At 26.7% G+C, this 265342-nt stretch overlaps 5 protein-coding genes across 8 annotated transcripts; 2 read left to right on the top strand and 3 right to left on the bottom strand.

Moving 5' to 3' along the window:
- Window positions 1-1784: 1784 nt before the first annotated feature.
- LOC113552153 lies at window positions 1785-30425 on the bottom strand. The gene is made up of 7 exons (XM_026954871.1): window positions 30254-30425; window positions 19455-19536; window positions 9439-9639; window positions 4446-4638; window positions 4100-4336; window positions 3832-4007; window positions 1785-3278 (listed from the first exon to the last, which is right to left on the bottom strand). Exons 1-7 carry the CDS (start codon window positions 30310-30312, stop codon window positions 2916-2918), a joined length of 1311 nt encoding a protein of 436 aa, XP_026810672.1. The 5' UTR covers window positions 30313-30425; the 3' UTR covers window positions 1785-2915.
- Window positions 30426-37198: 6773 nt separating this feature from the next.
- LOC113554511 (TBC1 domain family member 30) lies at window positions 37199-73412 on the bottom strand. 2 transcript variants are annotated; one of them, XM_026958392.1, is made up of 13 exons: window positions 72773-73412; window positions 61448-61709; window positions 56680-56844; window positions 48449-48598; window positions 42348-42475; window positions 41794-42105; window positions 41441-41603; window positions 41177-41348; window positions 39984-40089; window positions 39625-39841; window positions 39388-39531; window positions 39073-39234; window positions 37199-38492 (listed from the first exon to the last, which is right to left on the bottom strand). In XM_026958392.1, the coding sequence occupies exons 1-13, from the start codon at window positions 73016-73018 to the stop codon at window positions 37786-37788; spliced, it is 2934 nt and encodes a 977-aa protein (XP_026814193.1). In that variant the 5' UTR covers window positions 73019-73412; the 3' UTR covers window positions 37199-37785. The 2 variants fall into 2 exon arrangements, with proteins under 2 accessions (XP_026814193.1, XP_026814194.1); XM_026958393.1 differs by lacking the exon at window positions 48449-48598 and having other exon boundaries at window positions 37200-38492; window positions 72773-73410.
- Window positions 73413-83260: 9848 nt separating this feature from the next.
- Window positions 83261-87003, top strand: LOC113552525 (synaptonemal complex protein 1-like). The gene is given in 9 exon segments (XM_026955389.1): window positions 83261-83370; window positions 83449-83617; window positions 83702-83804; window positions 83934-84087; window positions 84171-84294; window positions 84361-84507; window positions 84706-84720; window positions 85791-86093; window positions 86893-87003. Coding segments are annotated over 9 exon segments (1236 nt in total).
- Window positions 87004-93529: 6526 nt separating this feature from the next.
- On the top strand, window positions 93530-197755 carry LOC113551329 (calcitonin gene-related peptide type 1 receptor-like). Its single transcript, XM_026953509.1, has 10 exons — window positions 93530-93616; window positions 158382-158473; window positions 158545-158667; window positions 180215-180321; window positions 180570-180661; window positions 181645-181771; window positions 190801-191018; window positions 195744-196032; window positions 197349-197545; window positions 197608-197755. Exons 2-9 carry the CDS (start codon window positions 158383-158385, stop codon window positions 197505-197507), a joined length of 1206 nt encoding a protein of 401 aa, XP_026809310.1. The 5' UTR covers window positions 93530-93616; window position 158382; the 3' UTR covers window positions 197508-197545; window positions 197608-197755.
- On the bottom strand, window positions 195895-257628 carry LOC113551328 (calcitonin gene-related peptide type 1 receptor-like). Of its 3 annotated transcripts, XR_003405113.1 has the most exons (11): window positions 257501-257628; window positions 242374-242488; window positions 229147-229269; window positions 216127-216233; window positions 211241-211332; window positions 209091-209217; window positions 208742-208962; window positions 198485-198676; window positions 197884-198354; window positions 197292-197672; window positions 195895-196063 (listed from the first exon to the last, which is right to left on the bottom strand). XR_003405113.1 is itself a non-coding variant. In XM_026953507.1 (10 exons), the coding sequence occupies exons 2-10, from the start codon at window positions 242480-242482 to the stop codon at window positions 197752-197754; spliced, it is 1488 nt and encodes a 495-aa protein (XP_026809308.1). In that variant the 5' UTR covers window positions 242483-242488; window positions 257501-257628; the 3' UTR covers window positions 197725-197751. The 3 variants fall into 3 exon arrangements, 2 of the variants coding, with proteins under 2 accessions (XP_026809308.1, XP_026809309.1); XM_026953507.1 differs by lacking the exons at window positions 195895-196063; window positions 197292-197672 and having other exon boundaries at window positions 197725-198024; window positions 198111-198354; XM_026953508.1 differs by lacking the exons at window positions 195895-196063; window positions 197292-197672 and having other exon boundaries at window positions 197881-198354.
- Between the last annotated feature and the right edge of the window lie 7714 nt (window positions 257629-265342).

Raw genomic sequence — 265342 nt, 5'->3', positions numbered from 1 at the left:
CTACATAGTCGGCAGTCTTTTAATGGTCATTCAGTTGACAGTTTGTCTGTCTCGTGACTGAAGAATTTTGCTAAAATCTTAAACTTCAAATGCTTATAAAGAAAATTTTTAATTATATTTTCTCTGAAGTACAAGTTAGATTTAATTTATTATCAGAATCCACTCAATGATAAAAATCGAAGAATTTAAAATTTTTAACTTCTTATCGTATGCTTATACAATATATAAGGGTGATTCTTTTATCAAACAACACTCATTATTTCAAAAAGTATTAATGTTTTTTAAAATATTTTTTTACATAGTTTCAAATTGTTAAAAAACAACGTTTTTATTAAAAAATTATATTTTTTATCCTTTTAATTTTTTAACTTTTTTGAATGACAACATAGTGTTTTAATTTCATATTCCAAAGCAGAATAATTTTCTGAGTATTTTGATACATAAAAATCGAATTTAGGGCGAGTAGTTTATGAGTTATACGTATTTAAAGTTTAGTTGCATGGAGTGGTACGGGGTTACCTCGCAAATTGTTTGTCCACTACTCCGCTTGTCTAAACTTTAAATAAGTATAACTCATAAACTACTCACCCTAAATTTGAATTTTATGTATCAAAATACTCAGAAAATTATTCTGCTTTGGGATATGAAACTAAAACACTAGGTTGTCATTCAAAAAAGTTAAAAAATTAAAAGGATAAAAAATATTTAAAAATATAAATTTTTAATAAAAACGTTGTTTTGTAACAACTTGAAACTATGTAAAAAAATATTTTCAAAAACATTAATACTTTTTGAAATAATGAGTATTGTTTGATAAAAGAATCATCCTGTATACATAAAAATACAAACAGTAAAAACATATATCATTGTAAAATCTATACATGCCTTGCTCCGTCCAGAAGCTAAAAAGTAGATAGCTTGATAGGTAATAGATCAGTTTACTTTGGCTTGTCCGAAAGATTAAGATTATCAGTATAAAATTTGAAACTGCTAAACGAAAATTTACTTTATATTATGTTCGATGTTTGTATAACGGTAATGATACACGGGGATGAGTCGTTCTCTTATAGTATCTGTCCACATTATCCTGTTTGCTATGCGTTTGTAATTGTGTAATGAAAACGGATGTGTCTTATCGGTTTGTTTTTTGCCGGAAAGACCATCATCCGTTTTCATTTTGTCTTGACTATTTATGTGGATGCCAGTGCATTATGTTGTATAAGAAAATAATAAGTACACCACCATTAAAAAACAATATTATGTTTCGATTTATGGTAAACATGGTATCCGTTAAATGCAGCATGTTGCATTGGAATCCCATTGACAAAATGTCGTATATCTGATAGTGTGGTTCGTGACGCACAACCTATGCCGACAGTAATCGGACTTGTCCCGGTGGGCCGTGAACTACTGGACTATTTTTTTTTTGTTATAACTAATAATAATTATAAATTATATTGTTTTAAGAGTATAGCGAATAATATATTGAATAATATTAGCAGTACTCGCTTCCGCCAAAAGAGGACCTTTTCTTTTATTACCAATACTTGTTTTCACCAAATGAGTTATGTTATTCACTATGCTACCACAAAAACAATTAACAATAAACAAAAAATGTATTCAAAAATACTATAAAATAATAAAAAACAGTTTATTATAAATGTTAATAAGATAATTTTTACAGTAATTAAAAAAAGTAATTATAAATAAAATACACATATTACATTTTAATGCATATAATTTATAATACATTGTTTTTCAATATTATAAATAAACTTACTCTATTAAATTTTTTAATGGTATAGACATTTTTTTGATTAAAAGATGGTCAATATCTCATTTGGTGGAAACTAGTATTGGAAAAGGGAAAGGTACACTTTTGATAGAAACGTGTTATGCCCATTATTATCTATGTTGAAGATACTATTGATATTATTAAAATAAAAGTGATTGATAAGATAAAAAATTATGTATATTTTCACTGGTTACAGACAGACCGATGAAAATGGATAGTGTGGACTGACACTTAAGTAGTCATATTATATTTTTATTTGTATACTTATCAAATTATTAAACAATCTATATTAAATTTATTGATTTCAATTTTCAATACATACACATAATAATATTTTATGAAAAAAAAAATGAAACTTAAGTTTTACAAAAAAAAATTACAATAACTGTATAGGAAAGTAGGAAATGCTTAAATAATTAATGGTAATAATATAATCATTATATTTATTATACACTTAAAAAGTAACATACAAAGTTACATACAGATTTATAATGGTACCACGACACCGACAATATATTGATTAATGTTAAGATGACGGTCCATGGTCATATTCTCAAGACACAGGCGATGGCGCGTCTGGGTACATATTGCCGCAACAGGAAGAAACAGGGATCTAGAGGTTCTTGACAATTTTTCATTTATTGAAAATTTGAAGTATTTTTTATTCTGAGCGTTAACATTGATAAAAATAATTAGGTACCTATGTATTCATATATATGTAACGTCTATTGAATTCAAATTATAATATTATTCACTCATTGATTCGTAGTTTTCGATTTGAAATATTAAACTATTCAGAATCGTAAAAAATAAGCCATTATGTATAATATAAAATTATAATTGTTATGATCGATTTTCTACCCAAGTGTGGCTATACGATATTTTTGGACGAGTTTCACAACCCAAGATGTATTATATGAATAAAACAAACCCGCACGTGTACCTATAATAAGCTGCACTGAGAACACAAAAATCGCGAAACATATATTATGGCTGAGGACATGTACAATGTTGTTCCAATACGTCGTTATTTGTTGTATTGGTATAGTATAGTCGACAACCCCGTCCCCGCATTGTATTGGTGTCGTGATCCGACCGCTAGTCTGGATTACGCCATTATTCAAAACTGATTAGTCGCTTGGAAGTTGACCGAAATCGATATCGGGTGAACGATGACCGACGAACGGTTTTCGGTCAGCGCTTGGTCCAAGACGGGTGGTATGATGTCCCTACTGACTGTTAGTGGTATATAATATGACCCGTTGGCGTGCAGCGCGAATATCGGCACCTCTTGTCTATCTTCAGTACAGTCGGACGATTCTTTCCGGCATCGTTTCTTTGCGGGCACATAGTAATCGGCCAGGTCCTCGCCACTGTTCTCGGCGCTGAAACGCTGTTTGATATCCGTCTTGAACTTGTACATAGACCCGCTGGATGAATACGAGTCTGTTGTGAACGACATACTGCACCTGTCCGTTAGTGTCTGCATGATGGACATAAAAACAAAACGATCTTGTAAGACGCGATTGTTGTTGCGTGTAATATACACAGTGCCGGATCTAAGTCTATGAAAATCGAAGTGTAACTACTAATATTGGAGTGCCATTCAAAGAAAGTTGCTACAATATCAGTGATATAATATAATGCATTAATTATATTCATTTTTTGTATTTGATTTAACATTTAAGTGATGATAAATTAAAAAATATATATTTCTATGGAGATCTCGTATATGCGAACCGCATGTGTGCTATTTCATTAAACTTAGCTTGTTAAAACTGAATCGTTAATTGTTTAGAATAATAAATTGGTGCGGGTAATTTCTTAAAATAATTTTTAGACCATTATTCGATATTCTAAATAATTTATCATTTTACAAAGTTAGAAAATGTTTAGGATATCAATCCGAGGTCTTTTAAACAACCTCAGCGTTGAACCTCAAGACCATTACATTGACCACGCGTCCTTGTTAAATCCGGCACTAAATATACATTAGGTGCATTATTGTATATTGTTGCGTGTAATGTATTACGCACCTGATCGTATGACGTATTAACTGACGTATGAGACTTTGAGTTCTTTGAAGAATTTTTTTGTTGACCGCTCTCATCGTAGGCCCCGTCCCCGTCCAGGTATGTTAGCACGTTTGCGTTGAATTTGTTCACTTCTAGTATAACCTCTTGTTTCATCACGTCATGGATCACTTGTTTTCCTGCAGAAATGAGATACAAATATCGTTTATTTTATTAATAATTAAAATATAGGTACTTGTACAACGATGAAAAAAATAAAAAATAAAAATACCTTTGACGATTTGAGCACAATGTTGTTGCAAGTGGTTGATGAGCGACAAGCACAATCCGTGGTTGGGCGGATACCCGTGTCCCTCGACAAGATACTGCATAGTCTCTGTTAGACATTCCAAAAACCCCATCTTGTACTGGTCTGCCATCAAAGGGGAGTTATCGGGTTCTTCCGAGGTGGAATTTTCTGACTTTTCAATTTCCACTGGTTCCGTAGATTCCTCTGTACTACATGGTGGTGGCTTGATTTTCTACTATATATGTATGACATGTATAAGTATCATAAACGTGTTTGTTTTGTTCAATATTCAATATACCTACGTCATAAATGTTCCAAAAACAAAAATCCTTACCCGTCGAGCAGACGTTAGATTGGAGATATTTCATGTGTTTGATTGCCATTTCAATTATTTCGGTTTTTTCAACTCGGCCTCTACCTTTTTTCATGTATTCGGCTGGTATGAGCCGTGACAAATCAGCTAGACAATTATTCATTCGATCGCGTCGCCGTTTTTCTATTATACGATGTGACATTGGGTCCTGCATAACAAGAAACATTATCATTGTAATGTTTGTTTATATTTTTCGTTATTGTATAATATTATGACGAAACACATCGCGTACGGAGAAATCGGATGATTTTTTTCATACGAAAATCGTCCTAAGCGATTTAAATATGACGGCAAATTGAATTGATTATGATCACGTTTTCAACATTACAAGAAACGTATTAATAACGTCATCGTATATAAGAACACCACGTGATGAGCAAACATCTTGATCGGGGGCGATCACGTTGTCACGCTGCTGTTTATTTGTAAGTAGAATAGGATCGTATTAAAATATGCCGACAATCGGGTTTTTCGGTACAACGTGATCGGGACAGGTTGTTAAATATAATAAAATATACGGGTCATAGAGGTTGATCATATGTATGATAAACGTATAATACCTGTGGTATGGCTAATGAATCGACGGCAAACGTCAATTAAAAATTTGGATATGCATATTGTACAAGACGTATACATGATTAAATATATATATGCTGCGTATTTTTATAAGGTCATTTAATGTTTAAAGGGTCGTAAAATATGGCACTTAGGTAGGTAATTTAAATTATTATTATACTTCTTTTAGCTCTTTAGTATAGGGTGACCATTTAAAAAAAATAAAAAACAGGACAGTTGTTATACCCTTTCCCCCACCACCACCACAATCAAAAAACTATTATTGTTACTTTACCTTATTAAGTTAATTAACCTAATCTAAGTAATAAAAGTGTTCGAATGTTTAGGAATATTTATTTTTTTTATTATCATTAATCAACATAATGTTGCATTTCAAAACTAATACAATTTTTTAAATAATTAGGAAAATTTTCTTTTTATTATTAAACACTATCGCTAATTTAATTGTTTATTAGCATCGGTCCTTGATTCTTGTATTACGAAAACTGTTATATTATTTATAAATTTAGTTATAAAACTATTTTAGATTTGTTTGATTGATTGATTTATTTTAAAAATACAATGTAATATATGTAAAAACGGGATAAAAAGCGACAACCCCGTTTTAAACGGAACGTATGGTCACCTTACTTTAGTATAATAAACTATGAATATTAACATTATATATATATATATATATTTATTATAATTTAAAATCCTTATATAAATGTTATTAAATAATTTTTAAATGAAGTGATTTTACTTAAAATTGAAAATTCAATAGAACAGTTGCAATAATTTGTAAATTAATTTTAAAATCGATCTTTATTTTATAATCAAACATTGTAATTCGTACATTGCTTATTATTGTATATATTAAGTATTAAGCTATTCTACCTATCATAAATGATGAATTATTCGTTGTTTTTGTGATGATATTAAACAACAACTTAACATTATGTCGATGCGGATCACATATTATGTTGTATTATGTCATTTTAAAATATAGTTTGTACTATACAAAAAGTTTAATCATTAGTAGGTAGTCAAAAAAATTAACATTAATTAATTAATATTAACGTTGTAATTTATATGCAATAATTTCTTTTTTTTTCAATTTTAGTACCTATTTAACAACACTAAGATCTTTATCAAAGTATATTAATCAACAATTAAAGTTATGTTTTAAAAAATAATTATTTTTATATTTTATTATTAACCTTTCGACAATTTTGTAAACGGCTTTTCCACATTGATTGTACTAATTAATTATAGTGAATAAAGATTAATAAACGATTTCTCAAATCTCAATTAATATGCACTAGACCAGCGGTCCCTTACCTTTGTGTAGTGGCGACCCAAGATATTTACCAAATTTTTCATACGATATTTTTATAAATAATGTTCAATGGCGGTATAAATTTTAGCTGTCCTATTTAAAATTATTGGTGACCTAAAATTGGTCGCAATCCTATGGTTAAGAACCGCTGCACTAGACGAAACAAATATTTAAGTTACAAAATATACTTTTTTTTTATCTAATTTAATTTTTACATAATCTGTATATTATTAGGTTAGGTTACAAACAAATACATGTTATACATTTATTTAGAAACTTCTGTTGGTTTTTAAATAAATTTTAAAGAAAATAATAGCTTTTGGATCTTAGTTTAAATAAAGTTATTTTGTATTATTAGTAATAGAGTAGTAATTGGTGAAGTATAATGATGTAAAAGCACTTGCCGATAAGTGATATTTGCATTGAAAGTAGTTTAATTGTATACATAATAATATGTATATAATATTAATATAACCCGATTATATTAAGTTCTCTAAACAATAATCATACTTGTAACAACTTGTCTATGATTTCCCCTATTAAATAAACCACAATAACGATTTTTTTTTTAAATTTAAATTTGAATATTTTATTCTATTGTAATATATATACTTGAGAAGGTATCGAAAAAAATAAGTTAAGTATAAATGTATGGAATAGGTTTATTAAACTCCTCATTATTCTAATTAAGTTATTATCATTGTTAACCCTTTATATTTTAAGTAAATTATTTCAAGCTATTGACTTTATAGGATTAATTATTATATATACCTACCCATAATCATGTACCTATTATCATTTTTTTTATAACATATACATTCTACATATGAATTATTATCCACTTATAGGTTATTTGTCATCATCATAATAATAAAATATCCTAGTTGTATCTTTATATTATATTATTATATATTTATAAACCACTGCTACCAAATTATGTCACAAACTCTGAAAAATCTTAAATTATATATTGCAATATGATTATAAATACAAAGTTTTGAAAATATAAATAAAATAATTGTGTGTTAATAATTAATATTTTCAATCGAGCTTTTTAACCGTATTTATATTTACAATTTATAATAATTTTACATAGTATAATATGTGACATTAAAAACCTATCTTTATTTTATAGTTATATCCTATATATTGGTAATATCATGTATACTGTATATAGTATAATAACTAACTAGTAGCTACCTACATAATTTGAAAAACGTCTACAGCTGATAACCACACATTCGAGTGTTGTAGACAAACGATGCTAAACGACTATATCTGTTATGCCAATAGGGCCTATAGTCTAGACTATAGGCTATAATATCATTTTGATATTGATTGTAACATCGTGTAGTGTGTACTTACTACCATTAATTGTACAAAATATAATCTATATAAAACCACTGATTTCATCAATATATATTTGCATTGTAATGGAGAATGATTGACCGACCACCGTCGTGTCGTTAAATTGCGAACCTATAATACATACCCTTCATTTTGACTATAATTTGTGAATATTTGTTACTTTAATCATATTTACATACACATGCAATATGAATATGTAATTTATTTTGACTTTAAAACAATTCATATATGGGGAAAACTACCCATGTACGACTAGATGATTTTATGGGTGTAAAGAATAATCAATAGATAAACAGCTAATAAATATATGGATGTTTCAAATGGTTTAAATATTATCACGTGAGCATAATAGAATAAATATTATACCTAGCCTATTTTATTTTACATTTATATTGCGCACAATGATAAAGAAAAGCAAAATAAAAATTCTTAATTCCTATTTATTATATTATTATTATCATACACTCGGCTTTTGTACATTATATGTATTATATTGGTATACAATTACACTCATCATAGCATGTCAGTGAAACAGAAATTTTTAACTGTGAAATTTCAGTTCTTTGGCTTAAAAAATCGTGTTGTATAAAAAAAAAATATATATATCACTTTAAAATTATATATTATTAGTATATTATTAGAAACCAATATACCTAATTAGACTTTACAGACTTCCCTTTTATGCAAAGTGGGCGATTGGTAGTAGTCTTGTAAAAGATATTTTTTAAGTGTATTCAAGTAGTCAGATACAGATAATTATTTTGAAAAGTTTTGAAATACGTGTTTGAATACTAAGTAAAAACAGTATTTGAGTATAATACATAGATTTTAAATAATCATTTATAGACACTTTTAAACTTTTATCAAACCTAATTTTTTTTAGCATTTTTATGTTTCACATTTAACATTAATTTTACACCATTTTATTTAGTGTAACTATAAATTACTTGTTTATTTTTTTTGCTATGATTTTTGGTCATGGATACCTATATTATATATTATTAGATTTTTTTTTATTTTACGTTATTGAATTGAAAATAGAAAAGGTATTTGAAAATTAGTTTTGATTTTAAATATAGATATTACAAGAAAGTAATTAAAATGCTTTGTTCGAGCACTTTTTTAAAAAAGTATTTAAAAATATATTATAATTGAGTATTTTAAAATTATTTAAATACATTTTTAAATTACATTATTTCACTCAAGTACTTACTCTAAAATATTGTTTATTTGAGGTGTCAACTTTGAACATATCTTTTAAAGGCATTGTAATAAAATAATCTAGAGATTTTCAAAGCGTCACACGCTCCAACTAAGTAGATTTTTTCTGTTTTTTTCTTTTAGAATATTTTATATTGGATAATTAATCGGTCGAATTTTGATTTATACATTAAAGTTTTAGATAAACAATCTGTTGAAAGATCAGATAAAAAAAAAGGCTGGTCACCATAGTTAAAAAAAAATAAGTTTGTATCGCCACAGGAGACCTTTTAAATGGAATATACATCGAAGTACCTGATTAAAAATATGGTCGTTAAGTATACTTAATTAAACATTTCAAAAATTATGATTCGAATGAAATCATATCACTAAAGAAAATATGGAGGTGAACATTAATGGAGGTTAGTTAATTACCCGTACACTACATCGTCTACACAACTACATATAATAGGCATGCGTACATACCTCTTTGGTAATATTCTTCGCCTGATTTCGGTGTGATCCAGTTCTCTCGGTGAGCTGTTGCATTTCCCCTTCGAGATTATTGCATTGCTCCGTATTCATGTGTGGTGCCATTTGCATTGAAACGGTATGTGATTTTCCGGACAGTCTGTCCTTCATGGCGTTTTCGTGGTGCGTTATTATCATGTCCGACACCATCGACACCTACGAAAATACCGGTTGTCGTCAAGCATTTGAAAAACTACAATAATAATATATCCAATATAATATGTGGATGCAGAAATGCTTAAAATATTGCAAGGTGTTTAAGGTTTTATCAGGGATTACTGTTTTACTTAGATGTCCGAATTTTATCGAGGTTTCGCGTGGGGGGGAAAGTTAAATTTTTCATCACTGTTTAACTGTTATGACTTCATTGAATTTAATTAATAAAGATTCCCACTAGAAAAAATCACAATAATAAGTAATAACTTGTTTAATGATACATCTTAGTACCCAACCAATTCATGGGCTTATATCTCGGTGATGTTTGATAAAAGCTTAAATTATTATTTTGCAAATCGATTTATTTATTTTGTAATAAAAAAAAAAAAACCATACAATTCTAGCTATATACAGTAGTTTAGTATAAAATAATTACATGCAAACGTGGGCAACAATAAACTTCTAACTCGAATTAATTGTTTTCATTAACTTGTACACCTTTGAAGTTATATGTGACTAATTTCTAAGAAACCGATACTTTTTTAACGTGCCGACCGGGATTTTAAATGTATCGGAATTGTGGTATCCTGGTGAAATCGGGATGAATGGCGATTGGCAACCCCAATGTACGGAGAGTTTAAAAATCTTTGAAAAAACGTATCAAATTTGAAAAAAATCCCATCACATCCAACAAAAGTATGAAATGTCGAAAAGTTTAAATAAAACGCGTCTGCACCACTCACCTAATTGTTTTAGTTTTTATTTATGTAATCCAAAACACTCGTAGTGAACACCAGATCCAGTTGTATGCAGAAGAGACAATAATAGATAATTTGACGATCGACGGGTAAAACAATAATAATACTGTATTCGTATGCGAGAAACGACACAAATAAATTCACACAAAAAACGAGAATACTTAAAAACAAATATTAATTATAAATTGACGGGAAAATCGAAGATCAGTGTAAAATTTCCGGTGCCGCGAACGACGCAGTGGCGTAACGACGACAGTAGGAAATAAAAAAAAAAAAAAACACGTAGTTCCACTGTGCTTAATAACAATAACAATAATTTAATTATTATTATAATAGTCGTGTTTTATGACAGCCGGACAATAGTGTACTATTGTTATTATTGGTTACCGTTGTAGACTCTACGACGCCACGACGAAACTAACTCGGCGGTAGAGGTACACCACCGAAAGACAACAGCAGCAGCAGCAGCAGCAGCAACAACAACAACAACAACAACAACAACAACAACAATAATATTATTATACCAGAGAATAAAAAAAAAAAAAACACAATATGTTGTGTACTATAAACGCGGCAAAACTGTTCGAACTCGACGACTGCACGGGACGCGGCGCTAGCGCACAATACGCACGACACGAAACGTTACCGCGTACACAGATTAACGGTCGCCGTTCATCAGGCGGCAGCGGCGGCGGCGGCGGCGGCGTCGGGACCGGTACGGTAGCGCGCTGCTTTGCGTGTCGCGACGCGCGTTCAAAGCTGCTTCGGAACCGGCGGCGCGCAGCGGGCCCAGTCCCAGTGTTGCCACCGAGCTGTCGCGTGCCTCGGTCGCCCGCCCGCTACGGCTACGTGACAGGCACACACGTGCTGTCTTGCCGCGGCCGTATCGTTTTTTATAAATAAAAAATTAATAATTGTTTTCCTCGTCGCTGGGTGTGAACGCTCCTCACTCGCAGCTCACGTGGTGCACTCAGACGGCACTGCAATAAAAAATATTCAAATATTTTAAAAGTTATCGCCGATGTTAAATAATATCATACACGCCACGCACCGCGCACTATTGCCGCGGCGGCGGTGATAGGTAGGCACCCACATGAGCACCGGGCGCCGCCGTCTCCCACGGTGGTCGATCGCGCTGCCGGCTATAGCACATTGCGCCGAACGTGACAGCGTCGCCGTGTGTGCGGCTAACGCGTGTCGCGTGATCGTGTTACGTTACACGACGGCAACGTGCTATTATTATTATTATTAATATTATTATTATTATTATTATTATTATTAAGTATTGTAATTACGTGTATTTATTGTATTATTATGATTATTATACGTGTTTAAAAGCCGCCGTGCTGTCGATGAAGGACCGGTGATGAATGTGTAAAACACGTGACGGATTCCGAACGAGGTTCGTTACGCGATTTTAAATACTTACGACCAACCTACTTCTAATCTCAGGGATTTCTGTCGTTATATGTTTATTATTATTATTATAGTAACCACGCGGTAACAGTGGCATACCTATAGAAGGCAGAGGGTTGGTTTAAAGCGGTTCCTTCCATATGAGTAGTGGGAGGACGGGGTGCAATGACTAAAATGCGTACGATTGTCTCACAACTTAATATAGTGCATATAGATAGGCAGATTTATCGATATAGATTAGAGAAGAAATTACAAAACCAGTATTAATTATCGAAATATTGTATAAAACACGACATAACATATTAAATTTATTTTATTTTTTTTATATTATTCTACCTCAATAGTTATAATACCTATTTATAATATCGATGTACGTAATCGATATACAAATACCTGTCTATTAAACGTAACTCGAGCAATAGCTATTAAACGCATTTTTGAAATGTTTTCATCTATAATGTTCATTGTTATTACCTATATAAATGAAATAAATCAAACGCGGGGAAGTAAGGTAAACACGGGCAAAGTACAAAAGTGGCATCTGCAGGTGCTCAATGGTTTGTGGTTATACTGAGTACTGCCCACTCTAATATACAATAACCAAAACTACAAATATAATAAGGAAATGTTATATTATCGTTAATTGTATCGAATTGTTACTATGTATTTTGTAATTTATATAGCATACGTTGGAATAGTAAGTTATGTTCAAAACAACAATTTACAATCTACTGTAATCTATTATCTACGATGTATTGATATGTATAATACAAGTAATACAATAATAATAATATGATATGATTAATACGCCATTGCTCATTAAGTTCACCATAAACTGTTAAGTAATATTAAGTTACGCGCGTGTTTTAAAAATATATTGTATAATGTCCTGATAAAATTAATACTATTGTAGTTGAAAGTCGGTACTGAATGAACGGAGGAGAATTTAAACAAAGAACATAAAATAATATCGTCTATCTAGGTACTATAATATAATATAATATTATTATAGGTTTATAGTAACATACGTATAGTAAACAACAAACATATTATATATTATATAATTGAAAAAAACAAGTTTAAATTAAATATTACTAATTATCAAATTCCCCAAAACATATTATAGGCTATAAGATTTTATAGCTATTGCCTATTAGAGTATTAGAATTTTAACTACGTTTATAGGTAGATTATAGCTAATGGGTATAAATATATTATGACATTACCTAATCCTGGATTTTTACCATACATGCGTATTTTTAATTTATTAATATTTTATCACAGTTTAGGTACTACTAAACTTATAGACAAAGAAACATATTGTTATAATTATTATAATAAATAATTATATAACTTTTACAACATAAATATTTTATCATTATGGGTATATTCGGTATACAGAAAACTATTAAACAATCAGCTGAAGCAACGATAAGATTTTGTACTTTTTCCAACCTCCTCCCCTATTAGGAATTTCATAATGTTTTTTGGCTAAATATTTAATTGATTTTCACATGTAATTATAGTGATTCGGTGTGACTAGTTTCAAATTCGTTTGACATCCGTGGTCAACTTGAAATTGAAAACAATGTAAGAGTGGTTGTAGAAATGTTTCTACTGCTCCTCTGACATCCAAATTTTAATGTAGTTTGATTACAAAATAATTAGCATGCAATTAGTATAAAATTGTCTAACCTATTTTGAATACTTCAGCTGACTATACATTCGATAAAATGCGAGTCAAAATTAAAATTTTAAAAACATTGTTCACAAGTTTTTATTTTAATACGGTAAGAGATAGAATATTAGGTTTGTTTGAAATTGATGTTCGTAATGACCGTATGTTTTGGATTTGTTAAAAACATGAAATCTAAAATTTTTGAAACTTTATTTTTAAAAATCAATGCATAACTAATTACCAATATACAAAAAATTATAATATGAAAAATGATAGGTATTTTAAATGTACTTAATATTTGGATCATAATTTATATGGTTTCTACGTTTAAATAATAGGGATGGATAAAGCTCACATTTAAACCATTTTTTTTCTATACGAATTAGTAAATTTAGGCCACAAGTTGGCGTGTAAAACTATTTCGTATTTTTCGCATTTATCAAAAATAATTTTCGAGCAGTTCCTTACTCGAAACCAGTTTCCCCTACTTAAGAAAATACAAAACTTAGTTGAGTTTAATCAAATTCGCAAGTTTGGCCATTGATATAGTGGCCAGATAAGTAAATACTCTTATGTTGTTATAACTACTTAAAGGTACCTTGGAATAGGGTTTATTGAAAATAATTTTCACAACTGTACAAGTATAATTTATTTTGTTGTAACTTGGCGGGTTTTGCATATTTTAAACTAAAAAAAAAAACTGTTTACAAAATTATATAAGTTTTTATACGTTATTTACGCACTATGAATTTTAAGGCACAGCACAGTGGAGTATTAGCACTTAGCACGTATTCAGTATTTCATTTTCGGAAAAACTAAATGAATAAAAAAAGCTTATTAGTTCAATTGAACGTCATATTGTGTTCTGTAATAAAATTATAATTTTTTAATACCTACTTTGCCTCGCATAAAAACATCTAGATTATAGATCTGATTATTTCTGTTATTATTATTTTTTACGTATTCATAAACAGTTACTATTATTTACGATTTTTTTTTTTTGTGAGAGTACTAGTGTAGGGTATATAATTATATCTAGTATATTTATATTTTAGTGTTTATAATAGTCCGTTAATGCACGGTTGTGTACATATTAACAAAATCGTATTTTGATCGTTCAGATAATATTTTGGTTCAATAACATCAAAGCATCTATTGCTCGTCTTCCAGGTCTTAATATAAAATGTTATACGTTTCTTTTATTGGACTAGAGTACAGAATATATTTCAGGAATAGGAATAGGAATTTAATTATAACTAACAACGAAAATGATTTGGCATTAATATTTGTATTAGGTGGTGGTAGACTTAAACTTAACAAATTATAAATGAATTAAAGAATACAAATATAAATTATAATAAAATATTTAAGTTATTTCTTTATGTTAGTTTAAGTGTAATATTTGTATTATGTGACAAAATAAAAATGTTTATATAATTTAGTATATTTTAAATATAAATATATAATAATTATATCATATATTATGCTCAACTATAGTGTATTAATATTTCACATACCTACTCACATATAGTCGTATTATTTCGTAATTACTGTGTTAGGATAGGTTCACTTGTCTATCGAAGGACTCACTAATCAAACAAAACGTCATAAATATTATAGTAAATAGGTCGTTGTACTGTTTTCTTGACTTCTCGTTATACTTAGATTGTATCTATTCAATATACGCGTGTATTATAATATTATGCCGAGTGCTGGTTCAATAAAATGTGACTATGATGGTGATGCTAAAAATTCATCATCAATTATTCCGTTTGTAGCATTTTTACTACTGAGACATTATTGAATTCTAAATTTTACACTTCTTATTTAATATAATGTCATGCAAGTACCTATTATGTTTTTACTGAACATTTTTTGTAGATCTCGTATTATCTAAATGTTTATTAAAATTACAGCGTAGGTATGACTTATGTTATGGTATCAGTATTAAAAAATTAAGCGTTAGTTAACATAAATTATTTTTATTTCTTTCTTTTATTTTTGATTATAAAAAATGTAGTGGGTTAGCATTTATAATGAATGTCATATAAAATATAAAAATTATTTACGGAAAAGTGTATTAACAACCTACTATATATTATTGATGATGTTTAATTTAAATTAAATTGTCACCTTCCAAAACGTGTCATCTTCCTAAATTTACTTAACTTGTATTCTGAAGTAAATTCACGATTATTGTTGAAATGTGTACATTGTATAGTGTACATGTAACTATTGTCTACAGTGCACCTACATGTGAATTTTATAACATCATACGAGTATAACAATATAAAAAAATAAAATATTTTATAATTTATACTATAAACATTAAAGTTAATAGTATTATTAGTTAAATATTTGTTTTAAAATTAATCATTCTTATCCATTCCGGTTAATCCTCTTGGATGCTTAGGGCGTGAATAATTGTGTTGCTATCATTTGAATAAATAATAATAATAAAAAACAACAACAATATTAATGATAGTAATATTAATTTAAGAGGACTCCATCACCCTGTCTGAGTATTAATTATTATTGTGTTATTTTCGTTAAATAATAACGTTGTTCTTTGATAATAATGTATAACATACAAAATTTGAGTTCACCAGAATCAATTAAAGTTAATAACAACGCATGTGTTATTATTAGGTAAGGAAATTATAATTTGTACATTTGTATTTATGATATTTTATATTTTACACAAATTTTGGTAGTTTTAAGATCGTAATATTTTACATGTAGTATAATATACTTAAAAAATATAATTAGTACATTACTGCCATACATTGTTGACATATCCAAAAAAATATTCATACATATTTTTTTAATATACCCACCTATGATATCCATACATATTGTAAATATCATTAAAAAATGTTTAGTATACAATCATTCATGACGCATCACGATCTTTTTCTATTACACATTTACACATTACCAATATATTATAATTACGGACTAGATAATATAATGTACAGAAAAAAAAATAAAAAATAAAAATAGGAATTCAAATTTTTTTTCGTAAACCCTTTATGCGGCAAATTTTAATTAATGGCCATATTGTAGCATTGTAATAGGTAATAGCTTAGGTGGATACCCATTATTTTGTTGCTCTGGTTCACGCGTTACATGTGCCACGTTCACGTGATGAGTTAACGTACGAATTCCACCGGAGGTAAAAAAAATATTATGGTATTGCATTCAATGATATTATCATATATCATATTAATAAACATAGTGTATAGAAGGAAATAAAACATAAAATTTGAATTTATATACAGTGTGTATTATAAAGGATTGACATATTTACATATAAAAGTGTCAAATTTTCACGATTTACTCTGTATGATGATATACTTTATATTATTATTCCTAACTACTATATAACTATATATATTAAATAACACAGTGATATAATAATAATAGTTATGATAATTCGTAAAACAATAACGCCTCGCCGTTTTGCTAATGCCCTCTCAGTCACGTGTGTAAATAACATATTATAGGTATCTACTTATACCGTACAAGTATAATATTATGATATAATAACATTAAATTATGCGCATGATATTATAATTGAACGCGTAAAAATGCATAATGTCCGTCCGGTTATTATAATAGAATTTATACGCGATCACGAGATTGCAGTCGTGTCTGTCTGCATACGCCATAGAGGCGATGTTTTAATATACATATGCGGCAGATCCCAATGACATTTTCGATTTACACAGTATTTTGATATGATACATTGAATACTATAGTGTGTAACTTGTACGTTTGATAAACAGAAACGATGTTTTTTTTTACCCTGCAGTAAAATTTTAATTTTTATATCGACCCATCACCTCGACCAATAATACGATTATATCAGTGTATTCGTTCATATTTTATTAGAAACACGGATACACGCGGATAATGTTATACAATATATTACCTAGTACTTATAGTAGCTAGTACTATCATTAATCATTTACCATAATCGATGTTCGATATCAGTTCAATAATGTATTGACAATGTATTGATAAACAATTTTAAAACCTTGTCGGCTTATTCAAAACCCATGCGGTTCATGTATGATGTGGTAAATACTACAGAGCTCGTGAAAAGGTCGTGTTCGGCCGTGTTTATAATATGACGAGCCTGACTGTAATATGTTATATACCTATAAAAATGAGTGCATAAAATAATATTATAACACCCACTACACAACTGTTCAGTTTATATTATAATTAGCAATTAGTTTATTACTCATTAGTAATCACGTGTATGTACGCGTGGGTAGTACATATATACAAGTATTATGTAGGTTCTCGTAGGTACGTATATGTATAATAACAATAAGATAGAGAGGTTTTCGTCTGGATGAGTTTGTATTAATTGCAATGCGTTTGGGAAATTTTGCATAATGCATCTGACTGAATGATTTTAAAAATAATGTAATAACGTGTTTGGGTGGCTCTATTTTAACATGCTGTAATTAGTTTGGTATTGTGTCATTGTTAAAAGGTTAGTCCTACCCAATTTGTTGCATCGAATTGTGGAAATAAATTTCAAGAAAAAAACTATTCAGTATAAAACTAAACTCAATAATGCTTAGAAAGTAACAGTATCAAAATAATAATATAACAACTAATATTATATAGTTATTACCAGAATCTATCCATATATATATTATGCTTTTTTTTTATCTCTTATTTTATTGTATTATTAATTATCATTAAGAAAGTATAAACATTGATTAATTTATCTACTGGGGATTCATATTTTTGGGATTTTTTTCCAGAACATCGCCATGGCCACTAGTCAGTCAACATTTTCAGTTTAATCATTACACTCATTTCTATACGAAATGAGATCAGTAAAAAAAAAACATCGATCATTAACCGAGTATTGAAATCAATAATATTATTACATGCTATATAATATTAAGACCGGTGGCCGGTTATCTTATTGTAGGGGGGGGGTCTGATAAAGTTAATTTTTGACAGTATTATTATTTTTTTGCAGTTCATGAAACTATCACGTCAATGTTGGACATAATAGCATTTTTTTTTTAATCCTCGGTGATAAAACGAAACGTTCAGATTTAATCACATTCCAATAAACTATTGCGTCCGCCGTTGTTTGTATACTTGCAACGCATATTTTCGTCATTAGTCGTCTCAAAATATATTGCATGCTGTAGTGCCGCGTGATCATACCAAATAATATCACATGACAATAATATACATAACCATAAGTCACAAACAATCGTATATTAAAAATCAACGATTTTATTAAAAAATTATATTTTTAAATATTTTTTATCCTTATACTTTTTTAAGTTTTTTACTTCTTTGAATGACAATATAGAATTTTAATTTCATATTCCAAAGCAGAATAATTTTTTAAGTAATTTGATACATAAATATCGAATTTAGGGCGAGTACTTTATGAGCTATACGTATTTAAAATTTATACAAGCAGAGTAGTAGACAAAAATTTTGTGGGGTAACCCCGTACCACTCCACTCCGCGCAACTAAACTTTAAATACGTATAACTCATAAACTCTCGCCCTAAATTCGATTTTTATGTATCAAAATACTCAGAAAAATATTCTGCTTTGGGATATGAAATTAAAATTCTATGTTGTCATTCAAAAAAGTAAAAAACTTAAAAAAAACGTTGATTTTTTAACAACTTGAAATAATGTAAAAAAATATTTTTAAAAACATGAATACTTTTTGAAATAATGAGTGGTTCATAATAAAAGAATCACTCTGTATATATATATATATATATATATAGTCGTTTTCTGATTTTTCATGCTTTTTTATGTTCATAATAAGTAATATGTTAAATTGAGCATTTACATTGCATGTACATTATTATATAGTAGGTACACAAAACATTTTTACTGACTAGTGAGTACCTCTACTTGACATATTATTATAATAAGTAATAATATTTGTGGGTACGTACTCGAGATGGTTTTTTTTTATTAAACGATTTACATTCCCCGTCATCGCTTTGGTTCATTCCACTTGCGTCGAGGTTGATGCTTCTACAATATAATAACAAAAATAATATTATGTTTTAACATTGCGACGATTAACACAATTAATATATAGGTAAGGTACTAAGGTATGCGTAAATAATTCACATAATGCACCGTAACTGCAAATACATAAATATATTATGAACAAATAAACACAAATAAATAAAAAAAATTGTAGTTTTTTGTATTACGATTTGCGAATTAACGTGTGAATTTTATCAACTGGAGTTTTCTAAATAAGCACGTATCTGGAACCTCATCTTGGGAAGGGCAATTAATTTTTTTAGGAATAGTTCAAATCCTCCATAATAAATTTGTGCCGGTGTACTCATATATAAAAAGGGTTGCTCATTATATATAATTAATAAAAAAAATATTAATAATTAGGGATGAGAAGTTATAAGACTTGCATATTTTTGTCTATGCCTTCTATTTATAGCTATAGGTGAGCTATAAATCCGTTTCATAACCTAGTGAGTTCATTTTTTTTGTTTTTTTTTCATATTTGGCTACATTTTTTAAGAATAGCATATTAAATATTTTTTCGTGAATAAAAATGCATATTTTAATCAAATATTATACTTAAATAAAAATATAAAAATTATCTTCTTGGACAATTGTCGTCGATTACACGTTGACAATCAGCTCTAGTTGTCCAATGCAATACATTTACAGGTATGAACAATAAATAAAAATTAAATGTGAGTGTCACAATATTTACAAAAATGTATAATTTTTTTTAGATATACAGATGTCGAAACATAAAGTCGTTGATTAGATGCTGACATTTTAACCTTGTTTATAAATTATATTATATTATATTACTTTTATTTTTTTTTCATTTTAATTTAAAATTAAAAATGTTATGTTTATTTTTTGTTTTTTTTTGTACATATTTTGAAAATTTTTCGTCTTATAACTTCTCATCCTTACTTATGAATTATAAGTTACATACTAAGATAGACTATAATACGGGCTTTTATGTGTACATAAAATATAGTATTTTTATTGGTCAAAACCACTAGCCTCGGCGATTACAAATACTTAGCATTTAATACACATGTTTGTATTATATAAATATGTATTTATATAATGTAATAAATTATATTTGAACGATAAATAAAGAATATCTACTTCTATATCTTTATATATAATATTGTTATGTTTGTAGTGTATATTGAACTCAAAAAATAAAAATAAAAAACACCTTTAAATGCGTTCTGCATGCAACTATGCGTAGACACGTTTTTATAGACACGTTATTACCGATATACGTGCAAGTACACGAATTCCTTAATATTTACGTTTTTTTATCGCAGCAAAATTATATTTAAGTCGTATAAAACCATTAAATCAAAATCAAAGTGATGATAAATAATTTATTTAATAAAAATGAATGCTATATTTATATTATATGTGAAACATTTGCTGAATTTAAAATGGTTTAAACATGTTGGACATCATTATTGTATTGGAGTTCTAGTATCCAAGTAAAACTTTATTATTCTTTGATCTGAATAGATATGGTTATGATTTATTGGTATATGTATTAATATATTATTATTTATTTTGTTATAATATATTTGTGCTCTTATCACTTGTGCTAAATTAAAATTGGTCATTATTAATGTTTAAATTTTTAAGCGCATTAAAATCAATACTTGATTTAATAAATTTAGTATTGGAAAAGTGGATCGAAAATAAAACATTGATTGACTGATCTACAAATTAAAAATCATGTATTTGATTACACTCAGCAGTTTGGTATAATTAATGCAAGCAAATATAATATAGGGATTATACTGTAATTCATTGAAAAATATACATTTTATCACATATTTTTTTAGTATTATTTCAAAAATATTGATTTATAACTATAATAATTGTGTTGACGTAAATAAATTATATTTTTATAATATATATTTATATTATCATATTTTGTAATAGAATTTAATTTCAGAAAAATTGATAACAGTAAATAATTGAACAATTTTTGTTTTTAGTTATAGGCTATGTATTCTGACTTTATAATATTATTATTTGATAACGATGTGTGACCGAATCAGAATTTATTAAAGTGCATTTTTTAATAGTATATATTATATACATGCGTCATCATGTGATATCGTATTTGACCCTTTACATACTCGTGTGTCATACTGACGAGTGATGACCAACTATTATACCTGTATAGAGAATAAATAATTAAATAATACCTAAATCGTTGTGTATTAATTTATATTTTCTATGAATGAATACGAGTTTGTTATAATTTTTCGTTTATGACTTTGTCATTTGGAAGTCTTTGGTAAATACAAATAATGGGTTATAAACTGCAATTGCAGCATCATACAATAACATGATTTCTCATTAAATTGTGTAGAGATACAATGCAATGATTTGATCATTAAATATCATTTCATTTTAATGAATAAAGACAGTTGCAAAGACTATAATTTCAGCGTTTGTTCGTTTGTCACAATTTTCGCTGAAATCACGTGTCGCCGACGATGGTCGTAGTTTATCTTCCAAAAGATAGAGGTGTTATCATATTTTAGGAATTTTTTAAGTTGTGTTCGTTTTAATTTTCATTATATCTATATTTATGTCTATTAGTTTCCATAATAATCATCAGCACCAGCCAATAGCCACTCACACATACTCACTTGTACAGTAAAACTCTGACTCTTGTATATTTTAGTTATTATGTTGTAATTAAAAAATAGGAAAATGAAATTTTCACCGTTATATGGACATCATTATTTTCTATATACAATGATATTTAAAAAAATGTTTAGACTAATTTTAAGTAATTATCAATGTTTATACTATATATACCATGAAAATATTTACACTTAAATTTTACTTGATTTTAGTTTTTAACAATATTATTTATTAAATATTTTATTTACAACATTAAAACCTACACAAGTTTATTTACAATAAGTAATTTTGGAGTTAAGAATATAAATTAATTGTAGAATGAATAATGAGTATGAATCTAGTAGTGCTAAGATTTTGGTAAGAATTAGAGTATGTCCCAAGGCTGTCTATTAAGCTCTCTGTTAGGATTTAGGGGATAGTGTGAGAAGAAAGAACTTTAATTAGATTTCGGTGTTTTTGAATGGTTTGATGAAGTGAGAGCTAGAGTGTCTTTTGTAAGATGGTTAAGTGCTAACATTAATATGATGATATATTGTAACAATATATGATATGACATACTAAAAAGTTGTATAAAATCTTTTTGTTTAAAATATTAGTTCAAAATACCATAGTATATTAATAGAAAAATGGTTCGAATATAAATTAATTAAAAAAATATCATTAGAAATAGAGGTTGATATACCGTCTTCGCTCATAATCGTTTTTTTAACGCCTAATGATTTATTTACTTTTATTGTAGTACCCACACAATGACAAGGTAGACTCAAAATCAGCTAAGATTTTCCTAGTTTTTTTTTATATAAATCATTACTACATATCTCAACATTTCTATTTTTCTAATTCAAAGTTCAAACAAAAATAATATATTATATTGGTATTAGTGAGGGTCTTAATCAAATCTAGTTTTAGTTTTGGGTTTTTTAAAAATATTCAATTTATATTCAAATATTCCAGTCAAATAAATAATTTTTCATTTACATATTCTTTAGATTAAAAATTATCATATTATATTTATTTTTGAGTGATACTATAGTTTATACTCATTTGTATTAAGTAAATTATTTATCAAGAGTTGTTTACTTAATTTTAAAATGATGAGACGCAAATGGATAAGACAGTTAACATTTAATCTGTAGATACAACTTTCCACAAAAATAATATTAATAGGATACAAATAGTAAATTTTCCCTTACTTACCATCACTTTAGAATATTTAGTTTTATAAATATTAGAGATTTTCTTTTGACACTGAATTTATTTTTCAATTAATTTTATTTAATTTTTAATTTTAATTGATAATAATTTAATCAATTACAATTTTTAACATACAGTAATATATCATTGTATATTTATTTTCCCAAGTGTTTTATTTTAATTTTTTATAAACGAACTATTATTCAATTCTTTAATCTTAACTCATAAAGTAATTAATTCATTAATGTATTAATACCTTTGTTTCATGAGGTGGATGTATTTCTAAGGTCAACATACCAATAATGATATTTATAAGAAATATAAATATTTAAAAAAAAAAAAATTTTATTATAGTTTCTTCAAACTTTTATACGTTTAATAACTATTAAGTAATAATTGGGATTACAGAAGTTTATCATAATCTCAAATTCTTCTAGAAAAAATAGTTAAAACTAGTATTTGTTTTAAATCGTTTTATATTTGTTACAGTTATAACTTATAAGTGAGTTAATATATTTGTAAAATTATCTTCGTTATTTTAGGTTTAATTCACTTACATACACCATCTTAGTCCTGAGTGTGAAAAAAGTCTTATTTCATATTTGACGAGGAAGAATAAGAAATTAAAAATACCTATAGAGCTATATACTTTAATCCTATATGTTAACTGTTTAATATACAGGAGGGTTCTTTAAACATACTCACTAAAATATTTTTCTTTAATAATGTATTTAATCAAATTTTTATTTTCGGAATTCTTAAGTATACTTAAACATATATTTCTGATGTACTTAGATTATTGAGTGTCCTATTTTGATACCAACTTTTTTAAAATTTTTATTTATTTAAATTGTTAATCAGATAACAATTTAGAAAATGTTAACGCATTTTAATCAAAATATTAAAACCAGCAGTTTTTGAATTATTTACATCATAGTTTTTGAAAAAATCATAATCTGTATAATAATATTATTTATAATGAAAAGGTTTGCTTTTATTTGAAAATAATATCTTTAAGTATACTTAAAAAATATAAATTTGAATACATTTATTTAAACTGAGGTAAATATATTTGGCGAATCACTCTGTAAACGTCCCACTCTCATAATTATTATATTTTTTTATAATACATGCAATACATCGTCTAATGTGGAAAACAACAGACCATTTTCATAAGCAATATATTATATCGTGATAGTCATCGCGACGACAACGTGACTATTATATTTATATATTTATTTATATAATAATTGTGTGTATACTGTGTATACTTACTAGTATTATCAAAACACGTTTAATATAAGACAATAACAAAAAATATTTATATCGAATACAGGTACGACTAGAGTTGTTAACGAATACGATTTGTATATAAACGATTTTTTGCATACTCAGCCACCCAGCGAAAAGAAAAAAACGAAAAATCGCTCTGCTATATAGTAGATTTCAAGCATGCCTAAACTTTGTCAATATGTAGGTCATAATTTTATGGTTTTTACAATTATATAAATAGAAAATGATTAAGATTTTGGTAAGTTTAAATTTTCATCAAGATTTAAAATTTAGTAATAAAAAAAAAATTTTTACTTTTATTAGTTTTTGAATTATATAATATATAAGATGTAACAAGATTATTTGAAAAACTTCCATTACAAATGTTACTATATTTGTTAAATAGTTCTGTTACACTCTGTATATATATTATATATATAAAAATGAATTTAATTTAGTCAATAACTGGTATTACGTTAATTTTCCCAGGTTTTTTTTTTATTGTTAATTTTATCAATATTTTTGACTTCCTAAGTATAAGTTAAATTGAATTATCTATCATATACTATTATCAATATTGAATCATTTTTATCTATTATAATAATAAGTGCTATTCAGGCAAAATAAATTTAAAAACAAATTTATAAATCGTATAATATGCAACATTATGTAGAATGAATATATGTTTTATTATCCTTTGAAACTTTGACAATAAATAATAGTAATTATTGAATACCCAGAATACTTCGCTGAATGCAATCGCTCCGCTCGGAATTTAAAAGCGATGTATTATAAATCGTAGTATCTAGGACGAAATAAAAAATTCAATGAATTCATTTTAAAGGAAAAATGTTTAAATAGGCAAACAATTTGGCCAGATGATTTCATTTAATTTACAATTTCATATGGTGGTGAAAAGTGGTACTATTTTTGTAATTTTATAATAGTACTTAATTATAAAAATAATAATTATTTATCTTGAACAAAATCAACATTTTTATACTACACAAAAATTTTTAATACTTGTCTAACCATATTTCTTTATTAAAAAACGAATTTAATTACTTGGTAGTTTCAAAATTATTTTCAGTAACTGTTTGGGTAGTAAATAACTAAAACCAGTGGTAGATTAATGTAATATAGTCAAGACTTGAAAAAGAATTAAGATACTATATACATCATGTATACATTATAGAATATTGATTGTGGAAAAATACAGTTTGCCCGATTTAGTTAGGTACATCAGTATTTTCGAAAATATCAAATAAATTATATTTTAGGAACTATTTCAGATACCTCATTATTATTATTATTATTTATTGTTTAAGCTTCAATGTATAATGTTATATTACATAAATTGTACACAGCTTATAATTTTGTCATAAATGAAATTAAAACTTTTAATTCATTTTTCTTGTAACATTTTTGATTTAAACGATTATATCGATTCAACTATATAATTTTAATTATATTAGAGTATAAATTACGATAGGCTATAAATAAATTCAATCGTTAAGTTTTTTAATAGGCCAATTAATTCTTTTAAGAAAACGCTGTGATTTCGTTTAAGCAGAATATAAATTTATTGTACTACGTAAGATAGACTACGACTAACTAGTGTAAGGTAGCATTTTACTCCAATCAATAGAAGATTTAGACTTCGTTTCCGAGCATCCCATAAACTAATATTATAAAAAACATAATATGAAAAATATGTAACATAATTATATGAAAATAATACTACCTATATACACTTATGTTTACAGTAATAATTTGTTTCCCGCGCTTTAATTTATATTTTTTAATTTTATTTCTTGTAATTCTATAGTTTTTATTAGTAAAGGTATACTTACTAAGTCTATCTAATATAATTATTAAGACACGTGAACATGATTATGTAATTGCAATAACTGATAAGTGTTAAAAAACAAATAAAATTGAAATTTTGTGAGATTTTTAATCACTAAGGCATACATTTCTTAAGATCTGGTGGGAATAATGACGTGGCGTATCAACAAACTGTACTTGTAAAAAGTACAACTATATTTAGAAAGATAAATAATAATAAGAAGATTAATCACATATTTATTTTCTGTAATCTATGTTGAGTAAGTGCTAAGTAAAGCTTATAAATTGTCGGTCTTTTAATTAAATATTTTTTGGGATTCATTATTAATTATGGTCGACAAATAAATAATCATATAGGTAATAATATGTATTATACATATTTTTATATATGTTTGTGTTTGGTTCTTCATCGGTGATCGTGTGTATGTATTACATTGAACACGTAAATCGAAACTGTATAATACTACTATAGAAAGTATGAATATCGTATCACGTAACAAGTGTGATTTTTAATAGGTACATATTAAACTATACAAATGTATTATACTATTATGTATATAATAAGCATGCAGTTAAAAGTTATCTGTGTAATAGAACCACGACCTTTAATCAATAACTAAATAATGATGAATGTATCGTATTCGATTAGATCAAAGTGCGTTTATGATATTAATATTATTGGTAGGGAAAAATTTCAAAAATTGCATATTTTCTCTTAGGAGGTCAGGTTGGCATTACATTTTTGGTTTTATAATAAATCAAATGTCGTGTAAATCCATGTTAATTACGCCTCAAATAATATTGTAAAAATAAATGTCATTTATGCGGCTTTGCTGTTTGTCAATAGTTATCGGTACATTGATCGTTCTCAAAAGCTCGAATTTCAAGCATAATGAAGTTTTATTGTTTAGAATAATAATAGTAATATATAGTAGTTATACAACAATTTTGCCTCCGTCAAATAAATTGAACCTCCTCCGGATTCTGAACGTACGTTTTTTGACTTATTTTACAAAAACGTGCTATTTATGTAATACCGGGAAATACAATTATGCACCATGAGAAGCAGGTAGCCTATTTGTAAAACGGTTAAATTTGTTTACTTCAATTGTGATTGAAAACTAGTTTTTCTGTGCTCCAGCTTAAGGGTAGATTATAATAATAGTAGTTAATAGGTATACATTTTTATTCATACGTACTACGAACTTCCCAACAATGTTTTTATGTAGTAATCTCGTCAAAATGATACTGATTTATACGTAGATATGGGTTTTTATAACATTAATTAATAATAAGTACTATCGAAGTATCATGGTTATAAGCTGATTTCTCAATAAATTAAATAAGTATATTAAAAGTTTAAGTATTGAAAAATGACTAAAAAAAAAAAAACAAATTCAGTTAATTACTGAAGAACCTCTGTTGATACTTTATTTCGTTCTAATACGGATTTTATGAATAACGTTTGAATTGATAGTTTATTATTATGTATCTAGGTATATAATTAGTTTAAATAAATCATTACCGGTGTATCAAAACGGGATTTAAATTTAATTCGTTTTTAATATTAACAAACAGTAAACTTATAATAGTTATAACAACCATTTATTATATAGCTTATAAAATATTAATTAGATAATTATATAATGCATTTTATTATATTTATCTGAGACAATATTATAAATCTGATATTTTTTTTAGCGTATTATTCATTTGTATAAAGTTTGGAATTGTCCAACATTTACGTTACGTGAGCTAAAGATACACAACAGGGTCATCGGGTCATTAATTTGTATATTGTTTTATAATAATCTGCCATGAGTCGTGTTTACATCTAAATCGACAGTCTTACTTTCATACGTAACATAACAACCGTTTTTAACGATAAATAATGATGCTATTTAATCATATAGAACTTTATTCCCTACTTTGTCATACATATAATAATTTTATTGAATACTTATAGTTTGATAAATTACGACTGTTTCACGGCAAATCCATTAACTACAAAGTATTAAGTTGGTAGTATAAGAAAAAACGTTTTTGAATAGGGTCCCATTATTATTCGGAGTATACCTACTTAGCTTATCTTTGTTTTTGATCCAATAATTTTGATTCTTTTCGACTAAAAGAGTTAAAATGTCGGAGAAGTAAATTTATATAATCGTTTTTCAAAATGACGGTGCCTTGACACAATAGTTAATATAATATAAAAGTTATTATTATTAATAATGTCTAACGTACAAAAGCCGGGTACGGAGATGAAAATAATATAAGCGTTTAACTTAGAGTTCTTGGGACACGGCTGGGGGGAACAGAACAACGCGAGTGAACCTATTTTTCACATTGACGGGGATCTCGGTAAAGGTATTATTATATGATATAATCACGTTCGGTACAACGTGACGGACATCACACACACGCGAGCGCGCGTCATAAGCGAAACGAAAATAAATAACCGTATATATATATATATAATATAATTATATCTCAAATTTCCATTCGTGTGGACGTTTACTAAAGTGAGAACGTGTCATTATATGTCTTTATATCACTACTGTTGGTATTATTATCATCGTCCAAATGCGACCAAAATTACATTTTTATTTTTTTTTTAAAGTTCCCATATCCCATTTATCGCTAGGATACGTACCTATTCAAGATTATATTACATATTACAAAAATTATAGGGTTAGTTGACGATTAATTTTAATAAAGTTGCTAAAACAAAAATACTTCGTTACATAAAATGGATGGTGTGCCGTGTGCGAGTTATACGGGATAAGTCAATTGTACCAATTTTTTTATTACTATGATATATTATCTTAAAAAAACTTTCTACATACAGTTTTTGCTGTTAGTGAATATTTGATTTTTTTTCGTTTGAAAAGCCATTTTAGTCAGTACTACAGTAATCTGTATAGCCTATATACTGCAGGAATAGCAGTACTGCAGAAGAAAAACTTCTGGATGACTTAATATTTCCATTTTTTTAAAAATAATCCAAGTTTTGATAAATAATAATAAAATATAAAACTATTCTTTTTAAAATTTAAAATTAAATATTATTAAACTACTACTAATTATATTTATATTATACAAGATTATTCTTTTATCAAACATTCATTATTTCAAAATCTATTAATGTTTTTGAGAATATTTTTCTTACATAATTTGCAATCGAAATAAAACAACATTTAGGTATCTTTGAAAATAAAATAATAATATTTTTTTTTTACTTTATTTGAATACGTTTTTAATTTTATATTCTGTAGCAGAATATTTTTTGAAGTATTTAAATGCATAACAATTGCAGTTTGGTCTATTACTCCGATCACCAACACTTCAAATGCTTATAACTCATGAACTGCTCGTTTGTATTTCGATTGTGATGAATTGAAATATTCGAAAAAGATTTTGGTTTAGAATATGGAACTAAAAATTCATGTTTTCATTCGATAAAGTAAATAACTTAAAAAAAATTATAATAAGTAATATATATATATATATATTAATGTTGCTATATTTTTATTGTAAATTATATAAGAAAAATATTTTTAAAAACATTAATAGACTTGGAAATAATGAGTGTTAAATGATAAAAGCCTATATAAAACAAAAAATACAACTACATATTTTTCATTCTGTACTATTATATGGCGCTCCTATTTCTTGGTTATTGTATAAAATGCCCAATTTTCTATTATATAATTCATTTATTATTTCACATGTCTCGTCATCATACCTTTCATAATTCGAATCTGGATTTAATCTGGACGAATGCCAAGGATCCATGCTACTCATCAATTTGTTCAAATTATATTTTTCGTGAGGGTAGTGTAATTATTGCTCATATCACACACACACGCACGCACGCACACACGCACACACACACGCACACATACCACAGAAACGTGCGCCGTACTCTCACACTGCCATCATGACTATTATTTAATATACCAATGTCGGCCGATCGACAACTGATAATTATCACTGTTTAGAATTTTTTTTGGAGTGGGAAGAAGCATCCACTGTGATCTATGAATTATAATAACAGTGATATTAGATTATATATAAATATATCGTTTTTAGTTATGAGCAAGGCTTAAAGTACCTCAAAGTGACTAAGGGTTCTGAGAATTTCGAGTAAAATTTAATAATAAGTATTACTTAAACGTATTGATTTGACTGCGTAAACGGAATCGATGGCGGAGTGAGGATTCTTTTGTTTATTAGTATTTCTAATCATGCTTAAGTACTTGCAAGTATATGCATATTTTTTCTTTTTATGAAAAATGTTTTAATTCATAATAGTAACACTTCTCTCGAATTCAATTTTTGTATAGATTACAATATTAAAAGTTTAATTACTAATCTTAATTCATAAGTAACAAACTATGTTTATAAAATAATACAATATTATCAATAAAATTAATTATATTTTATTTAGGACTTGATTCTTGCATTACAGATATAATAGCTTTCTTAACAACTACTAAATAAAGCTTAATACAATGATATAAAAAGGTACATTTTATTATCTAATGTATCAATGTATGGAATAATGAGATGATAAATACATTCTAAGGAACTACTCTTTATATTATCTAGTATTTTTATAAAATTGAAAAATATTTAATAAAATAACTTTATAAAATTAAAATGATAACATTTAGAAAAAAAATAGTTATTTTTGACAAAATAAAATATTTTAATCCTTCTTTGTGGCTTTAGCACACCTCCTTACTTCTAGCGTATCATTAAAAGAATATGTTAAAGCCGTTTAAGGGGACGTGGGAAAGTTAGATTTAAGCATTATCAGATATAGGGGATAGAGTTCTCTTGCATCTCCTGGCTATTACCCCTGGTTATAAGACAAATGGACCATAAACACAGATACACAACCTTATCTTATATAGTCAAGTATTTTTCTTTCGCTTGAGTTAATAATTATAATAATAAATAATAATATAGGTTTAGTTAAATAAACAATTTTTCTTTTACTTAATAGTCACGTAAAAAGTTTTTTCATATATTCTTAATTAATTATCTACTAGATATATAAAGAAATGAAAAATATGTAGTTGTTTTGAATGAAAAATAAGTCAATAATAACTATTATAAAAATATAACTTTATTGAAGTTGTGTTAGAAAAAAACAATCGTCCAATTTACGTTGCACCACGAGTAAAAGTATCTCGTCGAGTCCATAAAGTTGAAAGTTAAAGTTAAGCCTTGCATAATCAGTGGGTTGGACTTTTTATCAGCCCGTGTTCTCTTGTTGGTTGAGAGAACGCAGCCGACTGTTACACGCTGCAGTACACGTGCTCCGGGACGTGCATCGCCGATCGTTTGTTTCACGTGGTGATCAGATCACTGCTGGTGCTGCAGCTGCTGCCTTATAGGTCGTTCCCAAATACAATTACCCGAGGAATTAATAATCATTAATAACTCGATTTACATTCACCAGTCCTTCGTCGTCGTTAACGGAAGTGTATAACTTAAGTGGGACGTTTAGGGGGTAATTTGTCTGTTATAAACAATACCTAAATCCATTCTTCCTACCTATATTTTCAAAGAAACCATATTAAAATTATTCAATGTACCCTTAAAATCTTGAAATTGAGTAATGGTTTTTTTTTATACCTTTCTTCTAGTGATTTTTCGTTGTTTATTGTATGCTAAATATGTCTACCTAATTATATATTAAAATAATAATAATACAAAAATAAATAAACAATATTTTTTATTTAATATAACAAATGCGTTTAATTTCGCTGTGAATGAAAATTCAAATTTTTCTATTGAGAAAACGTTGTTTTCTGTATACATATTGGTATTGATTATATTTTACTAAATATTTTGTATGATATATTGATCATATTAAGTATCATAATAACCGAATAAGAAAATAATTTAACATTAAACAATAGGTAAAAATTAATTTAAATTAAGGGGTTCGATATCGTGATTTTCTGTTTTTGTCTAATGCACGCGTGACATAGGATTTTAGACGAATCCTTTGCCAATCATACCAATTGATCCAACTAAGTGATAAGAATTCTAAAAACAGATTTGAATTTGTCGTCAAGTCTATTTGAAATCGACTTTCTCACGGATTTGATATTTTCCTCCAAATTCCTAAAAAATTATGTTAAAAAAGAGTAATTAAAAATTGCCGTATTTCAATTTTTGGAGAAGTTAAAATCAAAAAGTCAAAAATCTGGGAAAGTCAATTTTAAGTAGACTTAACGACAGATTCAAATCCGTTTTTAGAATTCTTATCGCTTCATTGGATCAATTGGTATGATTGGCAAAGGATCCGTCTAAAATCCTATATCACGCGTGCGTTAGACAAAAACAGAAAATCGCGGTATCGAATCTCCTTAAGACAATCAATTTTGAAATGAGTTTTTTTAGGTCCTTAATGTATATTTAAATGGCTTAGAGTGCACTAATTTCCTCGCTTTAACCACTAATATTTATGATCATTGTAGTGTTGTCATAGACTGTACATAATAAATAACATGACGTTAGATAACATATATCTTATCAGATATTTCATTTCACATTCATGACATCATTATTATATTTCAGCATACTGTATGTTACAGTCTCTATTTCTGTAAATTTTGCTACTATACACTTAACCGTTTTTTTTTTTAAGTCTAGACAAATATCTTTCAAGGCTTGTAACTAGTAAGTATACACTTTTTTTCGTCCATTTGTCATTTTCTACTACACACTGTGTGTGCTACTACACACAAAAATAGGATCTGGTATGTTATATTTATATTTTATTGTGATTGAATAATATTATAATAGCATCCCACTTCGTTGTCTCGACACATTTTGATTAGAAGAGTCTAAAACGTTTACCTAAAAGCGAAGATCTAATAATTTAGGGATAACTTTACAACCTTAGATTTTTGATAATATAATAAGATATTTTTTTGGTAGAAACTCAAAAACAAATTGTATATTTAATTGCTCATATTAATATAATGATAACATTTTTTTTTTATATATTTTCAGAGTTTTTAAAGCATTTTTTCTGATCAAATTTATTCGAGCTGTTTTAATTAGTATTAATACCACACATTAGTTTAGAATTTTGAATGTGTCATCTGAAACATTAGGTCAACAGGTCATGGTTTGCAACAATATTACTATAAAACTGTGTATTTTATTCTAATAATATATTAATATGATATACATATTACATTATATATACTAAAATATTATTATATAATTATTTACTAGAAATATTTTTAATCAATTAATGTTAAATTGCGTGATATTACATAATATGTTTTAAATCCTCTTAGTTCCCTTATTACCAATGCTGCGAATTTAATATACTTAAAAACTATTAAATATATTAAATAAGTAATAGTTAAATAAGTTATTACTATATCCATGTCCATGTTTAAAGTCAATAACTAGGTACGTATAATTATTATACAATACATTATTTATTATCCAGGAAATTACAATGCATTAATTTAATTTTGGTTAAAAGGAATCTTCTCGTGTAAGATATAAATATTAAGATACTTTTTAACAATATTTTTTTAATTACTTTTTTTAAACTTAAAAACATGTTGTTTTATATTCGTGTCTTATTTTATTTCTAGAAGAATAGAGTATTTAAGTATTTATTTAGTAAAAATAAATATTTATTTTTACTTGCTTTTCGAAATAAGTTTAAATGAAAACATAAAAAATTATTGCTTTAGGACATTAATGATTTCATATTAATACAAATTCAAGAAGATAATATAGTATCTTACATTTTTACATTGATAACTTAGTAGTTTAAAAAATAAATTACTATGTTAAAAATGTTTACTACGATTTTGCAATATACTACATTATACAATTTATTAGTTTATTTTTTCATTAATGTTAGTTATTTTTCTTTATAGGTTACTTATTATTTATTTTAAATCCTCTTTCCGTAAAAAAAAATATTTTTTTTTTAATAACTATTTATTATATCAATTTATATGTTGAATAGTTTCTTCCTTCTTTCCATTTTTCCTTTAATCATAAATTTATTATGTACTTTGATTTTTGTAATCTTTAAATATATTTTCTTTTCCTTAGATTTTTTATGTCATTTAATGAGTGTCTTGTTACTACGAGGGAAGTTCAGAAAGTAAGGTTACAATGACTGTTTTTTTTCAAACAAGAACTAACTTTTTTATAGTAAATTTACATGTTAAATTTCATGAATTTTCAAAATGTTTGTGTGCTAACATATATCAATGAATTTTGTTTGAATATTAGAAGCTATAAATACTTTTTACATAGTATATAAATCTAAATACTTAAAAATATGGTCTTTAAGTTTATTTCAAAAATTAGAATTTGAATAAATGTATAATTTAATTGAAAAATGAGGATGAGCGTATTGGTGAATTACCTTATAGAATACAAAATTTTGTATTGCATAGAACCATGTGTATCACTAATCTTGCGGAGCTACTGAAATAGGTAGTTACTGAAATTTAATTGTCCATTCACCCAATTTACTTTTTATTTTTTAATAATAAAAAAAATAATATTTATTTATATATATTAAGTGGGTCATTAGTAATTCGTTACTGTGTTTTAATTTTAATTTTATTATTTTTTTATATTTCAATGAGATAATTCTCAAAGGTAATATAAACCATCCCAAATATTTAATTAACAATTGTGTAGTCAGAGAAAATTTTTTTCCGTCAAGTTTTCTAACTGTGAAATTTATATTATAGAATGTTATATCAACGATATATCTAATATTATTAGAACTATTAGTGATTAGTTCATCGCAATAGAAAATTGAACAGTTAACACTAAAATATTTAAAAATAATTAGATATAAATAAAATATTAAGATGACTTTGAATATAGTATATATTTTATTTCTTAAATATTTGTAATTTTATATAGGTACACATACAAAGCATTAATAGTTACTGGACATTTTTATATTTAATTTTATCAAGTACAATTTAAATATAACATGAGCATTTTGCAATAAATATTCTAAAAGAAATATCAATAAAAACTAAACATACGCTTTATTGAACGAAATATTGATTAAAATTGAAACATACGAGTACTTCAAAGTTTAAAAATGAAATCCATTATATTATTTTACCATATCTTCTATTACTGACAGCATAGTTTTAAAAATAATTATTATATGACGAACATAATGAATAAAAATATTGACTTATAAAAATCCTTCTTTAACATTAAATGATCTAGTTAAAGAGGTGTTATCAACCAAAACTTTCCAAATTCGTTTGAAATAAAAAAAAATTAATTATTTTTACTATTTATGGTTGGTAGGTATTTATGATTTAGATTAAAAATAGTTTTTATTGAATAATAATAAATGCTTCATAAAATTTCTTTCCCATCACATATAATGCACTTTTAATGCACTTTATTCAAGATTAATTTTTAAAAATTAAAATTTATCTTATTATTATTAACGACGTGAATAATTTACTTTATGAAATTAATTCATATCGCGAAAATTATAATTTTTATAATAATACTAATGTTATTACCTAGTAATAATTAGCTTAGTTTTCTTTTATGTAAACATACTGATAATACGATTAAGCCATATTATAATATATAGTTGATTAAGGTGATCAATAATTAGAATAGTTTTAGTATACTTCGTACATGTATAGTTGTGATAATAATTTTAATTATTTTTTTACACGACTATAATAACATTTGAACAGCACATCATAATGCTCGAAAAGTAAGTTGAATATTTGCTACCCATAATATAATATTTCATAACACATTTTCTGTATATTCAATTAACTATCATGGCATTATATACAATTTGATAATAACAGTTTAGTTTAATATATTTGGATTTATAATATATAATATACTGTAGAATAATTATAGCTATGTATTTTATAACATTAGTTAATTATAATTTTATGAATTCTAAGTTCGATCGCAGTTCACTTTAGCTAAAACGCCTATTGATATAGATTGAAGTCATGTACTCAAAGTCGAACGAATGTCTATAATCAATCATCATCTTATATTACTTTTCATTCTTATATAATGTAAACATCGAGTATTTACACATATTATTTTTTTCCGTTTTATCAATTCATGGAATTTTCACGTTTTAGATTTTTGTATGAATCAATGAGATTAAAATATAAATACTATACCTAAATTAAATGGTATTAACTGATACAATAAATAGTTTTTATATTATTGATTATGTTAAAATTACATCATTATATTACGAGTTTAATACATTTTGAAAAATAAGTTGCGTTTTGTTTAGAATAAAAATTGTCATTGTATGGTGTGTTCAGACTGTGTTGTGGTGTTTTTTGTTTGTAAAATATAATTATTTTGTAGTATTTATTTGAAGATAAATTTATAATTTATATTTATTGTATTTCTAACAATGTTGATAGGTATGATTTGATGTAAAATGGATTTAACAAAAAGATAATACTCATAATAAGTTTATTATACATACACGTACATTGTTAAACAATATTAATCATATTATTATAGTTAATCAATTATTTATTAAAATTTTTATTTGTATAACGAATAAGTATTTAATATTAACATTATATTAATATATAGTTATATATGCAATTTATGTAGAATGAGCAATACTTACGTATCATATTATTATATCATTCATTGTTTATTGATTCACAAAAAATAAATATAACTTGAATATAATATGTTTAATTTATAATATTATTTTAGGCTTATGATAAAAATACTCCAGAACACAAAAATAATGAAAGCCAATCACTGGAAAGTGTCAAAGATGACTGCGATTGGCGACATATTTTAAAGCTAATTATTTATACCTATTATAATATGTCATACTAGTACTCGTTTGTTTAAATATATTGATATTCTTATAATTAATCGTATAATGTTATATTAAAATATCAATAAATATATATGTATATTGTATATATAATATAATATATAATAAACATACGAAGAAAAACGTTCAGATTTGGGTTTTTTTTTACAAAATATCACATGTGTGGTAAAATTTCCAAAGAAGTTTAAAATGATTCGATCATCAATTGCCGCTTACAAAAATAATGCGACCTACTCGAAAGAGGTGATGATAATAATATATAATAGTAATATTTAAAATATTTTTAAATAACAATTATTTTGTATAAAAAAATACTTAACAATGATTGTTTTTATTTAAATTTAAAATTGTCTAATAAGTCGTAGAAAAAAAAGAAGAAATCAATTCGAGCCGTCCGGGTATAGACCCAATTCGATACCGAGCCGTTTGGGCTGCCTGACTTTCGAAGGGAACGGAGCAAATGGTTTCGATGCCGACGTTGTGGAATCCTCGAAGTTATCTTTGTTTTCTTCCGGTTGCTGTGGTGGAAGCACTCGATCAACGCACTCCGCTGCAGACAACGACTCGACCGCAAAAAAGTCTCGGAAATCATCAGTGGTGGAAGTTTCAGTTACAGATTGCGATTCGTCTGTTAGTAAATTTCGGAATTTATCGGCGGCGGAACTCTCGACAGTGGTTATAAATTCGTTCGCGGTTGAAGTCTCTACGGTGGTTAAAGATTCACCAATCATGCTGATGTTGTTTATCAAGTCCGGTAGCCGTTCTTCTAAGTCCGATTCTGGATCTTCTGTCGCCACTTTCCCTCTGCACATTCTTTTCAATACTTCCGAATTGGCTCTCAACATTTCGGCTAGACTTACATCACTGACATCATCGTCGCTGGTTTTAACATCAGGTATACGACATTCTAAAACAACGTCGACGACCAAGTCAGCGTTTCCATCTCCGTCTTCACCGTGGCCGTTGCAACCATCGTCATCGATCGACCGTTCGCTGCAGCAGTCTGACGCGGGATCGTCGCAGAGTTCGGTGGACGTTGACGAAGATGACGATGATGATACGGTCCGTTTCTCTCGGACTCGTGGTTCTGAAACGCCAAAAAACAAAAAAAAAACATCGTTATGTATATTGTAGGTAACAATATTTAGTATCTAGCTAGGTAAATTAAAAAAATTTTAATTCTTTTATAGTTGCTTAATAACAATCTATACTACAATTGTTTCAATCTATATATATATATATATATATATAGTTTGAGGTATTTTCGTTTGACGTGTGTTTTATTAATCGACATCAGTGATAAATATATTTGGAACTTTAGAGGTTAGCCAGTGTAACCTTTCATAACGTGTTTTAAATATTTTATTAGTAGTATGATTGATAAAAATTTGATCATTGTGACCGCATGACGACGATCTAAATATTTTTTAACGGTAATACATAATAACATGATGGTATATCAAAAAGGTAACAATGGGGTTTGGTCAATTAAAACACTATGGTCTTAACACTACATATTAAATAATTGATTACAGGAAAGAGTATAAAAGGTACTGTCTATAGGTCATTATCTCGTTGTGTGTGGAAACCGGATGTTGTACGTAATATTCTGTTTTCTATACAATATTTATGCAGCTTATTGTTTAATATGTAATATTATAATGTACCTGTTTTGGGTTCCGGTTTTTTGACATCTTGTATGTATTTTAATGGTATGGATCCGGGTATTGGCCCGATCGATGTGCATCTCAGAGCCGTTTTACCGAATAATAAATGATTCATCGCCGAAGAATTGGAGGTCCCAATAAAGTTTTGTCCATTACACGCAGCTATAAGATAGAGTTTTGTTATTTACAGATATTCGTATTCGAGTATGCATTGAGATTAATTGCGTTTTAGATTGTGTTTGTTGGATATTTTTAAGTAAAAATGTTATATCTAAACAGACATTAAGTGTACTTATATAATATTATGTATTTTACCTGTTAAAATGACTTGGACCTGTTTCTGTCTTTCTTTGAGTTTGCTGTATTGCTTCTTCAGTGACGATATATCTAACGCCACCTTTTCCCTTTCGGAATCCAAACTGGGAGTCGGCTGCCTATTGTTTTTGCCGGATTTGTTGTCTATATGAATACAAAACACGTATTTATTAAAACATTGTACGTACGACTTTATGTTTTTGTCAAGAAAGTGTAAGTATAGTATTGTTATCTCACGTTTCGTTCTGAAGTCGTCCTTTCGGTCGTTGTTCGCAGTGATCGCCGACGATTTACCATCGACGTCGTCATCGCTATCGGTCTCCTCGATGTCGGACTCTGTGTAGAACAATCGCAGTCCTCGTTTTGCAACATGACTGACCCATGGATTTATATTGTACATGTATCTTTCCCGAAGTTCTTTGACTTCGACTAGCTCGTTCATTGTACTAATTGTCTACGAATGACATGTTTAATGTTTATACATAACGTCATGATAATATGTACTACGTGTGTGAAAAGTATTTCAGTGGTAGATATTATTATTATAATAACTACGACGGGTTGTGACATGTAAATTCGTCGACGAAAATACTCACATTGATTAAATTGTTGGCGTCCATTAAACCGAACTCAAGCATTTCTCTGGTGAGGACAGCCATAATACTATAAAATTCGTCTGCACTTGTCACCGTCATTATCCGACTAAATGGAATAGTTTTATTTAACGTTAGTACAAAAAAAAAAAACTTTTTATAAAACTATATTCAAACATTTCAAACTCTCATTTTCACGACAACATTGTGATTATATTATTATGCAATAACCTAGAAGAAACCTGCGCAATTACATTATATGGATACCTACATTTAAAATGAAATTTTCAATACAGTTTAAATGGACCTGTATTAAGACGTAACGTACTGTAAGTATTATCGTTGAAATCGTGAATATAACCATAGTTAGAGGACACGCACGATTGGTTAACTTATGATATGAGTTGAAATTAGTTTAATTAGTTTTTGTTCAATTCTGTAAAGTGTTTCTAACTTTTAATCCTAGCAAAAAAAATAGCTCAAACTAAATTTTAACTAACTTGTCTGTTTTAAATGTTCTGCAGTTATATAGTTAAATGTACTATACGCTGGGGATATTTCAGATGTATATTATGGAGTGCGTTTATTATTATTTGTTATGTAAATGTAAATGAAAATAATAATTTTTAATTTTGTGCTTCATGAAAAATACCACAAAAATAAATTTATTGTAATAACTTATGCTAATGGGGTGACAACATTTCAAATTATATTTTTCGTAAAAATAAATATATTTTGTTTGTTTTGATAAGCATTTACTATAAAGCGTAATTAAAAATATTTCCCAGTGAAAAATACAATGAGTAGGGATTTAAATATTTTGTTTAATCCTACAATAAATAAAATATTTTAACACATACATGCTGTGTTTTTAATATAATTACATTATTTTTAAATGTATTGACTTGCATTTTATTTATTATTTAAGAGGTTTAATATGCAAAAATAAATATAGAAGTCGATAAATGACACATGCTATCATCATAGTATAAACTATAATAATCTTCATATGGTTGTCGTACACGAGCCAACGATGTTCGTTGTACAATAATAATAATAACAATATATATGTATGTATATTTATATCAAAAGTCTGTGTTAATGCGTTAAATTGTAATTATCTACCAAAAACTTTACAACAATGTATAGCCACGGTGTCGACATAGTGTTGCCTTAATATAATATTATATACTTACTCGGACAAAGCGTCCCAGATAGCTAGGGCGGTTTTCAAAAGCACTGTGCTTCCTTCAAGGAATATTAAATCCCAGACTCGAAGCACTGTACACTGGGGAAGACAATTGCAAAACAGCGTGAGAAACCACTGCATTGTGAATACGTTTGTCAGGGGTGGTTCGTAGCTAGTTCCTATTCAACAGTGCAGGTTATTGTATATATATAAATGATTCATTCGTATGAAGATGGTAATATAATATGGAAAAAATTATTTATTATCTTACCGGAGTCCTTCGATTCAGTCTGTAATCGGTCTAAATGCCTCGATAGGTTTTGCAGTCTGACTCTCAGTAAGTCTCTAAATACAGCCATATCCACGGATAGTCCTCTGAGATTGTTAGCAAAGTAACCTTCGGGAAGTACACCTTCGATCAAGTATATCATTACCTAAACGAGAAAATGATAAACCAACAGCATATTGATAACCTACACAGATACATTAATTCATCGACTTAATTGGTCGACGAAATCTTGGTACTCGAAACAGCCAGTCGGAACACACGTAAAGCAAAATTTTTTGTCGAACTGAAGGACTTCGAGTCGTTAAGATTTCGTCGACACAGTGCGACGAACCAACCTTTAGGGCGTCGGATTCGTTTTTTTCCATCACTTGTAATATGAGCGCCGCCAACATGTTGAATCCCTGACAGTAGCCTACTGCCTTGTTCCATCGAGCGAACCCCAAGAGCACCCGTTTCAGCAGCGCTTGGTTTTCCAGTCCGGATGAACCACAGAATAGGCTGCAACCAGTCCGGTGCAAGTCCTTGACGATCTGTACGCCTAGCTCTTCGTCGTCTGGGTTGGTCGTGTCGTTGAAGCAAAACCGTTCCACCTTGGGCCACTCTACGTTCCTGGACGACAAGTATTTTTCCGCCAGGGTCAACCATAACTGTACAACGCAAAACGGACCGCGTGTCCGCGTGCGATAATATTATAGATCGGCACGAACCAATATTATTTTATATTTATTTCGTATTATACCATACACGACACGCGATAATAAATCATTTTATTCAGATGAGTGGATGTGTGGGCGAGTCAAGTGGTTGCGGGTGGTGGTCGGCGGTGAACGCGATCGGACGGGCACGAAAACTGTAGATAATCATAATTTATAAATAAATAGATACGTACCGTGTTTCTGAATTCATGCGGAACGCCGTCTGGAAGTCTCGCAACCATTTTCATAGCGCTCTGCCACTGTTCAAAGTCGCTATCACCGGGCCCAGGTTTCATGTTAAATCTCATTTTTGTGTCTTCACCTATAGACGCAGTTTTCCAACCATATTAATAATTGTAATGAGTAAGTCGTTAAATTATAAATATAGACAGTATTCTAGAATAATATTATACTGTAGACTCAATGGCGTTGAAGTAATATTTTATTCTCTTAGTGCAATTGACATACATTTAAGCGGGTGGTGAGTGGGTATCGTGCTTAAGTTGTGTGAAAACAGAATTACCAAGTTTTTCAGAAAAACAAACGAGAATATACCTATTCATTAATAAGATTTGTATATTTTGTATTTTATTGTATTTGGGTATAGAAAAAATTATTCAATATCAAGAATTAAGTTACTTATCAGCTGTTTATCATAAAAATTAGATCATCGTATAAAAATTTAAAAATTCAATAAGTCCAGGCCCTATAGTACTATTATTATTAATGTAATTATAGATTCTTGTCTATGTTTATATTTTATTATTGTATATAAGACATGGATGATAGCCGATAGAGGCAATATGTATGAAAAACGATGTAATTCCGATTAAATATGGGTACCTATGTTAAAACCACTGATAAATACGATGTTTGAGTTTTTGCATAACAAATTATTACAATTTATTGACAGTTGAGAAAAAAAAAGTAAGTTCTAGCAATAATTGACATTTTCGACATTCAAATCAATATTTTTTAGCTTTATGTTGATTATAATATATTTTTAATTACTTTTAAGGTTTGGAAAATCTCAATATATTATAAAGAAAACGTTTTGAAATATTATCCAGTGATTTATAATTAACAGGGAAATGAACAAATAAAATAACTAATACCGATGTGTGTAATAATTTAAAAAAAAAATTCAGTTATATTATTGAAGTATAAAAAGTATTTTAGATAAACACTTTTAAAGGCGTTGAAAAACATATAGTGGTTATCGAGCGGAGCATGCAGGGGTTGCCTGTATTGCCACTATTATATTATAATAACATTTTTTTTAGATATTATTTTAAGTATACATTTTTATATTTGACTTAAAAAAAAATGTTTTAGATGGAATTTCATGTTATTTTGAAGAAGTATATTTATTTTTACCATTCAATTTCAGGCTTCTAGAATAATTCTTGGGGTTCAAATTTATATTGAAAAAAATATCGACGAAAACTCATTGTTTAATAAAATATTATACACGATGATTATTTTGATGCAATAATTCATTAAATATTACTGTATTTTACTCTTCATTTATAAAATATTTAAATACATTTTTTTATTTTTTTATTACTATGTATTATATTAAATAAACTCATAAAATATAGGGTGTGAAATTCGTTAGGTTTTTTTTTTTAAGTCTTACATACACAATATGTTTATGTATCATCATTGCAAAATGAAAGAAAATTATTTAAATACTAGTGTAGGTAGTAACTAATTCATATTATAATACTATACAAAATCATGAAATTACGTTGTTTTAAATTAAATAAAGGATGCCATACATAGAATATTAATAGTTAAAATTAAATTTGAAATCCGAATACATTTTTGAAAATAGGCTTTCTTCCATATGAGTATTACTTAAGTACAGTTTGTCAATGCATAATAAAGTAATCGCAGCTTCATTAAAATTGCATACAACTACGTCAAGAATAATTAAATTACAATAACGAAAAATAACATGAGTATAATATATGATGTATCCGGTAAAGTCATAGAATTACAGCGAATTTAAAATATTGCGATTATTATGGATGAATTGATGGATAAATTTACCAATTTAGATTTTATGTATAAAATGTTAATATATAAATGTGCGTTAGATTACAATAAGTTTTATAAATTTTAATATGAAGGAAAAAATCCTCTTGTATATTATAGAGTAACATAACATTGGAGGTTTTGGGTTTATATTTATTTTTAAATCTATTGACACGTCTCTCTTTGTCGTCTTTGGTGAATTGTTTGATCATCGAAGTGTCATTTTTGTTTACGGTTTTATTTCGAACAAACGAGTTTTTGTCGTTGGCTTTCAATGATCGTATTTGGAAATTATTCTTAAGAACATTTGACGTTAGTAAACAATTTAGTTTTCTCTCATTGAAATGAGTTGTATTTTGACGTTTACTCTTGATTTATGTAACTTTCTGTCAATACTTAAATTTTTGAAAACTTACTACCTACATTCATAAAAAAAGTAAAATAAAATATCGTCTCACGCTTTTTTTTATCTCTATTATATGTCGGTTTGCACTCGACCGAGTGATTTTCTGGAACAAAATAAAGTGACCATGTCCCCCCGTAGATGTTAAATGATTTAAAAAAAAGGTTTAAAAAACATACACACACATACACAAATGTATAATATATTATATTGTAAAATAGCTATATTGAATGAAAGATTTCATTCTAACATGCATACGGTACAAAAGAAAAGAGTTGTACGTTGTATCAATTCGTGGACCGCATGAAATGACGTCGTCATAATATACATATATTTATCATTAATACTTGTATATTATATATTATATTTTTCAAAATTTAATATTACGGTATATACATTTTTTATTCTGGGAAAAAACTAATAACGATACCAGATTGATTCTTTCGAACCCCTGGAGCATAGGTGCAAACCACAGGGGTGATAAAGTTGCTTGTGAATTTTAGAGCTACCGCAATGAACTCTATCGCCGTGATTAGTACGTTTATCATAGTGTACGTATTACAGTAATTGATTTTATATAATATGTTTAGTTTATTAAATTATTTCAAGTGGCATTGGCTTTATCAATTTCGTTTACTTCGTGTGAAAGTAGCTTTTTTCTGTGCGATGCGCACAATCTTGGACTCTTACAATAATGGAAAATATCGTAACTTTCTACACGAAAGTAACAGCTGAAGAATTACATAAGTTAATACTTACAAATGAAATAATGTGTAAGTTCCTATTACGTTAAAAAAAAATACGTATGATAATTGGTATGTTAAGAATGAAAAATGTAACAAGATATTTTTTAAATTTTTATAAAATTTGTATCAGTTAAGCAAATTTGAATACATAAAATATAATATTTAACTACATTTTCTTTCTTTCTATGATTGTCTAATAACCTTACATTATTATAAGTATAATAACTCTTACACTGTTAAGAATAAATATTAATTTTTAATTTTTCAAGAAGAGTTTGTATGAATTTGTAATGTTTGTATTATTGGTATCCTATAACAGTTATGTAGGAACTTACATATTATATTATTTTTTTTGCAGTGTAAGAACTATAAATGCATTTTTTAATGTGCTAGGTCTCATTCATCCAACATAACAGATTTTTCATGATAGATTATTAAATATTTTATCGTTTAACTATACTAATAGAAATATAATTGTTATGAAATTATACTAAATAAGGAAAATAAGCGTAGGTACATTAAATTTAAATTTATAGCGTAATAGTTTACAGTATGATTAGGTATATTAATTAAATAATAACCTAATTATTTATGATTGAAAATAAATTGTTTTGCAAAATATTATGAAAATATTGATCTGAATTCATATTAAGTTTCGTTTTATTTACGGAGATAACAGATTTAATTGAGATGGCAGTGATTATAGTAGGTATTATAGGTGGTAGAGTATGACCCTCATACACTGGCCGGCTCTGTTTTCTCAACAATATTTTTGATTCTTTAGCACTCTTAATACTCTTGTCAATTTGTGCCTATGATCCGGAGCCACGGAACAAAGACTATATGATTATTATAATAATTATTTTTTTAAACATCATCAAAGCGTTGTTTCCAATTAAAATGAATCTCTTTAATATACTATACACTAATGCGGCCAAAAAAAAAAAAAGAAAAATGCACGAATTATAATATCACAAGATAAACTGATGAATTTATAGCGTACGCATATCATTATAGACGTCCAACGACGCGTACACACTATACACAGCCATAAACACGATCATCGTTCGACGAAGTCGAAGACTTCGGGAAACACATATTTCAACTTGAACCGAATACCTAATTCATTACGATGATATACGGCATCCCGTGAATAATGATTGTCGGCTACTATTATATTATCACTGGCACATCATTATCCCGCGCGACTGTCTTTCGACTGCGAAGCATCGCGTGTTATATTATATTGTTATATGCGAGTAGTAAATTATGTGGGCGTGTATAAATATATATAAAACTCACACACATACAAATATATATATATATAATATACGTTGTTAGAGAAGCCGCAATTTTTAACAACAAAATATAGTCGTTATCCGTCACACTTTTATGAGCGCGAGTATATACCACGTATATACAACATCAAAGTGTATATAAGAAAAAATTTCTTTGGTAAACAAGTTAAAAATAATATTATAAATTATGCAGAGTGTCTGTGCGCCGCTTGTGTCCACGTCTACGATAATAATTTAGACCGAATCTTCGTTTACCCGATTCTTTGGAATCTACGATGGTCGATATTCATAGAGCCAATTAATGTAAATATTTTAAAAATATAATAATTATACCCGTTTCCATTAAAGTATCTGAATAAATAGTGATGTCAGTTTTAAAGTTCGGTCAGAAGGCGTATAGTGGCGGAGTGGTGAAATAGTATTTATGTAGTGGTCGGAGGGTTATATCCGAGAACAAATACAGTGCACCACTCTGTATATAATATATAAAATACATATATACGTATTATATAATATATTGTATGTGTATGTCTTAGAACAAAAAAAAAATTGTTTTTTGTTTGTTTTTATAAATTGCTTTTTTCGTAAGAAAAAAGTACGTAGAAAATTAAATTAAAATTGTGTATATTATCAACCATAATAACTATATACAATGTTATTGTTTATCGATCGTTGAACTAAACGTCCAGTTTGAATTGGGTATTTCATTTTTATTACCTCAAAAATAATATTATTCATCATTTTATCATAGTCATATCCCTTTGAAAGCGTCCCACGTAACAGGATGGTTAACGTTGGATTCAAGTCACGTCGGTTTAGCTTCTGAAAATGATTAAGGAGGAATTTTTTCTACTCTTTTGTGCTAATTCTCACCTCTTCATTTGAAAGAAAAAAAATATTAAAATGAAAATTCCGCAATTTTTTTTATACCAAACCAAAAAAAAACCAGCACACTAATGATAATAGGGTTTTCCACCGATCGAATCGAACCCTAAAAATATTATATAGGCACTCATTTCGCTTTCTAAACACTTAACATTTATTGCAAACAAGAAAATATCGACCAAACTTAATTCGATTATATAAAGAACGTGACGGAGTCGAAATATTATATTACATTATTACAATAACAAAATACTATTCCGCAGGTATCTGCAATGTCTATTGTCATAATATAAATAAATACCTATAAAATATTATATATTCGCAACGTTTTGTCATTTGTGTTATCATTGAAGTGTTTGTTTATCACGATAAAGGTGCGGGGAGAGGAGTGAAAAGTGTCAACAAGAACCGAAAACCGTACTTATCACCCGTAATGCATAAGGTATTATATATACCTATATTACATTGAGTATACATTTGAAATTATGTGCGCGCGGGGAAAAACAAAAAGATTCTTCATAAACAATTATTGTTATAATATAGTCGTGGCGCGTTATTATTACACGTTATTACATACAAATGCATATTATAATCGTTTAAAACAACAACGCGCGGCCACTAAATGTATTTAAAATGTTATTTTAACGGTGTATCTACATCGATATAATTACAATAACGCAGAACAATTCATACGGACTACTGTCTATGCTAACAACGCGATGTGCGTTACAGTATGATCGTTCGCGTATAGGCATATTATGTCTGAAGATCGTATAAAATAATATTTAAAATTATCACGACGCGGACGCGTAATATCATATTATTTCATACGTCATAGGTGCGTATATAGGTACATTATATAGCAATATAATCGTGTCTGGTGTGTATTTTATGCATATGTGTATAGGTATAGAGGTACTCACTGAGACTGGCAATGTTCTTCAACGTGTTGAGCAAACCATTCATCACATCGCCCGTCTTCCAAATGTGTTTTGATAAGGAATATTTCGTTCGTCTCGACTTGCTGTCGCCCGGACGAGATGACGGCGATGACGGTTCAAACACCGGACGGTCTGAATGAAGAATGCAATTTACTATACGTTACATTTATACGGCACTGATATGGTACGCGTTTCCTCCTGTTGTGCGTTAAAACATGCGCATTACGTTTTTATCGATCGGCGGCCACCCCTCTTCTCCTGACACCGTCGCTGCGGCGGCGGCGGTGGCAGTCTACCCCGCGTGCACACGTGCGGTGAGCTTCGTTCCGTCAACCCTTCCCGGGGGCGAGAGAGTATGATTTTCTACCCCTTCCCCGTCTCATTTACGTCCTATATATCGTATTATCTATACACGTTGTACATGCCGAGGTTAAGTGTACGGACGTTACATAATATATTATTAATATTATATATTATGACGAAAAACCGAATAGTTTGTCTATCCGTCGTCGAGTCGAACGGATTGTATTAGGTACACACAAATCACGTGTGAAGACGATTTGATCGGCGGAGTCCAGCTTGATGACGGTCGGTTCCGCGAACGCGCTACAATTTTAATAAGGCTCGTAAACCGAAAAGGGCTAACGAGACATACATTATAGTCGAAAGTGAGTAGCAGGTAGTAATTTATTGTCGGCCGTGGGTTGAGATTGTTCCGCATTGGCGGACGAGATATCAGCGGAGTTTAGTGAAAGCGTTATTGTTTTTTTTTTTTTTTTTGGGGGGGGGAGGCGATCATCCAATAACGAAGATTTATCGTCATTCCGGGTAAAAGGTTTTTAAATCACTTATTGCCAAACCGGCGAAATTTCGTCATATTGATATAAAGACAATAAGAAAATAAGGCATTTGGCTCGCGGAATGTAGTGAAATTTGTCACGTTGACATTAAAACTTTAAGCACGTTTTTCGGGTTTAGAATCTAAACCCGAAAAACATCTAAACTTTAGATGAAAAACGAGTGATTAGGTTTACTGATCTGATGATCGGTTCAACTACTCTTTATCTACTAAGTGCACTACGAATTTTTGTGATGGATATTAGGAATTATGATTTGAATGCGATTACGTTTGGCATATAACCATCATGTATCCGTAATACCGGTTTTAGATACAATGTAAACCGAATAATTATTGAAATGATTAACTTCGTAAAATATCTGATACACATTTTATTATTTATACAATCATCTAGAATTTTACGACGCAACGGTAATGATTTCGGGCGATTCTTCATTCTATAAAAATATAGTCACGCTTCGTTAACTTTTATAATTTAATATTAAAGGAACATTAAAATATATTAAGAATTGATCGTTTTAATAAATTTTCAAAAGCTGAGCGACATTGCGCAAGACAATGTAAGTCGTAATTTTAATCTCTGCTGTTGTGCTACAGATAATTATTTATTGACTAAACTATTTATTATATTAGCCATAACCAATAGATCATAGATAAATTTAGTATAGGCGCCTGGGATTTGAAATAATTTTTGATTATAGAATTAAAATATTGGTATAGTTTTCTAGTGGGATAGTGGGCAGTATCCATTTGGTGTTTCAATTGAAAGTATACAAATGCTTCGTAATTAGTGTTTAATTTCAGATTTAGTCGCGCATACAGATCATACATCTAGTCCATATTGTACAGAAATTTCCGGTTAATAGATTCGTAATATTCTAAATCTGACTTCAGTTGTTGGTGTATCGTGTATGGTATACCCAACTGTGAGTTATCTGGGATCAAAATTCGTCGCATAATTTGAAGAAATACATTTTAACAATAATGGATTCAAAATTAAACAGTATAGTTAGTCAAACTAAGAAAGTTTAGATGTAGTTATATTTTATTCTAAAACATAGGTATATATATTATATTGATATTATTTACCTATATATTTTTTTTCAATAGACAGTTGTCAGTTATTCACAGATTTTTAAAAGAAATCAATCTTCGTTGTATAAAATAAAATTATTATGCCCTATACTTGGTTAATGCAGCAAGGTTATTCTTTCAAATAATTTAATTTAATAAAATTACTAGATAGATCCATACAAAAATATAAACTAATTTTTGAAAAGAAGCTCAATTTACAAAACAAAATATTAAATTTACTGTATTTGATTAGGACGGCTAAAGTCTCATTAATTTTGAATAAATATTTCACAGATTTGAATATGGTTTATTAAAATTAATCTTGAATTAAAAATTAACAAATAAATGTACAAATAAGTATAAATACAAAATATAAACAGATAGATTTTTAATAATAACTTTGCTATATAACTGTATATTTTATATAACAACTTTAGTACTTATAATATTATGCTTTGAAAGCTACTATATTATGTAGACGGACGGTCTGTATAGTATCGCATTTCCTCTAGATCCGTGATATTAAAACGTTAATTTCTTGCTAACAAAGAAATATCTTAACAGTACAATATACCATAGAAATAAAAACAATACCAGTAGTATCGAAAAGTTGTTATATTTTTTCTGTGAAAATAACGCGCGGGAAGATAAAAGCCCTATATTAAATTGTATAAACGAACATGATATTACAGTAGCTATATTATATGCTACACGTATTAAAATTTAATTTTCAAATGTAAATTTATCATATCACATACAACTCGGGACGTATGAAATGATCACAGATCAGTTCTACTGGAGTATTGAGTTTTCTACGAAACAAATACGTATAACATCAATTTAATATAATCAATGGTATTATAATATTCTCATTATAATATATCGAAAATCCCGTCTATAGTAGTCTCAAAATAACCGATACGTGTTAATTGGCCACGTGTGCGTAAATAATATGATGTTTAAACGTCACTTACATATTTCAAGTCACTTAGGTATAATATTGATGCAGAGTAATATACGAAACCATAGTGTTTATTTTGTAATAATTACCCATCCAAACTGTGCAAGTACATACCTAGTCGTAAATATTAGTCTTTTATAATATCAGATTAATCCAAAAGTTAAATTGTGATACACTATTATAGTCAATTAATTCAAAGTAAATGCCTATTTAAGTCGTGGAAATAATAAGAAATATTAATTATTTTAGATATAATAAAATTATCATTATTATAATAACCTTATATTTAGGTATAAGAATTTATGTAATTTTGATCTTTTTTACGCTACTGTATACGACTAGTGATTTTTTTCAACGCGTATCTACAGCCGAATATTTATTGTTACACGGTTTAATTGGAATTAATGATATTAATTTTTTACTCGTTTGTTACTGTAGTGGGATAAAATTAAATAAAGCAATATAAATAATGAAACTCCGCAACCTTTTATTGCAGACCTTACATACATATTGTCCTTAAAAAGCACGCCGTTCAAAATAATTTATATTTGTTCCATACGTATTTCAAAATACATCAAAACATAATCATTCTGTTTAAATAAAAATTATTATTTATTTATTCGTGTTATATTCGTTTCAAATAATACTCTCGTTACGAAAAACTATTTAATTAATTCAGACGAAATAAAAAACAAAAAAAGCTAAACATTATTTTAAAATAAACGTTTAACTTCTGTATTTTGTGTTTAAAAAGTAAAAATAAATAATAGATTCGTTTCGTTATAATAAATTATTTATTCTATAGTGTTTTTCTTAATTTTTGTTGATTTATAATTTAGATCCTGGGGGTAATGATAAAGAGTTATATTTGCATATAATAAATAAGAAAAATATAATTATATTTTGTGAATGTAGAACAAACAAATTAAATATTACAACACTGATTATTATATTATTATATCTAGTTCAAGTACCTAAATAAGTACCTATTTATAAATATACATATTAGGCAAATAACAATGAAACTAAGTTTATCAATGAAAACGAAATCACTCGTAGGTACTAGATTAAGTAATTTTTCAAAAATTAAATTTATTCAAATTTCAGCCGAATTGAATTTTTAAACAAAAATTTAATTTAAAAAAAAAAGGAATCTATATCAGTATTAAACATACACAAAATACAATTTTACTACTGATATTTGTTATGTTTTATTCAATTTTAATTCTATAATGGTAGTAGATACAAAAATGTGTTTAATTAGATAATAGTTATGTTTTTTTTTTGCTAATTAATATCCATTTTATAGCAAAAGGCAAAAGGCAAATCCTAACATAAAAAAATCAATCGAACTATTATCTGATACATGTTTCGAATAAACTACTAATGAACGGGACTGCTGACATTGGTCTATATTTACAACAGAATCGTCCGGATAATCTTCAAGCTTAAAAATAGTGCTAATTCGATTTATTCTCCATTACAAAATAGATCAATGGCATAATGTTGTACAAGATAGTTATCTTTGAATTAAGTTCAAAACTTAACGGATATCATTAGTAAATTAATTATATAGCATCTTAAAACTTGATAAAATTACAATTGACAATTATTATTATGATTTTTTTTTTTTTATAGAATTGATCTTTTTTATCTACTTATCTCACTTTTTGGGATTTAAAAAGGATCTAAGAACTGAAGAGTTTTATGCATAAAACCTTTTATAAAATTGATAATATAATACAAGGGCTACTCCAATTAGTTAGTAAACACGTTTAGAATTTAAACATTTTTGAAAAAAATACTGAAAAAGGTCGAAAAATAACTTGTTATTAAAATAATTATCTTAAAGAATAAATTATAATCTAGTTTAGTGTTAGATATAAATATATAATTAGGTAAATTGATTTATATGTAAAAATATTGAACATTTTAATTTAAATTCATAAAATAGTTATCTTGTTAGAACATATTTTGATTTTATTAAATCAATTTAAAGTGAGATATTATACATAATAAATATCAATTAAGCTGTTATTGTACAATGTGTTTTGGAAATATTTTAAAATAGTTCCTTTTTTATAATAAACTTGGTTTAACATAATATTAAAAATATTATTTAATATGAAAATAAACTGATGCATCTGACGTGTATAAAATTATTTATTTATTTTAATTTATGGACCTACGCGTCTCAATTTAATCGAGTAATTTACACGTTTATTGATATAATAAAATAAATATTCCTAAAATAAATTAAAAACAATAGCAGCCATGTATAATGATATCATATGAAGATAAATATACTTATTGTCATTTCGTATTTGTTGATGTTTGACCTTATTAGTAATCCTAAATAATAGATAATACTTACCTATAGGTATAATATACATTAAAAAAAATAAATTGTTCTTTAAAGAATTGTCATACGATTAAATGTAGTTTCTAACGTAAATATATCATAATCATGCAAAAAGTTTACAGTTAATTTCGGTGATAATAATTTTTAAAGAAATGTGATTTGGATTGAATGTTGGACGAGAACAGAGAGAAACATCGTATCTTCATACATTAAACCGCAGAACTACGCTGCCGCATTTTAGTTCAATACCGATCAATAAGACGTTTGGACGTGCCATCCATTTCGGTAAGTTGTGTCCGATTTTGACCAATCGTCAAGCGGTCCTTCGCCTATTAAAGTGTTTTCATTGCAGGGTGTGTCCACGAGCATCATAGAAGATTGATTCGCTGGCTTTTAGATGGCGATTCATTCTAAATATCTTTTGTATCTATTTTTAGATATCGGAACATATTATAAGTAAGGTATATAGTATGACGATTTTAGAAAAGTGTTTCGTAAAGACACTTGGTGACTTACAATAGACCAAGTCCAGGACTTATGATACGTAAGTTTGGACTTGTTTTACATATAGCTATCTAATTATAACTAATTCAGCGGGGGAGGGGAGGATGCTTATTTTTGCAGGGGCCAGTGGTCTGTATGCATCAAACTTCTGTTGCATATCATATATATATTAATATAATATATCAATGGTAAAAAAATATTAGTTAACTTTTTACCTTCATTCTACGATCTATATTTTTGTTTTAATTAAAAGTGTAAATGTAGTAGTATTGTAATAATTCAATGTCATAGATTATAAAATAGAGTTTTTTTAGAAAAAATTAGTTATAAAATAAAGTTATAGCAATAGTTTTAGTTGATTAAAGTTAAATTTTAAAATCTTTCTCAAATCGTTTTCAAATATAAATATACATACATAATTAATTTTGTTAAAAATAACCAGCTTATGTACAACAAACAATATTAAAATTGAGTTTAGAATATGAATTTAAATAACATTCATAAAAACCAAAGCGTTAGTTCGAATTTATTGAATTATTTAAAAGAATAAATTATGCAATCATACAATTGAATATATTATATTTGATCGTTATGTTTACGAACCAAACGTTGAATAAAATGTATTAAGAATTTATGTTTGAATAATGATATGCTCGTGAAATAGTCATATCTAAAAAACAATTTTTTTTCCAAATTAACTCAGTTATTTTGAATTTGTATAATAAATATTGAATATGTAAAACGTCAAAGAGTTAATAAAAAAATCATTATAAGAGTATTTTTGGCGGAAATGTTTTTGTTTGAGCGGAAATGATGCGATTTTATGAAATAGAAACAACAAAGCGGTGCGAAATGGAATTGAGATAAAATAGGTAGAAATTGTGCACAATACGTACCTACACACCCTAAGGGTACTCTATGTATAACGATTTTATGGTATATATTATGTGACTCAAGTGAAAATTAAATGCCATGCCGAAATAATGAAATTTAGGAGGAAAGACTTATTTTTGTAACAAACTGAATATTACATTTTTATAAAACCTTTCGTTTTAAAATAATTGAGATAAACTATTATAATAATTATTTTTCATTTATAATTTAGCCAAAAAAAAAAAAAAAAAAAATAAAAAAAAACAACCTATATACCAATATCGGTTTCCAGTATAAAATAAATGTATTATTTGTTGCATATTATTGCGGTAGATTATTGAACACTTCGTATTTAGGATGGGCGGTGGGTTTAAAAATATTAACGAATTATTTTGTCATCAGAGTTGAGTAATGAACATGCATTCTGAATCCCAGTAGGATTAAAACAAACGAAAAAAAAACAACCAAGAACGTAGTTAGGGGAATGGTTAAAAAATAATTTTGAATGTAATTTTTTTCGTTTCTACGTTTTTGTACTCTTTCTTTCCGTTGCGGTCGTTTTTAATTTGAAAAAAAAACATCGATCCAATACAGGGACATTTAGGAATAAACATAAAACCGAAATCTTTTCCCACGATTCGACATGTATTGTTTTCAGCAATAGTATTGTACCAAATCGGTAGACACACACCTATAAACACACAAAAACACATCGCGTGGTTTCGCCTTACATCATACAATCGTCTCGAACATTCCAGTTTGCAGTCGCCAATTGCAGTACGCCAAAAACCCAAACCGATATGAAAACATTAATGTCTCCACGCTGTCGTTTGCCGGTGAATCGATCGCAAACCGAGTCTGATAGTTGCTAGAAAAAAACCTTCTAAATATCTAGACCGCTATAATGTTTTTATATTGTGTACATACACAGTGTCGCTGTCTCCGTTGCGGTACAACGAAAACGCGTAGGAAGGGGTCAAGGGGCGCCGATGTTCGACTGAGTATATACTTAAATACGCGGTATGTATATTGTATTTTATTATATTTGTGCGTGCGTGCGTATGAGTGTGTGTATGACAGTGACAAACGTTTGGCTTTTGTCCGACGAGCCTTTCATATCATATTCCGAAATCGCTGTTGGAAAGATTTCAGTGACTCGCATCGATTTCACGGGATCGTAAGCGACGCGAACTCTTGGTGTACCATAAAATATATTTGCATAATATGATGATGTCGCTTGAATCGTCTCTGTGCAAATAATCTCTACCGATTACGTCACTATAATCTATTAAAATATTTATGTACCCGGGCGGTGAAAGGTCAATTGATAAAGTATAGTTACATTTTACTCAAATCATATTCTGCGCCCAAAGCACAGAGCATTTTTAAAAGTCGTGACAAAATATAAGAGGACATTTTTCGTCCGTTTCACCTAACAGCCGAGATTAAATATCATTGCCTATTTGCATATGAGTTAAGCATAAACATTAATCCTACCCTGACGGTATTAGTAGACGTGTTATTGTGTATAGTGACATAGGTAAATTATGTTATTAATCCACTGTCGGGTCACTACTTACTTCGTTTCATGGAGTACGCGTGCAAAAGCGCAGTGATCATGTTGCACTTGGCGTCCCGGCGCGCTATCAGAATGTCCCTCCTTTTCAGCGCCTTCACCAGTGCTTCGCAGCACACATTCAATTGGTCCCTGAGCAGGTCGACCGTAGTAGACAGCTCTTCTACGCCTAATAACAATAACAATGATTAACGTACAAAATAGCTGTAAGATATATATTACTTCGCGTATACTATACAGTATATACTACACTAAGGCATGCATTGCTAGAATTGACGTAAGTACAGGGGCGGATTTAGTTTCTGTAGAGAAAGGGGTAACTGGATTTTCACCTCTATCACTTGCCCGCCCGAAGACAGTCAGAATTAAAGATATTTTCGGAATATTAGAGTGAGGAGACCCGGAAATGTTTGCACTTCATAAAATATTTGATTTATTTAAATTTGAATGGTAAACAGATAAATAATACTTTTCGCGTGTGATTTATAATAACACAAATACAGATCTAGGCAAGAGAGATCGCTTTGTCACCACCATTTAATAAGTGCTTCGCGTACCTACACCCGATACTTATTATTATTGCCATTAACATCGAACAGCACGAACTCGAAATAAGTTCAACTGCAGTTGCTGGGCACAACTTGATTTCCAGACGGAAATGTTTATTCATAAAATAAAATCTGCCCGAACGCTACTGAAAATAGTAAACGTGCACAATCTATATAAATCTAATATTACTATTATTATTACATAATATTTGATATAAAAAGTGATTTGAGTCATCCTATATATTATTTATGTTGAATGAAATCAATTTGCGTATACATAAATACTATGTTTGAGAAATCAAACAATCGACGATTTATTAAATTTAATAATCTGTAGATCAAATATTTTTTCTAAAAATATTATTAGATTTGTCTACGCCTTCTGTATGGGTGAGTAATGGCTGCAAGTCGTATTAATTGATCATCGAAAAAAAATACAATGATATTTACGGTATTATAGATTGCTTTCCAAGCGTGTTTTATATATAATATATACATGAAATACCTAGCTGTACTCGAAACTAAAATTATTAAAATTCTTTTCAATATATATAAAAAACGTTCTAAGTTCACTAAGTAAAAAAAATCAAACATAAATTGTATTTTTTAATGTAGCAAACTTAATTAACCCTTTTTTTATTTATTTATTTTTTCTATTATCTGAATCGTATCATTTATATTCGCGCTTTTGTTTAATGTGATTTCGTACGGATTTTATTCCTCCGAAATCGGAATGAAAGTGATAAGTATTACTGTACTCGTAAACCACAGATTTGGTCGGATGGAAACACAAACAAGTTAATCTCTGTCAATCACAAAAGCTTTGCCTCCGACGAATGGTCAGTAATTTGGTTAATTTATACATGATTAAACATGTTTGGACTGTTTTCTGAATAAATCAATCGCATTTATGTATGAATATATTACATTATAATATAGGGAGATATTTATTGTACGAATTTGTCACAATCTTCTTCTCTCTCCTTTCTTTCTTTGTTATGCTATTTTGCTATTTATAGACTTAAACACGTGAGAGGAATCTGTTTTTGCGACTTATGTTTCGTGTGAGATTATTAAATTGTGTAAAGGACGCCTATATATAATAATCTTGTTTTCGTCAATTGTGCTGTACCTATTGTTTTACAATACATAGGTACACAATATTCCTACACACGTAGCATATAATATTATAATAATATACAATATATTATCATTTTTTTTTTTAAATTTACAGACTTAGTATACATTGAAGAATGAAATAATGAACATTTTCATTCTAATAGTCAGGCGGTGACAATAATATGTTATGATATTACAAAATATACTATTTTCTGTATACATTAGCAGTAAGTATAAATAATGTACTTATATTAAAAAGCCGACAGTTCAAATCGTGCAACAAAATCTGCGGCAGTACAATTTTTATTTTTAAATTTTAATACAATATGGGTATCAAATAATGCAATTGATAATTTTTTCGAGCTTAAATTATTTATTAATTTATTTTGAAATAGGTTAAGCCACACAAATTAAATTTTTGACAAAAAAAAAAAAAATAGAAAATTACAATTTATGTACGTGAAGTTAGCATGCCAATTAGAATGGATATAATAAATTCACGTAGCCTAGTAACATAGTAGCCTACCTGTGTCGCCCTAAAATTTCAAAATATGTGTCTAGATTTTCGAGAATTATCAAAATGTATACTCTAGGTATGTAATTATAACCATGCAAATTATCGATTTATAACCTAGTTATAACCATACGTGTGCTGGATTAAGACTCTTAAAATTCTAAAAGTGGACTCGCAAATTCTTGCAAACAAGACACTATTTGATACCAATTTCAAAGTTATAGGAACCGTGGATGGACGAACTTCACGTATCTGTAAAATTGGCTTCTTTGAAATATAAATTATCAACTATTATCATAAAACATATTATTTTCATCACGATGTGATAAAACCAGCAATTTTGATAAACTTTTTTTGTGGATACATTCTTAGTATTTCTTATTATACCCGACTGACCATGGTTAAAATTTTAATCAATCAACGATTAGCTTGTTAATTAAATCTACAGTTGATTTTTACACGATCCGTTTTTAGAAAAAAAATAATGATCTCATTTCGTCAGCGTTCTCGCATAATATCTTGTATTTTCGCTCCTATGACAAACGCAATTTAATATACACATCTTATTCTTATTTTCAGAATGAATTTTAAACGTGACGCGTATAGTTAAATGATTGTCGTGGACGACTACGCAAAATCACATGATGTTTTAATCTATAACATTATTTTTGAGCAGATGTTTACTTGCGTACGAGCGGAAAATAATGAGCGAAATATAATGACACGACGCGACGAAGAGTATATTTTACCTCTATCTAGCTTGCGAGTTCCATTCTAAAATACAATATAATATCATAAAACGAAGTTTTCACTCGTGGGAGATGGAGTGGAACTTAGGTTATACATAGTATTATACTTTATTCAGTACGCTTATTATTACTAGTATCAACGGGCTTAGTATATTTAAGTATATAACACAGTGGAGTAATGTTTTTTTAGAAGAGAAGAGGAGAGTTTATAAACTATAGCTATTAAAATTAATACCAATCTAAATTTGATTAGTATTTTACACGGTTAAAATAATATGTTATATTGGTAATTCATATAAAGGTGATTGCATAAAGTATAGATGTATATAATTAAAACTAAAACGTATACAATTATTGTACTCGTCATTTTCGATTAATTGTACCTAGTCAGATATCCAACTACCTAAGATATTGATAATATAATATTTTCATATTTTTTTTCTGACCAATTCTAGGTAAAAACTTTGAAAGGGTGGTTCTGGAAAGAAATTATAAATTATTATGATTTTTTGGTTCCAGTATACCTATCATAAATTCACCACTGATTATAGAAGTACATGACACAGTATTTATAGCGTATAGACGATACGATTATAGACGTTGACTGCATCAAATTAAGAAAAAAGTGTGAACGAAACTCGCGTGCGTTTATATTAAATTATTTAAAATAGATCATGCATTCAAAGCCCAGTAACTACGAATGTGTATCTATAGTTGAGTAATAAATTATTATAATGATCTGTTCAGCCCTGTCAAAGTTATACTTCTAGGTGGGCGTGCACGTACATACAATATATATATATATATATATATATAACTATGTATAAATGAATATAAAATATAGAGTGAACAGCTGTAGGTATAATAGTCTTCAATATGAATGTCGATATTATTTTCGCTCAATTGCAATATATTCATCGTCCGTACGCCGACGGAATAATATTGTAACGATATGCATACATTATCCTATTATCTATGACAATTTGTAGTCATGGTAGATAATATATACACTGAATGTATCCGTCAATAAAAATGTGCTGGATGAATTGACTATAATAGTATGGTTTTCAGCGGTTCACGAAGACGCCAATACATATAACGTTTTACGAATTAGTATTATTATCTATATCAATACGCACTTTGTACAGTTGTTATCAACTTAATAATCACGAGTTTTTGTCAACGCGTATTCACTCATTTTTTTTATCCATTATTTTACACTAGACACTCGATCATTTTATGTTGACCGACGTTGCAGATGCATCACATATTATCAATTTTGGCTTCAAAGTATAATATTTGTTCTAAGTCTAATCGTTTATTTGACTTAGTATCTATTCTGTAGTTTATCATATGCGGTGGTGCATCGTTTTCTATTGTATAAAAGAAACATCGTATTTCTATTGTATTCATTAAAAGAAGAAATAGCCATAATTCATTATAAACTATTAACGATAATTACTATAGTTTGTAACACCTGTTAGTAGTGTAATTAACTTGTTAAAGTATTTTAAATAAACATTTTTAGAATTTAATAATTCATATTTTTTTCATTTTTCACTTCAAAATTTCGTAGATATAGATAAATTATTATACATTCAAGTTTATATAGTATGTATAGTATACATAAATATATAGTTTATATATTTTTCTGTTAATGATTAATTATTTTTTATATAAAAATTAGACACCCGTTAAAAAAAAAAAATATTAAAATTCGATTCTTATTTAGTGTGACTAACAAAGACATTAAATAAGAAGGGGCTAAAAATTTACAAATACTCCGTTTATTAATTATAAATTAATTATAAAACGTGATAAACAGGATTAGTGTAGTTTTACTTTTTCTCGTCAGTCTTTTAGACCATCCGTTGCTTGAGGAGATCGTTGGCCTACCGCCGCTATCACTCCAATTCATCTGATCTGTTGAAGATTCAGAGGCCACACTGCCACCACCACCCACTCTGTATATGTCTTCCAGTAGTTTGTCCATTAGGTCGGTGACCGAATATCGTTTCTGATTTAACAGTTGTTGTCGAGCGTCACCGGACGGTGAGTTTGTTGTTATCATCGCAGCCGTCGTTGTCGTCGTTGTAGTCAACACCTGTACAAACCGACACAACCTCTATTATTATTATTATTATTATTATTATTATCATTATTTAATGCTATTGAGTGAATATTATAAGAGCACGGGAAAGTTATCTTTTACATTATGAATATGTTTGTTTAGAATTCATAAATACTAATATTAAATATTATAACATTTATTTCTATTAAATGTTCGAGCAGTGATCTGGTAACTATTATGGTAATTTTCAATTTTATAATATAAGATGTTATATTATGCTAACGTATACTGTTTAATAGTCTATAATTTAAGACTATACAACTTATTTTATAGAAATGTATCAATACTATCTGGTACGAAATACAACAAATTTTTTTGTTAAAAAAAAAAGAAATCTTAAATAATATTTCAATAGTGGAGGGATGATTTTAACGTAAACTAGTGCATTAAAATTGAAAATTTGGAAGGTACGTAATTACTTATGCTATTGCACACGTCAAATAATCATGTTCTACAATAATAATAAATAGTTAATAGTTATACATACAATATAAACGTGTACTAGCTTTATACGATATAGTCGTATCCTACACTAATTATGCACGGAATATATTCGTAACCTACACTAGTTATACATAGTGTTTGAAGTCTGAAATATTTTACAAAAACGCATAACATCGAATTTTTTTTAAGACAAATATTGATGATAATTATTTATTAATTGACTAATAAATAATAGATCATACGCTGTAACATTAATCACTGATAATACTATTTAATAATTGCGTGAATCTATTTCTTGCTCATTAAGATTCTTTTTAAAAATGTATAGAAGAATTTACCGAAGAAAGTGATAATAAGCTACAACATTTACCAGAAATTGAGTATAAATTCAATACTTATGCGAATGACTGTAGTGTTAACTTGGAAATCAAAAAATAACAGAGTTCAAATATTGAAATAAATAGAAAATGCCGAAATAGATGAACTTATGATTTTAATAAATTCATAAAATAATATTATATATATATATATATATATATTGATTTATAAATCATTCTAGCTATGTAAATATTAGAATATATAATTAATAATCTAATTAATTCCTTAAAGGCTTTTGGTAAATTATACATTTATAAATAGAATGACAAATGTTCGTAAAAATAAAACTTATTTAAAAAAGAAAAACATATTTTATTAAAATACTGAAATGTTTCAGACACTATAGTTATACGAAAAATTGAAAATGTATAGTTGTATTACAAAGGATTTAAACAAAAAATACTTTTATAACATACTTACACTAAAACAAAGTTGAATAAATGTAGTGTATTGTGTTTAAAACATAAAGAATATTCGTGAAAAGATTACTTTTGATCAAATTATATTCTTAAAATAGTCTATTTTTCAACTAAAAGTCTATGAATATTAAACGTTTATTAGCGTATTAATTTGCGTATATTACGCATTCATTCAACGTCTAATTATTTACTGGGCTATGTGGAGCTTGGTATTGTATAATATGATTTGGAAACTAGAACGTCGAGTAAAGTAGAAAGGACTAATGATGAAGTTGTACAACTTTCAAACATGGTACTACCGTAACCGTAAGATATTTCAAATTTCACGAGTTAAGACTTGAGTGAGAAAACGAAGGGGATACAAACTCAATGAGATAAACGACTTATATCAAAGTTTTTAGTTTGTGAATTATACAAATTAGAAAAAATATTATGATAAGAAATTATTGTTTTCACATAAAAGTTTACTCAATTTTATAATATAATCTTTCAGTTTATAATAGTAAAGTCGATAATCGAATATGGTGAAAATAACGTCAGACGAGAAGAACGAGAAGAAGAAATTCAAAATGCTTTACAACAAATTAAAAAAAAAGACTCAAGGAACTGAAAAAATTATGTTCCAATAAATTAGATTAGATAACTGTGGAAAACCAATCGTGTAAGTGGTGTTTTATTTTTATTTAAATCAGATTTTATGTGAGCACTTTTAAATTGGTCGTATTCATAAAAAATATTACAAAAAATTATAATATTGTGAAATGTCATTAACTAGGAAAACATCGACCTTTAAAAAAAAAATGGAAACGTTGTCGAATATTTGGTCGTAAATTCTAAATTGAAACTAGTTTTGTTCATAGGTAACTACTATAGCACATTATTAAAGTATTATTTTTATCGTTATTATAACGTTAACACATTTTTAAAAAAGGATCGCCGAGTTTAAATATATAACATCAATCAACTACGTTACGTTAATATATTTTGTTTGAGTATACCTACCACTTTTTCTTTAATGTATTTAATATTATTATATCAAACTTTTTGCTACTGGCATTCGAAACTTGATGAAATATTAATATTATACATAAATAATAATATTATCGTTTTCGGTTCTTCACAAATTGTATCATTCAAGTTTTTTTTATATTATTACCTGAAGCGTTAGTCGTTGAATATCCTAACGATAGTATTAATACATAACATATTTCCTTCATTTTCTAGCACGTTACGCAAATGAATAGGTAGCACTTATGGGTTGTGGGCGTTGTGGCCCGTAAACGATATTATTGTTAACTGCTTTATTATAAAATTTTCAATTAAATAACCGAAAATAACTGAATTTAATATTTAGTAGTATAATGTTATTATTAAAAAAATATATTTAATACAAAATTGATTTGTTATTAACATAATAATCAACGTGTTCTAAAAAAAAAAATATGAAAGTTTTGAAACGTCGATTATAAGTAATATGGTATAAAAGATTTTCAGTATTATTACCTAATATTAAAGCAAGCTTTAAAATACTTGAGTATTTGTTTCACACTTTTCAACGTTATAATTTCATAACAGTTAACAAAAAATTGTTGTTGTAAAGTCTAAATGGTTAAGGTTCTAAATTTTCTGAAAATATTAAAATAAATTGTGTATGGTAAAGAACATAGATATACATATATGATAGTAATATTTTAATTATAAAACATATTGTTTAATATATTATGTCTATACGTGTTATGTTAATTTTTAAGCAAACTATGAACAAATATCTCTGATAACAAAATTAACAATAACCAAATAAAACGGCACGTATTTAACGAATACTGCATTAATATGCTGTTTAATTTCATATTTAAAATGTAATGATCTTTTTAAAATTATTAATTTATCATATACCTTTATGGCTTTACATAATAATTAATTTACTATAAATAGTTTTATTATTATTATTGTTATTACTTATATTGGTTTAATAGTACGTACAAAACTATTCAATATATTATATTATCTAATATTTATTAATATGAGTCATATTTCACCAACCGTGTTTTTTTGTAAATAAAAAACAATCCGTCCTTGTACAGTAACTATATATTAATATTGGTGTGTAGTTACTGTATTCTACATTTCACTCAAAAGCTTTGCAAATGTTTTATTACATTACTGGAAATTTAATTTAAAATAAAAATAACTAAATTAAAATTATTTCAATTACAGTTATTAGATTTTTTTTTTTTAATAAACTATTTATTAAATACTATAATTTATTATAAGACACCTGTAACAATGGATTTTTGAAACATAATTTTTTAACTTTAGATTAATTTTAGTTTTTAGATAAAACTGGTACCTATAATTATATTATACGTGCGTAGTAATTAACGTTAGAATTATTCGATGTGCATATACTGAATAGTAATTTATAATTTAAAGTTTACTAAGGAATAAAAAATTCTCATATTTATAAAGCTTTGTATGAGTTTTATTCATATGCATTTTCTAGGTAAGGTTTTCATCAAAGAAAAGACCTAGGTACTTAACTAAACTATCCTTCTTAGTAGGATTGTAATTAAACTAGGGACTATAAATATAATTTATTTCAAAGAATGCTTGGTTTTTGGATGAAGCAGCTATGAGATGAAGGTATCCTTAATTTATTTAAAAGTCAAAAGTATAGGGAGGAAAGTTTTTATTTAATTTACTATTTAGCTAAAGGAGCGATTTGAACCATATTGATCTTAATTTTAATTTTTTTTTTTATTTCTTAAAAATAATATAAAATATAAACAGCTAGTACTATATTGTGTCTATTGACAAAATTATTTAATCTCCTTAAATCTCCTTAATCTCCTTGGGTATTTACCCGTCATGCTTTAAAATAGCGATTTCCAAACTTTGCTCCGCGAAGCCCTTAAGGCTCCGCAATTATTTTTCAACGGCTTTGTTTGTTTTACCATAAAAAATTAATAAAAAAAAATTATTGATCTTTGTTTAAAACAACGAGCATATAATATATTTCAATTAGACTCCGTCAACTCGAATATTCGTACTTCTACAATATTAAAATCCGGACAAGAAAATATAATAGTCGAATTTTAGATAATACGCATTCCCATTACAGGTAATAAACGATAAATAATATTTTATCCAGTTCTATTTATACTATTGTTTTTTTATTAATAAATATTTTATTATTCTTACTCCTATATACATATACATATCATGTGTAATATGCTCCACGGAACATAGGTAAATAAAACTTAATATTAAATATTTCTTGTGACACCGCGAGAAAATACTACTTAAAAAAAAAACTTTGTGGCTGAAAAATCGTTGCTTTAAAAGATGTTGTTCCAATAGATAAATTTAACGACTCCGAAAATTGAAGTAAATATCAACCGGTAGCCCTATCTTTATCTCTATCTAAAATATTCGTAAAATGCCTTGTATATAGAATAATGCAGTTTTTAAATGGTATTCATTTTTTCTCTAAAAACCAATTTGACTTTATAACAGGCAGATCTATTGAAGATACTTTATTTTCTATTAATAAATGTATTTATACAAACCTAGATAACAGTAATAAAGTTCTAAGTATATTCTTAGATGTAAAAAAAGCCTTTGTTTGTATAAATCATGGAATACTTCTACAAAATTTAAATTATTTCGCTTTGAGAGGATAAATACATAAATCATTAAATTTATATCTAACACAAGTAGTTAGAGTTAGTAATTCTTTAAGTACACCATTAAAGGTACAATGCAATGTACTTCAAGGTATGGTTTGGGATCTATTATTTGTATTATAAGAGTATATATATATATAAAAATGGTTTGCTGAATCTAAACATAAATGCGAACATTATTTGCTATAATACTTATGATACCTACTCCTGTTTTGATTTGAGACGAATAAATTGATTTACCGTTTTTGAACTCAAATATAATTATAAATAAAATTAAGGCTTGTTTATAAATATATTCTAGAATTTAAATAAATAAAAATGTTTTTATTTTAACATAAATCTTGCAAATATTGATCCAAAATATATAATGCTCGTTAGTTCATTAGGTAATCATAATATTATATTCAATATAGCCAATAATAATATTATACTATTTGTACTACTATGTTTTCTATGAATAAAATTAAATGCCTTGGTATAACACTAGATAATAAACTTAAATGAGATCATTATATAAATGATTTAACCAATACAATACATAAGTTCCTTTATATCTTTAATGATGTTAAAAATATATTTAATATACAAATAAAAAGACTAATTTACATATTGCTTGTTTAATCAATATTGAACTAAAGAATAATTGTATAGGGTCAGGCTATGACTCACATACAGTTTTTTTTTAAATTTAAATGAAATTGAGATTGTATAAACTTGATGACTATTCATTATTATTTTTTTGTATAGTTATTGTTTTTGTGAATACTTTAAAAACTACCTTTCAGCACAAGCTTTTAGCTTATCGGGAGGTTACAATTATTTACCAACTCATATTATTATATATCGTTTGTATTTTTTTATTCATTTATATCTATTATATTCTGTAAGATATGTTCTTTTCTTTGTACAAAGAAAAGAATATGAACATTAATAATAATGCTTATAATACATTGTAGATTTTTCTTAGTTTTATTTCGTTATAACTACTATTTGAAATACCTAACAAAAATCAAAATGCTTATTTATAAATAATCAACTATCCTTATTTCATTATCATCGTTTAACAATAATTGTTGTACTTGTTTAAATAAATTATTAGTAAAGTTTAACCAAAGGTAATGTAAAACGTAGGATAAAACAGTAATTGAGTTACTATAAAACTGTTGTAGTTTTTCTTAAACATTTTTCGTTTGAAATTTTTTCTTTGACAATAATTACAGATAAACATATATATTTTATATACGTTAAACTATATTATAAACATAAAATATATTGATTTATAATTTTCTGTATTTAAGTTGTAATATATAGATTATAGATAACGATTGAAGGTAGAAATGATTTGATATTATTTCTATTGCTAGTGGAATCGAGTCAATCTTCATTTATCTCCGATATAATAATATACAGAAGTAATTATTTTTTGTTCGACCAAATTGGTACTTCAAAGAAGTTATTATATGAAATTTGTAGAAAAATCTTGGTAATTATGGTTTTAATTGATATTTCCTGATTCTATTTCCCTTTGATTCTTAGTTGTGACTACTAACTTCTAATGTTATATGAATCATTATTTCTTTTAATGTTGGAATTTATAATAATAATATAAATCTATTTTGAATTGAAGTTATCAAATAAACAGTTACCAATATCTCAGTATCTACTATATCTATTTAAATATTTATTGATTTGTTATATCAATGAATATGAATGGGTACAGAGGGTCGAACGTTTAAAACACAATTAAATTGATATTTATTTTAACGTTTTAAATACTGAAAACTCGTACGTATAATAATAGTTCGTTTGGAAATGATGTACGACCCTTCAGATTTGTATACATAAAAACAAAAGGTAGGTAAGCCTGAATAGTAGATAGTCGTGTATGGCATTAAACATGATATATGGGCTACTTACTATTATTTGAAATTGACGTGTTTACTGTGAACGAGTAAGGTTTATAAAGGTTCAAAATATTTTGATAAACAAAAACAATACCTGTTTAGCCGTGTTATTATAATGTCAGAAGAAGATATTTTGTGAACCTTTTGTATGCAGGATTGTAGAAATATAATATATTATAATAATATCATAAATATATTCAATTGTTTGCAAGGTATGTTTTATTAAGGGTATTTTATTCCTCGTTTTTATATGATTGTTACTAATTTTTACCAAGTAATAAAACGTGGACCGAAATTTACATGATCCCTGGGACAGTTAAGACATTATATTATTATCACTGATTTCGATCGTGCTTTCTGTATTTTATAACATGATAAACGGTCAGAAATCTGGTGAATTTATAGGTAATAACATTATTGTTAACATCATGAAATAAAAATAAATTACTGTTGTGGTCATTACATTAAGTGTCCGGTTTATAGTTTATTAAATTATTATATTGTCATGACTCAAAGTCAGTCATACTATTGCAACCCTTGTGCATGGACATTAAATATTGTTTACAATCATAAAAAACAGTATCAATTCGTAATGTCATCGAGTTTTTGGTCCGTAATATTATGTTTTGTTAATATCGAAACAAAATTCATAGGTAAGTACGATGTTTATAATATTAATTAAAAGATACATTATATTTAATTATTTTGACATAATAATATTTCATTTTATTTGTATAGTATATTTTTTCATTTATTTAAAGATTTGAAGCAAAAATTAAATTGATTGCAATATACGTATATATATATATATATATATATATATATATGATATCTATCTATGGACTGTGGTAGCTGAAAAACTCAGTCAGAGACTAAAATAGCACTGAACTTACAGCTTAATAGTCGAAATTGATTAATTCCACATCGGAACACTAAGATGGCTGGTCTTTGTTCATATTTCGTCAACGATTATTTGATACATCAAAATAAGAAAATACAGTTTGTGAGATGAGAACTCTTCTTTTTGACATCGTAAAAACAAAATGTATACATTGACGGAAGAAAAAAAAGCGCTAGAAGTGAAATAATAATACTGTTTGAAATAAAAGTTTTTCGTTTCAATTATTAATAATGAATATAATACAAAGAGAAAATATTTTCGACTTTGTTTATCAAAAAAAAAGTAAAATTATTAACAAGAAAAATGTTGTTTCTTTTAGGGTTATTTACTTACCTGTTAAATGCTTATTATTTTTTCCGGTAACAATGATAGTTATTTGTTATGAATTCACTGTATAATTAATAAAATATATAACTTATATTATTATTTACTATGAACATTGTATTGGAAATTTTATAAATTTAACAATATTGTTATTAAAAAAATCTGATCATTTTTATCACACGTATTTACTATAATAACTGTTCTATTTCGTTATTTTTGGGACAAACATCAAAATGTCAGCTTATACGGAAGTCACGGAAGTTATATTACAGTCTTACGTCGTGTTTTATTTTTTAAGTTTAATTGTTTTGATTACAATTAATTACCTCGTACATTGTTTGTACAGATGTTTAAATTTATAGAAGATTTACAATTGTTGATAATATAATTATAATGACATTTTAGTGCTTTACTTCGTTTTTAGTTATATTGCTACACAAAGTCGTAAACAAGTACATTTAACCATTCACATGGGGTACACTTGCATAAATTATTAAACCACAAAAAAAAAATGTATAATAATTTACATTATACATATTTTATATCATGTTAAACCATTGTTTTTATGATGTAAAAATTACATACATTCCAGTTAACAGTCACATTTTTTTTAACAGGTATGATAGCATGTAAGTATATACAATTATTTTAAAAGTTCAACTATTTATAAATACTAAAATATACCAAAATACATACGAAGAAGATTAGGTATACAACATATGGCTTGCACCTATGGAATTTATTACTCTTTTATTAGTTATTAGTGTTATTACATCATTATATTTTATTTAGTCTCTGTAACATTATTATGATTTTAGATAGCTTATGTAAATACATAATATTTAAAAAAACTAAATAATCAAATATTTATTGGTTGCTTACGGGTAACGGTTTTTTTTTAAATTTTATATATTAAAGCCTTACACTGTATATATTTTTAATTTTTAATATTCACTGTAGATACTTAATTTATTAAATTTTGCCAAAACATTCTATAAGCGTCTATAAATGATTAAGTAGCAAGCGTGTGCTGAAGAATAATATTTTGTAAACATGTTTGGATCGAAAACTATGATTATATTTCATAATATGGCCGTTTGTAAGGCATATCACATTTTAATATTCACAATTATATGTTTTTTATGTGGTATCGAATAAAATGTCGTAGTTTTGATATACAATATATGTTATAAGAATTTGCATAAAGTAAAATTATTACACTGTAACAACATTTATTTGATAACTTGCATATATTGTCATTACACTTAGAAGATGTTAAAAAAAAAAAAACAATAAATCAGCGAGAAATGGTCAAGTAAATTAAATTTGTCAGTGGTAATGGCTGCAATTAAATAATTAAATGGTACCGAGGATGAATAGGAGAAACAGAAAAAAATGCAAATGTAAGTTTAAATGTTATTAGATTAGAGAAGTTTGCGATCCATCTTTTGAGGAGGAAGGAACGTGGCGTATTTTCGAAAAGTTGAGCGAATATAGTTTCTCTGGTTATATTATTTAAATATTCGCCAAATAATATTTAATATTAAATAAACGACGAATGAATAATACATTTCGTGGAAAATTTATATTTAAAAAAAATTATTGAACAATAAAATCTAAAACTCGTTTCCCTTTCATTGCATTGTCCTGTTGCACATTTCACCATATTCAAGTACTAAAACTAAACATAATATTACGTATTGTATGTATACTCAGACACAATATTGTGGAATTTATAGTGATTATAATACTGTACGTATTATTATTATTGACGTTTTTCTCATATCGATACACAGAGAAATATGCATAAATATAATATTATATTCGAGTATCCGAATAACACGTGTTCTCGTCCTGAGACAAATTTCAGTACACGCGTTGCCCTATGGATTTTTGAGTAATAAAAAAATTGATCGATAAAAAAAATAATAAATATATTATGTACGAGTAAGTAAACCTTGTATTGAAACTGTAAACCTGAAAAAGTAATAACAACAATTTTGTTGAAAGATACGATATGGTCGCATTAATTTGGTAAACCTATAACCTAAAATTGATCAAATTTCAAACATTTATAAAACAAGGGTTATTTTTGTATTATGATTTCGGATAACAAAAATATTAGCGATATTATATATTTATAATATATTAAATATAGTAACTATAAGTCTATAACTATTTATTACAGTAATGTTACTTAATACTACTCGTATAATAATTAAAAATGTTAAAATATTTATTTGTATTCATATCGTGTATTGCTTATAAGCTGTATCATATGATAGATCATTTCGTCCATCTCCTATTTTTTTGTACATTTTATTTGACATGTTTATTATATATAGTAATATTCAGTTTTTCTGTTACTCGAAAACATAATTTTATTCTAATTTTCATTGGCACTGATCGAGTCATTATTCATGATATGTTCTACTTACGTTTATGAAAAATTATTTTGGTAAAAATGGTAAAAAGAGACACGCGTCTTGTTATAATACGTTCATTGACCGCCAGTGGCGTCCTTGACATAATTAAAATATTAGACAATATATAAAAAATATATACTATGATATACTTATTGGCTATATTAGCTTAGTAGTATTTTATTTATTGAATCAGCTGGTGCCTTTTGGTAAGCCCGTGATTAAAAGATGGTAAAAATATGCTCGGACACCGCACCAAAGGTATAATATTAGTGTCATCATTTTATTATAAGCATTATTACAATGTACATAATACAACAGTATAAACCAATAAATTGTGAAATCAAATTTCACCGTTGTCCCTTCGCTTGCATTTATAATGATAACATATCACACAGCGATGTTTAGGTAACATAGTGTTTTCGGTTAACATGTCGGATAACACAGGTCTAGTGATTAATGTGTAAAATTGTGTGGCGCGTTTTTTTTACCGACTTAAGGTTAGACCGGCCGACAGATAGGGTACATAATATAATATTCAACTTGGATCTACTTACAGGTAGGCGAGGAACGGACGCCGGTCGGAGGTCTGCGGTGGGCTGGAGCGGAGATGATGTAGTGGTGGTTTGATCACGATCGCGATTATAATCAGCCACGACCTCCACGATACCATCGCGTCCGAGGCTCGGAATCACGGTGTCGGGGTTCGCGGTCGTTGTAGGGGTTACGGTGGTCGCGGTGGAGGCTGCCGGCTGTACCTGTTGGACCACCGAGTCCACGGTAAAGTATCTGGTCGCGGTCATCGTCGCGTCGAATCCGATATGTCGGCTAACGGCTGGGTCACGTGACGGGTGTTCAGGGTCGTCATCGCTCGAACGACTACGGCGATGACGGAGTCGGTGACCCGCGGGTAAACGTAGGGAATTCACCGGGTACCAGCATGGTATTATTCAATCGCGCGAGGTAATTATTTTAATATAATAACAGTTTTGGCCGTTTTATGGTGTTATAATAATAAGATGATAATGCTAATAATACTATTATGATATTAATATGATGTACGCGTCGAACCACCGTTACGATAAGTACTGTGTGTTTAACGCGCGTTGACTTCGACGTCTGTGAGTGCGCGCGCATACGCAAGCGCGCTATAATGTTTGTTCAAATGCACCGATGGAGATGGGTTTTGTTACATATCATCATATTATATTCCTTGTTATTAATTTATTTTTACGCACACACGAGCCCGCTACCGACCCGGTGCAGCGCGCTGTACAAACAATAACTGGCACGCGAAACATATACGACGCGTGCAAACCATTGCACAGCGGGGTCAGTATAATGATGGTGGTAGACAGGTACCCATGTGGGCAATTTTCATGTGTCAACGTGCATGGGTGGGAGTCAAAGCTCTTTGGAACAATGTAATGTTATACAGAGTGATTCGCCAATAATTACGTTCACCCTCATTTTTCCTAAAATAATAAATGTATTCAAATTCTCAATCGTGTAAATCTTTAACATACTTCAAAACTATATTTAAAATTCTTGAAATTGTCTATACTTACTAAGAGATTTCTTGCGGCGAAATAATATTCTGTTTTAAAGTGACACCCCCCCCCCCCCCGCCTATTTTACTGTAAAATCGATGCACTGGATTCAAAATTCAAACGAATAGTTTTTGAGTTATTGAAATGTTTATGTTAAAGATAATAGTTCTTAAAAATGATTTTACAAATATTTATAATATATGTTCTTATTGTACCTATCGCAAAATCTACTTGTTCAGATTTTGTTTTTGATTTTCAAAAAAGTTATGTGCTATAAAAAAAAAAAACATTACTAATTTAAATTATAAAAGCAGCTCTTATTTGAAAAACAAAAATTTAAATCTCCACAAAACATTTATTAAATACTACGAAAAAATGTCAAAAATTTTAAACTATAGTCTTAAAGTATATCAAAAATTCATATTTTTATGTTTATGTTTTTACTATAGAAATTATAGGCAAGTTCACATGATAGATGAATTATCCTGGATGTTACTACTTATGTGCATATACTCGTATTTAAACGAAAATCGCCTACGCATATAATACATTGTACTTTGTTGGACGGGGCAAACGTTACTAATCCGCATTTTACCGGTAAACTTAATTAAACTGTCAATACCTATAATTGCCTACAATTAGTAAAATAATATTATACAATTATCAATAAACATAGTAGAAATTAAATAGTTTAATTTATAAAAACAATTTTAACGTAACAATATCTTCTAGATGTGTTGACAATGTCAACTTGACATATTGTCACATATTTATGAGTATCTGTGCAGTGTCAGTGGTTAAATTCATTCCGGTTATTGAATAAACATGCAATTTTATCATGTTATCTGTATATAGTTTATAATTGGTTGTCTATTAATATCTTGTTAATTAAATTATAATCATAATTTTATGATGCTAAATAAAAATTAAATTCATTCAAATTGTTTTTTCTTAGTAAATTTACTCTACTCTACCTGTAAAATTATACATCATAAAATCCACGAGTGTTGTGAATAACAGTAAATATACTATTGTGCTACAAGCTCTTTTTATATTTTTACTAGAGCTATTTATTTATAGATACTATTCTTCTGTCTTCGTGCAGAAATATTTATATATTTTCAATGAAAAGTGAAAATGTTCAATTCATGTTTTATATTTAATGCACGTATGTTTCCTATATTGTATGAAAATATACTATAATGATTCAATCGTGATTTTAATATTGGAAAAATTTTTTTCCCAGAATACTGTTTTACGAATGCATTTTTATGTCATCAAAAATAATAATTTCATAAAACGACATAAACGTTATTGGTACAGTCGGCCATTGTAGTCTTCACGCGGCGGCTGTGTCCACAGAATCGTTTCTATTGTTTTCAGCTGTAGCTCCAAATGTTTTATTTCCATATTTACATTATATATGATATTATGATCGCGCAACAACCACGGTGTTACCTATATTATACTATGTAATAGATAATATTATGGTACACCTACACTATACGGACAAGCTATAGCAGTAAATCACATCGAAAACGTATTTCAAATACCTAATATACTTGAACCGCCCTTTGCGGGTTGTAATTTTTTTCTCTCGAAATTTCGTCAATACCGTCCGCGTCTTGCGTACTTTTTATGCGAGTAAATGGTATAGTAATATTTAAATCGCGTTCGTGTTATCGGTTCGCAGCACTCAGAGCCGCGGGACCGGACGCGTACGTCGTGTACGCGATTCAATTGAAACGACCCAATTTGCATATTTTCTTTGATAACGTATATTGTTATCGCGACACTCGTATGTATAAATAGGTATGAGCGGTTTTTATCGAGAAATAAAACATAAATTAAACATAACATATTTTATAAGCTTGATAGAGGCGGTTTTGGTTGCGTCGTATATCGTATTATAATATTATTACTATAAAAACGTTCCGATTTCGGATCGCATTTGTGACCACCAAATACTTAACTAATATGCTAATACACATATATCGTGAAATCCGAATACAGTGTACGATATATGAAAAAGCGATATATTATTGTCATTATTTGGGTTAATGCGTGTTACAGTAGGTGCGAAATCAGGTCGTATAACATCATCACACTGTATTATTGTAATACACGAGTACCGCACCTACCTAAACATGTAATATAATATGTGTAAGCATGAATATGTGTGTGTGTGTGTGTGTGCTTGTGTGTTCGTTTGTGTGTGTGTATACTGTATATACACAAACGCATTAATTGATCGGTTTTAAAACAAACCAAAATTGGTATATATTATAATATACTGTTGTTACATAATAACTATGCGACAACGCAGTAATAGTTATTGTCACACAATTATTTTGAACGCGGTTGTATACACATTTTAATGGGAAAACGCGGAGGTGTCAAAAGTAGCTGTTTTACTTATATTGCATAATATATAACCCTTGTCGTAGTAGGTAATTTAATGGGTGGTTATATTATACGAAGGTAATAAACTTATAAATAAAGGATAAATCTATAATCGGTTTGTGTGTGTATAGTGTGTTATAGTCGGTAAACGGCGGTCGGTTGGATTAGCGTTGTATACTCGTGCGGTTTAGGTAAATGTCGTCTTCAGTGTTCTTCAGCCATAATAATGTATTACGTGTTTACGTGTGCAGTTTAAGATCCCAACGGCGCCTCTGGGAAAACACATGAATTGGCACATTTCTTAAAAGGGATTCGAGTCACATATACCAAAATAGTTTTATGACAAATTATTTATCTATATGTCGTATGGTTGTCTGGTACGAATAATCGTCTGATTAGACAATATAAGGAATAATACTTATTAATTTTACAAGATGTGCATTATTCTATAACATTAGAATTTGTTAAAAATTAAAAATACCTAGACATGATATTGGAATTTATTTGCGTAAATATTATTATTATATCATTATAGGTGTAATATATTTTTTAGCTAATTATTAGAAGCATTAATAAAAAACATATTTTTCTTTTTACTATTTAATTTTTATAGTACTGACCTATAATTATTATAGCTACTTAATCGAAACTATGTTGCTCTATAAACACAAATTCACTATGAACAAACAATTTTTTGTTTCTCGTGACAGGTTTTTTAAATAATATGTAATTCCATATTAATATTTTTTAACAAATAACTAATCATGTAATATCAGTAAGAACTAGCAGCTGTTATAAACACGTACCTAATATATAGGTACGCTTGCTAATTCTCTTGCTGTACGACTACGACATGCTCAATTTGTAAAAAGATAATGCTCCTCGAGCGAAACGATTCGAAAACTTTTCGACAGTCCGGTAATTGTCATACTACTGCTATAATAAATCCTAGAGTATAGGGTTATATGTAGCCCTATACATAACTTAGTATAATCGTATTTAATGAAACAATTTACATGTACTCTACATACGGTGTCGATACGTTCATTACTGTACTTTATTATGTAATGCACTTTTAGAACTTATCAACTTTGAATTTAATTGTATTTATTAGAATTTATTATTGTCACTTGCACGTTTACAACATTAGTAATAGTAATTAGTATGTTAAGTGAACTTAATTATATATTCACATTGTATACTATATACTAAGCCATATTATACATTGATTGTCAGTAGATTTGGAAACATTAGGTACTAAGCCTAATTAATTTATTGATAATTTAAATTAAATTTGACGCACATAATAAATATTATACTAACATCATTTTAACTTGACATAAATATGTACTTCTAATTCTATAAGTAATTTTGAATTAAATATATTGAATAACTTACAGTCGAAAATAATTGTAATATTGATCATAAAATAATAATATATATTAGTTGTTAATTTAATAACTATCGAAATTATTACAGAGAATTTCCAAAAAATTAAGTTTTGAAATAATCAGAAGAAATCATATTTACTACAATGGAAAAAATATTAGATTCACTTAAGTACATGATTATATGGTAAACTATGTAGTAATTTTTCGTAATATAATTTCTATTGTTCTTGAAATATCGGATAATCTGGCACAAGTTTCTTCAAACTATTTTGGTAAATGTGCATGTCATTTCTGCAAAACAAGTCTGCAAAGTTAGTGGTGTATTCTACTTTATTTCTGAATAACTTCACTCCCAGAAAATTGTATTCTACCAGAAAAACAAGACGCTGGTCTTTAAAAAAACTTGTTAATTAATAATACTTTAATGATTAAATTTGTACTTAAAAATATATAAATTATGTAAATTTGTTTAATTTACTATGTGTTTGAGAAAAAAAAACAACAAATTATTTGTAATTATTAAAATTGCTAATATTTAAAAATGGATACAAATTAATATAATCATGATAATAAAAATAATAATAATTACAAGCATATTTAATAACAATTGTATAGTTTACAACACTTTTTTTCAAATAAAAATCATGGCATTTCATAATAAAAAGTTATTATTATCAACAAATCATTCTTTTAAAAGCGAGTAATGAATCATTTTATATCATTAACGTTGATTTTATTTAAGATAATTATTCGTTTATAATTGATTTTTAAAAACTTTTTATAAACTTATGGATTAATTAAATATTCGGAAAATTTAAAACAATCCAGTCCTAATGGGTAATTGTTGTATTAATTTTTTACAGTGTAACTAAAATATTTAAAATGCATTTTCGTGACTATTTTTATGATATAGGTACTTTTAAAAATGTCTATTACTTAACATACGGCCACGCAACGCGAATATCAATAAAAATATGTTGATTATAAATAAAATATAGATTAGATAATAGTAAGTTATTATCTATTAACTATGTACAAATTTAAAGTTAATAAGTTTTTAAGATCATGTTAATTCCAAAAACTTATGTAGTTGTATAAAAGATGATTTTTTAAGCATGCTTACCTTATTTTTATGCTTGAATTATGCATATATTCAAATTTTGATTTTTAAATAGTTTCAAGTTTATAAAAACAACGTTTTTATTAAAACAATTATATTTTTAAATATTTTTTATCTTTATATTTTTTTAAGTTTTTAATTTTTATTAAATGACAACATATAATTTTAATTTAATATTCCAAAACAGAATATTTTTCTGAGTATTTTGATACATAAAAATCGATTTAGTGCGAGTAGTTTATGAGTTATACGTATTTTAAGTTTTGAGTAGTAGTCACAACGTATACTCCTCCACACCGCTTGTCAAAACTTTAAATACGTATAACTCATAAACTACTCACCCTAATATCGATTTTTATATATCAAAATACTCAGAAAAACATTCTGCTTTGGAATATAAAATTCAAACTTTGTGTTGTCATTCAAAAAAATAAAAAACTTAAAAAAATATAAAGATAAAAATATTTAAAAATATAATTTTTTAACAAATTTAAACTATGTAAAAATCATAATTTGAATATATGCATAATTTAAGCATACTAATGGGGTAATCATGCTTAAAAAATCACCTTGTGTACTCATCAAAGGATGCTTATTAAATTTTAATAAGGTAGGTAGTTGAAAAGTACAAAAAAAAAAAAAAAAAAAGTAGTAATAATAATATAAAATTGTTTTTATTCGTTATACACGTTACGCGTCATATATATATATATCAGAGTGGTCAACTAGCGGCCCACAAACCTTTTTTGTCTGGCCCGTGCTAAATTTTCAAATTACATCATAAAATTTCAAAGTCAATCGTCTATACTCTATACGTCTATGATAAATTAAAATGTATATTTTGCTCTATACTTTGGCCCGCTAAATTTTAATTTTCTAAAAATTGGCTGTTTAATAACTTTCAGTTGCCCATCTCTGATATATATAATTAGCGATAATTTTATGTATACCTATTTATTGGCTTATATGAAAAAAATATCAAGGTTTATGAAAAAATAGGTATGTAGTGTATGGCAGTGTTTTGTGATTCTAACTGCTGTAGACGACTTTGATAATTTTTTTTCGCGATGAAGGAAAAGTATTAATTTGGCCGAATTATTAAAACTCAATTAAACCATTTAAGTCACTCAGCCAGCGAACTATTATATTATTTATAATGTAAGTATATGTATTGTGTATTATAAAATGATATACCATTGAAACTAATTTTTTTTTTCTGTCACTAATGGCAATTTTCGAGTAAAATTGAAAGTTTAAAATAAAACATAATATATCCTCCTATAATGATAAAATATATAATTTAAGGTTAGGCTATTATACTCTATGCAAAAACTCATATTTGTGTGAAAATTATTTAACTGTTTCCCTTCTTCGGCAAAGAAAAATATTGACATAAGAATATTGAAAAAATGAAAAGTATTCAAATCATTTTATTCTCAATAAATATTCCAGTGTCACTTTAGAAATTAAATTTACAACCATTTCATCTACACAGTCTGGTGGACATCAGTTAATCCGTTCAATCGTGAGCGATGATTCTCGTGTGCAAAAGATGGAGCCACATATACGCGTTGCTTTTAGGTGTCTATTCCATTCAATTAAAATAATATAGGAAGATATACTAGGTTTTAGAATAAGCTATAATTTTTTACTAAAATTAATTTATTTAGTTGAATTAAATATTTGAAAATCTTAAAATTGAACATTCGTTGGGTATATCTACGGTTTAGCATGTACCTGTGTATGTAATACATACATCATCTCAATATCTGTGGTGGGTACTGGTGGCAATATTACTTTGATAACTAGGAACATATTACTAGGGTCTAGGAAACTGGTCTTAATGATAATACACAGATAACTACGAAAGCCGAAGTACAACAAGACTTGTAGACCAATTTTGAAAGAAGTCTCAGTACTGGGTAAAGGTAATAATAATGTATGGAAAATACTGAATTTTGGAGCTCGATGAATACTACTTATGCAGCTTTGGAAGAAGACATTGGAACATACTCATAATTTATTGATTTCCTATATTATGATATTATTATAATTAATTTAAGTTTAGTATGAGTTTATAATTGAATTAGTGATACAAAAATAGATAGAGGTAATTCAAATATATTATTACGGGGTAATTCGTTTAATAATAAAGACATCGCATCATCTAGGCTAAGACTCCGTCTCGTTAATTAAAATTTAGCGATTGAAGTTCCAGCGCAGGTATGAGTGTTAGGGAATTTAAGAAGGCGTCGTTACACTTTAGAAATCAAATATATTTGAGTGCTGTAGCCTGCAATACATTTTATATAGATGGACACCTTCAGATCTTTAACTTAGATTCGTATCTAGTTACTTGTGTTTAATAAAATATAAGACATATTATGTATTATACTAATCATAATATTATTATTAGGTTTAGATACGCCATTTATTACAATCTTTCACTAATTGCGTTGTTTCATTATTTTCGTATACAATTATGTCAGATTTACAAGCTTACTCATAAGGGGTATTGTTGCATCAGATTGAGTATACGAACGTTATTTGAAATTATTTTTTAGCAGTAAATCATTTCGGACCTCAGAAATATTAATAGAGTATTATAACTGGACAAATGTAGCTAAAAGAAATTATTATTTTTTTTCAACGTATTATATTATTTGATATTAAAATTTTGCGAGCAATAATTTATCGGGATTAAAACGATTTCAAACAAATTAATAACATGGAGTAGCAAATATTTGACCATTGCTGGTTTAATATTGATGAAATCAACGTAGTACTGGCGAATTGAAATGTTCAGAATAATATTGTATGGTCCGCAAAGTATAAATTATGTATGTTAGTTTCGGTATATGTATATCGATGATTCACTTATGTTTACTATATATCAACCCAAAAATCTTACGATAGTGTCATTATTTAACAAAATATTAATGCCGTGTTTAAGTATCTAATATAATATAGGTAATAATTATAAAAAATATGCGAACATCTGAATATCATCTTGGCCTGGTGTAATAACACATAATATAATACTGAGAAGTTCTCGATCATTGATCATTTGATATTTATTTACGCAACATGAAACCCAGCATGCTGTGTTGTTTTAATTAAGCAAGATTTCGTCTGAATTTTAACGGTTCCGTTATAATATTGTAATCGTAGAGCGACACACGTGGAAAATCATCGTCGTGAAAAACTTGCGTGTGTAATTTTCGTTAATATGCCTATATACTTTATAATAATATTATACAACTAATATTATGTGAGCACACGATGAACTGTATATATTTATGCAGCGTATAACAAAACAATATGAATGTACGTCGTAAAATCATTTCTGAATATTTTAAATTATGGCTCATTTGGAATTGTTTTGCTGCGACACAAAAATTTTTCATTTGTTGTTCACATCTAGTTGTTTCAGTCCTAAAATCCTAAGAAGTTGTTGATGGTTTGTAAGGATAATTTTTTTCTAGAAATAGTTTTGAGTTTTGTGAGTAAAAAATGTGTGTGTGCTGAATCTCTTGTTTTGTTCAATATATCTATAAAACTATTTAAATAATATATAGATAAACATGATTAGAAATTCTTAGTCTGTAGTTTAGACTCGAGGCATTGTTATACGTATAATATGAATAATATGATACTATATAAGGTGGCAAAAACAATGGTAAATCCTTAACGAGCCTCGAGCCTTACTTTATAAGTATACGCTAAGCTCATTCAATCTATACACGGTATTATAAATCAAAACATTAGAAGTTATCTATTGATACTTACTTTTAAACAGGGAAGTAAAGAAAATTAAAAAAATACATACATTATACTAATTTGTAGACGAAATAATTGTGAATCTCTGAACTATATTTAGTATAGTGGTATATATTTATACAAAAAATATTCTATTTTATAATTTTATATTTTTTTTCTTGCGAGATGTTGAGCCACACAGAATAGCTTAGAAGAAAATACTATAAATATATTTGCATCATTATAACGATTTTATATTAATTATATTTATAATACTTAAAAGTATTTATTTAATAAGAAAAATCAAACTTGCTAAGGTTAACTTTAAAAATACTTTTATTTAATTTAAATAATAATCTATAAATATTATTCAGTATTTCAGTTTTGAGATGAATATTATTGATTAATGATTATAATAAAATATAAATACAGCGGTATATTATAGTAATCAAGTTATAGTCAATAAGTTATAGGTACTATAAATTCTTATGTACTAGTAGGTGTTACAAATTGAATAAACATAAAATTATGTTTGAGTATAATTATAAAAACTAATAATTAGCTAATATTATTCATATAACATTTAATTTTATTAAAAATAAAAATAAAAAAAATTAATTTATAAAATATTCAAAATTGTATACCTGGCTCATGCTTTTAAATACCTATGTTCAATATGTTTATAGTTTTAATTTAAATTATTGATTTTATTTTATTTGGTTGTCAATCAAGTGATTTAGTTTCAACTGATTTAGTTGATAAACGTAGATACTAACTACGTTAAATATTTGCTTCAAGATTTCAATCCAATTAATAATTATTATGCTTCAGACAAGTAAATCCAAAATGAATCAGAATAAAATTAAAATCAATGAAGTGGGTAAGACATTTTTTGAAATCCAATTTGGTGCTAAAGAAAAAATCATTTCCAGGTTTAAAATTATATAGTTAGTTGTAAGTATAATATTAAAATTGGTATTTTGTGAACATTTTATTGGTAAATACTACAGGTTGAATGATGAAATAACTCATTTTAAAAATAGAACTGAGAAGTTCAAAAGTAAAACTAATCGTTTGATCATCAAATTGAAAGATAATTATGAATATTTAAAGAAGATTTTGAATGAGAAAAATAATTTAGAAAAACTATTAAAAGCGGAAACGTCTCAGCTAAAACAGGTTTGACCCCTTATTTCGAATTTTCGAAATTTCAATATTTTATTTTTTGCGTTAACTACAATTTAAAATTACAATTATACATAGGAAGTCGATTCTATGGTAGAAACAAGCATAAGTAAATTAAAAAAAAAAGATGACGAGTTCATTAAAAAAGCTGGAAAACAGAAATCGATTACTGCTATATATGGTGGGTGTACCTACATATTGTGAATTGTAAAACATTATTATTGTATTTTGTAATACGAATGAAATATGTCAACGTAACAACTCTAACACACCATGTAAAATTAAATAAATATATTTTTTGACAAATCAGTGGGAAGATTAAATAAGTTGGATGAATTTATCAAACAAGAAAAAATACTTGAACAGAAATACATAAATATGAAAGAACAAAATGTAATCATGGATAAAAAATATGAGATTGCATTGAAAAAAATGGAAGAAAATAAATTTAAAAGTGAACAAATGTAAGTAATACATTTTAGATATCTCTATGTAATTTTAATATTTGATAACCGTACTAAACGATTGTTATCCATTTACATTTCAGTGCAATAAAAAACATGTTAAAACAATGCGTAGATTTTTCAGTACACATGAAAAAACAATCACTGATGGTTAAATGTCCTGTCGAGGGAGCAAGTACCAATGAAATCATTGATTTTGAAGAAATGGTACTTAATATATTTATTAATATATATATAGATGTTGATAATAAAATATGTTTTTACTCGTTACAGTTAGACATAGGTAATAAACTGAGCGAAATGCACGACAAGAAATGTTTCGATTTGAAGGAGGAAACTAAAGTACTTAAAGAATTATTGAAATCGACCCGAGAAATCATTAATGAAAAAAATGTGGGTGATTATTCGAAGAAGAAAAATGTAAGCTCGGCTGGATATTTGTCAGTACACTTTCATATTATTATTATTATTTATTGTTATAAATCCAAATCGTATCAATAATAATTTTTGAAAACACGTTATTTCACCAAGTATGCTCATCTTTTTATACCTTATTTTTATTTAAATCCTAGGTTTTGGAATATTTAGTTAACACTTAAATATCGTATTATTTTTAAGTACTTAGATTTGTATGTCATTTAAGAAGTGAGTCACTGTTGTAAATTAAATTTACTATTATATTTTTTAATGAAAACTGCCCTTTATTTAGTAATTAAACATTATTTTTTTTTAAATGTTTATAGATGCAGACGAAAATTTAGATGGATAGTTCTAAAATTTTAAGTAATAATCAAATAGTCCACATTAATAGGTCTAAAAAATCTCGTGATGTAGTTTTTTATTATCATTTAATTATTTTAATACATTTTTCGAGTGTAATAACTAAGAAATAAGTATTATTTATACTATAATAAATTGAATAATATTAGTATCCTTGAAGGTATATTAAGTTATTAATTCAGAAATCAAACATTTTGAGTTCAGTTAACAACAACTAAATTCACAATAAAAAAGGATGGTATTTGAAAAAAAAATATATTTGTGTTATAAGTAATACAGTCATCAAATTTACTTAAGATTTCTAAAAATCAAAAATTGAATAAATGCAAAAGATAATAAAAATTACTAATTAGCATTGTTGGTATATCACTCTATACATAAAATTAAATTATTTTTGAGAATTTCAAATAGTTAAGCAAATCATAATTATTATTTATAATATTATATTTTATTGATTTATTTGATGGATTTTGAAATAAAATAAATGTTGTGACATAAATAACATCTGAATGAATATTTTACAGGCCACACCAAGTAAAATATAATATGTTTTTCGTTAAACTATAAATATTTATTAAATAATATTTTATACTTTACTATTAAAAAATACATTTATTATAATATTATTATCTATACATTTATTGTGTATAGGTATATGTTTATTGCCTATTGGTTATAATATTAACTAATTGTGTACTTCATATTTTTTTAGTTACTTCAATTTTCTTTAGCTTATATAATCATAGGCATGCAGATAATATAGTTCTAGAAATGTACTTTTTGTAGACATTTAATTATAGCTAAAGTTTTGTGAGATATTTGTATTTGTTCTGTTCGTATACGTTTTATATTACTTTATATTGTACATAAATAAATAAATAAGATAATAAATATTTGTATTATTATATCGTTATCATTGATGGCCTTAAAATACTCGACAGGAAGTTAGGAGTTTGGGAAGCGAACTAATGAATGCTAAAGATTTGCATGGAATACAGCAACCTGATAAGGATAAGGATACACTATGCCATGTGGATCGAACGATTCACGCGATCGAAGTCAACGGTACTAAGGCCGAATTGAAATCCATGGACCGGGAATTGCATGCGGCACAGGTGAAGTTGTACGACATTCGGTCTGCCAACCAGTTGTTGGATCGTCGGATTTGGAAAACTGAGGACGCATTGCTAAATATTTACGAGAAAGCGTCGGTTCATTTGGAAGAGGTATTATCGTTAAATTAAATCTAATATAAAACCAGTAGTTATATAATATTATAAATAGCTATAAAGCATCCCGTAGAGTGAAGTGGCACTTGTAATTGGTATACTCCAACAAAATACTTGTAAATATTTAAAATATTTAAAACTGTATAGGTATAAGTTATAAGTTGATTACTACTGGTGCTCATTCAAAATCTAATATATTTAAATTGAAATTTTTAAAAAACTTATTGCTTATGAACCTAAACCTAAAAATGTATGTATAGAAATGCTGATTTAATAATTAATACAAGACAAGTTAATATTTTCAAATACACATTTTTTTATGCAGACAATTACTTTAATTTACTGATAAAATAATATACTTGTATATATTATATTTATTTTAATAAAAACGTGTCAACTATAATTATCTAAACCGGTAAAAAGGATAAATAAAAGGTTTTTCCTATTTTTATTTAATAGTATTTACTATTTTATAATAAAGCTTTGCCCGTTTCTGCTCTATAAATTTTTTATTTTTTATTAAACAATCGTTATCGTGAAATTCTATGTTTTAAGCTAACGAAACAATCTCAAATTTTGATTTCCAAATAATAATAAAAAATAACGGACGTTATGTATAAAGTAAGTGTATGTCAAAGTCATAATAAGTGTATGTGTATACAAACTACAGTACTTATCTTTAATTCTGAAACAATGCACCATAATTTTTATATTAAAAATAAATTAAATTACTAATATATTTAAATAAATTAAATTTTAGATCATTAATATAATAACATCTAAAATTTATTTTTAGATAAAATCTAATACAAACAATTCCAAGGAAAACATTTTTGGTTTTATCCAAAATCTGTATAAAGAATTAGAAGGATTTATCAGCGAAGAAGATAAATTATTAATACAATAATTTTCTTAATGATTGAGAAAAATTGACACTTATTAGTGAGTATAATATCTAAGAAAACACTAGATTTTCTGAATAAAATATTAATATTCTAAAATAATTAATATCAAAAACACAAAAATTAATAACAAAACAATTTTATTTGTATTACCTATGTATATATTACACAATGTATAAACAATTATTTTACAATAAACACATGTGATAAACTATATAATATATTTTAAAGACTTAAGTGAAGTAATCATATATTGATTGAACTCATGGCATTGAATGGTTAATTTTAATCAATTAAAAAGTTATGACAGAATTTGTGTCTTAAACGTACCTGCAAGACACTACGAACGGATAAATTAGATATAATTTTCTGCAAAGATTAAATAGATTATAGTGAAAGCAGTTTTAGGTTTTGACTACAAATGGTCACTATACAATGAATTGTATTTAAATTAATGAAAATGCTTTGATTATTTGACAAAGGTATTTTATACTGGTATGTTTAAGTCTATTCAAGTTTAATGCCAAAGTAGATGCAATAAAACTAGTAGAGCCATGTTGGCTTCAAAATCAGTTCATAAAATTGTATTTTATTACTAAGGCTATTCGTTTAATGTCGAAAAAAGTTGTCATTATTGACAGAATCGATTGTTTAAAGCTTTAAAACGCTATCTATCTAGTCTTAAGCTGTTTTAATAAGTTTTATAAATAGTAATATAGCTGTATTATATATATATATATGTGTGTGTGTGTGTGTGTATGTATACTTATTACACAGAAGATGATTCATCAAACATGCTGACGTCTACTTTTACTTTAATTATTAATTTATTCAAATTATAGGATTTAGAGTTATTGAGTATACCATTAAGGTCCATATTTTAGATTTCTGAAACAAAATTATAAATCATTTTCCTCAAAAAGTAACATCATTATTTTTTTTTTTGTGAATAGTAAAGATAATGCCATACACAAAAAAATGAAGGTATAAGACCAATCTTAGAATTCTGTACGAGTAAATTTCAATTTCTTACTTATAAATATTTTTTTATAATTGCATATATAGTAAAATTATAAATTTAATTAAAAAAAATGTATTCCAAAAGTATATTTTATATGTATTTAACTAAAAGTATAGCTTATGTAATTATCTCTGAAAACCCAATTTATTAAATTTAACATACAAGTCTCATATGAAACCCAATACATTACTCTGATATAAGATATTAAATATATTTAAGCAGTTAAAATGAAAATAATTTTTATTTTATGGAGTACACGAGTTATTGATTTGTATAAGATAAGTAGATACATATATACATAATATTATATTGAAAGCAATATTTATAATATACAATTCAAGTTAATATTGTTATATAATTTGATTGCGTGTTTTTCTATAATTCTGGAGATTAATAATTATAATGTTAGAGAATGATTAATTATACCTTATATTGTACTCGAATGGTTTTTCATGGATGAATACATCTCATGCAAATATTGATGATAAATATTGAAAATTATTTTTTTAACTCATGAATATAATCTCAAAAATTTTAAACACATTAAAATAATTGTTGTTTTTAGTGTTCAAATAATGTAAAATATGTATATTCACATGACTTATTGTATTCGAAAAATGCATTTTTGTAAATTTATCACAATATTTTTTTTTCAATAGGTTTATTAAATTCATATACTATTGTATTACATTTAATTACGATTAATAATAACTACAGCTATTCAGTAATCGTATATATATATATATATATAAATGTATAAAAAAAAAATAGAAAAATAGTAAAAAAAATCTAATACTTACCTCATTTGGTCTCTCGCTGTACTAAGAGTTATAAGTCTTAAGGTACCTTTGGTATTTATAGGGTGTCAAAAGTGAAATTATTATAAAAGTATATAAAATAAAAATAAATGTAAAAGGTTGACTTAGGACAAATAACGGTTGATATGGTATCTTTAAAATGAATAGCTTTTTAATCTAAAAACTATGATAAAGTTGATATATTTTTTTATACTTTATAAATTATTTGAATCATAAATAATTATTATCCGAGTAACAGTGTATTGTTTCTAATATAACACTACGATACATTAAGTGCCTTTTAAAAATGTATGTTGCAGAATATTTAGTTACAAACAAATATTATAAAAATTTTTCTTAGTAGATATTTAATAATTAACTAAATTGTATATTTTCTATTTTGATAGATCTGTGAGTATGAGGTTCTAAATAATTTAATTAATATTTTTTAATAAACAAAATTACACGTTATTCATCATTATATTATTAATATTATACACTATGTGTAAAATAAGTATAAAATAATATCATGATTAATGATTTGAGATAATATTTATATATTTGAGCAACAGTTCTATAACTTATGTAATGTAGTATTAGTTGGGATTTTAAATTTTCATTAAATATTTCATTTCAATGAAAAAAATTCTATTATAGTATCTAAAAGGTTATAATCTCGTCAATTTGCAAGTGAACATTTTTAAAAGTTGGTTTATATAATATGAAACAGAGAAAGTATGTATGATAATGATTATAATAGCCAATAAGGATCCAATTGATAAGTGATAAGGAAAGGCTTGAAAGTTGTTGCATATACATGTTTTTATGGACTATTATATTTTTATTGCTTACTGAACTAGAAATTCATTCCAAGACACTCGAACAGATTACCAAAAATTTATTGTGCTTATTTAACAATTTTAAAATTTTAAAGCATATTTTTTAATTTAAAAATTGTTTAGGGAATATTTTATAATTAAATATAACGAAAAAAATTGAAAATTCATAAATAAAAAAATAGGTACATTCATATTGAGGCAAAAGCTACAATTGCAATAAGCTACAATTTGTAACTATATCTATAATGTGTATATTTATTATATAATAGAAGTCGCTAGTTTTTTTTTATAAATATTTTTTTATTTATTTAATGAGTGTTGATGGCATTAATAGATATACCCGTAGGTCGTAAATATTATTATCAATCTTGACTAATACGTCAACAGATACATTCTACAAATAAATATATTTTATTCAAAGAATATTTTAAAGTTATTTATTAATATAATTTAAATTTTTTAAATCTTGATTAGAAATTAAAAATCAGAATTTACTATTACTATGATTTTTACTATGTTATTTATAGTTAAATAAAAAAAAAATAGTGTAGAAAAAAATAAAAATGTAAATATTTTTAAAGCATATCATTTGTACTTTTTAAGTTCTTAAGTGCATGCATATTTATTTTATTTCATTTTAAGAACATTAAGTTCCGAGCCCTAACTAATAACCGATAATATAATACAATTAATATAAATATGACAATATAGCATATTTTAGGCAGTTATTATGTTATATAGTTAATAAACTTAATTTATAACCATTATCATATTATTAATATATTATTGTGATTCGTAAACATTGGTTAATAACTGATAAGTTAATCATCATAAATATTTTCTACATGTAATCAATAGAATATTTCTAATCATCTATAACCGAACACGTTTGAAAGAAGAAAAAATATTTTTCAATATTTCATTGACATATTTCAAGAAGAGTGAAATTTTTAATTTTAAAAAGTTTCAAATACAAAATTCTAAGTATACTAGTACATTATAATTTAAACATTGGTAAAAATTGCTTGCTTAGAACAACATAATTAAAATATAATTTTTCGATATATTAATATTTACTAGCTTTAAATCAACTATTATCCTATGTATAAAATATAAATTCATATATAGTTTTAAGGTGCATTTAAATATATCATAGATTTTTGAAAAAAGTTACGTTAGACTATTTATGTTTTTTTTTTATTCTTATGAAATTATAGACACATTTATATTGTTTTTCTGTAAAATACTACTTTCAAATACACTAACGTTTAAAGTAATATTATTAGTTTTAAACATCCAACTCATATTTGTATTGCATAATGTATAATATGTGTAATGACAACGGTCCATATGTATTATTTTAAGTTATATCCGTTCTATCGTTCTAGATAAAAATAAAATAAGAAATATATATACCTATACAATTAAGTTTATTTATTTCTCAAGAATGTGTATGCTTATTTTCTTTGCGGAGTTCATTTTAATATAATAGCTTTTGGTGGTGTCTAATAAATAAATAACAAACTGTGGACTATAATAGATAGTTTAAGTGAAACATTTTCGCGTACAATTTATGGTAATGGTACGTTTCAAGCATTAAGTATATTTAAGAAAGTATTTTTGAAGTAAAGAACAAAAAAGGCGGACAGAATGCACAGGCAGTAGTAGGTTTTTTTGGTGTGGGAGAAAGGAAAAGGGAAACTGTCGTGGTTCGTTTACAAGTGTGCTGAGTACTGACCAGATTTTCTATTTAGAAAAATTAGTATTTTGAGCATATTTTCAATCCAGAAAATCCATTAAAAATTATTGAAAATATAGTTGAAATTTAAACCAAATTCAATTTTATAATATTAACATTTTACATATTTCTTGAAATATGTAATATGAACTATAAACTATAATATTATACTACACTTGAATAATGAAAAAGTTTATAAGCTACCGCAGTATACCATTTAATACATTTATTGAACTCTGTAGTATGAATAAAGTTAAACAGTCTATAGTCTATACAAAAAAACCATCAATAACTTCGGACTTTGCAGTTTGTATTATACGGAGATAATAGATGAATAATGCATAACAATAAAGGTTAGCAAGTATATTTCTTTGAAGACCTGTAATATAACATAATATATGTTCTTACCAAACCTAACGTAACTTCATATTATATTCAGTTTTTGGATTTGTCAACCCAATACAAATAATATAACATAATATATAATTATTGAATATATAATATAATATAGATATTAAGTATATAACCGCGTATTTTTGCATTCAAAGAACTCTTTCTATTCAAAAACGTATTTTACTTACGTTCATGATAAAGTAGGAGGACTATTTTTTTATGTATCGAATATAAATTATATTTTTTTTCTATTCAGAATTAAAAATATTTTGCAGATATTTTCTTGAACAAAGATGCTATTTTGAGTAGATACATAATAATGTAAGTATCAAATCTAATAAAATTAAGTTATGTAATCTATTTGTTCTACAAAAAAAATATTGTAATTTTTATTTGGATACATAAAATGGCTTTAAAACTAAAAAAATAATAACAATAATAATTTTTTTTTTTTTTTGATGAAAATATTAGTATGAGTATTATAATATAAATGATAATCTTAGACAACAAATTAAATGGGGTTGGTGAGTGGAGCAAAGCTCACTTGTTAAAAATGTATAATAATATAATATATTATAAAATTATTAGTAACAATTTTTTTTTTCATTTGCGTAAATGTATTGATAATTTCATTAAAGAATATCATAATAATTTTATGACAATGGAACAAAGCCAAACCTTTCGGTCTATTTTGCCCCATTCTTGACCTTAACGATGTTTTTAATCTTTACAAAGGGATACAAATAATGCAACACTTTAAATTGTGAATAGAGTTTGTAAAAAAAAACAAAATAGTGACACTTTTTTATTTACCGCGTACATCACTACTTTTTAGTAAATGTAATTTGGTCGTTTCTATTTTACTTTGACTCAGAATTAAAAAATAATTGAGTATCAATACGATTAATTCGAGTAAGGCATAACCTCCGTTAAGTAAAAAATATAATTAGCAGATGATAGATAGACTAAAAACCCACACATAATTCTAAAACAAATAAGTTCATCGATGTGTTTAGAAACAAAATTTAACTATAGAATGAATATCATATTCCTAGCATCATAAAAAAATTCCCAAAGATATTGTGTTGGATATCAAACCTGTACGATATAAAGTTGTCAGTCGTATCTACACAAGCATGGGCTGAATTGACATAAATATATCAAAATGGACAAAATGTAAATTTTCTATTCGATCTTTGTGTAAGTTTTGATAATTTATTTTATATAACTAAAAACTTATCTCCGACAGTACCTACCTACAAATTTATGGTGAAAAAATGTACATAATACTAAAAAATGAATATAATTTATGGTAATCTTTTTTTATTTTCGATGTAATTTTTATAAACAAATTACATAATAATAGTGCATCGAATAGTTAAAATTCTATTCTATAAAAATATAAATTATTTTATCAATATTTTGTAATAACTTGTTGTGTCGCGGACTCATTACCTATAACAAGGTAATTTTGGTTTTGAATTTTATATAAGTAATTTAATGATCAAACATCTTAACAGCTCATTAAAAATGCATTTCATATGTGATAAATTTGATTTTGTGTTTTGTTAAAAATTTTTTATTTTTGTATAGGTATATTATAATATTATATTATTTTATTTTCAACGACGGGACAGGCGTAGAGCGTTTCCATGGTACGAGTGGGAGTGGAACGGTTTTTTGGGGTATGCTACGGTTTGCCGGCGCCTAAGCTTTTTAAGTGCTCTTCAGTATCAGGACGGACACATGTTGACTCTAACGCGTCTACTGGACTTCAACGTGCTGTTGGAGAATTATTTCAAATAAACTGTACCGTAATATTATACCAAGGTATGTATCAATAATTAATTGATAGTAAAGTATTGAAAAATACTTAAAAGTTTAAAATTTATGAATGCAATATTTTATATTATATAAAATATAAATAATGAATGCCTATTTTTCAAAAAATAATAAAAATAAAATTCTACGATTAAATACCTACATCATATTTAATAATTTTCTAAAAATTCAAGTGATCAATATAAAAATATTTATATAGCGTAGTATTCTACTGAGAACGTATGTTTTCGTTTTTTATACGATTAATTCATAAATTACTTAAGCTAATTTATGATTAAATGATAGATAATTGATGAAAATATAATATTTGAATATTTTTTATAAATATTTGGGATCGATTGATAAGTAAATTACGAATCAGAGTAATATTTTCTATCGTGTTTCATATTAATTTTGAACGGCACTAATATGTCATCTGTACGTATTGATATACTTTAATGCGACTTAATTTACTAAAAGATAAATTATTGTAAACGTAATTAAAACTAAAAACAAATGATAGATTTCTATAATTATACGTTCTTTATAAGAAATAATAATATATTATATTATTTAATAATTTATTAATTTGACAAACATTTTCAAAGAAATATTAAAATTTATTGTTTTGGAATAATTTACGTTGACAGTTACGTAATATTTGAAAAGCCAATTGGCAATTATCTTATTAGGAATACATATTTATCATAAAAGTTCAATATGAACCAGAATCACAAATGGATATGATATAACGGTATTAGTTAGTTGAATTATGATTCAGATTTCTATACAGTTTTAATTCGTCTGCATTTTAGTGATTACGTTTCAAACAAATTTATAATAGTTTAAAAATAAACTAGTAAGTATAATTGGCTTTTTCGAGCATTATATTACAAAGAACTATACATTTTGATGATGTGACCTTAAACTAGAATTATCATATAAATCTATAAAAAAACTATGTTTTGTTTAGTAAGTTAATTCAATAATTATTGTAAATTATACACATAAAAATACAGTTTTACTTAATTGAATGTATAATTTAAAGAATTTTTAGTTAATATATTATATCTTATATAATATATATATATTACATTTGATATAGTTAATGATTTAATACTTAATTTGTAAATGTTAAAACTCGTAAGACGAAGTTGATTTGTACATTTAAAAACCTAAAGGCTATCAATATAAAGAAGTTTGGAATTTTTCTAATTGCCCCAATGACTATTACCATATCTCTATTAAATTGCATTAAAACCAAATATATTAAAAGAGCCTTGTAGTAAAGACATAGGTACTACTGAAAAAATATGTTTGAGAATTTATTCTGGTACAGCGTCGATTACGAGTGTGAATTTTTATTTGTCATGATGTAGTTTTTATATTGCAACTATCCAACATATTATCCTATTCTTAGATTTATGTTAATTTTTCAATGTTATTGAATATGAAAAATATTATGTATATTTGAATAACTTGAAATTAAAAAGAAATCTTTCGTGCAGCCTAACTTAGGTCTTAGATAAGAAATTTAATTTTTATAAAAGTAAACTTGAATCCTTAAAAAAATAAAGAGTGTGCTTAGTGCTTTAACAAAAATAATGTTTATATTATTAAACTATAGTTGATAAGTTTTGAAATGTATATGTATTCTTTTAAAACATAATTTATGTCTCTTTTCTAATATAATTGTTTAATTTTGTGAATATAATATGAACTAGTTTATAAATTGTATTTTCAAAAATATTCAACTTTTGTATGAAAAATGCAAATTTAATTAGTAAGTATCATAGGTGTTAGATATTATAGGTAAGTTAATTATAAACAATATCAAACGCAAATAAGAGATAAAAAACATTAAACATTACTTTTCGTAATTATATTTTATTTTAAAAACATATTATATAAACTAAATGTCTAAATAATTATTAATCAATGTAATATTTTGTAATAATTCTGATATGAGTCGATCCAACTTGTAAAAATAACGATTATTCGCTAATTATTTGATGGCTACTCTTTTTTTGTCATAATCTGTGAGTTTAAATGCTACTTAAATATTAAAAAATAAATAACGCGTATATATATATACATTTTAAACTGAAAACTCATTAACATTAATAGTAAAATAATATAAAAAAAAGACTTGAAAAAATATTTCAGCGCAACACAGTAATATTTTCAATACAATATTATGGTTGTCGAAAACGTTATTAATAATCTAACTAAATAATTTTGTTTCAAGATAAAAAGAGAGAAAATCATTATTTTTTGAATTTAAGATAACTCATTATATTTATTTGCAGGTATTATTTTATCTGCTTGGCGTCACCGTTCGTTGGAAATTAGTGTTTTCTTGTCGTATAATATTACAATATGTGTTGTCGTTCATATTAAATAATCGCTTTATAGTGTACGGGAGTCACGCTAAAAACAGTACGTCGTCGAAACATATACGTTCGCTACCTACTTAATTATAGGTATTATTTCAAATTAAATAATAAAACATTAGTATTTTTGCGAAAAATATATAATGCAGTTGTTGTGATTTTACGACGAAATTGGATTGTTTTTACAGCACGTATAGGTAGACGACAAACTAGACTGACATGTATTGACGGGACCCGCCTTATCGAATGGACAAAAAAAAAATCTAGAACTGCTCTGCTATAATTAAAAAAATATTTCACACACGTATTTAATATAGCGTCGAATACGTGGATAGGTATACAATAGATGATTCACCAATCATACTTATATACTTTTTTTTTCAATAATGCAGTTATTCAAAATCTGATTTTTGGAGATTTTAAATATTATGCTTAAAAATCATATATTTAAATTCTTGAGATTTTTTTTTTATTGCTTAACATGTGTCCTGTACTCCTATGCATATATAAACTTCTGCTTTTCAAATAAAAAGGCCCCATTTTTATTTTAAATTAATCAGCAGTTATATTTTTTTAAAATTTCAACATACCAAAATCAAAATTGGAAGGAGTAGTTGTTGTGCACTAAGTATAATATAACCATGATAGATGATAATATAGGCAATATTAGTTTTAACATTTTAAAAATCTTCATATTATTCTATAAATTTATAATTTGTAAAAATAGCTCAATTATAATAAGTATTATATATAATAATATTATATCTATGCTATGTAGGTATTATTATTTAAAAATTCCAAAAATCAGAATTTAAATAATAAATTCATTATTAAATTAAAAATTAAGATTAGCACGCGTAGTGAATTACACCATTTATTTATTACTGAAAATCCTCTGCTGATTTATAAATAACCCTAAGCTATTGCATAATAATATATTACATTTTAATATGCGGTTGTCATGTCACATTGGGGTACGATCAGTAACGGCCTTGTGGTAGCGCATTATCTCTGTGACGTTGAAATTATTTGATCGAAGCCGATTGACTTGGCATCGGTATAAGAATATATTTAATAATACTATATTTTCACATTAATGATGTCTCGTGTTGTTTTTTTATGAATAAAATATATTTGGTTTAGAAAAATAGATACATATACTTCACATTAGGCGGTTATCATAAAAAAAAAAACTTATTCACTTATAGTATTATTAATTATACAAAAATTACCTAATACAGATTTAACAGATAATATAATAATTATTTTCAGCGATACACAAACGCTTTAATAAATTTCATTATCATATAGCATGATTGTTTCGATACGCACTACACTAAGCTAACGAAACTTACTCATGACAAGAAAACACTAAAAATAGAATTATGATAATAGGGGATGAGCGCATCGCAGACGATTTCAGACGGACGGGGTTTGCGTGCACTACATTCGACGTCGACGATTAACAACACGAATCGCTGTTTGTGCAGTGTAATGACTTATAGATGTGGTTAATATTTTGACTGGTTTAAACGTAGCGTTAGGATTCGATAGGCAAATATAATAACATGTCTGACTACTCTAGCTTAAAGAATAAGTTGACATGTACTATCTCGTGATATTGTCAAGTGCGATGTTTATTTTGTTTTATTCAATTTCATGGACGAGTAAGGCGATGTTCGCGTTATCGTTATATTTTTTGAAATTTTCACTGTTTTCTTATTTGTTCGAATAACTTTTTTCGATTTTTAAATAACGTAAATCAAGCCGAAATCGCAACCAATTATTATAAAATAAATACCTATAAAGCACTAATACCACAATAGTCCGAGAAAGAGAACGGAGATACAACGAACTTATGCTATTTCGTAGAAAATAATAATAATATTATATAGTTAAAAATGTCATTCCACTTTTGTTACTTTTAAACTATCGTTAAAAGTTAGTAGAATAGTAACTGCGGAACTATATATTGAGATTAATTCAAAAAAAAGTTTTTTTTATTCATAACTTCAAATAATTTTTAGAAACTTTGTTTTCTGATTTTTTTCTTCCTCAACTTTCCTTTATCTTTTAATTACTCGTAAAATACAATTTAATATGCCGTCTGTTTTCTAATAAAATTAATAAAGTACTACGATCATTTAATTACACAATGACAAATTGACAACTTATTTTTTATTTTTTTGAATAATACATATGCAAGTTATACTTTATAGTATAATATGTATATGGTAAATACATTTATCTAGGTGAATATTTGTAATTTTTGTCTTATAAAACCGATCTTAAACAAAATATTTTCTTTTTTTTATCCAACCGGTAAAAATAATATGCACGTCGATAAATTTTTCGTTATGTACTTATAATAATAATAGCAGCTATATATTTGATTTTGACATAGCTGCAGGCATCCAACAGTCATAATAATATCTTATCACTGGATAAAACATGAATAATATTTTATCCCTTATTTTGAGTAACGACAATATTTCGGTAATATATGTTTACAATATTATGGCTTATCGTTTTTACATAAGTAATGATTATACATTATTTTTAGTTACCATATTTTATTTCGAGCCAACTGAATACAATATACTGTGTTTTAGATATAGTCTAAAGTAAAATAAAGGTAAACCATCAACAATTTGGTAAACATGATAAATAAAACACGATTGATGTAAATATGGTTTAAATTCAATGATAATTGTTAAAACTATATTTTTATAATCATTCTCAAAAGTATACATTTTTTTTTATACACTGTCACGTCGATTTAATATTTATTTAAAAAAAAATATTATATTGTAATAGGTACTAATTTAATTTTTATTTAACTTTTAATACATGCGATAAGAATGAAATCTGTACTTCCATTAGGTTAAATGGTGTACTTAACTGTAAGTTAAGACGATCGGTTAACATTTTATTAGTCAATAAAATACCTCTAAAAGTTGTACTCGTGTGTAGCATTTCTATTGATTTAAATCCCATCGTTTACAAAAGTGGTTAAAAGTAGTTTAGTTTTCAATAATATTGTGATACAATTTTAAAATTATAAAATAAAAAATATCAATGAAATGTAAAAAAAGCTCCTACTTAGTTTTAGATTCTGAATGAAGCGACCTATTGATTATCTAAACAATAATATGCGTGTTTTGTGTTTTGTGTCTGTATTATACATGACAAATAGTAGGAAAATGTTTTAGTCATTTTTGTGGTAAAAAATTGGATCTTATTGGCATTTTTAAGAGTTAAAAATATCAATTATTCTTTATAATTAACAAGAAAAACAAAACAAAAGAGAGAAACATATTAAAATACTAAAATTATCTTTTATTTTTAATATTTATTACAATATATACAATCTGTATTAGTAGTTATAATAAGCATATGAGCTGGAAATACAAGTTGACTGTGAAAGCTTTTTGGGAGTAGCTACTCAGCAGTAACACTCCAAGTAAAATTATCTTGAGTTTATTATCGAAATTTCTTTGCTTATTTATACACATTTGAAAATTTACACTTTTTTTCAATACATTTTGATAATAATTTCAATTTTTACTTGGTAAATAATTTTGAATATTCAATTCTAGATTCCTCATAAGTTATTCATAGTATTATATTAATTGAAAAATATTGAAAATATAAAGTCATTTGAAGTTACAATTTTGACAACATCGTGAAAATTCATAACATTTTTAATTTTACTATAGATGTGAACATTGAATATAACGTTTTTTAATACTATTTAATACTGGAACCAATAAATATTAAAAATACATGAACATTTTTATTTTTATAGAACAATTTTAAGCTCAAATTTTAATGGATTTTGGTATTTAACCAAAGTATAACAATTTCAGTTATTTGGTTATAACTCAAAAATATTTTTAATGAGGATTTGAAACTTTTATGTGTATTATTATATTAAACAGTTACCTTCTTTCTTTCTTTTCAATATCAATACCTCGACCATTTTAATGTTAACCAAGTTTTTAAAACGTTATATTATTTTCATGTAATTTAAAACTACAATAGAAAATTGTATGAATTGTAGACCGAATAGTTGTTTATTTTATTTTTATTATTACATTTATTTTGATTATGTATTGTATTCAGTCTGTTCAATTAATAAATAACATTTTTTTTATCAATTTATGACAATAATTGAAAACCTATTTACTTATGTTTTTATATAATTAATGAGACAATTGAGTTTTTGTATTTGTCATATGATATGATATTAATTTAAAGCTATTTAACAATAATCGAATTTGTTTAATCCGTTATAATAATAATTACTGTTGAAATTTATTTTCATCTTTTGTTGTTCCAAAAAACCTGCATGCAGAATGTTGATTTTATTTATATATACAAAAGACAATACACAAAGTGAAGTATAATTTATCAGAAATAAACTTATTTTCCACTCATTTATTTTTCTTTTGTATTAAGAAAAATATTGTACTTGAATTGTAATGTATGTTAAAAAATTAGAATCTATTATTTTTTTGTTTGTAAAAATCGTAAAAACCCGTTTAGACGATTTACATTGAGCACCATATATTGTGACTCCAAGTTATTCATCTACTTTCTATAACATTGCTAATATTGTTGTTGTTGATAGTATATGATAGATGTGCAGGGGCTTAGGACTTAGATAAACGTGCGCACGACACGTTTATTTCATAAGTGCGATTAAATGTTCAAAATGATTCTGTCATTTTTACATCGAATTTTGTCAACTGTACGGATTATTTTTATTGGGTTTACTGTCCTAACTGTCGACATCTTATTTATATTTTAAAGTGAACATATTTTCAGAAGAATTCACCAAGCACTCTCACTCCTTTTAGTCTTCAATAACACAGTTATTCAAAATTTACGTTTTTTGAAATGTTACATATTATACACGCAAATAATATTTTAAAATTCTTGAGATTTTTTTGTACTATTTAAGGAAAGTCTGATTTATTGAAATTTAAACTTTATTGTTTCTATTGAAATCTCTTTTCTACTGTAAATTCTTTAGTGAATGTTTTTTCTGAATATGTTATTGTATCAAATTCAAAATTCAAACAAGCAGTTTTTAAATTATTTATGTTTGCATACTAAGGGATAATAGTTTCATGAGAATATTATTAAAATAGGTTTGAAAGATGTAAAGAATATGAGATTGACCATATTGTATACCTTTTTGGGGGGTTACGAGACTAAGAAGAAACGATATTTTAGCGGTTGATATTAATATATTAATATTAATAATTTTATAAATAGTTAAAGTATAATAATAATAAATGCTAAATCTAAACTTTTATACTTTAATAAAACCATTTTTAAGGACTAATAATCCTTAGTATAAACATTTTTATAACCAAGAAATTTATCGTTTGAATTTTGAATTAGATTAAGATTAAAAAAAAAAAATATTCAAAAAGTATTGCACAGTATAATAGGAGAGAGACGTGATTTGTTTGTTCACAATCCAGAGCGATTTTTATGCATAATTTTAAATAGTAGTTAATAAATTAATTAGTAAGTATTTAAAGTTTCAATGGTCAAAGTAATGTCACGGGAGTAGTTTAAAAAAATTGATCCAAAATTTTTCTCATTAAGTACTTCATAAGATATTAAGGTTCGGGATATGTATGTAAAAATGTATGTTTTCAATCAATAATAATTAAAAAGAATAAATGCTATCATTAGTGTCATGTTCCAATGATATCAAAATCCAATTATTGTGTAAAAATAATATTATCAAATTGGTTAGACTTTCGAATTATAAGTGCAATATTATAATATGCGATAGAGAAACATCAGAAGGCGTCTGAAATATCTCAATATCGAAGATAAGTAGTAATATTATTTTAACAGAAATTAATACACAATTATCCAGAACGGAAGAATTGTACACGGACTAGTGCAAGTTACGAAAAACAAAAAATAATATTTTTCAAGTGAAATGCATTTTTGTACTCGGAATAAGAGTCTGAACTATAGCGATATATTCTCTATTATTATAGCATAATTAATACGTCATAATATTATTATTGTGTTTTGGCGGGCCCAATACATTTTACAAGATCTATCTGAAACGTGTTTTTCGTTGTTCAATACGCGAAAAAAATCGGACAATATATATACTTGTGGGGCGTTTGTATCGTTAAATAATGACGACGTGTACGCGAACCACTATGTATAATAATATACTGGTCTGTTCTAACATATTCAAAGTGCTGCGTTATATTATTACACCGCGATACACCACACACATATTTTCCGTACAATTTTATAGTATATTGTTATACATTATATCATGTAAACTTGTCAAAATGTATGTCACAAATGAGACGTTACGACGTGATTTTAATGTAAAATATAACGTTTTCGATATTTTTATCGTGTTATTATTACACATAATGATGTAATGGAATATAATATTTCGACGAGTTTATCAAGTGAAAATTGTAATTTAAAGTGTCTGAAAAGTTTTTCTTTGTTTTATTTTTTGGTAATGACTTGTATTTTGTATAACACCGTTATTATAAAAATAAAAATAATATACAAGACGGTAAAAAAACCAAGTGTATTACATACTGATTGGCAATATACCGGAAGACGCAAAAGACTTTAATTCCAATTTATATAAGAAAATATTCTAAATATCTTTACAAAAAAAAAAAAAAAATCAGTTAGTTAGTAAAATACAACGTTACATTTAAATACTAATTTACTGTGGCACATTAAATTATACAGAATAATTTACAAAGCATATTCATCTTATTTTTTTCATTTAAAATGAATTTATTTAAATTCTGATTTTTGAATTTTTTTAAATAGCTACAAAGATCATTTTTTTTTAAACTCTTGATTTTGTGTATTATTTAATGATTATCCTGTAGTGATACAATCTTCTGTTTTTTTAATTTAGAACCCCCTTTTAAATGTAAATTATTTATTCGATATTTTTATACATTTTTATGCACCTAATTCAAAATTTTAGCCAAGGATAAAAGTCCTTAAAAATGGTTTTATAAAAATTAAAAATAGATATGATATGGGATCTAGTATTTATTACACATAGACAATATTTATGAATTATAAATATTAATTACTAAAAAATTTAAGTCCAATTTAATATTATTAAGAATTGTATTATCCTATTAACCTTAGATACAAAGTTAAATAACTCATAAACATATTTTAAAAATTTCAATTTTTATATAGTAAATGCTTTTTTTAATTTAACCTAAATAGTTTATAGTATTAAAAAGGGGGGTTGTTGTTTGAAAAACTTAGTTTTTTCCATGTTACGATTAGAATACGAGTCAATGAATCTATTTAAATGTATTGATTTTTTTAGTTTGTTGATTTGTAGTGAATATATAATATTATGATTCAAATGTTACAGCTATATGATATATTTACCTAAATTATAACACATCATTCATTATAATGAAATATACAAAAATAGTATTGTTTTTTGAATATATCTATTATTATCAATATTTTAAATTGCTTAACTTCGCGAGAAAACATACACACTTTGGTTAATAATTTTAGGACATTGTATGTATAAATTATAATTTAATAATCATTTAAAATACAAGTTTTTGAAATATGAAACAAAATAAATCTATAAGACTACGAGTATAAAATGATTTTAATTGTATACAACTTGAGGTATCATTTTACTAATTCTACATTACACTTGGTGAAACATTAAAAAAATATCAAGGCGGAAATTTGTTACGAGGTAAAAAAAAGTAATAATTTTATAAAAGATTCATAAAAAAGTGTTTGGAAAAAGGAAATTCTGTAATGGTAATTTTGGTATGTTTTAAATATTATTGGTATTCATTACATTTTTTCTTGTTACTCACACATTTATTTTACCATAAAATCTAATTATATTTTCAAATATTCTACACACCAAATATAATTATTAATATTTTAATAAAATAACTGTTTATATAATATGTACCAAATACACTGTTTTATTTAAATCCATTTTAATACCAATAACTATAAAAACCATTAAAGCAATTATAAACATTTGTTTTTTTCGAAAAATAATTAAAATGTTTACATTAATAGGTCTAGTGGTTCTTTTTTTCTCAGTTTAATATCGATCTTATGTTTTGACTGTAATTATATTGTGTCAACAGTAATAGTTTTCTAATATCTGCTCTCTATTATAAATTACAAGCTTTCATGAAAAACATATCTAAAAATTCCCTCGATAAATATATCAATTTTAGACGTTAATGTATTTAATTATTTGTATCTAGTAAAATAGGCCTAAATTCATTAGACTTCTTAAGTTATATTTATTCAAAAATAAGCAGTTATACGTTCGTTTGATTGTGTTAAGTATTTAATCCAACTTTTTTTTTAGAGCATTATCAGATCTCAAAATAAAAAGGTTATTAAGATTAGAATTTATCAGATACTCATGATTATAGTTTCATCTTTCACGCTGCTTGTAGAATGATTTACATTTTATTCAGTTGTTCAATATTGACAAAAATAGCATTTTATTTGCTAGCTTTAATTAAAATTTTATAAAGTACAAGATTGCATAAATATGCGCTAAAATTTGAATATTTTTTATAAAAGACAAAATCGTTTCATTCTTATTAAGCTGTAACGAATCAAATATATTACGATCGAGTTTATTTTGTTAAATATTCAAACAGGTACATTTGCCTCCTACGTTTATATAAATATTGTATAGCTTTAACTTAAATAAAAAATGACGATTTCGTATTGAAAATATATACAAATAAATAAACATTATTTTAGAAAGATGTTTATATACTTGGTTGATTTTTTTTGTTCACATTTTTTTTTCTGTTGAGTAAATCTTGTATTTTTGATTTAGCTTAATGTTTTGTTAAAGTTTTAACTGAGCATATTCTCATGTCTTTTATATACGTATGTTGTTAACTTTATTAACCATGTACTATGTAAAATAAATCAATTAAAAAAATGATCGATGTTAGTTAAATTTTTAATAACTATAGTATGTACATAATTTAGTATTCTTTAATACTATATTTAATAGTCTATTAGTTTACTAACACAGTCTCTTTCCGATTTACACTGTACAGTAACAGAATACATTACTGTTAGTTATTTATACGCTATGTAGAGGGATGTGAATTGTAATGGAACCGTTGTATGTAATTTTCCCTAATGGACACATTAAACAATTTTCATAATTTTTTAATTTTTTTTTCACTTTAATATGAGTATATGGCCTATGATAATGTGTTTTAAATTTTTGATATAATTAAATAATTTACTGGGTATGTTGAAATTTATGGTTACAAATAGGGTTAGAAAATTTATTTGAACATCGGAAAAAAAGAAAATAACCAAACACTACCATTAAAATAAAACGTATCAATAGTTAAAGGCCACGCATTATTTATATTTATATATATATAAGTAAAATTATATGATAGACATTGGACACGATTGTACATTGGTTAAAAAACTGATCCTTACTGGTCCGATATAATATGACTTCATCGGTATTCTACATTAGTATTATTAACTTTAAATGCTGCAGGAGTTTAATATCTTCAATTTACAAGACATAATACATATAATCATATTTGCGTTGTGACTATTTTTCAATGCTAAAACCAAATGAATAATTTCAAATGAGACGTACAGATTCTAAGACAATTAATGCAACTGAGATGCTACGTAATTGTTTTGATTAATAATTATAATATGTTTCACTGTACATTAAAAATGTACCTAAATAATATAACAAATGTAACAACTGATTTACTTATAGTAAATTGTGTTATATATGATTTTAGATACTCTATAATGTAATTCATTGTTAAAAATATTATATTCATGTATGTACATAACAATGTATATGTGTAGAAGTAAACATAATATTTGACGTTAAATTACAAATTAACTTAATACATCTGTCTCTTACAATCATAACATATACATTACTTTAGAATTTAAATTAAAGGTTACATTTAATAAGTTACGTATAATTTAGTAAGACATAGTATTACATGATCGTATTATATTATTCTAGTTATGATATTTCAGACTTGTATAAACAATACATTTATCCGCTATTTTCTATATCTTACAAGTTAACAAAATCGAAAAAAAAACCAAACAAACAAACTATAACAGTAGTGTCGCAACTCGTAGGTATTGAACAGTCATATTATATTACACGCGTACACCATACATGATATTCCACTGATTAGGGTGGGCCACATGTCGACATTTTACTGCTAAAAGTTTTACTATAGTTGTGTTATAAATTAGTTTGCAAAACCAATTCTCAGTAGAGATTTTTCCATTGTGTTCCTGAAACAATTATTATAATACGTCAAACCAAATATGTTAATGCTTTTGTTTCAACACAATAACATAAATGGTAAACCCATCACGTCTGACGAATTATTTTAAGGATTGCTATTTCTATAACAATTGTAAATTTGCTTTTAGTGTATAATATTGTGTTTACGTGAAACGATGAGATGAAAAAAATAGAAATAAATCTTCTGATCGTCATATTATTATGTACGTCAAAATTAGATGATGATGAGTTTTTGATTAAATGTACAATCAAGAAATCGGTATGCGAAAAATTGTATTAATCGTGTGTAGGTATCTGTTTCTATGTAGAAAATTTATTATAAATAAACACAACAATTTTTATTTTTATTAAAATTTACAACAAACATTTTATAATTTATATATATATATATATTTATTAGGTATTTCGTTTTTGTGTCAAGTTATTTGAGCAACTATAATATTTTTATAATACTAAATCCAAAGTTACTAATAACTATTGGATATTATCAGAGACTAAAATTAAATTACATTCGTGTAATTATTACACACGGAAGGATTAGCATTCGTAGTGTTTTTAATATCTATTTTATCTATTTTTTCACTTTAATCACAAAACAGGTACGCGTGAGGTTACCGGGACCGTATGATTATAGTTATTTGGCAAACGCAAAATAACTATAGAAAGGGTAACCTTTTTTTTTTTTTTGCTGATTTTCTACAAACGGCTTGCATGTGGTCATGACTCTTAAAAATGTGCAGATAAATTAAAATTAAAAAAAAGGTGTACGCCACTATAGTACCAATAATGTACAGCACTATTATACATCGTGTCCAGGTCGTAAACGAACACTCACAACATCAGCTACGACCACAAACACTGCGCTTCGCTGCGACATGAAATTAATAAAAGTTATTGTACATTTTAATGCGTCAGCCGAGTCTTACTAATTTAATTGCACCGTGCGAATATTTTTATTTGTCGTGGCCGTCACGCGATTGCTTTTGGTCCAACCGAATGAGCAGGTTTTTTTCCTACTCGCCTCATCGCCCACGCGTCGTTCCGCGTTCTGCCGGAGACACTCGATTACGGTGTTTCATGACGAAGCCACACCCGCTACAAACGTACAATATAAACAGTTTGTGTTAAGAAGTCCGATTTTGTGTATAACTAGGGCTAGGGACTTCATGCCCTAAAAACCTTAAAATACGTATGTATTTATAACATAAAGAATCACTAAATAAGATATTAAATTATGCATTTAAAAAAAGTATATTTGTAATAAATAATAATAATAATTGTAGATAATATGATACATATATAGATAAATTTGATTATATAGATTAATTTGATTAATTATCTGAGATAATTATTTTCTTTTTTTGTAGATTTGTTTTCATCTTATATTGAGTTTTAGTATAAGACAAAATTTTTTAATTTTTTAAAAAACAATTTAAATTGAATACATTTGTATATTTTTAATATAGTACTAATTACTTTGAGCATTACAGTAAACTATTAGATATTTTTTTAAGTTGGTAATTACAAACTTACCCATCCTTATAAATAAATGTCAAATATACACTTATAAAATGAAATATAGTCAAATATGCACTTATAAATGAAAAATGATCAAATATACAAAATATGCAACTATAAATTTTAAATATAAACTCGTATTGTTATGAAACAAATTTCTATATTAAGTAAGACATAAATAGGTTAGCAGCTAAGTAGCTATGTTTTTAATGATTATTTAAAAACATGCAAACTCCTAGAAGTCCTGAGCCCTAGTTATAACCTATAATATTAGAGAGGATTGACGTATTATAACACTTAAAAGTAAGATATTATTATCTGTGGTTTTTCGTGCATTTTTTATAGTATTTTATTTTACCTCTACATTGTCTCCCCCTATAATTTAATGCTAAAAATATGTAAAAAAAATAAATAAATTGTAAATAATTATTAATATATAAAATGGTATTAATTACTTTAAAGAGTTTTTAGTCTTAAGTTATATTATTTTAAGTTTGACTGTTGTATTCAAATAAAATATGCTTTTTTTTGCTCATTTAGAAATAATAAAGTTAATACTAACGTCACACTTTCTAAAATCTCATACATTTAAAAAAAAATTATGTATTGTTACATACAAATAAAATTAAACGGAGGAAATTTGAAGTTTTACTGTAGTACATTTTTTATAATAATAAACTAGGTATATTTATTGATTATTTATTTAGAAAACCCAAAATATTTTTAGTAATACTTTCCTGAAAATATGGTATAAACAAATTAATGGGTGATCGAGTAGCCTTACATAAATGCCTCACCAGAAAACATTTTCACCCGGTATCGCCCTTCTCCCCATGTAAAAAAATATCTGGCGCTACCACTGCCGATTGTATCACTGAACGCAGGACGTAAAGAATAAATAATGTTCATGCTTATCTATAATACCAAACAATAGAGATGCCGCGATCGTTGTCGTCGTCGTTGTTGTTGTTTGCGGGGTTAATTTAGTTGTGATTGGTAAAAAATTGAAAGAAAAAAAGTATAGGAAATTCGATTTCACTTAGGGTCAGTTTTAGATACGATTGACGCATGTGACGACACGAATCGCCAAATTAGGAAGGACGCGTGAGAGGTGTTAAAATTATAATTTGATCAAACGGTGGTGACACTAATTTCTAGGTAGAGAAAAATAAAAAATAAACATTTTTGCAGTGCGATTCAATATAAATCTGCCTGTTAAAACGTTTAAGACCGAGGATTGCCAAAATAATTCTTGCGCTTGTCGCTGAAAAAAACTAAATCCGGCCCTGAATTTGAGTAGCGTTTTGACATTTTGGTTCTTATATTTAAATATACAAAAACTATTATTGAATTTATCATCAGAACGGACTAATTAGTTTAATCATTAATTACACGCAAACAGCAGTGATTGTATTAAAACGAGCTTAAAACTTATAAAATGCGGGTTATACTATAACAAAGAGCGTATGTCGATGCCGGTGATCATGATTGGTTTATATTATACTTTAATCACGTTTAACGAAAATAATTATTGAATTCGATCAGTTAGCGTGAGTTATGATATTATTAAATCGGCTTTAAGCGTTAGTGATCGTAAATTTTGGATCATATACTATATTATTCAAAAAAACTACAGTATTACAATATTTTAAGAACCTGATAATTTCAACTAAACAGTTTATGGCTAAATTAAATATTTACTTATAGACAGCATCATAATTTATTTCAAATTAAATACAAACTACATAATTTATTTAAGTTCAAAAATAAATTTACTGACAAAATATGGGAACACCGGGTAAATAGACTGCAAATTTCAAAATAAAAATACCACTCCCACTCTAATAAACTGTACAGTTTTACCTAGTTTATATATATTTTTAAATTTATAGATTATTCTTTTGTTAAACAAAAGCTTGAAATTTCCCTTAAAAATTAAAATATAATAATAAATGTTGATAATAACGCCAGTTGCTAAAAAATTAACAGATAGTATTTGTATTTTATAATAAATGGTTATAAATGTTATTATACTCGTAGTATTTTGATATAATAATTATTCTTCTTATAGTAAAAAATACAATCTGTAAATTTATTGTTATCGTGACCATCACTCTCGAAGAAACAAATAAATATGGGATGAATGATATCGAATGTTGTGGATATATTGAACATTCAACGATGAATGCGAGAGCGGGATGTCTTGTTTTATCTAATAATAAATTACCAAATTACACGGTAACAGGCAGTTTTTCACCATATTACGCCTGAATAAGAATAAGAGACACAGCCATTTTTCATATTTATTTTAAAACTGTTTCCAAACGATTGGGAACAAATCATTTATTTAAAAGTAATTTAAAAAAAATAGAATAACTTTAATAATAGAACTTCATTGACATATTAATATAATGTACGTAAATACGCCTTAATGAAATTTAATTTAAATTTCGATAAACTCTAATATAAATAGTATATTTTATATTTTTTTTTTTTTAGCAACTGTAAAAATAATTTATGATAATTATATTTATTTGTATTGAATTACATTTTTTTTTTTACAGAAGTCAGATAAAATATTTTATAATTTCCAATTGTTACAATAATTGTTTAATAATTTATTTAATTATAAATAAAATTATAAAAATGCAATCAATCTACTTTTCGCCAATAAAATAAGTGATATATAATTTTCTGATGGAAATTGTAAATTCTCCACTGGTCGAGAAATGTATTGTTTTAATAAAACTGAATTTTTTTTCTTATGTATTTGTCTGCTTCCGGGAAGAATACTCTAAAAGTTTAATGTCGTAACTTTTAAGATAGAAAATTCATTTTGTGGGTACTTTTAAGAGGTCATTCCTTGGTTTTTCACTACCGTTTCTCTTTGGGTAAGAAAAAAAAAACTACTGACAAATTGAAAAACTATAGGGAATATTACTGCGAATTTAGATCAAAGAAAATGTATTTTGGTTTATCTTTTGTAATTCAAATACCATTGGTAACAGATTACAACTTGGAATCATCTTTGAACAATGATACACATATTATAACAATAGAATAATTACATATAAAATAAATAATTATATTATACAATATATGTATTGAAAATACGCAATATATGTCCGATAATGACTATAGTTAAATAGTGCACTTAAATGCTTAATACTCCAGTTACTCGTCAGTTCTTAATTTTTTTTCAGATAAAATGTTTTATTAACAAATAATTATTTATAAATTACAAATAGGTACATACAAATATTTTTTCATTAATAATTTTAAACATTTATTAATTGGCACATTGTTTCTTTTTTTTATAATTAAATCACAATAACCTGATAAATATCTTAATCCGACAACCTTTGGTCCTATACTATTCAAACTAGCGAGGTTTTATTGTATACGTCATAATTTGTTGCACGGCGTATTGTATAGGCAATAATGCTATGAATTGGCGTTTAAGAACATGTTTAACTGTTCTATATCTGACTTATATTATTATAATTTTTGTAATTTTGGTGGTTTGTTGTAAGTTTTTTTATGGGACATGTTTTAGCACTCATAAACATCCTCTTGATGTAAGATGTTATGTTTTATTCGTTTAGTTATATCATTCGCTATGTATTTTCGTTAGTTAAAATATTATTAATGGATGAATGGCATAGTTTGTTAGTTGATTATTAAACAATTAAAATATCAATTAACCCTAAAACAAACGTTTCACGGTCAAAAATACCGGGATTTTAGAATTTTGTTCATTGCTTCAAAAATACGAAATATTAACCCAACCTAGGTACTTTTTAATTAGGCGATAAACTAAAATTAGATATAACTCTTAATTGTATACAATTATAATATGTCTGTACTATAAAAGAGTTCAAAAGTTCATTATCTATTAAAAAAACGGCCTAAAAGACTATGTGTGTGGTATATTGAGATATAACCTTATATATAATAACATTTATATGGAAGTTTAATTTGTTTATATTAAATATCAACAAAAGAATTTGACAATTTTTATTTATTTAAGGACAATGAAATAATGATTATTTCAATTTATTGAGTTTTAGTTAATATATTTTAATACACGGTAAAAAAAACCATGTGCATGGAATCTCTTGAATATTTTTAATGCATGCAATCTAAGGATAATACATTTTAATTGTAAAATATCTTTAGTTCTTTTTTTAATAATACAAATAACTGTATTAAAACGAATTCCTAAAAATTCTAAATTTGTACATTCTATCAATAAAATAGTGGAAATGTAATCGAGAGAATAATAACGGTGTATTAATAATATATTATGCTTGGAATCGATGATTAATCATCGGACTTAAAAAACAATTTTAAGTAGAGCTTTTACAAAACACTTGTTGGGATTTAAGAGCTTAATATTTTTCATAGTACTGTCGATAGCGTTTTTTTTTCTGTTTTGAATACTTTCTGAAAAAGTCGAAATAAAAGCAATCAACTAGGTTAGTTATCCTGCTATCTAAACAATGACTATATAGAATTATTGGAGTGCGGTTTCTACTTAAAGACGTACGATTAAGTATTACATAATTATTTTTCAAAAAAATACTCAGCGCTTTGCAGAATCTATGACATGAATTAAGTCGTCCATTCTTTGAATGTGTTCAAAACATAGATAGCTGCAGTTTTCAATTATTCTTCGAGTTGATGTATTATTATCAGCGGGATTATTCAATTTGTTCCAATTTGTACATTCTACGAACAATCATCTTTTAACAGCTGGATGTCGACAGATCCAAATCGTTTAATTTCTGAGAAGTTAATACAACATAAACAACATTGATCGAATCGTTTCAGGAACAAATAGTAAAAGTGTCACACAACTTATATTTTTGGACGACTAATAGAAAAAAAAAAATTAAATAATGAATAGTCGCAAACAAAATATATTGAAAGTAATAACAGATACCATGGACAAAATGATTGGTACACGGAAATGTATTTGTTTTTTGTTTCATTTCGATCTACCAATAATTCAATGCGGACATTTTTATATAACAATTTTTTCAAATTTTAACAGTTCGTGTAGAGTTTATCTTCAGTATTAACCGTATGCACCCAATATTTTAATATATCACAGGTATGACGTTACTCGCGTATTTTATCCCATTTTGTACGTTCGTATTATAATAATACTTTCTTCGAAGTGGCTGAACCATTTCACGTTAATATATTATTTATTGATTTTTTTTTTCAAAGCTATTAATTGTTGTTTACTTTTTCAAGCACATATTGTTGTTCGGCGAATCGCTGCTATCTTGGTTTCATTAATACCAGACGAACCATAAATGGTACGGTACTCACTTACAGTCTTCGGGAAATCATCAGCTACGCCTGATCTGATGTTTGTTCAGTAACACGCGGTTGTTTACACACTCGCTCTTATGTAGATCAAATTCCGTGCCAGCGAGACGACGGATAAAATTATGATATTTTCCCAATCGGATGTGTATTATACTGATATTATATCGTACAATGGTTTCCTATCGTTACCGAAATAATCTTGCCTTATCGCTATATGTACCATAAACAGTAGAGTATCGAGCTAATAAACACAATATTAATATCGATCGTATTCCGCCACTTTGGGCAATTGAATCGCAACATCGCGTTTGTTATAGTCGTAGACAAGAAAACAATTGCGAGTAATAAATGAAAACATGCTCAGACAGTTGAAAAGTCCATCTTCGTAATATTAAACAGTTTCAAGTGGATATTAAAATACAAAATAAAATTTAAACTAAAAGGCTGGTTACAAAATAGTAAGAGGAGTCTCTGTGATTAATATAAAATAATTTAAATTGTTATTCGGTTTGTTAGTTTTATTTGTTATTTTTTTTTCTGCACAAGAAAATACATAATATTATATAATAATGATCATTGCACGACGCGGAAAAATGTTTTATTGCACGGCACTAAAAAATGCCTGTTGTTTATCATCGGACCGAAATGCATTTTCGGCAGTAATAGTATTTTTTCACACCGCGTTATGTGAAGTTCGAATGGCTGACGGGTTTCAGCATAAATATAGATAAACTGGATTGTTAAAGATAAGTATTTTTCTACAGTCGGATCGGTTTTCCTTTACGACCGCGTCGCACGCGCTAGGAAAAACGTTTTTCTAGTTTTATTTTTGTTTTTTGTTTTTTTTTCACAGTCCGTTAAAATACCTATACAAACATAAAAGACGCGTATAACAACGGCCCAGCGACGACGGTACTCGTACACTTGTACAGCTACATAATATACCTAAAGCGGTATAATACGGTCGTCAATAAAACCATACGAGCCGCATAATCGTACGAGACAATGTTTATCGAACGTATCCAATGTCACAAGCGCATGCTGCAAGAACAATATATAGCACTACCGAAATACGTATCGTTCAGAAGTACGAAATAATGAGCACCAAACCGGATGATCGTACACAATTTCATAGGAGAATATCGTGGTTATTTAGACGATCTCCGTTTTTTTCGTGACGTAAACCCTGAACGAATCTACCGCGGTACCTTCGACATATTATTATATTGCGTAAACCCGTAAAATATGGCTGACACGCCGCGCGCAGCCAAACACACACTTTCATACTATTTAACGATAGTGCAAACGTTGGTGATGGTGTTTTGTCTCCATATCTCGGCCATATGATATAATTCATACTATATAATCATACCCAGTGATTCTTTGAACGGTTCAAACACTCGTTATTTAGATTCTCGATGTATAAATGTTTTTGAATCTACTTGTTTTATATGATTTCTGCTAATTCAAACAAATAAATTAAATAAAACGATATTTTTTAATAATTATTTTGTAGTTCTTCTGTTTCAATATTTCGAACGATGTTAAATATATGAGTATATATTTTTTTAACAAATTAAAATTATGTAATAAATATTCCCAAAAAGTTAATACGTTTGGAGCTAAATAGTGTTCACTGTCAAAATAATCACTCTGTATATACACACTTACTATATTTATTAGATATATTATATATGACGCGTGTGTTGGGTACAATAATAAAGAACTTTTTTTAGTCGTTACCGCACTGTTAAAATATAATTTTTTTTCTTTTACTGCCGTCGCGTCGTAATAACTAAAAAGCAATACGCTTTGAACGCTTTATTTACATTTAATTTGTCGTTGGAAATTGTATTTTCATACAACGCAGTATTACGCAGTAGACTGAAGGTTTTTTCTTCAAAACGACTAGATGTAATAGTAACTGTGGCGAGAGCGATTATGAAATATTAAAAAAAAAAAAAACGTACAAAATCAACAAACTAAATAGAAAATATGGTAATCGATAGCAATGGTGACGATGACAAAGAATGATTGTACAACCTGTACACAAATTAATTGTATATTTGATTTATCTTAAGGCTTATTTTTAAAGGCCGCATTAGTTTGTATGTACCTACTTACCTTTGTAAATATCTATATATACATTATACAGTCAACTCGTTGTTACAAATTGCAAACCCATTCCCGTGGTGTTCGACCGTTTTTCATTATTTACGTCTATATACGTTGTTAAAATGTAGCTTGAACGAATTAAAAAACAAAACCTTTAGACGAATTTCGAAGAAATAATAAATGTTTAATTGTTCGCACCGGAACGTTAATTGCTTTCGAATCAAATGATATACTATATAATTAATGGGTTTTGTTCAGACCAGAAAGCGTATATATTTATAGTATAGCGTAGTGACATAATGCATACACGAAGTTCCTCAGTAGCAGCTCTGAAAGTTTGAATGATGAAAAATCGCGACAAATAGACGATGGTATAGTACATACACACGTCTGCAAAGTTTTGTCAAACTATTCCGAACAATGTCGATGACGGTGCAGGTGGTAATAACAACAATACACGCCGAGACTATGGTAAGTATTAAGATGACATGCCGAGATATTTTTATCGAACAATGTGAACCAGATTTTGAAATCTTTACGATCATAATATACATTCCACATGAGGTTTGCCGCGATAAATTTCTTCACTGATACATGAATGATTGTGATCAATATGCGTCAAAGTATTATTTTGTGCAAATTATTAAATTGAATTTCGCATACTGGAAAAAACGTCTACATTTACAATTATACCAATGTTTTAAATTAGTTAAGTAGGTAAACTGTAAACACTTGATTAAACGTTCGCAAAATTTCCAAATGAATATTTATGTGTTACCTACTACACTGCAGAATTGTATTAGTATTTTAAATGAGCACTAAACGATTAAATAATAACTCACATCGTTAAAATAAATAATGGCCTGCGGTATTTTGCTTATTTTTTGATTTAAAAAACCAAAATGGTAAGCTACTTATTATACATCTGACGATATATGGCGCACTAACGAAACGTAAATAATATTCACCTAAAAGCGTAATCGATATTGATGCTATAATATTAATATAATAAGTATATAGTTTAATATGTGTTGTATACGTGGCACAAGGTGTGTTTTATTTAATATAGAGTGAAACATAAAATTTAAATATTCTGTAAAAAGTGACGGATTCGTTACGATAAAATACGAGAACTATTACGAGCACCGAATATTTCCATGTACAGGGGCATCATATAGCATACTTGCGTATAATATTACATCGGAGTAGTGTAAATCGAGTTTGCTAAAAGCGAAATCATACAAATCTAAAACGATACAGCATTATTGTCATGGTGATATGGTGTGATATATCTAAATGTATCCACAATGCATACAATATAATAACGCTTTTGTTGACGGATAACATTACCGCCTGTAAGAATCTGTACACTCGTCGTCGGCGAATAATCGTTGACTCGATCCGTGACCGGACGCTGATGCAAAAACAGTCAAGTCTGTTTCAATCCGTCCGAAACAAACTCTAGTGCCGAAAGAAAAAAAAATGCAAGAATCGTCTGCGCTACGACTCGCACTCCCGTAAATTCTCGGCCATGCTGCACGCCATCAGCAGCAGTGGAACAGTCGGGGAATATGCATTAAATAATTAATATCCGGTCGGAAATTGTAAAAACCGTTTCGTTGTGGTGAGCAAAAAAAAAGAAAAAATAGATAATATTTTCATAATTACGAGTATTTACGACGATATAAAATTATTCTGTGAACGCTGCAGGACAGTTCACTTTGAGATGATTTTATCAAAACAGTAACTCCACCCAACAAGACAAAACATATAATGATAATGCGAAATTTATCAAAACGTCAAAAACAAGTACGATAATAATTTTGTTTGAATGACGAAAAAAATGTAACGATATTGTGCTTCAAATAGTGTCCACTATAGGAAATTATATTAACTATAAGTTATTATCTAATTGTACGAACAATTGAATAGTAAAATTAGGTAGATACGACCTAGGTTTTTTTAACTAGTTTGTTAGAACATATTATTATTATAATGATAAATTATTTTTGGAGAAGAAATTTTTTAACTTCCATTCCAATTTTAAGTCGAAACTTTGTAACTTTATTCGAATTTATTTTTGAAATTGTTGTCTGACTCAATTTAGAGATAACTCACTGAAGTATCTTTCAGGATATTTGATAAGGAATGAGACTATATTTTTCTAGTTTTTGTTAGTAATTTATATTAAATTTCTGGTCTATTTTATGCGCTTTTATGAGAATTTCATTTTGTAAGCTGATAGCGTGCTTTCTTCTCTCTTCGTCGTTCAGCTATTAATTAGCATAGGTAGGAATCTACTTGTTCTGAGACAAAGCACGGTTTATGAAGTGGGTTCTTGGCGCTACTTTGGTGTTGGATATAGAAGCCATAGCTTGTATGAACGTAGTTAGATTATTATTTGCTTCTTCAATACCATAAATAGATTTCAAACTAATTTTTAAATCAAATTGTTGGTCTTCTATAAATTATAAAATCATTAACAAGCTTATAATAGAAATGTCGGTGAAAAACAAATGCGAGATAAGTTATTACTTGATTATGGAATTATAATCATATTTATAATATAATAGACGAATGGTGAAAGTTCGAATTGAAAAAAATGTTTTTTGAACAATATCAAATAAATATACAATGATAGGGATTTTTGGGACAAAAATATAATATGAAAGTATATTTTGCAATTCCCTGTTAGTACACAACTATATAGTGTATACAAAATAATATAAATAATACATTTAAATGTTTTAATAATATACTTATGCTATTTTATAATTTAAACTATAAATTATTATCCATCAACTCGTTACCTAATGAAACGTTTGATGTTTGCAGTTTACATGACTGTATCAACATTATATATTAAATGGAGAGAAGCATAGGTATCTGATAAATTAAAATTGCCCTCAACGCCGAGTATTTTATAAGCCATTTTTTTTATAATAATAAAAAATTAAAAAATTAATTTGTATTATTGAAAATCATTTGATTTTATCAAAATTATAGAGAGATTATTTAATATGAAATATGAAACCAGCTTACCTGACGGAAATGTTTGGGACGGGTTTAAAAAATATTTACTCACGGTGAAGAACAATATTTCAATTAGTTATTGTATAAACTCAAACGAATATCGTGTGTTTAATAATTTAGTAAATTAGAAATTATGACATCAATATTATAGCACAAAATCGATTGTATGTATACTAAAAAGTCAAGTAAACAATTTTTAACGGTCTTTTGGCACTGCCAATTAAGAATATGTACATTTAAACTATATACCTTTCGTATAATACAATTAAAAATAATTATATTTTCCGACTATGTAAATCTCCATCTAATAGTATATAATTTAAAAACGCTATTTAGGTGAGACGCTTGATATAATATAATGTCGTATGCCTCTAATGCAGATTTTAACGGTCGTTTTTGTAAAAATAATTAAGCGCATAAAATAATAATAATAATGATGATGATAGTATGTTAAAATGTGTGCTTTAAGCTTTTGATGTGGTTTAAAATTAGAATGTTTTTGTTTAACGCGTGTGTTATAATATCATATACATTACACGTCATATACATACCATGCATAACTTCAGCCATACCTATTATACGAGTAACACAAAGACTTTCGTTTTATCTGGTGTAATAATTACATAATTATTATCTACCAGTTTATGTCTTATAAAACAGATCGTTTATAGGAATCAAAGCTGACTATAATAATAAAATAAAATACGATTGCCTATTATATAATTTTAGGTTAATATAAAAATAAATACAGTTACGTTGTATAGAATCAAGTATTGTTAATATTTTCTATTCTTTATCGTACATTGATCGTCAATGATATGTATGTTATTTTATTTTTTTATTAGATTTGTTAGAATGTTAAGTAATAATAAAACAACTTAGTTAAATTAAATCAAAATGTTCTGCGATGTGATCACATTAATTAGTGAAACTCACAGTTGTTCATCACTATGCGTGGGTTATTACGTGAACACATAATTTAAAGTAAAACGAACGATCGAATTTTGGTGAGACATCCATTATGGACGGGGACACGGGGGACACAATATGCAGATACCATATCATTATATTATACCGTTTTGGTATTTATTTCTAGCCTCATCCGCGATCTACCCACATCACATGTTATATTTTATCATTTCCGGAAAAACGGCTTATTGTAATCTCATACGGCAGTGGACCAAGGGTCCGTTCGCGATACGTGATCACTGATTGAAACGTTTTCGAATACGCACACCGACATGTCGTACAAGTCAATTTCATTTTCGAATGTATACACTATAACCTTTGTGTCTCTGAACATAATAATATATTCCTAAACTTGTTTGGTTTTTTTCCCTCGACTTTTACGACCAGCACAAACGACTATTTTATACGACTTTTAAATTGTAACGTCATGTGCATATTATATATAATTATACTTATTTAAATACGCCACATTTTAGTCATTTATATTGATTCAGATTATGTGAAATTTTACAATATCGTTTGCAGGTTTGCTTTTTATATTTTTAACTGAATTTAATATTTATTCTTTTGAGAACCTACATATATAATTTATAGTAATGTGGATCGTGTATATCGTTGAAATCCTACTGTTTGTTCGTGACGTTGACATAATATTATTATTTTTTAATCATATTCATTATGACGCATAACTACATGTGTTTCTGCATATTGACCGTCCGTAAGAACCAAAAAATACAATGCCTTTTTGACAAACCAGAACGGATAAATGAACCAAATAAATAGAAAAAAAAATAGTAGTAATGGCCATTGTTCGTTTTATAAGTACATTAATAATACAAAAACATTATAAACATACGTATCGATTTGAATCAACAACAAATCCATCAAAATTCGACGTCATACCTGTTTCACATATGTACACTTGATTACAAAGCATACGATACAATGGTTTCAAAACATTTATGTTATATAAGTCAATATTAATCTTGAGTTAATTATTTAATGAAATAACATATCGTTATACAAACCGCATAACGCATTAAGGTTATCATCAAAGGTTTAAGCAATTGAGCTCATATATATTAATATACACGCAGAGCGAGCAGACGTGCTATTCCAAATTACTTGTGTCAGGCTCATCGCAACATATAATTTTTTTTTTTTTATTTATGTATGAAATATTAATGTTTTTCGCTATTGCAGTTTTTTTTACTTATTTATAATAATATATATGTATAATTTAGACGAGTGTTTTTTTGTTTGTTTTTTTTTTTTATTTTGTTATACGACTATACGAGTCTTTTAGTGTTCAAGTATTTCATGAAATTGCATTGACACGCATAATATAATATTATAATAATAATATATCTAATTGTGCATTTTCCCGACCAATTTCGGCGTTATACGGAATGCCGGTGGAAAACTACACTTAAGTCTCGAGGGTAGAAAATATAGATTTATTTTTATAAAATATAATATTTTTACAGCAATGAAGTATAAGATAGCGGATGGAGGTATAATCTTGATATAGGATTTCTTAATACTATAACGGATACGCGCATGCAGCTTTTAACGTATTGCACTATAATTATTGTGACATGCCATTATATGACATGTGCCCACACGTTCGTGATTTCTATGACTAAATGTTTCGGTGTAAATTGTTAAGTGCACATCAAATGATCGTTTAGTCGCAAGCGTATATATATATAGAAAGAGAGAGAGAAAGGAAAAGAAATAGTATAATATTTGCTGTAGGCTGGGGTTACGTTTTGAGTCGGTAAGTAGTTAGAAGAGATGGTGATACCAAATATAATATACTAAAATTCAATTAAATAAAATATCGTTTTCATTACTTTTTCTCTCTCTCTCTCTCTCTGTCATACACACACACACAAACACATAGCCGTCCGACGAGTCAAGTTATATAAATTACACTTAGCGACTGTAATTTGTAAATTACGACTCTCTGTTGTAACGCGTGACTCCGTCGTGATGGATTCAAATCGGCAAAAACTACGTATGGTAATAAAGGACGCAGAAATTTATTCCAAAAACCCCGTAATTAGTAAAATTCGTCGGGTAAATTTTGGTATGTTAAAGCACAATCGCTATAATATAATATAATTAAAATATATAAAGGTTCTGTCCGTTTTGGTGAAGCACTGACCACGGCTAATTATTATTACTTACAAAAATTGGTCTGGCGCATATTCGAGCGATAAAATAGTATGTGTGCAATATTATATAATATTACAGTACTTGTTGTAGAAGATAAAAAATTATCGAGTAGTTTCCGTCATTATCGGAAATTTTCTAAATGAACATATTTTTCTTTTTTAATTAAGAGAACATCATGCGTTTCTACGATTATTGGTAATTAAATTTCTGCAGTAGATTTTGTTAACAACCCAGCGTGAGGTATAATTTTTATTTTCTTAAACGTATTACGGTTTGTCCAGAAAATTATCTCTCCGAACACTGTAGATCACTGACTATATACACTTAAAAAAATACATAGGTCAAAAGTCAGCATACTTTCATATACTATAAAATTACGTTTGTATGAGATACAATTGCAACTTATGTTAGTACATATAATAATATGTATATATGACATATATAATATTGTTTCAGCAGTTGCAGGCTCACATGCAACTTATAAATTATTTACTTTATATTATATTTCTATATGACAATACGAGGCGATCCATAAAACGTACAGTACTCATAAATAATAATAAAAAAAAAGAACACTAAATATTTTGGAAAATATTTATTTTATATCGATTTTGGACAAATAGTTTATTAATTACAAGTATTTAAAGTTTAGATTAGCCAATACCATAGTACAACTTTGGAGCGGAGTGCTTATTTACACTTAAAATAATTATATAAACTACTCATATAATACTCGTCAGGAAATTCGATTTTTATACGTCAAAGTAAATGCTCTAAACACTTCTGCTTTAGAATAAAAAATAAACATATTTCGATTAAAAATAGTAAAATATTAATATTTAAAAAAAAACCGTTATTTCTAATGTCTTAAAATATGTATTACCTACGTAAAAACAAAAATGGTAATAGATTTTGAATTGATACGAATCATATTATACATTAAATAGCCTATCACTTGGTTTAATAAAAATATATTTAAATTATGTGTTAGCTAGTAATCTATGACTATATTATACATTGATGAAATTTAAAATTGAAAAATGTCAATACATTTTATATTTATTAAATTCATTAACACTAAATAATGAGATGATATTATCTATTATCGATGTAAGGGTAAATTAAAATTTGACCAACACTAATAATATTACGTGTATATTTGTAATCATTATTATACAGGTAGTATGGAGAAATTGAAATGTAAGTATTTTAAATTATTGATATAACCCAAAAACCGTCATATACTTTAATCATCGGTTAACCACAGTTTTTTTTTTAGCACATGTGTATTCAATTTATAGGTATTATATTATATTATATACCCGTGGTGGGCTGTATTTAGGTACGGTCGTGAAAATTTTGATGACACATTATAACAATATAATATTTGTCAATAAGGGCGTGTCGGAAATATTAAATTATTCACCGTTGTACACGGGACATCGTATATTGTTCAATTGACGCCAAGACGTATGTTTCTCGTACAGAACTGTTTATTATAGAATATAGACTATAGTATAATGTAATTATTATATACTATGGTATACAATGCAATAGTTTCGTCTGCACCCGAATTCGTCACGCTCGACGCATTTGCTTGTAGTGTGTTCGATATTGTTTTCCACACTAATCATACAGTATTTGTGCAATGGATTTCGTATTCGTCCGTCGTATTTTTAAGTATAATATTTATTTTTATCAATTAATTTGTGCATTCATTCAATAAATAACTATATTTTTTGGTTGTTATGTGGTACACTATAATTTTCTTATCGTAATATTGTACATAATATAATACCGATACGCTATTTCCATCATATTCAACCAACCTTAAAATTACATATATACGATATAGTTTTTTTTAAGCTCGCCCCAATAGTATATATTTGAGTCAATAATGGTTATTGATACAAACATTCCATTTGAACGAAAACAAAAATTAAGAGAACAGTTTATTATTGTTACGATATACGAATTTAATGGCATACCATTATTTATTAAAATGAAAATCGTAATAATAATAACAATAATATTAATGATCACTTACCTCTTATCTGCATACTACAGGCTATGTCTTAAATTGCCTAGAATATATCTTACCAGAAATCTAGATTCAATTCCCAGTTCTGAGTGTTGTCTCATTTCATAGATCGCGGGAAACTAAATTGAGTTAGAAACACATTAATATATTATGACGTCAAAAATATAGTTTATACATTTTATTTTATTATTTCTGACCGTTGTATAATACGAACTTTGTATTTTTTATCGATACACAACTAAATATACCTCCAAACTGACTTCAAATAAACTTTTTGCGATCAGAACGGACTTGTATTATAGTTTTTCTCGGTCTACCAATATAATGTTGGTGTACCTAGTTGTCAGACTGGATATAAATATCTTAAATCGTTGACCAAATTCACGTCACCAGTATTATACTTATATCATATGAGATAGTGAGTGTGTACAATTGTATTTTAGTGACCTGGAGAGCAATTTAATTATTTTTTTTAGTGAGGCCCACATAGTCGGTATTCGAAGTCAGAAGGAATTTCGATGTAATTTCTATGTTGTTGGGTATTACGCAACTGTATATTATAGCTACATAGGTATATATATTTGGAATGGATAAATTCATTTCAAAGGTTGTAACTGCAGCTTTAGCGTTTTCCTTAAATAATAAGCGTTTGAAAAATAGTTGTTCTTCAGATATTTCAACATTTTCCATTATGTATAGTTTTGTTTAGTGATTGTTCAGTACGGCAGAACACAAATTTAACCTGTTGATAACGAAATAATGTTTTCAATATAAAACAACAATTCCGATGTCACTTTGTGTACTCGTTTGGCGTAAGAATACGAAAAGTTTACACATGTACGACGTACTTTTCCCCCACCCCTCATCATCAACGTTTTGAAAATTGTTTTGTGTATATTAAGTTTGTAAATATTTTGAATTGTATTTATCTTACTCAAAATACGAGTATGTTTGATTAGTTTGCAAATAGTTGTTGGAAAATTTCCATCATTTACACTAAAATAGTAAGTGAAAAATAACTAGATTGCATCATATTTGTCTGATATTTCAGTTGTAGTTCTCAATTAATATGGTATACATATGCATAAAAAGTATTGGTACGCAGATAATGTTACTAGTGAAGGTATGTAAAAAAATAATTTAAAAAATATTTACTTTTTTACTAAATTTTAGACCAATAAAAACATGAAAAATAATTTATAAAATAAATAATTTAATATTAGATTTATGGATTTAAGTTTTTAGGCGATTATTAAAATAAAAATAACGCATATTATTAAAATAATTAAGTTTGTTATAAAACATTTTGATTGTTTGATAAGGAATAAAAATTAAATAAACTCGTAGATGATTCTGCTGATATATAAAAACGTAAAAGAGCCGTAAGAATAAAATATATTCATATTTTAATACCTAAAATACAATAGTTATTACAGTACTTATTTTAGGTATTTGGAATGTTTACGTTATTTTAAAAGTAATATTTTTCTTATGGTATTATTGGTGCCGAAGCGGATTGTTGAAACTTTGGGTTGAGTACCTAAGTATATTATTGCTAAAATTTTAAACATAAGTACCTAGTCAAATGAAAACTAACAACAATAGAAATAAATGCGCTCTTGAAATTTTTATTGTTATTAAAGTCTTATTATTTTTTAGCTCAATTAAAGAATGAAATACGTTTTTTAATTGCCTATTATTATTAATAATATAACATTCTATAGCTTAAAATACATTTTATTGTTAGGACGGAAAATTGGACTTATTATGTATCTTACTTAAAAGATAATGCTTTAGTAAATTCTCCAAGGATAAATAACCATCAAATTTACGAATAATGAAATGAATTACGTGTTTGTTTGATTTTAAATTTATTTTACGTACCTACTGAGTACTATTTTAACTTTTGTTTGATAAGCAGCTTATGAATGAAATCATCATTCAATAACTGTATTCTAAAATATGTGCATGCACAATAAATGAAATTGCAATAACTATTTTTAACTAATTCATGTTTTCAAATAACATATTAAACAAAAATGTAGTTGTAGCCTATAAATCAATATCAAATAAAATATTTTTATTAATATTTATATCGTTTAAATTAGGAGAAAAAACATCAACACATAGAAATATAGAATGTATCAAAGAAATATATATGTAATACTGCAATAAGTATCGTAATAGTTTAACCTTATCAAATTAATGTTCAATTGTATTAATCATACAGTCTGAATATTAATACAGTTATCTATAATATGACTTATAAATAAATTTAGAACAGAAAAAATTTGTTAGTATTTTATTTGGAAGTGTAATAGTAATTTATGTCGATAGCATATTTAATAATGAATAGTAAAGTATTATATTGGTATTTTTCACGGGGTGCCCAATTTAAACGGAAATAAGATAAAAACAATATTATTCAGTTATAACCAAAACGAATTAGACAAATTAATTATTTTTACTTAATCAAGCTGTATACTTTAGTAAAAATTTAAGAAGATTATTAATTAATCATTTGCTTTAATTCTAAATCAAATATTTTTATAAGTACTCAGGTCAAGTATATGTATATTTACAATTCGTATGATGGGTTAATTATTTCTTATAAAAATTATGGCACATGAAATGAGTTACTCACTGCTGATATTAAATGTACACAATATTTGATTACATTCTGAAGTAAATAATTATAAGTTTGTATACAAGTAATGATTAATATATTGTTAACGGATATAAATATTGTATAATTTACATTTGTGGTGGTAATTGTGATAGTATTTTTGACATCAAAAAATAAAGAGTAAAAAAAAATAATTTGCTAATCAAATTTCTTAAAAGTGTTCATTCTTCTAATAAAAATTTCTATTTTCAAATCAAAGCCCCCCTTTTTATGTAAATTATTTAACGGATATATTTTTAAAAAATGTTGATGTACCTAATCTAAAATTAGAACGAATAGTTTTTCAGTTATTTAAAAGTTTATACTAAAATAATATTCTTTGAAAATAGTATTACAAAATATGAAATCTTACTAGATCATACTAGATCCAGTATGTTTATTTTACTTGGTCATGAAATAATATTATTTAATAATATGATTCAAATCATGAAATCTTCAAATTAACAATAACTTCATTGATCTAATTGTATCTGTACACAAAGTTAAATTACTCAAAAACCACTCGTTCAAATTTTGATTTTAATACAAATGAATGTTTTGAAAATTATCTACTAAATAATCAAAAGTTGAAAAAGGGGGTTCACATTTAAAAATTGAAATTAGTATCTCCACAAAATACTCCTTATAAATATTAAACATAATCTCAAAAATTTGAAAATAAAAATTTAAGTATATTTCAAAAATTCAAAAATTAGATAATTAGATATTTAATAGCTATGTTGAATAAAAAAGGGTGTGACTAAGGTTGATAAATCATCCTGATATTATGTCAACGGATGTAATATGATTTAAAACTTTAATTAAAATATTATAATCTAGATAATGCATAAGAAAAAAATTATTGTTATTAAAAAATATTCATTTTCTGTTTTTAAATGTTAATTTTAACATCTGTAAAAAAAAATGGTACATGAATGCAAAATAGTCACAGACCACACTTATTAATTTAATTTTAATTTTTAAATAGAATTCAATATAATTTAAATGATTTATGTCGATTTTACGATTACATTAAGAGCATGAATATTATAATATTTGTATCTGTTCTATTAAAATATATACAGTTTAATATACTAAACGTGGACTCAACCGATAGTAATCACAGTTATAGTTGTACAAATATAGAGAATATTATGTTTTCATCGACCTACTCAGGAATAATATGACTCGCTATTAAAATATAATCTGTGGTTATAAAACTAACATTTTCTTGGGTGATTGTTTAGAGAATCTCGAGGAAAAAAAGAAATATTAATATTAGGGTTTGCGTTCGGCGTCTCACTAAAAAGTATTACTCGCTCGAGGCGGTAAAGCGAAACGATTCGATTGTTTAACTTTCATTTTACTCAAAGACTTTATTGTGCGACGTCAAGCGTTTTGGCTTCGGATGTTAATATTATACTCGTACATATCGTATATATTTTCGACAATATCCCTAGAGATCATCACCGATTGCACCGGTGTATACAAAAATCAAAATTCATCACTGACGTGGGGATTAAGGCACGAACAGATATTTCTGTTTTTAAAATAGGTAATGTGTTTTTGATTATCCCGAGTGTACCAAATCGACGGAAAACTATAACTCAATAAACATTATCGTAATAATGATTATTATTATTATTATTTCAGTTATTGTGTATCAAATAAATATATTGCTTTTAGTGATTCGATTCCATTATAACGACTCCTAATGTACGTAAATATAGCACACGCGCATCTTTAATTTATATGTACCTTAAAAGATAAATTTTTAGAAGACAATTACACAACCACTTAATATAATTTTTTTTTTTTATATTATCTTTTGATTCGTATCACTTGAATATTAATTAAATACTTATGTTATTATAACTAACAAGCGTTCACTTTAAACCAGTATTCGGTTAAAAGTTAATTTAAAAAATGTTAAAAGCAAATAGATATAGTTAGAACAACTTTACCTAATGAGTATTCGCCAAAACGTTCTCGTGACGGTAAAAGATATTATTGACAAACTGACAAACAGATGTCGTCTCTTAAATTTCATTAGGTAGCTTAATTATTATTCATTTATCATGTTTTTTTTTTTTTTTTTAATTAATGTCTATTTTGAGATAATAAAAACGAAAAAGTTTTAGGCTTTATTGTTGTAATTAATGAATACGATAATTGCAGAGCGGCAGTATTTCGAGCCCTTTCCCTAATATAGTACGTATACAAAATTTTAAATTCCGCCCTTAAATGAATCCAACATATTACCATTTAGTTATGTATAGATAATTTTTTTTTAAAACTCGCTTAAAGAAAAAGTACACGTGATTGTATACAAACGCGTTTTAAAAAAAAAAATTGCAACAATTATCGTATCACGATCGTAGATACGCCGCAAAATGGCAAGAATATATTCTTATTACGTGAAACATAAAAAAAATCTCACGCGGGTACCCATAAAGCTGTAAATAATAATAGACATATTATATCTGATAAAAAAAAACACCGAAAACTGGGACATATATATGCGTACCTACATATACCTACTTGTGTTATAATGTATAATATAAACGACACATGCGACGTGTTCGCTTTATATAAAAATAACATTGGTCTTGGCCACTATAAAACTACAGTCGGTGTAACGCACGTTAGGGTGGGGAACCTGATAGGCTGCAGGGGTTGATTAATGAATATAGAAAGGGTTTTCGGGATTGTACAGAGCGAAACCGAAGTATGGTGATGTTATTAATACGTGTATATATATATTACAAAAAAAAAAAAGAAAAAACCTGCCTACCCCTCGATTTCATTCCTCCATTTACACCTCTTCTCTTTATTAATATACATTAAAATCGTGCAGTGCGCATGTGCAATGTTGTAAATATATTATATAGTTAAATTATTAATTACTAATTAGTCTTGCAGACGTGACGCTCGGCCACCAATTGATCAAAACGATATTGATGTACCTATTATTATGTAAAGATAAATGGCGGACCGGCATTGATCTATAACGAATTTATCGTTTACCCGGCCAAAGTTCGCTGTGTACTCTAAATTACATACGCGTTCATACGTACATACGAGATCCATTTAACGTAAGATGCACATTATTTCAATATTTTGAGTTGTTACACAACGCAATATTTTTTGACAAATAAAATTGTGATATTGTTTTATTTTATTTTTAAGTTTTTACTATTTCGAATGGTAACATAATATATTTAAATCGTGAGTGGAGCGATGAATGTATTTATTTTTTCATGTGTTTTTTTTTTTGTACGAGTGCTCCTTAAGTTGTCGATAAAATGCTTCGATTTTTAAAAATGAATATGGTTTTAGATATCAAATCGGATTAAAATGGATTTAAGCGAAATAACAATAATATGTTAATTTTTTTTGTTATAAATTAAAAAATAATCATTTGTGGAAACCTAAACTTATATGTATTTTACATTATTACTAATTTAAATATGCTAAATAACATTTTTATTTATTTTAAAATATTATCTATTTATAGATACTGAGAATCTATTTTAACTGTTTTACGGTACTAACAGAAAAGTGTTATACAATTTTGAGTTAATAAATTGATATAATATGGTATAAATATATAAATAGTTATGATATTTAAATAAGTATTAATAGTATAACAAATGCAATATTTTTGAAAAAAATTATTCCAACCTATTATAATACTAAAAAAAAATGAAAATACATTATCACTTATTATTTTTTTGGTAATATAGACTGATACATCGATTTCGCTCAGAATCGTTATTCATATGCAATGATAATAATTGAGTTCAAATTTAATCGATTTATAATAATTACCCACTCGACACCTAATATACAGCAGAATAGTATTTACTTACCTACCTTTTTACTTTCATATTCTAAAACACAAAATTATTCGGAGTATTTGGATGTATAAAAATCAAATTTTGGATAATTAATTAATGTTCTAAACATTTTATATATGTACATACATTAAATTAGGCATAATAAGAAATATTATTAAAACTAAAATCTAAAATAAGGAAACATTAATCATGTTATAAGTAACATACAGGTAAACAAATCATATGCAATAAGTTAATCAGTGATACAAATTAATACATTATTAAAAACTAGATTAAGTAAACAGTTAATGCAATATTACCCTTAGCCAATAAACATTACTTAGCCAATACATAATTAGAATGAGCATTGTTGTGTAACTATAAATATATATTATGAAAAATAAAATGCGTATGAAAAAAGGTTCTTATAATATGATCGAATAACACAGTCACTATATAGAACACTGAGTGTAATCAAGTTAAAATTAAAAAAGAAATAAAATGTTATGTTGTACCTATATATTAGTATTATTAGTGTTATTGAAAGCAATCAACGTATACGACAAGATTAATTAGTCATGAGTGTTGTGACTTATGAATATTTAAAGTTTTGACGAGTGAATAGTGACCGACATTTTGAGAATGAGTACCCATGTACTGTAGTCGGCTTTACTCGTCTAAACGTTGAATATTTACTTATAACTCACAAACTACTGGTCTAGAATTGTATTTTTATGTGTCAGAGTTTTGGAGTGTTCTAATAACTATTTTGCTTTGGAATAAAAAATAAAAACGGTATGTTATCATTAAAAAAGCAAAACAATTAAGGAAAAATTTGCGATAAAAAATATATATTTTGTTTTAAATAAATGTTATTTTAACGGCTTGAATTTGCGCAAAACAATATTTTCAAAGACGATAATGGTATTTGAAATAATTAATGTCTTCCATGGATCACTCGGTATATAATAGTTGGTATATTAAAGGCATATCGGAATAACCCTCGTCCGATCCTTAATATTATTATACAGGTTATATGTCGTATTACATATATCGTATGTCGTCCGTGTTTCGAATATATATTACACAACAATATTTAGTGTACGTGCGAATTCGACGCGAGCGCGCGTGTGAGCTGTTGGTCGACATCGCGGGAAGAAGAATATACATAAAAAAAATAATAATCATAGGCGACTTATAAGTGCTGTATATCATAATAATATATTACTGACCAAAGCTGCAGTGCCGTGTTCGGAATAGATGGCAGATAATCGAAATATAACGTGTTTTTTTTTTACACGGAACTCTGGATACGAAGTTCCTTAACCCACATATCTAGCATTAATTGGTTTATCGGTTTTTTTTCTGTGATTAATAAAGTTTTCGTGTTTTAAAAAAAATATAATTAATGATTTTAATGTTGATTCCATGATTTTATTTTTATATAATATAAACATTAAACATACATTTTTATAAGAATACCAACACTCATCGTGGTCGAACGACGGTCGAAATGGCGTATAAAGATAATAATAATATATTGTTATTGTTTCACTCAAACGAACCACTGTGTTGCTGAAAAAATTAACCGAGAAACGACTACGAGGCGCGTTTAATTTATACGCTGAAAGTTTGTTTTATTTACAGCTAGCGTAGACGCTGTGAACAAACGGCCCTAGATAAACACGTTGTTATTGGATGTGCGAACTCCACAACTCCACAGTGGGATATATATTTTTATTCCAGTGTTTTTGTGCGGAATGCAAGATTTTCTCAAAAAAATATAACAATAAAAAATACACAAATGTTTTCTTTTTACGAAAATTTCGCTACGCTAATATAGTGTTATATACGAATGGCAACAATTATACTATAATATATTTGAAAAATAATTTAATTTAGAATTTCCCTTTTTGTAATTTTAACCGTTCGGAGTGGTGGTTAGTGTGCATTGCAGAAACGCTAATTGTCGGCCTTAATTCGAATTCGTCGGGCCAGCCAAATACAGCCAACCGATGCTTTCATTTAATTAAATAAAACAAAATTTTTCATTTAAAGATTTTTACACGTACGCGATGTATGAAATCTACGTTAATTAAGCAGTCGTATGGAAATATCAATAGCGACTAATCTTTGTTATTGTAATACTTTTTATTTTAGAAATTAATTTTTTTTTTAATTCGGTATTACTATATATAATGTTATAATTAAATGTAAACTCAATTTGCGTGCGCGCTTATCAGTTAATTATCAAAAAATCTTGCCCATAGAGATATTTTACGGAACGAACATTCATAAAAATATAGCTGTATTATACCTACGAATCTACAGTATGTAATATGATTATTTACACAACATTAAAAAAATAAAAATAAAAATATATTTATATTTAAATTTATCGTTATAGTTTTCGAAAATTGACATTTTTTAAATGATGAAACATTTATTTAGAATAAATATTGTAATTACGAAAATCGAATTTTTGCAGCAGAAGTATTTATGTGCTCACTCTACTCCATTTATTTTAAATTAAAATTAATAATTAATAATTGCTGGTTTAAGTATAAAACACACATAAATTTTAATTAAAAAAAAATTGAAAAGTACATTTTCTTCAGCGATTTCGTGTTTTAATAATAACTCTAAAATTATAAAAAAAAAAAAAAAAACAATATACGACATCGTAATTTGAATTTATCAATAACATGACTGTGTAGTGATAAAATAATAATCGTGCAAATTAATATCTCACCAAATATAATATAATCCTACCTAAACCTAATGATATATATATGTACGTGTTTTTGTATGATTAGGGGCTTAATCGTTTAGAAACGAGAACGTTTTGGTAAAAACATAGCTTAAGCGTGCAGACTCTCTGTTTCGCATACATTATTTCTTCCGTTAAATTTTTTTTTTTTGGTTTGTTCCCTAATATTTCGTTGTTTAGAAACAGTTTATTCGAGTCGAGTATAAAATATTAAACGTATTTATGCTGGTCGATGTTTCGTGGATAAAACGGATACTGGCCACATACGAACAACTACTGTATGCACCACAGTATTTATAGTTAAACCGTACCGCTTGAACTCCGATTAGCCGATTCGTTTCGGACGAGGGCGAGACAACCGCAGACTAGGTGTTCGGACATTGTAATCGTGACGGTAGGTAACGGGTTTTTGTGTTTTTTTTTCGCACATCGCACAATCGTTATGTTTACCCCATATCGTGATTACACCGGTGGACATGTTTTTTTTTTTTATAAAGCTAATAATATTTATATCACATTGTATCATGCATGTAATTCATACCACGGGAGTTATAGGAATTTGAACAGTCTGTCAAAATTTAACGTGGTATAATGCAGTTTTTTATATAAGATAATAAGCCAAATTCTAAAACTAAAAAATAAATAAATTTATGAAATCATTCATCTAATATTTCAGAAACTGTAATATTGTTAAACGGGTATAAATAGGTATTATCTTATCGAAAAACATCAATTATAGGACACTAAAACATCCGAAAACATTTTATATTATACCGAATTATTATAATTTATAATATATGTTCTATTTAAATTTTTAAATTATGTTTTAAATTGTATGGTATTGTAATAGTATTAAATTATATTATTAGTCGTGACTATTGTAACGCGGCGCAGTTTATAGGCAAATTAACACCATCAATGTCAATATTACGACTCCACACTGGTTAAAGCAAAAAGTACAAGTAGTAGAACATACTACCTATTCTCTGTGTATTAATATTATCTATAATATTATTATAACATAATAAATTACTGTTATAAAATATAATTTTATTACTTAACCTATTTTTCAGTTCGTTTGTTAAAACAGTTATTATTCGTTACGTATAATTTTACACAGTACGTGCCATTACGTTAATAGTAAATTCGCTAATATTATTTCCAATATATACGTGAAACTGTGATGGTCCTTATAATTTTGTACCGAGTAAATACCGTCAAATTTATAATTTAATAATCTTGACATAACATTAAAATGTTAAACGATCACGTAGAGTTATTTGGTTTCGTGGTAAGACCGATGGAAACAATCTAATTACATAATAATTGTGTGCGTTGAAAAGTTGTATTTATCGCGGTATTCTCGAATATATTTCTCGAATTATCTGCTATTTATTATAAAATTAAATGTTATAACTTATGACTATATTATTGCAATGAGTAATGTGAATTTGATGTGAACAACACGAATGATATAGTTTAATAGATATAATATTATTATATAACAGTGGTTCTCAACCTTTTTATAGTCACGTACCACCTACACAATTTGAAAATATTTACGTACCACCTGACCATTTTTTGCTTATTAATAATGTATACGTTTATGTTATGTGTATAGAATTTTATTTCATTAGGAATTACAAAATGAGATAATATAAAATAAATTTATATTTAATAAAGTATTTAATGCACAAAAAGAAATTAAATTAAATCAAATTTAATATATAAAATTATTATAACTATTATGGTTTACTTTTTACTTCAATAAGACGATTGGTGTTGTTTTGAACGAACGATGACGTCAAGATCGAGCTCCAAATTGGTAACTTTAAGTCTTAAATCATATTGTACGTTTAATCTACTTCTATATTTATTTTTATACAAAAAGATACAATTTATACAATAAGTGAGAAAATATATTTTCGCACAGATATGTTAATACAAAAGGGATTAGAAATTGTAAAGCTTGTATGGACAATGTCGAAAGTATCGATTTATATTATATTAAAGAGAATATCGTTATCTTAATTGCTATAATTACAAACGACCTCCAAACCATCAAATAAACATTAAATTAACCTAATAATATTTGATGTTAATAATGATTCATTCCAATTTTTTTCTTTTATAAAGGTAGATTTTATTCGCGTATCACCTATGAGCTTTTCACGTATCACAAGTTGAGAACCACTGTTATATAATAACGAAAAGTGTATAAAAAAGATTAATTAACTAAAATAATAAGTGATATAATAATTTTTATTGCAGCAGAAACCCTTTGATTTTCCTTGAAGTCAAAAGATAAAATATTTTTCTATTCTTTCATATATATATTTTTGCAAAATTCTCAGTGAAAAACTTTTGGAACTACTGTTTCAACGATGATAATATTTATAGTAGGCATCTTAAAAGCTCTCTCTTTTTCTATATTATATTATGTAAATGTATATCAAAATAATTATCCAAATTAACAATTCTTAAAATAGTTAAATTCTTAAATCTTTGTATAATGATTTATTATTATACACAATAGAAAATTACGGTTTTCTTTTAAAATCTATGAACTTTATATAATAAATTATACAGAGAAACCTGTGTATAACGATCAGTTATGGAACTATTATTAACTATATATATGTGAGTTGTAGATAATATTGTCTTCTACCTATTCAATGAAAATATTATATATATATATATAAAAGTTTTCATTGTATCTTTATGTATTCGGCTGTGTTTTCTCGATGCTAAATTTATAGGCGAGTTTACGAATAGAGTGGCTACAAAGTTTAAAGACCCTATTGTACTGCATAATTTTGACTCTTTGTTTCACAAATAATAATTTACACGGTACGGTTTGTATCATTGCAAAAACATTGATCGTGACAATTTCAGAATAAACCTTTAAAATATTAGTCCTTACGTTTTATACATAGTTAATCAGACACTTTATATTTTATGGTTATAATATTTCTTCGATTTTTTATTAACCACGTATTGAACGAGTAATCGCTCGTTATATTGTTGTGACTGGTGACACTTTTATAGTTTTATATTGTATACGTTAATTAGATTTTCGTTTAAATGAAGAGTGTTGTCCATTATTAAATTACTGGTGTCAAATATTACTGTCCATATCTGTAATAGAAAAAGTATATTATAGACAGATCGAAATAAATTGAAATACTTATAATTTTACTTGGACATTGTGTTATATAGTCCGTTCGAGAAAGGTGTCAGCTATGTACAAATGTCTATTAAGATTTAATTGTACTTTAAAACTCTAAAATATATTTATTTTTTTGTTATAATATTATGGTTATAATAATTTTTAAATGTTACAATAAGAAAATCTTTAAAAATACAAATTGTATTATTATATTTCATTTTTCAATAAAATAATTCTTTTTTTTTATACTACGTTTTTTATTTATTTTTATTTTAAAGATATTGTACCATGATTATTTTATTGTAACTAAATTAATAAATTGATATCATATTTTAACATTAAAAATGAAATTATGTCTTATGTAAAATACAGCAATTTTTAAGTCAATCAAGTTTAAAATTCTACTATCGAAAATCATATGTAGGTATAATAAAACAATAACTGTTTGAAAAAAAAAAACTATTATAATAAATCAAATCATACATCTTAACAAACAAAATTAGATAATATTAAATACAAAAAAAAAAAAACGTTTTTATTCAAGATATTATTGTGAAAGATAATTTCAATGTATTTTTTAAGTAAACCCTAATATACGTACACAGGATAATAAATGGGCAATTTTAAATTGGGGCGTAGACCGTTTGGATGAATCGACCCAAAATGTAGTCTGGGTGAAAGATATATACCATTTGGACGAATAAGTTTGAAAATGCTTATAGTGTACACTGTACACTCAACAATTAATTAAACAAAATCATATAAAATGTACATAATTAATAATGAGTCCTACTTTAAAAATAATATTGGTATAGATATTAGTTATATCATTATATAGGTTTATTATAGGTAGGTAATACAGTCAATAAATAATAAATAAAATTACATATATTTTATATGCAAATAATGAAAACATTTTAAATTTTTCAACTTTTAAGGGTTTTTAGTGCATTAAATTCACAGCCCTAGTTATAATACTTAAGTACATTTATTCGTTTATCGTTCGGTTTTTTCACCAATAAATGTACAAAAAAGTTTAAAATTGTTAAAATGTTAGCGATACATTGGCTTTACACATTATTACGACTGCTAATATTTTAGTACGTTTTCTTAGCACCACACGACAACATGAATATATGAACTACATTTAGTCAGAAAAAAAAAGGAAATTCTATGAAAACCTGAAATTGACATAAAAATTAATAGTTTAAATGATAAAATGACTCTTATTAATTTCAAAACACCAAAACAAAAAAAAACAATTTAAAAATATAATAAAAACACTATTACGATAGTTGAATATGTGAATATGATGACTCATCACTATATTGATACTTATAATTGTATTATACTATTAAGTCTATATTATATTATATAATTTACCTAATTTTTTATTATTAAAAGTATTTAATTATTATTTATTAAATTATTGGCCTTCTAATTTTAAATTTCCTAAACGAACTATTTTTTTATCTTAACGGTCAGACATTTTTGTTGGTAATATATTCACTTTATTTTTTCCACTAGCTATTCTTCCGCTATAACCATCATAGTATATGGAATTAATAATTCCCAAAATTATCCCAAGTGAATCGTATTACGTCTGTGTAAACGATAATAAACGATAACAATTATACGGCTGCCCTTTAAGTAATGTCGATTGAAAATAAACATTATTTACTTAATGTCTATTTTTGTCTAATCGTACTCCGGATGCATATTTAAAATTATAATATTACAAACTAATAACACTGTTTATTCATCCTGTATACAGTCTGTAATTATTTTCGTAAAAATAAAGTTTATTAGTCAATTCATTAGGTACACAAAATATAAGGAATCTTAGTTTGTTTAAATGGATGGTTACTACGAATTATAATATGTTACATAATATTTTACTTTTGTAGTATCATATCGAGAATACAAACTATAATTTTTAAAAACGATATCGACTCAAATCACGATACCTGAACCGGTCAACATCGCTGTAGTTATTATTTTGTTAATTAATTGTATTTTTTTTATTACTAAGTAAAAAGTATATTCATCATCGTATTGTAGCAGATATATATTTACTACTCGGATCAATATTATAGTTGTTAATTAATATCCTGAAAATAATAATTGTGTTGATCGAGACCTGTCGGGTCATATTAATACCTGGAGAATTTTCTCTGTGTGCCCAGCGAAACAGACGGAGAACAACGAAACTGTGTGTACGTTTCCGATGTTAACGTATAGAAAAATATTACTCTAACTCCTGGTAAATAAATTGAATTATTCAACAATTATAGTATCATTAAGCCTGGCAATTAAAGGATTGCAATAGAACACAAATCCGCATTTACTTCTGCACCATTTCCCAGTAATTAAAACATTAACTAATTTATTGCATTCGCGTTGTTGAACAATATACTCTTATTGTGTTTGTATTCGCTATTGCCCGACTTCGGCGACTTGATATTAATTTAATAATAATATACTTCGATAAGCTAGATCATGTAGCATTAGTATATTATTTTATATTGCAGAAACAATATTAAAAAAAAAAAAAAAAATACTATGATTATATACACGTTGATTGGTTTTTTACGTGTATTGTAAAGAGATTAATAACGTAACGTCTGCGGAGGTTTTTATAAACGACGTGGTTAATTTTCCAATAGGTTAAACAAAAGCGTTAGAAAATGACGCAATACACGAATACACCGTTTCGGATACATAAACCGAGGCTTAAAAAGTATAACGAATATTATACATTATTGTGAGCTCGGAAAATAATTTATTATTGAGCAAAGTCGCCTGCGTGTCGTCTCATAATAATATGCATAATATGGGACCAAGTGTAATAATGTTATGTACACACGTGACACTCGTTATAAGTCATCCTTATATACTCGATATACGGTGTGGTTATAAGAGATTATTAATGATGAGTTGGGATCAGCGTAATATTTAGGACTTATAGCCACCGATGCGATGACATTATTTCGGGCCTCCGAATCATCCGATGCGGACATAATAATCGTAATTTTCCAGACCATAGAAAATCCTCGATCAGGCGTTTTCGCCACCAAACTCATCGTGGTGCCGCCCTCGGCCAATTCGACCATGCGCACGGTAAATAATCACAGTATTAGATTAATATAGTATATATACCTACACACACGCGCACGCGTTTAGCGTGCTTGCCTAATATTATTGTGCTATACGATTTAACTATAACAGCGTACGGTTTACACAGATAATTAATATTTATGGCGAGTGGTTTGGTCCTTTTTAGATTTTTTTCTTTTCAGTTATGTCGCATTTCGATTACAGAACAGCTACGCGTCGATTCGCTCGGGTGATCGCATACTTTTTAGAGACAACGTGGATGGTGTTGGATGTACTGTTTCGCGTGTTTGACTAAACATAATTTTTCGGTTAAATTCAAAGCGTACAGGATGACCCAGCGTGTCTAGCTGCTGATTTACGTTTTCTACGGCTTTTATGAACTAAAAAAAAAAAAAACTTTTACGTAGAATTATTATATTAGTGAAAAAATATCAAATGAGCTATTTTTATATTAGACACCCATTATTCCACGGGTACTTTTTTTATATTTTATGTCAAGGCTACTCTTTTCTACAAGTCAAACGTTCCCATTTCAAAAATCATAGTAATAATAATAACCTATAATTCGGTTCATTCGATGTGTTTGTACATAACATGTTATACATTTTAAAATACAACATTGTGCTGGTTTCTACGAAAATGTACAAAGAGCAGTGCGTCAAGCATTATGGATCACTCTGTACACACTACAAAGGCGGCTTCCTAGCTATATTTATAACATCCCAACACATAATAATGCGATATAGCTGCACGTACCTGTTGTATTAAGCCTGACGGCAATTCTGACAGCGGACGCGTCTCGGACCCGGTTTCGCTCTTATTACCTATGTCTATTAAATATTTTACGTTACCGTCTAGTAAATGCGTCATAAATCGTGCGAACCATGTAAGTGCCGAGCACGTGTATACACATAATATAATATAATGATATATACTGCATGTTTGTAGGAACGGGGTGTGTGCTTATCAGCCGTCACTCTGCAGCGCAATTTTTTATTTTCCAACTTTTTATTTCGTTGAAACCGTTTCCAAAATTTAAGTATTATTCCTGCGCTTCGAAAAACGATCCATTTGAATGCACTACGCATTCATGACACTTGACTTACGATTATTTTCCAATGGACGTCTCTCGTTCTAATCTAATATAACCTAGCTATTTTCAAATTATTGAAGTTCTCGATCAGTAAAATTTAAACCTCAAAAATTTAGACATCCAAATATCCAATACATATTGTAAAATGATAGGTTTGAAAAAATTAAATAAAACACGTACAAAAACAAATTATTTGATGGAGACAAGTCTCGGCGGGTTACTATAATATGTATAATACATTATTATTGAACAGTGCACTTACTGCTGTGTTGGTAATTATTCAGACAATTTGAATTTATGGACGCGTATTTTTCAATTCGAAAATAATTGAATTATTTTATTAACTCTTTGCAAAACTGTTCATATTATTATATGTTACGCGCAACTACTTAATATATACATATATCTAAATTATGAGTAAAATATAAATCCGAGTAATCCGGATAAGCGATATTTTACAAAAGTCCTTATTGTTTTTGGACCGTTTATGACGTACAATAATATATATATATATATTATAATCCAATTAAATATTTATTTAATCGCTGGTATGCAAAGACGTGTATTATAATATTTCAAAACGAAATAACGTTGTGTACATCAAGACATTATTACACGTGGAAGCGGAAGCATTGGCCAATAACACGATTATTATTGTAAACGTAAGTGCAGGTGTATCCGCGGTCATAGAATAAAAAGTATAATTATACACAACCGAGTGTAAGGTAGGTATACCGATCGCGGTAAGCTTTTCTCGATTCGGTGCATTTAACACGACTTAACGCATTATTAGAGTGTATATATTACATTATTATGTATGATTTCGTCTGTTATTTGCGCCAGGGCAAATTTATTTCACTGCTACACTGTGGTCCCGTGCGTTCATAAAACTCGCACGGCCTTAAAAGTCTTCGTTCTTTGATAAAAACACGTGCTCTTACAGTTTCGATCAATCATGCTTTCAACTCACGCAATGTGTAATCACACCAAATCCTTTAATTTAATAGTGGAGGTTTTCGTGAAGTAAAGTCACAATTGAGTGATATAATCGTAATGTACTTCTTACTCGATCGGCACAAAAATACCATCAGTTGTATGTATACATGCAGTATGTATAATTTGTAAAACTGCATTACGGTCGGAATTCAGAGCTGTCAAACGTGTGCCTTTGTCGCCAGTCAAATAAAATATAAAACAATGATAACAATAATTCGTCGACGTACACTATTACGTTTGCAAAACTCATAAAGTAGAACAGTATACCCGAATATGTGACTTTTCGCAAAATGTTTTCAGAAAATGTTTATTAGGAATTATATTGTTTATTAGACAATAAATTGTATTATTCAAATCGATACGCGGCAATATTTTATGGTAAATACAATAAATAAGATTTCATAATGACGTATGGTTGCCTTTTCACGAGAAAAAAAATCGCATATAGATTTTTAGTTTTACGACTCTACGGCGTTATAACACAACACAACAACAAAACCGACGCAGATTTAGCGTGGTCGTTTGTAATGAGGAAAAAATATACCTCTGTTACGACGTAGAGGATGAGATTAATTTTATGGCGTGAAAAAAAAAGTGAAAGCGATTAGATGCTGCCGTAGAGGACGCGTAGAACACGGAACGATGATGGATTAGATAGCAAAGAAATGTGGTGTGTAATAGTGAGGAAAATAAACTGAGCGTACACGGGGTTATTTTGAAATTTTTAGACGCATGTCAAAAACCTGGAGATGAAAAATTTCTCCCGAAAAGGCCACTTACGCGGGTCCACGTATATAATATTTAAGTAGTTGACCAAATGCCCAATTATTTGATGCTTCAACACGAGAGAACAGACGTCAGTTGACTGCGTTAGATTTATTGTTAAATTTACAATGTTTCATAACGAGCGTTACAATATTAGTAGGCGAAAACGATACGTTTTCCGTTCGAGTATTAATATATTGTTCGGGTAAGAACGTTTTGAGTTCTGTCGCATTTATTTTGTTATTCCTTGGTAAAAACTGTGCCGCACTCAGATAAGCGTAACCGATGTTGATCGGCACGATATGGGGATGATTACGGAATTTTGAACACCAGTTTTCGATTTTGTTTTGTGTAAATAAATGATGGATTAATAGAATTTCAATCAGATGCGATGATAATATGTGCATTAGAATTAATTAGGAATTACTTGTCAAACGGATAAAAATAAAAGCAAAATCAGATATTTTCATTGACGTTTATATACACAAATGTATTTTCAACGAACGTCGAGCTTTTATTTTTAATATTCAGATGTGGGTAGAAATACCATTGCATTGTATCTATATTATGAACCCACGCCACTAGACAGGCACGCGATATTGACATAATATTGTATGCCTAATATATTATATTTTATTAGAAAATGCAAAATTTTAACTTTTAATAAAATGCATTTTTTTTTTTTATGTATCATTCAATTTAATAATGTCAAAAAAAAAATCACAGCTACCTGCTTTTAAATACATTTACTTGGCTTAACGAGTAAGCCATGTTAGATAACTTGCCATAAACTTGGTAGATATATTATATATTTTTAATATAGTTGACGGTTTTTTTCGGTATACCGGTGACCGGCGATTGCTCGAATACCGTTCCAGCGGTCAACTGTATAATACCGAATAAAGTGTATATTTAAAATAATATATACAATATTATAATGTGATTTTTGGTTTAAACTCGATAAAAAATATTTTTGTATTAGTAGGACACCGTATAGCACGTTTTTTTTAAAGCTGTTGGGTAATCTATGGACTAATCATATATTAGGCACATTTAATTATTTTACATATAACAATTCTAATGGTATAGGTACTCGTATTTTATCATACTCCAGTATTTTATACAATGATGGTGTACTCGTATTGGTATGATCGGTATATACTAATATCGTTATTACAGTATTAAACTATAGTGGTGTTATAATATATTATATTTGTATAATGGTTGAGTATAATGGTATTTTATGTCTGCTTACACTATAACAGTGGTAACAACCGGTATACTAGTGTTATACACCATCACATAGTAATACCCACTCTGAATCCACAAAGTTGATTCGGGTTTAAATCCTGTCAGCCCTAATTTTGAACAGTATAATATACATTATATTATATTTATAAAACAATAATATAGCGTTAAAATTATAGATTATTAGAGCTGTTAAAAATTGTTCATAGAATATCGTTTATACGCACGTTTGTAATCACACCATCGTAAACATAATAACTTGGTGAAACGTGTTTTTTAATGTCGATTTAATATTGCGATTGGACAAGAATCTGGGATTTTTTTTTCTTTTACTTAGTACTTAATTGAAAAACTTTGTAGCCTTTCCATACTATAAATTATTCTTCGTTTACATAAACCGACATTCTTATGAACATAAAATTATATAAGTCTCTAAATGTATTTGTAATAGTAGGTTTTAAAAACATACAACGGATTTTGCATTATTGCCTTTTAAATGTGTATACAGATATAAAATTATAATTTATGTAAAATTAGTTCCTATATTGGAGTAAAAATAAAACAGTTTAAGTTAAATCTTATTCATTCTATTAAATAAAGTACCAGCAGTACTTAAAACAGTTAGTTTTGGTATTATATTACTAAGTTACAAAACAAAACGGTAACTCTGATAAATTAGTTAACTTTATTCATTTCACTAAACGTGTAGTTCTTAATTTAGCCGTAAAAAAATAAAAACAAAAACCGTTTATTTCCTTTTAACAGAACATGACTAATGAACAACAATGTTTTATAATACAATATTTCGTTTGTCTTATGTATAATATATATATATATATATACTTTAGTAAGTCAGTTGAAAATTTTACTATTTGTAAAAATGTATCTTAAAATCAAGACATCGATCTAGTATAAAACTAGATCAAAGTTTGACTAAAATAAATTATAATGTAAGTTTAAATACCTAACGAAAGTATGTATTAAAAAAAGAATGCAAACATTTAATTTAATTCTTATTTTGAATTGCATTGTACGTAGATATAGATAATAGACATAACTTATCTCTGCTGTGCAAAAAATAAAAAAAAACGTATATAACAAAATTAAAAATATGGAAGATAATGATTTGAGTAGAATTATTTTAAATGCGATTCTTTATGAAAGTATGTAAGCACAATAGAAAATCGTTTATTTCGGCAATTTAAAAAATAATAATAATTGTAATAACCGTAGGTACATAAAAGAACAAACAAGAAAACTTATCCAAGAGTTAGTAAAATTGCATGTCATATATATTATATAAAATACATTTATCATTGACAAATATAATTGAAGGATTTAAATCAAAATATAAGACTAAAATAAACGTTACGAAAAAATATATCTGTAATCCTTTATTTTCAATTTCGTAACAATGAATTAATATATTGTTAATTAATATTAACAATTCCCCCCCCCCAAATAGAAAAGAAATAAAATTAAGACCCTACAAAAAAAAAAATAATTTAAATTATTCGTTCGTTATAAATTATAATATTACTGTTAATTATGCATCAATGGCGTGTACAAATTAAGGACATCGATGTCACTGTAATACCATCTCACATCGAACGCAACGGAACATTATTATAGAATACTGTGTACATTATAATATAATGGTATAGGTGTAACATTCGTATACATGGTAAGGTTTTTGGTACGTATGATGCATATTTAAAATACAGTTTAGCACACAGCCGTCATAGTATCTCCCGTGGCTCCGCATAGATTTTGCCAATCACTAAAGAAAATATAAAACACGACATCGCACAATTACATCCACCGAACATAAATATAAATATAATTGAATATCGATAGTATTGAATTTTTAATTAACCTTAAATTTATAAGTTTTAATAATAAGTTTTATAATCATACTTAACAGCACACATCATAGTCAATAAATACCTGAATGCCCTCTTGAAAATATGTGCAATCGCTAGAATGGCATACTTAGACCTATATTTAGGAAGGGCGGGTTTAAATTTATACATCGAGTGTCTTTACTTGGCAAAAAAAAGGTATTTTCGAGTACACGTCCAAAAAATTCTAATGGAGAGGCATTCACAAAAAGTCCCCTCTCACCGCCCGGTTGGTTAACCAATAGACCATCATCGCACATTTATAAAGCGTATTCGGTGTCAATGCTTCACACACACCCTGTGCTTCTACGCACGAAGCGCATAGTAAGCCCAGTGGAATTTCATGGACATTTGTGCGAGTGTATGCAGAGTTGTACTACGAGAGTATATTTTATGTTTGTTAAAACCAAAATGTTAACTATAAATTTACATAGGACACCTGACATACATATATGTTTTTGTAATATTATAATACACACACAGATATAATATAGAGAGAGGGTTCCTTGACAATAAGTTACTGCAGCACGTGTATTGTATTATTTAATAATATATACTGTTCGTTGGTTTTACGACACTACCCGTATACCGCGGGGAGAGTTCCCGGCGCATAAAAGTCAATGCGAATGGACGTTGTTCGTGTATAATAATTTACAGGGTGGCCGACCGCGTTTTTCTGGCTTATCAATACCATTATTAAGTCATACACCAATATATTAATATATTATAAGTAAAAACAAAATAAACGTACCTACGTATTTATGAATTTATGCGTGTAACTTATGATTGAACACCAAATCACGATAATACACACACACACACACACACATTGCTTGTCTAGTTGAATTTGCCATGTGAAAATAATCATATAATAATATTGCAGCATAACATGCGTTAAGAACGATTTTGTTGCACGTGAACGAATGTTCGCTCAAATAAACATAATATTGTATTGGCTAACCGTTTATGAATTTTTGTTTTAACATCGATCTGTGCTGTGATTTGAAATTATTTATTATACCTCAATATATTTACTGTGCTGATTAACAATTATTTATTTATTTATTTATTTATTTATTTTATTTTTGGTTGTGAACAAGAGTTTTTCTTCACAATAGAACTATAAAACAATAATATTATCAATTAAATTAGAAAATAAAACACACTTGATTGGTCATGTATATTATATTTTATTATATTATATTTGTTGATTTAGAAATTTATACTACTCACACAACTGTTTTTCACACATAAAATGGTATTGTACTTAACCTTATTTTTCCATCTCGATTCATTTTATTTGGCTACATATTGCTTATTGCACGATAATGATAATTTAAAAGCGCACAGATTTCATATAATGATTTTAAAGATCGTAAATACGTCATAAATGACTGAGTTTATTTATTTTTCATCATAAAACTTTAATAGATAAGAATAGTTCAGTGATGGGATTACATGAAAAATCTTGTATATAAAATAAACGAATACTTTTACAATTTATTAAGCGTTGGAAATTTTCTAAGAATAATTTGTTTTATATTGACATTAAAAAAGATTTGAAAAGTAGTAAAACAGTTTTAAATTATTTCTTGTTCAACATTTTTTATTTCATTATTTATTTAATAACATCCGATCTATTGATTTAAATCTTAAACGTAATTATTTTGATGCATTTAATGTTCAATAATTGAACCTTGGACATATTATAATATAATATGTATAATATTGTAAATTAGAAATAATTATACATTTTAATAACTAAAACTTACACTGTAATAGAAAAAGTAATGAATAATAATTTACATGTATAATTCTGTAAACTATACAAATTTTAATAATTTGTATTAATATAAAAATTAAAAATACAAAATCTTGAAGAATACATTTTTGATTTTTAAAATATAAAACAATATACTTTTATCTTGTCTTTTAACATCGTAATTATAACTAGAATTTGCTCATTAAAATTTAATACACAGCTTTTTAATAATATTTTTCTAGAAGATTTGATTTTTTTTTCTAAATATTGTACAACCATTAATAACTAATACATTTTACTTATACCATATAACCTTAGAAATAAGCATGACGTATAGTTCAGCAGGTTTAAATACGAAAGTTAACGTTCAAAGCATAATATTAAAACGTAATCGTGTTTTGAGCTTTATAATACTACAATAACCTATTTGAACGTAGATTTAGGAGTACGTGTCACAATACAGGTATGTTGATATTCCATGGGGATATATTGTTATACTATTACAACGGTTTTGTTATTTTTAAATAAGAATTATGTTTAGTACAAAACTGTTTGAACGCGTCAGAATTCGCACGAAGTAGCCAGCTGTGTACCTAACACCTACTATTATACTTGACGAAATAAACAATTCGGGTTTCGCACAAATTTTACTTTAATATTCATTTTATACACGAATATAGCACGATGTTGACATTGGGGCAATCGCACGTATTGTTTAAAGGCGAGGACAAGTCGACTTTGTACCAACAATCATTCAACAATTAGTTTGTACACGTTTTTGACTTGTTTACGTACAATGCTGAGATTCACCTTATGGCTTATGCTTTGTGAATTTTGCAATTTCAGTGTTTTTGCTTTTTGAACGTGCGTGTACACTAAAATAATACATTTACTGCAATACGTGGACACAGTGATAATAAATAATTTTGTTACTGAGAAAAAAAAAAGCAAACACGAGAGAAACATTATAATAATTTTATGTGCTCGACTATTGTAGTGCGAACAACGAAAATAATAAATTATTATGTCACATTAACATTTCGCTAATTATAGATGAGTCGACAGACAATGTGTGAAATATACGAAAAGGGCAAATACATATTATTATTATTGCATTATATTTTGATTTACGAAACATAGATTTAATGTTTAGATAGACGAGTTACATGCACATTCCTCGTGTATACATCAAAATATATTGTTTTTCAAAATATTATACTTGTGTTCGTTTGAAATCGTATTTTAACTCAGCGTGTTTTCGCAGTTTTACTCAATTATACTTGAATTATAATAATATACTGTGTTATGTCATATGTACGTACATACAATATGAATATTTTATTATTGCTTCGACACCATACTACCATATTTATAGCTATACGATAATAATGACGATAATAACGATAGAAATGAGTGAGTTATAAATTATTTTAAATTCAAAATACACAGATGTATGATAGGTGTAAAAAAAAAAGAATAAAATATAATTATATGCGTACTTATATTATTATATTATACAGTGATACAGTTAATCATACGTGTCAACATCGTAATACAATTACAATATATGAGTTTCTAATAGTATTGAAATAAAAATAAATATCATTATTTATATATTTATTTAAAATAATAGACAATATACGGCGTTTTTTTATAATAACAGCATTAACATATATATATATAATGTCTAACATATAAATAATATTTTATAATAAATTATTATTACGATTCACTAGAGACATGGCTTTCTTTAAATTATATTGACAAAGCGTGCGTAAATACAGTGTATTTCAAGGAATACACTCACCGCCGTTTTATCTTTCGGTTATGTATTTATTTGAATTCTGATTTTTGGAAGATGTATGTATTTATTTTCAAATAAGTTCGTAAAGTTTAACAACAGATAAATTACTCGCTCAAATTTTTATTTAGATATACGTCAAAGTTTTCAAAAACATCGTCTCTCTGACAATAGTAGTAAAAAAGAAGCGATTGGAAAAAAAAGAAGTCCATCCATTGTGAAATTCGAAAGAGTAGTTCCTGAGTTATTAAACTTTACAAACTTATTTAAAAATATAGTCTTTAAAAGCATACCTGAAAATCCCGAAAAAAAATAATCCTTATAAATGCATAATATCAAAAAGGAATAAGGACAAGATGGGGGGGGGGATGAGCGTGGTGAGTCAAAACGTACGTTATATAATACCATTGCATAATACTATTGCATTTTAAAGCATAGAAAAGCAAAAATTGCGTTCAGTTTATTAATGTTGAGAAATTCGACGGTGTTGTTCCGTGTGCGGTAGCGTACACAATTAAAAATGTATATAGCGTCTTCCACCACGTCGAGTGAGAACGACTGTAGATAATAACATGGAACTTATCGCGAATACATGTGCACGCGTATACACATATACGTATACGTATACATATATATATATATATAGATCACGATGCAACGATTACGACGGTTGTGTATACGCATTACGCGCGTGTCATAAAATATGATGTCTGTTCAGTGTTGTGTGCAGCGATGCTAAAACGGAGGGTATATATTATTATAATATGTACATGTATATTTTACACTACGGTGTTGTATAGACGCGACGAAAACTCGGATACAACGCCTTGACGAAAAAATAAATAAAAACAATGCACAGTTATAATAATAATAATAACTACGCAGTTGTGTGAACGCTAGTCGCGTGTTCGCGAGCTGTCGTCCGTGAACTTTACGTATATATTACAGACTCCGCGATTATCATACACACCTATACGTGTGTATGTGCGTACATTCGAACGCAAAAATACCAAACTTCCGTTAGGGCAGAAGTTAAACGTTCGGCCTCTGTAAACGCTACTGTTGTATTATCGTGTAGCATAATATTATACCAAAAATCGGTTTACAACCGCCCTGATGACATATTATATACGTAATGTATAGTAAATAAAACAAAACGTACGGACAACCGATTAAAGACTGCAGTCAAATATCCTAACGAGAACCCCACTGGCGAATCGCATTAAACAGGCAACACGACTGTATTATTCGATAACTTTAATGTTTGCTAATAGTATCTGCTGTTACGATATATTTTCATAACTAATAAATATAAAACAGATATAACAAGATCCTCATTAATTGTATAGTGCAATGGAACCTCGATAAGTCAAAATAAATTAGTGTCATTCCCTTGCAAAAATCTCGATTACTCGAAAGAAACATTATGGATAACTCGGACATTCTGAGTTTCGAATATAGACAGATAATGACGGATAATTTTTACAATCATTTGTCTAATCTGCTTGTGCTTTCCGATAATTTAACCTAATCGCATTTATTAATTTATTATGTTTATTATTATATTTTTTTTCGGTTATTTTCACTACATTCGGTATTGTCAGTTGCGAATTTTCGATCGATCGATTACACGTGTACGATCGTATCGAATGTAAATATAATTAATTATTTAACCACATTTTTTATTACAATTTTTTATTAATAATTCTAAAATTACAACAATAACAATACACACTGTAATCATATAATATCCTAAAGCTATATAATAATTAAAAACTATTATAATATACGTACATACATTTTAAAAACTCTTGAAGTCAATTTTTTTTCCTAAAACCTTGTTAACTCAAAACCTTTGCAAGTCGAAAAAATTGCATTTCTCTTGAAATTTAACTCACCGAAGTTCCACTCTATGTCTATATATAAAAGTAATTCAAATAGTTACCCGTATACTCACAATTCGCGTGTTTTATATACAATTTAATTCCAATCACTGTTATATTTTATCTCCGAAATTGAATAAAAATACAAACTTTAAAGGTCTGTGGTAAATCACGTGTACTAAATATTGTAATATGATTAATGACCATCGAAAATGCGACAGAATCAGTTTTATCGCAGTTATTCACCTTCAACTCTGACGATACACAACGTCAATGTTCAGTGTTATGTTTTATATAGGTCATATAGATTTATTACAGTATTCTAACAATTCAGATAAATGATCATTCCATTAGTCTTGCGACAACACGTATAACTCTAACGTTCAATTACTACTCTAAGATAAACAATAAGGGTTATGTTTAAAACCATCGTTGTCTGAGATCTATAGATTAGTAAAAATCAATAAAAACATTGGACATTTAATACACCAGACTATAAATGTCAGTGAAACTCTAATATAGAATAGTATCAGACTATTGGTATTGTAATAGTCTACAAATAGGTGCCATGGATATTAGATTCATAAATATCACAATATGTTAAATAATCGTCATTACTTTAACTTGAATTACAACACAATCATTTATTGATATGATAGATTTTATGAATTATTGAAATTAAATAAATTAAATTAGTTCTATTTACTACTCGTAAAATGTAATATATTTAAAAATACATATCATTAGTTATTAGTTGAACAACACATTAAATGTTTTAAGAAGTTAAACTCAGTAATATTAAATACTAAAATTGGTCTATAGTAGTATAGCATATATATATATATATATATATATATATATATATTGATTGATATTACCCAAAGACCAAGAGTACTCGGTTTGTTATGATTATGCCGAGTAATTTATACACTACTCATCTAAAACATTATACTAGAATTAATTATTAAGCTTCAATGTGGTATATTGTCGAGTTCACTTAGACAATGTAGAATTTACCATTATTCCATATATTAGACATCTCCAATGACGTGCAATATAATAATATAGATATATTATATTCTCTAAAAGCTTATTAAATTATAATAGCAATATATTGTTTAAAATAGATACTTATAAAACACAATTGATGCTGTTTTTTTTTCTTTTCTCATTTTTTCAAGCGATTAAAATTTATGGTTTGAATAATTATCTAAAATATTATTATTTAATTTACTATATTTATAGTATTATAGCATATTTATTTATTATAGAGTATTTATGCTCATTATATAAGAACCTTTAAGTTCTAGATAAAGTACTCAATTTACCTAAGACATGGTTAGACACATAGATACATAAAGTTGTACTGTACAAATGATTTATCCCATCAAAAATCGTATAAGTACAATACACATAACTTGCTTTAAATTAACTATAAAAAATGATTCAAAATTGTAAATTCAAATTTTCAAAAATATATTTTTTCTCTATAAATCCAATTTTAAAAAGCAAAAAAAAAAACTATGAAACCTATAAATTTACATACAAATAATAACCGAGGGTATAATTTTACGCAAACTATAAATTATTTATAAATTAATTATTCTTTTTTCCAAATAACAGATATTGTCTGAGAAATCTGCTTTAAAAGTGTCCACTATAACGATGAATAAAAAGACCTCACAACATTCAAATAATTGATTAATATTTATGGTATATTGCAAAGGCTTTATTATTTTACTCTGGTTTTGTGGTCATATTTTGTATTTGTTCCGTTAGTTAATTAGTAATTACCAAGTAAAAACCCTCATATGTTTCACACAGCTGCATCTCGATATATATCATAAATATTGAATGCAAATGTTATACAAAAATATTCTTGCTTTTGATTTTAATAATAATCATAAACTATAGAATTTAAAAACATTTTCATAACCAAAATCAATTATCGTTACGTTACACATCTAAAAACAGTAATTTACATATCGTGTACAATATTCTTTTATTTCACGATATATATATAATAAAAATTGTATGTGTGTGTAAATAAAAATACTACTGTTGTTAAAATAAAATAAAAATGTCTTAAATTCTCACTCCTAATAGCAGCAAAGCCAACTTTGGTTAGTACACCACGCGGTCTGTATTTATTAAAAGCTTTGCTGTTATGAACGTATAATAACGATTGGTTTGAACCTTGTCGTAATCGAACTATTAGTATTTCCGCGTATCGATTATTGTTTATTTGGCAGGTGAAATACACATGTTTTCCCATAATTTGAATTGCGTATAAGTTATGTTTATGGTCAACATAATTGCACAAAGAATGGCAATACGTAACCGCTGCTTATGACCGTATACCACGTATACGATAAACAAAATACGACCTAACCACCCGTATAGCGTCTCCTCATCGTTACATACGGGACGACGACGTTTAATGTTTAAACGTATGGAACTTCTGTTACTGTTTAGTTCCTATAATGTGCACTGATACAACAGTATGCGTTATAATATCACATTAAATAGTATTATAGACGATATTATTACAACGACAACAAGATCCGTTCCCAGAGCGGTGACCGCACGTCTACGCACTCGCGTGTATTGGACGTAAATAAATCGTACATTATATCACTATGTGTAGCAAATCCAACGGGATAAGCCTGACCGTACATATTAGTGTTATAGTGTTGAATCGGAAACGTTTCCTAAACCATATAACCATATAAATACCATATACCATGAATCATGATATAAATAGCACCGTACATGACCTAACCTTCATCGCATACAGGCGTATTAATATATTATTGTTATACCGAAGAAGCAGTGTTATACATATATAGCTCGTTCAACCGTCTGTTTCCACGTCACACACACACACACACACATTAATATAATATTATGTAAATTGTCATTGCAATAATATTGCATACAAAAAATGTAATACACGCGCATAATACATACTGAAATTCAAAAACATATATATATTTTAATCGCACCGTCCAAACATTATTATAAATACTATATACTTACTGAAAAACTGTGTTTTGAGATAATTATTACTATTACTATTACTATTACTATTACTTTATTAAGTTGAAGATTTTGAACGATTCTTATAAAGTCATTACACAAAAATACACATATTTTACATCCAGATAAACAAAAAAGAAAAGAAATAAATACAAGACGTGTCGACGGCGTATTTTTTTTACAAGACTTAATCACGTACTTATAGTTTAAAATTAACAGTTTTCAAGTTACAATACCGTATATGCGCACACTTATGTTCTGACGGTGTGATGTGCGATTATAACTTATTGTTATCAGGTTTTTTTTTTTTTGTTTTGGACCACGCCCCTAGTAGTGTAGAAGATGGACTCGTCGTTTATCTCGTGCACGTTGCCTGCCTGAGAAACTTTTCCACTCGATCGGGGATGTTCACCGCTATCAGAAGAAAAAAAAAATCTATTCGAAATCACTTGAAAACAGTTCTTTCTTTCTTGCGATCTGCCCTTTTGGCAGCCCACATCTGGTGTGGCTGATAACGGGTGTTTACGATTAATTCGTGATGTTTGAGTTTATGATTATTGATAAAATTCCTTTTGATAATTTATTGGTTGTTTTCTTCTAAATATGCGTAATGCATGTTTAAGGTACGTATATTATTTACAGGCTTACTGAGTATACATTTTTTCGTTTTTTTTTCTCAAAAAATTAAAATGTTGTTTTATATGTATTGTGTTAATATAACTTATCGTAATACATAGATATAACCCAACCGGTAAAGTTATAATTTCTACTTAATTTCATATACACATTAATCGTTTTCAAGTACTTCCCTTCGACTCTTGGGTACTATAAAACAGTCTACTTAATTTTTATTTCAAAATGTAACTATATATAGTATTATAATTAATCATATTATATTATAACCAAAAAATATGTACTAAGAGTTACACTTAAACCATTAATATAGGCTGTGAAATAAAGAGAAAAATTCCATTAGGCACGACATTTGTTTTATAAACATCTAATTAATCATAACCATACACTGCAGCAATATTATAATAAAATAATAATAGCAGAATGGTGTATACACTAGATTTAAAATTAATTAGACAAACTTTACATCGCAGTTCATGTACTGACATTTCACGACTATAAATACATTCTTATACATTACATATATTATTATATGGATATAGAACATAATAATATATTGTACACGATATAAATATAACTTCTATTTTTAATATTAATGACTCATTAAAAAAATTTTCACCTGTGCTCAACAGATTGTAAAAATTTGCAGGTATTTCATTCAAAATCAAACAATGTAACTAAAAATTAAAATACTAAATCTCTGGAAAAACAAATTTAAAACGAAAAACAGCAAATACAGATATTAAATATTAAATTCCTGTAGTGATTTTTCTATTATATACGTATGCTATCTATGTGATACGATAAAATATTTAATTTTAGAATTTTTTCATATTATAAACAATACCCTCTCTGGTTTTAACGACATTAAACAATGTAATCATTCATATGAGTACAAAATAAAATTAATATACAGTATTATTTAAGTTAAAGTGTCCTACCAGCTTCTATTATACAATAGTTTATGTATAGGTGTATTATCATTCTTAAGCTTTTGTAAAGTGTTACGACAAAAGACTACAAGATCGTTTTAAATAAAATGACTTTTTTGTGTTAAAAAAAATATCTAAAAGTCTGATTAGATTGTTCAGAATGTTTGAACATTCGTCTAAATATGCACTACTTTATGCTTGATAGTAAAGAATGTTACTTTTATCTATTGAATAAATAAATTTTCTATCGCATTCGTTACTTATTATATAATATTTACAGTGTACAGAGAATTTTAAAAGCTAAACAAAATAAATAAAATATTTAGAATTTATACATTTATAAATTAATCGTTATTCTAAAATTCAAATTTAAAATATTAGCTGAGATAATGCATTTAAGAATGTGAAATATCTTCACTGTATTGAATAAATGCAAATACTTAAGTATTATTTTACTTATAGTTACAAAACATTTGTTTGTATAAGATCAAAAAAAAAATTAATAAATAATAAGAAATTTGTAAACGACTAAATTCTTTTACTAAATGCTAAGTATTATATTTAGAATCTTAGATCATATCTTTTTTATCACAAACCATGTATTATAATATAAAAAAAAGTTACTAAAAATTGGCTTATAATAAACGTCCGTTTATTATAATATTGTGACATTATCAGATATATATATAATTTATTATAACTATTTCTATTCTATAGTGGATTTCAATTAAACGAGTATTAACAAACTTTCGTGGATAAGACTAAGTTAAGATTTAAGTTACAAATTCAACACTATAATGTTCCCCCTGGTATATTTGAAATCTTCATTATCATTATGATTTGCGTAGTAAACATTTATTAAAGTGTGTTAACTTACGTTAAAATGTATGAATTAACTGATTAAACTCCAAAATAACGGATTTCGCTAAATTTTCAACTTCAATAAACTAAATAAATACTTTTCGAGTATAACATAGTAATAACAACTCGTTGAAATAAATATTTTATTCGTTTCTAAAATCAATTAAAAAACTCAACAACCAAATCATTAGTAATTGATAGAAATTTAGAATGTAAAATGTATAACAAAATACAAGTTATATTGAAAATATAAGTATCTGATAATATTTAAGCGTTTATTAGTACCTACTTATAAATATAAAAGTATTATTTTAACACAATATAAATTGTTTTATTAAATTTACACGTAAACGCATGTATGTAATAAATTAAACATTGGATACGAGAAATTAAAACAAATGTTCTGCATTTTTTACAAGTATTGTACGGTCCATGAGTGTACTGATTAATTAATAATTTAAAAGATTGAATGAAAATATCTTGACATAAGTTAGGGTTTTAAACAACTAACATTTTAAACTTATATGAGTGGTAATTTAAAGTTCATCTCCTTTAATAAAACAAACATTTAATCAAACGATAGTCAAAAAGAGTGTACAATATTTTTTTTAAAGTTATGATTATAGTGGTGCTTATAAATTTCGATTAAATGTTTCTTTGACGACCATAATTGACTCATAAACAATTAAGTGATAATTAGGAGCAAAAAAATACTCAATCACCCTATTTGACATTTTATTAACAACAAAAAATTGAATAAAATTTATTTTATCTAAATTCTATAAAATTGTTATTTTTTATCTTGATTTGATTATATATGATATATTATTACATAATATAGTCAATAATTAAAAAGATCATATCGTTTAAAAATATTTTTTATTACTCTTTTCTTTTTTTTATATATATAATTTATTGAAATTAAGCTATATAATGATATTTCAAAAATATTGTTGTAAATGATATAATTATTAATAAAATATGTTTGATAATACTTAAATTGAACTCCAGTTTGACATTTGATAACATGTATTAGATAAAACTGATTGATTTTCTCTTTCCCAGATTCCCTCGATTCTCATAAAAAGGGGGAAATTCGTTTCTACGATTACTTTATACAGTTCATTCCCTTAACTTAAGTTTTTTTTTTTTACTCAAATTACTATAAAAGTCGAATATACACTAGCAATTAGAAATTATGTTACACGGTGGATTTATATTATGTCAACTCCAAAAGACATACGCACTTAATTACAGTGAGAGTAGAGTGGGTATGTTTGTGTCATGTTTTACTGTGACACTAACAACATTGGCCAACTTTGAAATACGTATACTGTTTTCTGATTTATAAGTAGACAGTATAGGTACAGATTCATTTCTGTTGTTTGACTTTTGGTTTAAAACTTAAATTTATCGGTTTCACTTTAGAACCTATGGTAAACGGATTACATTATAGTTTGTATGGACAAAGCGTAAGTTTACGCGGTTAAATAAATTAACCAGACACTAATGTTAGTTAATTTGCTTGTCCCGACTAAGATCAATTTTAATATGGGTGTAAGACATGTAAATATCATCAGCATAATATTAGTCATTATATTATAAAATATATGTTTTTATAATAAATATGTTATAAGTTTTTTACGTTTTTAGTTATATTTTTTTTTTCGTAATAGTTCTACACAATTTATACGTTATATTATATCACATTATAACTTTTTTTTCAAAAATGCGAAACATACCTGAGAATATTATTGATAATAAATTATATCATTTGAAATAATTTTAAATTATCATTACAATATTAAGACATACACATGTACCTATTTTCCTAAGCATAATTTAATTATCAAACAAATAATATATTCCTTGTAAATAGTAAGAAAAAATAACTTATATCATGATTAATCTATTTATAGAAAATCCATAAAGTATAATGTTTCTGAGACATGATACAAATTAAGAAATGCCTATACTTATACCAGCTATACCATGTTAATTTGTTTTTAAATATATATTTCACAAGTTATTATTGATAGATTACAGTTAAACATTGTCTAGCATTATTATAGAGCAGATACTATAGTATACTATGATTAAAATGAACATATTAATATAAACATATGTAATTTATAAGCTATAGTTTACAATTACACAACCGAAAATTTTCGTTTGTTTTCATTTATCTTACTTGTATTTATATTCTGTATATTTACGTAATTATCATCAACTATATGTCTTAGACAATAAGTTATAGTGAATATAATGGGATCACGTACTTTTGTATTATTAAAAAATAATATGTAATGTATTTTATCTTTCGATGTTTTTTCAGAATGTCGGGCTCCTCCGCACCCAGGTTGAATGACCCAAACACATTGTTTCTGATTGAACTTCGACAAAAATGCTTAACGAACGCAACAGCAGGTTAAAACATATTTGACATTTTTAATGATTTATATAAACTCAGTTTTGAAAACATCGATAATAATTTCCAGTGAACACGACAAGGAAATTGTGCCCAAGGTATTTCGATGGTTATGCGTGCTGGGAAGAAACACCACCAAATGTCACTGCTTTTGCCCAGTGTCCGTATTACGTGATGGGATTCGATCCTTCCAGTAAGCTAATTTTAAATTTGAATATTATTATTAATTTCAGCTATGTGTTTATTTCCATTGGAATACGTTTATATTAAATTAATATAACCAAGTGATTTCCGGTTGCCCTCCATTTATTTATTACAGGGATAATATTTCTTTATTCATTTAAAAACGCGTTCGAAAACAAGTCATTATTGTATTATGCAAACAAATATAACCTTCTCGCAGTGGTATATGTATCGGACTTGCATATCTAAAATTGGGTATAATTATTAATTAATTTAATTAACAAAATTAATATTTATAATAATATGAGATACTAGAAAAATAATATTATAAATTCAACAACTTGATCATGATGTAGTCAAATTGCCTATTCGACACGCCGTGTGATCTTAATGTTATCCATTGATACAAATTTACATTATTTTAACAACACATAAATATAAATAATATACATTTAAAGTGTTGATATAATAATATAATACGTCATATCGTCTACTAACAGACTGAACATTTTGTGAATATTCTTACTATGTTAGTGTTAGTGTTATTTTTTACTTGGAAGTTTAAAGTTTTATATACCTCGATTTGGACGTATACTGCAATAATAACCAAAGTTTTATACGTGTATATTGTATATAAGTAAATCAGTTATTAGTGTTAATACCATACACACATACTCGTAAGTCGTAGTATAATCAATCTTTACTTTTTGACCTTAAGGTAAAGTTTAGACTGTTTTCACTTGCGAAGATATTTTACCAGATAAAAAGGTCTACCATCAAAAATAACAATTTATTAACGACCGTCACCATGTTACAGTCGCTTGCTTATAAGTGCTCGTTGTTCTTCCTCGGCCACGTGGTCCGAGACCGGATGTAAAACAATATGAGAAGAGGACGTCTACGTGACAAGCAACAGGAACCAAACAAAATTATCGATCATTCGAAATATATATATTACCTATTATAAACGGTATACTGTACGCCCACTGTTAAGCATTTATAGCAAGTATTGTATTCACATAATCCGGATGGGATAACATGATTTCCGGTAGTTTGGCTCGAGCGTTGTTCCGGTCATCATCGTCGTCTTCTCCGTTCTGACCACGTCGTATAATATATTATTATTATTTATTATAAACACCGGTCACTTTCCGCCAACTATATCCGATTATGACATCGGATAAATAGCTGACGTAAATATTATTATCGCCTTATCAACAAGGTTCGGTTTGGACGTGTCCGCAGAATTTCCGGTAGTGGTTATTAAAATATGTCATGTCAAAATACACACGCCTAGGTGGACGCTGGTTTGTGTATAAAGACGAGAATTAGACGTCATCTTATTTCCAAAAGAAACATGTGAACACTTTATGTGGCCATACAAATATTCCTTAAAAAAACGATACTTAAGAATCTTTTTATTATTTTGGGGAAAATATTTTAGACAGATACTAGTCAAAATTGTGAAGGAAAATTGAAAGTATATTGCTTTTTTTAAATATAATGAATAATGTAGAAAATAATAATTTATTTTTCGATGAAAATGGTCCCAGCACTTTGGTTGGTATCGGACTTAAAACAAAATATATTTTCAGTATGTCGTAAATTGTATAAATGCGACTTGTGGTACTATATATAAAAATCGAGACAAGTACCATAATATTATTTTACGTTAATTTAAAAATAACTTTTAGTTCTTTCACTAAAATATGTGTACTATGTAGTCAAACTAATCACTTTGATTTTAAAATAAATCCAATTGTATTACATAAAATATACAATTTATACATTTTTTAAAAATAACTATAGGATTTTACAAATGTGATTGATACATAGACGATGATGGTTCATAAAAATAATAATTATTATAATATTTATAATTTATAGGTATATGAATACATTTTCTCTTGTTAAACTCGAAATTATTACTGGACCGTTTTCAGTAAAACTTATGTCAATCGAAGAGTTTTTACAGTTTATTTTTATTTAGATAACGAAAATCGGATATTGTTTTTTTTATTCGTACAGTTGCCATTGGTTACAGATTTTATTATTATTATAATTAGTACAAATATGGTATATAGTAATATTGTAATGTTTACAATCATCTTTAGAGAATATATATACATTTTAAATAATCAAATATCTTTAAATCAAATAATAATGATTACATTTATGATATACAATCATGATTTGCTTTTTTAATTCTGGTCATATTTTTTTTATGTAAGCACATAAAGACGAATAACAATCTTTAAGATATTTACGTTGAATTCATTGTATCTGTCTCTGAGTTGATTGTATTTACACTAAAAATATGTTTTATATATTAAGAAGTGGAAAATCATAAAATTAATCATTCTAATCATTTTAATTATTATGTTTGTATTATTTATTTCAACCGAAACAACACAGAAATCGAAAATTGGTTTAATATAACATGGAAGAATTCCATTAATATAACTAATAATTTATAAATATATTTATTTTAGTTTTCAAAACTATGTTTATACGACCTTAAATGGTATTATATTATTTATATTGTAATTTTATCATTAGGCTATTAGTCCGTGAATTAAAATGTTGCTAAATTGATTAGATACGATAGTAAGATGTAAAACACTTAATTTTTCTCCATCTAATCAGATAAGACGCTCGTGTTTAGCAGATAGTAATACATTTTAGTTATAGTAAAATAATAAAAATAAAAACTAATGAGAAATGTTGAGTGAAATTAATAAAATATAAAATTTCCATGATAAAACTTAAAGCAATCAAAATTATATACTCTTATTAATCTAAATTAAAAATAATAATAATTAAAATAATATGTTTGTATAAATGTATTTCTTTATTAATTAAATTCAATAAAAAAAATAATTATAGTTAATTTAAAAATATATTACCTTTAAATTTTTTTCAATGGTAAAATTATAATAAATATATATTTCAATAAACTCGATATATTTACTACTTAATTTTTGTTCAATTCTCGCATAAAACGCTTTGTGACTAAAGAAATAAAGACTCTTTAGAAAGTTGATCCCTTGAAGAGCGCCTTAAACGAGTTTTACTGTATGTAAATAAAAACAAGTAAAAAGTATCGTTCACTCATTGTTTGTGCTCTCTTCCTTTTGACTTTTAAATGTAATAGAAATAGTTATTATTATCGATACCATCGATGGGTTGCATACAAATTCCGAAATAATAAAAAATAAATAAATATATTTAAAATTATTATTAAAATAAGTTTCTAATTATTCTATAATTAATTAATTTTATATAATTTCTATACCTACTTGAAGATACTAAAAACGAAATCTTTTAAAAAAATAAAAGTTAAAAATAAATTGTTGACACAAGAACGATACATGTAGCTTAAGGTTACTTACGTATTATTTTAGTCTTTTAAACGAAAAATTAAATTAATTCATAATAATATTATGAGAAAGAGCATCATCGAGCGTTGACAAACTAGAGATCAGTATCATCCGTCTCTTTACTATAGGTATATAAATACTTAAATGAAAATACTATCATAATATATGTTATGCGCAACTTGCAGCAACGTTAAGTACATGATATAATACTATTAGAATACGATGAAAGTCACGTATATTATCCATATTAATTAAAGGGAATATTTGTATGTTAATGAATCATACAGTCTATCACACTCATGTTTCTAAAATTTTGTAAGTATACTATCGTTGCTCGGGTATATGCACATCACATCGAAGTAAATATTTATAATTTTACATTTTAAAGAGGGGCAAACACGGGAAGTGGTAGGCTCGCGAAAACGAGCATTTTTTTTTATTTATTTATTAAAGGTCTCTGTGGGCCACAGAAAATAAAATAGTTATTATAATTGTATATAATTTAAGAGCTGTGTTTTATACTTAGTCAAACCCCCCACAATGAATGTGTTAAAAATATGACGTGTAGTTTACATTTTACGGAGTTTAAGACAAGACAAATCCACTGGCATTATTTAATTTGTCACCAGTAACGTCGTGCAGGATTAGCTAGTAATATATATATATACATATGTGTGTATATGTATAATATGACTATAATTTCACCATGAATAACGTAACTGAGAACACTGCACGACGTCGCATTATTTTCCGGGAATAAAACGCATAACAGTGTATAGTGGGTAATCGTTTTGTGCTTCGAGCGACCGCTACTGCAGTCGGCCAATAACAACGTTGTGATCCACGCGATTTTTTTTAGTTTTGGCCGTCTATATATTTAATGGCCGTGGTTGTATAAATCTAGGGATGGAAAAAAGCTGTACCACACAATATAAACTTCGTCGTAATAATAATAATAATAATAATAATATATGATGTCCGATAAGACGGGACAGAGAAATACGCGTACATTAAACCTTTCGTGGCAGCGTCGCAACGAGAGTACGATATATTATTATTATATTATAGGTACGTGTGATATAATATTATTATTATTATTATACTGAGACCAGACCGTAAATTTTATTGACGTACCAGTCAACGCGGCTACCCGTTAAATGCGTATAAAGACTAATATTATATTTTAGCGGTATCATAATAATATATTTAGTAGCATTGTGGCACAGTACACGGATCCGTGTGATATAATATTACATGATTTTACATAGTAATAATATTATATTATATAAAAAGTTTTAAAGTTTTCCGTGACATATTTTGAGAACGATCATGTCCTAATGAGTTGAATCGAAAACCTATACTAACCTAACCTTATGTGTATAATGCATTTGGGAGACTCCACGCGAATTGTGTAATTCAATTGAAAATATCCCAAAATACACAGCGAAACATGGGAAAATAAGGAAATGATTAATGTAAAGGGATTGAATTAGTATTCAAATATTAATTGAGTTGAAGCCAATAAATTAGTAGTCTTGAAATTCCCGTATTTGAAAAACATAAAATACCATGCTTCCTTACACAAGTCTCAAAGTTAGTACAGAAAACACCGAAGCACTCTGAAGATGATATACGACTATACGAGCGATAGTAAGTATAGTGAAAATTTTTGACATTCTAGTTATTGCCGTGTTTTGAAAGTTTCAACTCTTAAAATAAAAATGTAACTGATATTATAAATTACGTAGTCTGATTAATATAATAAATATAAAATATAAACATCGCTGGTCTTTATGTCCATAATATACATATTATAATTCGGAAAGCGTTATGAAAAGTATTAGTTAAACTAGATAAAACCTAGAGTTTTAGTTCCCAAATGTGTTCAACGACTTAATTTTTTTTTTTTAAACAGAATCATCTGTAAATAAAATATATCTTAAGTATAGGTACCATTCTGTATATTATATTATGATTATAATAGATCGACGTTAATGTACGATTGTGACGATCTTTTCATAAAATTCAAAAAGTTGAATAGATAATTTATTTATTTAACATAAAGGTACATACTGAGTGGGTTTATATTGTGTACGTTATTAAATATTTCATGGTCTTAGAATTGTGTACTGTGAGACTTTATTGGATCGAGACTGTGACGTGTATAATGTCGTATAGTGAATTTTTTAAATCTAGTTGGATTTTTGTCCTTTTTAACCTACCTAAGTGAACCCGGAAATAATAAATCGTTTTATATATTTGAATATCGAATGTTGTCAAAATGTAAATATTTAACATCTCGCCAACTCCAAAAGAACTTCACCGGAGGACATTCCTATGCAATCTTCTTGTGCAATAAATATTTAAAGACACCGAAGTGAATTTCAGTTCTGTTAAAATTACTATAAAATTAGTGCGGTTTGGATTCCTATGGCGCCAAACGAAATCGATGTCGATGTGGTAATAACAGAATTTTAGTTATGAATATTGTATCATATGATGGCAATACGTCATTATTGTCTACGTGATTATATTAATATTACTGTATTAGGGGCTATTGAGATATTTTCCAATTAAAATATATTAAGCTCGTCTGCTGCAGTTATCGGATATACAGGTATCGGTCATGCCGTGCGAATACAAATTGATTGAGCTCACATTTGAATAATAATAATGTTAGGTATTCAAAAAGTTAATAACAATTTGTTCGATGTGATAGATTGTGACAATGTATCAAAGTCCATTAGTTAATGGATTATATTACTGTGACGGTTTAAAATACGGACAACAAACGACAGACGTGATACATAAATAGCTACAGGTATTTTATGATAACGGTAATTTTTTAAATTATCATTTGTTTATAAAATTTTGCAATTATTTGTATTTACTAAAATATAATAACAATTTACGATTAATTGTGCTGCATTTACCGGTATTTTTCTTTACAGAATAAAATACAAATGTAAATCGTATTGAAATTTTTTTGTTATAATATATATATATATATACATAATACATATATCAATATAGATTATAGGTAGATAGTTTTGGAAAATAATAATTTTGAGTTGAATTATTATAATATATCAAATTTTTTGTTGATGAATATAGTATTTAGATTCCTAAATAACTAAATTGTTAATTTTGATGCACCTATATGAATTATTAAATGTTTAATATAGATTAGGTTTCGAATTTAACATTTTTAAGCGCCTTGGTTAAATTCGGGTTTAAAGTTTTAAAAGCAATAATTACTTATATAATTATTGTTAAAGCATTAATTCATGTATAATCTAATTAATTATTTAATTATTATAAGAATAATTATTTCCTTAGTAATTTTAATTAATAGTTTAGAAAAGTATATCATAGTAGGTATAAGTAAATTTTACAACTCTTGCCATTTATTATATTTTTAAAAGATTCCCAATTCCAATTTATATTTTTATCGAAAAATCACCGAAATCGTTTTGTCAAAAATATACATCAAGTATGTGTTATTATTATTATTAATTATTAATCAATTTTTGCGAACTTATATAATAAACCTACATTTATTCTTTATATGTAGCATTTAAATATTTGAAATAACAAATTATTATTAATGACAATATTAATTATGTAGTTACTATTGATGAGTATAAACTACAACCTTCTATTATACCATTGGGTTAGCTTATTGTCACTTATTTGAAATATTATGTGAATTAATCTGGAATAAATAATATTATTCATATTTACAATAATTTATATGTTTTTCATTATCTGGATAATTACATATATACATATTATAGAGACATTATGTTCGTGCTGTATATTTTTGGTTTTTATCATAATATATCAATAAACTTTTCTTTGGAATTATCCACAAATATGGATGTAAAAATCAAGCAAATTGTTTTAAACTTTTCGAAAGTAAACTCAGTTAACACGATAAGTTTAGGGTCGAAGACATACAAAAACATTGTTTATATAATCGTAAATTTGGTTTAATAAAAGGACAATAGTTCCCAGAATAATAATTTAAAACTTATTACTACTTATAATTAATATCTTAAATAACTTTTTTCAAAAACATTTAAAACTTATAAAATAAGAATATGATTTAAGAAAAATACAAACAAACAAAATAAATAAGTAAGGAAATTAAAATATTATTATTATATATCTATATATAACTTAACTTCAAGCATCTTTTAATATTGAACCTTAAATCGACATGCTATTTAACATCGTGGTTAACTTTACAATGTTTTAATCTAATTCGTTTTTTTTCAGTTCATCATTATAAACCAATGTGTTTAAAATATTTTAAATAAAAGACGTTGGAAATTATTATTATTTTGTACAGGAACAACAGAAAACTAAAACTGCTTAGCTCTCTAGTATTTATCTTTTGAAAAACATAAAGAACGATATTTCAGGATAACAATAAACGTTCTTTAATCTCAACGAACATAAACCACTTTTTTAATAAATGAATACATATATTTATATATGCGCACGTTTATTTATATTATTTTCTTAATATCGTCTATGCATTCACCAGGACTAGATACAATAAGGTTTTTTGAAATACATTTACGTACACATATATAGTATATACTGTACCTACATTTTTATAAGACTCGAAAGAGGGGACTTTTTTTTTTCTCCAGTTCTTACGCGACGTTGTTGCTTACACAAACAATATAAGTAATATTATATACGACCCGATAGTAATATCAGACTTCGGTGAAATTCTTTAGGTTGCGCGTAGGTACCCAAATATTATAATAATATAATATGTACCTATATACACATATTAAAATAAGCAGACTCGTAAAATCGTTAAGTACCTACGATCAGCAGAAAAGGTGCCTTTCGACGTATATCATATTAATCCAGAACGTTTCTGTATTATTATTTATACCATATTATGTGCACATGGTTATACTGTATACACTCGCGATCTAAGCCACGTGTATCCTTGAAGCTGAACCGGTAACATGGTTCATCCCTTGTAATACTTATATTATATAGTATAGATATCAGCCAGTACAGCCGCATCGTATTGCTAGCCACGGCTTAAGAACCTATAAACCCCATTACATAAATAGTGAGATATAGGATTATAAAATAATATACGATACATGTACCCCTATTTTATAATACAATACAATATCGAACATACATATTTGTTATATTTAACGAAACTATAGAATATATAATGAAATGTTTTTAACAAACCTTGAAATTTTCATTCAAAAGCGTTTAAATTCAATAGATTGGTGAGTATTTTTTCAATGTTACGGCGTTATAAATAAATAATATACACCTCGGCACCAAAACCAACCGAAAAAAATAAGTATGTCATGTATAAAAGGACATTGACATTTGTTGAAAAATAAATGAAATTTTCATATTTATGAAAAAAATTGTCTACATTATAATATTATAGCTATTGATTTACAATGTTAATATTTAATAATTTATAGTTTATACTTTTAAAATTTTATCAATTTTTTTTTTTTAAATATTTGTAAGCTATTATTATTAATTTTTAAGCGAATTAAATTATATTTGTATTAAATACAATAACTATTAAGTATAAATTGTATAAATTGTATACTCAATGATATTATTTAACCCAATAATATAATTATTATTATTACTCTTTAAACGAAATAAAAAATAAAAATACACCGACTAAAGTGTTATGTAAAAAAACATCACCATTAGACTATAAAATAGAACTATTATCGATCGCACTTATAATATTTATGAAGTTATGTACTTATTAACTTTTTTATGTAAGCTATTGTCTACGTTGGTAACTACCTATATTCGGGTAACTCATGCAAAAAACTAGGTATTTATAAATTTCAAACCATGTGATGTGAAACAAAGATAAACATAATATTATTTTATTTTTTACATATTGTTATATGTATATTTGAAGTACATATAATATAAATAGCCATATTTGAGATTGACAATGCCTAGGAAAATAAACAAAAATATTGCATTAAAAATTAATTACCATAATTAATCCTGTTTATAAATGTGTTTAAGTGATAATGACTTAAAATTATTTTCAAATTTGTAAAATTAATGTCACATTAGTTGTTCGTTAAAATTTATAAAATTTTAAAGTTATTGGTAGTCACAGTATCAGACTATTTGTTCCTGAATTGAATGTTGAATTCTAACAAAAATTAAATAAATATGGAACATTGTAAATTTAAATAGCATATTAAATTCAAACTTTTTTCTGAATTATATAATAATAATTTTAATATTAAGCTAACTGCAGGTTCAGTCGTAAAAATAATAATATTTAATTGTTTTTGTTTTTTTTTTTTTTTTTATGACTTCTACCAATTACATTTTATTGGTTTAATAATGAGTTATAATAAAAAAAAATTCAACTTAATTAAATTAATACAAAAATTAGTAGTAATATTTCATAAATAATGCAACATTTCTATTGCATATAATATTTGAAAATTAAATTACTTTACTTTATGCAATAAACAGTATGAAACACATAACACTATAATGTTTGTGATTTAAAACTAAATTAAAATTCAACCCACATAATTATTAAATTAACTATAATGACAGACGAAAATATGACATGATATATATTTTGTAAATATCCAAATCAACTAATAAGTTTTTAGATTTATTTTAACTTACATAATATGATTTAAACACACGATTAACTTGATATTATGCATATCAAAATTATAATACATTTCAAATGTATTGTTAAATCTCTTTAATCTTTTGGCTCTAATATGGCCATTTAAATTATCTAAATAGTTTATACTGTTGTTGCCATCAGTTATCTCGCAATGTCGTCTTTGATAAAATTAATTTTAAATAAAACAATTTTAACAACAATAATATAAACATCAATAATAAGCTTGGGATGCTTGATGCTTAAGTAACGTTTAATTTTTATAATTTAATTCGATAATTACGTACGTAATTTGTTGATGTTCATCCTTAAATTATGCAATGCCCAATATCATTGACCATAAATAGAATAGGGATTTTGATTGAGTTTACTTTTTTTCTACCAGTTAGAAATTGTATTAAAACTTAATTGAGATCAATGCTTTTAACGTAGAATCAATTTAAGTACATCATTTTATTTTGTCTTTTTATGGATAATTCAAAGTTTTATCATTTTTTTGTCGTTTGAATGCTTTTTTTTTAGCTTTAATTGGCTTTAATGTTTTGTTATTATTAAAATATATATATATATCATGGTACTTTCGTTTTTCAATTTTTAAATTAAATTTAAATCGGATATAAATGAAACATTAGTTTGTAGTACTTTAGATTAAAGGCCGTTTTATTGAGAGTAGACTTACATCAGGTAGATATACTGTATAAAATAAACAGATTAACTATTATTAGCAAAATAAATTTAGAACAACATAAAAATAATATTAAAACAAAACTATTTTAAAAACTGGGTTTTTGGCTAATTACATTTTTTTTCTACGTTTTTATAATTTATTATTCAAAGGATTTTAAGAGTTTTATTACCTTATTCAAAATGTTTTTGGCTTTATTATAAATTATTTTCCTTTTTTAGTCCTTCAAAATCAGTAAATACTCTAATCATAAATAAACAATCACGAACACATTAAATGAGTGACCGTTTAGGCAAGCATTATACATTTATTTTTCAATTATTATTCATCAAGTTCGCTTTGGACGTTTCAATTTTTAATTTGACTTTTATTTATTTTTTTAATAAATTGAAAATAAAATGTAAACTATATCTACGAACCTAATAACTTTTGTAATAAATCCTTCAAATTTAAAATATATTTCTGCAAATTCCTCCTAGTTATTTATTTTGACATATTTCTAGATAAGTAACCATTACAGCATTTTGAATAACATAAAATTCTAGGTGCTTTATATTTGCATTTCCCTATGTCCTTTTTTTATCATCATCAGTACGTTTATTAGTAAAAGGACGTGAGTTTACAAATTTAGTAAATTGGTCTTAGACTCTTAGTAGAATAAAATAAATTTATAATTCCGATCATGAATGTGCTTACACATAAGGAAAATACTTGTAACTGAATACCAATCAGATATATTTTATAACGTGAATTCATCACTTTTGACATAATATGTACACTAAACCCTTTTTTCGACACGATTCGTAAAAGTTAAAATACAAAATAATTGTCTATCTTGTTACTTCCCTCAATTCGTCGAAATAAATAAAGATTGTATACCTAATAATAATTTATTTATTATTAATTATAATAAGCATCATTTGATATGTTAGTTATTAGTGTTAATGAAGTTACCTTGCACTTTTTTTAATCATTATATACAATGACCAGGTATTGTATTACAATAACTATACAATGTGAAAAATATGTATTTGTAATTTACATTATCCAAATATTTCATGTATTATATACAATACCGGATTAGTATTTACGATTACCAATTTTTCTACTTAGGAGGTGACATATACATAATATTATTTACACCAATCTTATCATACATGCTATGATTTAAAAATTTAAACTGACGTAAACTGCAATAGAAAAATAGTTTTATTTAAGTTGTCAGACGTCCCGTTTTTCAATCAATTGTCTCGTTGCCCTGACAACTCTTTTCAAGGCACTAAAATATCCTGTTTTTTTTTTTAAAAAATGACACACAAATCTATATATAATTTATTATGAAATATATTATATTATATAAAATATAAGAAACATGGCATACTTCAATAACGCCCGCGGCATACCCGTTGAAAACAACTAGCTAGTTTATAGAAATGGTTTAACCCTCGCTGAATTATCATTGAAAAAAAATCAAAATGTTTTATTGAATTGCACTATAGTTAAAAATCTATTAATTAGAGTAAAGTGATTGCCTATTTATTTAGACAATAGGTTAATGCATAAAATGTTGTGTTACATATGTATCAACACGAGATACGTACAAAGGTATTTGACTTATAATAACTCAGGATAGTCGTTTTGGGAATTAAGTAGCTTGTAGAGAAGCCAAAAAAATATAATTAAAATTATAATTACAAACTTTCATCTCTTTTCAATAGTTCAATACCTATTTAAATTGATTAATAGTTGTATTAAGGAAACGTCCTTTTTGTTTGTTTTATATGAAAGTTCCTATTTAAGCTGGTTCGTTTTTTATTTTTAAGCTATAATTAGCTATATTTACTAGGATTCCAAATTAATTAATCTTTTTCTTAAATAAAAATATAGAATGAACTAGACAAAAATAAAACAATTTTAAGCAATTTGAATGTTTAAACTTTGAGTGACGTATGTAACCAAATACATGGAGCTAAACTTTATTATACGTCGTATTTTGCATCGTAGTACTTTTTTTCCTTGGTTCAAAAATTTGAATATATGTACAATGTACCCCGTGAGTTTTTTATACCAGTCACAAAAAAACCAAAAGTACCTGTATAATATAACCACAGTTTTCACAAGTCACGTAGATTAATTTTAGAATGTATTGTGTGTTGGTGGAATTAAATAATATTATGTTTAATAAAAACCAATTAAATAATTTAACAAAAAATATTATTTATATAAATCAATATGATATGCAGTAACCATTTTGTAACAAATTCTCAGTATTTTATTTTAATCCACGTATTCAAATGTTATAAACTATTATACTACAGTTAGGTAGATTACATCATAAAACTATACGCAACAAAAAATGTGTCTAACGAATTTTTCCGTCCCTTTTGACGAATCGCCTAAGATACAACAAAATTGTTAAAAGAATTAAAAACAAATTAGGAAATCTCACTCTGTGAGTATTCAAATTTCTAAACGTATTTCAAATATTTCAATACAATGCAATAAACTATAATTCTATTTCTATATACATATATTATAATATGTATAATTTGTGTACATTTGTATTATTTCAGTAGTTATAATTTAAACAATTTTACCTATTAAAAAATAAACCTAAGGTTTAAACTATTTTTTTTAAATAATAAATTTTCTAACACGTTCAACAAAAATATAACTTACTATGTAAATAGACATAAATGTATCTATTTGTTCGTATAGAAGAGTTAGTTTTTTTTTAACGGCTGAATAAGTCGAGTAGGTATAATTATTTTATAGAATATTGTTTTTTGTTCATACAATACAACAAAAGATTACAATTTGTTATTTTATACAATTCTAGACAAAACACACCACGTTGACGTCAAATCGGATTGATTCAATATTATGTTCGCTATTATATAACACGTATAATATCACACTTTTTACGTCTATATAATTATGTATTGTTTAATTATTATTATCATAGTTCGACAAAAATTGTAAAAGAATTCAGAAATTCTGGAGTAAATATCACGGAATTATCAAAATTAAAACATAAAACGAAATAAATGAATCAAATTAGTGTATCAAATATATATTTATATATATGTATATAGATATATTTAAGAAAAATCAAGAATCGAATTCTGTTATTTTATAGTAATTTGAAAAATGATTGTCCAAAATACTTTAAAAAACATTTTCACCGCTATACAGCTGCTACCCAAGGGTGCTTCCCGCAAGCAAAAGAAGGTCAAAGCATTTCTATTTTTACCCCATCTTATTTACCTGCCATAAAATTTACAAACGCGGAATGACAGATACATAAAATACAATACAATTTATATATACGGGTAACGTATATTTATTGTTTATAAATATACTTATAGGTATAGCCGGTATAGTTAATATTGGCATGCCGTATGTACGCCAAAAACTATTTCCAATTTCTGACTTTCAATTTTGTTTTGATTTATTAAAATATTAAATATTTCTCTAACATTTCAGTCCCATACATACAAACATAAGATACGTGTAATTACTAATTTACTATGATGAAGAAAAGGTGACTTCACAATGAAAAAAAATTGAACTGCTTAGATTTTGGTACCCCCATTAAAAAAACTCAAATGACGCCATTGCATTAACATAAACTATAATATATAACTCACTGTTATGTAGTTTTCTCGGTTTTTTAAATTCAAAATCAAGCAACTCTAATATTTATGTAAATTTAAAATTACATATATTTTATCAAAGACTCTATTTATTTATATATTGGATATTTATCATACATATTAATAACTACTCAATATGCATATTAAAATATTATCGTTATTAGTATTGCTATTATTATGATTGTTCTTGTTGTAATAAATTTGATGTACAACTACTGTCAGCTTATGTGCTTGTTGTGCTTATTGGTAAATTTTCGGTTTAATTTCGATGAACGATCACGTTCGGAATGGAAATTCATTGCAGACGATATATTATAATATTGTCTTAGCCAATTCAAAATGGATATTTCGGAATGACCTTAACAAGTCCCGACCGTGTGAGGCGCCGTATTACTTTCCCATCGTAGTGGTATACAGTATACATTCTACATATATATATATATGTATACATAGGGGTATATAACAAACCTATGTACAATTTGCGATTTTCAATTTTTGTACACATGTCACGTCGTCTTGCACGTATCTCCCAAAATTCATCTTGGTACGATTTGTTAATAAATTACCTATCGTACATTTGTACTGTACGATCCTGCTTATTCCCGTGAATCGCCAAGGAACATAAAAAATAATAAATTTATAACGGTATACGTTATTCAGACGTGTCACATCAAACGGGCAAATAGTGTGTCTTCATAAAATTAACATAATAATGTATACTTGAATGTCGGTTGATCGGAGGAAAAGGCCAAATTTTAGTAGATTCAAGTTAATACGCCTTATACATAATAATACATAAAAAAATATATGTATAATATTATATTGTCGAGTCACTTTGTTTTACTCTACAATGGTAACTTGGCTATTTTTAATTTAATAAAGCAAAATTAATTTTTGGAAATCATATAATATTATATACAAAAAATAAGATAATATATTGAATGCGTGTTATTTGTAGTCGTTTCAAATCGAAATTAAAATTATGTAAAGTGGCAGAATATAACTAACAAACATTATAAGAATTTTTTCACTACTAATAATTAATCGATAAAAATGTTGAATGATTGAATATCTTAAAAATACATACAATACATTTTACACGATAATCGCTGTTGTAAATACCTGTTGTTTATATTTTCAAAAACATGTTTTACATTACATTATGAAACTGAAAATAGTATAGCTGACAATCAAAAAATAACTACAACATAAAAAACAAAAATTAGAAGATAATAAATATATATTTATACAGAATTAATAATATAAGTACTTAAACAATTTTAAATATATACATTACATTAGCAAGCTAGCTATTTCAATCAACTCCGCTAGGGAAATGAACAAATATGGTTCCGTAGAGAAAATATTAAGTAACAGGCGTGTTTATATTTAACAAAAAATGTTTTTTTTTGTAGCAGAAGTCTATACGCTATCTACATTATGTATTTATGTGTAGATTAGTTATGTTGATAAGAGAAAACGAATGGCATCAAATCATTCAGTGCATATTTAATATTTATATATTAAATATCAATGACTCCCATTGATGTTAATTTTTTTATATCAAGTCAGAATTCGGAAGTAGCTTCAGAGATTACCCCGGACATAAGCTTTCCAGTTCCATTCATAAGTGTTATGAAGTGTATTACTCAAACAGCCTATTTTCAGGTAGTAAGTTATATGTAGTTGAAATATCTCTAGGTACATCATAATTGCATTGAAAAATACATGCATATTCGTAGGTACATGAGTACATCACTCTTCCATTTTTAAAATAAGCTTATAACTATAATAACCAATTCTTCTATGAAAAAAAAATAAACATAAAATATAAATAACGCAGTATTTTATCAGTCAAATGTAAATTGTCCTATAAAAAAAAGTTCTGATCAAGATATAAATCACTTTTTGAGTCTCGACAATTCTGTTAATATAACTTTTAATAAAATTTATCCAGTAGTTTCGTAAATTAATCGTCACAAACAAAACCATTTTCAATTTTTCAGATATTTATACAGGGTTATTCACCAAACAACATGGTTACCCCTGTTTTTTATTTCATAATACATTTATTGATTTATTCAAATAATGGATATTATTTGTAGTAGTTAATGGGTGATAAAATATTAAGACAAAATATGGTCTTCAATGATAGTGAAAAATTCCAAAAACCAAATTTATAACTACGTTACTCGAGAATAAAAAGAGATGGGTTATACATGGAGTATTATATACAGAGGGATTAGATTGAATATTGCTTTTTTTAAACATAAACTATATATAAAAAAGTCGAGTGTATCACATTAATTTCTATACATTTAATATACTTACAGGAATCAAAAATTATTGAATAATGTTTAAATTCCTCGTTTTGTTAAACCATTGTTAATATGATATAGCTACAACTACATATTATTATGTAATATTCTATCTATACCTACATTGGAACGAGCGGTACAAACCTATTAATATAATTATTATTATGATATGATTGAGTATAACTGATCACGCATTATGATGATGGACGTATAACTGCCATAGATTAATACATCCCTGTCGACAAATTCAAACCGTTCTAATAAGACACTGCACCGAAACTCGTCAAACCAAAAGTCACTGCCAATAATAGACAATCAGAATTCGTTTTGAAACATGACAACCATCATTCACGTGGTACCCAAATGGATTTAAGAACCATTTCCTCTCGATATAATAATTATTATACTGATTAAGTGATAAATTGATAACATACGTAATATATATCAATACACCTATCATCGTAATATCAATATTACAACCATATAATAAAATATCTAAGTTAATTTTCTTATTTACACATTTTAGGGTAATTTACTCAATTCGTATGTACACTTGTTACTCTAAATGTTTATAAAAATAAATCAAATTAAATTTTCAACTTTATTCTGTTAGTGTTATATATATATATTAAGCATATAATTATTTTGATTTATAAATATCGAAAAAGAACAATGTACTATGCTGAATATTTCAATGGATTAAAATTTTTCAAAACCTAAAAATCCTTTAAATATTAAAAAATAAAACAAATAAAATAATATTGTAATTTTACAAAAAAAAATATTGTGCTCTGTAGTTATTTTATTCATAGTTTCTATTAAATAAGAATAATTATTATTTAGTTAAAAAAAAAAAATCTCTACATTATAAATGTAGTGTATTGCATTGTATATCTTTATCCGATATCTGAATAAATGAAACACGGGACTAAACGCGGGTTCTTGACATTATTTATTAAATCCTCTTTCCAAATATGTACCGTCCTGCAAACAAAATTGCCATTCAAATATGATTTATTGACACACCACAAACAAATGTATTTAATTTAAAATAATATTATCGGTTCTGTTTCCCGGTCGTTTTACCTGTAGTGTGCCTTGCTCTATATGTTGTCGAAATTATAGCGTTTTAAAATAATCATTGCACATTTGACAAATCAAAATAATATACCTTTCTTTGTGTATATTATTATGATATTTCCAATAATAAAACGAGCGTATGAGTTTGGGAGAAATTAACACCCACCATCGCCTTTGAATAAAATTTCTAAAACATTTTTTAAATTTTTTAGATAAATATAGCTGTTATTTCCAAGTGTATATTATTATTATATCCTTTTAATCCTGCAGATATTTATATTTGTTTTTCGTAAATTATTTCCATGTTCAATTAGTCATGATCATAAATTAATAACAAATTTATAATTTTCTTTTCATTTAGTATAGTTAAATATATTTGTGATATTAATATTTTTTTTATGATTTTAATTCGTTTACATTACAAGCATTTTAATGTCAATATTTGGGGCAGCATTACCGTACAGTCCGTACAATAATTTTTACTTTAAAATAATGTATTCGTACTAGTGGGTTAACACTGAATTTTTTCTGATATCATGATCGCTGCTGATACGTAGAATCCGTGTAGGTGTGATTTAATAATCAGAATCTTTTCGCACTTTTTTGATTTGAAATATCTTGTATTTTACCGTGGAAGTATACGGAACACAATCACAATATTATATAATATGACATGGTCATAACTGTATGTACAAGATATTATTGACCAGTTAAATTATATACCATCATAAAATAATACGATATCGCGTAACGCAATATTATTATGTACAATATTCGCGTGAGTACTTTAATGGTTTTTATTCACTGCCAGTTTAAAATAATAAATTTTATCGTAGTTACCGATCTCGCGGTTTACGCGACCGACCACTTCATGGCTTTCGGTTGAGTTCAAAATATTACAAGCACGCCGACACAGACGCGTGTTTCTTATGATGCGCCATCGATGAGCGCGTAGAGGAAAAATCGATATATCTATCACGGGGACGAGACGTAACATCGCCAAATATCCGATGCTCGTAACACTATACAAATACAAATATAATTTTATGTCACGCAGTGTAATTATTATATGCAGCGCCGTGCAAACAAACAATTATTTCGAATGGTGCACAACATAATGGTATCTTCGCGAATACACCCGATTATTATACTAATCCTTATATCAAATAACAGTCGAGACTATTATTAATGTATTATAGTGGCTGTAACGCGTACTCCGCTGTTGATTCAAATATTTTAAAAAAAAAATCACAATTTCGTAATCTGCAACGAAACGATAAATCGTACATTATTTTTTATTCTATAATATTATATGCACTTTGACTGTGTTATTACAGTATTTATATAGCCGTATATTCATAAGTAAACGCGTTTATGTTGTCAGTGTAATAATGAATTGATGATTACACACTCGTTTCGATGATTGTGCTGAAAGTTCATATCAATTTCGGATTATAGAGAATTTTACGCTCGTCCCGATTCGAAGAATACATGAACACTATGCCGTAACGCGATTTATGTATAGATTAAGGCTTTTGGATTGATTAAAAATGTAGTCCAAATGTCTTTTTTATTCATAGAGTACAAAAATGACGTTGATTTACAGTGATTTGATGAAATGCAATTGTTTTCACAAAATCAGCTAAAACACAAAACAATCATGTGCATAATATATATTAAATTTATATAATGCTTTGCAGTACAGTAAGTTCACTAATATGTCAGTAGACAGTAGTGTATATAAATTGTGGCATCTGAAAATTCTGATTATATATAAGTAATCATGATAATATTTCAGTTCATCGTACACGTGTACCAAATAACTTTGTAGGCGGGAATTCGAATTTCGATTGCAATTTATTAGTAAACACGATTGTAATGCATTTATTAATAAAATGTAATAGATTTTACATCATAATATGCCTAAAATAAAATTATATAGTAAAAAATAAAAACACGAAAATTTATAACCAACATTTTTAGCAAACGATTTCTGTTAACACAGCCATAGGTACCTATGATATTGTTATACACACCGAAAAATTCAAACTATATATTATATTGTTATATTTACACAATATTCTATTTGAAGGTTCCAAAACGGACAAAATGGCGTTCCAGCGTATTCACAGTTCCACATAAATTTGTATCGCTCGTCTACAATAGTGTTATAAAAGATTATAAAACAATATAATATAGTAATAAATATACGTATTTATTAGTTCAATGCGTCGCAGACGTAATTATTTTACTACCATCGATTTACTGAACTTTGCACTGTATAATATTAAATTATGCATATTAATTGATGTATCGTCAATCGACATAATATCATTATAGCAGTGAGATGTGTAATACTCGAACAATTGTCGGACGTCCGAACGCACCGCGAAAGAGTATTATTATAATCTCGTCGAAACCTCATCGATATCGCATATTTTACAACTATTACTATTAAATAAATATATTATATATATGTAGTGGGGTTTATGGTGGCGATATCGTTTATAATAAAATGTTATATATATAGAAGCACGCGTTATTGTAAAATGTATACAGATCATAAAAGAACAGTTATCAGATCGGATTTTCATACATTTTTATAAAATATCGCGTATATAATAATATAATGGCCACTAAAACGGAAGCTCCGTGAATATACACGACATCATAAAAAAATCCGTTTAAACGCAATCTTCCGTCTTACCGGGTTTCGACTTAAGCTCATAATATTATATTTATACACACATACCGCGTAACATACACCCACACACACACACACAGCCAAGAGTGTTTGCTCTTGAAACGAACATCATTTTTATACGTAAGACGAGTCTCGCGGTTCGTTTCAGGCGATTTTTAGTGTGCATGTGTGTGTATGTGTGTGCGTATGTATAGGTGGATGTGTGAAAGCGTGTCTGTCTGTGATACACCGAAGATACTGGCTATTATGATACCGCCCACGCAGACAGTCCCCGTTGTGGCATACGCGAATTCGACGGGATAACAAAAAGGTTCACGGGGAATATTTGGTAACCCAGGTGAATTTAGCGAATATCTTAGTCAATTTACTGTTGTATTGCAGTCGCGCTCGGAACTTTTCTATTGTAATACCAGCGCACACCCAGTCCGAATGCGGACCGTTTTTTTGGCAAATAGTATTAAAACGCCAACAATGCAGATTTTTTTCTCGCAAATAAAAGATAAAATGCCCCATATTATGCCGTTATAACGAATAACCTGTGTGACGTGCGTATTAAAAAATATAATCGACGCCAATAAATGACGCGTTAATCGGTATTGATAAACACCAGCGTCGAAACTATATGTCATTACGCTGATGAAACTATTATAAACCTGCAAACCAAAATGGTCGCCGAACGTTCAGGTTAAAAATAGAGATAATCTAGAAAAACACAATAATAAAGTCTCCAACAGTAAATCGTGTTTAAAACTGCGTCAAAAATGAGTATGTGCGTGTGCGATGTCCTTATCGCTGTCCGCGTTTTAAAAACTAATAAAGGACGAAACGTAAATATACGTATAACTGATGGTAAAACGTCGTATACGTTATGCGGTAATATAACGAATAATTTATTATACTCATTTACACATAATCATCATCGGTTAATAATAGTATTTTTTTTTTTTTATCAACACCGGCTTGCGGATAATAATATATTATTTATCAATCGTGATGGTACATAGATATTTGCTATGGTATATTTATTCAATATATTTGTTTTCCAGGAAAAGCGTTCAAGAACTGTCTGTCAGACGGCACGTGGTACCGACATCCGGAGACCGGAAAACAGTGGGCAAATTACACCAGCTGCGTGGACGTTGACGACTACGAGGTATTCAGATCTTAAACATAATACATAACAAAAATATTAAAAAAAATAAAAAAATACCAATAATAATAATATAATTAAAAAATCGCGACCGCGCTATACGTGCAATGACTGCAATGTACACACACGTGTGCAGTAACATGCATTGTTTTCAGATATATATATATATACATTTCAAATATACGATGAGTATTTTCAATTGCTATTTTTGCATCGCATTGAAGTATTCTCGTCGTGTTTTTTTTTTTCAGTTTCGGGAACTAATAAACACGCTGTACATCTTTGGCTACTCAGTATCGCTGGCTGCTCTGCTCACGTCATTGCTGATTTTCTTCACGTTCAAGTAAAACAAAAAACAACATATTTTCGTCTTAACGCTTTTGCGAACCACGGCCCCGACTCGTGGGTTGGCGAGCGGAAACTCTTAAAAAAACATTATAATATTATATGTAGTTCTCCTCCTCCACTGCCCAGCTTACGTTTAGCTGTGCGACGAGTAAGCACGCGGTATATGATGATGCCGTGTTTACTTCAATAGTAGTTGCAGTAAACTTGTTGGTGTAACATCATGGCGCGTAAACGTTTTCGGACGATTCTTTCCGCGTCTGTTCTCGCATTCCTGGTAACATTAAACACACCCAAACTTCCGTATTCACACGCGTGTATGGTGTTAAATAACATTATATAACACGTATGCGTTTAGTGTATATTGAAAACGTGTCCAGAAAGTTTAAGAACTATCCTAGAAAAGCGTTAGGAGAATACTAGCGTACATTGACTTCAGACTTGCGCGGAGATGATAGTTCGTTGTCTATTCGCAAACATTTCAAAATTTTACATTTAATTACTAACGCGACTGTTCTGTGACTGTAAGTGCAAAGCATACCACGCTATCTCTGGAATTACACGGCTCTCAATACGAAATAGACAAACAGTTAAGGCGACTATTTTTAGAAAAACTAAATATAAAAACTATGCGGCGTTATATCCGATCCCAAACACAATAATATAATAGATATCGAACCTACAACTACTTTAAATATTATTATCCTAATTCAATATTTGCTTTAAATTTATTGTTGTAATATACACGATGACATAAAATAATTAACGAAAACTTTGCCTGACCCACAAATAAATTCGTGACCAATTGTAGCCAATGAAAATCTATAGGTTTGCACAACACTTCACGATGCCAAAAAAAATATTAATTGTTGAGCGATGTTTTGAGTGCACTCAAGCTAATAACCGCTCTGATTAAATTCAAAATCAATTTATTTCAAATAGATCACCTAACACTTTGATGATATATAACTATATTTACAGGACTCTGAGGTGCACTAGGATCGCTATACATGTACACTTATTCATATCGTTGGCGCTGAACAATTTCACATGGATTATTTGGTACAAAACGGTCGTGCAAGACCCGTCTGTTGTCAAGGAAAACGAGGTAAGCGTCACTACATGCTGTACAAGTTGCCACAGTAAAATAACACAGATTTTCACAATATTCTCGGAATATGCAAATAAAAATGATTTTTTTCGATGATTTATTATTTATTTATACATATATATATATATATATATGTATATGTATGAAGAGTTATTTCTATTTATATATAAGTATTCATCGAATATAATAAAATTATTCTTTTTTCCTTTTATAATTTACATTAAAAATGGGTTATCATTTCCAGAAAATAAATTTTGTATCTTTGTGGAACAATCCTTAAATGGTATAAATATTAGAGAGTAAGTAAGCATACTAAGTATAAGTATTTGAAAATATGACCAAGCATACTAAAAATTCCTAAAAATCTTAATATTTAAATAACAAATGGGAGTTGGTATGCTAGATTAACTATCCTACATATTATGTAAATATATATATATATGCATAAAGAGAGAGAGAGGAGAGAGAAACTGATCGATGACTTTAACTTGTTTGAAATTCTATTGTTCCATCATCCAGCATAATTATATAATTATCATCAGTTATTTGAAACTGTACGTTAATTTACATCATAATATTATCATATCAGTCCGACTTGTCGATTAGTATGCTCCAGGTGCGTGTGTATCATAATATAGGGATATGTAATTTACATAATACCATAAGTACCAATAATATTTGACAAGCCCTGAAAGATTTTACTCCTGCGTGTTTTTTATTTATTGTTTTATTGTTAATTTTACGTGTTTTCATTTGTCTTAGTAAAAAAAAAAAAGTTTTTTTAGTCAATAAACATAAAACATGTCAATAAAAACCTACGGAATAAAATACAATTTATGTAATCCCGAAATCCATTAATCACGCACTCACTTAATAGGTACGATACGTATATAATACGCGTATGTTTGTCTCTGGTATTGGTTTTGCTCAGGAATAAATTACAATTTCTAACGATTCCGAATGAATTAAAAGCCGCAAAAACGTCAATATTCACTAATACACATGCGCTTACGAACTGACTTACGCGCATTCGATGCTGATATCCAGTAAATAACGTAATCCAAAGCATTATAGCATGTTACATTTTATACCATACGGTTTATTTCTCTCACACAAGACGTTCGTTTTCTCAAACAATTCGTGTGTACTTAAATATAAAAATAAATTTGTGCACGATTATAAGTAGTTACTTACACAAATATATTTCTCTGAAAATTACAGCTGTTAATACTTATTTTCTTTTATAGAGAGTTGTTGTTATGTTTAATAAAAATTGTTTATCAGCACTTTGATTAGAATAATATTTTACATTAGATCAGGACAATAAAATCCGTATAAAAATACGAGTATGTACAAATAAAAAAGTAAATACATTTCTTCGTTATATTTCAACGTTTAAAAAACGACGAATGGACGGACAGCGTAGTAATTTTATACTTAACAAAATATTACAAACCAACACCAGAGTCAAAACAATGCCATAGTACAAAACATCTACGCAGTGTCATAAACCGCCTATACAATATACTATTCAACAAGTTATGTGATACCATTTCCCGTGACAGTTAAAAAAAAAACTATTTTGTACAATTCGTGAACCGCGATGAATTAAAGAAAAACGAAAGAATAGTTACCTAATCATTACGTTTGACGAGATAAATTATTATGGCCCAATATTTTTGTTCAAGCAATGTTTGCTATAGAGTCGCTTTAGTGCTTCACCAATATTATAAATCAGTTACAATACAATATTTTGGCTTGTTCACATTTATTTGTCTAAAAATAATTGCTACTACCTCATTCATTTGTAGGCCACGAGATAGGATAATTTCTCACCTCGATGTTATTTAAGTTCCGCAATATAGCTGTCTATTAAATCGCTCGGTTTCCATAACCATACATCTTATATTTAATATATTTAGTCTACAAATAATAAATTGCAAGTACATCAACAGATATTTTAATCAAATATCGATTGTCATTATTCATTTAAATTGTTCTGTACTTATAAAGTGAAAAAAATTCACAACCAACAATAATAATAAAAATATTATAATTCTCAATAATTCAATGTTTAATGTTATATATTATATAAATGACAAGATAAATATTCAAATATATACATTTTAGAAGCAATCGTGACTGACACTAATATTGTATTATAAATATATGTTGGTTATTTAAAACATAAATACGATTGTAAGAAATTAAATTTAAACTAACTTTATAAATGAATATTTTGACATTTTAATCATCTAAAAAATACAAAATTAAATTATTCTGCGTTCAACATAATTATGTATTTAACAAATAATATCTACATGCACGTATATATAATCTTATAAATCAATAAATCTAAGTTGAGTATATTTATGGAATAAGAACCACGCTAAAACAATTTTGACTTTATTGATATATCTTCTGATTTACAAGCTATTACTAATCCAAAGGATGTCAGCTCACTGTTTTTTTTCTCTCTCTAGGCCACGCGCAACATAGAAAAAACGTATTTACGCAGTCTGAGTAGAACTCGCTCAATTTTGGTTTTAGAGTAAATATACCTATAATAAAATTAAATTTTGATAATATTTCTGAGTACAAGACGATGAGTTTTTTCCATTATTTCCAATACAACGTTAATCATATCGATTAGAAATAGCTATAAATTACAATATTTTTAGATAACCTTTAACTTTTTAAAATTTTAATTTTTTTAAAAAAACTTATCGTCCTGTACCCAGAAATATTATCAAAATTTAATTTTATAATAAGTATATTTACTCTAAAACCAAAATTGAGTGAGTTCTACTCAGACTGCGTAAATCCGTTTTTTCTATGTTGTGCGAGGGCTAGAGTGAAAAAAAAACAGTGCGCTGACATCCTCTTAAAATAATATCTAAGTTGTTAAATTCTAAAAAATAAAAAATAAACAATACTAAATTTAATTTTAAACGAAGAGCAACAAACAATATTTAGCAAATACACGATAATTCATTGAATATAGGTTAAAAAAGGTTCTGAAATTCTGTAGCTTGTGATATTAGCATTTTTTTTTTTTTTTAATTAATTTATGACTTAAGCGAGAAAATATTTGATTCAAATAAATAGTTGTTTACTAAAATCATAATATGTAATAATCAATGAAATATTAATACCCATTAAAAAAATATTCAATGCGAACGCCAGATTTATTTCAAATCCATGACCAATAAAATGGTATTTATAGTATGTCTGAATAAATAATTAAATCTAAAATTATGGAAACCTTCGGTTAATTAATTAATTCTTTAATTAGAAACATAAACTTATATTGTCTTTTATTTAATTGACAAAAATATTAGGCTTTATTACTTGATTTATGTATAAACACTAAAATATTTTAGAAATATTGAAATACATAATAATTTTAACATATTTAAATGTCAAGTATTTTTTTTGAAATATATTTTAAATTAAATAATAAGCATCACTTATGGTTCTTATAAAATTATATACATCAACGTACAATTCAAAATATGTATTTTATCATAAAATATTGCTGATTTTTAATTTGAATACAACATATTAACCGTAATTATATTGCGTTCTGAGCAGAGCGATGAAATTGTTGACGAATTGCTTTACAATAATTTATTATAAGTGGTTTTTTATTTATTTTAATGTATTTTTCAACTCTTGGAGTAAAATGCTTCAATTTTACAATTTGAATATGGTTTATGATAAATAATTGATAGTTAATTTTCAAAATAATCAGAAAAAATATAAAAAAAAAAATCAATTTTGTTTTATTATTTTTACTATTAAAATAAAATTACGTTTAAGTCTTAAAATGTGTAGAAAATATTTTAATAATTTAATTTTCTATAAATGATAAAATGTTCAAAGTATTTCATCTCTTTAGTACTATTTCAAATTGTTGGCTTGGTCAAGTGTTATTATTTACGTTTGGATAAATTTATGTTTTTTATTCAATAAAATAAAAAAAAAATATTAATTAAAAATTCAATCAATTTTTCTTAGTTATTTTTATTTTTTTTTTTAAATATGGGCATTATTATAAATATAAAAATGTATGTATAAAAACTAAACAATAACAAAACTTGTTTACGCGTTATCACGTTATTAACATTATTGTCGGTGAGCATCATCATTTTAGTCATATAATTTATTATAATATGAATCGGTGGTAGATAGTATATAAAACATAATGGTCTAACTGAGCTCTAAATTGCCATACATATCAATAATAATAGAAATAATAATAATAACAAAACGTATAACACATATTATTAACCGGAAGTTGATGTGTTACTTGAAACTAATTTTACGGTTCAACGGTTATTCAGACTTCCGGGTAAGTTGTTCAAGTATATTATAAATATAAACGAACTTAAAAATAAAATAAAATATAAAATAATATCACACAAAAGATATCATCCAAGGTTAAATTTTTATGTTGTAATCACAATATTATATTTTACTATAATTTATAGGTCCAAAGAATTCGATTTTTAAGTATGAACCAATATACGCTTACAACATTTCGTCGTACGTCATTTGGTCGCATACTGAATTTGGTATAGCGTCATTTCGTCGCTTATCGATATTAGTGATAATTATTTGATTAGTATCGTATAAGGTACATTTATAATATGTTCAATATCGTTTAGTTATCGTATTTTTAAAGTTTTTTTTTTTTTTAATGATACCTATTTGATTCTTTGTCAGTTAGTCTGTATCTAACAATTTACCATTATATAGCTAACCGATAGTCTACTAAAATACGCCTTTACAATTTATAAAAAGTCAATAAGAGGTCACATTATCTTTTAATCTACAATAGTTTTCATTCTCAAACAAGAGAGAAAAATCGGCGAAAAAATAATATGGAGATGATGTAATGAAAAAAAGTACTGGTCGTGCTCATATAATCCAAAGTAAGATTATCAATTTAAAATTAATCAAAATTAAATATCCTCTATAATCCCTATACAATAGCCATATTATAATTTATTATTTTTCAAGTAATTGAATAAGAAGGTATTCTGCATTTCCGATTATCAAAAAAAAAAAAAGTATTCTTTACAAGAATGAAACAATTTATATTAATTTCATAAGGTTTATTAATAGATGCCGTCACGAAATCCACAGAATATAATCTTGTACAAAACAGGGCAAAAATCGAAACAAAAAGAACCATAAATGCTAAAATACCAAAAAAATGCTAGTTATACAGTTATGTCCACACGTGGTTTATTGAAAAATGCGTCTTCATAGCAGGTAATATTATATAAAATCCAATCCAATAAATATTGAAAAATAACAATATTCTTTAGAAACTTTTTTTCCAAATAAAAATTATGTTTAATTTTTAAAATCGTATTATTTCAGTTACCACCCGCAATATCTGGTCAAATTTCGAATTCAAAATATTGAAAAAAAAACAATACAATCAATTTGGAAAAAATTCCTGCAAATCCACAAACATTTAATTTTGAAATTCCAGAACAATTAAGAAAGACTTTGGACAGCAACAAGTTTTTTTTGTTTGACACTGGTGATACTGTGATAGTAGCATATATGATGAATGATGATATGATGATTTTCTACTGATGAAAATTCAAATTTATTGAAAAACCTGGAACACTGATTTTCGGACGGAACATTTACAAGCTACACAAGCTTATTTTTAAATTGTATACAATTCGTGCAGTGTTTTATAGTGACATAAATACATAATACGTTTGATATATGCTTATTTGGTACCAAATAAAAAGTAAACAATATAATATGTAAAATTGTTTCAAGTATTAAAATCACTGAAGTTTGATGTGTGCTCAAAATCATCTGTGATAAATTAAAAAAAAAACAGCCATTAATAATGCTATTAAAAATTAATTTCCAAATATCCATGAATGTTTTTTTCACCCAAGTCAAGCAATTTGGAGACAAATACAATACCACGGTCTCGCAAAACAATACAGCGACAACGTAAGCTTTGCATTAGAAGTACGAAAATTACCAGTTCTTGCTTTTATACCTGTAGATAAGGTAATACAATCATTTGAGTTATTATTAGAAAGCAGTAAGCACATATTATGCCGAAATCGAATATTTATCACCTCCAGTAACCTATTTAGAATATACATGGATTGGTTTGCCCATAGTTTTAATTTTTGTAAAAAATAAGTTTCGTTTTTTTTTATATTTTAATTTAATTTTACATTTTATAAATAATTGATATTTTAGTTGTGACATGCACTTATTATATGTATATTAAATTATAATAATTAATTTCAATATTAAAAAAGACTATACCAATTATTAAATATTTAATTTTATATTAAATTGTTAATACATTAATTTTATGCGACAAATTGACGCGTGACCAAATTACTGTGACCAAATGACATAAATCTCCCAGCATAGTATAATCGAAATAATTATAAATATAATAGTAAATAATATTTTAGTATATACAGAGTGATTCTTTTATCATAAAACACTCATTATTTCGAAAAATATTCATGTTTTTGAAAACATTTTTTACATAGTTTCAAGTTGTTAAAAAGACTACGTTTTTATTAAAAAATTTTATTTTTAAATATTTTTTTAAGTTTTTTACTTTTTTGAATAACAACATAGAGTTTTAATTTCATATTCCAAAGCAAAATAATTTTAGTAGTAGACAAACATTTTGCGGAGTTACCCCGTACCACTCCACTCCGCTTTTCTAAACTTTAAATACGTATAACTTATAAACTACTCGGCCTAAATTCGATTTTTATGTATCAATTAATTGAGTTAATTTATTTAAATAAGTTAATTGCGAATTAACGTTATCGAAATCGACGATAATGCAATCGGTCGTAATCGGTGTTTTCACGTGTACTTAATTGCGCTCTGTATTGACGGCTTGTCGCCGTTTCGTAGTTTGTATATTCATCATAATAATTATGATTTTAAATTTAGATTTGAACTAGGATTTTTGTCCGTTATGAAATCACCGGAGTAAAACATTAGTGTCCGTGTCTGTAATATAAAGAGTCAGTTATAGGCAGGTCGAAATAAATTGGAATGCCTATCTTTTTGCCGGGACTTGGTCATTTTATCCGTTAAAAGAAGTGTTTGTTATATACAGGTGTTCGTCCTCACGTACGTATATGGGTAAACTACACTCAGTGGCGCAACCAAGGGGGTGTTTTGGGTGCCTGGACACCCCCCTCGAACCGTGACTTTTGTCCGTGGTATACTAACAAATTTGGAAATTTATTAGGGAACTACTATATACACTACTGTCGAACAGCCCCCATGAAAAAATCCTGGTTGCGCTACTAACTATACTGGTATGGATGTAATAAAATTAAAAATAGTCAGAACGAAAATTAGATGAGTACTTCGAGGAATTGCGTTTACAATAATATACTATTATTATTCTATTATTGGATATTAAATTTGAATACTAAATTCTAGCATCATTATAGTATGTAGATAAAAGTAAAATGTCGATATTCGAATATAATTAATTTTATATTTTTACATTAAAAAAAAATCAAAAATATTTTAAATACCTATGTGATCTCATTCAATGCCGTGTAACTGTCAAAGGTATTTTACTCACCGCTCACTGAGAATACTTCTATCAAAAAAATCTAAAGCACTTATATATTATAATTGATTGATAGGTTTTTTTTTTAAAAAAAAAAAAAGATTTAATTATTCTTTTTTAATTACGTCTTCGGTCGAGCACCGTCCCATTTAGAATATTAATTGGAATACGCCGAACAATCCGTAGCACGCTTTCGATATTCCCATAGATATATTGAAATACTGGAAAACAATACGGTTTTAAGAGTTCTTTATAGAACCCACAACAGATCAATATTATTCGCACAAGTATATTATACGACGTCAATGTGATGTGTATATATATAGGTTAAAACGAGAAAATTGCCGCCATACACAAAGCCTAAAAATTGACGAAACAATAAAACGTTAATTAAAGTCTAGTTACATGTGTGATTTAATCATTAGCACAAGGGCGTCGAAGCTATTCGATTAATAATATCGTCATAACAGGCACGTGTACGTACATAAATCTGCGGGCGATAAACTGCATATTTCTATACATTAATTTCATCATCTTCGAAGGTTCGAAAGAGATTCAGCGATATCCATCAGATAGTTGTCACAGCATTGCTTTTTGTTAGGATGATTTATTTACAAAATGACCCGTGGTGACAATTTTTTCGACTGGTCACAAAACCTTATAGTTTGCAATTTTACTAAACGGTACCGGCTATAGTTACTCAAAAACATATTACCAGATGTTCCACTATTGAAATAACGTTGTGCCAGTAAGCAGTAAGTAATGTCTCTAAAATGTATTGAAAATAGTCTCTGTTCTACCACACTCAATGTCAAATTAAATTCACAGCGTGAACAGTTTGTGAAAAAAATACCAATATTGATCATAGATCATGATGATTATGTAACCTATACATCTAGTCTATTCTGCGTCTATTAAAACATCTATATTTCAATTTTTTATCATTACTATAAAACGTATTATGAATAATTCATTAAATTACCATTATAGTCAATGCTAATATTTAAACGGTATACACCTAAGCGCACTAAATAAGATTTAAATTGTATCTATGTAATGAGTCTTAAACACAGTTGAATCGTACGTTAAGATGTATAATATGGTTGATAATTTAATATGAAAAATACAATTTAAATGTTGACGTCATAAAATACGAAATTCTATAAATAATATAATAATGTATTTAACCTCGATTTAAGGAGGTTGGTAAAATTATACCATGCTACACGCGAAAACAACATTTTCGACACTGAAACCTAACAAACTGTCATTTATGGTCCCCGTGATTCCATTTTTTTTTTTTTTTTTTTTGTCAATGAAATAATCATAATAATCGTGTCGTGTACCACGCACGTCAATGCAATATATACATACTATTTTGAATAGCTACGATAATCGTTTTTGGTTTGTTTTCCAGATTTATTGCCAGACTTTACACGTGGCTCTGCAATTCTTCATGGTTGCCAACTACATGTGGATGTTCTGCGAAGGACTGCACCTGCACATGGCCTTGGTGGTGGTGTTCGTCAACGACGTGTACGCGATGCGTTGGTTCTACGCCATCGGCTGGGGTGTACCTGCCGTGCTTACTGTCCTGTATGTTTCGTGGAGGAGTAATTCTGAAGACACCGTGCAGTGAGTGGACCGATCGGGAAACGCGACCGATCCATCGCTTATCACTGATTGCGATTATAATACCTGCCTTCCCATACGATTCTTATTATATTATAATGTTATGGATCCACTCGTTTTATATGCGTACAAGTTCAGTAAATGGAACTATCGCTGAAACGATGATAATGAACTTCCTAGATAGCTTAATAGCAAATTATATTACTTTTTCTACCAAAAAAATAATAAATAAATAAAATACATCAAAATAATATATGGCAGTCGGTGCACTTACGAGCAGCACTATGTGAGGATTGTTTAACGCCCACCCATCGTACAACATTATACGTACTCTGTCAATAGGTGGTACTATACCCGACATTTCCGCGAGCAGTCGTCTGTGTTAGTATGTGTTTAATTTAAAGAATAACGTACGTCAGTGGTCAGTGTATTTATTAGTTGTCACAAATAATAGTTTCTTTCCAAGACACCCTTTCGAAGACAATATTATGATTATACGTTATACAGAAGCGGCGCCCCCTCTGAAGTAAAAATAATTTACTCGTTGATATCATGCAGCCTACACGATATATGTATATTATATGTAAATAGTAGTTACTACGCTTTCCCCAACTTCTAACAAATTATTTACTTAGACAAATTTCGTCGGACTACCAGCTGCAGTTATACATCGCATGACGCATATAGCAACCAAAATTTAAAGATAACACTAAATAACTGTGTGTAACGATTTTTAACTTGAATAGGATTATAATTTTTCATGAGGTAGAGAAACATATATTATTGTGTTTTGAGAAAATTACAAATTGTTTACACTATCGTCCCAAAAAACCATAATACAATTTTCTTATTCATAAAAAATAAAAATATCGACTAGAACTAAAAGATCATCAATCAATTTACATTATTATATTTTGTATGTCACCTAACCAGTTTTGAATACTATCATGATAAGCTTGATATACAATAAAATAATTATGCAGATAAATTTACAAAATTTATAAATTATACAATTTATCAATTTTTGAACTCGGCGTGATATTGTTGAACGCGTATTGTGTAATTAAGAACCAATTAATAATACACCAGAGTTATAAATTTATGATCGTATGCAAACATTGTGGATGTACAAATTTTAATTGAGAGACAACCATATTGCGTATGTTAATAATATTAATAGAACTATGTTTGTATATTATTTACGCCATTTATCGGTAAGACAATTCGATCTGATGAAAACAAACGGGGAGATTTTTTTAAGACCTTAAAAAATAACGATTTATTTCACAATGTACGTAAGTTTCATACAAAGAAAAAATTCGATTGATAAACAAAAAATATAATTGTTTTTTTATTTTTCCACGTACTAGTTTAGTCTGCATTCACTAATAACTACTACCTATAAATATGAAGTATGATTAATAAAGTTACTGCATCGATGCATTCCGATGACGGTTAAACATGCATGGGTACAAATGCCAAATTACACATGGTTATAATTATCTATAATTTATTATTAATAACTATTATTGACTTTTGACGAATGACATGTTATCAAACCTATAGGTACTATTTATCCAAATTAAATAGCTTTATTTGTCCATTTCATCCATCATAGGAAACATTATCGATCATATATAATAATAAATACGTGTGATTTATCAAACTCGTTTTTCCAACGACAACAACTAAATTTATATGAATAATAGGTGTATTGGCATTTTATAATTTTTAAACCATACATTTTTTTTAATAGAGATAACAGAACAATTATAGTTAACATAATATTTAATTATCTAAGTATACTTACTGGTATTATACCATATTTTTAATTTTTAATAATAAATTATTGATTATTATCATTGATACACAAATTGTTAAGAGTAATATTCAAAATTTGTATACTCAAATGTTGACGAATAACAAAAAGTTAAAAAAAGAACTCATTGAAATCGTAATAATAATAAAAAAGGAAAATTACCATTTGAGTGTCAATAAATATTACAATACGACAGCACAGTTATCAAGTATGCTTATAAATATTTCTTAAAACAATTTATCTTACATATATATATATATTATGTATGCATACCTATTACAGATAATAGTTAATAATGGGATGAGTGAGTGCGTCTATAATGCATTGCCAAGTATACTTTACATATTTTATATAATTTTGATTATTTTGATTTTATTGCAATTTGAAACTAAACTGAATGAAGATGATTTGTACACATTATATACAGCACATTATCTATGATAAAAATATAATATTTAATTCAGATGCAGTATTTTATGATTGGATTTTTAAAAATGTTTACATTCACTTAGTCGTAGCTCGTGTGTTTACGTTCCAATCTACTTTCTGCAGGGACGGCAATTATCAAGAATGTCTGTTGCGATAAACTGCTTCAATTACATTTGTTATCAGTGCAAATTCGAACAGAAAAATTAATAATAACATTTACTCTTAATGTCAAGTACCTTCAGAGTTCAACGACTTTCTATCGCAATCAAAGCGTTCGGAAGTTTCAGATAACTACACTTAAGATTCATAATTTTTTACGACTTCGTCAAAGCCATTAACCCGTTCGTAACAACCATGGTAAACGGTTTTTGAAAATTTTATAAAGTTTATAGAAATGTATAATTGTTATACTTTGTTTATTTACATAACTCGCCTTCGTATTTCACGAGTTTATTTCATCAAAAATATGATTTTCAAAATGTTAACAAAACAAAATACTGCAACAGGATGATAGACAAATTGCCATAAAAACTCTCTCAAAAAATGTATTGATATAATTGTATTTTATACGGCACTGACTACACCAAAAATCTTATTGAACACAATTTATACTGCATTTCTCATATATATAGTTAAATTACTTATATTCTATTATGGTTACATTTTTTCATACAGAAAACTGAATTTCTTTTGATTTGAACCCCACTTGTGAAATCGAACAAAATAATACTTATTTATTAATGTACATTGTACCTATACAAGCACACCATACAGTTGTATAATAAATAATTATAATAGAAATCTTGTATAAGTTTTTTATATAAAACGAATAAATGTATGCGGTCAACGTTGATTTTAATACTTATTTAAATTAACATAATCACATATATACAATATAAATAGTTTCTATACTAAACTTGTCAGACAATAATATTATCACCTGAAACTTACAGCTGTATGCATCAATTTCTATTTTAAATCCTGATTTGAAAGATAGATATTAATTTGAATATTTTTTTTTTCATATAAAATAAATATTTTCTGCAATTTTAATAGTATTTGTAATTTAATACTATAAATACAATATTATAAGTATACAATTTCAATTTCATAAAGTATTTACATACAACTCTGAGCCCTTAATGTACACTTAAAATTATCGTCAAACGTTCATTAAATATACTAAATATAATATAAAGGTACACATATATGTTAATAATGATTATTCGCGATATCACTAATTATTTTTATCCATATTTTATCTGGTACATAATTTATCTTAGGTTCACTAGCATTTCTCATGAAAATTATTGAAACGTATTACTGTATACGTTATAATAACTAATGCATACACCCAATGAATGTTAGCAGAACGTTAGGCTACAACAACTATATAATTGTGCAGTAGGGTCTTGTTAATCTAAACGAGATCGGAGAAAAGGGTCGTTCGTATTATTGATTTGATCGGTTTACCTATGATTTTAAAAAAATTAATTTTCTTGCAAATTTAAATTTTAAATTTTATTTTTATTTATAGTTGAAAAAACAACGAAGACAATTCAAATTCTTATTATTTATTCAATTGCATACATCGTATTCATTTAAAATATTGAGTGATTATTATTATTTTTTTTTTAACTAGTTCCAATAATATGCTGATAAAATGCTTTGGACAGTAAATGTCTTAACAGCATTAGTTCTTCGCAGTTTTAAATTTATCTTCAGTCCACTGGATGGACGTATTTAATGCTTTTGTGAATTCTGAAAATCCTCTTTTATCTCGTCATCGTCCTTGGTGGCGTTATGCACGATTTCATCATCGGCCAAAATTTCCTGATGGTGTATCGCTTCAGCAATGGCTATTTGTGGGGTCAACTTGATTAAAATTTCGGTGCGATAATTCTTAAGCCCATTCGGATTAGCCAGTGTTCAGATTAACGAGACCCTACTGTGATTAAATGTAATTTATTATAATATGAACACCTATGAACAGGTAACACCTATAATACTTCTAATATGTATCAATATAATATACCTATATATTGTATATTATACATTTGAGTAAACAAACATTCCATTCCTTGTTTTGAGTTTAAAAAAACTTCAATATAAAAAGAAGGACTCAAATCTAATGCCATATAGTAACATATTATATTATATTTAGATCTGTATCCGAACTGGTGCGATTATAATCGTTTGTTGAATATATGATACGATATATTTCGTATACATAATTTTAAATATGTATTCGCGTAAATTAATCACTGTTGCGGTTAATAAAACAAATACTAATCGAAATGTTGAACATGTTATTATTTAAAATGTAGTACCTGTATATAGAGTCAACACAAACCGTAATACATGAGTATTGTACATACATATTGGAATAATAATCTATTTTTTTATGTTTACGACACGAAAAAAAAAGACAAAAAAAAAAGATCGATAATTGTTATAATAATATTATTAACGGATTTCAGGTGTTGGATGCACGAGAGCCACTGCCAGTGGGTGCTGACTGTACCGGTTTTCGCCTCCATATTGACAAGCTTGCTGTTCCTGATGAACGTCATGCGGGTGCTGCTGACCAAATTGCACCGAAACTCGACAAACCCGGCGCCAATCGGCGTCCGTAAGGCGGTCAGGGCAGCGCTGATCCTGGTGCCCTTGTTTGGCATACACTACATTCTCATACCGTATCGGCCCAAGCACAAGACCACCGTGGAAACAGTTTATCAAATATTTTCCGTGATACTCGTGTCGACTCAGGTGAGTGAAATGACTGCAGTCGAGGGAACGCCTGTATTTTAATTACTAACGTTAATAATTTTGCAACCATTAAATTATACATTTTATTTATATTTATAGTTACACCAATCTATATACTAGGTACACGAGTATGAATAAGATACGTAAAATACTTTAGGCGCATTTGAAATCACTAGCTTCTTTATCACTGTTGAACCCGAACGAGTAAAAAATCGTTTTATCGAAGAAAACATATCACATGTTAATATCGTGAATATCACGAATATCGTGAACCCACGAGGCCCGAGACCTATTCATACTCGTATATCTAGTATTTCTATGATTGGATATGTGGTGGTTGGCGGTGTTGAGTAAAAACTCTATGATTGACGCCTAACGATCACATTAAATATTGTAATTTTAAATATTATTAGTTTTAAATTTATAAATTACAATGCAATATATAGGTATTACATATTTTATTGAATTAGCCAATAGTAATAATAGTATAATGTAAATTATTGATGTTAAAATTCAATTAAATTTCATTATTAAAAACTAATATTTAGAAAAATTATTAATATTAAACTTCGTGATTAAATATCAAATTATTGTTCGTGATTATTTTTGTTGGACCTTATTTTTTATTAAATAATAGTGGTAATCGTGGTCTTCGTCCCCTGCTCGCAACACTCACCCACCACCATTGATTTTGCCAATCTTATCTGATATTTAATTTCAAATGCTTTTTATATTTCAATACTTATCAACTGTATACATGTATTTTTTAATTAATTTTTATTTATTTATTAGATTCCCCATGGCAATTATAAAACAATAAATAATATTTTAATAACTTTTTATATAATAGAGAGACAAAATATATTTTAAAATATTATTATATTATACGACCTCATTAATGAGTTATATATATTATGATATGATTCATTGGTTCTTATGATCCTTATTAATCTTTGAGTTTTTTTCCAACACCGAGTATGGGGTGCTCAGATTTTTCAAAATAAAAGCATGGCAAAAACATTTTGACCTCAAGTTTAAACGTTAAGAAATACCATCATTAACCGAAATTAAAACGTTTAAATCTACATTCGTTATATGACATAAAAAAAATCAACTAACCTAAGACTAGTAAGACTGATTGTACACAAATTAGAGTTTTTTTTTTTTTCAAAATTTAAATCAATATATAATATAATCCCATGGACATCCACCCCGCAATGACCGGCCGGATACCGGTATCCTAGAACATCTGAGCATACCCCTAGTAACCGCTGCTGCCATTTTCTAACCGTGTCGTTTATTGACGTGTTCTGCAGGGCCTTTGCGTTTCCGTGTTGTTTTGTTTCGCCAACGTTGACGTACACGGAGCATTTCACAAGTACATACGGAGAATCAAAAGACGTGGCACGACGCACACCAACGTCACGGGCACCACACAACCGGTTCAGTCGCAGATAAGGGACGCCATCGTCTGAACGGCGACAGAAAAATATTATATCATAATATATTACACGTATTAAATTGTATAAGAAAAAAATAAAAATAATGTCGTAACGCGTTTTTTGTGTGTTCTAGAGTTGAACATTTTGTAAACATTCAGCAGAATCTTTTCGCGGCAAAACTTGTATGCTTCCAGTCCTCTGAAAAAAAAACCAAAATCCTTTGAATAAATTATAGCAAATAGAGCCATTCGTTAATATATTATTATTATTATTATTATCATACGCAGTGAATTTTTTTTATATAAAATACTAATTTTTTTGATAACTCGGTTCTATAAAAACCACTTCGAATATTATATGTACATAAGGTAAATAGAAAAAAAAACACTAAAACGAGTAATGAAGTTACCTGGGTCTGTTGGTCTTCGGTCACCAATAGTCGTGGGTGGTTTTGCGGCGAGGATACAGACGTGACTCTCAGGCAAGGATTCCACGACCCGTTCTTGTTGATCCAGCAGTGTTTCCATCTTTTCTTTATTTCGGAGAGTACCTGCTCGTACCCGAACAAAAAATTGTTGTTATCTAAGGACTAAGAGCAATTAATATTATTATTATAAGCCCTGTTGGCGTCTTCACCTCCCCATTGAAAAAGCAAAACAACAGCGCCACGCATAAGCCTTGACACGAGGCGACTACTGCGGATGTAACCTGGTACACGGGCTCCCAAGAAGTGCCGGGTTCCGGTCGGAACGGCGTCACGATGTACTGGAGCCCGAGTAACGGTATCAAAATTAGTGTGGCCCGGACTGCCTTCCCGGTCCGACTCGACGACGTCGGTGCCTTATCGTAGCTGTCAACACTGCAATTATTCCGTTTGAAGCTGTTGGACATAAGCACACAACTCGTATTTTCATTTTTTAAATTATATAATGTTTATACCAACAATACCACGCTGTTGGCTGTCTTTGCAACCAATACCAATCTAGTATTTGGTTCGCGAACGTACTCACCTCCTGAGGCTGAACGACTGCGCCCGTTCCCTAGGCGCCGCGTGCTTTGGACTGGACATGGTGATCTGCCGGGCGTGCAACTTGACCAACAGCAGTCTGACGATGTTGATCAGAAATACGAGATTGGCCAACATTGACAGGCACACCGGACCCGACAATATCCACGAATAAAGAGATTCGTGTATCCAACAACTAATGTTTAAAAACAGATAAATGGATCAATAATTAAAACGCTATTGCTGGGTTGCATGAACGTTTATTAAATATTCTATAAATCAATATCACGTTATTTAACGAATAAACATTTATTCGTACAGTAAACGTTCGTTGAACGTTCAATAGCGTTATTGAGTCGTTTAACTATTGGTTACCGGCTTATTAATTTACTAATGGTCCAATTTTGGCTTTTTAAATTTTTGTTTATCATTAAATTTATCATCACTTTGTTACTCTGCGCTTTTACCAATAATCAAATTGAAACAGCTGGGAGAGATTTTTTGTGATAAATTTTAAACTTAAACATAAACCTTGGCATCGTGTTTAAGACCAATAAATTTTTTTTTCAACTATTTGTGCAAACCAACTGGCTAAATATAAAGGTTTAATGGTTCGATAAAAGTGTCCATTAAATTAATTTAAAGAACGGTTTTATGCAACCCAGCATCTTATGTATATTATACTGTGTACAATTAGTGATAGCATGGTATATTTTCGTGAATATAATAACGGGATTGTTTATGTATAATACATTTAGATATATAATATTATTACTTGAAATGAAAAATATAACCTGTGATTTGAAAAAAAAAACAAATAAAACTAAAATACTATTTCCGTTCAAAGCATGTTTTAAACAATAGCTTAGATTATACAAATCGACTGTTTTTAAAATAAATACCTATATTAATGTGCGTTGTGCAGTGTGCAATTAAAATGGTTATATTTTTTGTTTCAAAACGTCAAAAAATGTCTCTATAAAGTATAAACGCACTACTCTCTTTTATATTTTAAAAAAGTATTTCTAGTTATTAAAATAAAAATTGTTTATATCAATTACATTTTATATAATCTCTATTCTCTTAATCAAATGTACCCATTTTTCGTTATATTTATTTATAATACAAATATCAGAATCAAAGCTTACGATAATTTAGAATAATTTCATATCTTTATATAATAAGCCTTACATTATTTTCACAAAAACTGCTTGTTTTTTTCACATATGTTAGGTAAAATATTGTAAAATTATAAAAAAAAATTACGCTCATCATTTGTATAAAATATCCATGCATGTCTATTTTTATTTAATAACACAAGCAAGCTACGTTTTTTTTATTTATATATAAATTATTATAAATATTAAGTCATTACGTTAAGGTTAAAGTATGTTGAAAACAAATAATAACAATAAAATAAAACAAACACGATACCTGCTATATGTTATTTGGCCAATTTTCACCTTGACAGATACACTCTTACATATTACAAAATAAAAAATGTATTTCAATATTCAGACGGAAAAATATTTCGTTTTCTTTTTCTTTATTGAACAAAGACCGTTCCAATGTTATTTGATGACAATTTCATCTTGGAAATATATTTTATTTATTGCTTCCATGTGGGAATAATATTATATTGCATGTTGCATGCATATTGAAAGCATAAGAAATATTTCATTAAAATAAACAGCACAAAGTCAAATTATACATATACATAATACAAACGTATATGCATTATTTTTGAGGAGAATAATTTAGAATATATGCATACTACACTTTATGATAAAATTTACGCATATTTAAAAAAAAATGATTCAAAGCTTTTCAAATTATTATTTGTACATATAACAATATTATGTCCTGTGACAAAATTATAGATTTCAGAGCTATATTAATGAGTTATGTTTTATAAGTATTTTGTTATTGTACTTGATACTGTTATTGAAATAAATAAATTAGTTAACAATTAAATTCATCTCTTAACTTGAATGTTTTAAAATATACGATAAAACTTTTATGCAGGAAAATGGTATTATAGTTTATAAATAATATTTCTATCATGCCTACTAGTTATTACTTTTAATTTTTTCACTCATCAAACTAAGTTGGTTGTATGAAATAGTTACGTCTAATGCACGGTAGATGGCGTTACAAAATTAGTTAAATACAACGATACATTTATTTTAACCCTATAATAGTCAAGTTAACTATTTAAACAAAAAAACTTTTTTATGTATTAACAACTTTTTTGGGTCGTATATCCAACAACAATATTTGACAACTAATCGCTAAAATCTCCACATTCGTATTAGTGCAACAATGCACGCATTCATTTGTATCTTTAGAGATTGCACATTAAAGTTAAGTCTCAGCGCGTTCTGCGATGCAGTTAATTGTCCAACCTATGTTCTAGTGACGACCGGAAAGAAAACTTCACGATCATTTATCACATTACTTTTGCAATTAAATATAAACTCAGTGAACGTCTGACAAACGGGTCTCTTATAAAAGATGAATTCAATTATTTTTCACCATCTAATTTCAAATGGTCCATTGTGTTCAATCGTCCAAAGACCAACTTTTGAAACGAAAATTAATGAACTATATTGATTTTTAAAACGGTTTTGGAGGACTATCACATTGCATTATGTGATTCGCATATAATTATAAATATCTCATGTTTAATCAGGTTGTCGTTTCAAACATAATCAATGGATAAAAAATTGAACATATCTCATCTGTACGCATTGTCCATCTCAAGAGCACAGTTTCATTCTAGAATTAATGTCGTTAAGTTGTCTACTGCAACCATGTGAAAAACACAACACGTCAATTATATGTATAGGAAGGTCAGCTCACATCCCAATCAATCACTATCTAAATAAATCACCGTAAAAGTTTTAGTTTTTCCATAATAAAACTAATGAACATAAAACATTTCATGTGACTAAATGATTATATAATATACAATGATAGAATTTTGATAAAAATATATGATACATATAAAAACTTATAAATATATCTTAGATATAGATAACACTATGCCTTAATAAACTTAATAAAATTGAATTTGAAAACTACATAATTTTCAATCCAAAAATTAAATAAAGAAAATATTGTTATTAAATATATATTGTATACTATGACAGTAAGGAATATTAAAAACTAAAGATAACAATATTAATAACTCTCAACTATAATTTTAAATTCAAAATTGAATTAATTTAGAAGATAATAAAGAAAATAAACTTTTATAAAATGTAAAAACGTCAATATTATAACATTAATCACGTAACGAAATGATACGGATACTCCGTTAGCTTATTTCATTATCGATAATAATTTTTCGTTAGAAATAGTCTTTGGAAACAAAACTAATTACATGTTTATAAAATGTATAAATATATACTCAATCTATTAAATTTTCCTAACGTATAGTGAATATTAAATATTATTTACGAGTATTTAATTAGTAAATTACCTACATAATTCGATTAAATTTATACCATAAAATAAGTAATAACTCACCAAAATTGAGTTTAATCGAACTCATTCGACACTATTATAAAATAAAATAGGTTTTAAATAAAAATTGTACCTGTTGTATGATTTATAAAAGTTAATGTAAAAATAATAAAACCTTATATTTTCATATACTTTAATTTATTACTATTATTATTTTTACATAATTAAAAAAATGATCTACAATTTTCGTAAAATTGTTTAGTTGTTTCTAAATGAATACATAACTTTAAACTATTTTCAACATTTTTACTTAATATTTTTCGTGACACTTACAATTTTGTTCTATTTCAAGCTTTATTTTTTATCGTTATTATTGTTTATCAAAACTAATTTTCGTCAATAAATTTTTCTCGAAAATCAGGACTAAATTCTAAAATAATTTTAAATTGCTTTCAAATACCATAACGGATGTTTTTTATCATAATAAATTACATTATCTAATACATCCGCTCAAATAAAAGACCCAAAAATAATAACTAACCAACTTTTTCAAATGTAAAACGACATTTGGTTTTAAAATATTTTTTTATGTAATGCATAGAATATTGATTACGGATTTTGTTATTGTAGGTACTGTGATATTATGTTAGGTATATTAAAGTTTTGGAATTTATCTTAGTAATAGTTGCAGACAATTCATAAGTTACGCACAAAATAAAACGAGAGTTGTTTTAATAGGAAAAGTTTATGATAAGTCTTGACAGTAAATATGACAACTGTAATTAAACATGTTGTTTAGCAAAGAATTATTGTAAGGAAATTATTTTTCATACTAATAAATTCTACGCAACATTGGTATTGTTGCAAAAGGTGAGTACGAAATTACAGTCCGAAATTTAACTACAGGAATCGATTAATTACATAGGTACTGATTTTTTACCATTTTTATAAAAATTATCACTGAAAAATTATAATTACATTATAATATTATCTCGACATCATGTTTTATATTGATGTTGCGTATTTAATATGCACAGTGCTGCAGCCTAAAAAAAAGTACATACGTTTTATTTTACTGCGTACAGAAACTATAAATATTTGTATATACTATACGCTTAATACATATTGAATAATGAACACTAAACAGAACTAATTACGACTATTAACAAACATTAAACATAAATATATATAGTTAATTTATTTCCTCGGTCTGTTGCCAAAATCCCATAAGGATTGCACGATCAGAAGTTTCACGAAGCCATTGGGCTTAGACGTGCAGTCGAGTGGATATTTGAATGACACGGATCATGAAACTACGAAAATAATGACATTCGATATTATCTTACCCTTTCAAATGAACCATTTCGAAAGCTGAACGAATTCTAAAGCCAAATATCAGATCGTATATGTTTTATACATGATCGGGTTTAATATTGACGTTAAATTAAATATTACATGGCTATTAATATTAAGAGCTTTTGAAACTGCTTATGCTCGGAAAATCGTTTTACCATAGTCATATCAAATTGGTAAACTTGAATGTCTTAAAAAATAAAAAAAATACAACTCAAAAATATATGCAACGAATAATGCAGACATGCAATTATGTTTTTGTTAAAATTTATATTCTTAATGTTTTTGAATTGAACATAATTTAGACAACTGTTTATTTGTACACAACACTAACGTATCGATTCGCATACATTTAACAAAACACTTGAACTTTCTTGAATTCTAGTCTTTTTTTTTAACCACTTCCGCATTAAATGTTAACAATAGAAACATTGCTATCTACGTACAAGCACATCATTGATTTCTTTTCCTGCAACTAATCTTAAATTAATAAAATATTATCGATTTATAACGACAACGAGTATCTAGAACACTTTGCGTTTTATATTATATTAACGCTTCTACAACATTAAATTACGATTTCTCCGAACATCGATCAATATATAATTTAATGGTTTCAGTACGCTGAAAACAATATTACTAAAGTCGACAAAATAGTGTCACCGTGGTAAACGACGTTATGCCGTGACTTTTATGAACACGAACTTAATATTAAATAATATTTCGACAAAACTGTTCCGTGTAAAACGTACGTGTAAGATAACTCGTCTTTTTTCAACATACGTACAATAATTATTATTGAAATTCACCATGCGCTTCGCATAATCGAGTTTTAGCTCAATCACGGCATAGTAAGTGAGATGCGAGCGAAAAGACGGAGTGTATACTGAGTGCATTGTAAATGTTTGTTTTCAGAAGGAACAACCGTAGACGCTGAGCAGGTAGCTGTCCGTGGGGATATTCGTGGACCGCAATTACGCGAGATTGTTTGGACGACTATAATATAATGACAATTTTATCGCGTTATTAAGACGCGACTGGATTTATAATTAAATTTAAATTGATTTGTCCGGGTTAGTCTAGGTTGCGCGAGATAATTTCACGTTCGCGACTACAACATCGCCGACCATCCAGGAAATTAAAAACGCCCAGTAAAAAGTTGTCAAGGTAAATTTATTTCGAATTTTTTACATTTTTTGTAGTATATAGATGCTGGAGATGCTCCAACCACCTATTCCTCTGCGACTATGGAAAACTTGTGACGCTGAGTCTGATCCATTATCGTGCAATTCAGTCACGTAATATTTTAAGTACCTGTTTAGTATAAGGACGTGCCGCCTTGAATTAAAATCTAAAAACAGATTTTCACACTGTACACAAATACCATACAGCCCACGCAACCGTACAATATCGTCTGATGACAACAAGACGGTTATATCTAATGTCGTTTATTAAAATTTAACTAAATCGAAAAATTAATTCTGATTTTTTTTTTGAAATTAAATTAGTATTTAGAAAGCTATTAACCATTTAATTCCTTTTTTTTCAGCAATCATTGACACAACCATCAGATACATCCGGAAAAAAATGATAACTACGTTAACTATTTATTCTGATGACATAATCTGATTGGCCTATCTTGATAATTTAATATCTGCCTTACTATGTCACTTCAATCAAATTCAAACTCTAACTATTGAATAAAAATTACAGCTGACAAATCATTAACAATTCTTTAGTTTATTTCAGAAGTGAAGTATATTATATTATTTATCTGCTAGTACAATTATATCTATAAAACGTAGGTATGTGTCTCGTAAACCAAAATCTTAAAAATGATTTGGATTAAAAAATAAAACATAATTTTTAAACAAATATATACCTTAATATTATATAACATGAAACAAGAAATGTTCTATTTTAGTTTAATATTTTCGTTTTTTATCGTTTTCGTGCATAGATTTTGCGATCTGAAAAATTACGCTTTGTAAATAGTGACCAAAATATATATAACTCATAAATTCTTGTCAATAAACTATGAAAATAAGAATAATATATTATTATAATCACATACATAACTATAAGATATTCGTTATAGTAATAAAAATAAATATGATCTTTATGACTACTCTCAATGTGTGCGTATATCATGAAATATAAATTATGAAATAAATATTTATTTATTATTAATGTTATATAATTTTAAAAAAAATCAAATAAATACTTTATTAGTTACTGTAAAGTATAAAGTATATCAGCCGGTGTTATTAAATATTGCTTAATGTATTGTATTTCATTTAAATTTATAAAATCTAAATAAAATATCCAGTCACCAAATAGTTTTAACTATAGCTACGTTTTATGTAGTATATAAAATACTATACAAATCTGTTTAGTTCCAACTTTCCAAGTACGTTTCACTTCCATTTCCTTTTACTGTCATAAGAATTTCCATTTCTAAGCATAAATATTAGAATGTTTTGTAACAAATCTAGTATCTTTATATTTAATTTTTAAAATATTTTTTTTTTTATAAATTTAATTAATTTACCAAGATGTGAAACACCTATTTACACGATTCTGTCTTTTTATAACTATATTATTTTAATATAAATTAAATATAATTTTTGCCTATAATACATCAAATACAAAAACATATTAATAACGACTGCAGCAGTGGCAATATAATTTTAAATTTTATCATCGAATGTAATATTATACCGTACTACGTATGAGAAAATATATTTAAATAGTTAATACCACTCGACAAATTGTATGGAATAATTCACCAACAACTCAAATGGATAATAAAAAATTAAAAGTTGATTTTAAATTTGCTAGATAAAAAATGTATACGATGAAAATGATATAAAATGTAACTTAAGTAGAAAAAAAAACAACATAATAAAAATACAAAAATTATAATTTATAGTTAAAATACAATAATTCACTTTCGTTCTAGAAATAATAAAAAGCTCTACAATTACTTGTCATAAAGTTTTCAAAAACAGATAAGGACAACAATAACAATAATGAATTATTATACGAGCTACAATTAGTGATAATGGTAAACGAAAAATCGAATGACAGCATAAAGTTGCAATTTACAAAAACAATTCTTGTTAAGCAAAATTAATTGTATGTGAAAATTACTAAACATGAGAAATATTTTCCAAAGTTACTGTGCACTAATTTTGAATATATATAATTATACCTTAAATCGGTAATTTTAAATCTTGAAAATATCGTAAATAATTAGTTTGTACAAATTCATATATTGATCTATATGATAATATTTAAATTACTATGTAAAGTTTTACTTAACACTCTGTTTACTTAACCTATTACATCGTATAATACTTTACAGCAGTATTTTAATTTTTCATAACTATTAATAAAGCATTAAAATAATTTAACCAACTTTAATCGATCTAACCTAAACAAATATCATATAAAAAAGTATGACAAGTTATAATACCTATATGATTTAATAACATAATATATTATATTATAAACAACTTTAAAACCAATTTATTGTAATAAATTATTACACTTGCCAGGTTTTTACAAAATACATTTTATTTTAATTCAATTGAAACACAAGGTTTTTATATGAGGCCAAAATGCTTAAGAAGATGGCATTTTTAATGGAATGATTTTCATTTGTTTGTGGTATAAAATAAATATTTACAGTGTACTCATTAGAATATCAAAGAAATGTACAAACTATTCGATATATATATATATATATATATCTTATTTATTTTACTTAGCAGTGCAGAATAAGATAAATATATATTTTAAAAGAAACAATTATTTTTAGATTTTCAGACAGTAAGTTTAGTATAAGATAAAGTGAGTATTTCCAAGGAAAAAAAATTTTAAATCGGTTAACTAAAGGTTTGATAGCTGAATTGCTGATTTATGATAAGAAGTTCCTATTAAAATCACAGTTATATGACTTCAGTGAAATACATTATACTTTGCTTGTGCGAAAATTTAAAATAAAATTATAATAATATATAAACTTTAATACTGTTTATTATAATAAAATGTAAAAGAAACTTGTGCTTATTCAAAGTAAATAATTAAGTAAATTTCAATATTTTAGTAAATATTCTAAATTAATTAATTAGAATTTTAGTATTTAAAATTTAAAACAATGGACAAGATTATTATATTTTTACAAATATATAAGATTTGTAAGAAGTGTATATACTATATACTATTCATAATATTATATATAAATTGAAACAAAAATAATAATAATAATAATAGTATTATAATTTTACCACCATTTTTATAAACTTACTATTTGTTTTTATCTTCATAAAAACTATTATAACGAAGGACTTAAAGTTATTACCATTAATTTAAATGTATTAATTGTGTTTGGTCATTTGACGTAATACCCATTAGGTAATTATTATTTTGTAATACAGATACCAAACTTTTGTATTTTAACAAATTAATATAAAAGTAAAGCTAGATACGTAAGTAAGTCAAACATTTATCATGTAATATTCTATTATAAATATAGCTGATATTTATAATTTAAGAATATTATCTTTTGAAAATAGTTTGAACGTGAATCAAATAAAAAGACTGCTGTATAGTTTTTCATATTTTGTGAAAATTAAATACATCATATACTCGGGAATTTCATAAATATCTAACTACGTTTTCGGATATTACTAAATATTTAAAAATAATAATTTAAAAGATTCACATCAAATAGCTTAAAATTGTAATTACTTTTTTTTTTTTTTAAACACCTCGACCAGTGAATTGTAATAATAGTCTAAATTTTACGTAAGAAATTAAAATAATTCAATATAAAAACGAATTGATTTTTCTATTATTTTTTGCATTCCTGCGTTGTAATTAGTAAAACATAATATTTAATTATGAATTATGATCAACGTAAACACGAATAACCAAAAGATATTTTACTGAGCCACATTGAAAAAACATTTTTACAGTCCTCATGCACGTTAAAACTAAAACTAAAAGTTTTCTTCATAATATTATAGTGGACACAATAATGAAAAATCTAATTTTATCTTAGAAGTCAGTAAATATACTAATATTACTAATGTACAGGTTACTAGCCAAAGCAAGAATCTCTCAGACTTTATCGAAGAGACAATATTATAGTCAACCAAACTGGGCATAGATCTTATTTACATTACCTATTTCCTACAGTCATCTCGATAGTTATTGCTGTCTGAGTGAAATAAGCAATAACAAATACAGTATCTGTTAAGACCATAAATGTTTACGACATGTAGTTATTTTTATTAATATGAAGTTATTATAACGGATCGACAGTTTACGGATGATATCAAACGGAATAATAAATTGAAAATTTCTCTATAAATCAAAACTAACAACTGTACACAACACCTACACTATATCGTATAATCTAAAACGTACTAACTGTAAAGTCTCGCCGGGAGTGGCTGTCCGGAGAACCGCGTACGTTGACACCAACAGGGCCGGTATACCCCAGCCGATCGTGTGCAGGAACGGCATCACTTTTGACTCTGTAAGGAACGTGACAACCAGCAGTGTATGCAAGTACAAGCCCTCACAAAACATCCAAAAGTAAGTGGCCACCAGAAAATACTGGACCAGAATATGCAGCAGCTTACAGCCCAGCTAAAAATTAAGGTGATTTGCGCACGACATTAACGACCATAAATTGTGTACTCAGAATGATCATTTAATTTAAAAAATAAATATAAATTTTTCTTATCTCATTTTTCCGGTTTGTATATTATACTTACCCCGTTCATCATCAGTACTGGCAAATTGTCAACCACCGCCTCATACCACACTAGCCACAGACAATTATTGACTGCCAGCGATATGAACAGATTCTTATGTATCTGTATCCTAGTGCACGTTAAGCTCCTGAAAATAATATCATATAAAACTGCAGAAAGTATCTATGTATATAATATAAACCAGACAGTTTAAAAAATATATATAAACGATAAAAATCGGATTTTTTTATTTAGAAATATTGTAGACAGTAAACGATATAAAATGTTTTTTCAAAACATGACTTATGCATTATTAAAGAAAACTTTTAAAGTTACATTAACATCATAAAAAGTATAAAGATGGACAGGATATACTTAGACCGGGTATTTTACACTCGTTTCGCTTTGTTCATCTATACACGTAGAAAAATGGTAGTATTATGGTATGAATTTTGAAACCAATAATAGATCATAATCAAAACACGATTTCGAACGGAGCTTTACGAAAGTTAAAACAGTGTTTCAAGGTAGTGTTTCTTTAAGCCCACAGACAGTTTATTAAAAAAAATCAGATATGACCTATTCAAAACACCATCAAGACTCGATTTTCCATACTTTAAACTGCTGCATCATTTTTTTTCGTATTCTTCCTGTCTAAAAAGTATTCACAAAAAAAAAGATAAAAACATGTTAAAACAATACATTTCTGGTTTTACTTTAAATCTAAAATCATTATTTATCACTTTATATCTGAAATAAACCAAATTTTTGAAATTAATGTATTTTATTTAATACTTTCTACTTTTTTTTCTCCTAAATCTTTTTAAAATGTCATGCTATTTAATTTTTATTTTAATACATTTTTAATAATTATATTTAAAATGCAACTACTTTTTAATATGTATATATAACATTATTGATCGCTTTGCTAGTACCGATGACATAGTATGAGAAACAAATAGCTTATTTCACACGTTGTTCAGTTATCTTTTTTCATTATCATATTTGCTACCCATTACCTACACATTTATTTAGATTAAAAAAAAACTTTTAAATAATATAATATATGGCTGCTAATTGAAATATTTAAAGTAATCGTTTAGTGGTTTTTGAAGTGTTATATACAATATGCATATTCTCAAACGTGAAACTGAAATAATTATTTATGGTGCAACTAGTGGTTATTTATATTTACTAACGTATACCACTGGTTGAAAACCGTTTGTGGACCGAAACTACTACATCACTAGTGCTATAGATAGGTTTAAGATAGGTTTAGGTACCTAAATTCCTGCTTCGGTTAATAGTTGTATTGCCAGATTATATCCCTTACACATGGACAACCACGACTATACTAACTTCGACGTATTAATAATTTCGAACGCAAAATCATACCAAACATTATGCAATATATACGAGCAGCGATCGTTCCGTTTAAAGGATGAATTCGCGATGGGTAGTATTTTGTCCCTGGGGGCTTAATGTGGAGTAGATTTTAGTTGAACAGTTGAACCGTGAAAATAAAAATGTTTTTCGGTAGGATGTGTTATAAAATGCCTGCGGTAGTAAAAATACGTCGTTTCGCGAAAAGTTGATTGCACTGGGGATTTGAGGAGAGTCGTTTGTTCGGTGTTCGAATCGTCTAATAACATAATTATGTAAACTGCCGAATTAAACAGTAGTCATCAATTGATTGTATAAAATGAAATGATTTGTTTTTTTTTTTTTTCCTAGTTTGTTGGACTAAAAACTGATTTTACGAGCGTGACGTTTAATTTTTCTCTTATACACACGACATAAGAAATGTACATACCTATACCTACTACACGCTAACTTATTATGTAGAACACATAATATATATTTATGCTACTTGTTGATCGTTCGTATTTCAACTCGCGTCTTCGACAGCTAATATTCAAAGTGCTGACCAATAATGTACGTCGTGTACCATTATATATCTATATTATAATATTATATAGACATTTCGGGAAAAACGGACGATATGTTTTTTTTTTTCCACGAATGCCGTTTTGTGGAAGATATTAAAAAATTCCACGCACGTAGTCAAGCCAGTATACCTGCACTTAATGTATGGCGAGCAATAAATCGAGGGGTGATGACGACGACGATCTATTATAAAATTGTATTATAAAATGCGTGCAGCGTAGTACCTGAAATAAAAGAATATGAATATGGAAACCGCCAACGCAGCCAGCGATACCGTGTATCCCCATTTGTAGATCATGTTGACTTGATTCCTCAACTAGAATAAAAAAAAAAACACTAAATAAAAACCTCGCCCTTTGTTCTCTTCGATGAAGATCGACAATGGTGCGCAGGCATCGATATATTACACACACGCACACACAAATAGTTAGCAATTTCCACGTGTAAAAAATCAATTTAGCTCTTGTATGCTTAATATTAAAATGAATTTATCCATAAACAAATTTAAAAATAAGAGTATTATCTAGTGAGCCTCATAAGTTTTTTTTTCTATTTTAATTTTAAAGTAAGTTATAAATATTTTAAGTTCCACAAACAGTTTAAAATTTTAACATTTTCATAATTCACTTTAAAATTAAATATTAAAAAAAAGCTATAATGTTTACTAGATATTATTCTTACTTTTGAATTTGATAATAAGTAAATTCGTTATAATATTAAGCATAAGAGTTAAGTGAATTCTTCAGAACCTACGATTTGCTACGTTATGAGTTAGTTAGACATTGAGGCCAGGGGCGTATACAAGGTGGGGGGACATGGGGTCAGATCCCCTCCCATTGGATTTTTATTATTTTTTTGTTTTTGATTACATTATGCAGTATGCACTAAAATGCAATATTTTGTGATATTATAATCTATCGAGCTATTGAATTATGAAAATTTTCTCAATACTAAATACCATTATAATTTTATTTTATTTTATTTGTAGCAAAGTAATGTTTATTTAGTCGAAATGTTCAATAACGACTATATTTATACTTTATTAAAGCATATCTTATTATTTATAAAGGCAATACTTTATACTAATAATATGTATGTATGCTCGACTAAAATCACTATGCGTCCACTGTGAGCCTGTGTTTAAAATATTATCAGATATTATCGTTGTTATTACATCATGAGAAATAACTAATAAGATCATTATCGCTATGGGTTTATTTCACCGCGTATACGTAGTACACTAGTACATAGTACGTACTACGTACCTACCATTTATTTATCTGAAATCTAAAAAAAGACACTCACGGGATTGTTGAAAATGTGTGAAAATATGTTTGTTACAGAAACGGCTAAATGGCCTAACACTTATGCCAGTTTTTTAGAAATATTTAATTGCAGCAGAAGTCTTAGACTAACTAGCAAAAAAAAAAAAAAATAGAAAACTAGATTTGTTAATTTAATTATTATTTATTTTATTTATACATTTAATGATGTAGCATTTTATAATACAGAAATTTTGACTTTATGGAGTATTGGAGTAAATAATCTACTATATTGTGTTTAATGTGAATTTTGATTCAATTCAAATTATATTCATTCAAATGTCATTGTTCATCATTTGTTCTTATATTTTACTATCAAAGTAAAAAGTTTTGGGAGGGCGGGGGATTTTTCGATTTCCCCCTCCCATTTAGCTTTTCTTTCGATCCCCCCTCTTTCAGAAATCACGTCTACGCCAATATTTGCAATCTGGTGTTATAAACTGTTGTTAAATAAAATTATTATACATTAATTCAGTGATTTTCAATCGGGACGACATCGGCCCAGCTTAAAGGTGACACAATATCTCAGCTAGGATCTAATTTCCCATTAAATGTATAAAATCATAACTATTTTTTTTCATTTGATAATTTTAAGTTTAAAATTACAAAGTTTATTGAACCCAATAACTCAAATCAAGTGTGTACTTATTTTTTTTTTTGCGTACTTTATTATTTTTATTTTAATAAAAGAACAATTCTAAAATATACAGTGAAGATTTTTTTATTATTTTGATGTTAGGGTAACGCAGTGTTTGATTCTAATGGTTAAAAGTGACATCATAAAAAAAGGTTGAGGACCACTGCATTAATTGTTTTCAAATAAATTATGTTGGCTTAGATGTGTATATTATATAGATGTGAGCGTTGAGAAGGGGGTGCCGTAAAATGTATTATACTAATTATTACCCTCAACTGAATCAGTGGCATGTTTTTATAATATGGCTGTTGTGCCGAACGCTTATCGATATTTTTAAAACGGAATTCCAATATTTTTCCGTTGCATATCGAATTATTTTCATTATCAATAAAATTGTATTATCCAAATATGGGTAAATTGAAAATGACAATATTATTTTAAAAAAATTGAAGAAACTAAATGTCAAATCCAAAATAATAGGTTAAATTTATGAAAATTGTATGGGAAAAAATTTTAATAATTACAAAAGTTATTTTGAGCAACAACATTAATAACTATTAACTAATAACCCTAGAATATTTTACACAACACTTTTTAATGAAATATTGGATAGTATATTAACAAATTTGTTAGCACGATTTGATTCTTTATAATATGTATTCGAATTTTTATCATTAATTGACCATAATAAATATTCAAACTACTAAATTTCCCAATCTTGCACTAGATATTTTCGAATCAAATTTCGAAGAAATATTTGATTTTATCAGATTTTAAAATGAATTGATTATACACATCTGAAGAATTGTTAAATACTAATCCTTGTGATTTAGTAAAATTCGGTTACCGAATGTACCAATAAAAATAATATTTGTGAAATTCGTAAAATCTGCTGGTTAATAGTTATGAATACAACAAAAATTATAAATTAAAGATTTTAACATTATCCAATACTAAAGATATATATTGATTTAAAAAAAAAATAAATGATTCTATTGGCAAATTATAAAATGTGTACCGTTTTTATTGTTATTATTGAAAATAATATGGGCGATTGTAAATTGTGCCCACAGTGATCAGGTAGTAAAAATAGTAGAGTAAATTGTGCATGGTATTTTTCAGGTATACCTAAATTTCTATGTAGTAAATTGCGCCCATACAGTGACGGTGCTAGGGGGAGGGGCATTCCGTGCAAATTCCCGGGGCTCTGTGATCAGGGGGGCTCATTTCTATTTCTTTTATTATTATTATCAATTATTTACCATCTAGTTCCATATATGATCAAGGGCATCACCAAAAATATTACCCAGGACCCCAAAATACGTAGTGCCGTCATTGCGCCCATAGTATCTAAGTGACCTTGAATTCATTAATATCTGTTTTGAACACTTGTGTTTTGTACATCTCTTCATTTATCGTTCAGTTTATTCACCAATAAATGTATAAAAGTGTTTAAAATCGTTGTGATATTAGCGATACAATGAATTTACACATATTATTACAACTACTAATAGTTTAATACGTTTTCTTTCACACGACAACATGGGGATATATAAACTGCATTTTGCCAAAAATAAAATGAAATTCTATAAAAATCTTAAATTTACATACAAATTAATAGTAGAAATGAACATTAATAAATTTCAAAACCCCAAATCAAAAAAAAAAAATTTTAATTGTGGAACAAATTATTCAAAAATATAATGATAACACTATTACACTATTGAATTTGTGAATATGATGTCTCAGTACTAAATTGAAGCATAACTTATAATTGTATTACACTATTAACTCTATATTATATAATTTAACTGATATTTATTATTAAAATATTTTATTATTATTTATTGCATGTAGTATAAATTTAAAAAAAAAAAAACCTTTAAAAAAAATTAATTTTTCAAATAATTTATTTATTTCAAGCAAACTAAGCAACAAGCAATTTTTTGGAGGACAGAGATAGTCGCCTCCTCGTGGTAGCCTCTGGGTAATGCTAACTAACTATCATAAAAATAATATTTCTATAGGGTGCAATTAACTAAGTAGAAATGTATACCTACAAAATACTGGGCGCAATTTACTATACCTTTTTTAGGTACCGAAAAATACCGGGAGCAATTTAATACATAATAATTTATACCTGAAAAGTACGGGTCGCGATTTACAATTTGTACACTTCGTCGAGCGCAATTTACGTTTGCATTAATATTATTCTTATACTATATGATTTATTTTATTTTCATTAATTAATGCTAATAATATATTATAGCCGCGTACACGACGTCGTGCCGTGGCCATCATATATTTACCTCCCCTTTATTACGAATTGTGGTCATGCAGTGTATTATAACGCGTTCAGCGTTGATAGAAACTGATGCGTTTTGGTGCACAAATAGTTAGAAGGAGAATCGGTATAAAAAAAATAATGATTTTTAGGCAACTGATACATCACGTCAATATAATTTTTCCGACGTCGATCATTATATGATATATACATAAAACATTATGTTATGTGTACGCATAATAGTAATAATTGGTAGGTACACACTACACAGAATTAGCGATAATACAGTAATGTACGCACGCGTTATTATCGTAATGGTTATATGGTTATTATTACCGTTGTGTGTATTGTTCGGCGCGTCGACGGCTTTTTTCGAACGATAAATATCCGCGGTGGTTTCAATTATACGCTCACAGGTGTATAAAACATATACAACACGGACAATGGACTAGCTTACCTACAATGCACCTACCGAATTCTCGGTGAATACGCATTATTACGACGTAATAATAATAATAATAATGTGTATACACGTACAACGCACACTATATACAGGATTTACGTATATATAGTATTATCATCAAAAGTCCCCGTTGTGCACGCCATGGCGGTGGTGGATACAAGTGTACGGCCATTTGTCACGGCAGTTGGCGTTGTCGACCGATAAATCGTGACAGTGGAGGGGTAGTGGCGATTGTTTAGGGGTTGGTAAAAATAGGACGTATACCTAGATAATTCCGCGTTGTCGGAGGTGCACGTTATCACGGTAATGATAAAAGGGATGGGGACGGGTGAACGACGAACGTTTTCAATACCACCTTCTCGCGCCAACGGAAATGAAAACTGAGATATTTTTACGGCACCGACCTTTAGATCGTCCAGATCGACGCACGTAGTATAGTTGGACCACGTCTTGTTGCTGTCCGGATGCTTGAACCACGAGCCGTCCGGCAGACACGTTTTCTGACCGAAACCTGAAAAAAATCCGTCAAAAAACCGTTGTATATATATATATATAACTCTATGATCACCTTAAATTTTGAAAGCGTGATTTTTGATCACGCACACGGTAATAATGACAAAACTATGATATTGTATGATATATTGAAAACTTTAAACGCGAACGTAAATCTAAAATTTAATGCATTATGCTAATATGATAATCGCATATAATATTATGCAAAGTAAGTATTAATGTAGAAAAAAAAGCTTTTTTCATTTGCTATTTTTATTTTTTCACCGCACCTAGATAAGGTCACTCTCGAGCTTACACGAACGGTTTAAATCAAGAATATCCATCGACCACCTTAATTTAAAAAACATACGGATAGTAATGGATAGTTAACGTAATAAAAAAACTTCGGGAAGGATAGTGGTGTGATAAAATTTTTACTTCGCGAGGAGGTCCTTTGACCATGAAAAAATACAGCTATAACGTATTTTATTGAATACTCGTTGCCTAAAAACTATATAGAACAAATAATAATTTATGAATATCTTTTGAATTTAGTTAAGTATAAATCTTAACCATGCTCTATTGTTTACTCGAGTATAGACACGTACTTCAAAATACTAAAAGTCACTACGGATAAGACTAGAGGTTATATATATATAAAGCCCTTCAAATATTGTGAAGGTATGAATTTCATAAAATACTGCAAAAATTTACAAAAGTTAAAAATATAATAACATTAGTGCTACGACGTTTATAAAAAAGGTGTATCCTTTGAATTTTTTTTTTTTGTACATAATATTTTATATCTCCATACAACGTAATATTTATTTAGGTTATCGTTATTATTACTATTTTTTTTTTGTATAATAAACAATAATAATATCATTGTTTTTTAGAATAGTCAAATACTCTTTAATAAATTTAGAATGATATAATGTATAATGTATACAGAAAAAAAAATATAAATATAATTTGCTCTGCTGTGCTTATTAAAATAGATACATATTAAATATATCTTGTTATTGAGTAGGTCAGTATCAGGGGTATATTAAATTTGAATTCCATAATAAATCATCATCAATGAAAAATAATAATAAGAGCGAACAATTAGTCTAACTATATTTCAAAGCATATTTTATCGCATATTTTTAATAATTTATTTTTATACTATAAAATATGCATAATTATATGCACTAAAACTTTAAAATATGCATGAAAAATAAAAATATGAATAAAAAAAATTTTAAAAAAAATAATGTATTTTTTGAACATTTAATTAATAGTTTAATACAATATATTTTAAAAAATCTATAAAATTATTTAAAATTTATCTTGGTACACTTTTTTTATTGCTCTATTATTGATCCAAGTTCATAGTTGAGAAAACCGTTTATACCTACAAGTACAAGTATGGTTATTAATTTATTTTGATATTAATCTAAACTGCAAAAATATAATTTTTTTTTCTTAAATTATAATAGACAATAGTATATATGCTATAATAATATATGCCCTAAAAGATTAAATATGCAATTAAAATTGTAAAATAAGTCCATAAAATATAAAAATGTCATAATATGCAAAAATATGCACTAAAAAAGTTTCATTTTTTAAATAGTTATATCATGAAATAAATTTTGCAGGTGAAGCAAATGCATACAAATCTGTGCTCTAATAATTATGACTATAGTTTTTGATGTTTTTTAATTTGTATAAAAACAACTTATAAGAAATCATGTATTCAATTATTAAGTTTATATTTATTCGCGAACAAAAATATGATTTTATATAAACCGAAAAAAAAACTAAATAAGTACACCATTTCAAATGACTAAAACAGCACAAAAAGACAAAAAATATTTTTAAATGTTCATATTACCTAGAGAATGCTTTTGTGAAAAATCCAAGTCTCTTTAGTTATTTAATTTTTAATTATAACAGAACAATAAAATCTAATTTTGTGTAAAAATTAGAATTGTTTTCTAATTTTTTAATTTTACCCCTGATTAAGTATTTTTAATATTACTACCACAGATTTAGCAAGTTATGTCAGATATTAAAAGTCTGTATTAATATTTATTAAATCACTAATAATAATAAATTGTTGTATAATAAAAACACCACTAACCCAAATTAAAAAGTGTATTATTCAAACACAATATTGTTGTGGATAATGAAAATATGATATACTTATAGATGTTGATTCGAGAGTTATCTTTTGTCAGGAAAAATACATGCATTATATATGTATATTAATTTACTGTTTCATAGTCATTCTTGAGATTAAAATAATACTTTTAATAAACAACTAAAAGTCATATTTTAATATTATATACTTAATATAATTGTATACGTAAGTTTTTTCTTTTTTTTGGTCTTTAAATTAATGTATGGAAAAACATCGGTAAAACAATAGTTGATGGGGATGGAGACTTATTTGAAATTGAGTGGTATTCGATTACAAAATGAGTTTATACGTAGCACCTATATATTTTATTTTATATAGCAGCCAATGAGATCAAATATGTAATCCTAGATACTTGTCTAGTGTTTTTATATTATGGCGTGTTTGTCTAAATTTAATATTTACTTATTCAATATATGAATACGTAGTAAGTAAAAGTATAAAGGTGTCATGTCTTTTCAATAGATCAATCAAATTGTAATTTCATTCATGTAAGTACCTACCACAAATGATAAAGCCACATATAAATAAAATATGTATGATAGACTACCTACGCTTCTATTCCCTGGATACGACCCACCTGATTCATTTTCTTTCGAGATAAATCAAAAATGTATTTTTTAACATACAATAATACACATTACGATATAATCATGTTAAATACAGTTCTTGTAGGGGGATACGACAGGGGCTTAAGGTATAAACCCAGTCGCTGCACATAAATAAAATATTTTTAGTTAACTTTTTAACTTTTGTACAAAGAAAAAGGATTTTTTTTATTTTATGTTTCAGAAAAAGCATCCAGTTGAATTTCACTATAACAACGAAGAGTAAAATAATGTCATTATTCAAATTTAAATTTTATTTTATTTTCATTGAATTATATGATCTCTCTAACCTCATAACCACAAAAACATAACCTGCACACGACAACGCCACGATGGTTTTGATTGTACTATTATGAAAAATATTATAAAAGAGACCTTTTAAAATATTAAATTCGCGTGATGTGCATTATAATATTTTAATATACTATGTTATATTACATTTTCACGCGCACGACTCGAATATTAATCAAATATTGTGTTTCATAATGTTAACACGTTTATCACTCCGTCGTTTTTCAAAGATCACACGGCGTATTCGGTGCAGATATATACGAGTAATATGACAGCGATATCATTTATTATAGCGGCTATTGTAATGTTTGTGGAATTTCGTTTCTACAAGCCGACTTAGCGGTTTCGCGCGGGACTCGTGGGTCTTCCGAGTTTTGAACAAATTAACTTGACGCGTGCACGTTCTTCTCTGCCGGTCTTAATAATTATAGTTATAACATCGGCGACCCGAGGTACACGTTACAACGGCTAATACACTCTGGACGATTCCGATTCGTTCACCAAAGTACAGCTTAAGTACGACGATAAATGTAACAATACTAACAAACGAGTGGTACAGAAGCAACAATTTAATTTAATTACATTTATGATGCATCTTACATTGCAGATGTGTGCGATTACCTTATGTCGTAGGACTTCGTCTATAAATTGATATTTTTATCGTTTATACAAGCAAAATGCCAAAATCAATTATATATACGTATGTATATTACCGTTATGGCAGTCTTCTTCATAATTAATAATACACGTAAAATAGTATCCAATGCAATTTCATGTTTTCTACTTTTCATTTATTATTTTTGCACAAATCTTCTAATCTAGGTAATAGTTTTGCGATCCACCAATGCCTGCAACAATTGAACTTTGGGTGTACCTCAGGGACTAAAATCTATTAGCCGAATCCTAGACCATGCATATACACGCCGATAGCTTACGATTTCAAAAACACTATAGAAAATTTAAAAACATTCACTTCTACAGTAAGTATTGTTAAATACGATTTATCTTAATTCCTTCATGATAACTAGTCTGACAATACTTATTTTTAATGGTGTAAATGTGAAGTATAATAGTTTCATTTTAACTGTTATTTATTTTACTAGAAATAGAAATTCTTCCAAAAATATAGATTACAATTTAATAAAATGCTGTATAGCAAAGGCTTAAAGATTTACGAAAATTGAAAATATTGAAAAAAAACAAAATCTGTTTATTATAAACGAATTACTAATAAATGTTAATTTTAATAGATTAATTTCCATTTTGTTATAATAAAATCTAATCTGACTATTTTAAATACAACGAACACGATAAAGTAATACTTTTTCAACATAACATAATAACAACTATAAATATAATATTCATTCGACTTAGAAATGTATAAACAAATGTAGTTAAATTATGTACATATTGCATTTTAATTAAAATAAATTATCACTAACATAATATTTTTTTTTTCATTTCGTTAAATAATATTAATAAAACTTATTTAAAAGATAAAAAAATATTGTATTTTGCAACTAATAAAAAAAAAAACATTTTTTCTTTGTAAATATTATATGTTAAATTAATATTAACGAAATAAATAACTATTAATGTGGAAACATTTAATTTTGTTAATTAAAACGACATTTTTATGTATAAACAGCGGGTTACAAAATAAATCAAAATATTTTGCGAAATTTTGTAAATGTTAAATTCGTAAGTTTAACTTCTGTACAGTGGGTTTGGGTTGATTATGTTTATAATATAATCATGTTTGTAGAAGGGTGTTTTGATTCTATAAAAACCTACAGTTGGTTCATATAAAAAAAATCATAAAAAATAACTGAATACTTTATTTTATGGTTTACGAAAATTAAATAAATATTTAATCTTATAATTTGGATAATAATTTTTTGCAAAGTAACTGAATAAATAATTTTTTGAAAACGTAGTGGATTAAAAATCTGTATAAATAGTTATATAAAACACAAGTATCAACTACTTGACAGTACAATACTTAGTAGATAATTATTTAAATAATACAAATTTATCCGTGACAAAATCAATAAAAACTACTAAAAATATTTTAATAACTAATATTTTAAATAATATCATATATATAATGCTTAAGTAAAACACCAATCATATAATCTGTTTTTAGTTTGACTGTTTAGAAAAACTGATTCTATAACTAACTATAAATTATATTTCTGGTACTAATCAAAAACTTAAATACATTTTTCTGTTTACCAACATTGTTACATTATAACTAATATCTCTACTATATAATTTATCGATTTTAAGATGAAAATTAATAATAATAGTATTTAATATAATAAGTAATAAGTAATAGGTTATACTTAGATAAGAATTAATAATTAATAACTGAAAATGATTCCTATTTTATATTTTAAAACGTAAAAGAACTCTGATAGCATTTTCCATATGATATTTTCTATCTATTAAATTTTACTGAAAAATATATGCGATTGATGCAATTTTTTAGAAGTATTCCCAATCCGAAGATTTTATTCAAGACTTTTAGAGCAACAGATATCTCTTGGGAAATTTTGAATCACCCGACTTTTATTTCTACCGAAGCCAATAAATATTCATATTCACTTCTAAAATTCATATAACCTCCAAGCTATTTTCAAGAAAGTAGATTAATAACAAATAAACCTTGAAGATACACTAATATAAATAACAAAATATTTTAAGCAGAATGTAAATAGTTTTTAACTTATTAGTACATAATATTTTTCAAGCTACTATAACAATTTAAGTCATTAAATAAGTAATAAGTTTTAAACATTGAATAAATGCAACTATTTCTTATACAAATACCAAATAAATAGCTAATTTTAAATATTCATATAAATATCAAATTTATTCTATTTAATATTGATTAATAAAGAATATAAATAAAATACACAATGTGTATACGGTCCTAACTCTAATATGACGTAAAGCGGCTACTTAAATACAAATAATATGCTATTTTAATAAATTTATTGTTGTGAAGCAGCACCGTCTGCGGCGTTTATGTACTTGTAGACTCAAATAACACGATATTTAATGTACACTAGAACACGACGTCACGAACTACAATAGTAATTTATGTTAATTACTTGAAACCATTTTCTTATTAATCTTCAATAATAAAATCAAGTCAAGTTCAGACCACAATACTCTGAGGGTTAAATCTCGTGTTAGAGAAATGTTTTTGTAATCTTAGTACACCTACACATAATATAGCTAGGTACTTTATAATACAATAAACATGTACATTGTACAATTCATAATTTATTATTTTCATAGATATTTTTATAATATAAATTTGTTTGAAAACAATTACGATTAAGTATTATTTATTCAATAAACACAATTATATTATTATTATTATTATTGTTATAAAAAGAGAGATAATAAGAATTAAATAATAGAATTCCATCACTTGCAATACTTTTTAATAGCATTTATTTATTAATAATATAATATAGTAAAGGGATAGGAGTATACGTAGACTCTATACTCGTACATCGATATATTATGATGATAGGCGACACATACACTATTTAAAATTAAACAACCAGAGATTTGGACCTATAATACATAATTATTGTTAGTCACATGAGCCTTAAATCAACAATTTTGATAATTATTTTTTAATTGCTTAATACATAAAACGTTTTGACCAATATTAAGCGTATCGTGTATGTTATATAATTAGGAAATAAAAGATATTCAATTCAAAAAAATTAACATATTACAAATATATTTAAATGAATGATATAGCAGATATATATAGTATAGACTAGCATTATATTATTATGTGTAATTATAACGATTAAAAACATTCTTTAAAAAAGTACGAAATGAAATTTATTTACTTTTATAAAAGTGTTTTAATAACTTATAAATCACTATGAATATTAATAATATAATATAGTATTCTAATTTTAATCAATTTGTTTTTCGTGTTAAAATAAATATGTTTATTTTTGATGATTTATGAATATTTAATGATTTGAAAAAGTGCATTATAAAATCCCTCGAACTAAAACATAACTTTCACAATAAACAAACTTTTATAATAATTTTATTATTTTATGTAGTGAAAATCATTGATTTTACATAATATGAAAAAATAATTACCAAATATTTATTGGTATTTTTAAATTGAAAATAAAAAAGAAGGTTATTTATTTTGTGAGTTAGAATATTAAATAATATTATATACAAAGTAAGTATTTTATTTTAACACATGTTATATTAAACAAATTAATGCTATTATGTTTATAAAATGAATGGAATAAGTTAAGATTTTGTTGCTATACAAAACAAATCTTTTTTGTAGTTATTGTCGAAGTAACAATGTAGTTTTAATTACAAAACTTAAAATATGATAAGATCAGAGTAACATGAACATCGTCCAATGACATGAACGTTAGTTATTATTTATAAATTAACGTTTAAGACAGTTATGAATTATGATCAAATAAAATCTTAAAAATAATTATTTTAACATTAAAAAATATGTAATATTAAAAAAAAAATAGCAAGGATAATGTTTAGATGGTTCACTACTTCAAGATAATAATTATTAAAATATTTCGTTATGTTATTATTTAAATTTTAAATTTTACGGATTATTGTATGAATAATTATATTCAACTTATATAATATAATTTAAATAATTTGGCTACAAAAAAAAAAAATAAACATAGATAACGTTTTTAAAATGTTTAGACAAAATAGATTGGTTAATAAGAATTATACAGCATAAAATACAGTTATGCAAATATAGTAAATAAAATCTTCATAACAAAAGGTAATAATATATGATGTTTCATATATTTTGGTAAAAAGCAATTTCAAGTCTTCTGATTTAGTTTTTCGGTATTATTTCATGCCATTAAAATAAATTATAAATTATAATAAACCCAATTTGTATTAGTAAACTATTATTTACTTGGCAAAAAATCTAGAGAACAACAATTTTAGAGATGTATAAAAAAATAAAATAAAATTTACAATTTTTATTTAGATAAAAACTATATATATGTTATACGAAAAAATGTACATATTTAATGCATAGATTTTTTAATACATAGATGACCATGATATTAATTATTCCTCGGATTTAAACTCTGATAGTCAATGAACAACTGTCTGTAATAAAAACTATTATTTTGAATAAACTTAATAACGCTATCATGTATTTTTATGAATAATAGCGTTAAAGCTTATAATATAAATAAATTACAATTACATTAATAATAAGGTGATTGTTGATTGGCTATTATACTGTATACCTGTATTATGTTTTCTAAAAATATCACGCCCATAGTACAATATTGTTTGTTAAACCTTTCTACAAATTATATTATAATATAATTATTAAATAAATAATGGTTATTCTATAATATACACATAGAACTGTTATGGGGATGCAAGCCATAATGTACAACATAGTTATTTTTTAAATCTCATTCCTCTCTACTGTCATTACTCGTTGGTTCGTTGCATATTTAATTTATGGTTAAGGGTTTCGTGTTTTACCCTAATTGGAGAAAAACATGTTTGTCTTAAGAGAGCATATTATATTATTATTTTTAGGTACCTATACCTACCTTTAGTCCCGTTTTCTTCCTAAATATATACTTGTAACAGCGAATAAATAACCTTGATAAATTTTGGATTTTTGAGCATGAATATAATTATTATAACCTACTTTTTGTTGGAAAATATTGTAGTTGACGAATATCAGCCCAATCATTATAACGATATAGGTATCTCCTCAATTTATTTTATTATTTTATTTTTATGGCATACATGTCAGTAAATTAATATATAAAATGTATTGCTTGTAAAATATATTAAACCCATATAGCATAATCTACTCAATGTTAATAAATATACTTATTTGTGATTTTTAATTTAAATTGTATAATAAAACATGCATGTTAAATCTTTAAACAATTCTTATTTTACACAAAAACACCGTATATATCTTATTAAAAATAATATTAGTTATTTCAATAAGATATTTTTGACAAATTTTTATGAAAATAATTAAAACTGTGGATGTAGATAATATTACATTATGCAAATATGTATTGATTATGGTCCAGCGTATTTATTTATAATGTAAGTATAAAAAGCAACATATTAATAATAAATCAACGAAAGTGTAATGCATATGTCATACTAGTATGGCAGTATTAAAAATCGTTTATTCGTTTTGTCCGTTTTGATACCTACAAGATATAGTTGGAAACTATGTCTTTCGAAAAATCGATCGAAAAGTTATTGCCATGGCTTTTATTTGTCGGCTCGACACTAATATCATGATCGTGTTTGATCTTGTGTTTTCACATAAAGTACGTTGTCTTCACCTTAAACCTTCTTACAACTCCCCCTCACCGCACACTTTACAAATCATTGGTATGGTTTGCACTTTGTCGAGTCACAATACTAAAACCTCAATTTGAAGAATATTAATGGTTCACTCATCGCCTATCATTTGTACTCAGAATTGTTTATAGTTCATTCATTAATTCTTACCCGTCATCTAACTTATTGAGACATTTACCTGTCCAATTTAATTCGATACCTTTATATTTGTCTTGCACTTGTCGATAAAATTCAAATAAACTATTTGGACGTATTTACATATGACCAACTTTACATATCACTAAATAACATTCTAGCATTATAGTACCTATTACACACAGTAAAAATAAAGTTTAAATTAAATTATTTAAATATTAATGCATAAATATAAATATTAAACTGCAGTCGAGCGTCGATTATCTACACTTATTAGTACCGATGAAAAGTACGGATAATCAAATAATAATTAAAAATATATAATAGACAAAAATTAAAATGTTTTAAATAAATAAAAATAAAATTTATGTGCATTATGCACAATGTGCAATTATAATAATAATATGATAAAATAAATATACATAAATAAATAAATGTACATTGTTAAATGTACGAATGGTAATTATTTTTTTTAAATCTTGAAATACAGAAAAAAAATTTTTTCGAAACTCTATTGTATTTGGTTTACCGTTAAAATAAAAATAAATATTGAATTTTAATTCACATGTACTTTAAATAGATACATTAAAATATTTATGACAAAAATTCTAATTTTAATATATTCTTATTATAATATAATACGAAAATACTTGTAAAGAAAAAATTTAAATTAACGATTTAATTTTTAAAATATTGTCGTTATTATATAAATAACTAACAGTATTATTATAATAATTATGAATTGACTAAAATAGCTAGTTTTAAAATATTAAATGTATAAACAATAAGCTAAATACATAATTTAAATATAATATAATATAATTTTAGATATAAATATGACATCAAATATTAATTTAATTATATAATGTTTAAATAATTATTTTAATACATTAAAATAAAATTATAAAGAACTCCTAAAAAAAAAAAAAATGTTTAAATAGCCAATGAAGTATATCCAACATGTTACATTTTTTTATGGATTATGAATTACATGTTCTATGTTATGATTTAAAGGATTATAAACTACAGGAGTTGGAATTGAAATATTGATTTTATTCATTTAAAATGAGTACTCTGATTGCCCATTTCGACTTTTTTTTTTGTCAACGAATTCGAATATTTATATTATAAATAGGTATGCTTTTGTATAACAAGTTATTTAATGTTATATATTATAATATAACAAAAACCACTTATTAATAATAATGCAAAATATCGCTTCTTTAATTAAAAATAGATTTGAAACTTTTTTTGTATTTATAATTTGTAAAATTGAATTCATTTAAATATAATGTAATAAAAGCAAATAAACATTAAAAAAATATATATTAAATCATTTAGTATTTATAATTTAAGGACATATTTTTATTAATAATTAAAATAAGTTTAAACTTCTTTGGTTATCTAATAAATTGATTTTATGGTTTAAAATATCTAGTAATATCTAGATTATGTTTAAAATTTAAAAATACATTTTATGTAAGACCATACGTGAGAGATGAAAACCTATGAGAAATATATACTCACTTGAATATGTTATTATGTCATGTGTATATATTCTAAAGATATTGTAGAATAGTTTTAAAATTACTAACGAAAACTAACTAATGGTAAAAGTAAAACAAATTAATTCCATCAAAACAGAAAACCCAAATTTCATCTAAGGTAATTTTCAAACGACAGATAGAAATATGATGAACACTGCATATTTTACAATGTACACTAATATACATGTAATTAATATTATAAAAGGAACACTTAATTGCATGTGCCATCAACGTAATGATATCAGCTATGATACTATAATGTTTATTGTTGTATCTATTTGTGACTGTGTATATAATGAAGTTATACTATTTTAGACGAGGACAACCGAAATAGAAAACATCATACAAATACCTATCATCATTATAGTGAAGCTAGAAGTGTTGTCTCGCGGAAAGGCCTAGTCCTCTCCTAAAATGTAATCATATTTATTATTAATGTAAGTTATATTTTATTCGTGTAAAAATTAAAGCTTATGAAAAAATATACGCGTGACTCAGTATCTCTAAATGAGTTTATCAGGCTCTACGTATGCACATCACAGTCTTATAAACGGATATCTTATATATTTTGTAACCCGCCAAGGTGAAAAAAGGAGGAATGATATAATTGGATAGTAATATTTCACGACACACCAGTTATAGTAAAATAAAACCTCACAATACTGAAAATTACTATAGGTATAACAAAAAAAAAAAAAAAACTCCAACAGTAACTGATCGCTTGTTAGTGGAGTTTTTCGACATCCCCACCTTGTTATTCTGTGCGATTCTTGATTTTCAATGTGGACGAATATGAATAAAAAATTTCATAAAGGTAAGACAAAATAATATTCTATAAGACACAATAAAACGGCTTTTGTTTCTCGTAACCTAACACCTTAGGTTATCTACTTATCTCGTAAAACTTGGAAAATAACGACTAACCAGTATTGTAGCCATAAATGCAACGTTACGGTTTTCGAGAAACGTGTAAAATCATCCAAATAGTATAAGACGTTCCACTGGGTATAAAAGTTTCCTCTTTTTAGCCTTTGAGTGCCGATGAATCAATCGCGCGAAATAACTCATTAATCAGATCATGTCTATTTATTTTTTCCCCCTTTCTGCGGTCTTTTTAAGGTTTCGTAAACAAATATAGGGAAAAAAATAACCCGCAGCCTACCCACCGCCAGTTCACAAACAAAATGTGACGTCAATACCCATCTGAAAACTTATTGGTTTGTATTAACTGGGATAGGTAAAGATAAACTTGCGAGTCCAATAAATTGACCATAAAACGTACACCAACGTATATAATCCTGTATGATAAACCATTGTTCCGCGGCGGACAAAAATGTTTATCATGACGAAGTATATGGAGTTCATGACCTCGAGCCACGCCACTATCAGTTATTAAAATATCTGTGCACGCATATAGTATAATAATAGACCGTTTTACAGTGCTAATGTAATGCGCATAGTTAAAGTAGCTTTTATCCAAACAACATACAAGTATTAAATAGTTCGTTGCAACAAATTTATATACACCACGTTCCAGTAGTTAACTATAACGGGCCTATTATTAAAATTGAATTTGATTATTTTTCAAGGTTTAATACCTATATTATTTAACAGCAAAACTAAATGCTTCCTATAAAATTGCGTGTAATATTCAAAAAATTAGGCATATAAAACTTAGTACAAATAATCGCACAAAACATGTTACAAGCTATAATATATTGTACAAAAATTGATTTTATGGGTAATAAAATGTATACGTACGTTTTGTATCAAACCCCAAAATAAAATAAGGACATGGAAATTTGGCTACTTCGCCAGCCTTTGTCCGGTTAATACACGTCCAGCCATCAAATTCTCCGGGACACCAGGCATTACTGTCAGATACTATAAAACAATAAAAGATTTTAAAAACTATAAATGCAGTTCTATTATTAGGTACATATAATATATAATAAATTTAAATTAATAAAAATTTTCATAAATAAAATCAACTATTTTATTTATAAACAAAGTGAATCATTGTTTACTTTTAACATATTTTTTATTTTTCGTTAATGGATAATTAATTTAACAAATTATTGTTTTTAGTTGAAAAAACAACCTATACAATTATTATTACCTAATATAAAATTATGATCAAACATATTAAACTTCTTCGGTACAATATGATAATAGAATATTTAATTCCTATTGTTGCATGAAAAACAAGATAAAAATATACGGACTTTCTAAGTGCCATTTAAAATTTTCACATAATTAAATAATTTTTTTTATGTAGCTTAATTATACATTAAAAAGGTATTTCACTTTTAAGTGTACACGCGTGTATATTTCTTTATCACTGTTTATTGTAAATCCTTCTACGGTAGAATTAACTAAAAGCTGTAATTTATGTACATTTTGTGTACGCTATTTCTCTAATTTATATTAATTAATATAATACACGATAAAATATAAATAAAATCAATGTATGAAGATCATATTATATATTATATTATGTTACAGATATATTAACGATGTAAAAACCATAAAAAATATATTGCAGAAGTGCAATTTACAAATTTGTATGTATAATATGGTATAAAAATTTTTTAAAATACAATAGAGAGTAATAATATTATAGCAATATGACACAAGTATACACAGCTAAAAAGTACTCCAAGTCCGCTGCAACCAAACAGATTCTAAATTCTAATCAAAAACCTTTATTAAAATAAAAAGATCCTTTGGTATTACATATAATATATAGTGTTAATCGTACTAATAGTTATGTACAATGAATAATAATTAACAACAAGCTTGTTTCTTGAAAAATATTAAATAATTATTTGAACTATTTTGGATTATTAATATTATATTATTTTTATAATATAATTTATTAATTAATTACTAATTATTATTATAAACTATGACAATCATTACTAGTATATTTAATCTATGATGTTGTAGTGTTGCGTTCCGTACTATAAAAAATTCTGGTCGCTTCATTTCTAGGTATGTAATTATAAGAAGTAAAATAATTATTAATAAATAATTAAATAAATAATTTTTACTTTTTAAACAGGTATACGTTTGTTACTAAAATGTCCTATAATTATATAAAATATAATATTATATACTGTAGTGATTTTATTATATTTTATATTTTATATCTTATAATATGTTACATATTGTCTGGTTGCGTTATCACCAACCACTTACTATTATCTTATTTTTTATCATTATTTTATTTATTGATTTATGTAACTTTATCGACGTATACGCACTTTTTTATTATATTCATTCTCTCTTTAACTACCCACCAAGTTCGGCGCGTACGGTGTATTATCAGGGCTCGGGACTTATAACACTTAAAATCATTAAAATAAGTGCTTAAAAAAGCGCTTTAAAACATCATTATAAGCACTAAAATAAGCATTTAAAAAACTTAAAATTGAGCTAAAATATTTAATCAAAAAAATGTTTACGTGATAAAGTAGGTGGTACTAGACATAATTTGTAGCTGTGCTAAAAATAATATAATTAAAGATAACAAAAAAAATTGAAACAAAATGATTAGGAAAAGTTTCTAACTAAAAAATCAAAAAAAATAAATAAATCTTTATATTATGAAAAAATCAAACTTCATTTTCGAGACATTTTGCCTTATTGTTTATAGATTTTCCGAGGTATCTTCTAAAAAAACTATAAAAAGTAGAAAACCGATCAAAAAAGCTAAAATAATCAGAACAACTGGAAATAAGCATCTTTTTTAAAAAATCGTTGAAAAAAGCAAAAAAAATTTTTTTAATTTCATAATTGAACATGTTGTAACATGACAAACAACATTCTGCTACACTTTAAGTCAATCTAAAAAAATTAAACACATTCTTTAAGTCCCGAGCCCTAATAATTATACTTGAAATATTAAATTTGTTCATTTATTTTTAATTTAACATTCTGACAACGAACGACAGTTTTATTATTTTATTTATTGGTGAAAAACGGAAAGTGGAGGAAAAAGGTCAAGAATTATTTTTATTTTTTTGGAGGAAAACGGTATCTTGTTTTTGGAGTCTTTTAAACGGTCGAATATTCACGAATTAAAAAAAAGATAGGATTGCTTTGGGTCACACAAATTACAAACATTCTTTCCTTATCAATGGACCTTTTTAAACACTGCATAATGTCTTTCTAAGCCAATTCAATTGTATTTATAATGTACTAACATTTACTACCTAGAGTATAAAGAGACTATTTAAAATTAAATGACTGGATATGAACTTTATAGATATCAAGATTTTTTTAAGTATTTTATATAATCTTATAATTTTTAATAACACATATATTAATACCTATACTATATCACAGGGGTGGCCAAACTTTTTTTGGCCGCGATCTACTAGAAATATACTTCACTTTTGAGGATCGACTTCCATAAAAAGGTTTTTTTTATTATTAAGTATATATAATTATTAAGAAACAAACTTTGTGCGTAGTCTAAAAATAAATTCTGACACGATCGACTTTGAAATCGTTTGCGATCGACCGTTGTCCGCCCCTGCTATATTACATCAAACAGAATATCAGTAAATACAAATTATTTTTTAAGATAATAAAGTAGGCATACTATTATCCTACCCCCTTAAAAATACAAAATTTTCTACAAACAAAAAAAAATTGAAACTATTTCAGTAATTTTCAAATACCTATTCTTTAAACTCAACTCAAATACTTTTTCAATCAGGACATATAATATAATGAATGAAGCTTCCAAAACTGAACAATGTATAGATATAGCAGTTTTTATAATCGATAGAAAACTAATACTTAATACATAATTTGAAAAAAAAAATAATTCTTAATTAATTTAGCTGAATTCTAAAGCCATTTTTATTTTAACTATTCTTATACACATTAAAAGTTTTTAAATTTGCAGTTATTTGGTAATAATATATATATTATTATAATCATACTCAAATAAATTCTTACCAATCAAAATTAAAATATCATTAAAGAGACATGATTCCATTATAATGCAGAAATTATTCTAATAGATTTCAATTATATTATGAAAATGTAATGTGCCTTAAACTAGATTTTCTGAGTTTAAGTATGTTATACTAAAACGCTTTTAAATTTTCAGTGAACTCAAAAAACTTTTCTTTTACTCGTGCCAATCAAAAAATGATAAAATATTGGCTAAGTGTTTACCTGGCGGTTTACCTAAGCCATTTTTCATAATTTACGATATTTTCCAAAGTAAATTGAAAAAAATGTAATTTTCTGCGTCTGCGGTAACTAAAACTTTTCCCATCAATATGACATGTAAAAAAAACTAAACGCTTCGTATAGTTTTATAATAATAATAATTTAGTAAAAATTAGCAAATAATCCAAAAAATAATTACATAGGTACACTTTAAATGGTAATTAACTCATAATAAAACGATTGTTATTAAAAACAATAAATAATTATGGTCGAATTAAATTTTTTATATTTTATAAACCTAAATCGTTCTAGGACAACTAAAAATCATAAAATTACATATTATAAAATAAAACTTTCTAATATGACTTCGATAGGTTTATATAATAATAATCAATATACAGTATAATATATTAATTTTGCATATACATATAAAAAAAAATAACACAAGATACCAGTATTAAGTGATTTTTTTAAACATAGCAAATAATAATTTTTATTTGTTCATAAATTATGCTTATTAAGTTGCAACAGTTATGATAGTAACACACTCATTACGTCCGCACATCGTTGACATGAGTAGATATAATATATTCTAATAAAAACATGTATATCATAATTATTAATTTAGGCGTGCCAATTAAAAGCGTACAATTTTCACAACTTTCAAAGCGCTTTTATATAACATGTTTAGTATAACGACACGGCTTTAACGAATCTTGATAACAATACGTAATTGCACGCCCCATTAATACATTATATTTGACGGTTAAACTTTAAGCTATACATGCACTGAGTACGGCTATTTACATGACAACAACAGTCTGTTCTTGTCTGTTCCAGACTTTGAATTTGAAATTAGCATATGACGTAGTATAATATTATAATGCTATATGTGTACTGTTATCGAGACAAACATTCGATGAGGCGCGTATATGTGAAGGCGCAACCGTAGAATCTATTTTTGTATTTAATAGGTTTAAATGTATATAATGTACACACACATATATATAGTGGGTGGCAAGGTTTCGCCTCACGTAAGTGCGAAATCGGTTCGAAACAATAGCTTAGTTAGAACGGTTGTTTTTAGTGTTTACCTGAGGAGTGTTCGTGGCACAAAGTTTACACCGCCCCGAGGCTTAGTTTGTTCTGCACATGCATTTAACGTCAACTGGATGTGTTGTGTGGGGAAGGGGGGGGGGGTAATCCGATATTCTCCCCAAATCACAAGTATAGCTGAGACGGTGGCGCGCGAGAGGAGGCGAATAAGGGTTAATGTTATTGTTATTGAAGTTGGGATGGTAATCCTAATTGCCTGAACGTATGGTGTAGTATATGGTGTGAGACAAGCCCTGTAATGGAATATGAATGGATGCTGTAAGATCGGTACTGCCGCAGTGAAAAATAATTGTAATCACAGAGTATACGCACGAGAAAAACGATGTCGAAAACTATTCAGAATTTTTAGACAACTAATAAAGTAATTAGAATAGACTTAATTGAAATATCGCGCGTAATAAATGATGTCACTGGTGTTTATTGAAGGTTTCTTCCATAGATTAAGTGGATCCAACCGACACGGGTGTATATTATACTCTGATTTTCCTTATCAGACGCTACTTAACAGTGAGTTTCCGACCGATTCCGTCACGTCTTTTCTCGGTCGACTATTCTATAGGTATAGCGTTGACATGTTTATAATGTAATCGTGTTGCCAAGCGATACCCGTTTGCGTACATTTGTTTTTTTTTCGATTTATTTGTACACAAATGTACAACTCAATTGCGTTCACGAATTTTTAATACCTGTGTTTAAATTACCCTAACGTATAGAACTCGTTTTTGTACATAAAGTATAGCAAAAGACAACCAAAATTCAAGACCTTACGTAGTGCTTAAATGATAGTGTTTAAACGCTTTGTAGGATTGTTTTCAAACATTTTCCTTCCCGCATGAAGTAAAATAACTTTAAAGTACTGTCAAATAGTGTCTCGTTAACATCATACGTTCAACTAAAATAGGCATAATAAATTAAAACGTAGCCAAATTATCACAGACAAAAATTATTTCTTGATGTTACTCGATTCAATTAATACGTATATCGGTATATCTTATGGAAATGTTTATAGTAAGTGTATCATTGTCCTACATTAAGTACTATAAGTTATAGTGTTGTTTTATAGATATAAATAATGATATTTAATAGTTGTACGTTGCAAACGATTTGTCAGTTAACAGGTAAAACACTAAAATCTAGTGTTATGTGCGCAAACATGTAGTATCAAACGTGTAATCGTGCCGTTCCGCTAAAAAAAAATGAACTTGTGATTAATCAGATACCTATGTTGAAACGGATTAAGACGTTAACTCGTTAGCATCCCTCTGTGAACAGTACAATGTACGACGAGTAATTTGGTTACGATGAAAATGTTCAGTGATCCCATTTAAATAACAATTATCTTTATTTAAAACGAGTGCATCAAAATATGTTGTAATATTGTATATTTAGGACGAATAGGACGGATTGTATATTTTCAGACATAAAACGCGCTTCCGTCGTTGGCATCAGTCGTTCTTAAGTGTTTAACTATAATTTTTAGACGACTAGACAATATTATGTATAACCTCTAAAATCGTTTCAAACATAAATAGTACAACCGATAAAAACAGAAATACAAACACGCAAATATTGGAGTGGTGGAGTTTATTTTCGTATATAATCATAACATTTTGAATTATATGGTATAAGCTTAGTAAATACAAAAGTACAGAATATCAGCAAATGTTTGCTTAATATGTATAATATACGCTGCTGATTACCATCAAATGTATAAGCATAAAAAAATTATTTATCGTTTTATTAAGACGCGTAGCAAACGCTATAGAGTATACGATTAAATTATATTATTAAAATGTGTAAATAAATATGGCTAGTATACAATTATATTATATTAAAAATAGTATTTTTTTTTAATACTGTTCTGTTACAAAAATTAAGACAAATAATTTGAAATTATAAGATTTAGTGCACTGGTTTTATTTATTTTTTTTAGTGTTATCTTCACTAATTTATATAGTTTTAATGGTTTACACGAAGAACACATAAAAACGTTATTAATGTATATTATACAATTTAATTTAATTTAACTACTTTTTTCTTTAATATATTATTAGATTTATTTATTTAGTATTACTTTTTTTTAATAAATCGTGTTAACAACTGTTGGATGGTAAGCTTTAGACATTTATTTATTTTTAATTTAATATACTACTACCTTCATATTATATTTTTAGTTATAGGTACACCATTCGTATTGTCCGTATAATTTACACTATGCTCTTCGTCACTTTGACTAACCGTCACACAATGAACTATAAGTTTCCTTAATATATGTGACTAATAATATAAAAATGAGTGCTTACGCACAAAAATATTAGAATAATTAATTTTAGAAAAAAAAATTATAATAAATAATAATTTATCTGATTATAACATAAAATAACTAGGAAATTTGAATTCGACCTTCCAATAAGAATATAAATTTAAAATTCACAATAGTTGACAGTGAAAATAAGTAAGGTATCGAGGACACCAAACTTACATTTGCATGATGTATTATCCCAGTATTACAAACATAAGCACAACACATTTTGTGTTGTTAGGCGTTAGCAATATAATATTAGAGTAAATTTATTATTCTATAACCAAATTTAAAGGTAAGAATATTATGTAAGGCAGGGATTACCAATAAATATTTTTGTAGGGTCACTTTAGGAACTTAAAAATTGTTGAGGCCATAAAAATATAATGAAAATTTTTCCTAAAAAAGTAAAAGTAAAATTAAAGAACACTTTATTCAATTCAACATCAAATAACATAGTTTAGAAAATCTATTCCTTGGTTGTGAGCCGGATAAGGTTAGTCCATCATCCACCATTTAGTAACCTCTGATCTAGAGCACATCTCATAGGTTTTTATTATGGTATTAAAGTTAAAATGCGAATTAAATGAGAACTTTGTAAAATACTACATTTTTAAAAACTTCTACAATGCTTAAAATTAAAATTTAATAATTTCGATTAAAAACCATTGAAATACCCTAGATAATATTGTCACCTTTAAATTTCATTATATGGCCAATTCACTCTTAAATTCAGACTGACAACATAACATTAGTTCTTCTGTATGCGGGTTTGTTGAATAGTAGCTACGATTGTAAGATGGAGACATCGCAATATGCGGATTCAGCGTCCTCTAAAATAGATTTTCCGGGGGTATATTATTACATTACACAATCGATACATTTAAATATATTTTTATGCATTTAAGGAGGAATCCAGAATTGTAATACTTTGCATTCATTATTATATTAATAAAATAATAAATATTTTTTAAATATTCATAAACAACCAGTAATATAAAAGTATAATTTGTTAAAAATTATTTTAAAAGTACTCATGTTTTTAAATTAACTTGTAAATTATAAAATGGCACATATATTTTTATAATTTTCTAGTACTTAATATTTAAATAGTAGTTTATTAAAATCTAATCATATTATAATGTAATGTAGATTGATAATAGTAAGATATACTCAATATATTATTTACATTATTAGTTAGTCAACTAAGAAAAAATACTTCTGTATGTCTATAACTATAATACAAATATATTATAATATACTCTTAGTAGTTTCGTTCTGTAAAAAAAACTATAGAACATATACATATAGAAATTAGTGAAAATTTAAGTAATTTATACACAATATTATAATCGCTCGCGTGTGACACAGATGAAACTAAATGCATATAATCTAACACAATGTAACACGTGGTAATAACAAGCAATTATTTTAAATGAATTAGGTACGTATGTCAAGTAGTAATATGTTGAAGTGATTGTGCATTCACAATAATTAATTAAATTACTAAGGAAAATGTTGAAAATAATTTTTTAAAGAGTAGCATAATTGAAAAACACTTTCAATTTTATAAACATTTTATTATACCTATTCGACTAAAAAAATGTAATTATTAATAAATACTAGCAAATAAAATATGTAGGTAGTATACTTGCTTTATAACCAAAGTGAAAGCAAGTGTTAAAATGTAAAAGTATTCTAAAAACCACCAACATTTTATTATCGCCATAATAATTATTTTACTGTGAATATATTTTTAGCAGTAATACATTCAACTTTTGCTCACTACAAAAATATGACCCTTTAAGGTAAAAAAAAACATTGATGGAATTAAATTTGTTTCAAACATAAAATATTATAACCACGCGAACTGAATTCATTACAAGTATAATGGATATTGCATTTAAAATATGTACGCATGATGTATGAATTTTATCTCCGTACTTATGTAGTAGTTTTATCTGAAAATAAAAGCGTCGAAATGTATTACCTACTACATATTTGTATTATATACCGGCTATACCGCAAATTTAATACATTTATTTTTAATACTAATTGAATCCTTTTTCTTTGCATTTTTTATACAGAAGAGTATATAGGTTACCCGAAGTGCAATCTATATAAAAGATACTAACAAAACTAATAGTTTTTTTATTATTAAAAAATGATTTTATGAACAGGTAAATAAAAATTGTATTAAAAGTAACATATCAATAATATATTATATTTTCAATCTTGAACTAAATCTTTTAAAATCGTTGTTTATGACTGTATAACATTGTGTACTGTGATTGTGTACTAACACATTTTGATATTGTTTATTTATTTATATATAAACTATATATTTTATTTTTTATATGAACTCAATGTGTTTTCAATAACTTTTCCGATAATCAACAATGTTGTTAGTTTTTCAACTCTGTTGGCGGTAGAGCAGCAATGTAGGGTGTCATGACATAACCTCACAATATCAGTCAAATTTTTATTTTATTATTTTCAATATATATATAACTACATTATTGCAATCCAAACAGACGATTGTTGCTTGTAGAAATAAGAAAACTTTTCTATCCTTTTCAAGTGGACTACAAAACACAAAAAGTTTTTGTTTTACAGCAACACCGACAGTACCAGTTTTATAAATAATAATTATAATATTTTCCAACGTACAATTATATTCAACTAAGAATAAAAAGTAAAATGAAAATCATTACTTATACTTTTAAACTTTATAAAAAGTGGCAAAAAAATAACATCTAACATACTTAAAATACTATATAATACGAATTAAAAACCACATTAACAATGGTTTATATACTTAAATGGTTTTTATTAAAATTTTCATATTTTATGTTTCACTAGCTAATACGTAAAAGATTCATAAAATAAATTTAAGAATTTAAAAAAAGTAGATATTGGATATAACTAAACATCATATATTATTAACTTTATTTTTGCGTCAATTTATGACCTTTTTGATAGTGATATCTTAAGCACCTGATTATGCTCCATAGCTATTATAATCCTTAAGCACACAGTGCTCAGTCTGGATAAACATGCTTAACTGTATAGTATGTATGACACGTGTTTAAATACTTTAAATAATTTATTGGATACCTACCTATCTACTACATTTCATCAATGCAAATGATAAGAATTTTAAATTAGATTTTAACATTATTTTTTATAATACATAACTATCGATTTTTATTGAAAATAGATATTGTACAGGGTTTTAAAATTGATTCAATGTATTTTTGTAAATAACAACACCCAGCGAGATACTATAACCTAATCAAAAGCACCTGTTTTGGAATCGGTTCTTAAAGGAAATCGAAGAACAAAACATTTATTGGAACCCATATTTTACAATGTATAAAACTAAAACCAGAACCGGAACCGGAACCATTTTAATAAACGATAAGTTTTGCGAATCTTTTAGGGTTTTATCGGTTTTAAGAAATAATTGAACATTTTATATAAATTGTGTTTTATTTTAATAAAATAATAATTTTTCATAAAAGTATTTTTGTTTAATATTTCTATTATTTTTAACTCAAAATAATCACGTTGTACAATCGACAATGATTAATTTACAAACATACGGGTCACATTTTTCATTTGCAATATAACATGAATGATGGAACAATGATTGGTTTTCTACGAGTTATTAGTTTATTACGAATAAATAATATTTAGTTATTAATAGTTGTTACTCCATCTCATAGTCTCCCACATACACAGTCGCACACTCACATATACGAGTCGCATCTGCAGGCAGCGGCTGATTATATATTATATTACATTTACGTCTGTCGTCTGTGTTGTTCTGTACTTTATTATTTTCAACATGGCCCAAATTTCAATGCCCATCAAATAAACGTTAAACAATATGTATATAGCCTTCTGCAATAATCTTATTCAATTGCTATTAAATAGGTACAATAATTTATCTCATACTATTTCATACGAGGCTACAAATATTTATAATGATATAGATTAATTTATTATTTTCTATATATAGACACTACTGTGGTGTTTAAAATCAATATCTTATTATTATTATAAAATAATAGTTTAATTTTTTTTAATAATAATACATTGTTTTTATTTATTTAAATAATTACTACTAATTGATACTTTAAACTGATACAATATTAATATTACTAACCAATTTGATTTTAAAAATTATGAATTAATAATTGAATTGAATTTTTAAACAAAACCTCTGAGTACTTAATAATAAACACGAAAAAAATTATGTCATATTTTATGATAAAATATTTCATTCGTATTAATATTAATAAGAACATATAATTTTTATTGGAATTTATATAATATATACAATATTATAGATATAGCTATTTATTTTATTTATGGATCTATAATAAAATGAATAGAACATATTTATAAATATTATTTATGTATTATATTAAAGTTCAGTCTTTTGAATATGTTCTCTAATTTAATCTAATACACAAAAGTATATTACCTAATAATGAAATAACTTTTAAATATGTACCAAATAAATATTTAACAACCATTTATATATCAAGTTAAAATAGTTGAATTGGAGACTGGAGTTTTGTTTATATTATACATACACAATTTACAAAATAAACACTCTCAATACTCTCATATATGTGCATTTAAACATTTAAACTAATATTGAGTAGTTACTTTGTTTGTATGTTTAATTCAATATGGTTTGTATACGAATAATCAATAAAACATTATTTAATTACATAGTATATTTTTTCTAAAGTTTTCAATTTTCTTTTACCTTTTCACCGATAAAAAAAACTTATTGACGTATCAATAATTAATTGATACACTTTCAATAAAAACCATAATGAAAAGTGAAACTAAATTTAAAAAATACAGCCTATTATATCCCGAAAAAACAACAAAATAATATTAAACTCCTGTATGTTTTTCAAAAGTTTGTCGTTTAAAATATGCACGTAGTGTAGTGGTAACCACCTACGTAACGTTTCATAACAAGTAAATTTCATTTTAACAGGATCGTATTCTGTAATCTAGACTATAGAAGTACATTTAAATTACATAAATAATCTGTGTGTAAAAGCAATCTTATATATTTTTAATGTAATTTAAGGTTAAAGGAATTTTAATTTGGTACATATTTTTTTTTTTTATGCGCAAACGTTTTTGAGACTTAGTGGCATTATTTAAAATTAAATAAATTATACTAACAAACTATTTATTTAAAGCTTTTATTACGTGTATACAGGAAACAAAAAAAAAGAATTTACAAAGAGCAACTTAACAAATAGGATAATTTCGTTAAGACTAAAAAATATCTATAATTATATTTGAATAATAACTTTTAAACTAAAATTTAACAAAGTTATAAATAATAATACAATTATTTGTATTATTATATCGATGTCATTTCAATCATCTTTTTATAAACAAACATAGTTCAAATAGAATAGTTTGTTTAATTCATACCACGCATGAAATCAAAATTTAAAATTACATAGTTTCTACTTGTTGCAACACTTTAATATTTGAAGTTTGCAATTACAATGCACTATACCTTAGAATTATTACAAATATGTATTTTCCAAGAGAACAACGTTCAGATATATCATGTCAAATTAGTTTCATCTTAGAATGTCACATTATTTGAATAAAAAACATAATAAATTTATCGAACACCAAAAAATATGACAAATGTTTTGTTTACAAATGACAAATAAATACGTTTATTTCCTCATTGGTTAAAAAACGATATATTTATAATAAGTATAGCTTACAACTTGTAAGTACCTATACTCAAAACTCGTTATTATTTCATTTCATTTGAGCTATTTAAATTTTAGATATTTTTTCTATAAATTTCAATAACAAGATTTTTCTAGTTTAAAAAAACTTTAAAATTAAATACGAGATTCATTTCAAGTCATAAATTAATATTATAGCAAACGAAAATATCAAAGATACAGAGACATGATTTATTTTATAAGCATTTAAAGTTAATTTTTTGACGAAATTCATTAAAATCTCAAAAACTTGTAAATTATTTGATTTAATGTTTATAATAATAATTATTAATCATTAATAATATAAAACACAATGTTTTTGCCAAAAATTAATATAACATTTTATTATATTATTAATAAAAAATAAATTAATATTGTTTAATACTAATAACATGTCAAGATATGATCGCCATTCAATAACTGATAAATTCATGATATATATATTGCAATATATGAATTTTAATTATTCCTATTCATATTAAATATGAATTTTCTTCTGTGAAAGTCATTAATCTATCGTAAATGACAACTTACAATAGTATATTAATTATAATAATTAATATTTAAAAAGCATTTACGAGAAACACTCACCTGGTGGATCATTTATGATAGATTCGCACATTTTTTTTCGTTTAGCAATAACTTGATGCAGAATATGATTGTCTTGAATATTAGACAATCCATATTGATAATCAGCCATCGTCAACTGAAAACAAAATATATTTGTATATTCTTTCATATTGTGTAAATATAATGTGTCTACTATTTTGGCATTAAAATTAACATTTTTAATTTAATTTAATTCACTTTATTCAATAAACTGATTGACAAAAGTCTAGTCATGATGATGATACTCACCATATTATATACAATACAACCAACATTTTATGACCCATAGCCTATATAAGTCAATAAAATATAAATAATATATAAGTTACCTACGATAAAACCAATAACTACCTATATTTAAAACTATATAGTAGATATGTTGGTATATCAGTAACACAATAAAATTATAAAATAAATGCTAATAATAAACCAAATCAAATATATTAAGAATAACATTTTAATAAAATGAAAAATGTGTAACCTTTAACTAACCAAACTGATAATGTTTGATTGTATCTTAAAATAATAATTAAATAGTTTTGACTTAAACATATAAATAAATATGTTACTATATTTATAAATCCTAACAGTTAAAATTTCAAAAATAACATAATAATTGTAAAATAAGATGACACATTTAACTTTTATGACTGAATTTAATAAATATATTATACAAAACAATTTATATAATATTATAATTTAAAAAATAAATAATCAGATTTTCAAATTATTATAAATATTTTTAATTTTTAGTAAACATTGTGAACTAATTATACTTATATTCATTATTATAAAAAATAATTTATATATATATATATATTCTATTGAACTTGTACGTACTATGCTAAATCAAATAACTACTTCTATTTTCATATTTTCATAAATTAAATTTCACAAATTCCTTAGTATTATTTTAGTTATTTTGGATTACATAAACTGTGAAAAAGGAATTCAAGAATTTTCGTCTTTGATCAAATAATATTCATTATAATAAAATCAAAATAATCCGGTTTAGTTTCTGCATTTTTAAGATATAACATGATAATGTTTTTTTAAACAAGAAAACGGATAATAAAAATATTTATGCTCTAAATATAGCTTTATATATTGCTTTGTATGTACATTGTACCTAATTGTATTAATTTACAAAAACATTGTACACCACACCGCAAAAATAAACATACGGCTTTGAAAAAATAGTATTCACCTATGACTGATCGCAAATAAATGTCGTGCATAATGATAAAAAAAAATAATATGCATCAGTTGATTTTATCAACTTCTATTTTTAAACAATAAAAACAAATAATAACATATTACTGTGGTGAAAACAACGACGCTTGAATAATTTTCCATTGCTATTAAAATAATACGATCTCCCTTTCGTGTGACACACCTTGTTGGCTGGAAAATATAGGTCTGGCTTAAGAAGGATAACTGTCACGACTCACGATGCTCGCCTAATAGCGTCCATCAGCGTCTATTCGGCCATTTTCCACCTCGTCCATTATACGGCCACGTGGGTAAAGCTATCTCGATAGTCCATTAGGTTTTACCTTTCCATTTTCCATCCAATTCAGCTATATTGTTCGCGGTGGATTGTTATTCCTTTTATTATACGTTCCTCTGTGTGATTTGTTTTTTTTCTCCGTGCCCTAAATTTCTACGGATCCGTTATGTATGCCCGTTTGCGATAATATACGTTCAGTGTTCACCTAGCCATTGTTCAGCCGGTAATCCGTAGAAACCACACATTATATTATCCCGTGTATTAAATTCCATTATCTGATATGACTGAAGCAAACATATTGAATCTCAAGTCTTTCCCGTGTATATTGTATACTTGCCATATTATTTATCGTTATCGTCTCACACGGAAATTACAATTATACCAAATTATTGATGTTTGTTTAGTAATTCTTTAACCCCGGAAGAAAAATACTACAAAAAAAAAACATACATGATACACATATATATAATATATACACATAAATATACAACATTTTATATCCCCGTCGACTAACTAAGACTACAATAAGAGACACTAAATAAAATAATCAATAAAAATAATGTTTGTATTAAAATACATTAATGGCATTTGTATTATCATTTATAAAAGATGAAATAATTTAATAATTTTAATTTTTGTTATTTGTACCATTTGAATCCCTCAAACATACACGTAAAATGAGTAGAATCGTAATATTTATAACGATAAGTACTTGAAATAAATATATTTTACTTGACCACTTATTTAATAAGGTAGTTATTAATTTAAAACAAAAGAAGCATATTGATTTAAATGATCAAACAGTTTTACGAATTAGGAAATTACAATTGAGTTTAATGGTTTGAATAAATAAATTACATCTAAGATTTATAGTTAATACAATGTTATCCGTATACATTATTTTTAAATAAACCACTGTTACGATATATATTTATATTTGGCGTGATAACTTTAAATAGCAATTCCACGGTTGTATTTTATTTTAAAAACAAAAGAACGGAAAAATAAATACTTATTTCAATATCTTAAAGGAATATAAAAAGCAATAATAATAGTCAACAATATTGTTTTTCGTTACAACAAGATAAATCGTCAATACAAATAAGACAAAAACGATATTTTAAAAATCTAATTAAATGCATAGAATTGAAAATTATTATCATCAAATTATTTATGTACAATTTATTTCACCCACAGAGGCAAAAAATAAATAAATATAAATTATATTTTTAAATATAACACCATTATAAATTGTTGATTTTTTTTTTTGTGTACTACTCTAAAAATTATTTTATGAAAATATCAAACTAAAATAAATAAAATGAACAGTTTAATAATTATTAAATACGCTCAAGTCAAATTAAAATTATCCAACGTTACTTTTAACACGAATACTAACAATATCATAGTATGAATTATTTATTCCAAAAATGTATTTGTATGATACCATTCGACCACTATCTTGATTTCTTACTGAACTATATAAGACTAAAATGCTTATGCAATAATCGTCTAAAATATGCCTACTACACAATAATTACTAGATACGTATTTCAACTACAACTATAAGTAAGTACACCTACTCATATATTTTGTAAAACTCAATCTATTAGATAAATATCAACAACTCTAAAAGTGTTCAATTGTTATTTGAACCTAATACTTATATTGTTTTGTAGTTTCGTTTATTTAATATATTAATTTTAATATTCTTTTATTTATTTAATATGAAAACCATTTCAAATTCTTAATGTTATTTTCAATTTAAGTGGGTATTATTTTATATTAAATCCTCTACCTAGTTAAATTATTAGGTTTTAATTATATTAAGTTTAATTAAAAATGTACAAATATTAATCATTTTTATTCCAATTCAAGTTACACATAAATTAATTTTCTTTTTCCCCTTAGTTAGTCATTAAGAACAATAAATTCCCCGTCGGTCATACACTACCTTAACAATTCAGTTTTTTTTTTTACTGACTTTTTGTTTATTAATTAATGTGATATTGATTTAATTTAATATATATATATAATATAAAATTTCATGATTAAATCGCCTATATTTTACAATATTTCTTATATATTAACCTTTTTTCACACCTTTTAAAAAAGTTGTAATATTATATTTAAATAACATTTTTTTTTATAAATTTTTAACTTAGTTGAATAAGTAAACAAGTTTGAATACCTCAAAGTTCTCAAATATGTGAAAATTAGTTTATAGTTGAATTTTGACGTTTTTTTTTAATGTCTAAAATCTAAATAGAAACATATAATTATTTTCACGAATATAAAAAAAGTTACTAAACCTAATGGTATAAGTTAGATTATTCTTTTTTTTATTTTATAGTTTGATGCAAGTGAACGTTTTTATTTTTATTATTCACATAAGAATTAAATTTTCCAATATTATACCAAAATTATGTACTTTCTATCCATTATATTTTTATATATTATTAATAATTCAGTAAACGACAAAACTTATTATACAAAGTATTCCATTGATGTGAGTATTTTTTTTTTTATTATACATTTTCATCATTATACCATAATAACTTTTGTAGTATAATTTTTGTCCTTATAATTTGTCTCATTCAATATTATTATAATATTTTATTAACTTCATAGCACGTTTCAATAAGTACCATTAACAACTTTTAAACTATTCATTATTTTTTTTGCTGTTATTTTATAATAAAAATTAACTTTCTACGAAGAAGGGTGTGTATTTCAAGACAACTATTATGATTGATATTATACCATACATAGAAACTCCATTTTACTAGACACAAAATATTCGATCATATTGACATATTCTTCCTTATACAAACAATACTGTAAAAAAAATTACATAATAATACAATATTACAAATGTATATCATGAATCATGATATATTTTAAATATAATATTTACAATACGGTTTGAAGCTTTTAATACATATTTAAAAATTAAATAAGAAAGTAAATCTAGGCAACTAACATAACACATAATACATCGCATTATTCATATAACCAATCTTCATTTGGGCACCAGATTTTAAATTTTATCTCAGAATGATTGAATAACTTATCTCCCTACTTGATTATTGACTGATCATTGCATAATAAAATATGTATTAAAATCAAAATTATACTAAAAGATTTATTTAAAAACCGATGAAAAATTATATAAGAATTATCAAAAAAAGATAATTATTTAAAAAAAAACATTTTTAAATCTCTATCTTCGATTTCCAAATTCTACTTATTTTTCTAAAATATTCACTCACAGCAATGTGATTATGAAACAATAACGCTTCAGAAAATAAATTGTATTTATCAGTTTAATCCGTCAACAATCGTTTGTTGTCATCCACCGATGTATCACCTTCGAGTCATCAAAATTATTTTCGTATAAAATAACCCGTGAACGATGTTTAATGAGATTTTTCTATAGAAATATCATACATCTGAGAGTAATATTATAACTTATAAGATAGGTCAGTGAATTTATTAATAATACAAATCAATTTGTCAAAGCTAACATAAAAAACTTCTTCACCAGCGCATTAAAAACAGTACGAACAAATAATTATTACGTTAAGGTCATACAATGATAAATTACATGTATAGCATTGAAAATACTGTTTTATCATGTATTTTTTTTCCTGAAATATAACGATATTTTACAGCACGTGTATTAGTTTGCCTTACAACCATTGTACGCTATATCATGTCAGCAGTGGTTTATACAACATTAATGACCACAACAAATATAAAAGCTGTAAATTCTAAATTGAAATTTATGTCAAACATCAGTCATAATAAATTTAATATATTTTATATCAAAACAAATAAAAGTTAAGTATAGCCAAATCAATCGCTACATAATTTAAATTCTACAAAACAAACACAATCACCCACTATATTATATAATCTATCTACATAATAAACAATAATTAAAGTTACATTAGAGGTGAAATGAATCATAATCATAATGGTCCATGAGTTTATCATCTCTAAAATTCATAAACAAATTGTTTTAATTGACGAAAAAAATTTTATGAGCTGAACTATTTGGTGAACAAAAATAAAATTTGAATAACTTTTAGTATAACAAATCTAAATTATGAACGGATTAATGATGTTATACAGATTTTAATTCATTGTAGTACCAAGTGTACAATATACAGCCTAGATGAGAAATGAAATTGGATTTCGATGTATGAATATAATAATACAAATTAATTTTAAAATAGACGAATTATTAACCAAATTGTTAGAGTTGAAAAAGACAAATTATTATTCAAGTGTGATAAACTGATAAACTAACAAGGTACATTGGAAACAATAAAAAATGTAACCGTTTTACAATTGAAAACCAAATACTTTGTATAACCGTAGTTCTATCTTCTACATTCATTTAATATAGATAATAAATAATTCAAAATAATACAATAGATAAAATAAATGTAATAATTTTATCTTAAAATTCAATATTCTAAAAATGTATAATATTGTGTTACATGGAAACATTATAGTAAATAGGTAGGTTGTATTCTGCAGCAATGACTACTGAAAAACAGAATATTATATCAAGCGTATGTATACTTAACATTTTTAATTTCCAAATTAATAACAATATATAAACAGACAGTGCATTACATTGTTTTTTTTTGATATAGTTAAATTATAAATCAATGTTCAAAATATAATTTAATTAATATATTATACGTAATCCACTTTAATATCTAATATTATTATAATAGTTAGATTACAAAATTATGAACTCTAATATTATGATTATATTTAGCTCAAGTATAGACCAAATGTATGACCTTAATTTGTGTAAGAGACTGTGTAAAGCCATATTATGCATATATGATTCATGGACATTACCTTACCTAAATTATAAACTAATAGTAATCCTTAACCTTTTCTACCAAATTACCAAAAATATAACACTATTGACTACTACTATAGTTACTGCGTACTATATTATGCAAAATATATAATAAACTAAATTAAATCACTACAACTAACTTTTAACCAAAATTAAATCTTTTAATTAATACCATATCTCTGTATTTTACTAAAATAATAAATTAATTGTTCTACATGTTTATATAACCTTAAAATTTGTTTATTGAATTACAAGTATAATAAAAATTTTTTATAAAAGAAAAGAAAAAAATAATACACATTCTTATCCAAAACTTAATTTTTTTTTTTAAGAAATTATATTAAAATAAAATAATATCAAAACGTATAGTTAAGCACGCATCACATAAGTAATTATATATATAAACCAAACAAAGATTATTTTTTTATGTGATGATAGATTTTAACTAGATACTATTTTTATCGACTATGGTTAGATAGGGCCGGGATAGTCGAATTGCAGTTGGATTGGAAAAAAGGTAATGGTCGAACTGAATTCGGGTAAAAATCAGGTAGCTGTTGAACTACTCTCATTCAAAAAAATAGTTAAAATGGAAAAAACGTGGAAACTTGTTACCTGTCGAACGTGAAAAGTAAAAACCCGTTAAAAATATTACGAATCTTATGTTTACGAACGCTGCGGGCTACTTATTAAATAGCATTATACAAAGCTATATTACATTATTATAACTTATATTAGTTCGTTAATGTCATTTAGATAACGCAGATAATTATATTGTCGACAAAAATCGACAAAAAAATCTAACCTAACTGGATAATAAATAGTTATCAATAAAAATATAAAATTAATACTTATATTTTATACCGTATACAATTTAGACCTATGTAAACTACAATATTAGTACACACTTTTACGTCGCTAAGTAAATATAAACAATTTAAAAATTATTAAAAGTGAATGAGGCCATGAATTAATTGTGTACCAAAGTTATACATTTTATAAAGAAATACATATAAATTATGGTGTTAAATGACGTTGAAGGTACCCATCGTGGTTGTTTTTCAAAACTATATCTAGATGAATATTCTACAGTTATTTTTCGGTGTGAGTTAATACATAACCATGAAGAACCACTTAATTTACCCCTTCAAATGCATGAGCATTTTATTAAAATACTTTTTTTGAGCCCGAGTGTAGTTCGACTACTACCTGATTTTTACCCGAGTGCAGTTCGACCATTATCTTTTTTAAACCCATGTGCAATTTGACTAAAACAAGTGCAATTCGACCATACCCGGTATGATATGGCATGTATGTTGTTAAAATTCCCAGGGGGTCACTCATCCGGGAACTAGCAGCTAGCCACTACTTAACACCACCGCTGTAAGGCAACGGTACGTCCACTACACTATGCCATACCCCCTAACAAAGATTAAATTAAACAACTAGCAAAAAGTATAATTGTAATAAAAAAAACTATTTCATTGGTGGGAAAAGTTATAATTATTTTATCTACTAAAAAAATTAATTTGTAAAGAGTCAAATGTTAATAGTTATCTGAGATTGTGAAATCCCTGCATTACGCCTGTAGTAGATATTTATATTTTATACTTGATTTTTCTTGATCACTTTTTTGTGTTTTTTTCACGAAGTCGATAATTAAAACCAAAGCAACAAGCACTCAACACATAATACTTCTCCTGCTAAAATAACTAGAGTACTCAAAGCTAACATATAGACAGATAGCTTACAAAAATTGTGTCACGCTCAAATAACCAATTTTATATGTGAAGTATTTATGTACCAAAATTATTACATAAACTTAAAAAGACATAAAAAATGTGATTTGTTACTCACATTTAAAAATAACCCCACTACCGTTAACCAAAAATAAAAGTGATAAAAAAGGAACCAATTTTATATATTTTTAGGTGCCAAGTGTAGTTCGATGTTGAGTAAGGTCACTGTAGTTGATGTATGCGAAAAACTATTCTGAAGGGAAACGGTCTGCCAATCTATACATTTCTAGGAAATTTTTTTACACATTTATATTTTAATAAGTGAATTATTTTTATACTACCTAGTAATACGACAGATTAAAATTAATTTTTCCAAAAACAACCGCATTGTATTACATATTAATTATTAGAGTATTATTACTATTATTTCATACATAGTATTACTATCTGTTACTTAGAAGTCAATATCGACGTAACGCGTAGAAGGGTGTAAATATGTAAATTTAATCTAAACACGTTTAAAATATCATTATGTATAAACGTATAATAATACATACATGAAATAATATACGTTATGGCAAAAGTTTCAAACTCCAACAGTTTTTATTTACAATAAAATAACTAAAAATCCTTTAAATATCCAAATTCATCGATATTTAAACATGTATAAATTGAATTCCACCCTAAGTGCCATTAACGGATGGTTTCTTAATTATTACCTCAAATTTATATTCTCCCCCTTTAACACATTTAATTACGTTTTATTGTGCATTTAGTGTATATACATAATTTTGTATTTGTACATTTTTATTAAAATACAAAAAAAATATTAAGAATCACTATTAGCGATAATACATATTTTACTATGATTTATTGATAAATATTAATACAATAAATTCTATGAAACATAAATAGCTTTTTTTAATTTGATATACACAATGATATGATCCCACATATAACTATAGTTATATGTTAAATAACTATTATCATTAATTTATTATAGATTCTTGTAAATAATTTTCATTGTCACTTCAACAGCTTTAACAAAGATTTATTATGTTATATTATACACAAAACACAAAGGTGTTCTAATAGAAAAATACTCTCGATAAAACATATTAAAGAATTATCTTGGGAATTTACTATTTCGCTTTAGCACACTATAACAAATCGGCTTTATGATCTATATTATGCTTTTAGTATGGAATTATGTAAAAAAAAAAGTTACAGTGTAAGTAAAATAAAGGATAATTTATTAGCTAAATACTTGACTGAATGATAATATGCTGATCAACAATTTTATGACATACAAATTACAATAGGGTAAAAATGTGGACCCTTCTATCCAGTATAATTCAGTAAAGACTTTTGGTAAACAGCTACAATAAAAGCTAATGCGGTGAAAATAATAAACAGGGATCGACCATACAAACAATTTTTTTATCATATAATTTTATTAACTGACATTTTAATTGATTTACGGTTGGAAAGGGATATTGTTGACACGGTAATGATATAATAACTTCGAGATACTTAATTTTATTTTTATTTAATCCATCATTTTTCCATCAAACAGAAATTCTTTCAGATATTATAGATATAACTATTCCACGCTATCTTTATTAAATGACAATTTATAATTAATTTTTCGTTTTTATATAAAACATATGTGGTTAACATGTAACTCAAAGGTAGTGTATATTATCGTAATATTAAAAAAAGAAAACTATAAATACAAATTATGAATAATTTTAAAATATTTTTCTCTTAATTTTTGTGAATTTAATATTTAATAAGCTAATTTCATTGAATGACTTTTCTTTTTGCACACTGCAAAACAGCCCTATATGATTTGTAGTATTAATCACCTTATTTCCGACTTCCCTAAAGTATCACTACACTTATTGTATCTTTTTAAATCTTCTATATCTCTCTCAACATCCAAAATATTTACTCATCTCAACAAATAAATATTATATTTCCCTTATTATCATTATTTAACCATACAACTTATTTAACTTGACTAATTATTTTATTTGTTTATTTATTTGTATTTGTTGTCTCTCTCTTTTTGTCTTTAATTATAGTGTTTTTAATTTACTTTTAACACAATATCTTGATTTTCAAAAATAAAATATGTATTAAAAATAAAAATAAATAATAAGCTATAATACTATATCTTACGTGTTTACACCGAAACACTATTTTAAATCAAATGTTTGTACCCATATATATTTTATATATTAAGTTTAAAATTTGACTCTATAATTTGATTTTCTAATTATTTTTCCTATTTATGTAACAATTATTTTGTTTGATTTACATTTTTGAATTCTATAAAAACAGTTCAAATGGTTCAAGGTTCTATTGACTTTGATCCCTGTCTATACGCGTAATTTAACGGGAATAATATTTGCTTTTGAATTTTTAATGACCTGCTCAAAAATTTTATATTTCATTGGTTTTAGAATCCCAAGTAAGAATACTCTGAATTTAGATATATTTCGTATATCAAATTTTAAAATTAATTTTAGCATAAATTCCTTTTTTTTTCAAGAACTTTCTTATATCAACTATTAAAATTTCAGTATGATTATATACATTTTTTTTCACTATATTATTTAATCCTAAATAAGCGTTGTTAATAAAAAAAAAAAAAAAAATTATTTCATATTTATTTTATAAATTTAAAGATGTATACTTATAATTTTTTTTTAAATTTCATTCAATGATTTATTTCGAATTTTTCATATTATCTATAAATGAATAGAATATGAATAATGACTTTACATATTATCTGCAATAAATAATTTTTTAAAAACTTAATCACATTGTACCTACTATACTTATAGATAATAATAAATTAATACATGATATTCTTTTTTTTATTAATGTTCTAGAAAATAATGAGCTTAGTGTATACATTATTTTTCATCGCATTTAACAACCACATGCAGTACAATTTATTTCTGGTCAATGGTTTAACTAATGGTAAACTAAATCAACTGTTTGATATTCAATAATAAGTTCTTAGAATATGATATAATTATATTGTATGAAAACTCAGACGCAATGAAACAATTAGGTAGACAGTTAATAGAAACTGCCAAACTGATAGGTTTAGTGTCAACTTCAAAAAAACTATAGTTGTTAGTTTGATACCTAAAACAGAAAGCAATAAACAAACAGAAGGTTTATTGAGGAAATTTAATCATAAATTAATGAAATAATTCAAATAGAATACAGACTAAGATTAAAATATTTAAATATCAACTATGCTTAACTAACCTGTTTTCTCTAATGGTCAACTTTGTGACTGACTATTGAAAGAACATTAAAAATTTAGATTAAAAATTTAGTTTTGATTCTAAATTATAAACTCTATAAATATATAATTTAATAATTTAAAAACCCAATACATAATATTTTTTATTTTCTTCTCCTAAATTTTCATTACATATTTTGTCTATCAAATACAATTTAAAAAATATAAGTTTTAGTTATTTTGTCTCCCCCTGATTTGAATTGCTCGTTTATACCGACAACTGAATGTTTAACAACGATTTATCAAAATGACTGGTAAGAGTGACATTTTAAGAGCATTTCCAATAAATCATGATGGGTCAAAGGTGAATCCAACCTTACAACAAAGAAAAATAGAAAAAAATATAGGACAAATAACATAAAATGTAAACTGTAGAATTATTTAAATTTCATCAGGGTCAAATTAAATTCTCTTATAACATCAATTAGTTTATAACTTTATAAGAGATTATTACATATATTTTTTAACGTGTAGATAATTTTTTAGACATTTATAATTTGATTCTGTCAATAAGAATAAGAGGCCAAGGTATTTTAAATATTTAAATTAAAAGTTCTTTTAATCATAATAATCTTTTTCATTCAAAAAAAACCTAAAAAAACTAAAAACAATTCTTTAAATAAAAATAATATTTTTAATAATGAAGTGGGTATGAGATAAACATAAAAACTAAAGAGTAAATTAAATGGTAGCTTTAATTTTTTACAACTTACGGAAATAAACCACCAATATTTTAGCTTCTATTTTTAAGTTTATGTAAACACTATTGGTTTGATTTTTATAATAAGATTAATTTATACAATTTCATTAATTTGGCTCATAAATTTAAAATATTTATACTTTTCAATAATACCACTGTTTAGTGTCTAATTAGTAAACAAATACATAATACAAACGCTGAGTAATGTCCAATTAGTAAATAAATAAATAATAATAATTTAACAATCAAGTTGTGTATTATATTATTAAAATAAATTAGTATAATACATCCAAAAGATGTTTGATATCAATATAAGATGATAATTATAATCATACAAAATATTAATTTAACATTTTTATCTCATTATTTTACATCAAATGTTTAAAATAAGTGATGAATTATATTATAAAAGATAGGATATTTTAGATGGAATATCAAGATTTATACCAACACAATCTTTTAATTTATTTGTTTATAATTAGCGAAATAAATATTTTTACACTATATTTTTATGCTCTGCTATAAAAATTAGCAAATTACATTATTTATTATCACTCTTATATTAATAAATATTATGTAAAACAATAATACAACTACAACTCTAATTTCAAACAGATTCTCTGTGTTCTGTCCACACATTTTCTTCTATCCGTGTGGTTTTGTTTCCATTAATATCATATAATGAAATGTATTAAATACATTATATTAATAGCTATGACTTAACATTATACGCTGATAACAAACAAAAAAAATTAAATAAATAAATATGACGCACGTATTTTAAGTAATGTGACGAAAGTACTAGCTATTAAATACGTTCAATGGAGTAAATTTTTATAAATTTTATTTACATCTATATATATTATACAAGCTTTTATTGTTAGATGAAATGATATTATTTTATTTATCTTCTTTTTCAACATTTTTTCCGAAAAACTTTTTATTTTTTTTTATTTCAGTTGTATAAACTATATACCACCTACTAAACAATGGACTTCTATGTTCACCTTATGGCAGTGAATTCAATTCTAGTCGACATGTACTACTACTATATTATTATTTTATATAGTGCATTCTCTATAAGAATACTCGGTAAATCACCTTAATTGTATTAAATACAAATCGTGTTTCCCATACTTTTACATTGGTCTTTTTATAAATTTTATTTAGAAAATTGATTTATGACTTAACTATATCAAATAAACAATGTAATACACTGTCAATCTATATATTGTTATTAATTTGGAAATTAAAAATTTTAAGTATACATACGTTTGATATAATATTCTGTTTTTCAGTAGTCATTGCTGCAGAATACAACCTACATATTTACTGTAATGTTTCTATGTAACACAATATTAAACGTTTTTAGAATATTGAAGTTTAAGATAAAATTATTACATTTATTTTATCTATTGTATTATTTTGAATTATTTATTATCTATATTAAATGAATGTAGAAGATAGAACTACGGTTATACAAAGTATTTGGTTTTCAATTGTAAAACGGTTACATTTTTATTGTTTCCAATGTACCTTGTTAGTTTATCAGTTTATCACACTTGAATAATAATTTGTCTTTTTCAACTCTAACAATTTGGTTAATAATTCGTCTATTTTAAAATTAATTTGTATTATTATATTCATACATCGAAATCCAATTTCATTTCTCATCTAGGCTGTATATTGTACACTTGGTACTACAATGAATTAAAATCTGTACAACATCGTCAATCCATTCATTTAAAATTATAATACCATACCCATAATTTTAGATAAATTTTAGACAACTGCAAAATTTATTACCAAATAAATTATATTTTTAAAAAATTAAACTAACAAATAAATCATGTAATATAATATGCAATTATACAAAGCAGAATAATTTTTGTTGATAATTATTATACTTTATATTACTACTATAATAGTTATATTCAATACAAAAATATAAAAAGATATAAAAAGATATAGACACCTATATAAACTACATTAAAAATAACTAATTAATTATTAACTACGTTGTATGTTTAAATGTAATACCTATATATAATAATTAATATATTCTAATATCGAACTTAGAATATTAAATAACTGTAAACAACACAGTGGGCAATTAATATAAATCCCTCTATGAGTATGTTAAAAATAAATAACTAAATACTTAATACATTTTATAATAGTTAATTGGTTTTGTAGTTTTATCAGAATTGTAATTATCAGGCAGTGAATACCCATTATTTGATAGTGATTAAATCAAAAATTAATAAATTGTGAAATTGTAAATAAAAAAATAATATTAATTAATAAAATATGTATGACAAACAATAGAAAACTTTTTTAATGCTGTGAAAACAATTTACCTTCGTACGCATTGTGTATTTGGTTGTTCACTAAAGTATAATATTAGATTTACAGTTAAAATATTCAAATTTTAGTGTCGCCCTAACTATTTTTTAAAGCTAAATACTTCAATAAAAAAACTTAACTCGAATATATACTCATGCTCGCGTGCGCTTATGTACATTTTAATTCCATTTTACAACAATAAAAATATGAACAAACAAAAAAAATATATTCCCCTAACAGAAAAAATAATAATTATGATAAAATTCTTATAAACTATAAATATTATAATATAGTCAAAACGTTATACATTTGGAGTACTGTATACATCACGAATAAACTCAATAGTTGTTATATTATAAGCTGCAGTCGTGTATGTTATAAAAAAAAGTTAATAAAAACAATAAATGTGCGTGTTTTAAGTCCATACGCAACATTCAACACTTAACAAGTTTTACATCAACGCACTCAAAAATCATGTATTGACAAAATCTAAAGAAATTTCCCGACACAATTACGGTGGATCGGCAATTTTCTGTCATAACTACAAAAATTGATTGTCTACTGCGGCGGACTTAAAAAATATCAAGAAAAATAAAGCTCGTACCTTGACAATGGATATGAATATCGCCCCGGCGGTTTGGATCACAACGAAGACGACGATGACGACGTACGATCGGTACACATATACCGGACTTAAACACGCGCGTTGTGGTGTAGCGGGGATTTGTGTATGTGGTGCGTGCGCGTGTGACGACGATGAGGGCCAGCCACCAAACGACGGACACGACAGCGCTATTGAAAAACCGCGGACGTCGAGCTTTTCCGATTGGTGGCGGTGGTGGTGATGCAAAAATAACGCTTACCTGCATAGTCACCGTGCACTGTAATTTTTATTACTATTATAGATTATACCATTTATTTTAAATACAATAAAAAAAATAATAATTGTTCGTACACCGGTTGCAAGAACCGCGACATCCTTCAAAAGAATACCCACGAAGAAAGAAAGAAACACACCGATACTATCATTATTTCACCAATAATAAAATGGCACATATTTTATAGTCATCTAACGATAAATTCGTTACTTCAAGTCTTTCCGCCTAAAACAACAGATTTCCAAAAAAAAAAAAAAGACTTTTCCGAGGAGAAAAATTGTACTTGGGAACGTAAATCCCTAATAAACACCATATACCACACTTTGGACTTAGGTTATCATTTCATCATTGTATTACCCAAAATTCTAGAAGCTCGGCACTAGGTGTAATGACAACAAATCTCTTGTACTCAGTGTATTTAATTTACATTTTTATTCGTATATAGTATACTTTTGTTCTGACTTTATTCCTATCACATCGAGGCATATAGTTTAATCAATAAATATATAGAATAACATATATATATATTTATTTATTTTATTATATAAAAAATACAGTGTACCTATGTCCTATACGACTTACTTGTTCAGCTCCCATAAACATGACATCTCCCTTGAGAACGCTCCAGACATCTGGAGCAAAGTATAACGTAAACTTCAGCTTTCAACTTTTCTCTATTAACAGACTTTTTTTTGATTTTTTTTTATATATTTATAAAAATGTATAAACTATACAAAATATGTTTGTAAACATTTTATCTCTTGATATTTCATTTATCCATATATCCATGTAATAGTCCTTAAATTTAATGACTTATTTGCCGGTAAAAGGTATCGTATCACCACTCAACATCACTTTTTCAAAAAAAAAAAACTGGTACACCACATTTATATAGTTATTTCACACTATTATAGTGTGTTTTATAGAAACAATACAAAAAAATCTCGAGTCTCTTATGATAGCTGTATTAAACTAAGATAATATTACTTTGTAATAAAAACTATTGAATAAATTTATTATATTATATTTTACCACGGAACAAAAATACACTGAGTAGTTGAGTATTATTTTGTCATGAAGCGACGACGTATATATTTATATATTCAATTATATTTAACATATAACAATAATTGTATTGATAAGTGCTTATGATGCAAATAAACATTTTTTGAGGAAGCAATAAGTAAAATCATTAATTATAAATACTAGTAATTATAATCAATGGTGAAATCCCCTCACTACACACACAACCAAATTACCGAATTTTCCTTAGTAATGATTTTGTATGAAATTTAATATTTAGTCTAATATTTAGATAGGTATTTGTGCCGTAATTGTTAAAAATTATAAAATTTAAATAAATTATAATATTATTAATTATTAATTATATCTTAACACACTTATCTACAAAATTTATTTTCTTAGACTTTTTAGTACTTAATAAATTCCTACATATTATTTTGGCTTAATATATATATTTATTTTAAAGTTCATAGTCTTATATTGTATTATAGTCTGACTGTAGTGCTTCTCTTACATTTTTTTGTATATTATAGTGTTTGATTCTTATATCCTCATATTTTTGGCACTCTATTATAATATACTACAAGGGGGTTTGTAGCTAGCACTTAAATAATTATAATTATAAAGAATTGTTAATAGACAATTGATAGTTTTGAATAACTTTAACGTAAGATAGCTACAATAACCAATTAAGTTGAAATCTAAGATCAAATATTATCTGCGCTTATATAATCATCAACATCGCGTTACCGCGCCGTAGTTTCACTATATACTACAATATAATATACACATAAAATATTCAAAATATGCGAGATAATATTATGTATTATTCATATTATAATAAATTGTATACTATTATGTAAATACAATATACCTCACATTATACTATAATACCTAACCGATGAAAACATTTACCCACGCTACCCAAAAATTTGAAAAAGTCTATAATGGAAAAAAAGATAAGAATTGGTCAAAATACAGTGTATATTTTTTCGTAAGATGTACTCCAAATTTAATAATTTATACGAACAACAAAATTATACATACTCGTGAGTGTATATTGAAAATTATATAAGGATAAATATTATATCTTCGAAATCTAGTTGCATCGAAGTTGGGCCCCGAAATAAAAATGTTATACTGTCTTAAATTAATGTAGGTATAATAGTTGTTAATTATAAAATAATAATATCGAAGCATCATTTTATAAACCTACTGAACTCTTTGGGCTCTAAATGTTTTCCGAGATGTAGGTAACGTCATTTAGACGTGATCAGTTTGACAAAAAACTGTTTGGACAATAGACGCAAGCAACGTTTTTCGACCATTTTTGAGGCATATACGCAAATACATTTGATGCAACTACCTATTTTCAAAACATGCTGAATACAAAGTAATAAAGTATTTATACATTACTTTTACTTATGGAAAAAGAATCAAAACCCAACTACAGTGTAGTAGTTACCTTTTTTTTTTTTATCAAATTTTACTAATAGAGGCGCCAATGGGTCCACTTTATTTAAAATCTTTCTGAAAGTTTATTACAAAGTAAAATAGGGATATTTAATATCTCTGATAAATTATAATGATTAGCCTTCGGCATACATACAATTAATCTTATCTAATGTAGTACCTAAAATAATCTGGAACTCAATTAGTATAGCCATATAGGTACTATCTGTAACTATTTTATCCGTAATATGTGAAACCCAACTCGAATGTCACAAATGGCATGTCGTCGACGCAATATCAATAATGAACTTGGCTCTAGCAGGCGATTCAGAAGTAAAGGAAGCCAAAACCGTAGCTGTAAAACAATCAAATATCATATTAAGTTTAACTTTCTTTTCCATTTAATAACAACATCAACTGTTGTGTAACAAACAATATATTTTACTTTTTTGTTTTATGTCTTTATATGAAGAAAAATAATCGGGAAATAATAAACACAATAAATTAATAAAATCATACGTTAGGTTATCGGTTTCTTAAAAATAACATTGTACATCATCTTTTATTATTATATGTACTAATATAGTTGTATCTATACCCAAGAATCTACTTAATATGTTAACGTTCTTAGTTAAAGACGAAAATAATCAAAACGTTTCAACTTTTACTGAATATAATTAATAAATCCTAACCATTTAAACCTAGTTATTACTGATGTTCGGGCATTTACTATAAAATAAAAATGAATATTAAGTACGTTTGAATGAAAAAAAAAACAGGAATAATCATTCTGCTGTATACTAACAATCAAGACAAGTGTACTTCGTTATTGAGATTAAGACGTAACAGATGTATGATGTATTAAATAAATTCAATGATAAATCATTACATTACAGCAGTAGTATAAATAATAATTCTGAGTAGAGACAGTGCATCATATTATTCATATTTTATAATTTATTTAAAATATTATTTATTTTACTACTATTAATACAATAAGAAAAACATAAATATTTGTCTAATATTGTTATTAACTTATAAGTCAATATAAACCTACCACGTATAGAAAGATACAAATAGGTTTCGTATCTAGTAAAAATAGTTTTATCTTTCTTCTGAGTATAGAAAATAATAATACACCAAATATTTAAATGATAATATTTTCTATAGATAATTATAATATAATATAATTTTCAAGATATTTTGATTCTTTTAGAGTTGTTTAAAGACATTTAAAATGTTCCATTTTTTTTTTTTTTTAGTTTTTTTTATAAATGTCAGTAAATATTGATTCACTGTGTAAAAATACTTAAAAATTGCATACTAGATTTCATATAAGTTATTCTTACCAGATATTTGTTTATATAAAAATATATATAAAAACATAAGCAATATGTGCCCTAGCGTATTTATAACTTTTTTTTTTTTGGGGGGGGGGGGTGAAGTTTATTATAGTCAAATTATAAAATAAAATCAAGTTTTCTGTTCTTATTTACTAAATCATCAATCCCTGATGGAGAGAGGTAGAAACCCCCAGACTTTACACGAAAACGTGAGAGAAGAAGCCACTCAGTGATAACACTATACCTTTTGTTATATTTTTTTGTCTTTATTTATTTGTTATTACTCATTAAGATGATCTCTATACCAGTTCCTTTTTACTTTTTAGTCATCGCCAGAGATTTTCAAAAGTTGTATGAATGGCAAGATTTGATATAAAGAAGTTGGGATAGGACCTAACTTCTCTTTGTTTATAGTTTTTACAGATATGTAAATATATTTAAAATACATAAGCACGATTTATTTTTATTAACATTTCAAGTTCAAATTTGGACGAAATTAAATATTTATTTTAATCTATGAACAAAAACTTTCATTATTTTGTAATAATTCAAAAATATTTATCGGGACATAAAACTAGATCAACCGTGATTACAATAGTCAATCAAATACAATAAAAAACATACGACATGATAGACTGAATAACTGTGACCCGGCTTATAATAATCAAAACGTCAATACTGCAATGGATATCTATCTAAAAAATATTTCAAAAAACCAAATTTACTTTTATCCGACTTGTGCATATTAAATGTTTTAAGAATTATTCTGCCACTATTTCAAAAATCCTCATTTCTGTAATTAGCTTTACTGCTGTATAGTAATTCAATTATTCGATTATGTATAGTATCTACACTAAACTTACTAGCCACTTTGTAGTGGCATCCCTAGACCCTTCTATAGGGAGGAGAGTGAACTTCATACATTATATATATATATAAACACACAAATTACTAAGTAGGTTATAGAAATTACGAAAATTTGAAGAAAAAAAAGGCCATGGGAGGGGTGACTGCCCCATTCACCCCCACCCCACCTAAGAACCAATAATTTATAAGTAACTTATGGGTGTATTCTAAACTACTACCATTGATTTTAGAATATTCTAAAATCAATGCTACTACTAGTTACTATTAGATTTTTTTAAGCATCATTAACTGCCACTTGGGTGAACATTTTTATTTTGATTATTTTTACAATAGGTAATTTATAAACATTATATTATAATTAATGATTTTTTTTTAATAATAAGGTACATACTTTATTGTTATTATTATATAATATTAAAATAGAGTGTTAATTTTTGTTCAAAAATGTATTTAAGAATTTAATAATGTTTCAAAAAAACACTTAATTTTTTAAACAAATACAAAGAAAGAATATGTGGAATTTCAGTATAACATCCGGTTTACCTATGAAAAATAATATCATTTGATTGTCCTCCCCTATAGCTTATTGACAAGCCAAAGTGCAATCAAGAAAATTAATAATTCTCAATTAAAATTTCTCAGTTTTAGGATTTTAGGAGAACGCCTTAACTTAACCGAGGCCTAGTTTTTTCGAAATTTTTAATAGCCAACGAATCGATAACACATTGGAAGCAGCGTCAGATACGAAGTCGTCGCATAGTCTACGTACCATTTTCGTTATATTATTAAAAGTCCTTAACAACCAACACATTTATTTATTCAGTCTATATGGTGACACATCACAAAAACTGATTATACAACAACAAACCGAAATGACAGTAGATTGAAAAAAAAATTATGAGAACAATATTGTAAACTTAAAAACAATAAAATGGCAAATTGACAACCGATTTAAAAAAAGCATTCTTTTTGGGATATCTTGTAGGTAATATTATTATTTTACGACCATCATGTTACGGACGACCACGTGACCACGACTCCACACAATCACTTTTATATCTATATATCTATTCGGTTCTGCAATTTTCGTCATACAAAAAAATCGTTTTTATTTTACTTGAATGTAAAATGATTCCGCACAAAAATGTCTGCGACGTTGCCAAGTATGGTTTTATAGATATATAATTATAATTATTTGTTTTCAAATATCATATTGTATTGCAATAAAAATAAAAAGTTTATAAAATAAACCAAATGATTAAATATTAATAAAGATTAATAATAAAATAGTATGTAAAAACATAGGCGTGCGCAGAGTTTTAAGTCGGGGACAGCGAATATTTGTACCGGCCCATACATAAGTATTATTAGTATTAAGTTAATATTTTTAAGCTCAAATTTAAAGTTTAAACACAGAAAAAATTAGTTTGGTAACAATACCAAAGCAATACTGTTTGGATAACTAACTTATTTTGTATTGAGCATTACCGGTGTAGCGGCCCAGCTTGGACCAGTTCGGCCCTTACATATATATTCAAACCGTCCAGGGGCAGCAAGAGCACACCTTGCTACCCTTGTGCGCACGGCTATGTGTAAAAAAAAATATGATGAATAGTTTATACAATTTGTTTCCTTAATATCAAGGACTATGATAATATGACAAAACTACAAAAGTTAGTAATGATAGTATTAACTATTATTTAAATACATTTTTATAAAAATAATTATTATTTGTTTAAAAATTAAAAAGTAATAAAAATTAGTTAAAATAAATTATTAAATTAGTTTACGAGTTATCATATTATAATTATTTTCTTTGTTGATATCTGGAACCAACTTGAGACAAAAATTTAATTATATTGTATTTAATTTAATTTTTACTTATTGTTTGCATTTTTAGTGAATTCTAAACATTCGTTTTCCTTAGTGTTGAATATTTTCTAATAATTATTGTCAATCATTTCAATGTCAAAAATTATTTTTTAAATCAAATTTGCCGGCAACATTGTAAATAGCTTTTATGCGGAATCATGAGAATTAAAATGTACCTATAATCGCAAATCGCCGGGCATCCAGTGTATTTTATGCATTGTGCTAAAATATTCGTTTACGTCACACAGATAGCAGCTTGTCAAATATATTATGTATTAGATTACTCACTCCAAAAACTTACGTAAATATTGACTCTTCCGGTGAGCTTGTGATGTACCTACATAGAGTGCGGTGCACCGCCTAGGAAACGCTATATGCGCCATATACAATGTAATAGAACTACTGTATTTATATAAATATATATATATATAATATATGATAATAACCCATGTGTACAGTTTTTGTGAATTGATCGTTTATCGTTAGTTGATTTTTTTTTTTTGTTCATTAACATTTTAAAAATCGTTAACCGTCTCTAACATTTGTTATAGATTATGGATATTATTAATTTATGATATGGCAAATCTTTTGTTCTTTTACAGAAGACAGAACTCTTTCAATTTACCTCGTCTGGTTTTCTAATTCATCTATTCATTACATTCTATCCATAGAAACTAGTCCTCGAGTTTGTGAAATAACAAAATCAATATTTCATCCCAATCTAGACTTATGGCTGAGTACGGTTAAAGACATTATACGATGCCTAATTTTTAATCATTATTAAATATTAATTATCAATGTCCATTGAGCATCTAACATAATAATTTGTTTTAGATTTAGATACTATTACCGATTATTATGAGACTAAATTATACTATACAATATACATGGTTACAAGTATGGTTAATTTAACATTTAATTATATTATAGGTATTATGCATGTAATTTATACATTTGTAAATATGTATAAAACAAATTAAACTCAACTGAAGTCTAATGCTTATCTCGATA

This window comes from Rhopalosiphum maidis, chromosome 2, assembly GCF_003676215.2.
Source record: "Rhopalosiphum maidis isolate BTI-1 chromosome 2, ASM367621v3, whole genome shotgun sequence".
Lineage (NCBI taxonomy): Eukaryota > Metazoa > Arthropoda > Insecta > Hemiptera > Aphididae > Rhopalosiphum > Rhopalosiphum maidis.
Note: the sequence above shows the minus strand (reverse complement) of the source record. Positions and strands in the feature narration are given on the sequence as shown.

What these genes read in the sequence shown, in the direction of transcription:
- LOC113552153 (XM_026954871.1), bottom strand. Translation starts at nt 30,312, where the DNA reads ATGAGTAGCATGGATCCTTGGCATTCGTCCAGATTAAATCCAGATTCG. An exon ending in ATAAAAAAAAACCATCTCGA is followed by an intron (nt 9,640 to 19,454) that starts GTACGTACCCAC and finishes GTATTTTCGTAG; the next exon opens with GTGTCGATGGTGTCGGACAT. An exon ending in CGAAGAATATTACCAAAGAG is followed by an intron (nt 4,639 to 9,438) that starts GTATGTACGCAT and finishes CTTGTTATGCAG; the next exon opens with GACCCAATGTCACATCGTAT.
- LOC113554511 (XM_026958392.1), bottom strand. Translation starts at nt 73,018, where the DNA reads ATGACCGCGACCAGATACTTTACCGTGGACTCGGTGGTCCAACAGGTA. An exon ending in CGTCCGTTCCTCGCCTACCT is followed by an intron (nt 61,710 to 72,772) that starts GTAAGTAGATCC and finishes CGGTTTGTACAG; the next exon opens with GTGTTGACTACAACGACGAC. An exon ending in ACGCCAACAATTTAATCAAT is followed by an intron (nt 39,842 to 39,983) that starts GTGAGTATTTTC and finishes TGTCATTCGTAG; the next exon opens with ACAATTAGTACAATGAACGA.
- LOC113551329 (XM_026953509.1), top strand. Translation starts at nt 158,383, where the DNA reads ATGTCGGGCTCCTCCGCACCCAGGTTGAATGACCCAAACACATTGTTT. An exon ending in CTTAACGAACGCAACAGCAG is followed by an intron (nt 158,474 to 158,544) that starts GTTAAAACATAT and finishes AATAATTTCCAG; the next exon opens with TGAACACGACAAGGAAATTG. An exon ending in TGATACTCGTGTCGACTCAG is followed by an intron (nt 196,033 to 197,348) that starts GTGAGTGAAATG and finishes CGTGTTCTGCAG; the next exon opens with GGCCTTTGCGTTTCCGTGTT.
- LOC113551328 (XM_026953507.1), bottom strand. Translation starts at nt 242,482, where the DNA reads ATGGCTGATTATCAATATGGATTGTCTAATATTCAAGACAATCATATT. An exon ending in TCGATCTGGACGATCTAAAG is followed by an intron (nt 211,333 to 216,126) that starts GTCGGTGCCGTA and finishes TTTTTATTCTAG; the next exon opens with TTGAGGAATCAAGTCAACAT. An exon ending in ACTCCCGGCGAGACTTTACA is followed by an intron (nt 198,677 to 208,741) that starts GTTAGTACGTTT and finishes TTTAAACATTAG; the next exon opens with TTGTTGGATACACGAATCTC.